The sequence below is a fragment of the Adiantum capillus-veneris genome, chromosome 12 (genome assembly GCF_014529385.1).
Source record: "Adiantum capillus-veneris isolate H3 chromosome 12, ASM1452938v2, whole genome shotgun sequence".
Lineage (NCBI taxonomy): Eukaryota > Viridiplantae > Streptophyta > Polypodiopsida > Polypodiales > Pteridaceae > Adiantum > Adiantum capillus-veneris.
In genome coordinates, this window is record NC_140942.1 from 30,683,685 (window position 1) to 30,972,042 (window position 288,358).

The following is a 288,358-nucleotide window of genomic DNA, read 5'->3' on the forward strand; positions in this document are numbered from 1 at the left end:
GAGAGACTCTCCCCACGCTGCATCATCCTGGTCCTCATTCGTAGGCAAGGCCTCTTCATTCCGTTTGGCAAAATCTTGCACCGCTTTTACATGCATACCATCATTGGTGGGAATGGACTCCTCCATTTGTGATGCTCATCAAACATACTGGCTTGCACCATTCCCTAGTATTCACACATATCCATCGTATCTCCGTGCACATGCAAAAGATCAAACTTTTCATACTTGGACTGGGTTGACTATGTTTCCCAGCTCATATCTGTATCCGTAGAGTTGCACTCGCTCAGCTCAATTTTGTCTTCTCTCTCAAGTTCAGGAACCTCCTCCAGCTTTATCACGTCAACTTCATCTGAAAATTGTACCCTTTGAGCTTTATCATTCTGCAAAGGAGATTGAACAACAATGCCTTGATTTGGCACTACTTCTCCCGCTTGATCTGGACCCGTCTTTATTTCTTCCATAACTAGAGCCGCCCAAATTGGCAAACTTGGCATGGAAACCGCCCCATCTCTTTGCATCCATGGGTTCTTTTGGCATCGGCACATTTGTTTGCACCATTTTTGGCTCGACCCTCACCACTTGAATTGGCCTTGGCACCACAACATTTGATAACCTTTGCCTCGCTTGCTAGTTATGTAGATGATATGCTTATCGTATGCAAATCAATTGATAAGATCAATCAGTTGAAAAAGATGCTAAGCACTCAGTTTTCCATGAAGGATTTGGGAAATGCCAATCACTTTCTTGGTATGAAAATCAAGAGAGACAGGCAACGTGGAATTCTTGAATTATCTCAAGAAAAGTACATCCACAAAGTCTTGCAATGTTTTAGTATGAAAGGGGGGACGTCACTGAGTACCTCAATGCAAGCATACTCCAAACTTAGCAAGGAAGATTCTCCCAAGACAGTGGCTGAGAAAGAGGAAATGGCAAAAGTGTCATATTCTTCAGCAGTTGGCAGTTTGATGTACGCTATGGTAGCCACAAGACCAGACATTGCACATGCAATGGGAGTGGTTAGTAGGTACATGGAAAACCCTGGCAAGAAGCATTGGGAAGCAGTGAAGAAAATCCTCAGATACTTGAAGGATACAGCTAGCAAGTGTTTAGGCTTCAAAAATAGTGATGCATCTATTGTAGGTTACATGGATGCGGATCATGTGGGTTGCATGGATCGTAGAAGATCCACATCTGGCTATGTGTTCATGTTTGCAGGAGCAGCTATCTCTTGGAGATTGTGTCTCTAAGATTGCACATATTCATCTACCACTGAGGCAGAACATGTTGATGCGTCTGATGCAAGTAAGGAATCCATATGGTTAGCTCGTCTAGTGGGAGATTTGGGCATTCACGAGGTTCCAATAGTGCATTGTAATAGTCAGAGTTCCATTGCTTTGGCAAAGAATCCAGTGTTTCACTCAAAGTTAAAACATATAAAAGTCACATACCATGTCATACGAGATGCATTGGCTGGCAAGCGCATCGAGCTTGTCAAAGTTCACACTGACGACAACCCTGAAGATGCTCTCACGAAGAGCCTAGCCTCGGAGCGATTTACACATTACATAGAACTTATGGGTGTAGGATGAAGCCTAAGCGATGCTTCATCAACTTTATATAAACTAATTGTAATAGAAATGGCCTATGAAATTTGAGGATAGCAAAATAAGAGAATTAGAGTGGGCATTTTTGTGTGAGATTACTTTGAGAACATAGAGGGTGAACTTAATTGATGGTAGCAACATAAACATAGTACTTATTTAACTTGTCATGAACAATAATTTTGCAAGAGAGAGAGTATTAGAGAACTTGACAATAGTTGAGGACCGGATTCACTTGCAGCTGGTCCCCCCTTCAAAAGGCGTTTGTATTATAGTTTCTCCCATTAAGAGAGACTTGTTACATTACAATCTTTGTGTTCCTTGTGACCTTGGTGATGCTATGAAGATGGAAATCTTCATGCATCACGAGCATAACATAAACTTTGCAAAAAGCATTAACTATCCCAAGCCTCAGTCCCAAGGCCTCAAACACCTTGGAAGGTGGAGAGAGCTAGCAGGGAATGAGGGTAGGGAAGAGGAAGAAGAATCATTCATAGGAGAAAGAAATAGTTCCTCACTTATCCTCACTCTTCTTGCTTAGCATAGCACAATAGCATAGTAATGAAGATGAAGAAGATGGCAAGCTTAAGCATTGAAACATGGCTCTTGGTTGGATTTGCATTCCATAGCCAAGAGTGTTGGTGTAGGCTCTCCACTTCTCAACAAGCTTGGAGAAGGAGATAGAGCTCTTGCACTTTTCACTCCACACAATGAGAGAATGTGTGGGTGGAGGGGGGGGGGGGAGTATACCCCCCTCTCATGCTTGGTCCGCACCTATCTCTCTCTCTCTAGTAATATTTAATTATATCATTTGGGACATGTGTCCTCTTTTTTCTTTTTGAGAGAAAGAATTTAATTATTTATTTTTATGCATCTAAATTCTCATTGGACCCCTTTAAAGCCTATCCATTAGGATTTAAGCTCATCATGAGGGCCACATGTGGAGAATTTTTTGAACATGTGTCTTTTATGCTTCTTAAGTCATTTGATTTGATTTGAATACTTTAAGCACTTAATCAATCAAGCATGTGTCTTTTATGCTTCCTAATTCATTTGGTTTTAATTGAATACTTGAAGTTTTAGGTCAATTAAGCATGGAAACATTCATGCCTCTTGAGAATGTATCTTTGAATTTAACATTTCAAAACCCTTAGTCATTTAAGCATAAAAATCACCTCAAGATTTGAGCAAAGTTCCCACAACCACTTTAAGCATCTTAGCACCTCATGCTTGGGTAGGATTCCCACCTCATGCTTGGGTAGGATGCCTTTGAAAATAAGCACTTAAGTATCTACACCCACGGCTCAAATTGGTTAATTATAGAGAGTAGTGAGGTGGGTCTAACATAGCAGAATTATCAAGGGATAGCTCCTTTTGGACTTCTTATGGATCAATAATGGTAAAGCCGTAAGCAAGTTTAAAAAGATCCCATTATTAAGACCAAAGCTCCCGAGGTGTGCACCATATCCCACATAGTGGGCTCAACAAAACCGATATCAAATCCTAGTCCCACTTACCCTAATATAATTAACAAAATCAATCATTAATAGGCTTCTCTTCTTAAGCAAGAAACAAAAACCAAATGCTCTGATACCAATGTAATGGAAGTGGCCTATGAACTTTGATAATAGAGGAATTAAGAGAATTAGAGTGAGCAATTTTGTGTGAGATTACTTTGAGAACATAGAGGGTGAACTTAATTGATGGTAGAAGCATAAACATAGTACTTAATTAACTTGGCATAAACAATACTTTTGCAAGAGAGAGAGTATTAGAGAACATGACAATAGTTGAGGACTGGATTTACTTGGAGCCGGTCCCCCCTCCAGAGGCATTTGTATTACAGATTCTCCCATAAAGAGAGACTTGTTACATTACAATCTTTGTGTTCCTTGTGACCTTGGTGATGCTATGAAGATGTAAAGCTTCATGTATCACGAGCATAACATAAAATTTGCAAAAAGCATTAACTATCCCAAGCCTCAGTCCCAAAGCCTCAAACACCTTCGAAGGTGGAGAGAGCTAGCGGGGAATGAGGGTAGGGAAGAGGAAGAAGAATCATTCATAGAAGAAAGAAATAGTTCCTCACTTATAAGAACTCTTCTTCCTTAGCATAGCATAATGTGTGTGGGGGGGGGAGAGTATATTGCGGTTGGATTTGTATTCCATAGCCAAGAGTGTTGATGTAGGCTCTCACTTCTCAACAAGCTTGGAGAAGGAGATGTAGCTCTTGCACTTTTCACTCTACACAATGAGATAATGTGTGCGTTGGGGGGGGGGGGGGGGGGGGGGGAGTATACCCCTTTTTGAACATGTGTCTTTTATGCTTCTTAAGTCGTTTGGTTTGATTTGAATACTTTCAGTACTTAGTCAATCAAGCATGTGTCTTTTATGCTTCTTAAGTCATTTGGTTTGAATTGAATACTTCAAGCATCTTAGCACCTCATGCTTGGGTAGGATTCCCACCTCGAGGTTAGCCCTAGCTTGCGGAAGGTCAAAAGACTTTTTAACACAAAATTTTGGAGGTCTTTAATGAAGAAAACCCTAAGGTCTTTTATAGCTCCATTAGATGCACGTTGCTCTTTGGTAGACTACCTCCTTTTGGAACCCCATTGAGATGTAACCATCTCTCCTCTTGGTCCCTTACTGAGGTAAATCTAGAAGCACTTATTACACATTGCTCTTTGATAGACTGTCTCCTTTTGGACCCCTATTGAGATGCAACCATTTCTCCTTTTGGTCCCCTATTGAGATAGGTCTAGAAGCACATATCTATAACCTAACTCTTATTCCCCTTTTATCTTCCCGTATTAAATGAAGAATTTAATATAAGAAAATCATTTGTAAAGTTAGATATTATATTTTACGACACTAACTATATTGATGCCACTATTGGCCACCATGACCTTCAAGTGGGAGGTTGTTGGGGTGTAGGCAAGGTGGTCATTCGCGATCCATGTTCAACCACATCTAGACTTGATTCCATGGCAGCTTGTTGCACTCTATGTCCACAAGCTAAAGCTCAACTCTTTTTGAATTTGGGTTGGTTTGCTAGATCAATTTCCCAACACTAGATCTACACTAAGGTTTTCAACCTATCACCTATTTTTCTCCCTTTTGACCCAAATTTGTTGATTTTTTTTCCAAAAGTAGACTTGGAGTGTTAGCAGCAAGCTAACCCATGTAACATTTTTCGAGAGCTTTATTGTAAAAACACTTATTCTTTTTATAAATCGAGAATATTGTAACTTCTATTTGACGAGTGGATATTGTAATCTATGAGCTAGAGTTATAAGCTTCCAGATTATATCAATTTATCCTTAGTTAGAGCTCCCAGACGATTAGTTTTTGACCAAAGAAGCCTTGGCTAAGGTATGAAAGCCAATTTTGTAAAGTTCTTATTAAGTTTTTGGATAAAAAATACACACTATGAGCTTACGGTGCTCACTTCTCTCCTTCTCATGCTTCTATCTCCCTTGTCGATTGTCACATTGCAGTGCCAACTGTTGCGTTGTAACCACAGGTAAGAGCTCTATGCATTGACATAAATGTATCACGATAAATCGTAGCTTTTGATATCGCCAACCCGTGGCCTAATTTCATCATAAGTAGGGATTTAAGCTAGAAAATCACAAAATAAATATAGGCGATATATTGGGGCATCATTTCTAAGCATTTAGATGCATTCGGAGTCAGAAACGACTAGGTCAAAATCTCACTACTGTTAATAATCGTATTTTTTTCACTTCATTGGAAAGTGAGATTTGAGACCATAAGCATGTGTGCTTAGGTCCTATATACTTGTCCTATAAGTTTCATAGTATTTGGATGTTGTTTGATACTATAACGATCATAGTTTACTTGCCGATTAGCGACTAGCTTTTGATGACTTAGGTCATTTGAGTGTAGCTTGTGTTAGATGTAAGTTGTCTGTTGTTTTCCAAGAGATTGACACCCTCTTGTAGCCTCTATGCATTAATCGAGTCAGCGTCGTCCCATGGATTGACAATTATAGTTGTGGTTCTCGCTATGTATGCAATAAGATAAGAGTGATGTTAGAAAACCCATTCACATTTGGCAGCGCGGACGAATAGACTTAAACTAGGGAAAGCAAGAGCGTCTAGTGCAAGTGTCCTTTAACTTCCTTTAGGATCACCTAGAGTTAAACTTTCTCTTTAAAACTGCATAGCTTAAGAGTGTCGTCTTTTGTTGTGTAGAGGTAGCTTGGAAGTAAATTGTACTTGTTAAGTACCTTGTAGGATTAGAGGATTGTAGGATTAGGTTGGGATTTTGAGAATGATTGATGGAGAATACAAGACTTAAGATCAGTGCTCAAGAAACCATTAAAAAACAAGAAAACAAGTGTCTTTGCACACCTTCCACAACCCAATTACAGTAGAACCTAGGATTAGGGTAAGTAGAATCCGAGGTGGGATCTCAAATCATTGCTCACTCCAAAAGAATCATTTGTGAGTTGTTTATGTGAAGTTACAGAATTTCATGTCTACAGCTTGAAACAACATCAAAAGACTGTCAACCACTAAAACCGACTGGAGATTATGCTCATAAAAGTTGTATGGCATTTGAGGTAAATTTTCAGGAGTTGAGAAAACCTCAAATTATTTACATTTTCTTGAGAATTTAGGCCAAATTAAGTTTTCATTTGACTCAGAGGCTTAAAACATGTCACAAAAAGACTGAGTATTGGAAAAATTGTTCATTTTAGGCCAAAAGTAAATAATCGCAATTATTTACATATGGCTCAAAATTGATTAATATTGTTATCATAGACTCTATGCATGATTACAAACATCTTTTGTGAAGGCTCATAGAGTTTGGATCACAAAACAAACCAAAAACTGAAATCTGTACTGATTGAAATTGAGTTTGAATTAATAAATCTTGTTTAAATTTTGTGAAACTTGACTCAGGGGCTTAGTTTAAAGTGTTTAACATGTGCGTATACTCAGGTGACCAAAAATATGCTAAAATTTGACAGATGTAAATAATCATGATTATTTACTTTTGTCAAATTTTCAAACCGTTTTGGCCAACCAAGCATACCACAAGTTCCATCATGTTGTATTGAACACTCACATCAAATTTGGTGAAGTTTGGATCTTTCAAGTGAAAGTTGTGGCCATTTTTGTAAAGACGGTCTACACAAAATTGAGCAGGGTTTATCCAAACTTTGTGAAAGTTTTCTAGGAGCTTGAGCTGAATTGCTTTACCTGTTTGTATCAGCATCTTGCAAAAAAAAGTGCTAAAAAAACGTAGAAGTAAATAATCGCGATTATTTATATTTGCCCAAGATTTGAGATTTTTGCACAATTGAGTATACCACAAGGTCAAACATATGAAGTAGACTACTCATATTAAATTTGGTCGAATTTGGATCAGAAAAGTGATACTTAAGCTAGATACTTGAAAACTAAGTCTACCTGACACTAATTAGTTAATAACTTGGACAAATCTTGTTCAAACTCAGTGAAACTTGTCCACACACTACAACAAGGCATCTATATGGCAAAACAATTCTGGAAAGTGAGAAAACTAAGAAAAGTAAATAATCAGATTATTTACTTTTGAGTCCCAGAGACAAGATTTTGGACTTTTGAGCTTGTACAGTGTTAGAAGAACATAATACAAGGCCACTCGTCAAGTTTGGGTTCCATAGGATCCAAATGAGTACATGTTAACTTAGTTTCCAGGTTGCAGATTAGTCCTTTAAATCTTTGCAAGTCTCATTTTGCTGACTCACGTAGCTCAGATTGAAGTGATATACACATACCAATCACAATAGTTAGCAAAAATTGTATAGTCTTTGAGAGAAAATAACTAACTTGGTTAAAACTGACACGGGAACCAGGTTGCAGGCAAAGAATTGGAAGCTTGACGGGAGTTGAATTCAAGTCAAATGAAAAAATGGATAACAATTCAATCTGCCGGTAAGTACTCTATCCAAGGGTTAACAAGTCTATATGAACCCTAGATCTGGTCGTATACTAGCAAATCAGGGCATATTTAGAGAGACCGCTAGTAGGGTATCCATTGAAGAGAGTGTGGATCAAGGAGATCAATTGGGCACTATCTTTGAAGAATTGTGAGACACTTATTTTGACTCAACATCTGAAATGTCTTCCTATTTGACTCAGTCAAGAACCGGGAAACAATCAATATAAACACATACTCACCTTTTATAAGACTAATGTCCATGGAGCTCAGGTTTACCTGGATCCTAATGAAGAGTATGCCATTTGCATTGATGACCTTGACATAGAGTTTGAAGAGGAAATAAGGGAAAACAAATAAGGAAAATTGTATATGGATAAAAACGGGACTCATTATGTAAAAGTTGAAAATCCTAATGTAATAGACAAATGGGGATTAGAAGTGAATACAATAATTCGAGATATGGCAGCAAAAGAAGGTCCACCGACTTTAGAATTTGAGGGATACGATCAAGTTGATCTAAAACCTTTGAAATGGCTTAGTACTAATAATCCTAGGGGAGTCTATTGTTGGGAAGATAGAAACATCAAGGATCTTTTATGGACCTCTCATGCCAAACCAAGGCAGTTAACACCCATGAAGATCATCTATATCTTCAAAATCAAGGATAAGAATTTAGGAGATCTACCATCTTATCTATTTAGGGATTGATATAACAATAACTTTGCGATGATGAGTCTTGAGGAGGTAGAATAGACCAGATACCAAGGGAATGCTCTATAAGAGATTGGATATTGAGGCAAGGACTAATCCTATTCTAAGAGAGGAACTCCGCGAGAGATCTTTTGGGAGCAATGTTAAAAAACCCGAACCTACCTCATCACGAAGAAAACTGAGTGACATTAGAGCCAATGCAGGGCTGCATGAGTCACTATTTCCAATAGATTGGTTTGAAGGACACAAGACAGGACCAACTGCCAGAAGAGTTGGAGCTGAGCTGAACAAACGTGTCAGACCATCTGATTTTCAAAAATGGGTCAAGAAATACAGTGGCTCTGGGGATCCATATGACCACTTAGCTAGCTTCAAGCAAGTGCTAAGAGCAGAACGTATATTTGATTTCCACATTCAATTTGAGGGATTTGAAATGACTTTAGAAGAAGCTTTAACATGGTTCCAAAACATTCCACCAAGGGCAATCATGGATTTGAATACATTAGCTCGGGGATTTGTAGCTGCATGCTCCAAAACTCGTTTCAAACATAATAAGGTAGCTCAAATCTATAGCTTCAAGCAAAAACAAGGTGAGTCTATTAGGGATTGTGCAACTAGGATGAAGCAATGTATTGCAAGATTCCCATAATTAGAAATACCAGCAGAAGAACGATTAGTGTCATTGTTTCTAGAAGGATTGCTAAACAAAGAACTTTATGGTATATTGTAGAGCAAGAAGCATACGATCCTAGAACTCGTGTGACATTATTTCAAATGTCACTCGTTCCTAAGTGGAGTAACTATATAGTTACCTACTTATCAAGCAAAATATTTCCGGAGGATATAAGTAAATGCCGTGAAAGAGCTATTGAAATTGAAGCAATAGACTATGCTCTTATTGGAAACCAATTGTATCGGACAGGAAAGGATTAACATTTGCTTCTTTGTGCAAATGAAGATGAATATATCCCACTCTAGAACAAGCACATGTTGAATTAGACAGAGGTCACTTTTCTAGTAAAACCACCGCTAGAGCAATTTTAATGGCAAGCATATGGCAGCCAACACTTTTTGCACATGCCAAAGATTATGTTCAAAGATGTGATGCATGCCAACGAGAAAAAATTCCAACAAGGGTAGATAGCATTCCTTTAAGACCAATGACGGGGGCTAGAGCTTTTGTAAAATGGGACATAGATTTTGTCGGACCAATACAACCACCTGCTTATAGAACTCAAGCTCAATATATCATTACCTATGGACTATTTGACCAAGGTGGCAGAGGCTAAGGAAACCAAGAAGAATAATGCTAGAACCACAACTACATTCTTGTATGAGAATGTATTCACAAAATATGGACTTCCAATAGAAATTTTCAGTGATAGGGGAACTCATTCCTCATTGAGGTAACTGAGTATCTACTGAATGAATTTATGGTCATCCATAACGAATCCACTCCATATCATCCACAAGAGAATAGACAAGTTGAGCACACGAATAAAATTCTTAGCTCAGTATTAGCTAAAGTGGCTAGTTCAGGACGTAGTGATTGAGAAATGAATCTACATGCTGCTCTATGGGCTTATATAGTTCCATTCAAGACAACTTTAAATGTTACACCCTTTAACCTTGTTTATGATCTTGATGCCATACTACCGATGGAATTTCTATTGCCAACATTAAGGGTAGCTAAAGATCTTGAGTGGACTGGACATGAATTGTCAAAGAGGCTTGAAGATTAGAAAAGCTTGATGAACAAAGGCTAACAGCTGTAGCTCACATCTATGCACAAAAAAGGAAGCAAAAACAATTTTTTTATTCACATCTAGTCACAAAAATCTTCAAAAAAGGGGACCTAGTTTTAGTTTATTCCCTTAAGCAACACATTCCCAAATTCAAGGAAAAGGAAAACCGTTTTTCATTGAAGATGTATCTCCAAGTGGAGCCCTTAATTTGTTCGTTATAGATGGTGAACCAATGGCTAACTGGATTAGTGGATGCCGCTTAAAGATGTACCATTTGCCACAAACCAATGATTTTCTAGAAAAAATGCATGCAGCAAAATAGAGAAAGATTAAACGACAGCAGGTTGTTGACGAAGCTCAAGAGGAAGCTCGACTTTGAGTACTCAAGAGGAAAATTGCTTTCAGGAATCAACAAACACCTATTCCCATCAACACTTTGGAACTAGATGAAAGACAATGGGAATCACATAATAATGCAGTATCAACGATGATGAATGGTTGGATGGAATTGGCCTTCGCATCATGGTACAATTGAACAATCATAGCACACATGCATTAATAGATATCGGTGCTCGAATGAATGCAGCCAATTATTCCACTTACAAGAAATCTACGAATCAGTCTTTAGCATCTAGAATATCTGCTATGAAAGGATGCAACAAAAACCCCAACACCGGCATTGGGAGTGGTTAGCTTGAATGTGATAGTAAATGGATTTTCATGCCCTCATCAATTTATATGCATACCAAATGAACATATGAATGAGACAATGATTCTTGGAATCTCATGGATGCGGACATACAAGGGAGTACCAGATTGGGACACAAATCAACTCAAGCTATCACTTAAAGGAGGACAACTCTTGGTTCCAATTGCATCGAGCAAGGAGGAATGGAAAAGAGGTCGCCCACAAAAGAAACCAGGGAATAATCAATCTACGTTAGCCTCTAGATAAGAAAATGCTACAAGCAGCATGCAAGGAGTCATGCAGATTTGGGTACCAAAAGCACAAATCAAGGACAATCCGTCTCAAATGTGGGTACCCAAAAACTCATTTACCATACTGAAGGAAGTCTCACATCGAACAACTCAGAGAAAAACATCTTTCAGTAGAGAAATTAGCACTAGATGGGTTTGGAAACCAAAGAGCCTTTATCTTCTCCACAAACAGTAAAGCCGATGAATCAGTGGATAGTTAAATCTCAAAAAACTCCACCACAACAGTTCATCAATCGAAAACCAACATACCAATGGAGAGTTAAATCTCATCAACCATCATTATTGTTACCAACATCGCAGGAAATCGGTGTGCCAAAGCATCCACATGGCACAATCAAACAAAGAGAATATAGATTACAAAATTTGCTATTTAGAAAACATCAATAAGAAACCTCGACCACGGAAATCCTTAAGTTAACTACTCAAGACCCAACTCTTGCACCGCATACTGATTTGAATTTCATTGACCTTCAAAGAATGAAGAGCCAACCATTGCTATACATAGACACGATTGCTCAACCCATGCACACAATCGTCCCGGAGTACTCCATCTAGGAGGGGTGGAAGGAAACCTCATTAATCAAGTGCATTGTTTAAAGAGGGAGAAAAAAGTTAGATGTTAACGTGTGGTTTTTTTCAAGATTACCTAATAATGTCCTTAAAAATCATCAACAGGGGAATTCCGATCGATAAAATCTCCCCCGATGAGTGTAAATATTGTATATACTATCAGAAAGTACATCAAAAAATAGCCCTTTTTGCTTATTTTTATTAGTATTTCTTAATATTGGAGCTTTAAAATACCAAAAAGTAATAAAATAGTGTTTTTCAATGGATTTTTTTAATTGTTGATCTTTCAATTTGCTTTTTTAGTGTAGTTTATCATTTTCTTTGATTTTTCCAATAAATAGGTCAAAAATTAATAATAAATAGCAAATGAGCTCAGATGGAGGAATTGATAATACGTTGATGATCAAGAGGACAAGACGAACATGAACAAAAAAATTTGACCAAAATGACAAACGGAAGCGAAAGGCCTAAATTAGGCCGTCAAGGCCTGTTTTTGCGAATTATTGTAGAATGAGCTAACGGAGTCCAACTGAGGAAATTTTTTAGACTAACGTAGATTTCACAGCCTATTAGGACTAACAGGGGAATCTAGGGAAAAGTAGTTTGGGAAGTCCAAGTATAAATATCTTAGGTAGCCCAAAATTACCTCATTTCTACTAGTCACTCTTGAAGAAGAGAGTTGTCTACCTTCTTCGCGCGCGATTTCTGGAGTCCAGGGTCACCCATTTTCAGCGCCATTTCACACGATACATGAATGGTAAGTTCTAAACTCATCAAAGAAAATTTCTGTGCAGTCGGGTAGCAGGTCTAGGTCCCGAAAAAAACCCCTAGAATCCCACTTGTGTACAGATTCCTAGAGCACAAAAACGACCATAGCGGTTTGTTAGCTCAACCAAATTGGACAAGACTTGAATTGTAGCATGTCCCTAGATAGTAGAACACTTCTATATCATTAGATGACCATTTGGCAGGGGTCGAGGGGGTCCCCAAGTATATACTCTAGGTTTTTATCACATGCCAAAATTGACTTCTGACTCCACGAGCAGCTTATAGACAAGATCTATACACAACATACCTAGATGGTTTCAAGAAAATAGTCAAGGAAAGCTATGTAACAGCAAGAAACAACTCAAAGACTACAAAGCGTCAAATTTGACATATGGAGTCAAACTGACTCCGAATGAGCCCAAATTGGATAAGCAGCATCAGGACTATTTATCGGAGAAGTCCATGGCTTTAACAGTGACCAAACATCTCTACACACCAAGTGGTAACAAAAACCAATGATTTTAGAGTTCACAAGAGCACAAAGTGATGCCGACATGACCAAATCTTACCAAAATTATTTTAGGACTTGTTGTAGATGTAATAAAGATGTGTAGGTCATCAAATTATCATTTCAAGCATAAAATTCAATTGCTGTAGATAATCGTGATTATTTAACAAAATTGGCTTGAAAATCATCATCATGCTTCACCTATCACTTGTACACATCTATCTCATGTCACATGTCAAGTATGAGCCCAAAATGTCCAGTAAATCTCAGATTTTATTAAAAAAACGCACTAAAAGCTCTTTATTCCAAATTTTGAGTTATTTGTCACATTTTTTGATCCAAAACATCCCATATCTCACACAAAGAGTCTATAGCATGCCTAGAATCAATTTGCAAGAAAAAAATATTCAAATTGATAAAAATGTTAATAATCGCGATTATTTACATTTTTGTCAGAATAAGCCCAAATTTCATCTTTGACCTTATGGGACCAATGTACATGATGTAACAAGCCCACCAATCAAGTTTAATCTCATTTGGATCTCAAAAACCCAAAACCCCTTCATATCTACTGTTTCACAGTGTGAAGACTAAATCTAGCACCATTTCCACCCTCCACACTCAAATGAGCTCACACTTCACTCAGAGTACCGAAATCACATGTACTTCAATCCTATGAAGTCAAAAGTGTAAAAATATGGAAAAACTCCCCTATTGTAAATAATCGTGATTATTTACTTTGCTTGCAATTTTTGCCTGGATTGAATGATTTTGGTCTTTACATGTTTTAATGCATCTATGCATACTCCAAAATTGATTTGAAGCAAAACGGACATCATTTGCCAGCTATTCAGACACAGGGCATGTCAGAGTGGAATTTGTGGAATTTTCTAACTTTGAAACTGTATTCTCCTAATAGCTGCAACGCAATCTGTTGAGAAAGCAAAGAAGAGAAAGACACAAAAAGAAAAGCTGCAAGAGTTACCACCATACGAGTTGAAGCCCAGTTTTGTGAAAACGGCCAAGGTCACCTACCTGTCAAAAGAACAACTTGAGGAGCACAACACCATAGGCTTCACCGGAAGATTCAAAAGTGAAGATGGAAGTCGGGTAGAGTTGCAAATGCTACCTAAAGAAGTCTATGATGTAGCAGTTAAGCCAGCTACGAAAGAAGCCAACAGGAGGTTGGGACTTTGAGAATTTTATGATCAAGAACCATGTGGAGTAGACTTCTAAAGAGCTTACAAACTACTGTCAACAATTAAAGAGGATGGATCTGCCCAGATCACATATCAACAAGGACAGAAAGTCAAAGTAGTCATCAACAAAGATACAATGGCTGAAGCACTAAAGCTGCCCATTGAAGGTATGACAATGAGAGCCAGAGATAGGAAAACTGATGGAACATTCACAAAGAGTACAGATGTCGCCACCTTCTCCGACCTTATACTACAGCAAGTAGAGGATCTCGTCCATCTATATCACCAACGCTTCCACTTCCTTGCCAAGAAACCACCAAGGTACACTACCCCAAATCATGTTGTTGCAACCACCTTTACGCAGATATTGAAGTCATCAACTAGACAATCAATAGATCATGCTCAGTATGTGCTTACAACACTCAAGAGCACAAAGAAGGAAGGAAAAGTAACATACTTGGGAGCTCCAAAATTTTTGACCGAATTGCATACCATGCCATGGGGATGGCCGATAACTTGCCACCAGCCCCAGATCAGAACACATGGATAATTACAGCTCAGCCCTCTCCACGAGCCACTAGATCAAAGAAGAAAGGGATTTATAAATCAGATGAAGAGTCAGCGGAAAGCTCACCTGAAGTCCATAGTAGTGAAGAAAGTTCGGACAATGAGGAAAAAAGGACAAGGAGAGAAGAGATGAATGGCCTCTAATCATAGGAAGAACCCCAACAAAAAAAGGCAAGGTTCGAAAGAGAAAAATAAGCTAATGAACGAAGTCGACAACCTGGAGGATAGAATCTAGATTTATGGAGTCCAAGGGAAGTCAAGGGTCCTAGAACCAAAAACCGTGAGAAGAAGATCCAAGAAGATCCTAAGGACCTGCTAGAAAGGATGTATACGAAAGCCGAAGCCATGAAGATACAAGAGGCTTTAGAAGCTCAAAGAAAAGCCAGAGAAGAGTCGACTGCTCAACAACCATAGCCAATAGAAGTTCGGAAACCAACTGAAACACGACAGGAATAGGGGGAGATGTCTCTGTTGGCGGATACGCCGCGATCGACGTCAACACAACGAGAACTCACCTAACAAGATTTGTTAGCTAAGGACGAAGCTCGACCCACAGGCGCGTGGAAGCAAGCATAGGGTGTCTCAACCTACACTCAACCGACTCTCGACTAATTCCTACAAAGGTCTCTAGCCAATGTCTAACTATAGCCTTCAGGAGTGCATACGAAGAGGTTTCCTACAACACTTTTTAGAGCCAAATACCCATCAAACGGTCTCGAAACGCCATAGAACTTGAAGGAGACCCTACTAACACCAATAGGTCGCTCTCCCTAAGGTCTATGAACCAAAATCCCAACCCAAAACACCCAGTGCAAAATCACATAGGATGTCTGGCCGAAAGTTGCAGGTCGTCGTTTTCGAAAACTAAAGTGCCTAATGTGTAGCTCTACTCATTACGAACGCGTGGATATGCTACAATGCAAAAACGGACAACGTATGCTCACCGAATCATTAGATGAAGCTCATAGGTCGAGCTCGCAAAACCGGACCGTACGCGCGCAATGTAGGTATTGGCGCGTAGCTCTCGTCGGGGGCAACACGCTGCACTTCTCCGCACTCGATTCCGACCATCGGTGCACGCGTAGCATAAAGATGAAGCTCTCACTCTCTCTCATACACAGTACGCTCACTCACAGACAATACTTTTTTTAAAAATGACAAAGGTTTTTCATTAAGGTCAAAAAGTGGTATAAATACCTTACAATCTCAAACCCTAATGTTACAATTTAACCATCTACTCAATCTAAATGTCAAAAATGGATACAATCTCGAAACTTCTGTAAGCCCCAATAATTACAAAGGTGAAAGTCAGGTTTTCTCAATAAATGAGTAATTACAAAAAATAATCTTCCGTCGAGCAGTCATTTTCCGTAGGGTGTGTCCACCCTCTAACACTCCCCCCCTCCTTGTTCATGTCGTCCCCGACATGGCTGTTGATCTGCTTCTTCAGTGTAGGCTTGCTCGCATCTTCAAAAGAGACTCATACCTCGCATGTTGAGCTAGTAGCGTCAGGCCGAATATGTCTGTGTTGATTGTGAAGAAGCCGGTGTAGAAGGCTTCTTCAAAGGCCTGGAGGTGATAAGATAGTAAAAACATGATCCTTTGATACAATGCATGTATCACCTCGTGGGATGGCTGACCAGACAGATCATATGCACATCTGTATGTATCTTGAAAGAAGAAGATATTGTTTGTCGCCTGGCCTGGTTTGAATGTTTCGAAGACTGCCAAAAGGGTTTTACAAATCTTCCTCATCATGATGCAAGATAGGTCAGGCGAGCCAGTGAACAATTTGATGGCACCCGTTAGGGTTTTCACCATGTATTGCTCACTTATTCTCTCGCCTGCCTTCAAGCCTGGTAGCTTCGGGTAATTTAGCCAAGTGGGTTGGCTTCTTTGTAATAGCTCATGGGCCTTCCACGTCCTTATCCTTGGTAGAGGGCAGAAACTGAGGTTATCTCTGATCGCTTTAGGTGCCTCTACCAGATGGATTAGATATTGTGGATACTTTGTCGGCCATGCCTTTCTCCACCTGGGTTGAGAGTCGACTATCAACTTTACCCCTTCAGGCTTGGAGATGTCTGCTTTATAAAGTGGCACTGTTAGCTCCTCTCTGATTCTCTTGTTGATTGTGACAGGTTCATATTTCAGCAGAGGATATGGGAGAGAGGGTTGTAGCCATTCACGCCGAAGGTTGCTGGCATCTATCTTCTGAATAGTCATTGATTTAAAGACCCTTTGCTCCCATTCCAAGGCTTCTTTTGTTGTGTCTTTGACTGCTGCTTCTATTGCCTTTTGCAGTTTCTCTTCTTCTTCTTGTGAGAGATCTTGTGGCTCTTGAGAGGGTCCTACAAGGATTTCCTCTTGCATGGTGGTGTCCACTGGATCTGCCACATTCTCTATGTCTATTCCCTCCATGGCTGCTGGCCCGGTGCTAAATTGCTCTTCTGTTTGCTGCTAGCCTCTCAGCTCTTCTATTTGCTTCTCAAATGTCTTCTTTTCTGCTTCAGCTTGCTCTCCCATGTTTACAAGGAGGTCGTTTAGATCGGCATTTATCTTTTCCGCCTCCTCGAGATTTCTCTTGATTGCTTCTAGCTCATTTTGCATGGCCTTGTTCTCTTCTTCCAAGCGGTTTCGCATGACCATAGAGCCCTCAGCTAGCATCAGTCTTTGCTGCTTCTCCAGGGTTAACTGCTTTTGAAGCTCTTTCATTTGTTCTTCATATAAATCTGTCTTTGAAGTAGTGTGAGTCGAGCTAGTAGCTCTGACTCTGGCAAGAGATACCCGCAGCCTTTGGATGGTTTGATCTTTGACTTTAATTTGGTCTTTTAGCTCGATGACCTCATCCTGGCTAGCTTCCTGCTCTATCTCTGCCTTCTCTTTGGCATTCCTCAGGGCTTCCACCTCCTTGGATTCTTCAGCAAGTTGGAGGGTTAGGTTCTCCCTTTCCCTTTCTGCATCCGTAAATGACTTGCTGAGTTTTCTGTAATCTTCTTCAGCTCTTTGAATTCTTTGATCTGCTGTCTGATTCTCTCGTTCCATCTCCTGGCATCTTTGCAATGCTGTGGCCAGACTGACTTGCAACTCTAGTTCTTTCTCTATATGCCTTTGGCTTTGTTTTTGGAGAGAGTCAACTTCAGCCTTGATCTGAACTTCATTGGCTTTGAGATTGTCAATCTCACTTTCCGTGGCCAATGATTTTGCCTTGAGCCTAGTTAGCTTGTCATCACCACATCCCGGTCATTGATGGTGGTGGGCTAGACTACGGTCTTGACGGTGGAGTGGTTGGCTTCTTCTTGAAGTCCCGGTCCGCCTTGGTCTTTCTCTCTCTTTCTTGGCCTTCCTGCTCTTCTAGCAGTTGCCGTCGTACTTCATCCACTTCTTCTTCTATGAAAGGAGCACTTGGGATAATTTCTGTTGTAGCATCCAGGATCTCAAAATTCTTGATGTAATCTTCAAACCTATCTCTGTGCACCCTTCAGGATGATCCCGACATTGCTTCTAGTGAGGGCTTCCACAGCTCGCTCAAATCTCCCTTGAGGGCTCTTTCGGCTCTGAAGCTTTCCATTAATCTTTCAAGCCATGCCGCTTTCTGAGATTTGGTTTCCTTGCCGGCACTTGTACATTTTCTTTCTTTCCTTTCTTCAACTCTACCTGCTCCTCTTGCACGGTCTCTAACCGGCGCTTCAACCTTGTGGCTACTCTGGGTGCTTTGGACTGTTCTTCCTCTTTATCTTCTTTCAGCCTTAGCCAATCATTCTGAGATGGAGGGTCAGGCCATCTTCCCTTGGCGTGCAATGCTCCATAAACCACTTTTGTTATCAGTTCACCTGGCACAATGTAGGTTGGATTTTTGTTGCCCATCTTCACCAGATTGTCATGGATATAGGCAGCATAGTTGATCACCTTCGGCTTTCTCTTCTGCATTGCCCAGATGAAGGTGGTAGCAATGGCTCCAGCGGCATTATGTACTTCTGTGGCCGCTTTGTACACATGTGGAAGTACTAGTTGTCCAGCTGGCTCATGACAGCCACTTTAGGGTTTGCAATGTTTTCAAAGGTGTAGTTCTTCTTCTTTTCAGAGAACACCTTGACTTCATCTCTTCTCTTGGTCACACTATCCCCTTTGTTGGAGAGGTCTAGTGCGGCTGCCACTACTCCCTCTGTGATTACAATTATAGTGTCCGGCTTGCCCTGCAGATCAGTGACTCTGGCCACTCCATCTTCTTTGATAGTTGTTACGAACTCCCGTAGGATGTCTATTTCATCAAAAGTACTTGAGATTTGTCCTGTGGGTAGCCCTTGGCATATGGAACATGGCCCTGCTCTTGGATTTTGATTTGGACAGGTTTAAGTGTTGGTAAGAGCCTGTGTAGTGTTTTTTAGCTCAAAAAGTGCATCTTGGAGGTGTTGGGGGCCAAATGTGATGGGAATGGCTTGAAACTTGATATATGAGCTCTTGAAGGTGATATAAAGAGATCTGGAACTGAAAACTACCATCTGGGGGCCAAAAATGTTAATTAGACATCCTACGCGTATGATGTCTATTTCATCATTTTTCACTTGTGACCACACAGATAGCTTGGCAATGTGCTCATGAGTGTATTGTGCAAGTTTCATGTGATTTGGACAAGTTTTTGTAGGTTTATGGCCAATTATTGCCTCTATGCCCTGACCTTGGGTTTTTTGGTGCACATGAGGTCAATTTTTGTCCAAATGTGATGAAACTTGGTGGCTAGCTTGTACAGCTATTTAGAAACTTTGTGTGATGAGAGATGTTGCGGTTGGTGCCCATGGCATCCTACGCATAGGATGTCTCCTGATGAAAATTATATTGGAAGAGTTACTGGCACCTGCCCTAAGCCCCCCTGAGTCCCTTTTAAGCATTAAGTCAATCAAAAAAGTCAAATTGATAGAAAGAAACTCCCTGTGTGGATTTAAGAGCCTCCGAGCCGTTTTTTGACTTTTGGAGTGCTTTTAGGCAATGAAATTTCTCGATGTTGGTCTCCATAGCTTCCTGATCCCTTGGGGATCCTTGCCATATGGTTTTTGTCGACTTTGGCTTCACCGGAGCTCCATTTGGCAATTTGTCGCTCTTGAAGCACCGGTGGTTGCGTTTTCATGTCTTCGATGACTTGCGGTGGTCTACCACCATAGGAATTGGTTTTTGGTGGTCTAGGAAAGCCGCTCGTGAAGTTTGGTGGCAAACGGACATGCGCTTTGACCGCGAGAGCTATTTGACGCTTTGTGTGTCTGATGCCGTTTCTGAAGTTTAGTGTCGCTTCGGGTCACCGTATGGCCATGTGGGCTATATAGACTTGTCGAGCATGTCGAGATGCTCCTACCCATGAGTTTTGGTAGCATTTGGGCGCCTTTCCGCCGATTCCCCATTTGGTGGCCTCTTGCGGGGCTCTAGGAATTAGGTTTTTCCCGATGGTTTTCTAATGCCTTTGGGCATCCAGAAGTGGTCTCCTATGCTAGGGTAACCTGCCGATGAAGTGTCATTGCTTTTGGGTTAGCCGTTAGGTGGTCACTTCTTCCTGCAAGTCTCTACCACTCGCTTTCTGTGTTAACCCTACGCTAGTTTTCACGACAAAACAACAAACATGCGCGAAAAGCTCAAGGTGGTGAGCATACCTCTCATTTCTAGAGCCCGTCGGGTAGTCGTGCGCGTCGTAGAAGCTGTTGGAAGTCCCGTTCGCTCTAGGTGGCAGGAGCTCTCTCTCAAAAGTCAATAGTGGAAATGAGCTTATAATGAAGTGAAAATTTCTTATAATGGGGTCCTCGAACCACTTTTCGTGAAATTTGACATGTGCTCCCAACTTCTTGCGAGATGCGGTTTAGGCTCGAAAATTTCTTGATTTGGACTCTATTGTCCAGTTTACAAGAAATTGACGTTTCGGTCAAAATCTAGCAAAAACACGCTTTTCGCTTCCTTCTCATAATTGCACCCCCACTTTACCATAGGTTTTTCTATAGTCACTGATCATCCCCATATTTTTTGTTTTTCATTTCGACCATTTTCACCTGCTTTTTGTATTTTTGAAGTTTGTCTGTCGAAAATTAGTAAAATTAAAAGGAAAATAGCAAATTAAACCCAGAAAATTCTCAAAAATCATAATGAATCAAAAACATCACCGCAAAACACTATGTACACTCACATGCAATTTTTATGGCCGGATTTCTTTGTTTTACCAATATTTTGCCCGAAAAATGGCTATTTTTACTTTTATACACACACCTAGGGGCTTGATTTGGTGTTTGGCCCCATATACTTGTAGATTCATGTTGTATAAGGGCATATGTACTTAGGTTAGTCCAAAAAAATTTGCAATCAAACGATAACCCTTAAAAATAGTCAAAAAACATGCCCTTTTTTGCTCTTTCTCCCATTGGGTCCGCATTTGAGAATGCCTCCCCCCCTCCTAGCCGGAGTCCTCCTGGACGACAAGGTATCGCCTCGGAGTATGTACCGTGTATGGGTTAACAATTGTGCTAATGCTTGGCCGTGTAATGTGGCCCTATATAATGGATACTCGGTAAATGCATGGAAAAAATTAATGATGTGTAAGAGGAGGGTATAAGCAAGATGCCTATTGGCATTTTCCGTTGAGGTTTCCTGTTTGTTGTTGATTTGGTAGGCAGATTTTCTTTGCAAGTAAAAGTTATAACTCTACCGCTCGCTGTTTGATCGTCTTTCTTGCAAAAGTTGCTTGGTTTGTCGCTACAATCGATATGGCCATGGTTGTCTCTTTGGAGAGAATTGTCTTGGCTGAACTGGCCGTATTCTTTATCTCTTTTGCTTTCCATTTGTAGCTTTGCTTTAGTGGTTTTTGCAGGTTTATTGCTACTTTTGCAGTTGTCATTGTTTTGCAGCTGATTGGCAGCCACATAGATCGGTTTGCCAGTTTCATATGTTGTGTGTCTGCCTTCCGATGTTGCGTGTAGGGAGTTCCTGTTGCGAGTCGCATTTAAGTTGTTGCTGAGCAGTTTCTTTTGGATCCATATCTGTTTTATTCCCTTGGTTTTCGGTTGAACTATCTGCTTTTGTTGAGTTCTTCTGTTGTATTGTTGTTTGTCTGCCATGTCATTTCTATCCTTCCGCACCTATACTTGTTTTTCTAACCTTGATCTTTTCACTACGGGGTTGGTGACTTTTTATGCTTGTAGTGAACATGGTTGGCAGTTCCCCGTTTGTTCTCCATGTTGTTCTTTAGTGGCACCCAGCCTTTTGGGTTTTTATCCAGTGATTGCATTGCTGCCATCTGGTTCTTCCGTGGTTGCTGAGCAAAGGCTACAACCTGTTGTTCTTGTGCATGTTGAATCTTGACTGCATCCGTATTCCAATCTATCTGCACATTATACTCTTTTTGCCAAGGTTGTCGCAACAACATGGGATATTGTGTGCTCTCATCCTCAACCACATAAAACTTGTGTGGGTAAAATTGATGTACTTGTACATGTAATATAATCCAGCCCAATGTTTTCACCAAACGTGATGTACTACTTTCCAGCACTTGTGGAGTAGAATGTAGTTGACCTTTGGGCTCGAGCTGTTTGTATAATCTGTAAGAGAGTAGATTTGCTTGAGCTCCAAAATCAAGCAATGCCGTCGATTCAACTTTATTGCTACCCACTTTGACTGCAATTATTGGCTCCATTGTGTCTTCATCAAAATTCGTTAGTCGAATGGCATTGATTCGCAACGGTGATCCACATTGTTGTTGTTGTCGTAGAAGCCGTCTTTTTGCAATGCGTTCTTTTGCTTCTGCTTGGGCTTCTTCTCGTATCCTCTGTTTCTCCTTCATCCGTTGTTTTTCTTGATGGATTTGTTGAAGCATATCCTGTGTTAGTGGTAAATGATATTTCTTTAATCGACACCCACTAATCCAATTTCGCATTTCTTCACATGCTAATGTAGCAAGCTTGACAGCTCCGCTTTGTGATAGGTCACTAATAAAAAAGGGTCACATCCCTCACTTTTTAAGTTTCTTGGCATGTTGCTTCAAGGTATAAACAAGTACATAATCACTTGTTTTGAACTCTTTCGTGCGCACATGCTTGTCAAAAAACTCTTTTTGTCTTCACTTTTTAGCATAGATCGAAGCTACAGCTCTCAAGCGAAGTTCATCTAGCTTTTCAAGATCATCGATTCTTGAAGAGAGCACATGCCCTGTCCATTCTAAGCGTTTCGCTACTGGTAGAGTTGGAATTAAAAACTCTATGGATAATATAGCATTTAGGCCAAACACCATGTTGTACGGTGTTGTGCCTATTGATGTTTTGTAAGCTACCCTGAATGCCCATAGGGTTGAGTGTAACTACTGATCCCAGTCTGTTCTTGACTCTGATACAATTTTAGTTAGAACAGTGCATAGTGTTTATTTGTGGCCTCAGCTTGTCCATTTGCCTGTGGATGATATGGAGTAGATTTTCTATGTATGACCATGAATTCCTCTAGCAGATATTCAATGACTTCATTAAGAAAATGTGTTCCTCGATCACTGACAATTTCTATTGGTAATCCGTATCGTACAAAGACATTCTCATACAAAAATTGTGCAGTGGTTCGTGCATCTGCTTTTTGTGTTGCCTTGGCTTCCGCCCATTTGGTGAGATAGTCCGTAGCCACAATGATATATTGGATATGGGTGCGATATGCAGGGGGTGAAATAGGTCCCACAAAATCAATGCCCCATTTTGCAAATGCCCTTGCTCTCATCATTGGCCGTAGTGGCATCTCATCTCTCTTTATCGGCACCTTGGTGCGCTGACATGCGTCACATCGCTTTACAAACTCTTCAGCATCGATATGCAATGTAGGCCACCATATTCCTACGGTTAAGATAATTTTTGCCGTCTTATCGCTTGAAAAATGGCCTCCACTTATGCCTCCATGTGCGTGTTCTAGAATCGGCAGGTATTCACTTTCACTTGCAGAGATTCTAAGTTGATTGTCCTTTCCTCGCTTATAGAGTTGGTTCCCAATTAAATTATAGTCGCGAGTCTCCAGCTCTATAGCCCTTCTCCGTGCTTTTGTTATATTTTCAGGAAATGTCCTCATTGTTAAGAAATCAATGATATATTGACTCCATGCAGGTGCAATGTTTACCTGAAACAATGTCGCGTGATCCACTGGTCGTTTGGCACTACATATAGTACAATTGTTAACGTAGGAATGCGTGTTAGCATACATAGTTGGCCAATAAACCCCTAATTGTCTGAGTCTCTAGTGTGTTTTCATTGTTGAACAATGAAATGCACAATCCTGGACATGTGCTTCTTCAAGGTAACACTCGAATTCCTCCGGATTTATACATAGTCGTAGAATCTGGTCCAATCCTAGATGATACAATCGTCCTGCAATCAACTGGAAGTTTTTTGTTTGTCGAATTGTTTGTTGTTTGGATCTATCTTCCTTGTTATCAAACCTACCTCCAAAGGAAAGAATGCTAACTATTTCCTGAGACCATTTGGGTATCATTTCAATATTGAAAAGATACGCATCATGTATGTCATCATCTACTCCTTCAGGAGCTTCCCCGTTTTGTAGTCTTGAAAGATGGTCTGCCCGTAGATTTGTTTTACCCTTTTTGACCACCACTGTGAAATCAAACCCTAGCAATATAATAAACCAGTGTACAATTCTCCCAGTATTGCATGGTTTATTTACCAGATACAAAAGAGCTTGAGGATCTGTGAAGAACACAAATTTGTTTGCGAGCAAATAATGACGAAATTTCTTTACGGCATAAATCATTCCTCACCCATCTCTTTTGGTGGTAGTGTAGTTCTTTTCAGCACTATTTAAGTGTCGGCTTGCATAACAAACTGAAAAATCCATTGTTCCATCTCGAGGTTGAGCCAGAATACTCCCAATTGCATATGCAAAAGCATCAATGTGAACATGGAATACCTTTTCTCAATCTGGTGCTTTAAGTACCGGTGCTGATACAAGGTTTTCCTTAAGCTTTTGGAATGAAGTTTCACACTCCTCAGTCCAGTCGAAACTGATTAACAAACGATACAGAGGTTGTGCGATGACTGCATACATATATATGAATCTTCGATAATATCCGTAGTGTCCCATAAAGGATTGCACTTGTTTCGCATTAGTAGGCCTGGAAAGTCTACTATGACTTTGATTTTGTCTAGGTCAGTGGTTATGCCATTTCTTGAAACAATTTGTCCTAAGATGCGGCCTTGCCTCACCATAAAAATGCACTTTTCCGGGTTAAGACATATTCGATATGTTCTGCACTTTTCAAATACCTTTTGTAAATGGTCAATATGTTCCTCTCGTAGAAGAGAGTGTACACAAAGATCATCCATGTATATTTCTAAGAATATTCTCAGGTATTCTTTGAATGCATGAGTCATTAACCTTTGAAAGGTAGCTAGGGTATTAGTTAAGCCGAAAGGCATAACTTTATACGCATATATTCCCCATTCTGTGGCAAACGTTGTTTTGTGTTGATCCTCTATTGCAATTGCCAGTTGGTTATATCCTGAAAACCCATCAAGAAAGGAATAAGCTTGTTTCCCGACCATCCTCTCAAGTATATGTTTTGTGATCGGCAAGGGATAATTATCCCTTATGGTGGCTGCATTTACCTTTTTGAGGTTCACACACACTTGCAATTTTCCGTTCTTTTTGGGGACAACCACAATGGGTGACACCCAATCTATATGCTCGATTTTGTAGATGAATTCCGCATCCATCATCTTGTCAATCTCCTCTTTGATTCGTTTAGCAAATGTGTCATTATATGTATAAGGACGCTGTTTGTTAGGTTTGGCATCTGATTTCAAAGGAATTGTATGTTGACATATCGATGGATCAACTCATTTGAGGTCTTTGTAGGACCATGCAAACACATCTTTATACTTCTTGAGAAGTTATGTTAGCAGTTCCTCTTCTTCAGGCTCTAAATCAGTTGCGATATAGACCGACTGAGGCTTTTCACTTGGTTCAGCGAGGTCTATCCGTTTTGCATTTTTCGGCCCATCGTAGGATTCCTGGTTTATTCTTTCCCTGATTGGTGGTGTCATTATGATTTTTCTGTCCTAGATGGTGAATTTCCGATACTGTGATGGTACATTCATGTTTCCTTTTTCTGACTGCTCCTTACCATCACTTTCTCCCTCAGTAGTCCATACCTCTTGTAAAGACCGTTTTAGTTCTTGGTATTTCTTTTTACGCTCCAATTTGGTCCACTCTTGGTCTTTTGTTGTTTCTTGTTTTGATTTTGTTTCTGTTTTAGCTTTCCGTACTTGTTTTATTTCCTCTTGCGTCCGTTCCCTTCGCACTCTCGAGAATCTTCCTAATATTTGGTCTTTTACACAATCCTCTGCTTTGACAAGCATTAGATAGTGAGTTTTATCTTTTATCCTGGACATCAGGTTCTCTCTCATTTTGTTTTCTACTCGTTTTTTCCTATAGCGTTCCTAGCGTCTAGGGTGCTGATTGGCAAAATCATAAAACTTGATATTCGTTGTTTTCTCCCCACGCTCGCTTGAGCTGTTTGAACACTCATTATCTGCATCGTTATTTACCTCCAAATGCTCATAGGAGTTATAAAACTCTTCTTGTTCTGATGGTTCTACAATCTCATCTTCTAATAGGGTAGCACATCATAGCCATCTTATCGCAAAATTTCGTCGTTGGGCTATCTGTAATGGTACAGACATCCAATGTTGCTAGTATGTGTTCCCATTCCAGAGGTTCCAAGGCATCTTCAGGAAAAGGTTCCGGAATATAATCCTTGTCCTCAATATCTCTTTCTAAGACGCATTGCTCCCTTTTTAAGCTCCCACAATGTGAAGCTCCGCACATCCATAGCTCTTTTTGTTGCCCTAACCATGCGGGGAGTTCTGATCGTGCCAGGGTAGCTGAATCAAACTCTTCCACTGGTGTCTGGTTCACATCTTTGTAATTGTGGTCTTTCAGGTGTATTTTGGTTGTAGTCTCGCCATGTCTGAGGTATATGTGGTCGTAACCCCAATCCTGGACCATCTTTAATTGTCTCATGAATGGTCTTCCCAAGATGATCTTGTAATTGTTCTTTTTGTCGAAATCGACTATTGCAAATGTATGCTCATACTCAATTCCGCACGAAGTGACAATTACTTTTTCTAAGAGTCTTAGAGGCTTCTCCATAAACCCGCCTACCAATTGCAATTTCATTCTGGTAGCTCTCAAAGCCAGCTTTTCCCATTTGTTTCGGATTTCCTTGGTGGCAATAGCGACTCCTGCTCCACTGTCAAGAATAGCTTTGGAAACTACTTGTAATTCTACTGGTAGCGTGGTGTTTCCATCTTCTCCCTCGCAATATTCTCCAACTTTGTTTGAAGGTACAAGCCTAGTGTTTAGTTGAGGCCTGTCCAATTCTATGGTCCCTTCTTGAAGCTTCGAGGTGGGGTCTTTCACTCCAAATTTTTCTAAGCATTTGCCTACGGTGGTCCACATGTTTGGTCGTAGCCTTAGGAGTTCTGCTAATGTGATTGTGCATGCCATAGGGGTAGACAATAACTCAATCAACCCTTGTGAATCCATCACTCTGTTAGAAGAAAGTCTTTGAGATGGGATTGCTCTCACCTCAGACTTGGCTTCATAATCTCCTAATTAAGAGGGTAGAGTTTTCAGCGAGTCTGGTTGGCTGTGCCCCGAACTAATCGATCCCTGGTCTCCCCCTTGTGAATGCATATCAAAGTTCATTTGTGGTCTTGCCTCAAATTCTTCAATAGGAGGTAAGATCTCATTTTTCTCTTTTCTCGTGCTATTCATGTGGTAACTTACCCTGTTAGCTTCGTTGGCATCACGGATTTGCTTCCATAGGTCATCTAGAGTGTTACAATCCCTACCCATTTCTACCAATGTTTTAGGTTGGAACCCCTCAGTTGTCTCATCTGTTGTATTTGGCACTATGATAGGCTCTCCCCTAGACTCAGAGGCATTCGTGAATCTCTCCTTCGTTTCTACTTGTTTCTCTAAAGTGGGTTTGATAGGGGTTGGAGCTAGTACTTCATGCCAACTTGCAGGTTTACCAAGCGGGTTTTCTATCAAAGATTGAGTTGTTTCAATCATTTTTTGCACATTTCCAACCTCTATTTTTCTATCTCAGCATATGGAGAAGTCATCCATCTTTGCTCTTGGGTTTGGTTGTTTTTTAGCCTAGCTTCGTAAGCTTTCAAAAGTGCGTCTAACTGCTCATTTACCTTTTCTGCCAACACTGATCCTCCTGATCCTGCCCTTTTGGGTTTTGCTATTTCCTTGGGTACTATGGTTGCCACAGTGTGTGAGCTTAGGCTAGCTAGATCCTCTAACCGCTCTAATCTATCCTTTGTGTGTTTTAACTCCTCGGAAAGAGCCGTTTGCTCTCGTTCTCTCCTGGATTTCATACGCGCCTTTCTCGCTTTCCAAGTGCTTCTCTCATGTTTCGTTTCTGAACTTGGGGCATCGGTTTGTGGCTCTTCATTTATGGGTTCGTTCGTCATTCTTTGAGCTTGGGCTCGTGTCACTGCCTGAATAGGTATTATTGTCTCGTTTTTTGACCCTCCACTAGAAGGCAATGCTTCCAGCATGTTCAAGGTAGTTTTTGCTCCTTTGCTCGGGTTCTTTGGGCAATCCGGAATCAAATGAGTAACTCCACACTCGGTGCAATATGCGTTGACTCTAATGATTTCATCATGAGGACAGTCTCTTAGCCAATGGTCTCCACCACACTTGTAGCAGGGTCCCTTAGGCTGTTGAGGTGCTCCTTGAACTCCTCTTTGTTGGTATACATGTCTCTGCCTGCCCATGCCTCCGTTGGCTATGAACAACAATGTCCGTTCATCCAAGCTATATCTTTCGTCTCCTGCTGCCTGTGCAGCTGTTGGTGGTCCTGCACCTCCTATCATGCTCCATGGTTCTGGCGTTGAGGGTTCTTCCGGTGGATAATAGATAGGATTTGCAGCATATCCATTGGGATCTTCGTAATATGCATGCATAGGCACCAAAGCCTTCTCTTCAGATTCGGTTACGGTTGGTGTGTATCTTATGCCGACTGGTCGTAATCTTGGTAGGGGTGGTTGTTGCCCCAACATTGGTTGTGGTCTCTCTACACCTACAGGTCCTGGTAGGTTGCCTGCTTGATACCTAGGCATCGGTGGAAGTTGAGGAGATGCTACCTAAGCTTGGGGAGCATAAGGTCGTTCTCTCACATATCCCTTGTTATAATAACATTCTTCCATCCCATGGTTTGTCCATTTTTGTTCAATAGCATACCACTTGGGCTGTTTAGCTTGAGGTTTGGCGTACAGGTTAATCTTTTTTAGCACTTCCTCTACAAGCTACTCCTTGCTTACAACTACTTCTCCTTTCGGTGTTGTCTTAGCGGACTTGCTTCCACTTTGTTGTGAGGATGAATCGTCGTCAAGATCCTTGAATTCACCTTCTTTGTAAACCGTGCAATTGTCTACAAGGTAAAGAGCTTCCTTAGTTAACTTGTTTAACGTCGTGCTCCTCTTCATATGTAAGTCCTTCTGGAGATCTGCATTCTTCAGTCCTTGAATAAATATAAGCATAAGTCTAGACTGAGTTGACAGTTCTTCCACAGGGCAGAACTTAACATATCTTTTTAGTCGTAGGGCTGCCTTTCGCACAGATTCCCCGTCTTTCTGTTTGAATTTATAGATTTGTGAGACTATGTTATGAGCTATTCCCCTTTGTGAGAATTCCTCAATAAACTCGTCAAACACCTCCTCCATAGACTCAAAGTCTCTTTGCTCCACAGAGTGAAACCGAGTAGCAGCATCATCCTCTAGGGTTAGTCCAAACCCTTCAATTTGGGTAGGGAAGTCTAACAGCTCTTCTGCTCTAATTACACACACAAAGGCTGTTACATGATCCCTAGGATCTCTGTTTCCCGTGTATTTCTTGTTTACCCATTTTTGCACTTGAGAAGGTCTAATTCTACGATGGTCTACAAATCTCATCATTGGATCTCCTCGTCCTAATCTATATACCTCCTCTGGCCTTCGATAGTGGGTTGGTTCCTCTCCCAGTGGTGCTCCTAAGCCATAATTTCTAACGGTTCTTGCAAGAGATGGTTCATCTCTTCCAACTCGCTCTATGGGTGGTCTTCCAGGCTCTGTTGACCTTCCTGTTCTAATGTTGCACTCTGTTGAAGCCATGCCTACAATGATGGCTGGGTTGCTGGTTGGTTTTGGTTGTTGAATGTCTGTTGTTGGGTAGAATGTGAGGTAGCGTCATACTCTTCTGAAAATGGATTTGTCGATTTGCTAGGGGTGTAGGTGGCTCTTGGCATTTCTTCGGGGGCATATGTTGATGCTCCTGGAACTGTTGCCTTTTCTACCTCCTCTGGGAGAATACGTGTGTATTCTCGCCCGTAACTATCAACAAAAACGATATCCTTTCCCATAGCAATTTTATAAGAGAATAAGTAAAGAACCTTGTCTTTGCTTAATTCGTTTGGGTAGGGTTCTTTGCCAAGAAAGTAAGAGACTATTCCCTCACTCTCATGCTTGTAAATCCCCACATTCTCATTATAGGTTGAGACCCTGGTTGTTTTCTTATCATACATAAAAAGCGCTCCAAGTCGATCAATGTTTGGTGGCGGTTCTTGAGTTTCTGAAACCATTTTTCCTTTCGCCACGTTAGCTCCATATCTATTGTAATCCTCAGGGTTACTAACTATCAGATAGTGGTTCCCCTTTTCGTCTCGGAATCTATCTCCATCATCATAGACTCAAATTATTTCCAGTCTCTGAGCAGGCCTTTTTTCAATACAAATGCACTTGCGTCCTCGATAGTCAGAATAAACTAGGGCTCCCCTCGAGTTTGTTCCTTCTAAGAAGATCGTAGTGAACTTGGAATCGTTCAAACGATTTAGGGAGGTGCTTCCTCCTGGCATTGGTCCTCCATAGGTGAAACCTCCTGGCTGTTGACTACCCATCATGAAGAAGGACTTGTCTGATGAAGTGTCAGTATCACTACCCTCCTCAATTATCGGTGCTAGTGGATCTAGCCTTGCCTGAGTTACACTCTCTTCGGTGGACACTAAGCTACTCTGATCACCTGCCACCTTTTGGTCTCTAAAAATGTATCTTCCTGATCTTAAATTCATCAAACTTAGCAATGCAACTTACACAAATCCAACCACTCACTTGGCAAAGGACCAGTTTTCGCTCAACTTCTTGCTTTGCCACTGAATATACCTGTACACAAGCGTTTAATTTCGGCAATCGAATCAAAGCATTTAACCATTAGAGGTGATTTTAGTAAGGATTGGTATAATTGGAGAGTTAACCTCAACCACTACTGTATTTATACACTTTTGATGTTCTGGATTAGGTCTGCTAATCTGGAACTATACTTCCCTCGGATGTTGGTCAATTTACCTGAAAAGTCTGAAATCAGACTTTACTCCGTCAAAAGGTCAAACAAGGTCCAAATTCGCTTCTGCAAGAAGTTCTGGAACTCTTAAGTCAAATGGAACATCACTGTATAACCTCAGTCAAATTTTCTCTTCACTAAGCCCCAGTAGACATCCTACGCGTAGGATGTCTCCCACTCTCTTTTGCCTGGATTTTTTGCACTATAGGTCCCCCTTGATGTGCTGAGTCCACAGCTGTTTTTACTTTTTTATTTGGACACCTATAAGCTAGTCAATGGATCAGAAATCTGTTCCAGCAGCCTACTGTTGGTCTGACCAGTCAAATCAACTCCAAACTGGACCAAAATTGACTAGGACGCTTGCCTCAGGCTATACAACATCCTGCTATGCCTACAGTCAGTTTCTGGCTTTAATTTCATGCATTAGACATTCTAAGACATGCTCAAAATGGCTTCAAATGCAAAGCACAGACTCCCCTTGAGGTGCTGATCACTTTGGTATGCTCAAAACTGGAATTGGAGTGCCAGATCACCCAAAACACATCCTACGCGTAGGATGTCTTTTTGGCCTATTTGACCCCAGACTTGACCCACAGCTTCCCCTTGATGTCAGCAACCCAGTGCTATGCTTAGATTTTGGTTTGGATTTCAAAAGACCCCAATTTTAGTTGTTCAAGCCCTTTTTAGTCAAAAATGCTAAAGTCTGCTTAGAACCTAATTTTCTGACCCAATTGAGTTGGAACCTCTCTGAGTCACTCAATAAATCATGCAGATCATGCCCATGTAGCCATCCTATGGTTTTGGTCTTAAAATAATGCCTTGTAGCCATCCTATGGTTTTGGTTATGGTTTAGGATGCCCATGTAGCCATCCTATGGTTTTGGTCTTAAAATAATGCCTTGGCACAATTTGGGTAGGATGTCTGGCAATTTCTGTCTATCTGGCCTTATCCTGTCAAGATATGGTCAAATTTCCACTTTCCAGGTGAAAATAGGGTAAAACCTACCTTCTGAACACACTGGTCAACTCAAAATTCCAAAATTCCCACCAAATTAGCATGTAGACATCCTATGCGTAGGATGTCTCCTTGCTTAAAATGTGATTTTTTCCTGACAGCAATGCTCCTTGTGCTCTGCAGCTCTATCAGAAACACTCACAACAACTTTTGAACTTCACTTCAGCTTTCAAACACTCTTTTGCGTCTTTAACAACCTTGTGATGAACTTTACAGCAAGTATAACATGCATGAAGTGCTCTAGATCATAAATCATGATGTCCTACTTACCCTACTCCTACTCATCATGTGAAATGGTGATAATGGTGTTTTGGTTGCTTCCTCGCCTCTCCAGACTCTCAAGCTCTCCTTTCACCGCTTCTACCACTCCAACTCCTACTCATCAACTCAACTAATACCTAAAACTATCTAAGTCTACCTAAGTCGAAGAATCTAGGCCAGACACACGCTCCCTAGACTCCCTCTAAGACCTAGAGAGTCCTCCACCCTCTGATCCTATCTAAATGTAAAACGAGACTCTGGCAAGCCAAATAATCCCTATCCTCAAGGATTAGTCTCGGTCGCCTACCTAGGGTTTTCGTCCCCGGCCTAGCGGCGCCAATGTTGGCGGATACGCCGCGACGGACGTCAGCACAGCGAGAACTCACCTAAAAAGATTTGTCAGCTAAGGACAAAGCTCAACCCGCAGACGCGTGGAAGCAAGCATAGGGTGTCAACCTACACTCGAGCGACTCTCGACTAATTCCTACAGAGGTCTCTACCCAATGTCTAAGCTACAGCCTTCAAGAGTGCATAAGAAGAGGTTTCCTACAACGCTTTCTAGAGCCAAATACCCATCAAACGGTCTCGAAACGCCATAGAATACTTGAAGGAGACCCTACTAACACCAATAGATCGCTCTCCCTAAGGTCTATGAACCAAAATCCCAACCCAAAACACACGGTGCAAAATCACGTAGGATGTCTGGCCGAAATTTGCAGGTCATCGTTTCCAAAAACTAAAGTGCCTAATGTGTATCTCTACTCATTGCGAACGCGTGGATATGCTGCAATGCAAAAACGGACAACGTATGCTCACCAAATGACCAGATGAAGCTCGTAGGTCAAGCTCGCAAAACCGGACCGTACGCTGCAATCTAGGTATTGGCGCGTAGCTCTCGTCGAGGGCAACACACTGCACTTCTCCGCACTCGATTCCGACCACCAGTGCACGCGTAGCGTCAAGATGAAGCTCTCACTCTTTCTCGTACACAGTACGCTCACTCACAGACACTACTTTTTTTTTAAATGACAAAGGTTTTTCATTAAGGTCAAAAAGTGGTATAAATACCTTACAATCTCAAACCCTAATGTTCCAATTTAACCATCTACTCAATCTAAATGTCAAAAATGGGATACAATCTGAAAACTTCTGTAAGCCCCAATAATTACAAAGGTGAAAAGTCGGGTTTTCTCAATAAATGAATAATTACAAAAAGTAATCTTCCTTCGAGCAGTCATTTTCTGTACGGTGTGTCCAGCCTCTAACAGTCTCCAAGACCACCCTCACCCAATACCAAACAAGAAGATCAGCCTTTTCCTAGTCCAAGCCCTTATTCAACTAACCAATCTGATGACGGCAAGAAAATAAAAGGAGATGAGAAAAAAAAGGAGGAATCCAATCAAGAACAACCCAAGAAAACAACCAAAGATGAGGCTAGACCTTCTGAAGAGGCTCAAGCAAAATTCGAAGAGTGGGAAACAACGGATGAAGTTATCAACCTAGTTAATGAATATGCAAAACAGATGCAGCTAATGACGGAGAAAATACGAACAACAGATCTTAGCTGCAGTGCTAAAGCTCGAGAACTTGAACAGGCTCTACTCATTACGAACGCGTGGATATGCTACAATGCAAAAACGGACAACGTATGCTCACCGAATCATTAGATGAAGCTCATAGGTCGAGCTCGCAAAACCGGACCGTACGCGCGCAATGTAGGTATTGGCGCGTAGCTCTCGTCGGGGGCAACACGCTGCACTTCTCCGCACTCGATTCCGACCATCGGTGCACGCGTAGCATAAAGATGAAGCTCTCACTCTCTCTCATACACAGTACGCTCACTCACAGACAATACTTTTTTTAAAAATGACAAAGGTTTTTCATTAAGGTCAAAAAGTGGTATAAATACCTTACAATCTCAAACCCTAATGTTACAATTTAACCATCTACTCAATCTAAATGTCAAAAATGGATACAATCTCGAAACTTCTGTAAGCCCCAATAATTACAAAGGTGAAAGTCAGGTTTTCTCAATAAATGAGTAATTACAAAAAATAATCTTCCGTCGAGCAGTCATTTTCCGTAGGGTGTGTCCACCCTCTAACACTCCCCCCCTCCTTGTTCATGTCGTCCCCGACATGGCTGTTGATCTGCTTCTTCAGTGTAGGCTTGCTCGCATCTTCAAAAGAGACTCATACCTCGCATGTTGAGCTAGTAGCGTCAGGCCGAATATGTCTGTGTTGATTGTGAAGAAGCCGGTGTAGAAGGCTTCTTCAAAGGCCTGGAGGTGATAAGATAGTAAAAACATGATCCTTTGATACAATGCATGTATCACCTCGTGGGATGGCTGACCAGACAGATCATATGCACATCTGTATGTATCTTGAAAGAAGAAGATATTGTTTGTCGCCTGGCGTGGTTTGAATGTTTCGAAGACTGCCAAAAGGGTTTTACAAATCTTCCTCATCATGATGCAAGATAGGTCAGGCGAGCCAGTGAACAATTTGATGGCACCCGTTAGGGTTTTCACCATGTATTGCTCACTTATTCTCTCGCCTGCCTTCAAGCCTGGTAGCTTCGGGTAATTTAGCCAAGTGGGTTGGCTTCTTTGTAATAGCTCATGGGCCTTCCACGTCCTTATCCTTGGTAGAGGGCAGAAACTGAGGTTATCTCTGATCGCTTTAGGTGCCTCTACCAGATGGATTAGATATTGTGGATACTTTGTCGGCCATGCCTTTCTCCACCTGGGTTGAGAGTCGACTATCAACTTTACCCCTTCAGGCTTGGAGATGTCTGCTTTATAAAGTGGCACTGTTAGCTCCTCTCTGATTCTCTTGTTGATTGTGACAGGTTCATATTTCAGCAGAGGATATGGGAGAGAGGGTTGTAGCCATTCACGCCGAAGGTTGCTGGCATCTATCTTCTGAATAGTCCTTGATTTAAAGACCCTTTGCTCCCATTCCAAGGCTTCTTTTGTTGTGTCTTTGACTGCTGCTTCTATTGCCTTTTGCAGTTTCTCTTCTTCTTCTTGTGAGAGATCTTGTGGCTCTTGAGAGGGTCCTACAAGGATTTCCTCTTGCATGGTGGTGTCCACTGGATCTGCCACATTCTCTATGTCTATTCCCTCCATGGCTGCTGGCCCGGTGCTAAATTGCTCTTCTGTTTGCTGCTAGCCTCTCAGCTCTTCTATTTGCTTCTCAAATGTCTTCTTTTCTGCTTCAGCTTGCTCTCCCATGTTTACAAGGAGGTCGTTTAGATCGGCATTTATCTTTTCCGCCTCCTCGAGATTTCTCTTGATTGCTTCTAGCTCATTTTGCATGGCCTTGTTCTCTTCTTCCAAGCGGTTTCGCATGACCATAGAGCCCTCAGCTAGCATCAGTCTTTGCTGCTTCTCCAGGGTTAACTGCTTTTGAAGCTCTTTCATTTGTTCTTCATATAAATCTGTCTTTGAAGTAGTGTGAGTCGAGCTAGTAGCTCTGACTCTGGCAAGAGATACCCGCAGCCTTTGGATGGTTTGATCTTTGACTTTAATTTGGTCTTTTAGCTCGATGACCTCATCCTGGCTAGCTTCCTGCTCTATCTCTGCCTTCTCTTTGGCATTCCTCAGGGCTTCCACCTCCTTGGATTCTTCAGCAAGTTGGAGGGTTAGGTTCTCCCTTTCCCTTTCTGCATCCGTAAATGACTTGCTGAGTTTTCTGTAATCTTCTTCAGCTCTTTGAATTCTTTGATCTGCTGTCTGATTCTCTCGTTCCATCTCCTGGCATCTTTGCAATGCTGTGGCCAGACTGACTTGCAACTCTAGTTCTTTCTCTATATGCCTTTGGCTTTGTTTTTGGAGAGAGTCAACTTCAGCCTTGATCTGAACTTCATTGGCTTTGAGATTGTCAATCTCACTTTCCGTGGCCAATGATTTTGCCTTGAGCCTAGTTAGCTTGTCATCACCACATCCCGGTCATTGATGGTGGTGGGCTAGACTACGGTCTTGACGGTGGAGTGGTTGGCTTCTTCTTGAAGTCCCGGTCCGCCTTGGTCTTTCTCTCTCTTTCTTGGCCTTCCTGCTCTTCTAGCAGTTGCCGTCGTACTTCATCCACTTCTTCTTCTATGAAAGGAGCACTTGGGATAATTTCTGTTGTAGCATCCAGGATCTCAAAATTCTTGATGTAATCTTCAAACCTATCTCTGTGCACCCTTCAGGATGATCCCGACATTGCTTCTAGTGAGGGCTTCCACAGCTCGCTCAAATCTCCCTTGAGGGCTCTTTCGGCTCTGAAGCTTTCCATTAATCTTTCAAGCCATGCCGCTTTCTGAGATTTGGTTTCCTTGCCGGCACTTGTACATTTTCTTTCTTTCCTTTCTTCAACTCTACCTGCTCCTCTTGCACGGTCTCTAACCGGCGCTTCAACCTTGTGGCTACTCTGGGTGCTTTGGACTGTTCTTCCTCTTTATCTTCTTTCAGCCTTAGCCAATCATTCTGAGATGGAGGGTCAGGCCATCTTCCCTTGGCGTGCAATGCTCCATAAACCACTTTTGTTATCAGTTCACCTGGCACAATGTAGGTTGGATTTTTGTTGCCCATCTTCACCAGATTGTCATGGATATAGGCAGCATAGTTGATCACCTTCGGCTTTCTCTTCTGCATTGCCCAGATGAAGGTGGTAGCAATGGCTCCAGCGGCATTATGTACTTCTGTGGCCGCTTTGTACACATGTGGAAGTACTAGTTGTCCAGCTGGCTCATGACAGCCACTTTAGGGTTTGCAATGTTTTCAAAGGTGTAGTTCTTCTTCTTTTCAGAGAACACCTTGACTTCATCTCTTCTCTTGGTCACACTATCCCCTTTGTTGGAGAGGTCTAGTGCGGCTGCCACTACTCCCTCTGTGATTACAATTATAGTGTCCGGCTTGCCCTGCAGATCAGTGACTCTGGCCACTCCATCTTCTTTGATAGTTGTTACGAACTCCCGTAGGATGTCTATTTCATCAAAAGTACTTGAGATTTGTCCTGTGGGTAGCCCTTGGCATATGGAACATGGCCCTGCTCTTGGATTTTGATTTGGACAGGTTTAAGTGTTGGTAAGAGCCTGTGTAGTGTTTTTTAGCTCAAAAAGTGCATCTTGGAGGTGTTGGGGGCCAAATGTGATGGGAATGGCTTGAAACTTGATATATGAGCTCTTGAAGGTGATATAAAGAGATCTGGAACTGAAAACTACCATCTGGGGGCCAAAAATGTTAATTAGACATCCTACGCGTATGATGTCTATTTCATCATTTTTCACTTGTGACCACACAGATAGCTTGGCAATGTGCTCATGAGTGTATTGTGCAAGTTTCATGTGATTTGGACAAGTTTTTGTAGGTTTATGGCCAATTATTGCCTCTATGCCCTGACCTTGGGTTTTTTGGTGCACATGAGGTCAATTTTTGTCCAAATGTGATGAAACTTGGTGGCTAGCTTGTACAGCTATTTAGAAACTTTGTGTGATGAGAGATGTTGCGGTTGGTGCCCATGGCATCCTACGCATAGGATGTCTCCTGATGAAAATTATATTGGAAGAGTTACTGGCACCTGCCCTAAGCCCCCCTGAGTCCCTTTTAAGCATTAAGTCAATCAAAAAAGTCAAATTGATAGAAAGAAACTCCCTGTGTGGATTTAAGAGCCTCCGAGCCGTTTTTTGACTTTTGGAGTGCTTTTAGGCAATGAAATTTCTCGATGTTGGTCTCCATAGCTTCCTGATCCCTTGGGGATCCTTGCCATATGGTTTTTGTCGACTTTGGCTTCACCGGAGCTCCATTTGGCAATTTGTCGCTCTTGAAGCACCGGTGGTTGCGTTTTCATGTCTTCGATGACTTGCGGTGGTCTACCACCATAGGAATTGGTTTTTGGTGGTCTAGGAAAGCCGCTCGTGAAGTTTGGTGGCAAACGGACATGCGCTTTGACCGCGAGAGCTATTTGACGCTTTGTGTGTCTGATGCCGTTTCTGAAGTTTAGTGTCGCTTCGGGTCACCGTATGGCCATGTGGGCTATATAGACTTGTCGAGCATGTCGAGATGCTCCTACCCATGAGTTTTGGTAGCATTTGGGCGCCTTTCCGCCGATTCCCCATTTGGTGGCCTCTTGCGGGGCTCTAGGAATTAGGTTTTTCCCGATGGTTTTCTAATGCCTTTGGGCATCCAGAAGTGGTCTCCTATGCTAGGGTAACCTGCCGATGAAGTGTCATTGCTTTTGGGTTAGCCGTTAGGTGGTCACTTCTTCCTGCAAGTCTCTACCACTCGCTTTCTGTGTTAACCCTACGCTAGTTTTCACGACAAAACAACAAACATGCGCGAAAAGCTCAAGGTGGTGAGCATACCTCTCATTTCTAGAGCCCGTCGGGTAGTCGTGCGCGTCGTAGAAGCTGTTGGAAGTCCCGTTCGCTCTAGGTGGCAGGAGCTCTCTCTCAAAAGTCAATAGTGGAAATGAGCTTATAATGAAGTGAAAATTTCTTATAATGGGGTCCTCGAACCACTTTTCGTGAAATTTGACATGTGCTCCCAACTTCTTGCGAGATGCGGTTTAGGCTCGAAAATTTCTTGATTTGGACTCTATTGTCCAGTTTACAAGAAATTGACGTTTCGGTCAAAATCTAGCAAAAACACGCTTTTCGCTTCCTTCTCATAATTGCACCCCCACTTTACCATAGGTTTTTCTATAGTCACTGATCATCCCCATATTTTTTGTTTTTCATTTCGACCATTTTCACCTGCTTTTTGTATTTTTGAAGTTTGTCTGTCGAAAATTAGTAAAATTAAAAGGAAAATAGCAAATTAAACCCAGAAAATTCTCAAAAATCATAATGAATCAAAAACATCACCGCAAAACACTATGTACACTCACATGCAATTTTTATGGCCGGATTTCTTTGTTTTACCAATATTTTGCCCGAAAAATGGCTATTTTTACTTTTATACACACACCTAGGGGCTTGATTTGGTGTTTGGCCCCATATACTTGTAGATTCATGTTGTATAAGGGCATATGTACTTAGGTTAGTCCAAAAAAATTTGCAATCAAACGATAACCCTTAAAAATAGTCAAAAAACATGCCCTTTTTTGCTCTTTCTCCCATTGGGTCCGCATTTGAGAATGCCTCCCCCCCTCCTAGCCGGAGTCCTCCTGGACGACAAGGTATCGCCTCGGAGTATGTACCGTGTATGGGTTAACAATTGTGCTAATGCTTGGCCGTGTAATGTGGCCCTATATAATGGATACTCGGTAAATGCATGGAAAAAATTAATGATGTGTAAGAGGAGGGTATAAGCAAGATGCCTATTGGCATTTTCCGTTGAGGTTTCCTGTTTGTTGTTGATTTGGTAGGCAGATTTTCTTTGCAAGTAAAAGTTATAACTCTACCGCTCGCTGTTTGATCGTCTTTCTTGCAAAAGTTGCTTGGTTTGTCGCTACAATCGATATGGCCATGGTTGTCTCTTTGGAGAGAATTGTCTTGGCTGAACTGGCCGTATTCTTTATCTCTTTTGCTTTCCATTTGTAGCTTTGCTTTGGTGGTTTTTGCAGGTTTATTGCTACTTTTGCAGTTGTCATTGTTTTGCAGCTGATTGGCAGCCACATAGATCGGTTTGCCAGTTTCATATGTTGTGTGTCTGCCTTCCGATGTTGCGTGTAGGGAGTTCCTGTTGCGAGTCGCATTTAAGTTGTTGCTGAGCAGTTTCTTTTGGATCCATATCTGTTTTATTCCCTTGGTTTTCGGTTGAACTATCTGCTTTTGTTGAGTTCTTCTGTTGTATTGTTGTTTGTCTGCCATGTCATTTCTATCCTTCCGCACCTATACTTGTTTTTCTAACCTTGATCTTTTCACTACGGGGTTGGTGACTTTTTATGCTTGTAGTGAACATGGTTGGCAGTTCCCCGTTTGTTCTCCATGTTGTTCTTTAGTGGCACCCAGCCTTTTGGGTTTTTATCCAGTGATTGCATTGCTGCCATCTGGTTCTTCCGTGGTTGCTGAGCAAAGGCTACAACCTGTTGTTCTTGTGCATGTTGAATCTTGACTGCATCCGTATTCCAATCTATCTGCACATTATACTCTTTTTGCCAAGGTTGTCGCAACAACATGGGATATTGTGTGCTCTCATCCTCAACCACATAAAACTTGTGTGGGTAAAATTGATGTACTTGTACATGTAATATAATCCAGCCCAATGTTTTCACCAAACGTGATGTACTACTTTCCAGCACTTGTGGAGTAGAATGTAGTTGACCTTTGGGCTCGAGCTGTTTGTATAATCTGTAAGAGAGTAGATTTGCTTGAGCTCCAAAATCAAGCAATGCCGTCGATTCAACTTTATTGCTACCCACTTTGACTGCAATTATTGGCTCCATTGTGTCTTCATCAAAATTCGTTAGTCGAATGGCATTGATTCGCAACGGTGATCCACATTGTTGTTGTTGTCGTAGAAGCCGTCTTTTTGCAATGCGTTCTTTTGCTTCTGCTTGGGCTTCTTCTCGTATCCTCTGTTTCTCCTTCATCCGTTGTTTTTCTTGATGGATTTGTTGAAGCATATCCTGTGTTAGTGGTAAATGATATTTCTTTAATCGACACCCACTAATCCAATTTCGCATTTCTTCACATGCTAATGTAGCAAGCTTGACAGCTCCGCTTTGTGATAGGTCACTAATAAAAAAGGGTCACATCCCTCACTTTTTAAGTTTCTTGGCATGTTGCTTCAAGGTATAAACAAGTACATAATCACTTGTTTTGAACTCTTTCGTGCGCACATGCTTGTCAAAAAACTCTTTTTGTCTTCACTTTTTAGCATAGATCGAAGCTACAGCTCTCAAGCGAAGTTCATCTAGCTTTTCAAGATCATCGATTCTTGAAGAGAGCACATGCCCTGTCCATTCTAAGCGTTTCGCTACTGGTAGAGTTGGAATTAAAAACTCTATGGATAATATAGCATTTAGGCCAAACACCATGTTGTACGGTGTTGTGCCTATTGATGTTTTGTAAGCTACCCTGAATGCCCATAGGGTTGAGTGTAACTACTGATCCCAGTCTGTTCTTGACTCTGATACAATTTTAGTTAGAACAGTGCATAGTGTTTATTTGTGGCCTCAGCTTGTCCATTTGCCTGTGGATGATATGGAGTAGATTTTCTATGTATGACCATGAATTCCTCTAGCAGATATTCAATGACTTCATTAAGAAAATGTGTTCCTCGATCACTGACAATTTCTATTGGTAATCCGTATCGTACAAAGACATTCTCATACAAAAATTGTGCAGTGGTTCGTGCATCTGCTTTTTGTGTTGCCTTGGCTTCCGCCCATTTGGTGAGATAGTCCGTAGCCACAATGATATATTGGATATGGGTGCGATATGCAGGGGGTGAAATAGGTCCCACAAAATCAATGCCCCATTTTGCAAATGCCCTTGCTCTCATCATTGGCCGTAGTGGCATCTCATCTCTCTTTATCGGCACCTTGGTGCGCTGACATGCGTCACATCGCTTTACAAACTCTTCAGCATCGATATGCAATGTAGGCCACCATATTCCTACGGTTAAGATAATTTTTGCCGTCTTATCGCTTGAAAAATGGCCTCCACTTATGCCTCCATGTGCGTGTTCTAGAATCGGCAGGTATTCACTTTCACTTGCAGAGATTCTAAGTTGATTGTCCTTTCCTCGCTTATAGAGTTGGTTCCCAATTAAATTATAGTCGCGAGTCTCCAGCTCTATAGCCCTTCTCCGTGCTTTTGTTATATTTTCAGGAAATGTCCTCATTGTTAAGAAATCAATGATATATTGACTCCATGCAGGTGCAATGTTTACCTGAAACAATGTCGCGTGATCCACTGGTCGTTTGGCACTACATATAGTACAATTGTTAACGTAGGAATGCGTGTTAGCATACATAGTTGGCCAATAAACCCCTAATTGTCTGAGTCTCTAGTGTGTTTTCATTGTTGAACAATGAAATGCACAATCCTGGACATGTGCTTCTTCAAGGTAACACTCGAATTCCTCCGGATTTATACATAGTCGTAGAATCTGGTCCAATCCTAGATGATACAATCGTCCTGCAATCAACTGGAAGTTTTTTGTTTGTCGAATTGTTTGTTGTTTGGATCTATCTTCCTTGTTATCAAACCTACCTCCAAAGGAAAGAATGCTAACTATTTCCTGAGACCATTTGGGTATCATTTCAATATTGAAAAGATACGCATCATGTATGTCATCATCTACTCCTTCAGGAGCTTCCCCGTTTTGTAGTCTTGAAAGATGGTCTGCCCGTAGATTTGTTTTACCCTTTTTGACCACCACTGTGAAATCAAACCCTAGCAATATAATAAACCAGTGTACAATTCTCCCAGTATTGCATGGTTTATTTACCAGATACAAAAGAGCTTGAGGATCTGTGAAGAACACAAATTTGTTTGCGAGCAAATAATGACGAAATTTCTTTACGGCATAAATCATTCCTCACCCATCTCTTTTGGTGGTAGTGTAGTTCTTTTCAGCACTATTTAAGTGTCGGCTTGCATAACAAACTGAAAAATCCATTGTTCCATCTCGAGGTTGAGCCAGAATACTCCCAATTGCATATGCAAAAGCATCAATGTGAACATGGAATACCTTTTCTCAATCTGGTGCTTTAAGTACCGGTGCTGATACAAGGTTTTCCTTAAGCTTTTGGAATGAAGTTTCACACTCCTCAGTCCAGTCGAAACTGATTAACAAACGATACAGAGGTTGTGCGATGACTGCATACATATATATGAATCTTCGATAATATCCGTAGTGTCCCATAAAGGATTGCACTTGTTTCGCATTAGTAGGCCTGGAAAGTCTACTATGACTTTGATTTTGTCTAGGTCAGTGGTTATGCCATTTCTTGAAACAATTTGTCCTAAGATGCGGCCTTGCCTCACCATAAAAATGCACTTTTCCGGGTTAAGACATATTCGATATGTTCTGCACTTTTCAAATACCTTTTGTAAATGGTCAATATGTTCCTCTCGTAGAAGAGAGTGTACACAAAGATCATCCATGTATATTTCTAAGAATATTCTCAGGTATTCTTTGAATGCATGAGTCATTAACCTTTGAAAGGTAGCTGGGGTATTAGTTAAGCCGAAAGGCATAACTTTATACGCATATATTCCCCATTCTGTGGCAAACGTTGTTTTGTGTTGATCCTCTATTGCAATTGCCAGTTGGTTATATCCTGAAAACCCATCAAGAAAGGAATAAGCTTGTTTCCCGACCATCCTCTCAAGTATATGTTTTGTGATCGGCAAGGGATAATTATCCCTTATGGTGGCTGCATTTACCTTTTTGAGGTTCACACACACTTGCAATTTTCCGTTCTTTTTGGGGACAACCACAATGGGTGACACCCAATCTATATGCTCGATTTTGTAGATGAATTCCGCATCCATCATCTTGTCAATCTCCTCTTTGATTCGTTTAGCAAATGTGTCATTATATGTATAAGGACGCTGTTTGTTAGGTTTGGCATCTGATTTCAAAGGAATTGTATGTTGACATATCGATGGATCAACTCATTTGAGGTCTTTGTAGGACCATGCAAACACATCTTTATACTTCTTGAGAAGTTATGTTAGCAGTTCCTCTTCTTCAGGCTCTAAATCAGTTGCGATATAGACCGACTGAGGCTTTTCACTTGGTTCAGCGAGGTCTATCCGTTTTGCATTTTTCGGCCCATCGTAGGATTCCTGGTTTATTCTTTCCCTGATTGGTGGTGTCATTATGATTTTTCTGTCCTAGATGGTGAATTTCCGATACTGTGATGGTACATTCATGTTTCCTTTTTCTGACTGCTCCTTACCATCACTTTCTCCCTCAGTAGTCCATACCTCTTGTAAAGACCGTTTTAGTTCTTGGTATTTCTTTTTACGCTCCAATTTGGTCCACTCTTGGTCTTTTGTTGTTTCTTGTTTTGATTTTGTTTCTGTTTTAGCTTTCCGTACTTGTTTTATTTCCTCTTGCGTCCGTTCCCTTCGCACTCTCGAGAATCTTCCTAATATTTTAGTCCTATCAATCTTCCAGTAGAGTGACAAGCTTTACTTGGTGTTCGGGAGAGGTCGTCTTCTACTCGTTTTTTCCTATAGCGTTCCTGGCGTCTAGGGTGCTGATTGGCAAAATCATAAAACTTGATATTCGTTGTTTTCTCCCCACGCTCGCTTGAGCTGTTTGAACACTCATTATCTGCATCGTTATTTACCTCCAAATGCTCATAGGAGTTATAAAACTCTTCTTGTTCTGATGGTTCTACAATCTCATCTTCTAATAGGGTAGCACATCATAGCCATCTTATCGCAAAATTTCGTCGTTGGGCTATCTGTAATGGTACAGACATCCAATGTTGCTAGTATGTGTTCCCATTCCAGAGGTTCCAAGGCATCTTCAGGAAAAGGTTCCGGAATATAATCCTTGTCCTCAATATCTCTTTCTAAGACGCATTGCTCCCTTTTTAAGCTCCCACAATGTGAAGCTCCGCACATCCATAGCTCTTTTTGTTGCCCTAACCATGCGGGGAGTTCTGATCGTGCCAGGGTAGCTGAATCAAACTCTTCCACTGGTGTCTGGTTCACATCTTTGTAATTGTGGTCTTTCAGGTGTATTTTGGTTGTAGTCTCGCCATGTCTGAGGTATATGTGGTCGTAACCCCAATCCTGGACCATCTTTAATTGTCTCATGAATGGTCTTCCCAAGATGATCTTGTAATTGTTCTTTTTGTCGAAATCGACTATTGCAAATGTATGCTCATACTCAATTCCGCACGAAGTGACAATTACTTTTTCTAAGAGTCTTAGAGGCTTCTCCATAAACCCGCCTACCAATTGCAATTTCATTCTGGTAGCTCTCAAAGCCAGCTTTTCCCATTTGTTTCGGATTTCCTTGGTGGCAATAGCGACTCCTGCTCCACTGTCAAGAATAGCTTTGGAAACTACTTGTAATTCTACTGGTAGCGTGGTGTTTCCATCTTCTCCCTCGCAATATTCTCCAACTTTGTTTGAAGGTACAAGCCTAGTGTTTAGTTGAGGCCTGTCCAATTCTATGGTCCCTTCTTGAAGCTTCGAGGTGGGGTCTTTCACTCCAAATTTTTCTAAGCATTTGCCTACGGTGGTCCACATGTTTGGTCGTAGCCTTAGGAGTTCTGCTAATGTGATTGTGCATGCCATAGGGGTAGACAATAACTCAATCAACCCTTGTGAATCCATCACTCTGTTAGAAGAAAGTCTTTGAGATGGGATTGCTCTCACCTCAGACTTGGCTTCATAATCTCCTAATTAAGAGGGTAGAGTTTTCAGCGAGTCTGGTTGGCTGTGCCCCGAACTAATCGATCCCTGGTCTCCCCCTTGTGAATGCATATCAAAGTTCATTTGTGGTCTTGCCTCAAATTCTTCAATAGGAGGTAAGATCTCATTTTTCTCTTTTCTCGTGCTATTCATGTGGTAACTTACCCTGTTAGCTTCGTTGGCATCACGGATTTGCTTCCATAGGTCATCTAGAGTGTTACAATCCCTACCCATTTCTACCAATGTTTTAGGTTGGAACCCCTCAGTTGTCTCATCTGTTGTATTTGGCACTATGATAGGCTCTCCCCTAGACTCAGAGGCATTCGTGAATCTCTCCTTCGTTTCTACTTGTTTCTCTAAAGTGGGTTTGATAGGGGTTGGAGCTAGTACTTCATGCCAACTTGCAGGTTTACCAAGCGGGTTTTCTATCAAAGATTGAGCTGTTTCAATCATTTTTTGCACATTTCCAACCTCTATTTTTCTATCTCAGCATATGGAGAAGTCATCCATCTTTGCTCTTGGGTTTGGTTGTTTTTGAGCCTAGCTTCGTAAGCTTTCAAAAGTGCGTCTAACTGCTCATTTACCTTTTCTGCCAACACTGATCCTCCTGATCCTGCCCTTTTGGGTTTTGCTATTTCCTTGGGTACTATGGTTGCCACAGTGTGTGAGCTTAGGCTAGCTAGATCCTCTAACCGCTCTAATCTATCCTTTGTGTGTTTTAACTCCTCGGAAAGAGCCGTTTGCTCTCGTTCTCTCCTGGATTTCATACGCGCCTTTCTCGCTTTCCAAGTGCTTCTCTCATGTTTCGTTTCTGAACTTGGGGCATCGGTTTGTGGCTCTTCATTTATGGGTTCGTTCGTCATTCTTTGAGCTTGGGCTCGTGTCACTGCCTGAATAGGTATTATTGTCTCGTTTTTTGACCCTCCACTAGAAGGCAATGCTTCCAGCATGTTCAAGGTAGTTTTTGCTCCTTTGCTCGGGTTCTTTGGGCAATCCGGAATCAAATGAGTAACTCCACACTCGGTGCAATATGCGTTGACTCTAATGATTTCATCATGAGGACAGTCTCTTAGCCAATGGTCTCCACCACACTTGTAGCAGGGTCCCTTAGGCTGTTGAGGTGCTCCTTGAACTCCTCTTTGTTGGTATACATGTCTCTGCCTGCCCATGCCTCCGTTGGCTATGAACAACAATGTCCGTTCATCCAAGCTATATCTTTCGTCTCCTGCTGCCTGTGCAGCTGTTGGTGGTCCTGCACCTCCTATCATGCTCCATGGTTCTGGCGTTGAGGGTTCTTCCGGTGGATAATAGATAGGATTTGCAGCATATCCATTGGGATCTTCGTAATATGCATGCATAGGCACCAAAGCCTTCTCTTCAGATTCGGTTACGGTTGGTGTGTATCTTATGCCGACTGGTCGTAATCTTGGTAGGGGTGGTTGTTGCCCCAACATTGGTTGTGGTCTCTCTACACCTACAGGTCCTGGTAGGTTGCCTGCTTGATACCTAGGCATCGGTGGAAGTTGAGGAGATGCTACCTAAGCTTGGGGAGCATAAGGTCGTTCTCTCACATATCCCTTGTTATAATAACATTCTTCCATCCCATGGTTTGTCCATTTTTGTTCAATAGCATACCACTTGGGCTGTTTAGCTTGAGGTTTGGCGTACAGGTTAATCTTTTTTAGCACTTCCTCTACAAGCTACTCCTTGCTTACAACTACTTCTCCTTTCGGTGTTGTCTTAGCGGACTTGCTTCCACTTTGTTGTGAGGATGAATCGTCGTCAAGATCCTTGAATTCACCTTCTTTGTAAACCGTGCAATTGTCTACAAGGTAAAGAGCTTCCTTAGTTAACTTGTTTAACGTCGTGCTCCTCTTCATATGTAAGTCCTTCTGGAGATCTGCATTCTTCAGTCCTTGAATAAATATAAGCATAAGTCTAGACTGAGTTGACAGTTCTTCCACAGGGCAGAACTTAACATATCTTTTTAGTCGTAGGGCTGCCTTTCGCACAGATTCCCCGTCTTTCTGTTTGAATTTATAGATTTGTGAGACTATGTTATGAGCTATTCCCCTTTGTGAGAATTCCTCAATAAACTCGTCAAACACCTCCTCCATAGACTCAAAGTCTCTTTGCTCCACAGAGTGAAACCGAGTAGCAGCATCATCCTCTAGGGTTAGTCCAAACCCTTCAATTTGGGTAGGGAAGTCTAACAGCTCTTCTGCTCTAATTACACACACAAAGGCTGTTACATGATCCCTAGGATCTCTGTTTCCCGTGTATTTCTTGTTTACCCATTTTTGCACTTGAGAAGGTCTAATTCTACGATGGTCTACAAATCTCATCATTGGATCTCCTCGTCCTAATCTATATACCTCCTCTGGCCTTCGATAGTGGGTTGGTTCCTCTCCCAGTGGTGCTCCTAAGCCATAATTTCTAACGGTTCTTGCAAGAGATGGTTCATCTCTTCCAACTCGCTCTATGGGTGGTCTTCCAGGCTCTGTTGACCTTCCTGTTCTAATGTTGCACTCTGTTGAAGCCATGCCTACAATGATGGCTGGGTTGCTGGTTGGTTTTGGTTGTTGAATGTCTGTTGTTGGGTAGAATGTGAGGTAGCGTCATACTCTTCTGAAAATGGATTTGTCGATTTGCTAGGGGTGTAGGTGGCTCTTGGCATTTCTTCGGGGGCATATGTTGATGCTCCTGGAACTGTTGCCTTTTCTACCTCCTCTGGGAGAATACGTGTGTATTCTCGCCCGTAACTATCAACAAAAACGATATCCTTTCCCATAGCAATTTTATAAGAGAATAAGTAAAGAACCTTGTCTTTGCTTAATTCGTTTGGGTAGGGTTCTTTGCCAAGAAAGTAAGAGACTATTCCCTCACTCTCATGCTTGTAAATCCCCACATTCTCATTATAGGTTGAGACCCTGGTTGTTTTCTTATCATACATAAAAAGCGCTCCAAGTCGATCAATGTTTGGTGGCGGTTCTTGAGTTTCTGAAACCATTTTTCCTTTCGCCACGTTAGCTCCATATCTATTGTAATCCTCAGGGTTACTAACTATCAGATAGTGGTTCCCCTTTTCGTCTCGGAATCTATCTCCATCATCATAGACTCAAATTATTTCCAGTCTCTGAGCAGGCCTTTTTTCAATACAAATGCACTTGCGTCCTCGATAGTCAGAATAAACTAGGGCTCCCCTCGAGTTTGTTCCTTCTAAGAAGATCGTAGTGAACTTGGAATCGTTCAAACGATTTAGGGAGGTGCTTCCTCCTGGCATTGGTCCTCCATAGGTGAAACCTCCTGGCTGTTGACTACCCATCATGAAGAAGGACTTGTCTGATGAAGTGTCAGTATCACTACCCTCCTCAATTATCGGTGCTAGTGGATCTAGCCTTGCCTGAGTTACACTCTCTTCGGTGGACACTAAGCTACTCTGATCACCTGCCACCTTTTGGTCTCTAAAAATGTATCTTCCTGATCTTAAATTCATCAAACTTAGCAATGCAACTTACACAAATCCAACCACTCACTTGGCAAAGGACCAGTTTTCGCTCAACTTCTTGCTTTGCCACTGAATATACCTGTACACAAGCGTTTAATTTCGGCAATCGAATCAAAGCATTTAACCATTAGAGGTGATTTTAGTAAGGATTGGTATAATTGGAGAGTTAACCTCAACCACTACTGTATTTATACACTTTTGATGTTCTGGATTAGGTCTGCTAATCTGGAACTATACTTCCCTCGGATGTTGGTCAATTTACCTGAAAAGTCTGAAATCAGACTTTACTCCGTCAAAAGGTCAAACAAGGTCCAAATTCGCTTCTGCAAGAAGTTCTGGAACTCTTAAGTCAAATGGAACATCACTGTATAACCTCAGTCAAATTTTCTCTTCACTAAGCCCCAGTAGACATCCTACGCGTAGGATGTCTCCCACTCTCTTTTGCCTGGATTTTTTGCACTATAGGTCCCCCTTGATGTGCTGAGTCCACAGCTGTTTTTACTTTTTTATTTGGACACCTATAAGCTAGTCAATGGATCAGAAATCTGTTCCAGCAGCCTACTGTTGGTCTGACCAGTCAAATCAACTCCAAACTGGACCAAAATTGACTAGGACGCTTGCCTCAGGCTATACAACATCCTGTTATGCCTACAGTCAGTTTCTGGCTTTAATTTCATGCATTAGACATTCTAAGACATGCTCAAAATGGCTTCAAATGCAAAGCACAGACTCCCCTTGAGGTGCTGATCACTTTGGTATGCTCAAAACTGGAATTGGAGTGCCAGATCACCCAAAACACATCCTACGCGTAGGATGTCTTTTTGGCCTATTTGACCCCAGACTTGACCCACAGCTTCCCCTTGATGTCAGCAACCCAGTGCTATGCTTAGATTTTGGTTTGGATTTCAAAAGACCCCAATTTTAGTTGTTCAAGCCCTTTTTAGTCAAAAATGCTAAAGTCTGCTTAGAACCTAATTTTCTGACCCAATTGAGTTGGAACCTCTCTGAGTCACTCAATAAATCATGCAGATCATGCCCATGTAGCCATCCTATGGTTTTGGTCTTAAAATAATGCCTTGTAGCCATCCTATGGTTTTGGTTATGGTTTAGGATGCCCATGTAGCCATCCTATGGTTTTGGTCTTAAAATAATGCCTTGGCACAATTTGGGTAGGATGTCTGGCAATTTCTGTCTATCTGGCCTTATCCTGTCAAGATATGGTCAAATTTCCACTTTCCAGGTGAAAATAGGGTAAAACCTACCTTCTGAACACACTGGTCAACTCAAAATTCCAAAATTCCCACCAAATTAGCATGTAGACATCCTATGCGTAGGATGTCTCCTTGCTTAAAATGTGATTTTTTCCTGACAGCAATGCTCCTTGTGCTCTGCAGCTCTATCAGAAACACTCACAACAACTTTTGAACTTCACTTCAGCTTTCAAACACTCTTTTGCGTCTTTAACAACCTTGTGATGAACTTTACAGCAAGTATAACATGCATGAAGTGCTCTAGATCATAAATCATGATGTCCTACTTACCCTACTCCTACTCATCATGTGAAATGGTGATAATGGTGTTTTGGTTGCTTCCTCGCCTCTCCAGACTCTCAAGCTCTCCTTTCACCGCTTCTACCACTCCAACTCCTACTCATCAACTCAACTAATACCTAAAACTATCTAAGTCTACCTAAGTCGAAGAATCTAGGCCAGACACACGCTCCCTAGACTCCCTCTAAGACCTAGAGAGTCCTCCACCCTCTGATCCTATCTAAATGTAAAACGAGACTCTGGCAAACCAAATAATCCCTATCCTCAAGGATTAGTCTCGGTCGCCTACCTAGGGTTTTCGTCCCCGGCCTAGCGGCGCCAATGTTGGCGGATACGCCGCGACGGACGTCAGCACAGCGAGAACTCACCTAAAAAGATTTGTCAGCTAAGGACAAAGCTCAACCCGCAGACGCGTGGAAGCAAGCATAGGGTGTCAACCTACACTCGAGCGACTCTCGACTAATTCCTACAGAGGTCTCTACCCAATGTCTAAGCTACAGCCTTCAAGAGTGCATAAGAAGAGGTTTCCTACAACGCTTTCTAGAGCCAAATACCCATCAAACGGTCTCGAAACGCCATAGAATACTTGAAGGAGACCCTACTAACACCAATAGATCGCTCTCCCTAAGGTCTATGAACCAAAATCCCAACCCAAAACACCCGGTGCAAAATCACGTAGGATGTCTGGCCGAAATTTGCAGGTCATCGTTTCCAAAAACTAAAGTGCCTAATGTGTATCTCTACTCATTGCGAACGCGTGGATATGCTGCAATGCAAAAACGGACAACGTATGCTCACCAAATGACCAGATGAAGCTCGTAGGTCAAGCTCGCAAAACCGGACCGTACGCTGCAATCTAGGTATTGGCGCGTAGCTCTCGTCGAGGGCAACACACTGCACTTCTCCGCACTCGATTCCGACCACCAGTGCACGCGTAGCGTCAAGATGAAGCTCTCACTCTTTCTCGTACACAGTACGCTCACTCACAGACACTACTTTTTTTTTAAATGACAAAGGTTTTTCATTAAGGTCAAAAAGTGGTATAAATACCTTACAATCTCAAACCCTAATGTTCCAATTTAACCATCTACTCAATCTAAATGTCAAAAATGGGATACAATCTGAAAACTTCTGTAAGCCCCAATAATTACAAAGGTGAAAAGTCGGGTTTTCTCAATAAATGAATAATTACAAAAAGTAATCTTCCTTCGAGCAGTCATTTTCTGTACGGTGTGTCCAGCCTCTAACAGTCTCCAAGACCACCCTCACCCAATACCAAACAAGAAGATCAGCCTTTTCCTAGTCCAAGCCCTTATTCAACTAACCAATCTGATGACGGCAAGAAAATAAAAGGAGATGAGAAAAAAAAGGAGGAATCCAATCAAGAACAACCCAAGAAAACAACCAAAGATGAGGCTAGACCTTCTGAAGAGGCTCAAGCAAAATTCGAAGAGTGGGAAACAACGGATGAAGTTATCAACCTAGTTAATGAATATGCAAAACAGATGCAGCTAATGACGGAGAAAATACGAACAACAGATCTTAGCTGCAGTGCTAAAGCTCGAGAACTTGAACAGGCGACAAGATGAATATCATTGAAAATCTTCAAGGCCAAATCAAAGAGCTCAAGAATGAAGCAAAGAAAACCAAAGTGTCAAAGAAAAGCAAAAAAAGGAAATGGAAGAATTAGGAGAACTCCTCACAAAGTTATCAGATGCCTATAAAAGCAAGGACCAACAGTTGTTTGAAGTAAAAAATGAACTTATGAGCACTACTCAGTCAGTACAATAGCTCCAAGTACTCTTGAATGTAGCAAATATCTCTTTGCAGTACTCAGAGCAGAGAATCAATGACCAAGCGGCATTTCTAAAGCAAATAAGGGAAAACCGAGCAGTAGCTTCACTCAAGGGGACTGATGAAGTTTACAAGACTTTGCAAAAGAGAAACAAAGACTTGGAACTTGAGTTGAAGGTGGAACGAGAACAAAGAAGGGACCTCGCCCTAATGCGTATGCAAAGGGAAGAGCAGTTTCTTAAAGAGATAGAGGAATTAAAAAAAGCCAATTAGTTGCTGAGAGAAGGGAATGTGGAAACTGAGGAGGAGGCAGGTACATATGAACAACAGAATCTAGAGATGCCATCAATCTCCTTTGCAGAAATGGAAACACAACCAATTGAAGGACAGACATGAAGTTTTGAATTCCAGGTACCAATCACAGACGAGGAACAAGTACCAATGGGTCCAACTCTCTAAAGCTGAAGAAGACACACTTAAAGAGCAGATTGTTCAATAAGTGGATGTTGAATGGAAAGCGGCTATGGATTGGGTGTTGAAGGTTCTTCACTCTATCAATGTAACTCAGCTCACTCCCAACCAGATCAATTCTTAGTGGCACCAACAGTCACTACTTTATCCTTGGATAAAGGTGGAGCTATTGCAAGTAAAAGAAAGACTCTATAAGGATATGCAAGAAGAGGGTCAGAGACTCTCCACCCCACATTGAGGAAAAATTGGCTCAACAAAAACTCAAGGTATCTCATCTTGTTTATAAGGGCATCAACATCAATTCAAAAGGACCCAACATTCTGTCCTATACCAAGGGTAAGGACATGGCAAGCACATGGAGAACTAAAGAAGAAAAGGCCGACTTGGCTTAACTACTCGAAACTGCCAGCTCCAGAGTACGGAACGGCAACTGAAGAATACATGGTGAAAACCCTAATGGGTGCCATGAACTTCTTCAAGAGCCTCCCTGACCTCTTGTGTGCAATGCTATTTAAAATCTGTAGAATGCTGCTCACATGTATCCAAGTTTTCCATGAGCCTGAACAAGAAGGAGCCCCATGGATGTCCTTTTTAGAAGGTAACCAAGGCTTATGCTATGATTTGAGTGGGCAACCTTCAAAAGAAGTCCTGTACGGCTTCTATGTCAGATGCATGTTCTTGCCATCGAGCAATATGTTGACATTCCAAGAAGCTTTTTACACCGGGTTCTTCACATGGCATACAAATATTTTTGGACCAGTGATCAACAATTTAACATGAGGGTTCGTCGGATATTCAGTCATGGAACTAAACAATAAAGTTACTATTTAGTTTTTGCAAGTCCCCGAGAAAGAACGATGCATCCGATATCAAAAAGCGCTTCAAGCACTTAAAGACCACCTCGCTAGCCATCAACCTGAAGACTACTTCAGTCCATGAAACTGTGTCAAGGGACGACACAGTCGAGGAGGGGGGGAATGTTAGCAAGCAAGCTAACCCATGTAACATTTTTTGGGAGCTTTATCGTAAGAACACTTATTCATCGGTATTATTGTAATTTCTATTTGATGAGTGGATATTGTAATCTATGAGCTGGAGCTATAAGCTTCCAGATTGTATCAATTTATTATTAGTTAGAGCTCCCATATGATTAGTTTTTGACCAAAGAAATGCTTCTATCTCCCTTGTTGGTTGTCACATTGCAGTGCCGTCTACTGCATTGCAACCACATGTAAGAGCTCTACGCATTGACGTAAATGTATCACGATAAATTGTAGATTTTGACGTCACCAACTTGCAGCCTAATTTCATCATAAGTAGGAATTTGAGCTAGAAAATCACAAATTAAGTATAGACGAGATATTGGGGCATCATTGCTAAGCATTTAGATGCATTCAGGGTAAAAAATAACTATGTCAAAATCTCATTACTGTTAATAATCGTATTTTTTTGCACTTCATTGAAAGTGAGATTTGAGACCATAAGCATATGTGCTTAGGTCTTATATACTTGTCCTAGAAGTTTCATATTAACGATCATGGTTTACTTGTCGATTAGCGACTAGCTTTTGATGACTTAGGTCATTTGAGTGTAGCTTGTGTTAGATGCGAGTTGTCTGTTGTTTTCCAAGAGATTGACACCCTCTTGTAGCCTCCATGCACTAGTCAAGTCGGCTTCGTCCCATGGATTGACAATTATGTTTGTGGTTCTCGTTATGTCTGTAATAAAATAAGAGTGAGGTTAAGAAACCCATCCACATGGAGATATGTTTCCTTGTATATGCACTACTGATCTGGAAAGTTTTAGGTCAAGTTGTCACCATGGAGACATGGATCGCAATCCATGTTTGGAAGCCAAATTGACTTTTCTTGGTACCATCAGAATCAACATGACTAGTAGGTCCTATGGTTTCAGAAATTTTTGAAAATGGACGTCTAGATTGAAAATTAGGTCAATTTCTCAAAAAACTTGGTAGTTTTGGCTTTTGACTTGGGTTTTGATATCCAAATTAAGTTTTGAAAAGACCACTAGACTCCTTGTAATGTGCTCTAACTATGGTACAAGTTTGGTTTCAGTCTGTGTGACAGGGGACATGGATCACGATCCATGTACCCTTATGTCAGAAGGTGATGAAACTTGACACACAGCTTGTCCTTGGTCCACTGATCCCGGCTATATGGTTTTATATGATTTTGACTTGAATAGGTCAAAGCAAAAGTCAATCCACAGAATTGTTTTAGGATTTTCACCTTGAACTGTTTTGCCCTTTTCACCCACTTTTTGAACTTTTTTTACAATGCTTCTTTGGGAAGTCTTTTTCACAATTGTCTCTGCTACAAGCTGGTATGGTTTTTGTCCAAAAATTTCTCAGGGAGACATGGATCACGATCCATGTTCCATCAAGTATTGGTAATCTACTCCACCACTTCTTTTTGGTTTTGGACAACTTTTCTCAATCAAAAGCAAGTTTATTTGTTTGTCTTGCGATTTTTGACTAGTTTTTGTGTTTGGCTATTTTGTCCAACTTTGTTCAGTTTTTTCCTATGATGCCTTCTGGGAAACTTGTTCCAAATGGTATTAGCTAGCCACTGGTCAAATCTTAGCTTTAGATGGTCAAGGAGGACATGGATCGCGATCCATGTTCCACCATTTTTGAACATGAAATTTGGTCAGTAGTATGCATGCACTCTGTGGATGTCAGATTTTCACTTTCTTTTTTTATTTGGATCCCAAAAGGCGCGCACACACACACACACACACACACACACACACACACACTAATAATTGGCAGTTTTTACCAATCTTTAGGTGCGCACACAAAAGGGTTAATCTTGTCGAAATTGCATTGTGATTTCACAAATCTCTAGTTGGGCATGACCACAACACAAATCAATCATCACAATTGGTGCACAAACAAGGGCAAAATAGTGCACACACACCTAAAATTAAGCATACACACACTCAATTAGAATGCACACACACTTGATTTTAGTGTACACACAATTGCAATTGACCATTCAAGCATGCAATTTGATCAATTAGGCACACAATTAGCAACACACATTCACCAATTAGCAATTGAACTTGTCAATTTAATACACCACCAAATCTGAAAAATTTCGGCATTGCGACGGCATGAAAACGAACAATCCAAAATTTTCAAAGCATAACATAGCATCAACATTGCATTGCAATTAACATAGCATAGCATAGCATTGACATTGCATCATCATGGAATCTCTACACAAATCTACACATGTTTACATTTTAGGGAGATTGAGAATACCACCTTGATTACCTTTCCCGTGAAGATCGATTGAACGTTTGAAAGCTCCAATCCTTGGTAGCAAATTAGTGTGTAAGTTATCAAAATTAGTCAAATTAGCAAGGGGTTAGTGTGAAATTAGAGTGTGTAAACACACAATTGGCAAGATACGGTGACAAATTAGGGAATAATGAACACATTGCTTCATGCACACACATCCAAAATCCACAAAACATAAGCACACGAGTGAAATTAGTGAGGAAACACATCCGATTATGCCACAATTACACTATCGTAGGCCATCATCCCCGGCAATGGCACCAAATGTTGGGGGTTCCATCGTTGCATAGCTCCAATGACCAATAAAGTACATGCACCATAGAGATCGCCTGGAAGCATGTTGGTAGCTCATATTCGCCAACCGTGGTCCACACCAATAGGCCACTTCCCCTTCTGGTGCAAACTCTTTGCCATAAGATTAATATATGAACCATGGTCTATAAGTGCTAAAACCGGCTCCTGAATGTCGCCAAGCCTAACCATAGTTTCAGTCGTTGCTCTTGCCCAATGAGTCCTTGAAAAATGACTCTTGGGTATAGTTTCATCATCTTCCCCGTCATTAAATTGCATGTTTCTTACCTCGGGTACAATCGGGTTTGAAACCACCACATATCTTGATTCTTTCTCTTCAAGCTCTTCAAAATCTTCTCCACAATCATCCAGAATTGCTGCAATTTGTCGAATCATCTGAATCTTAACTGATTCTAGCTCTTGATCACTCGGTACCTGCCACTTACTTTTGATAATATGGATGATCTCCTCATGGAACTCACGCTTGGCGATTCCCGGAATATCACTCAATGTGAGCTCCACTTTACTATTCAAGATACGCTCTTCAAAAACCTTCTTTAGATCCGTAGCCGATTCAATATCAGATATAAACTTATACGAGGGTCCCCTGAGCTTACCTTGCTTTTTGTCCTTTGGTGTCTCCTCCATAACCACTTCGGGAGCAGGCTCAGGACCAGGCCCTTCCTCTTTCTTGCTGTTGGATCTTGTTGCCCTTTTTGATATCCCAACAACATCTTCACCCCTTTTCCGCTTCTCTTCCACCATAGCCTTGTTCGCTTGGGACTTAGCAATAAATGCACATACTGAGAGAGAATCCACTGGAGGGTGTGTGCAAGACAGGTGTACCCCGTTTTGACAGTTAGGTGGAAAGTGTGACACTCAAGGTATTCAACACATTTGTCTACACCTCATATGTTGGCATGACTAATTAGGACTAAGATGATCTAATATACCCTTGGAGAATGAAAAAATGCCAATTTTTTAATCTTGATAAAATGTTGACCCTAAGATGTACACTAAAGATAATCCAAAGGTTGCACATAAGTAAAATGGATAAAAGATAATCTTATGAAGCCTTACTGCACACAATATTTTTTCTATGGGCTCCTTGTACCACAAACTATCATATATATCATATCCATGAGAAAATAATAATTATTTTATTTATCATAATTTTTAAAAGAGTCGAATTTCATTTTTTATTATTCTATGTAAATTTTCCAAGGAAGATCGGTCAAAATTCAACTGTTAAAGTATGGTATTTTTCATCTCACCACATTCCACATAACTATTCGCTAAGAGCTCCCACTCATCAAGCTTAAACCACTTCTCCAAACTCTCCTCACCATGTAGCAATCCGCACTGTTCGATTTCAATTTCTCCCCTCTGCAGACATTAGTGCTTGCAACCATAGGCTTGCCGTGAAGCTTGTGCACACATGAGCAAAGGAGCGTTGAACCGAAGCTCTAATACCACTTTGTGAGCGCGTTGGGTGCAAAAGTGGTGCGTGTGGAGTGCAAGGGAGGAGAAGTAGGAGACATGCATTGTAGGTGGAGTGGCTCTCATCACAATGTGAGAGAGCCCTTTAATATTTTATCTAGTAAAGAATAAGGTGTGTGTATAGATGATGGGCAATCAGACACATATGGCACATCCAATCGAGGGAAGAAGCACACCGCATTTACTCCGACACACCCAACTCATCATCACCATCCGAAAACATTGATGTTTCCAGCTTTTACAACTCTAAGCTGCTTCTCACACAAAAATGCAGCATGCGCAAACCTTATTTGGAAACCATGAATTATGTGTAACACTAAAGTCAATGTCACAAAGAATTGCTTCCTCCAAACTAACCTTGATCAATGATTTTCTTCCTATCCTTGCAAACCCCTTATGCAACAAACCTATGCATGGCAACCAAAACTATGGCTCTAAGAGTGTAGATAATTCTGGCCTCTCGTAGTCCAGAGGAAACTAGTGACAAAAGCGTCTGCCCTAGGAGCCTGGGTGCATAGTCCTGGTCATTCTTCTTGTGCACTTTTTTGGTGTATGAGGGGAGCGACCGGGAGTGCCCAACCCGACTCCTAAAACAAAACAAAACAAAACAAAGCAACCAAAACTACATTTTGTGTGGCTTTGAAAATTGGCAATATCGAAGGGAACCTCAAATACACCAGTGCTTGCGATTCTCAACTCTTGATCCTTCTTAAGTAACTCGCTAAAGCACATCAACATGCCCATGAGGCTGCCACCCTTCTTACAAATGTCAAGGAAGAACCGCTAAGTGACTCATTGAGCTCATGCAAACCAGGCTTCTCCAGAGGGACACTAAAATCTAACCCATACAATTTCCTCCAAGCATCAAATTTTTTTGCGACCCCAGTTTCCCTTTTGTTTAAGTGAGTTCTCCTCTAAATTTAGGACCTCCCTTTCTAGTGCAAAACCAACATTAAGAAACGCATCAATGGCACTATGCTACACTTTTCCTACCCCTCTCCCTGCATGTAACAACCCTGCATCTACGAGTACCACAATTGCTAACACCATCGATCCATGTTCTGCATCACTTTTAGCACCTGCATATTTGGTCCCTTTTCCTACATCTGATGCTACATCAATAGGAAGGAGAGAAAATGACGATATCCCACATGCTATATCACTAATAGCAACTGCATGATCTTTCACCTACACATACTATGAGGAGCTCACAAACTATATACTTGGCTTCCAAAAATCTACTAATTTTACTTGGAAAATGTATTTTACATTTAGAAATTACAAAACACCCAAGTTTTACTAGTGCATGTGACAAGACACCAATATGTTACCCCCATCTTGGAGGATTGAGCCCCTCCTAATCCCATCCTTGCATGTTGCACATGTGCAATACGTACTACTTGCATATAAGTTTACTTAGGCCAGAGCGTTACTATGCTTTATGCTGCTAGGTTAGCTTTGTTAGGCCAACGTGTCACTGATGCACAACTAGCTCTCTCTCTCTCTCTCTCTCTCTCTCTCTCTCACACACACACACACACACACACATACACACACACACACACACACACACACACATTAGTGGACTCTCCTACAAACATAATTGACCTATTGAAAAGAGGAGGGTGTTTCCTACACATACCTAATTACATTGGATTTGTTTTCCTATGGAATCTTAGGCTAAAGTGAGTGGCTTTGACATCATAAGGGTGATACTTGTTCGCCAGGTGGGAAGTACCACAAATCACCTCCACACACTTCCACTAGACCACTACGCTGGCATACATCCTTGCATGGCGGGTACTAATTCAGGGCTATATCAAAGAAGGAGACCCTACCACCTCTCCCACGACGCCCCATACTCCCACCACCCTACCATGCGTGAGCAAACCACTCTCGCCTACTTTTTCAAAATGGAAATCCTACAGATCTATATGAAGGTTCCAATGTGGGATATTGAGAGCTAGAGTTTGCAAGACTTTTTGATTGGACCATACTTCCCTAACTAGCTCAATATGGAGCTCCCCAATCAGGTCTGGGCCTTCATCATAGGACTACCTCCTCTTTAAATTTATTGCCTTAAGCTATGGCGGACATCGATAACAAGTGTCCTTCATTGATGACACTTGCCTACCACTTCTAAATCTCATTTGTTGTTGGTTGTGATGGTGGCAGGTAACATTTGGAGGACTTACCATATCTTGAATGCAAATGATTTAATGGGAGTTTTTTCTTCCTTGATTGTACGTTGCCCAAGTTATACATGATGAATAAACATTTTATGGACTTTTTTTTACCTATGGATGATTGCCTTTTTTATGCTCTGATGGTTGAATTCATCCTACACACACACACACACACACACACACACACCCACACACATTGATACTAGGTCTTGTGTTCACACTCGTCAGCTAGATCTTTGAGATATTTCAAGTTAATGTTGCAATGCCGTCAAATGTAAAAATTAGCCATGAAGTTCTGTAAATGAGTTTAGACATCAAATGCAAAAATCCGCCATCAACTTCTTGTGTTCAAACTTGTCAGACATATCTTTGAGATCTTGTGTTCAAGCTCTATCACAATTGGTGCCAACCTTTGTTGCATTGATGTCAAATGGAGAAATGCGCCATGGAGTTTTGTAAGCGAACACTCCATGCCCTAGGGAAATTGATAGAGATATAGCTAGGTCGGTGATGGAGAGTGTGTACGAAGAACATACCACCGGCATGCCGCACGCAGATCCCTCTTAAATCCAAAACACGCCACCAAATGATAACCCTCCCACACTTTCACACTAATGGAGCCTTCCCTTGGACCTTGACGTTTGGGAAAGTTCCTTTAGTGACCTTTGCCGTAAAATGTTCTCCCACGTGGCTTTCAATTCCCACTGATCGCCACATGGTCACATATTTTATGAAGAAAGGTCACTAAGGGCTGAGCTGCACCACATAACATTTGGGGGAGTGTGAGGGAGCAATAAGGAAAATTGCATTGAGGTCGCACCTACACAAAAAGAGAAGGGGGAGATTTTATAGGAGCAAGCTTCAAAAATCCACATCGAATTGATTGGTTTTTAAAGGCCTCAAAACTAGGGGAGCATTGTGCCTTCGTAACGCTAGCTTAATACTTGCAAAATCCAAAGTGCTAATAGTGCTTTAAGAGGGCATTGATTTGATCGGTTTCTAAAGGCCTCAAAATAAGGGGAGCTTTGCATCTCCGGAACGCTAAATTAATACCTGCAAAATCCAGAGTGCTAATAGTGCTTAAGGGGGGTTTCAATTTTGATTTTGATTTTACATCTAACCAGAATGAATGCCTCTGTGCATCGCTCACGGTGAGGGTTTTCCCAACCCTAGCGAAGAAAACGTTTGGTAGCTCCAACCGTGCCTCGCTGGGTGGGGACCCCTTTAGGAGGGCAGTATGGGGACTGGATGCTTGCTCTGCACGAGGAATGCGGCATGCAGCCTGCCGTGTTGTAGCCAGATGGAAGTTCCATCGGCTTGGGGGCAAGGGTGGCCACGGGTGGCGCTGTCCCTTCCCGTCCTACTCGTGTTGGGAGACATTGCAAAGAGTAGATTTTTGGGATGCAAGGGCGGGATGACATCCCACTCCTGCTTTAAGCATAGGACAGTTCCGGTGTGGCGAGACGGACCGAGGTTGGTGGCAACTTGATCTCCTCCAATGGGGTTCACTCTTCTCTCAACCTATAACTTGGTGGTGTCGTTTTTGGTTTGCATGGATCTTTCTGGTGGGGCTTTGTCTTCTGAGGCTGGTTGAGTCTGGCTCTTATGTGGTATCTGCTGGTTCTCCATGGGGAGCTCTGCTTGGAGGTGGTGGTTATGGTTATCCTGCTGTGGTGGTGTTGCTTTTCTTTGACTTTCCTTGGACATTTCGGTGGGCGGTGACAGAGCCCTTTGACATGGTGGCATCTGAGGTGTGAGATCCTTTTTCGGCATTATCTCCTTTGATTATTTTTTGTCTTTGTATGGGTTTGAGAGCTCCTTGTAAAACCTAGCGAACGGTTGAGGTATGGGTGGTGTCTATTGGATGGAAGGTCTTGTATTACTTGTGGCCATGGCTCGTGTTGAGCACAATGCTACTATTGATTTCTGTTTTAATATAATCTCTCTCACACAATGTGAGATTTGGTTTTTTTTTTTTAACAGGGAGGGTTTCGATTTTCTTGTAGCATGACACATATATGCCTCTAATTGGCAAGTGATATCCGACTCTAAAGGAACATTCCCTACTCTAAAACTTAACATGAACACTAATCCCTACTGGTAGCCTGTTAAGTTTATTCAATACCTCCCAAGATTCTGCAAGATTCCCTTACATTCCTCTCAGAGATTCACTACCTTTTCAAAAGGAAGCGAGGGATTCGAACTCGCGCCATCTAAAGGAAGATCTTTAGAGCTCGTACTGTAACCACTCCAACATGCCGGCCAAGTGCTCACTTTGACCACCTATTATAAAAAAAAATAGTAGAAGTCTACCTCCACCTGAGCATCCCTACCCGTCACTCTTCCTCTGCGCGCTTTGCCCGTCGCCCTACCTCTACTCGTCTCCCCATCACTGGCACCTGCCTGCTCTGCGCGCCTCCTCCCCATCTGCCCATCGCCCTCAACCTGCTCATCTCGCTGGACACAATTTCCCATCGTATCTTTAGTTGATTCCTTTTAATTCCTGATTTTGTGTGATTGGGTACCCCATACTCCATAAGATCAAACATTTTTAATTTTAATTTTTGCTCACTCACGGTTGACTACTTGAGTACTTGGGATTTGAATTTTAAACTCATCAGTGTGTATTTAAAATCTACGGTAGAGATCTGCGCATTCGGAGAAGGGCAGGCAGAGAGAAGAACGAGAGAGGACGAGTTTACAGCGAGAGAGAGCGCTGCGAAGCGAACCAGAAGCTTGTCCTGCAGCAGGTTATCTGTTAGGTTCGTTCTTTACATTTGTTAATCCTGCATTCTCTGTCTATTTCTGCTTGTTCTGCAGCAGATTTATCTCTCTATTTCTGTAACGTTTGTTAATCTTGTGCGTGGGTTGTTCCTTATTTTTGGGCGATCTGTTGTCATCTACAAGGAAGCGCGCGCGTGCAGAGAGAGAGAGAGAGAGAGAGAGAGAGAGAGAGAGAGAGAGAGAGAGAGAGAGAGAGAGAGAGAGAGAGAGGGGGGACCACTTACGTCAGCTTCAATTTTTGTCGTAGTCTTTTTTTTTTTTCATAAAAGCACTGGAAGATTGTATTAGTAATTAAGGGTTACAATGTTTACATTATGAGCCACTCTGAAAAGTCATTGAAGCAGAAATTGACGTAAACAGAGTGAAGAAATTGCAATTTTAGATTGCTTATGCCGTACTTTAATAGTTGTGGGAATTTCTTGTACATTGTATCCAAATGGATATGAAACTTTTTGTAGTAATGTAATTTTGTATTACAGAAAGAAAGTCTTTAATGAGTATTCTTTTTGAAAATTAGAGTGTCCAAAATAAAGATGCAGTCTCAATAGAAAGTAAATATTGTTCAGAACATTGTTAATGTTGTGTACTTTGTGTTTTGATCACATGCTCAAAGAATTTGTGCAATTTTTTTTTTGGATTGATTGTAAGAAGAGTGTTGTATTGCTACATATGTTATAAAGTTTCTCTACAATGCTTGGACTTGCCGACGATGTCGACAACAATGAGGAGGACGACGAGACGGGCTGCATGTGAAAATGCCAAGGGTTGAAATCTGCAAATCTTTATCTGCTGAATTCTGACTCTATGTTGGTGACGATGTCGATGGCGAGGATGCGACGACTCCTCGCTGAAAACGCAAATGCTGAAATATGCGTTTTCCGGACTGAATCTGCAAACTTCGCGGGATCTGACCGTGCGGCGAGGATCTACTGCGGAAAGGTGAGATTTGCGAGGTTCGAGGGTTCTACTGCGGTGCCTGACTGTTGGAATCTGAAAACGCTGGTCTTCTTGTTGTTCCATCACGGTGAATCTGCAAAACGCTAAAGTGTGATGCTAATGCAAAAACGCTAGGGGCTGAGTCTGCTGCTAGGGAAAATCCACTAACGCTAGGGCTGATCTGTTGTCGTGAACTGGTTCTGCTGTGTCTGCTAATGCCAAAGCTTCTCTGCAATGCAAAATCGCCAAGGCTGATCTCTCTTGCAAAAACGCTAGCGTGATGCTGAGTTGCAAAAACGCTAGGTCATGTTGTTGGGGGTCCTGCTGAGAAGGTGCCTGTTGAGCGGTGCTCCTGGTGACTCTTCTGCCAGAAAGTGCTAGGTTTCTACTTATACAAACTTAGCAAAATTGCCTACCTACTTTCCAACAAAAGTCACTTAATAAATAAGTGAAAAATGTTAAAAATAGGGAATATAGGTTTAATGCACTGAAAAATTCCCTTGATGGATTTTGATGGATTCGGATGGGAATGCTGATGATCATACTGTGTGCAACTGGAGGATATGCATCTAATCTAAGTGTTTGGACATGTACGGTGTGCGAACACTCACAAAAGTGCCAGATTACGTCCTATTCTAGACTGACTTGACTGAACTGAACCCTGGTCATGCTGTAGCTTGTCCATGGACACATAGGGTTGGATGTGTCACGTGACATGAACTCAGTAAAGGCATAGTGCCAAGGTTGGGTCAGCAAAGGAAAGTACCCGACAGCAGGGCTACGTTGCACTTTTGGATGCGGTCCCAGTGGGGATAGATGGTCAGATGACCAGTGGGAGTCCAATGGAAGCATGCCCTAAAATTTAGGGAATTGCTATTTTGGAAAAGGAGCCTTTATCTTTGAGGAATTACGTGGCAATTCAAGACACATCTTATAGAGGACTTTCCATGGTTCATGGGCAATCCAAAGAATATACCTATCTACGTTATCGATCTGGCGTTGCTCGCTAGTCTTATTGTGTAGGGGTAGCATATTGGTAACCTTCTTGGACATCGTCGTTAGCATATCTATCCATAGTAGCTAAAACCATAGTTACCAGGAACGGGAAACTGGAACGGGAACGCGGAACAAAATGCCATTCCCTGTTATGGGTACTCACGTTTGAAACACGGAACGGGGATTCGGAACGGGAACTTGGAATGGGAACGGGGAATGGAGACCTGAAAACGGCCATTCCCTATTACTATGGCTAAAACACACGAATTTATTTAGAATATGAGACGTCCATATGAAATGTACAATACGTCTCATAACGTTTTCTATTCTAGAGTTTTTTTGCTCAAAACGTGTTCTATTCTAATGTCTCTTGTTAGTTGATTAAGTGTGTTTTAGAGCTTCATGGCGCTTGTTTATGTATGTTGCGGTTAAACATTGAGGAGTCATTGAGGAGGTGCATGACCCACTTTATTTGTCCTTATCAAACCATCATATCTAAAAAAGTTGTCATATTTTATTTTTGATTCTCAAAAATATGTCTAGTAGTATTGTATACTGCGTATTAAACGTCTGTCCCGTCGCGTGGCTGCTATGTATCCATCCATCTGCTCTATGAGCATCCATCCAATTTGCGTTTTGGTTCACAACATCCCGATTGGGGCAACAAAGGGTATTCTTTGTTGGTAACCAACAAGAGTATCATTGATCCACATTGCAATGCATGGCTTGCAAGTAGCTCCATCCATGTCTCTTCGGACATTTCCACATCGTTTGGGGAAGCCTCTATTTCTCACTAGCAATGGAGGACATTGTCTAGGAGGCCATTCATTGAAGACATTCTTTTGGTATGCATGGAGTTTAGTATCTGTACCTCACCTTAAGTAGAAGGGCATGTAACATGCACTGGTCTCTATGTCCCATATGGACATGCTACTACTACGTCTTCGGAGCCAAGGTTTGTCTATAGAAGGGATTTAGTTGTGGTATTTTTGTGAGCTTGTTCATAGGACGTCTATATTTAGACAAGTTCATCATATAGTTTTTCTAAATTTGGAACCCTCTTGCATAAATGGTTTGTGTACGCTTTGACGGATGTTATTACACTTCACTAGGCATTTGGCATGACGAGCACGTAGATTTAGGTTAGAGGAACCTATCATGCCAATTCCCACGACAAGTGGATTTCTAGGTTGGGAGATGTGTGACAATTTAACTAGAAATTGACCCTCGAATAATTATTAAAAGCGACTTTTTAATGATTTATTTCATGAATCATGTCAAAGTCCTTGTCGGACCCAGGGTTAAAAAGGTACTTAAGATGTACCCATGGGGTATAAAAGGACACATTTGTCTAAGCCTTGCATATTTAATATGGGTAGCCTCTCTATCTGCTATAGCCTAGTGTTTTTAGCAGGGATCGTCTCACAGAAACAGAAGCGTGCACTTAATACTTTGAAGCAAATTTACTATTTCAATGGAATTCTGCACAACATAAAATTGAGAAGAACAATGTAGATAATCGACACAGCACTACGGACCAGAAGATGCCCCCCCCCCTCTCCTTGAAGGAGATTTGTATTACTTTGGTAACTATTACAAGTAGAAGAACCCAAAACAGGATTCGCTGTTCATGTCCCATATACTTTCTGATGCATAGAAATGCATGGATTCATAAGCCTATTGGCTGAAATTCATCATACTTGTAGCCGAGAATGGCTATGTCTGTTTCGTACTAGAATTTTCTGTGCGGGAGAAGCTTCAATTGATATCTGCTGCGTAAGGGATGCCCACATGAGTTCTCCTTGGCTGAAATCTTCTTTTGGATTACATCAGAGTGCTGAAATTTTCGTGGATAGCTGGTACTGTGCTTGTCGGAGTGCGGCTATTTCCCACAGGGATGCATACAAGCTCCTATGGCTGCACTCTACCTCCATCGCGTGCTTCGCAACCTCTGCATGGCTTTCACGGACGCAAGAGCAAGAAAATTGAGGAGAGAAACTAGGCTGAATTGAGAGCCGAGAGAGAGGACTCTGTGTGTCGGTGGAAACTGCTGCAAAGTGCCCATAGCAGGTAGCGCTAGCCCTTGTTAATAACCTTGCGGGGAATTTTGAGGGGAGAAAGAGAGAGATGGTAAAAATTCCACGTTGGTTTGCAGTTTTTCTCACGCTATGGTTCGAGTTTTTCAATGTTTATTAAATCCGGCCGCTTTCAAATTGATCGGCCATTGAGTTTAAAAGGTTTTTTTTTAATGTTTATGAAATTTGGCTCCATTCAAATTGGCCGGCCACTGAGTTTAAAAGGGTTTTAAAATTTATACTTAAAAATGCGTGTTAAAACCTAATTTTCTGGCCAATCTGCAGCATTAGTAACTGGCTTGATTTCATGTCTATCCCGACGTAGTCTGCCAGCTCCCACTGGGTCGTATTTCTATTGTGTCCGGTCGGCCACTTTATTGGGCGGCCACTGTAAAAATCTTAAATTATAGCTTTTCTGAGTGAATTGGGAACACTTCTCTCTCACTGCACCACTCCTGGGGGGTAAGCTCTGTGGCTAGCTGGAGTGTAAGTCGACCCCCTTGGATCACTATGATCTTGCTGGTGGAAGCCAACTCAAAATGGAGCGCCAGGCCCGTGAGAGTGGATCAGGCGGCATCACCCCAAGTGTATTGTTGGACTTTGGAGAGAGCCGACATCAGCCAAAGAACTCGAAGCCAAACTTGCTGTGCCATGGTGTAGTCCCACAGAGAGTGTCGCTGACTTTCCAAAGGATAGCCACAAGCTGCACAGGTTGCCGAAAAACCATTGTGTACTAGCCAGCTCCCAATTGCTGTAGCTCTGTGTGCAACTAGCCACTAGAACAAAGTGACTCTCCTCGGCTGTCTGGAATCCCACAACTGCCCCCAGAAACGTGACAAGAACTTAGCTATGAGACCCTCCTCCTGCCAATGAAGTTTTGTAGCAAGGCAAACCTCTCTCCGTGTTGCTAGTATGTGGCGCCGCAGTGGAATTGTGTACTGAAAGAAGGGGATCCCAATCTCAAGGGTCCCACTGCACCCGTGCCAGGGGGAAGCTCTGCCAAGCCCATAGCCGCCAGTGGCCTATCTCAAAATCTGCTGGGTCAAGATCCATGACATAGGTCGTCCCACAAATGCCCAAAACCGGTGTTCTCTGAAAGGAACACTTTGCAACCTGTGGAGCCTCTACTGAGACTCGGTGAAGGCGACCCTCTCCCTGAATCTCAAAGAACATGTGGGTATGGCCTCCGAGCAAGCCCGAACTGCGATGAGGACCTCTATTTGCATGAAGCCCCCCATCCATCTGTGAGATGCTGTCTGTACTATGTAGAGGGGTGAGCCAATCAGGTGGGAAAGCCTCTGTAATGTCTTGGCACATGCTCTGCACCCCCCTCATACCTCGTAGCTGGATGCTCTAAGCCTCCTCGGAGAAACCTGAGAACTGGAGCCAGTCATCGAGAGTGTGGGCTAGATCCTCTGCCATGGGACCCCAAGAAACATGAGGCCTACTACCAACTAGGTGGCCTCTCTGAGTACTAACCATGGGGTTCCAACCAAGGGGCTGTCTCAAGCGCTCCTCCGTGCAGTGGGTTGATGCTGCTCTAGGCCACCCCTCAACTGCTCCCAATACCTAAGCAGGCTTGCAACAAAACGATCCTCCAACCTCTTGCTTAGACCAACTCTATGCATCTCTGTAAAAATCGCTTGATAAAAGGGCTCTAGGGGCCTCCTGCATGAGGCACTCGAGCTCAAAGCCGGCGAAGCAATAGCTCCTTCTAGGGTCCTCCCGTGGAAGCAGTCCTCTGACGACAAACTTCCCAAGAAGGCTCTGCTTTGTCGTGATGGGTCAATGATTTCCAACCCCCCTTGAGAACATGGTAAGGTGATGACGTGTCAGGCTACTTTGGCACGGGCAAGTTGGGTATGGTGCCTTGACCAAAGAAAATTCATGATCAGCCTCTCCAGCTGGCTGATATAGGAGCTCGAGAAGATCCAGCAAGACGTGACGTACCACATAGTAGCCAATAGAGCCTGGTTGGCCACTACAACTCTATTGCCGAACTCCAATGCAGTAACTTTCTCCTAATGGACAAGAGGAGGGGAGCAGTCTGCTACTCAGGGGACAAGTCGAGGCCAACCTGACAACCTAGATAGCGAACTCCAATCCCTGGGGGGATCCACCTGAAACCCTCACCTGCCGACCAATCAGGCGTAGAAGCACTGTCAACCTAGAAAGCAACTGTCTTTTTCCAGTTAATCAGTGTGCCTGATGCACAACAAAACACCTCAAGAGCCTGCTCAAACCTTTGTAGATTAGCTATCACAAACTGATGACGTGGCAATCCCAACCGATGACGTGGACATCTGTATGGACGCTCGGAAAACACGTTGACATGCTGATGTGGCAAGCAGTACGGATTTCCGTGAAATAGCTCCTCTAGCTGGTGGGAAGCTCTAGTCTCTAACGCATCTCTTCAGTAACAAGGCAGTGCATTCGTGTCCAAACCTGCTCTCTGCATGCATCCTGACGCTCTGACTGTGACTCAGTTGACAACAAATCTCGGTAAAAGTCAATAGCAATTGCATGCATATCCTTAGGCTCTGAAGCAACTGACTTGTCTGGTCTCCTCAACTGGCTGGCACTCGGGAGCGCATGGCAAGGAGCCACCGCCTCAAAAAACTCCTAGTAACTCTGTCACCCACCTGGGTCCACTGAGATGCTTGCCGATGGAAGGCAAACTCACGTCGCCTCTCCTCAACTCTAGTCAGCTCATGTCGAGCCTGCTGCATCTGCTCCTCCAACTCATGACGCCTCTCCTAAACTCTAGTCAACTCCTGTCGAGCCTGTTGCATCTGCTCCTCCAACCAAGGATTGTTTGGGTGCTGCTCCTGCATCCTCCGCAAGGAAACAACGCCCCGTCGGAGATGCTTCTCCTTTCCCTGGATGCAGCCAAGCGTGTTGCAGACTCTTGGAGGAAGAAGCGACTAAGCTCAGCAAGTCCAAAGGTCACTCTACCAGTAGGGGAGTCGTGTGTCCAAGATCTCTCTCCAGAGTGCCACCACTCGCTCTCTAAGCTCTGGATCCAGCAAGATCCTCTCAGGGATGCGTAGCATTGTGCTCCCCCTCTGTCTATTTGTCACGGTGAGGATCACTGGTGTATGGTCGGAAAAAAGTAGTCCTTGCCAAAATGCAAATAGATCCACCCATGTCACAGAAGTGGTCACTGGCGTAGAAGCGATCTACCCGAGATAGATTCACTTCTCCTACTCTACGGTCAGAGCGAGAGAAAGACAAGCTGTTTGGGGGCCTCACAAAGCTTGAATGTTGCCAAACATCAAGATCCTGCAAAGTCATACATAGACGCTCCCAAGCTGCCAACTTAGCCCCGTGTACAGTAGCATGGCTACCTCCAATCCTGTCCGAGGGGTCCTCCTGTTAGAGTTACACCATCGTTGCTTCGCCATTTTGTACAGCTAGTGATTGTTCTAGGCTGGCCACCCATTGCACATCACGTAGGTTGCATGGGCGGACACTTTAGCACGTGTTCGACCGGTCATTTTTGAGCCTGGCTTGGGTGCACACATATTTTAGCCATTTTATGGGCTTTTATATTTTTGACCCAGTTACACATTTTTGCCCTACCTCAATGCAACATCCTATAAAAGGAGTGCTTGGGGTTTTGTATTCAGGCATTGTACAGAGTTCTGTGCTTCTAGCGTTCTCTCTCTCTCTCTCTCTCTCTCTCTCTCTCTCTCTCTCTCTCTCTCTCTCTCTCCAGCGTTTTCGGCGCGCGTGGCTCTCACTCTCTCAGCTGCTCACTCTCACATGGTATCAGTCGCTAGTACTCCTTCCTGAGGCCTAGCGCTAGCGATTCTGCAACATTTCATCGCGCAAAGTTGCAAATTCAGCCTAGCATTTTTCGAACCAAGCAGCGTTTTTGGGAACCAGCAGCTTTTTTGCAGCTCAGGCCAGTGTTTCAGCTTTGCCTTCAGCGATCTGCCTTCCCTCTCTTGGCGCCCCTTCCTTGCAGAAACAGACACCCAACATCAGCACCACATCTGCCCTGCGTTTTTTGGCCAGATCAGCGTTTTTGGGAGCCTTACGTTTTTCAAAGGCTGCTGCGTTTTGTGCAAACGCTAAGCCCTTGCACTGTGCGGGAGCGGCCTACACCTACTTGGCTTTTCTTCTACCGCCTGGAACTACCAGATCTTCTCTTTCGTCTGGTATCTACACGAAATCGACCCTTTTCTGGCATTATTTACTTTCTGTTTTTTCTCTGTTTTCAGCCATCCAATGGCCAAGAAGTGTGAGGATCTCATAACCCCAACCTCTGCGACGCTCTCCTACCGATCTGGCGTCCATGCCCGCTAAATTCCTTGTTACAGCAGCGTTTTCAGCCTCTTTGCAAGTGTTTTTCGGGCGGACAGTAGGCTGTTTTTTTGCCTTTTGCGTGGTCGATTACTCCATTGCTCGTTAGGACACCATCCGGTGGTTGTTTGAGCGGTTATCTTGGACTGTTACAGCATTGGATACGGTACCTTCTTCGACGACTTAAGATCTTATCCATTGACCCTTGAGACTTTCTTTGAGAATGCGACATGTCGACTCCGAAGCAGAAGGGACAACAATCCCAAAAGACGCCTCCTACGTCTACTATGACCACGACGACTTCCACTTGTGCGACTACGTCGTCATCTGCCAATGCAACAATCCAACAATTATGCCCTCATCGAGTTTGTTGAGGAAAAGAAGTTGGATTTGCACAACTATGCTGTGTGGAGGACACGAGTACGCACAATCATTGCCTACCATCGACTCTGTGAATGGTCGAATGATTTCTCCCATTCGGCTACTCAGTCTACCCTTTCCATGGCCACTCAGGATCAGATCGATGAATGGGTGGATCGGGACGTACGAATCTTCACCTTTCTTATGACAAACCTCTCGGAGTGCATCATGAAGGAAGTTTTCAAAGAGGAGCATGCACATCCATTGTGGAGACGGATTCTTGACCAGTTTGAGGAGACCTCGTTTGCCAGACAGATCACACTTGAACGGGAGTTGTACAACGTCTAGTTCTAGGATTTCAACTCACTCGATGGATTGACCCACCGCATGCAGGAACTTTGGGACGACCTTGTCTCTGCCGGAGGCGACATCACCTCGGCACGCATGGTTGGCCTCTTACTATTCAACCTTCCCCCACGCTTTGATTCCTACTTTCAGAGTTTGCTCACATTTGGACGTACCTCTTTTCCTACCTGGGACGAGATTCTCCCTTTCCTCAAACAGATCGAGGGGCACTCCGCATTCAGAGCCGGAGGTGCTGTTGATGCATAAGGAGCTTTGAACGCTCAAGGAGGTAACAAGAAAGGCAAAGGTAAGAAGAAGAAAAAGAAGAAGGACATTGAGTGTTACTACTACCACAAGAAAGGGCACAAAGAATCAAAATGCAGAAAGAAGAAGCGAAAAGAGGCCAACAAGGAGAAACAGACAGCCTTGACTGCAGTTGTAGCCTCTCATGAGACGGCGGGGACCACTCTTGCTGCTACAACGGACCACTCTCTTGCTACATCGGAGTTAGGTACTTGGGTTGTTGACAGTGGAGCTACCTCTCACGTGACTTCCCAATAGTCTTGGTTTAGCTCTCTCAAGGAGACTCATGGGCAGACCGTCACTATGGGTGACAACCATGAGATTCTAGTGTTTGGACAGGCCAGATCACCCTCTTCCATTCTACCTCAGACTCGAAGTTCAATTCAGTGGAGGCGCTATACGTTCCGGACATGGCCTTCAACCTCCTCTCTGTGTCAAGTTTGGACTCTCAGCGAGGTGATATTTACTTTGGGAGTGGCAAGGTGACGATTGCTGATTCTACAATAGGTATTGTTCTTGCACGCGGTGAGCGCGATGGATCCCTATATCGCCTCAATGCGTTGCTGTCTCGGATCTCGGAGTCTTCTTCTCTATCGCATGCACGATTTGGACACTTATGTTATTAGCAGCTCCAACAGGCTGCTAGGACCTCTCTTGTGGAGGGTTTACCCGTTTTACGCTCCTCGCCAGGCGTGTGCGAGGCTTGCCAATTGGGCAAGCAACACAGGGCTGCCTTTCTGAAGCAGACATCCAACAGAGCTTCGACACCACTTGCACTTATTCACATTGAGGTGGCTCGTTGAGCACTTCTGCATTTTGTGTCTCATAATAATTGCAGAGAGGAGGAGGAGGAGGGGGCAACCGTACGGAGATTACTGGGAGAGGTGTGTTTTCCTTAGAGTGCTACTACACGTCTTTTGTGCGACAATCTGAGCTGCATAGCTATTGCCAAGAACCCTATCTTTCATGCTCGGACAAAGCACATTGAGGTGCAATACTACTATGTTCGGGAGCGGGTTTTGGTTGGAGATCTTCATTTGGAGTACGTCCCTACTGTGGACATTGCAACAAACATCTTCACGAAGGCTGTACCTCAACGGACTTTGGCTTCTCACCTTTGACTCATCTGTGTTGTCTCAGCATCCAAAGCTGGGAGGGGGTGTTAAGAGTTACACCGTCGTTGCTTCGCCATTTTGTACGGCTAGTAATTTTCCTGGGCTGGCCACCCATTGCACATCACGTAGGTTGCATGGGCGAACACTTTAGCAAGTGTTCGGCTGGTCATTTTTGAGCTTGATTGGGTGCACACATATTTTATCCATTTTATGGGCTTTTATATATTTGACCGAGTTACACATTTTTGGCCTACCTCAACCCAACATCCTATAAAAGGAGTGCTTGGGGTTTTGTATTCAGGCAATGTGTATTGAGAGCATTGTTTGTAGAGTTCTATGTCTCTAGCGTTTTCTCTCACGCTCACGCTCCATGGCTGCCCTTCTTTCTTCTAAGGCGGCACGTTGCATCTCGTTGTAGCATCATCTCTATCATCGACTTGACCAAAGCCTCCATAGGATTTGGTGCAATCCGTGGCATAGATGGGGATGGGGGAGGATCAAGGAACAAATCTCTTGGTGTAGAAACTCTTTCTCTAACTCCACTCTCATCACCTTCACGCAAAGTATCCATTCTGCTTGGGTGATGACCATACCCTGAGATCTTGGGTACTTGGGTTCTTAGCTTGCAATCGGTGTTTGAGAAGGCTTTTCTCTTACTCGAGCTTGACTCTTCCCTGCGGGCGCACCCCTTGGCGGCCTTGCGCTCACACCAAAGTTGCTTTTTCCCACCTCAACGCCGATTAACCGGTCGCTAAGTGCATGGTCCGTCCTCAATGAGTAAAAAGAGGAACAAGGGGAGGATGGACAAGCCTTGCTTTCTTGGGTTACCTGCCACTTTTCAAAAGCACTATTAGGATTAGACACACCCAAGTGGACTTGGGTTACGTGCGACCACAACAAGCTAAAAAAATTTCTGTGGTTCTTTCCTTGAGTGATACAAAAAACTGCCAAAGAGCTTTGCTACCAATGTAGGGTGCAACAGGAAGGGAATGTTGATAGTGCTCAGGATGAGTGCTCCGAACTTTACTCAAGGGTTCTTTTACTTACGGAAGGGAGAGCCTTCCGTTCTTAGAGAGAGTGCAAGTGCAATGATCACAAACAAAGTGAATGCTACTGTGACTGAAAGTGCTGAGAATGAGAGAGAGAGAAAGAGAAGAATATGACACCAGATGGGTGCTCTATTGCGAGAGAGGTATATGCTTTAGATTGCACAAATCTGGTAAAATGATCTAGATGCAATGAACTTGCCGACGATGTCGACAACGATGATGATGTCTACGAGGACAGGCTGAAAGCTGACAAATGCTAGGGCTGAGATGTTGAAATCTGAAAACGTTGAGTGATCTGCTGAATTCTGATGCCGTGTCGGAGAGGACGGCGATGATGACGACTCGACGACTATGCGCTGAAAACGCTAATGCTGAAATCTGAAATCTGCGGGCTGAAATTAAAAGCGCTGGATGGTCTGACAGATACGGAGAGCAGGATGTGAGATCTGCGAGGCTAAGTGGTTAGGCTACAAAGGGATACTGCTGAAAACTGAAAACGCTAACTTGATAGGGGACTCTGACTTGCTGGAACTGGAAAATGCTAGGCTGATCTGAAAACGTTGTCTGCTCTTGAAAACGCTAGCTGCTCTGGGTGATGGAAAACACCGGGAATCTGTTGAGAGAGAGACTCTGCAAGTTGGAGAACTTCTTCTGCTAGAAATGGGCGTCTCCTCTTCTCCCTTTATAGTAATTCCAGGCTGGGGCAAGCAGCCTTCCCTACAGCCCCACGACCTTGGAAAAATACCGTCAGAGAGAGAGAGAGAGAGAGAGAGAGAGAGAGAGAGAGAGCAATACAATCCTCTTCTTACAATCAGCCCAAAAAAAAAAAGTACAAATTCTTTGAGCATGTGATCAAAACCCAAAGTAAGCAACATTAACAAAGTTCTAAACTATATTTACTTTATGTTGACACACATTAGAACAGACTTTTATATCATCTTTTTGAGGATTCATGCTAACAATCTTGATTGGTAATACTTGTCACCCCCTCTCTCTTTGGCAAAAGGCTTGGACGGCTATGAAACTTTCTAGTCTTATAGCATCACAACGGCTATAGAACTTTATAACATATGTAGCAATACAACCCTCTTCTTACAATCAGTCAAAAAAAAATTGCACAAATTCTTTGAGCATTTGATCAAAACACAAAGTAAACAACATTAACAATGTTCTGAACAATATTTACTTTCTGTTGAGACTGCATCTTTATTCTGGGCACTCTAATTTTCAGGAAGAATTCTCATTAAAGACTTTCTTTCTGTAAATACAAAACTGCATTACTACAAAAAGTTTCATATCCATTTGGATACAATGTACAAGAAATTCCCACAGCTATTAAAGTACGGCATAAGCAATCTAGAATTGCAATTTCTTCGCTTTATTTTTGTCATCTCCTTTAATGACTCTTTAGAGTGGCTCATAATGTAAACACTTTAACCCTTACGTACTAATACAATCTTCCAGTGCTTTTATGAAAAAAGAAGACCACGATAAGAATCGAAGCTGATGTAAATTCTCCTCTCTCTCTCTCTCTCTCTCTCTCTCTCCCCCCCCCCTTATAACACTTGCAAAAGATAGTCCAAGAAGTCTAATACCTCTCGTCGAATGGACATATGGAGGACTGCCAAGTACTTGGAGTGGCCGTCTTCTGTCATGGGGACGGGCACCACGTGCCAACGGAAAAGGACACTTGCCAACGGAAAGATATGCACGACATGAGAAGGGGAGTGGGAAGTTCCATCCTAAGTACTTGGAGTGGCTGGCTCCTGTCACGGTGACGGGCACCATGTGCCATCGGAAAAGAACACTTGTCAACAGAAAGAGATGCACAACACGAGACGAGACGGGGAGTGGCGAAGTTCCACCCCAATAGAGCACTGGCCCCAAACGCGGGCGCCCCTTTCGGTATTTCTTTATAATCATTGATTCGCAAAGTACAATAGAAGGGGAACACCTCCTCTGCAATCTGTGTGTTGAAGTGTGTCTAAGAGGGCTCCCAAGGCTCATATTTAGAGGCCCAAAGCCTAAAAGCATCAAATATAAAAAGCTCATCCCAAAAAAAAAACTTTCCTAAAATTTTTGGATCCATAAAAATCCGTCGCAAATTTCGGGATGTTCGTACAGGTGCCACGTCATGGGCACCACGTGCCAACGGAAAAGAACAGACTGAACAACTTTAAGCACTTCAATCAACAACTGAATTGAATGAGATGCACGACACGAGACGGGGAGTGGCTAAGTTCCACTCCACGAGAGCACTGGCCCCAAACGCTGACGCCCCTTTCGATATTTATTTATTATTGCTGATTCGCAAAGTACAACAGCTGGGAGCATCTCCTTTGCAATCTGCGCGTTGAAGAGTGCCAGACAGGGCCCCCAAGGCTCATATTTAAAGGCCCAAAGCCTAAAAGCATCAAATATGAAAAGTTGACCCCCAAAAAAACCTTTTTTTAAAATAAATTTTGGGATTTCCCTAAAAATCGCCCGGAATTTTGGGATGTCCATACAAGTGCCACGTCTCATATTTTGTTGTGCAAAGTCTTTTGAGTGTGTTTCTACGTTGTTTAATATCTTTGTGTCACTTGGGCCCCATCGGACGGGGTCCCTTAAGTTGGTATAACTTCTTTTGTTGCTTCTGTTGCTTTAGGCCCCTTGGCCGGGATCTGCAAGTTGGCTCCGTTCTTTAGTGGCTTGACACGTCAGCAATTTGTGACAGCTCCTAAAAGAATCCTCACGTATAAATGGAGATGGGGAGGACAATGCATCCATGAAAATGAGAGGTGTAAAACTGCCATGGAACAACCACTAGCATCAATCTCCACACTCCTATGGGATTCTATGTGCAAAATGGAAAAGAACGTAAAAAATTACCATAGACTCTCACCATTGGCTTGCATGTGTCCCTTGTTCTTCTCTTCTTCTAGTAGTGTCCATACCGCCCTGTGCAAGAGGTTAGAGAACCTATTAGGCTAGGCTGTCGCTGCCTCATGAGCTCTGATGGTTTTTTGGTATGTTGCCATGTCGCATGAACTAGCAAGAAGAAGTCATGATACGAGTGTTAGTCCCTAGCTTGATCCATCTTGCACGTATGACAAGACCAAGCCATACTCACACATAAATGAACGTAGCGGGTGGACATCAGGTTCGCCTCCCAGCCATTGAGCCTATACAAGTTCACCCTCGAGCTTGGGAGCTTGCATCCAACTGGCTAGTTTGTCCCACAAGGGTTGGTGTCCCATACCACCAAACCCACACCAATACCGGTGTGCGGGTAGAGTTGCCAAGGGCCTATTGTCCAAGTGTGGCGATCACACAAGAAGCCTGACAAATGAGGCTAAATAGGACTCACTCAAGAGGTGGCTATGTTCACTCTTGGCTGGATATAGCTAAGACGCCCATCTTGATGTTTGGGGATGTAACATCAAGATGGACGTCTTGCAAAGAAAAATCTGGGTGGCCTCTTGATTTTGCTACATCCTAGTGTTCAAACTTCAGGGATCGCCCCATGTATCAATGTTTTTTGCCAATTTCAGCAACCCAGATCTGCAGCCATTCAACGTTTTTGGCAGCCATCGCAAAGTGGATGGAAGAGCATTAACTGTCAGAGTCACCAAATGTATTTTGCAGCTTTACCTTGAAGCCTTTGGGTTACAACCTACTTATGCCCCAACCCAACGTGTGCGAAGGAGGGGTAATGATAGAGCTAGCACATCAAATGTACATACGAATTCAGTGTAATAGATGGAAATGACAAAAGTATGAAGGTCTCATTAAGCCATTTGTATCTATGTGTTACGACCTTTCTTGCGAATACATGCGATGATAAAAGAGTGCTAACAACACAAAATGATCAGTGGCGTGTATTTATGGTACGCAATCGAGGACGTTTGCGATTTCAAGAGGGGGGTATGTCACCGGTATGTGGCAACTGTTAACTATGTCACGAGGACGTGGCAACGACAAAGGGAAGGGTATAATGGAAGAGAGCTCCTCTTTGAAGGACAGACAAGAAATTCCTATAGTATTCGAGGTTGGCGAGAGTTCACGGCCACGTCTGTGTGTACCTCATGTTGATGTGAATGTTTCTCCAGATTAGGGCTTTATGATTGGGTAACTTGAGGATGATGCGTTTAGGACTCTGTTAGTTGCCGTGGTGAATGTGTTTTCGCGACTGGTGCAGAACCCAAGGTTTATGGAGTGTTCTTGCAAGCGCCACCAGTGTCACAGCAAAATAGGAAACCTACACCGCGAACAAAGCTTGTTGAGGCTCGAGCCCAAGTGCTTGATGCGTCTCAGTAGGATAGGGAGCACTCGCATGTTGTGGAGTCAGAGCCTCCAAAACAGGTTCCTCCTGCCCTTCAACAGGTGGTTGGGACGCCTATTCCACAGGCTATGCCAGTTCAGCTTGCCACCTTTCAGAGCTCGCATGCTGTCTTAAATGGACAGGGAAGTGGTTACCAAGCAATGCATCAAGTTTTTCCACCACCCATGGTACATCCTGGGTATTTCGGGGGTGGATCTGTGTTCCAGTGTATGGTTGGTTATGTGCCTGGAAGCCAACCGTACTGTAACAAACTTGGACACTCCAAGTCGAGAATCTACCGCGACTCCACAAGATTACACTTCAAACAGTTCACAGCTCACAATAGATTCAACACTGGCCCGACGGAGTTCTGTGCCTAGAGATATTGACCCCAAAGACTGTTGCCTCTTTCGGTATTTCTTTTTGTATTAATCTGCAACTCACAGTACAAGTGAGTGGTCGGGACTCACTCTCAGACTCTGCGTCTAGATGCTCTGAGAAGTGGGAGGCCTGCCCACTTATTTAAAGGTTTACAAGGGATGCCAAAAGCAAAGCCCCAAAAGCTGAAAAACAAAAGCTTCAAAATCCAAAGCTTCACTCTCAAGGCTTATTGAATAAAGCAGTTAATAAACCCCCCCCCCCCCCCCCCTCTCTCTCTCTCTCTCTCTCTCTCTCTCTCTCTCTCTCTCTCTCTCTCTCTCTCTCTCTCCAATTGCGTAGCCAAATAAAGCAAAAGCTGTCGCAAGTTGCCCTGCTTTTCTGTTGCCACAAATTCCGCCGCAAAACGCGGGCGTCCGTACAGCATGCCACGTGTCAGCCCAACGCCGCATTTTCCGTGTCTGCAGTGCCACGTCAGTAGTGTCCCCAATTCGGCCAGCGAGGGGAGGATATTTGTGTGTGTACAAGGTAGCCACGTCACCAATTTGTGACATATCCCCCTCTTGAAAGCATTCTAATCGCCTTCGATTACGCCTGCAAAACAGATAGAAGCCATAAACTCTCTTAGCAAACACTGATTGTTAGTACCGACGCACTAGGAACACACATCTAGCACATGTACCAATCGACAGTGACATCACACGACATCACACTACATCACTTGACATCACAGGACATCACATGACAAATCACATTCAACATTCATTTGGATCTCAGACCATGATTTATCGACAATGCAATTAGCAATCGCATCTAGATCCACTCAAGACCTCATAGATGCCCGATTGACTAACCCCTATTGCAATCATGTCTATCGAGATCATTGAGACCAAAATGCTGCAGTCATTTCATCTATCAATTCCTGCACTTAAACAAGTCAAGAACAAATTAGTTTCATATTTTTCGGAATTCCATTTCATAAAGTCATACAGAGAATACTGTCAGCTCTCAGTATCCTTGAAGCTCAAAGAGAGATCAGTGACTCTAGTATTCAAAAATCGAGGCATCTGTTGACAAAGGAGCGGAGTAACTCCCCTCTTGTGCAAAGCCACTGTACCAAATCTCCGGCCAAGCTGAATTCGGGGTTCCATTTGGAGTAGACTATGCTAAACCAAAAGCTTCAAGGTAAAGTTTCACAATATGAGGAGTATCTACTAGGTCCTCCTCCTCCATCCACTTCGCATCCAATGCAGGAGAGTTCTTGAATTTAACCAAGAACCGCCTTCTCACTTTACCCTTATTCTTTCTGTCCTTATGTGCCAATATCTGTTCAAGAACAAGGATCTCCTCATTTTCTTCCACTTCGGGTTGCTCATCAGGTTCCCCATCTTCGGGCACATTACCTTTAAAAGATTTCAAGAGACTCACATGAAGAGCATTGTGAATCCTCCAAGTGTCAGGCAGCTTCAGTCGGAAGGAGACATCATTGATCTTTTCGGAGATCTGGAAAGGTCCGTAGTATCGCATACTAAGCTTTGAAAAAAGCCTCTCCTTTCCCTTTTTCTTTCTCAGGCGTGCCTTCTCAAAACGTAAGAGCACCTAGTCATTCTCCTTCAATTTCAAATCGCGACGATGGCGATCTGCTTCCTTTTTCTGTCTTTCTTGATATTTCTGCAAAGCCTCGCAAACCTTGGCAAAAGCCGTGTCCAAGTTGCGCGTGTACTCATTAGCTTCAAAAATCTTATCTTTCGTGCTTAGGAAGGGTGGAACCTTCGTAGCACCTTCAATAATCTCAAATAGTGCCTTCTTGTCGAAGAGTGTATCGTGTTATTGTAGGCAAATTCCACCAAAGGTAGATACTTTTCCCATTGGGTCTTCTGATCCTAAATGTAAGACTTCAATAAATCGATAGTCGACCACGGCGTTGTTCTTGTGGTACCAGGGAATTCCCAAGAGAACATCACAACCTTCCAAAGGCATTATATAGAAGTCCTCATGCCCCAAATACCCTTGACAATGCAATCGAAGTTTGCCAATGACACGTGTAATGGCTACGTCTGTGCCGGGTGCCGCTAGAACTGCCTCTGCAAGTGGTCCCATCCCGTCGGGAGTAATCTCGAGCCGGGCCGCCAATTGCGGTGAAATGAAGTTGGCCTTGGCTCCTCCATCAAAGAAGATAAGGGCTTCTTGGTCTTTCACTTTGCCCCAAGCTCGGCAAAGTTCTGTACTCTTGTCCAACTTGCTGAGGTCAGTACCCATGCAATCTGGAACTAGTCTTGTTTTCATCTTGCCTTTTCTTCCACGTTCCTTAGGTGCTCTCAAACTCTCAGGCCTTTCATCGTCCTTGTGCGTTCTGTTCTTTCGGTGCCTTTTTAGGGCACTTCGCGGAGATATGCCCAGTTTCCCCGCATCCAAAGCACTTCCCCTCCTTGATGTAGAGAGCTCTCTCTCGAGGAGTGAGTTTGGATCGTTGTGCATCCTTTTCTTTCTTTTCTGGGTTGCTTTTTCCTTTTCTACTTTCATTTGTCGAAGTCTATTCGGCCCTTTGTGTCATGATTTCATCTGTGGGGTAGGTCAAACTGCCCGAGTGAATGGCAAAGCCTCGTTTTGCATGACTCATCAACTCCTGAATGGAAGCTGACTTCTGTTCTAAGCAGTGATCTCGGATGTCTGTAGAAAGACCCAAGGTAAACTGCTCAATCTGTTCTTTGAATGAGATCTTCTTAAATGAAGAGGCGGGTAGAAAACAGCTCCAGAATCTCTCGCAATAAGCGTCCACTGTATCCTTCTTGGTCATCTGAAGATGGTTCCAAGCAGTTCGTATGTCGCGCTCATACTCTCGAGTCAGCCATGAAGAAATAAGAAGCCTTTTGAATTTCAGCCATTTAACTAGCACTGTTTTGTTTAATAGAAGCGTGGACCACCAAGTTCGAGCATTCCCCTTGAAGTAAGAGGCAGCTCTCCGAATCTTGGAGTGCTCTGAGTAACGCCCTCTAGAGAAAGCTATGTCAAACTGCTGTATAAAAGACAAAGCTTTTGAAGCATCTCTATAATCAGAAAATGTGTCAAATTTAATTGACTGTCCACCTTCCTTAAACTCTCGGACTTTCTTGCTTTTATCTTCCAGAAAGTCATACTGGTTGGCTTTATAAAAATTCTTCTTCTTTGCGTAGAAACTGCTGTCCTCAAAGTCCGAACTATCTGAATATGAGTCCTCTGTAGAATTGTCAACCGCCGGACGAGGAGGGAATTTTACAAAGGCCTCCAAGGGCAGGAAAGTTGTCACTTTCTTGAAAGACAATGCGCTTACATGGTGGACGACATTGTTAATGCAAGGATAGACACCCGCCACTTGGGTCTACTTCAAGCAAATGTTTGCATCTGCTTGGCTATCAAATGAATTTGAAGCCGACGTCATGATAGATTGGCACCAGCTTACTTCGGCTACTTGCAAGAGCTTGCTGGAGTACAATCGGAGGTTTTGTAAAGCGTTACTCTCAGTAACCTCCTACAGATTTGTGCCGTTGACAGAGCAGATAGAGAAGTACTGTTGTGGGCTCCCCAAGGACATTGGTCTTGCCTTGTTGAAAGGAGAGGATAGTGGGTTTCCGAGCAACGAAAAAGGAGAGCAGCAGAAGAAAAATTCAGCGAAGAAGCCCTTTGTGAAAACGGCTCCTGAAGCATCACAGGGTCAGAAAAGACCAACAAGGATAAGGACTCAACGGGGACTTTTGGAGCGCAGGCAAAGAAATAGAAAGAAAGCCTTTTGTTCGTAGGTTGCTCGAGGAAAGAAGGTCCTAACGGCTGAAAATAAATGCTTTATATGCGAGCAGCCTAGTTACTTGCTACAAACTGTCCACAAAGGAAAAGACCAGCTGACTCAGATGATAAAGAGGACCAGAAAGGCAAGAAGCCTAAACCCACGACAGGTTTGGCGCCAGATATGGTGGGTGACAGGCCCAATACAAATGCCAGCGAGTTATGCAGAGCATGGGGTAAAGTTAGAGATCAGAGGGCACTTATCTTCTTTGATCCAGGTGCCAAAGCAAATTTTATCTCACGAGAGTTAGCTATGAAGCTGGGCATCACAGCTGAAGAGATAGGGTACATGGTAGAGGCAGGGTTGGCATGTCCTGGCCACTTAGAGTGTGTTACTCCCATCATTGGAAAGCTCCGTCTGCGTATTCAGTCATATGTAGACACAAAAGAATTTTATATCATGCCATTGGAAGGGTGCGATGCGCTACTTGGATTTCCGTCGATGTTCAGAGTACATGCGTGCTGGATGCCTTCGGCAAGACGATCACCCTTGAACATAGAAGCAAAACTCATATTTTGGATGTAAAGCTCAAAGGGAGGTCTGTCCCTATTGTATCTGCTTCTGCTATCACTTCTGTAATAAAGAATCATCTTTCTGTGTACTTGATTTTTGCACGTAATGTCTCAGATAATTGTCAGTCAAATTTATCTGTGCTAGGTAAAGAAAGGTCAGCATTTTTGCGAGAGTTTAGTGATTGTTTTTTTTGATTCATTATCGCCGCAATTTTCGCCAGAGAGACCTAAGGACCATTGGATAGATTTGGTGCCAGGGTGTAGCCCACCAAATAGACCTCCCTACAAGGTTAGCTCGGCGCATCAGAAAGAGATTGTGGGCCAGGTTAAGAAGTTATTGAAGAAGGGGCTGATCCAACCTAGTTCTTCACCCTTTTGCTCCCTAGTGCTCCTAGTTCAGAAAAAGGATGGCTCATGGCGCATGTGTATTGATTATTGTGCATTGAATAAGAATACTATCAAGAATAGGTTTCCTATTCCAAGGATTGATGATATTCTCAATCGTTTAGAGGTGTTGCAATTTTCAGCAGCATAGACCCTAAGAGTGGGTACCATCAGATTCGTATAAGGCCAGCGGATGTGCACAGACTGCGTTTAGAACGACATTTGGTCTTTATGAGTTCCTAGTGATGCCGTTTGGTCTCACAAATGCTCTTGCCACGTTTAATAGGACGATGGACCGAATTTTCCGCTCGCATCAACAGTTTGTTGGGACATTCTTTGATGACATGATAGTCTATTCAAAGAATGAAGAGGAGCATATGCGTCACTTGACCTTTGTGTTCGAAGAGCTGCGCAGTCACAGGTTACTTGTCAATTCTCAGAAAAGTGAATTCTTCTTGGAAGAGATCCACTTTCTTGGCCACATAGTGTTAAAGGGGATGGTGTGAGAATGGATCCTGCAAAGGTCGAAGCTATTAAGACATGGCCAAACTTGAAGACTATGCACGATGTCAGAAGCTTATTGGGATTGTATTCCTACTATAGAAGGTTTATTAGCAATGTTGCAGAGATAGCGTCACCTCTTCACGCTTTGCAAAAGAAAGAGATCACTTTCAGATGGACCCAAAAAAGAGATTTCAGCTTTTAGTCTCTTAAAGGAAAAGTTGACTTCAGATCGAGTAATTGTTTTTTCAGACCTCAGGAAGTCATTTGTGGTCCAATGTGACGCGTGTGGCAATAGCATCCCAGTAGTGCTAATGCAAGATGGACGGGTAGTAGCTTATGGAAGCCGAATTTTACAAGGGCCAGAGAAGACTATGCAAGGATCAATTCTTTATCATCACGAGTTGGATGGCATGAAGGAACAATATGTTACAGACGAAGACTTGGCAAGGATTTTTGAACAGTTGCAAGAGGGGCAACATCATGAGCACTACCTCCTCAGAGATGATTTTATGATGATGCATGGTAGACTTTGTGTCACTAGGCCATTGCGACATAAGATCATGGTAGAAAGTCATGTCCCACCGTATGCAGAGCATCGTGGTAGTGATGCGACAGTTAAAGCGGTAGAGACATTCTTCTATTGGCCTACCTTGAGGAGAGATGTGGATGCCTTTGTGTGAGCATGTCTGATTTGCCAAAAGGTCAAGTTTGACAGGTAAAAGGCACCAGGGTTGTTACAACCATTGCCGATTCCGGATAAGCCATGGGAAAGCATTGCTATGAACTTTGTCTTTGATCTTCCAAGCACGCCGACGGGGAAAGATGGTATATGGACCATTATTTGTAAGTTCAACAAGCAGGCCCATTTTATTCGTGTTAGGAAGAAGATAAAATTTGATCAGATGGCATGCTTGTTCATGTACAATGTGTTTAAGTACCATGGTATGCCACAATCGATTGTAATTGATCGTGATCCTCGCATGGCAAGTTTGTTTCTGAGAGGATTGTTTGAGAACATGGACACTACGCTCAAGTTCTCGTCTTCGTTTCATCCACAGACTGATGGACAATTAGAAGAGGCTAATTCTACTGTCTTGGATCTGCTGAAATGCTATGTGTCAGATAACAAGGGCAAGTGGGAACAATATTTGCCTATGCTGGAGTATGTTTACAACAATACAATGGATTCGACAAGATCTTTAAGGCAAATCGCTATGTTGAGAACATGGATGAAATGTACAAGAAAATTAAGGTTGCCTTGGAGAAGACTCATGCAAAGCAGAAAAATATTGCTGATCGTCACCGTCATGAATTGTTGTTATCACCTGGTGATTGGGTTCTGTTAAGGTTTGAGAAGGCAAGGTTAAAGAAGATGAAGGGCAAGGAAAGATTGTTCCCTAAGCTTAGTATGCGCTACTATGGGCCTTTTCAAGTGCTTGACAAGATCAGCGATGTGGCTTACAGGTTGAAATTGCTTGATGCGTGGAAGATTCATAATGCGTTTCACGTGAGTCTTCTAAGACCCTTCGTGGGTGATATGCCAGATGAGGATCAGCCAGAAGTTGAGGAACTTGATGAGATCCTGGTACCTGAGCAAGTTTTGGCACATAAGGACAAAAAAGTTAAAGGACACGTTGCAAGACGCTACTCGGTGAAGTTCAGAAACTATCCACCTATGGATGCAAAGTGGATGGAAGAGCATGAATTGTCAGAGTCACCAAATGTATTGCAGCTTTACCTTGAAGCCTTTGGGTTACAACCTACTTATGCCCCAACCCAACGTGTGCAAAGGGGGGGTAATGATAGAGCTAGCACATCAAATGTACATATGAATTTAGTGTAATAGATGGAAATGACAAAAGTATGAAGGTCTCATTAAGTCATTTTTATCTATATGTTACGACCTTTCTTGCGGATACATGTGATGATAAAAGAGTGCTAACAACACAAAATCATCAGTGGCGTATATTTATGGTATGCAATCGAGGACGTTTGCGATTTTAAGAGGGGTCTATGTCACGGAGACGTGGCAACTGTTAACTATGTCACGAGGATGCGACAACTGCTAACCTTAGTTGTTGGTTTCTTTCCAATGATTTTTGTTTAATTTTTGAGACCCTCTTTCTGAAGTTGCAAATGGTCGGACATTGTATGGCCAATATGAACGGTAGTTTCACCCGCAGACGAGAAGTTGGTCGGCATTGGAACTCGTATAGTAAAAGGATGTTTAGGCTCAGTTCAAGATTATGCATAGTTTTTCCATACATAAACCACACGTCGCACGCACACGGGTACGGAAGTACGGAATAAGTATGGATAAGACTACCTGGAAATACCACACGTCAAATAGCCTACTACGTAGGATGCTTAAAAGCCTACATGCTACACCACCATGTTTTAAACTTTATGCACAAACACAAAACCATAGAAAGTTCAGAAATTAGAATTTAGAGACTAGCTTGTGGACAAGGGAGAAGCTGAAGGTGAGCAAGAGAGGGCGAGAGGATGGGCTGGCCGCTGATTCGCAGCTCGCAGCTCACCGATGTGTTGCAATGACTGCATAACAGATTCAACAACCTAACTCGCGGAGCCAAAAAACTATAGGCGAAATTTTTTTTGCCCCAAATTTTTTGCCAAGTACGGAATCACTTTCCGTACGTTTTCTTACTCGGACGAGTACGGAAGTACAGCTGGGCAACCACACGGGTACGAAAAAAACTAGGAGATCATGTAGGTCCCCCCGTCACACTTAGTAAGTTAGTGGATGCTAGCAAGTGAACTCAATAAAGGCACAATGCCAAGGTGGGGTCACCAAAGGAAAGTACCCGACAGTTGGGCTACATTGCATTTTTGGATGCGGTCCCAATGGGAATAGATGGTCAGATGACCAATGGGAGTCCAACGGAAGCATCCCCTAAAATTTAGGGAACTACTATTTTGGACCATAAAATCTGCTCGCGTCATTACCTCCGGAATGACAAGGGGAACATTTTAGAACTCTGGTGCAAAGTCAATCGAGCAACCAATCGGGAGATTTTTAAGCGGGAAGCCCAAAGCGGGAAATTGCCTGTAAATGTGCCAAGTGGCACTTTTTGGTGCACTTTCCTCATGCAGAAGAAGAGGGCGCTCGATTTCTAGTTGGGAAAGCCTCATTTGCAAGTTTGTCACAGGTTAAGAGCTATTGACTGCAAGCTTTCCCTGTACAATGCAGTGCAAGAAGTCATGTCTTGCACACCTTACATTGCTTTCTCTCTCTCTCCCCTACCTGCAGTAATGTGCTGCCCCTCAAGAGGGCTCTTCATTTGACTCACGTACAACTGCGAGGTCTTATCCGTTTTTGCTAAGGCAAGAGCCTCTCTGAGCAGGAACATGAGTAGCTAATTTGCTGCTCCAAAAGCAGGCAACGGTGAGGGTGATAACCTCACTGTACAGGTGCGTTTTCAGCGCTGGTTATGTGCTGAATTTGGACTATTTTTAAGCCATACGGATGCGAGAACCATTGGGGAATAGTTCCCCACTGTTAGAGGACAACTCAGGGACTGTTTAGGACTGAAAACAGGGCAAAAACCAGTAAATACAGCGTACTGAATTTACTGTTTTTGGGCAGAAATCAGAGGGTTATGTCAGTGGAAGTGAGTTCCAACAGGGGAGTTGGTTTCAGGCAAGTTTTGGGGTTGTCATGTTGCAGAAATTTCGCCAAAACAGGTGGTATATAGCTAGATACAGGTAAAGAATTCCGAGGACTCTTCTTGTAATTTACCCTCTTAAAGAATAAAGAAGTACCAAAAGCGGCGCCAATTTTGGGGCCTACAGGTTGTCGACGTCTGCTCGGAGCATTCTAGCTTCTGAGCCGTGTGTGTGCTTTAAGTGTTAATTCCCGTCGCTCGTTACCTTTACAAAGTTCTCTCTGTGTGTGAAAATCTAAAGTAAAGTAAATAATTTTGGGTGAAAGCCAAAGTATACCACCCTACAGGCCGGTTTAGGGCCTCTTTCCCTGTAGCTGCCAGAAACAGTTTATAAACTCTGAAGCAAGCCGCCTCAAAGTCTGGTGAAGAGTCATCGAGGAAACGTGTGAAGTCGTAGGCGAAGAAGTTCTACCGGCAATGGATGTCAAAACTCGTCAATCCTCGAGGGACTGCGGCCAAGGGAGACGTCTGCACCAACAGGGGGGTCCACAAGAAAGTCTGCTTCTCTCTCTCCAGGCAGCTTGTGGCAAAAAGCGCTGCCAAGAGAAGGTCCTAGCCAGGGGGGAGGATTGGATGTCGTTGGTGAACCTAGCCTCATTCTCTTGTAAGGGGTCACAAAAGTGCAATGTGGCCCAAGTGTCGGATACTTTCTGTTGGTAGTCCCACCTTGACTTTATGCCTTTATTGAGTTCACTTCCTAGTATCCACCAACTTGCTAAGTGCGACGGGAGAGACCTACATGATCTTCCTTTGAGCCTAAAAATCATTTTACTATACGAATTCCAGTGCCGATCACTTCTCGTCTGCGGGTGAAACTACCGTTCACATTGGCCATACAATGTCCGACCGTTGCTACTTCGAAAAGAGGGTCTCAAAAATAGAACAAAAATCATTGGAAAGAAACCAACAACTAAGGTTAGCAGTGGCCACGTCCTCGTGACATAGTTAACAGCTGCCACGTCCTCGTGACATACCCCCCTCTTGAAATCGCAAACGTCCTCGATTGCATGCCATAAATATACGCCACTGATGATCTTGTGCTATCAACACTCTTTTATCATCGCATGTATCTGCAAGAAAGGTCGTAACACATAGATACAAATGACCTAATGAGACCTTCATACTTTTGTCATTTCCATCTATTACACTGAATTCATATGTACATTTGATGTACTAGCTCTATCATTACTCCTCCTTTGCACACGTTGGGTTGGGGCATAAGTAGGTGACTCTGACAGTTCATGCTCTTCCATCCACTTTGCATCCATAGGCGGATAGTTCTTGAACTTCACCAAATAGCGTCTTGCAACTCGTCCTTAAACTTTTCTATCCTTATGTGCCAAAACTTGCTCAGGTACTAGGATCTCATCAAGTTTCTCAACTTCTGGCTGATCCTCATCTAGCATATCTTCTGGCACATCACCCACGAATGGTCTTAGAAGACTCACGGGAAACGCATTATGAATCTTCCACACATCAGGAAATTTAAGCCTGTAAGCCACATCGTTGATCTTGTCAAGACTTGAAAAGGCCCATAGTAATGCATGCTCAGCTTAGGAAATAGCTGTTCCTTGCCCTTCATCTTCTTTAACCTTGCCTTTTCGAACCTTAACAATACCCAATCACCAGGTGATAATAACAATTCACGACGATGACGATCAGCAACCTTTTTTTGTTTTGCCCGGGTCTTCTCCAAGGCAACTTTAATTTTCTTATACATCTCATCCTTGTTTTCAACATATCGATCTGCCTCAAAGATCTTGTCCTTTGCCGCAAAATGGGAGGAACTTTTTTTTGTCCTTTTTTGCACCGTATTATTGTACGCATACTCAAGCATAGGCAAATACTGTTCCCACTTGCCTTTATTATCTGACACATAACATTTTAGCAGATCTAAGACAGTAGAATTAGCCTCTTTTGACTGTCCATCAGTTTGTGGATGAAACGAAGACGAGAACTTGAGCGTAGTGCCCATGTTCTCAAACAATCCTCTCCAGAACAAACTGGTCATGCGAGGATCACGATCATTGATAACCGATTGTGGCATACCATGGTACTTAAACACATGGTACATGAACAAGCGTGCCATCTGATCAGGTTTTATCTTCTTCTTGACAGGGATAAAATGGCCCTGCTTGCAGAACCTGCAGATAATAGTCCATGTACCATTCTTTCCCTGTTGGCGTCCTTGGAAGATCAAAGATAAAGTCCATAGCAATGCTTTCCCATGGCTTATCCGGAATCGGCAGTGGTTGTAACAACCCTGGTGTCTTTTGCTTGTCAAACTTGACCTTTTGGCAAATTATGCATGCTCGCACAAAGGCATCCACATCTGTCTTCAAGGTAGGCCAATAAAAGAATGTCTCTACCGCTTTAACTGTCGCATCAATACCACGATGCCCTGCATACGGTGGGACATGACTCTCTTCCATGAGCTTATGTCGCAATTGCCTAGTGACACAAAGTCTGCCATGCATCATCATAAAACCATCTCTGAGGAAGTAATGCTCATGTTGTTGCCCCTCTTCCAACTATTCAAAGATCCTTGCAAAATCTTGATCAGTAGCATACTGTTCCTTCATGTCATCTAACTCATGATAATAAGGCATTGACACAGCTGAAATTTGTGGCTTCCTTGGTAACGCTTGAGCCACGACATTCTTCTTGCCTTCCACATGCATAATCTGGAAGTGGAACATGGAAAGAATGTTTGCCCATTGCATATGCTTTACGGATAACTTTGACTGTGTCAAGAAGTATCGCAAGGTTTGATGATCTGTTTGGACAACAAAATCAGCACCTAAGAGGTAGTGGTTCCAGCTAGAAAGCACATGAATCATGGCCAAGAGCTCTTTCTTATAGTCTTGTATAGTCTTTTCTGCCCTTGCAAAATTCGGCTTTCATAAGCTACTCCCCGTCCATCTTGCATTAGCACTGCTTTGATGTTACTGCCACACGCGTCACACTGGACCACAAACGACTTCCTGAGATCTGGCAAAACAATTACTAGATTTGAAGTTCCCTTTTTCTTTAAGAGACTAAAAGCTGAAATCTCTTTTTGGGTCCATCTGAAAGTGACCTCTTTCTTTTGCAATGTGTGAAGACGTGATCCTATCTCTGCAAAATTCTTGAAACCTTCTATAGTAGGAACACAATCCCAAGAAGCTTCTGACATCGTGCACAGTCTTCAAGTCTGGCCATGTCTTAATAGCTTCGACCTTTGCGGGATCCATTCTGACACCATCCTTTGAGACTATGTGGCCAAGAAAGTGGATCTCTTCCAAGAAGAATTCACTTTTCTTAGGATTGACAAGTAGCTTGTGACTGCACAACTCTTCGAATACAATGGTCAAGTGACGCCTATTCTCCTCTTCATTGTTTGAATAGACTATCATGTCATCGAAAAACGTCCCAACAAACTGTTGATGCGAGCAGAAAATCCGGTCCATCATTGTGTTGAACGTGATAGGAGCATTTGTTAGTCCAAACGGCATCACTAGAAACTCATAAAGACCAAATGTCGTTCTAAACGCAGTTTTGTGCACATCCTCTGGCCTTATATGAATCTGATGGTACCCACTCTTAAGGTCTATCCTGTTGAAAATTGCAGTACCCTCTAAACGATTGAGAATATCATCATTCTAGGAATAGGAAACCTATGCTTGATGGTGTTCTTATTCAACGCACGGTAATCAATACACATGCGCCATGAGCCATCCTTCTTATGCACTAGGAGCACTGGGGAGCAAAAGGGTGAAGAACTAGGCTGAATCAGCCCCTTCTCAGCTCTGATGCCCAACTTCATAGCTAACTCTGGTGAGATAAAGTTGGCTTTGGCACCTGGATCAAAGAAGATGAGTGCCGTTTGATCCCTAACTTTACCTCATGCCCTACATAACTCACTGGCATCCGTACTCGGCCTATCACCCACCATGTCTGGCACGAAACCTACCGTGGGTTTAGGCTTCTTCCCTTTCTGGTCTTCTTTATCATCTGAGTCAGCTGGTCTTTTCTTTTGTGGACAATTGGTAGCAAAGTGACCAGGCTGCTTGCAAATAAAGCTTTTATTTTCAGCCATTAGGACCTCCTTTTCCTCGAGTGACTTGTGCACAAAAGGCTTTCTTTTCTATTTCTTTACCTGCGCCCCAAAAGTCCCGGCTGAATCCTTGTCTTTGGTGGCCTTTTCCGACCCCTGTGACGCTTCAGGAGCCGTTTTCACAAAGGGCTTCTTCGCTGAATTTTTCTTTTGCTGCCCTCCTTTCTCATTGCTCGGAAACCCACTGTCCTCTCCTTTCAACAAGGCAAGACCAGTCTTCGCAACTTCCATAAGCTGAGTGAGGGTAGCCACTCTGTTCTTGGTACAATAATCACAAAGCCCTCTAGGTAGCTCACAACAATACTTCTCTATCTGCTCTTATCAATGGCACAAATCTGTAGGAGGTCAGTGAGAGTAACGCTTTACAAAACCTCCGATTATACTCCAGCAAGCTCTTGCATGTAGCCGAAGTAAGCTGGTGCCTATCTGTCATGACTTCGGCTTCAAATTCATTTGACAGCCAAGCAGATGCAAACATTTGCTTGAAGTAAACCCAAGTGGTGGGTGCCTGTCCTTGCATTAACAATGTCGTCCACCATGTAAGCGCATTGTCCTTCAAGAAAGTGGCAGCTTTCCTGACCTTGGAGGCCTCTGTAAAATTCCCTCCTGCATAAGCTGTATCAAACTGCAGGAGGAAAATGAGATCCTTTGTCTTATCCTCCAAGCCGCTGAAAGTGCTAAACTTCACAGCTGCACCACCTTCGTTGTAAGCTTTTGGCTTCTCCAGTGCCCCCAAATTGTCATACGGAATGGTCTACAACATGGGCACTGTAGTAGGCATGATCGGCACATCTTGGCCATTAACATTTTGCGTCAGAGGTGCGATATCTGGCTGCTGTCCAGGAAAACCAGCCATGCCAAAATGACCCTATGACACCCCAAACTGGCCCTGGTTGCACTTAAAACCCTGTTGCATGCCGATACTACCATACATGGGGTTTGGCATTATGCCTTGCATACCCTTAAACACTGTTCTTGGCATGTACAGCTGACTTCCAGGCGCATAACCAGCCATACTTTGGAACACTGATCCACCCCCGAAATACCCAGGATGTACCGTGAGTGGTGGAAAAACTGGGTGCATTGCCTGGTATCCAGTTCCCTGTCCATTCAAGACAGCATGCGGGCTCTGAAAGGTGGTGGGCTGAACTGGCATAACCTGTGGGATAGGCGTTCTAGCCACTCGTTCAAGCATGGGAGGAACCTAATTTGGAGCCCCTCACTCCGCAACATGTGAGTGTTCCCTTTCTTGCTGAGTCGCATGAAGTACTTTGGCTTGAGCCTCAACAAGCTCCATACGCGGTGTAGGTTGCCTATTTTGCTGTGGCACTCGTGCCTCTTGCAAGAACTCCATAAACCTTGGATTCTGCACCAGTTGCGAAAAGACATTCACCGCGGCAACTAACTGAGTCTTGAACGCATCATCCTCAAGTTGTCCAGTCATAAAGCCCTGTACTATTGGAGGGACATTCACATTAACAGGAGGTAGAGACTGATGTGGCCGTGAGCTCTCTCCAATCTCGAAGACCATAGGGATTTCCTGTCTGTCCTTTGAAGAGGAACCCTGTTCCATAATGCCCTCCCCTTTGTCGGCCATAGTGTAATCCCGCGTTCGTGTACTCTGAGTCTTTACCCAAAACAACCGAGGCTCACTCTTTGAGGAAAAGTGATTGATGACTCGGCAATGGAACCTTGAAACCGGCCCGTGGGGCGGTAGGCTTTGGCTTTCACCCGAAATTCTTTACTTTAGACACACTGAGAGAACGTGCAAAGGAAACCTGCGACGGAAATTAACACTTCAGCACACACATGGCTCGGAAGCTAGAATGCTCCGAGCGAACGTTGACAACCTGTAGGCCCCAAAATTGGCGCCCCTTTCGATATTTCTTTATACTTTGAGCGGGTAAGTTACAACGTAGAGTCTTGGGAATCCTTTACCTGTATCCCGCTAGATACTACCAGTTTTGGCCAAATTTCGGCAGCATAACAGCCCCAAAACTTGCGCGTAACCAATTCCCCTGCTAGAACTCACTTCCACTGACGTATACCTTTTGATTGCTGCCCAAAAACAGTAAATTCAGCACTCTGTATTTGCTGGTTTTTGCTCTGTTTTCAGCCCCAAATAGTCCCTTAGCTCTCTTCTGCCAGTGGGGCACGATTCCCAAAGGTTCTGGCGTCTGTATGGCTGAAAAATAGTCGATTTACAACGCATACACAATGCTGAATTCGCACCTGTACGGTGAGGTTATGACCCTCACCGGTGCCTACTTTGGAGTAGCAGCTAGCTACCCCTGTTCCTGCTCAAGGAGGCTCTTGCCTCAGCACAAAAGCATGAAACCACACAGCACAAAAGGATGAAACCACACAGCTGTACATCAGTCGAATGAAGAGCCCTCTTGTGGGGCATCACATAACTGCACGTAGGGAAGAGAGAGAGCAGTGTGTAGCGTGTAGGGCATCACTCCTAACACCACACTGCACATGAGAGGGAAAGAAAGCACTCCATAGCTCTTAATCTGTGACCAAATGCAAATGAGGCCGCTCCCAACATAAAATTCAGCGCCACTTCTTGATGGAGAAGGAAAGTGCATAGAAATGTGCCACTTGGCGCATTTACAAGCAGTTGCCCGTTTCGGGGTTGCCGCCTAAAAATCTCCCGACTGGTTGCCTAGTTGACTTCGTGGCAGAGTTGTAAAGTGTTCCCCTGGTCATAGCGAAGGTAATGACGCGAACACATTTCACGGCCCAAGATAGCAGTTCCCTAAATTTTAGGAGATGCTTCCGTTGGGCTCCTAGTGGTCATCTGACCATCTATCCTCATTGGGACCGCATCCAAAAGTGCAATGTGGCCCAAGTGTCGGATATTTTCTGTTGGTAGTCCCACCTTGACTTTATGCCTTTATTGAGTTCACTTCCTAGTATCCACCAACTTGCTAAGTGCGACGGGGGGGACGTACATGATCTTGCTCTGAGCCTAGACATCCTCTTACTATACAAATTCGAGTGCTGACCACTTCCCTTCTACGGGTGAAACTACTGTTCACAGTGGCATATAATGTCTGAACGTTTGCTACTTCAAAAAGAGGGTCTCAAAACTAAAACAAAAATCATTGGAAAGAAACCAACAACTAAGGTTAGCAGTCGCCACGTCCTCGTGACATAGTTAACAGTTGCCACGTCCTTGTGACAATTTGAGAACCGTCTGGTGTCGTACTCTTCTCTGTCTCTCTCTCTCTCTCCTTCATTCTCAGTACTTACATTCACAGTAGCATTCACTTTGTTTGTGATCATTGCACTTTCTCTCTAAAAGGAACGAAAGGCTCTCCCTTTCGTAGTAAAAGGAACCCTTGAGCACAGTTCGGAGCACTTCTTAAGCAATGTCAACATTCACCTTCGTTGCACCTTACATTGCTATTAGAGCTTATTGGCAGTGTTCTATATTACTCAAGGAATGAATCACAATTTTTTTTTTGCTTGTTGCCGTTGCACGTAACCCAAGTTCACACTTGGTCGTGTCGATTCCTAATAGTGTTTTTGAAGAGTGACAAGTAACCCACGAAAGAAGGGCTTGTGCACACTGCAACCTCCCCTTGTTCCTCTTTTCACTCATTGAGAGCGGACCGTGCACTTAGCGGCCGGTCAGTGGACATGAGGTGGGAAAAAGCAACTTTCGTGTGAGCGCAAGGCCGCCAAGGGGTGCGCCCGCAGGAAAGAGTCGAGCTTGGGTAAGAGAAAAGCCTTCTCAAACACCGATTGCAAGAACCTCAAGAACCCAAGAACCTCAAGAATGCATGCAAAGAGCAAGTTTGGACACAGATGCCTTTTCTTGTGGCTAAGGAGATGCGCCAGAGGCTTGAGCTACCTCGTCAGCTAGAGGAGCTCTATGTGGCCCTCAGAGCACTGGCCCGTGGTAGCTGTTCAGGTGAGGATGGTTTGACTCCAAGCTTTTTCTTAGAGTGCTGGGACTTGATTGGCTCAGATCTCTGCAACGCTTTCCTGTACATCCTGCACACAGGAGAGATGCTTGACAGCATGAGTGAGGGTCTGATTTACCTCATTCCCAAAGAGGGTGGCTCCTTGGATGAGATTCGACAGTGGCGGCCCATCACCATCCTCAACTCAGCCTATAAAATTCTTGCCAAGGCTCTGAGTTTGAGGATTGAGCCACTACTAGAGACCATTATACATGGAACACAGACAGGTTTTGTCAAGGAGCGTAGTATCCTTGACAACATCTTTACGTTTTGGGAGGCCTCTGCCCTCACTCTCCTCCGTGGTGAGGATCTGATGATTCTTCTTCTCCATTTTGAGAAGGCCTACGATAGAGTTGACTGGGGCTTTTTGGAGGGCAGTCTACGTAAGATGGGCTTCTCAGATGTTTGGATTAGAGGTGTGTCAGCTCTTTACAGACTGACACACAGTCATGTACTCTTGACAGGTGGTAGATGTGATTGCTTCGTGCTCACACGTTTGATCAGACAGGGCTGTCCTCTTGCCCCCTTTCTCTTTCTGTTCTATGCTGAGGCGATGAACAGATTTTTGGTTTTAGAGCACTCCTTATTCGGGGCAACGAGTTACTAAATGTTGAGTTTGCAGACGACTCAACTTTGTACTTGGAGGGCCAGGAGACCAACCTTCATAGGTGTGAGTAGGCTCTAGAGACCTTTTGTTGTGTATTAGGTGCACGGATCAACTGGAGAAAGACAGTGGCTTTCTTGGTTGGTAATTCTCCTACGCCTGATTGGTTGCTAGGTGAGGGTGTCAGATGGATTCCCCCAGGGAGTGCAGTTAGATACTTGGGCTGTCAGGTTGGTTTGGACTTGTCTCCTGAGCAATAGATTGCTTCCCTTCCCTTGTCCATCAAGAGGAAGGTGTTACATTGGAGCTCCGCACGACTTTCTCTGGCACGCAAAGTTGTAGTGGCCAACTAGGTGTTGTTGGCTACTATATGGTACATCACTTCTTGTTGGATCTTCTTGAGTTCCTGCATCAGCCAGGTAGAGAGGCTGATGAGGAACTTCCTTTGGTCAGGGCGCGACACTCGGATAGCCCGGGCCAAAGTAGCCTGGCAAGTCATCACTCTTCCTTGTTCTCAGGGGGGGTTGGGGCATAGTAAGAGGGAATGGTCGTTTTCAGGTCTCCATTCCCTGTTCCCATTCCAAGTTCCCGTTCCGAATCCCCGTTTCGTGTTTCAAACGTGAGTACTCGTAACAGGGAATGGCATTTTGTTCCGCGTTCCCGTTCCGGTTTCCCGTTCCGGTTTCTCGTTCCTGGTAACTATGGGTTGGGGATCATAGACCCAACAGAGCCCTCCTTGGGAAGTTTGTTCTCAGAGGATTGCTTCTAGGGGAGGAGCCCTGGAAGGAGTTTTTGCTTCAGTGGCTTAGTGCTAGAGTGCCTCAGGCTAGAGGCCCTTGGAGACCTTCGACGAAATGTTTTTTCACAGAGATGCGTAGAGCAGGAGATTGGAGGACAGTTTTGCTGTTAGTCTGCTTCGCTCCTGGGAGCAATTGAGCAGCGGCCTAGAGCAGCATCAACCTACTTGCACGCAGGAGCGTCTGCGACAACCCCTTTTTTGAAACCCCATGGTTAGCACTCAGAGAGGCCACTTGGTTGGTAGTAGGCGGCATGTTTCTTGGGGTCCCATGGCAGAGGGGCTTGCACGCACCCTATGTGGCTGGCTACAGTTCTCAGGCTTGTCGGAGAAGCTTCAGAGCATCCAGCTACTGGGCATGAGAGGGGTGTAGAGCATGTGTCCGGACATCACAGAGGTAATACCAGTTGAGTGGCTCACACCTCTCGAGTCAGCAACGCCCAGATGGATGGGGGCCTTCACACGACTGGTGGTCCTCATCTCAATTCGGGCTTGCTCACAGACTGTACCCTCCCTGTTTTTCGAGCTGCATGGTGAGGGTCGTTTACATCGAGTTTCAGTAGAGGCCCCACAGGTGGTAGAGTGCTGTTTAGAGGATCCGAGTTGTGGGCATCTGTGGGAGGACTTGTGTCATAGATCCTAACCCAGCAGCTCTTGAGACTGGCCACTGGAGGCTGTGGGCTTGGGAGAGCTGTCCACTGGCACGAGTGCAGTGGGATCCTGGAGAGTGGTTTTGGAGGGACCCTTTGTCCTCAGCCGACCATCTAAGTGTCCCCTTCTTTCAGTACACTGTTCGACTGGGACGTCACATATACTGGCAGCATAGAGAGAGGCTCATCCTGCAGCAACACCTTATTGGCAGGAGGTCTCCCAGATGAGTTCGTCAGCTTTTTGGGCGAGGTTGTGGGACGCCAGACAACCGTGGCGAGTCACTTTGTTCCTGTGGCTGGTTGCACATCGAGCTACATGAGTGGGGAGCTGGCTTGTACATAGTGGTCTCTGGGCAGCATGCGTAGCTTGTGACCATCCTGTGGAGAGTCATCGTCATTGTCTTTGGGACTGTCCTTTGGCACCACAGGTTTGGCTTCGGGTCCTTTGCTTGATGCCAGCTCTTTCCACAGCACAACAATATCCTTGGGAGGCAGCTGCTTGGTCCACTCTCACGGGCCTGGCACTTCAGTTTGAGCTATCTTTCACCAGCAAGATGATAGTGATGCAGAAGGGTCGACCTACATTCCAGCTTGCTAGAGAGCTTACTCCACAGGAGTGGTGCAGTGAGAGAGAGGAGTGTTGGGAGCTCATCCGTGGCCTGACACTATGGTTCATCTGGTGGGCCCGGTGCTTCTGTATCTCTGAGGCTCGCCCTATACCACCAGCAGAGAGTCCGGGATCTTTGGCTAGAGCTGATCCATACTTTCAGAGGACAGTTCGAGAGACTCTAGGGCAGCTCCGACCGCATGTTGGAGCGTAGAGAGGCTTTCCTTTGACTATGGCGCCCTAGGCCTTTCGTCACCTTGGTCCAGGGTGTGCCCAGATGGCACTACCGTTGACCTGTGTGGCTCTTCCCTCCCCCCATCTCTTGATTTAGCCTCATTGTGCATGTGTTGTTTTTTTATTGAAAGAGTCTTCCCGTTATGATTGTTGTAGCCCTCTCTCGTAGAGGTGGTTGTAGCCCTATGGGCAATTTCATTAACTAATAGAAAGATCTCTTTCTTGGAAAAAAAAAGAATGGTAACTCTTCTAGCCCATCTTCCTCTAATCTTCGGAAAAGAACTCTCAAAATGAATGTAAGGGTAAAGCTAATACACCGGCTAAACCTAAGCTAACCCCATATAAAAAATTGCAGAAGGAATTATAGGAGGATACATAACGCTAGAAGAACAAATCATTTATGCGAAGGAAGGTTGATGTTATCAATGACATGTCAACAGTCATATAAAGAAGGCATGTCCTAAAACAACACCACCTAAAGAACCCAGAGCACCGACAACTACCACAAGCACTTTAGTGAACCAATCTGATTCTCCACATGTTTCTGACACACACATTGATGAGTCTCTCTTTAAATGTTATGGTCATGTGAAGGGTTAGCGTTTTGTCATATGGTTTGATTTAGACAGTATGCATGATGTGATTGGTGACTCTTGTAGAGAGAATTTCTTGGAGGTTAGCCAGACAACTCCTCTCGATGTGTCGGGCTTCGCTCCGGTATGGACTCTCTCATTACACAACAGTGCCTTGATGTGTTGTTCACTGTTCAACAAGCTTCCTTCGTAGAAAATTTGTTGTGTCTCTCTTAGGATGTGATATGATTTTGGGCATTAGATGGTTTTGTGAGCATAACCCTCTTATTGATTGGGTAGACAATACGCTCTCTCTCTAAATGCTAAAAGTGACTCTCCCATGATCATTCGTGGTGAGGAGGGTCTTCATTTTTTACCTCTTGTTTCTCATGTGCATGTGAAGCTTGAATTACGAAGAGGAGCACAAGCGGCATTTATCTATGCCTCTAGTTACTCAGGTTTGTTTACCAAGTATAAGATCCTCTTTTACATGATGATCTTTCATCGTGACTCTTCTCCCTCCCGAGCGGCCAAAGGATCATGGCATAGAACTCATGGAGAGGGCACAACTAGTCAGTAAGGCTCCCTACTGTTTGAACAAAATTCAAGAAGAGGAGTTAGAGAGGCAACTCACTGAGTTGGTGGTGAGAGGATGCATACGCCCTAGTGTAAGTCCTTTTGCTGCTCCTATTTTATTTTTCCGCAAGAAGGATGGTTCGTCTCGTTTGTGTGTTGATTACAGGCTTTTGAATAAGATGACCGTTAAGAACAAGTTTCCGATGCCTCACATTGAGTATATCCTCGATAGGCTCAATGAGGCAAAGGTTTTTAGCAAGGTTGATCTCAAAAATGGATACCATCAGGTAAGGGTATTCAAAGGCGATATCTACAAGACCGCCTTTTCAAACAGAGCGCGGGCAATGGGAGTATGTGGCTATGCCTTTTGGATTAACAGGTGCCGTAGTACATTCAATCGTCTCATGGTAGGTTGTTTTGGCGATATGATTGGCGCGTGTGTGTTTATCTTTCTTGATAATATTCTCATTCTCTCTGCATCGTGGGAACAACATAAAAAGGATATTAAAAAGGTTTTAGTCCATTTGGATGAGTGTCAGCTGTATATTGCAGCTAAGAATTCTGAGTTTTTTCTCACTGGAGTTACTTATCTGGATTATATCATTTCTGCAGAAGCTTGATCCCACAAAGGTAGAATAGGTTCGTAATTGGGATTTGCCCAAAACTTTCTATGACGTACATTCTTTTCTTGGTGTATGTGAAGCATATAGTTCGCACATAGAGAATTTTGCATGCATTGCCATACCCATGACATATGTTTTCAAAGGGGTGAAAACTCATCGACAACGCTTTGTTCTGCCTGAGGCAACTGTTGAGGCTTTTTTAGCTCTCAAGGTTGCGATGACAGAAGCGCAGTGTCTCATCCTTGTCTCTTGGGACGACCCCTTTGAGGTATGGACGGCGGATGCGAGCAATGTCGCCATAGGTGTCGTGCTTTAGCAGCATGGTCATCCAGTTGCATTTCTAAGTCGGAAGTTAAATAGTGCCGAAAAGAACTATTCAGTTTATGACAAAGAACTATGTCTATTATTCACTCTCAAGCATTGGAAGCATTTTCTGTATGGTAGAGAGTTCACAGCTTGAACAGATCATCAAGCCCTCAAGTGGCTCTAGTCTATGCTTAGTGTACATTGGAGTGATTGCCAAGCACGGTGGTCATAATTTTTTGAGCAATTTAGTGCTTTGATTGAGTATGTGTCTGGCAAAGCTAACCCTGTTGCAAGTGCGTTAAGTCGCAAAAGACAGATCCTGGTTCTTGAGTCCAGATCCACAGTTTCTATTCAGGGTGTCTCTTTCGACAACATGAAGAATCAGTGTAAGGTGCAGCGGAAGTGAATGTTGAACTTTGCTCAAGATGAGTGCTCCGAACTGTGCTCAAGGTTCCTTTCACTTACGGAAGGGAGAGCCTTTCGTTCCTTTAGTGAGAGAGTGCAATGGACACAAACAAAGTGGATAAACACTGTGAATGAAGGTGTTGACACTGAGAGATAGAGAGAGAAGAATATGACACCAGATCGTTGTCAAACCCTCCTTCGAAGGCCCCACTCTCTATGGCGAGAGCGGTCTACTATTGATTGCACAAATCTCTACCATGCTTGGACTTGTCGACGATGTCGACGACGACGAGACGGGCTGAAATCTGAAAATACTAATGGCTGAAATCTGCAAATCTTTATTTGCTGAATTCTGACTCTATGTCGGTGACGACGATGCAACGACGACGCGCTGAGCGTTTTCAGGGCTGAAACTCGAAACTTCGCGGGATCCCAACGTGCGGCGAAGATCTGCTACGGGAAGTTGAGATTTGCAAGGTTCGGGACTTCTTTTGCGGTATCTGACTGCTGAAAATTGAAAATGCTGGTCTACTTGTTGGTTCTGTTGCGAAGATCTGCAAAAACGCTACGGTTGATCTTTGTTTTTGCAATGGAAATCTGCTAAAGCTGGGGAGTCTGCCGTGTCTTGTTGTCGCCGAGGCTAATCTGCAATGCAAAAACACAAGGACTGGTCTGTGGATGGAAAAAACGCCAATGTCTTTGCTGTGATGCAAAAACGATAGGACATCCAATGCTGGTGGGGGTCTTGCTGAGAAGTTGCCTGTTGGACAAACTGTTCCTGCTGCCTCTTCTGCCAGAGAGTGCTAGTGTTGGTTTTCTTATATATTATCGTATGGAATTTGCCCTACCTAGTTCCCAACAAAAGTCACTTAAAAATAATAAGTGAAAAATGTCAAAAAGAGGGAAAATAGGTCTATGCACTGTAAAAATGCTACTGATGGGTTCTAATGGAAATCTGATGATCATGGTGTGTGCAACCAGAGGATATGCATCTATTCTAAGTGCCTGGACATGCACGGTCTGCGAACAGACTCACAAAAGTGCTAGATCACTTCCTATTCTAGACCTACTTGACTGAACTGAACCCTTGTCATGAAGTAGCTTGTCCACGTACACATAGGATTAGATGTCCCCTTATTTTCAAAGTGAGGTATTTTTACCGAACTATATGGCGTCGACGGAGATCGTCGAGGGAAAGGACTCTTTGCCTACCCACTTTGATGCGTGGGTCATGCGATACTTGAACTTCATAAAGGTCTGCAATGCCTTTTTCTTTGGGCCGCGCCGAAAGCGACACAAAGTCATCTGTGGCTCCTTCAATGGTTTATCTTCGTCTAGAGTCATGCGTCTACCTTCTTCAAGAATCTCCGAGGTTGAAAATTCCTGAAACTACTTCCAACACAGAAACATGAACATACACATTTCATGTAAAGTGAGTGGAAAAATACTATTCTGCTTTAAAGACTGTGCATGCAATGCAGATGAACAAAGAGACGGAGTGTCAAACCATTCACCAAAAACACGCAAACCATGGGGTCGAGTCTTAACTTTCTGATCTAAATCAATCAACTGTGGCAAATCACAATGGAAATGCACATGCTTGATGCTCAATCCTTCTTGTGCTCTTTCGGATACTGTGTCATGCCAAGGAAGAGACATGGAATGTGAATTCCTTGAATGCAAACATTTCATCTTTTCATGAGAAATCCGCATACATCCGTGCTCGTTCATGAGTGAATCGTGTTCAATGTACAATATGGCACGCCTATGAAAAGGGATCACATAAAGACGCTAACTAAAATACAGGAAAGCATCACGAATGAAACACTCGACAAATGCGTGTTGACTAATCATTCGAACACATAATACTTCCTGTGAGCGTTCTTAGGACCTAGTGTAACTATGTAAGACTTTGTAAATAATTAATGTATTTACGAGAAAAAAGAATTATCTAATTAGTTGTGTACACATCGAAATAGATCTAGCAGTTCTGGGGCCTCAGGTGCGCCCAAGTTTGGACTAGTGCACCTCAGGGAGACTCCAACAGAAAAATACCTTGAAGACCTAGTGATTGGGAAATCGGTTCTTCAATGAAGGGGTAAGTAGTAGCCTCAGATTTCAGGCTCACAAAATTACGCGCGTTAGTGCAAGCACAGGAATGAGATGGGGGTCCTTAGAATAATAACCCTAAGGCCTGAATCATTTTACGGCCTTAGGATAAGTCAGTTAATGTATTTTTAAATTGTCTATGCTGGACCAAATGGCCGGACAAGTGCGAACAGGTAATGCCAAAGCAGTGCTGGTACGGCAATGAGCAGGGGAGCAGCTAACATTTTCATTTGTTGCATCTATGTGTGCAGTTGTGCACTTAATTGCACAGTTCATTAACTAGCATAGGATTTTTAAAGTCAAAAGTTGAATGGTTTTTAAATTTTAAAGTAAGTGTGCCACTTGGCACACTTTCCCATGCAATCTCTCTCTCTCTCTCTCTCTCTCTCTCTCTCTCTCTTCATGCTAGCGCCCCCTCTTCTGGGTGGCTATATGAGAGCAGCCCCTCCCCCTCTTGCCAGGTTGGCAGTGCACTACCCCCCCCCCCAAAGTTGACCATCCTCTATGTAGTGAAGCTCTCCATTGAAGCTTGGGAGCAGCACCTTGTGGTGTATGTGGAGCCTTTGAGCACCCATCACCTAGAACAAGGCCTCTCATGGTTGCATGCAGCTTTGGGAAAAGTTTCATTGCGTGAAGTAGTAGAAAACTCTCTTTCTCCCTTGTCTAACTGCTGCAAATTCCATGTTTTCAGCCCCTATTCACCTGTATTAGGGTGAATTTCAGCAAAGTCTTAATAGAATCTTATTCCCCACTACCTACTCTACACATACACAAAGTTTGGAGCATTTCCATTGCGAAAAGGACCTCCATTTTGGCATTGGAACGCGCTCATGTAACAATTTCTGGTATGTGCAGAAAATTACAGCAAGCGTGTGTGTGTGTGTTTTGCATGTTTCTGTGGTTGGTTGATTGCAGGAATGATTATGTCCAAAGTGGCACAGTTTAGACTCTCATTCGTGAGAGCTTCCGATGAGGTTTGTGGAAGGTAGACTCTCCCCTACGAGAGCTTCTCAAAATCTCACACAAGAGGATAGATCCTCTCAGTAGTCAGAGAGCAGTTCTTCTACTCTCTCAGTTAGAAGCAAAAAAAGGACAAGAAAGAATAGAGGACGGGCTTTCGCCCCGTTCCTGTGCTTGTAAAGATTCTCCCTTAGTAATAAAGATAATCTCTTTATGGGGGGGGACCAGCCCATCTTCTGGTCCCCAATGAAGTGTCAAGCTTTTTTTCTCTCTCTCTCTCTCTCTCTCTCTCTAATTCTCTTGAGTATTTGAAGTCCAATTAAAAGTCAGTTTACGCTTCCGTATTTTTTTGTGACAGTGGTATCAGAGCAAGGTCATCTCTCTCTTTCTTAAGGGATTGACGACTCTTGACAGACTGCAGAAATGGGAGGACGCGAGATAGAGTTCTCTCTCTCCTTCAACAGCAGGTGGAAGAGTTGCAAAAAGCTCTCTCCCATCCAGAAGTCCAAAAGATTCTCCATACTCTTGAGAAAGGGAAGGAGAAAGTGCCGATGGGATCGGGAGAGATCCCGCCGAACCCAAAGGGGCCAGAACCAAGGAAAGATCCTTTGATTGGAACCTCCCGCATGCACGAGAGGCAGAAGAATCTAGAACGTCATGTGCGGTTTAATCCAAAGGTTCAAGAGCAGTATCTCCCTGATTCCCTCAGTTCTCTTTCATGAAGGATCTGGATGACATAGTTGCTCCGGAAGACATGTTTCTTGACGATCCGTCGCAGCAAGAAGTGCATTCAAGGGAAAGGACTGCTGTCCACAAGGAGTCTAAGCATAAAAAGAAGAAGCACCACAAGCAGAAAACATTCAAGTCGGGAGACAAAGATGTGAAATTCGACACCTACAATGGACGGCGTGATAATGACAAAGCTTTGGCTTTCATCCGCCAATTCGAAGTTGCATTTGCTGAAGGGAATTTTAAAGAAAGATCCAAGCTTCGCCATGTCAGTATGTACCTGAAAGGCACCGCCAGCAGTTGGTGGTTAACCCTTATCCTGGAAGATCGCAAACCCCAAGATTGGACTGCTTTCAAGAAGGAGTTCTACGCACAGTTCTTTCCGCCAGACTATGAGGAAGAGGTAAAGAAAGAATGGGATCGACTTTCAGAGTCGGAGAATGAAACTGTTTCATGTTATGTGGATAGGTTTTGGGACGTTCTCTTGAAAGTCACTCCATTCAAGAAGATTGACGATTTGGAAAAGATGCGCAAGTTTGAAGCATGATTGCATGAAGCCTTGCAAAAGGCTATGAAGCTTTACCCTCGAGGTAACTTGCAGATACTTATGGAATTAGCCCGCATAGCTGATGGAATACATGACAAGGGTACTCCCAGGAAGATGAAGCAAAGCACTTACCATGCCAAGCAGAAGGCTCTCTATGAGCAGCCTACCTCTACTTCTTCGCAAAAGAAGAAAAGAACCGCCTCCGAAGCAGAAGCAAAGCCAAATCAGACCAAGAAAGGGAGATATCTCTCTCCTGCTGAGTTGCGAACCTACATTAGGGAAGGAAGATGCTTCAAGTGTGGACAAGTTGGTCATATGAAGGGTGATTGTCCTACCAAACCTCCGCAACCACCCTCTTCCAATGCAGTCCTAGATGTACAGGGAAATACAACCAAGGATGGAAAAGAAAGAGCTCTCCTCAAAACATGGGGAAGCATCAACAACCAACGGGCTCTTATTCTGTTTGACCTTGGCAGTACAGACAACTTCATCTCTACCAAGCTAGCTGATGACCTGAACTTGCAGCCCAATCGTTTTGGAGTTTCTATTCAAGCACAATCTGCTTTCAAAGGGTAGAACTCTAACTCTACTCCAATCATAGGGAAGTTGAATCTAAAGGTCGACAACTACAAAGATCAAGAGTCTTTCTTACTAGCTTCACTTGAAGGATGCGATGTTATCTTGGGAATGGCTTGGCACTACAAGATGCATCCCATTCCTGACCATGTTTCGAAAACCTTATCCTTTGCTCATAAAGGAAAGGAGTATCTTGTACTTGCAGATGCAGGTGATTGGCGTATCCCTATCGCCAATCACATTGCCATCAAGAAAGTAATGAAAAAGTGTGTTTCAACGTACTTGATTTTTGCAAGAGAGAGATGTGTCTGTGTCACAACTTTCTTCCTCTTTAGAGCAAAAAAGACTTAAGTTATTAGAAAGTTATAAAGATTGTTTTGCAGATGAACTTCCAAATGAACTCCCACCTTCGCGACCTGAGGATCATACAATTGATTTGATCCCAGGAAGTTCTTCTCCAAATCAGTCCCCTTATCGAGTTAGTCTAATGCAGCAAGAAGAAATTCTCAAGCAGGTTAACGAACTTTTGGAGAAGGGCTTAATAAGGCCTAGTACTTCTCCATATTGTTCACCTGTCTTGCTAGTACAGAAAAAGGATGGCACATTCCGCATATGCATAGACTATAGATCTCTAAACAAGATCACAATCAAGAATCGATTTCCAATCCCTCGGATTGACGACATTCTTGACAAGTTACAAGGAGCAAGTATCTTTAGTCGTATAGACTTGAAGAGCGGTTATCATCAAATCCGCATAGCTCCTCAGGATGTGCATAAGACTTCATTAAGAACAATCTTCGGGTTGTATGAATTTCTAGTGATGCCTTTTGGACTCACTAATGCACCAGCTACATTCAACAGAATGATGGATAGAATCTTCCACTCATATAGAAGCTTTACAGGCGTTTTCTTTGATGACGTCTTAATCTTCTCAGAGACGGAAGACGAACACTATAAGCATCTCGCCTTAGTGTTTGAAGAATGACCTGACAAAGAAGCGAATTCCATTCCATTGGGGGTTTGGACAAAAACAAGCTTTTGAAAAGCTTAAGTATCTACTCAGTCACGGACCTGTACTTACCGTCCTTGATCTTCGCAAACTTTTCGAGGTATACTGCGATGCATCCGGAGATTGTGTAGGAGCAGTCTTGAACCAAGAGGGTCACGCGATAGCCTATGAAAGTCGACGCCTTAAAGATGCAGAGTTGCATGTCTCCATATACGAGAAAGAGCTAATGGCAGTAATTCATGCTCTTTCCATTTAGAAACACTATCTACTAGGAGCTGATTTTATTATCAAGACAGATCATCAAAGTCTTCGCTACTTTCTCACACAGAGAAAGTTATCAGAAAAGCGGATGAGATGGGCCAACTTTCTTTCAATGTTCCATTTTCAGATTTTACACACTTCTGGAACAAAGAATGCAGTTGCAGATTCTCTCTCCAGGCGTCCAAAGATCAATGCATTGACAACAATTTATCATGAGGAACTAGAATCTCTCAGCGAGATGTATTCTCAAGATCCAGACTTCGTTACAATTTGGGCAGATCTTCAAGCTGGTCACTCAAGGCCACCTTATTCAATTAGGGATACTACGCTCTATCGTCAACAAGCAATATGCATAGCTCAACCCTTACGACAGAAGGTGATGGATGAAGCACATAATTCTCCTTATGTCGGGCATTGGGGAATTGCTGCTACTAGTAGTGCTCTCAAAAGGTATTTCTTTTGGCCAACACTCCGTGCGGACATTGAAAAAACATGTACGTGAGTGTTTAGTCTGCCAAAAAGTAAAATATGACAGACATAAAGTTTAGGGCAAGCTTGAGCCACTCCCTGTGCCTAACACGCCATGGGAAAGTATTGCCATGGATTTTCTTACGGCTCTTCCTAGATCCAAGAATGGAAATGATGCAATTTGGACTATAGTAGACAGATTCAGTAAGCAAGTACGTTTCCTTCCAGTAAAGAATTCGATCAAAGCTGATCACATGGCTAGAATTTTTCTAGCTCAGATTTTTAAACACCATGGATTGCCAAAGACTATTGTCAGCGATAGAGATCCCCGCATGACTAGTCTATTTTGGCAGGCATTGTTCGAAAACTTGGGAACTAAGCTTGACTTTTCATTAGCTTATCATCCTCAAATAGATGGTCAAAGCGAAATCGCTAATGCCACTGTTTTAGATCTCCTCAAGTGCTATGTTTCGAAACGACAATCCGAATGGGAACAGCACTTACCAATAGTTGAGTTTGCGTATAATAATACCATACATTCCTCAACTGGTAAAGCTCCCTTCGAAATTATTTATAGGAACCCACTCTTACTTCCCATTATGGTTACCAAAGAAAATATCTTCGCCGCAGATGAATTTGTGCGCAATATTGATATTGCCCATCAACAAGTAAAGCAAGCGATTCTTCGTACGCAAGAGCAACAGAAGAGAAAAGCAGACAAGCACAAAAGGAATCTCAATCTTGAAAAATGACAATATGTCTTGCTTCGGTTTGAGAAAGCTAGATTGAAAAAGTGGGTCGGAAAAGGGAAAGTTGTTAAACTTTCCCATAGATTTTACGGCCCTTTCAAAATTACAGATACAGTCAATGATGTGACTTTCAAGTTGGATTTGCCTTCTCACTGGCGCATCCATAATGCTTTTCATGTTAGTCTCCTCCGACCATATGTTGGGCCTCCTCCAGTGGCGCCAGTACAAGAAGATCCTCCAGAAGTCGAAGAGACTGTGGAAATCCTTCAACCTGAAAAGATAATACCCCACTCGGAGAGACAACTCAAATCGGGGAGCCTACATCGAAAGTATTTAGTCAAGTTCTAGAATTACACCCCTTTAGATGCAAAGTGGATGACTGAGTCCGATCTTAAGGACTATCCAGACATCTTGCACAGTTATGTTGACGCTCTACAGTTGAGGTCAAACTGTTTAGAACCAAGAGGGATGTAACTATGTCAGACTTTGTAACTAATTAATGTATGTACGAGAAAAAAGAATTATCTAATTAGTTGTGTACACATCAGAATAGATCTAGCAGTTCTGGGGCCTCAGGTGCGCCCAAGTTTGGGCTAGTGCACCTCAGGGAGACTCCAACAGAAAAATACCCTGAAGACCTAGTGATTGGGAAATCGGTTCTTCAATGAAGGGGTAAGCAGTAGCCTCAGATTTCAGGCTCAGAAAATTACGCGCGTTAGTGCAAGCACAGGAATGAGATGGGGTCCTTAGAATAATAGCCCTAAGGCCTGAATCATTTTACGGCCTTAGGATAAGTCAGTTAATGTATTTTTAAATTGTCTATGCTGGACCAAATGGCCGGACAAGTGCGAACAGGTAATGCCAAAGCAGTGCTGGTATGGCAATGCGCTGGGGAGCAGCTAACATTTTCATTTGTTGCATCTATGTGTGCAATTGTGCACTTAATTGCACATTTCATTAACTAGCATAGGATTTTTAAAGTCAAAAGTTGAATGGTTTTAAATTTTAAAGTAAGTGTGCCACTTGGCACACTTTCCCGTGCAATCTCTCTCTCTCTCTTCATGCTAGCGTCCCCTCTTCTGGGTGGCTATATGAGAGCAGCCCCTCCCCCTCTTGCCAGGTTGGCAGTGCACTACCCCCCCCAAGTTGACCATCCTCTATGCAGTGAAGCTGTCCTGTGAAGCTTGGGAGCAGCACCTTGTGGTGTATGTGGAGCCTCTGAGCACCCATCACCTAGAACAAGGCCTCTCATGGTTGCATGCAGCTTTGGGAGAAGTTTCATCGCGTAAAGTAGTAGAAAACTCTCTTTCTCCCTTGTCTAACTGCTGCAAATTCCATGTTTTCAGCCCCTAATCACCTATATTAGGGTGAATTTCAGCAAAGTCTTAATATAATCTTATTCCCCACTACCTACTCTACACATACACAAAGTTGGGAGCATTTCCATCGCGAAAAGGACCTCTAGAGTTATTGGTGTTTGAAACCTCAGTTACTAAAGATAGCGTTGTAGAGTCTATATCCCGTATCTCCGATTTTGGCATTGGAACGCGCTCAGGTAACAATTTTTGGTTATGTGCAGAAAATTACAGCAAGCGTGTGTGTGTGTGTGTTTTGCATGTTTCTGTGGTTGGTTGATTGCAGGAATGATTATGTCCAAAGTGGCATAGTTAGCGGAAGATAGACCCTCATTCGTGAGAGCTTCCGATGAGGTTTGTGGAAGGTAGACTCTCCCCTACGAGAGCTTCCCAAAATCTCACAGAAGAGGATAGATCCTCTCAGTAGTCAGAGAGCAGTTCTTCTATTCTCTCAGTCAGAAGCAGAAAAAGGACAAGAAAGAATAGAGGGAGGGCTTTCGCCCCGTTCTTGTGCTTGTAAAGATTCTCCCTTAGTAATAAAGATAATCTCTTTATGGGGAGGGACCAGCCCATCTTCTGGTCCCCAATGAAGTGTCAAGCTTTCTCTCTCTCTCTCTCTCTCTCTCTCTCTCTCATTCTCTTGAGTATTTGAAGTCCAATTAAAAGTCAGTTTACACTTCCGTTTTTTTGTGTGACACCTAGGCTCGAGAGCCAAGATCGGTTCTTCGTGATCAATCGAATTTGCAATGAGGTTAGCTTCACTTGATCATGCAAATCATCATGCTTGTGATTGTCATCCAAATCATCATGCTCATCATTATCATTCAAATTATCATGCTTATCATCATGTAAATCATTTGTGTCATGCTTTGGAGAAGAAGAGATTGAGAGAGTCTCCTTTTTCCGATTCTGTGCAAACTGCGCCTGCACAATAGAAAAAAGTCGCAAGAACTCTTTCATGAGTTGGTCGCTCTTTTCTTTTCTTGCTTTGTTCTCACGATCAAATTCTGCTTGTCTTGCTTTGTTCTCGTGATCAAATTTTGCTTCTCTTTCTTTGTTTCGCGCTCGTGCTCACGCTCTATGGCTGCCATTCTTTCTTCGTATCTACGCTCTATGGCTGCCATACTTTCGTCGCTTTCTAGCTCCATGTCGAAAGCCTCCATAGAAGTTAGTGTAATCCTCGGCGTAGATGGGGAAGGGGGAGGGTCAGAAAAACCTCTTGGTGGGTGAAATTCTTCTTCGCCTCTCTCATGCTCATCACCCCAAGCGAAGTATCCATTCCGCTTCTAGTGATGACCATCCACTGAAGTCGTGGGTTCTTGTGGGTTCTTGTGGTCTTGGTTTCTTAAGTTCACGAGGAACTTGGGTTCTTTGGGGTCTTGGTTCTTGAAGGTCTTGGTTCTTGAAGGTCTTGAGGGTCTTGAGGTTCTTAAGGTTCTTGCGGTTCTTGAGTTCTTGAGGTTCTTCTTTCGCTTGCAATCTGTGTTACAGAAGGATCTTCTCTTCACCCGAGCTCTGCTCTTTTCCGCGGGCGCACCCCTTGGCGGCCTTGCGCTCACACCAAGGTTGCTTTTTCCCACCTCATGTCGAGTGGCTAGCTGCTAAGTGCACGGTCCGCTCTTAATAAGTGAAAAGAGGCACAAGGGAGGCTGGACAAGCCTTTCTTTCTTGGGTTTCTTGTCACTCTTCAAAAACATGATTAGGAATCGATACGCCCAAGAGGACTTGGTTACGTGCGACCGCAACAAGCAAAAAGAAAATAAAAATCCTGTGGTTCTTTCCTTGAGTGATACAGAACAGTGCCAAAGCTCTGATACCAATGTAAGGTGGAGCGGAAGTGAATGTTGAACTTTGCTCAAGATGAGTGTTCCGAATTGTGCTCAAGGTTCCTTTTACTTACGGAAGGGAGAGCCTTCCGTTCGTTTAGTGAGAGAGTGCAATGAACACAAACAAAGTGGACAAACACTGTGAATGAAGGTGTTGAGACTGAGAGATAGAGAGAGAAGAATACAACACCAAAATGTTGTCAAACCCTCCTCCGAAGGCCCTACTCTCTATGGCGAGAGCGGTCTACTATTGGTTGCACAAATCTCTACAATGCTTGGACTTGCCGACGATGTCGACGACGACGAGATGGGCTGCAATCTGAAAATGCTAATGGCTGAAATCTGCAAGTCTTTATTTGCTGAATTCTGACTCTATGTCGGTGACGACGATGCAACGACGACGCGCTGAAAACGCAGATGCTGAAATCTGCGTTTTTTGGGCTGAAACTGCAAACTTCGTTGGATCGCACCGTGCGGCGAGGATCTGCTGCGGGAAGGTGAGATCTGCGAGGTTCGGGACTTCTTTAGCGGTATCTGACTGCTGAAAATTGAGAAAGCTGGTCTACTTGTTGGTTTTGTCACGAAGATCTACAAAAACCCTGAGGTGTCCTGCAGATGCAAAATCGAGAGAGAGAGAGAGAGAGAGAGAGAGAGAGAGAGAGAGAGAGAGCAAGGAGACTACACGCTATATTTGATTGTTGTATCCTTTGTACACCTTACAATATATAGATTTTCCTTGCCATGCAAAACTCAACTCTAACTGAATCTTACCTACATGCCTCAAGGGCTTGTTGCCACGGGTTTGACACTGGATATTGGGCTTGCATACCCAACATTACTCACGACAGGCTAACAAGCATCATTAGGATGTTACTATCACGGAAGGGGATTGGGTCTATTTGAGAATCATGGAGCAATGTCTTAAGCAAGCCGGAAAGAAGTGTCCTAAGTTGTCTTTCAAAATGTATGGTCCATTTCTTTTCATTAAAAAGATCAATGAGGTTTCTATGAAATTGCAATTGCCTAACTCATGGTCAATGCACAACGTTTTCTATGTTTCTTGGTCGAAAGTGTTTCAGGGTACGCCTCCAAAGGACGTTTCCGAAGAAAGAAGAACCAGAAATCATAGATGAAGGTGAAGTCATGGAGCCGGAGCAAGTCTTGTTGCATGTGTTTTGCCATGGTTCAAAGAAGCTACTTTTTGAAGTTCAAGGATCGAGGAACCCAAGAGGCAGTATGGGTCGATGCAGAATTTTTCAGAGATTATCTAGAGTTGTTGGTAGCCTACAAGGAAGCCATGCAACTCGGTACCAGTATCTCACTTTAAAATGGAGGGGATGTCACGTGCACATCTAATTCTATGTGCATGTGGACAAGCTATCTCAGGCAAGGGTTAAGGTTAGCTTAGGAAGTGTTCTTGCACCTTTGTGAGCCTTTGCGTAGGCCGTGCATGTCTAGACACTTAGAGTAGTTGCATATCCTTTGATTGCAGAACCCAATACCACCCAGCATATGCATTGTCCAAGCAGTATACCCAAATTCCATAACTGTTTGGGAGCGTCAACTCTAGCATCTTATTTTATTTATTTAATTATTATGCCATTTTATGAGGTCGTGGGGCTGTTGGGGAGACTGCTCGACCCATTCTTGTCCAAGTATATAATCAAAGGGGAGTGGGCTCACTACAGGCATAAGAGGCAGCAGAAGAAGTTCAGCTAACTTGCAGTGCACCTTCTCAGCAAGACCGGCATGAAGCCTTAGCGTTTTCAGATTAGCTAGCGTTTTAGAGTGATCTGCTAGCGTTTTTGAGTTGTAGTTTCACCTAGTGTTTTCAGTCATCGGTAGCCTGATCCAGCCACACAGTCTAGCGTTTTCAGTACTCAGCCCTTAGCCATTGCAGATTCCACCCTTAGCTTCACAAATCTCACCTACCCGCAGCAGATCCTCACCCCTACCGTCGGATCAGCTAGCGTTTTCAGTTTCAGCCCGTTGAATTCAAATTTCAGCATTTGCATTTTCAGCGCATCGTCATCGAGTCATCGCCATCGCCAGCCTCACCGACACAGCGTCGGCATCCAACAACAGATCAGTGTTTTCCAGATTTCAGTATTTCAGCCCTAGAGTTTTCAGTTTTCAGCCCATCCTCGTCGTCATCATCATTATCGTCGAGATCATTGGCAAGTCCATTGCATCCAGACCATTGTACCCAATTTGTGCAATCTATAGCATAGACATCTCTCGCCATAAAGAGGGGAACCCTTGGAGGAGGGTTTGAGAACCCTCCGGTGTTGTATTCTTCTCTCTCTCTCTCTCTCTCTCTCTCTCTCTCTCTCTCTCTGTCTCATGCTTTCACAGTAGCATTCACTTTGTTTGTGATCATTGCACTCTCTCTCTAAAAGGAACGGAAGGCTCTTCCTTCCGTAAGTGAAAGGAACCCTTGAGCACAGTTCGGAGCACTCATCTTGAGCAATATGAACATTCACTTCCGTTGCACCTTACAGAGCTTTTCTTGTAGAGGAATGTACAGTGTTATTATAGGCAAATTCTGCGAGAGGTAGATACTTCTCCCATTCTTGTTGGTTATCTGAGATACAATACTTTAAAATGTCCTGGACTATGGAGTTAGCAATTTCGCTTTGTCCGTCTGTTTGAGGATGATAAGCAGAAGAAAAATTCAATTTAGTTTCCAAGTTCGTAAAAAGTGCTCGCTATAAATTTTCGGTCATTCATGGGTTGGATCATTGATAATTGTTTTGGGCATACCATGATGCTGAAAAATCTGGGCAGAAAGATCTTGACCATGTGATCTTTAATGGTCTTTTTTACTCAAATGAAATGAGCTTGTATACTGAATCTGTCTATAATAGTCTAGATTGCATCATTTCCATTCGGAGTGCATAGAAAATCCATTAAAAAATCCATGGCAATACTTTTCCAGGTACCTGCAGTAGCGATACTAGATAGGGACTGAAGGGGATCATACTTAGCTTTTTGGCATGGTACACATTCTCTCATATATTTGTCTATGTCAGCTCCTCGTAGTGTTGGCCAATAAAAATATTTTTCTAAGGTTTGTGCTGTCGACGTTATGCCTCTGTGTCTTGCGTAAGGAGAAGAATGTGCTTCATCCATCACCTTTGTTCTAAGTCGACGCGACACACAATGAGCCTGATGAAAATAAAGGTAACCATCTTTAATAGAGTATGCAAAAATTTCAGTAACAATTTGTAGCTGTTGCCAGATTTCACGAAAATTGGAGTCGTCAGGGTATATCTCGGGTAGAGATTCCAACTCTTGATGATGTATACTTATTATGGCCATTTACTTAGGGCCGTCGAGAGAGAGCTTTTGCCACCACATTCTTACTTCTAGAAGTGTGTAGAATTTGAAAGTGAAACATGGAGAGAAGATTGGCCCGCCGCATCTGTTTCTCAAACAACTTTCGTTCAGAGAGAGAGTATTGAAGACTTTGATGATCTGTCTTGATCGTAAAATCTGCTCCCAAAAGAGAATGTTGCCAAATTGAGAGAACATGAATAACTGCCATGAGTTCCTTCTCATAGATGGAAGCATGCAACTCTGCATTACGAAGTCATCTACTTTCATAAGCTATTGCATGGCCTTCATGATTAAGAATTGAGCCAATGCAATCGCCTGAAGCATTACAATGTACTTCAAATGGTTTTCGGAGACTAGGTACAATGAGGATTGGTCCATGGGTGAGAAGGTACTTGAGATTTTCAAAAGCTTCCTTCTGTTTAGTCCCCCATACAAAAGATATCTTTTTCTTGGTAAGATCGTGGAGAGGTGTAGCAACATGAGCGAAACGGCAGATAAAGTGTTTGTTCTAGGAACAAAGACCAAGGAAACTTCGAATATCATGAACCCAAGCAGGTTGTGGCCATCTTAAATAGCTTGAACCTTTGTTGGGTCCATGCGTCCTCGATTATGGGAGACAATTTGTCCCAGATAGCGAATCTCTGTTAAGAAAAATTTACTCTTCTTAACTGTCAGGTGACACATCCAACCCTATGTGTCCGTGGACAAGCTACAACATGACCAGGGTTCAGTTCCGTCAAGTCAGTCTAGAATAGGAAGTGATTTGACACTTTTGTGAGTCTGTTCGCAGACCGTGCATGTCCAGACACTTAGATTAGATGCATATCCTCTGGTTGCACACAACATGATCATTAGATTTCCATCAGAACCCATCAAGAGCATTTTTACAGTGCATAGACCTATTTTCCCTATTTTAGCCAATTTTCACTCATTATTTTTAAGTGACTTTTGTTGGGAACTAGGTAGGGCAATTTTGCTAAGTTTGTATATATAGAAACCTGGCGCTAGCACTTTCTGGCAGAAGAGGCAGCAGGAACTCTGGTTCAACAGGCACCTTCTCAGCAAGACCCCCCACACCTAGCGTTTTTTGAGCAGCCAACCTAGCGTTTTCTGCATCAACCACCTAGCGTTTTCAGCATTGCAGACAAGTCCAACATTTTTGCATTGCAGCAACCTGGCAACAGCAGATCAAGATCAGCCCTGGCGTTTTGCATTGCAGATCAGCCTCGACGACAGCAGAATCAGCAAAAACCCTAGCGTTTTTGAAAGGAGATAGTTTTCAGCCCCGGCGTTTTTGGTTTGTAGATCAGCCCCGGTGTTTTGCAATTCCATCGCGACAAGGACTGAAGAAGGACCAGCGTTTTCAGTTATCAATAGTTAGACACCACAAAAGAAGTCCCAAACCTCGCAGATCTCACCTTCCCGCAACAGATCCTCGCCGCACGGCCAGATCCCGGGAAGTTTGCAGATTCAGGCCGGAAAACAGCGCGTCGTCGTTGCATCGTCGTCGTCACCGACATAGAGTCAGAATTCAGCACATAAAGATTTGCAGATTTCAGCCCTTAGAGTTTTCAGATTTCAGCCCGTCTCATCGTTGTCCTCATCGTCGTCGACATCGTCTGCAAGTCCAAGCATTGTAAGATTTGTGCAATCAATAGTAGACCGCTCTCGCCATAGAGAGTGGGGCCTTCGGAGGAGGGTTTTGACAACATTCTGGTGTCGTATTCTTCTCTCTCTCTCTCTCAGTCTCAGCACCTTCACTCAGAGGTCTATGTGGCTGAAAATCCGTGCCTCTTGTAGCTTGTCTGAGATATTATCGATTTGGGGATCGGAAATCTATTCTTAATTGTAATCTTGTTTAGAGAACGATAATGAATGTACGTTGCAGATGCGTTACGTTGCAAAGGATAGATCTTGGCTTTTGAGTCAAGTTCCACAATCTCCATTCAGGGAGTATCTTTTGAAAGCATGAAGAATCAATATGTAGATTTCGAGTTTGGTAAGCAATGATTCCCAAGGGCCCAACAACTATCTCATTTGTGAAAGTCTCTTGTATTTTGTCACGGTTTTTGTGTGTTACCTTCTCTTAGGCAAAGCCATATTGCACGATGCTCATGATGCACTCACGGGTGGGAACAAAGGCATGAATATCACTTTTAAAAAAAAAAAGATTCTTTGATTGGCCTCAAATGCAAAAAGATGTGTTTAAGTATGTCACATATTGTTCCATTTGTCAAAAAGTAAAAGTCCCTAGGGATAAAGCAGCAAAGTCTTTTGATGCCGTTGCCTATTCCCGAAGGCGCAGTTTAGGATAGTTTCATGGATTTTGTGGCTAATCTTCCACCTAGTTTGCATTCAAGGAATACGCAGTGTCTAACAATCGTGGATCATTTCAACAAGTTCTATATGTTTATTCCTTATAAGGGTACAATCATAGCACATGATTGAGCATGTTTGCTCATTAAGCATTGATATCGCCTTTGTAGTTTGCCAAAGTCAATAGTATCAAATAGAGATGTTAAGTTTATATCACATTTTTGGCAAGCACTCTTTGAAAATTTTGGCACTAAGTTGAATTTTTCATCCGCGTTTCACCCACTGTTCGATGGTCAAATTGAGATCTACAATCAGGTAGCCTTTGATGTCTTGAAGTCCTATGTGCATGATCATTTGTCTCATTGGGAGCATTATCTCCCACTAGTCGAAGCAATTTTGAATAACTTCTTTTCCAGTGCCATTGGTAGAAGTCTGTATGAGGCTGCATTTGGCCGTCAACCTCAGCACCGCGTTCCTCAGCCCATATTCCAAGCGGTTTTTAGCCCTCAGCCAGTATCGATTTCAGCCTTGATCACTAGGGTTTTCAGCCACAGCAGATTTCAGCCCTTTATCGCTAGCCGTTTGCAGATCCAAGTCGAAGTTCCCTCGCATTTTCAGTATCCAACACTCAGCCTCGCAGAACCAAGCATCTACTGCAAGTACCATGAGCATCTCAGCATTTAGGACCATTGTAACAGCATTTGTGCAACTAAAGCAAATACCTCTCTGGCGATAGAGAGGGGGGGCCTTTGGGGGGGGGGGGGGAGGGGGGTTTGGGACCCTATCTGCTCTCTCTCTCTCTCTCTCTCTCTCTCTCTCTCTCCCCCCCCCTCCCCCCCGCTGCTCCCTGTTGTCGCCCCTGCTCTCTGAGCTGCTCGCATGCGTTGCTCGTTGCCGCGCTGTGCTGCTAACTCGCCCCCCCCCCCCCCCCCCCCCCCCCCCCCCCCCCTCCTCTCCTCTCTCTCTCTCTCTCTCTCTCTCTCTCTTCGCTCCCTGCTCTCGCTGCCCCCTGCTGCCGCCCCTGCTCTCTGAGCTGTTCGCGCGCGTTGCTCGTTGCCGCGCTGTGCTGCCTGGCTTGCGCCCTGCCCTCCGCCTCTGCCCCTCGCGCCCACCCTGCACTGCATCCACGCGCCGGCCGCCCTGCCCCTCGCCTCTGCCTCTCGTGCCCGCCCTGCCCTGCACTCGCGTGCCCGTCGCCCTGCACCCTCGCCGCCCTGCCTTGCTCGCGCGCTGCATGTTGCCCTAGCCCCCCAACCTCTACGCGTAGCATGTCTCCCCCCCCTTTCCTACGCGTAGTATGTCTCCCCCCCCCCCCCCCCCCCCAACACCTCCCCCCTTTTTTCTTTCACGCGTAGGACGTCCATCCTCTACGCGTAGGGAGAAATTTTATTTTATTATTTTATTTTTTTTTTTCGCCCCCTTTCCCCCCACTCTATCTACCATACTTATCCCCCCCCCCCCCCCCCCCCCCCCCCCCCCCCCCCTCTCTCTCTCTCTCTCTCTCTCTCTCTCTCTCTCTCTCAACTGCCGTTTTCACCCCCCGGCCGTACCGCCTCGCGCTCCACCACTCGCCGAGACCGCTGCTAGTGGGGGTGCACACGTGCATCTAACCTCCCCCTTGCGGACAACGATCAAGCATGAGGAAGACAAACGATAAAGCCGACCCCCTAGAGGATGCCATTCGAAAATGCAAAGAGGAAATGACGGAGACCATCACCAAGTTGAACTGCAATCTCTGGGGCACAATAAACATTCTCGAGGGACGTGTGCTGATCCAAGAGAGCAAGATAAGCACGCTGGAAGACCGAGTGACGACCCAAGAGGAAGAGATCGCGTCACTCAAGAAAGAACTCGTCGAAGCCCGATCAAGAAACACATTGGAAGAGGGCGAACTGCAACCCTCAGTAATTGAAGAGATCAACACGACGTACGGGCCATCAAAGAGGGAGAAGAACAGCAGGCCAGGTACATGTGGGTGAGACTGAAAGCAGAGACAGACAGATACCTCTATCTAGCTATTTGTTACTTTCCCCCGAGTACATCAGTTTATGCACTACCCAGGGGACAATCCCCTTTCTCTATTTTGGATGATGACATATGGGAGTTCTCTAGGGACGGTGACATTATCATCCTCGGGGACTTCAATGCTAGGACTGCCCATCACCAGGCAGTGTTTTATGATACTTCAGAGGAGATGCTAAGAGAGATAGATGTGGCAGATACGGGCCTTTCTAGACTATCACACGATATGGAATATACTGAGTATGGGCGACATCTGATAGACGTGGGCACTGCACATGGATTGGCCATCTTGAACGGCCTACAGAGATTTCCTGCTGCGGGAGGTTTTAGATGCTTCCCACACAGACATGGAGCCAGCACGGTGGACTATGTCATGGCACAACCGAATCTCATCTCTAGTATCCAGGATCTCACAGTTGGGCCCAGACCGGTCAGGGTGGCAGTGGATCATGCTCTGGTGTCAATGACCATCTCTTTCCAATTGTGTGTAGCACACAGGCCACGAGTAGCAGCCCCTACTCGCTACACATTCACAAGGGAGACGGACTCTGTATACATGGACTGAATCTACAGACTCCTATGCACTGAGGACCCGGGGCGACCTCTGGAGGAGCTAACTACTATACTGACACAGACATTACATGAGGCAGCAGCAGAAGCATACCCACACACCCAGCCCGAGCAGAGCCGCCGATCTGGGAGCATGCCTCAGAACAGTTGGTATGATGAGGAGTGCCGCCAGACTAGAGCCAGACTTCAGAGGGAGGTGCTGTTGGGGGGCGTCACTCACAGACAGTCACAGATGGACTTTCGACGCCTGGTGCGGCGGAAGAAGAGGGCTTTTTTGGCTCGACTCGAGCAGGATCTATATCAGCTATTCTTGAGTCAAGACTCGCGTGAGGCGTGGCGGCTCTTTCATGAGTAGTCCCCCCCCCCCCCCCTTGCTATTTCCTCCACAGAGACCTGGGGTCAGTACGCATCATCTTTGTACACAGTACCTGAACAGCCGCCCCTCCCCAACCCCCCCGACCCATGCCCACATACATGTGTCTTTTTCACCGCTGAGATGGTGAAGAAAGCTATTGACAAGATGAAGACTGGGAGAGCATATGATCATGAGGGCCTAGTAGCTGAGCATTTCATGCATGCCAAAGACCTACTAGCAGAGCTTCTAGCAGTTATGTTTAACCGTGCCATGTGTGAGGGCCTACCGGACACTTGGAGCCTATCTACGATCGCACCTATCTTCAAATCAGGAGACCCCATGGAGCCTGGGAATTATCGCACTATTATGATTGGGCACACACTGGCACGGTTGTACGCATCCATTCTTGAGCAACAGCTGAGTAGATGGGCAGAGAGGGAAGGAATGCGTGCAACTGGGCAGGCAGATTCAGGAGAGGCTTCTCTACTCTTGACCATATCCTAACACTCAGGGCCATCATCGAGGAAGGCTGATCTCATACGAGACGGATCTATTGTAGCTTTGTGGAATTCCGCAAAGCTTTCGACACGGTACCCAGAGCTAGACTGATGCGCAGATTACAGGAAATGGGAGTACCCACAGAGCTCATTTGGGGGATCATGGCATTATACAGATCAGTAGTAGGGCATGTACGCACCCCGGAGGGACTCTCAATACCGGTTCACTCCACTATTGGGGTGAAGCACGGTTGCCCGCTCTCTCCTACTCTTTTCGGTATGTATGTGGATGAGGTTTCTGACTACATTGACAGGGACGGGGATAAAGGTGCACAGTTGGCAGGGACATGGATTCCATTTTTGTTATATGCGGACGATATTGTGTTGATCTCCGAATCCCCAGAGGGAATGCAACGCCAATTGGATACTTTGCATACGTTTGCCCACGAAAGTGGTTTGTCTGTCAACCTTGGCAAAACCAAGGTTATGGTGTTTAATACCACCCCACAGTGGATCAGGAGATCAACACCTACATTCACATACGGCCAGGAGATTGTCGAGTACACAGACGCTTACACTTACCTTGGAGTGGTTTTTACTGGACCCACATTCTCACCCAGAAGAGCAGCAGAGACCAGACTGACTAGAGCCCACGCAGCATTGGGTAGATTGTAGAGGATGTGTTCGCAGGTTCAGTTTCAGGAACCCCGGACGAAGCTTTGGCTCTTTGACACCTTGGTGGCCTCAGCATTGCTCTATGGGGCTGAGATATGGGGACCTTCATTGGATCACCACGGGAGGCCGGGTCGCACAGACGGATGGGGGAACATGGAGAAGCCTCTCGTCTCTATGATCTCGCGGCTCATTAGAGCCAAGGCATCAGTACCACGGGCCATTATCCGAGCAGAGCTGGCGGCCCCCCCCACTAGTGGTAGAGGCGCTCACCAGATCAGTCTCCTTCATAAACCGCACATGGGAACTTCCCAGAGACAGATATGCTCGCATAGCACTTGAGTCCTCCCGACAGTTAGCCATACAAGGAGATACAACATGTTGGTATGGGGAGATGACATCATGGTTTCAGGTGCATGGGTTTAGCATAGACAGACTGCCACCATTCCAGTACTCATTGGATGCACCATCTCTCATTCTTACACAATCGGAGATCACCAAGCTCATCCGCCAACACCTGACCCAGCTAGACACCAGGAGGACATGGATACAACCAACACAAGAACTGGGCACGAAGATGGCTTTCTACAGAGACCACCTTCTCCAGCTTACGGAAGATGGTTTTGTGATGAGACCCAGGTACATGGATACCCACGTGTCTCATGGGATACGGTGTGCTATTGGCCAGAAACGCACATCGTCTCACCAGCTGCGGATTGAAACCGGGAGATACAGCGGAGTACGAGCAGAGGCCAGGACATGCCCCTTGTGTGACCTAGAACCTGAGACAGAGCTGCATTATACATGCCGCTGCCCTGTCTACTACGAGATACGAGGCCGCTTCCATTGCTTGTTCAGAGAGGGTTTTGGACCACTCTCAAGAGTAATGGGATACGAAGATCAAAGATGCCTGGGTTTGTTCTTGCTCGACCTGCGCAGACACAGAGAGAGACTGATGAATGGCGAGGCTAACCAGTCTCAAAGACGGATTACAGACTTCTTCAGAGCAGACACGGGACAAACGCAAGAGCCACTCCCACAGCAGAGCTCCCCCCCGTCTCACACCAGAGGCACATTGATTGACCGAGCGACTGAACTGAGGAAATCCAGGCGCCCACGACTGCGCAGGACTACACAACATCGACGGAGCCTACGTCAAAAGATTCAGAGCACGCTGGCCAGGCATGCACGACGCCCGGTGAGACTACTAACCATGGAGGAAATTGATGAGATTCGCCAACGACCGATGCTAGATCTTTTGTGATTCAGCTATCCCAACTAGCCGCCCATTTTTGCTTAGTTTTCAGCTTAGCTCACATCGACCAATCTAGAATCCCATAATATATATCTTTGTTTTGTACTGTTGATTAGGTTATTTTGTTACTCTGACTTTGTATCAAATCCACCACCTTGTAACTTTCTGGTCTCATAGGTCACTATGGCCTTTTGAAGACGTTAATATAACATTTCATTTCTCTCTCAATACTCTTTAAATAGAGGTCACTGTGCACCATGGAAGGATTCCTACAATGACTAGAGTTAAGTGCAGACCACTTTGGTTCTTGTGCTTGTAAAAAAATTCTCCCCGTTAATAAAGATTTACTTATGAGGGGGGGACCAACCCATCTCTTGGTCCCCAACACGTGTCCTAAACATAGAGCCTATTATAGCAAGCCACTAATTATTTGCTGTATCCTTCAGCTACATTCCAGTATGTCTTGTAGGAAGGAGAACCGCACATCCTCGGGTGACCTTGTACAAGCCTAGCCTAACGAGCTCTCTACCAGCAGTTTGCCAATGGTGGTCGTTGCCCTGTTATGAAGAGTATCAAAGGGGGACGCGGGGTGCAACGAATTACAGTTCATCTCCAGTCCAGCACTGTTTTTGTGCTTTTTCTGTCCAGTTTAGGTGCGGTCCATAGCTCTAAAAGATGCTCACTCAAGAAAGGAGTCAGAAGACGTGCAGAAAATGTTTTATGAATGACTTGATGTAAATTCAAGATTGGCAGGGCTGTCTTTATGCTGTGGAGGATGATTGTATGTGCTCTTCTTTGTTGTGCTAGACTAGTGCAGGATCAGTAGTAGCCTCATCCAATGAGAATATTTTATGGGTCACAACCATATTTTGAAGTTGCAACTTGCATGTGCCATATTTGTGTTGTGTTTCTTCTGTTAGAAAGTTTTGGGTAGTTTGAGGTTGTCCATTAGCTTCTAATTTTTACATTGAGCATCTGCAAAGGGCCTCAAATTCAAAGATTTGCAATTTTGAATTTTGTTTCAGGGATCTGAGGTGTTTTGATTTACAACATCTGTGCTTTGTAATTATGTCACTTCCCATAATAAGTTTCTGTGGTGTTGATGGCAGGGTTGAGAGAAAGTAGACATGGATGATCCCTATCACAGATCAAGGGGTAAAAGAAGTCATTCACATCGTGATCGAGAGTATTTGGAACCTAGTGGAAGGCATAAGAAGTTTATTTCTGAAGATCTATTCAATCCACCAGCTTTACCCAAGCCTGCTCCTGGTGATACTGTTTTCCGGCTGCTGTGCCCAGAGCCAAAAATTGGTTGTGTGATTGGCAAGGGTGGCAGCATTGTAAAGAATTTGAGACACGAGACGGGTGCAATAATTTTTATACCAGACTTTTTTGAAAATGCAGAAGAAAGGGTTATATTTATTTCATCTTCAGAAAGTGATTGGGAAAGAGACAGGGGAAGGCGCGATAGGGAGAGAGATAAAGACAGCAGAGAGCCAAGGTTGTCACCTGCACAGGATGCACTTATGCAAGTTCATGAAAGAATTTTAGAAGGAGGGTTTGCAAAGGAATTCAACTTAGCTGAAGAAGATTCTTCGCGGGGTGTTACGACCCGCTTGTTGGTTCCCAACAGCCAAGTTGGGTGCTTGCTTGGCAAAGGAGGGCATATCATTGAAAAGATGAGACAACAGAGCAAGACACAGATTCGTATTTTGCCAAGAGATGATGCTCCTTTCTGCTCGATGCCCAATGATGAAATTGTACAGGTAAATTTCTTTGAAATAATTGGCTAGTTCCAAGCTTCATCTGCTGGGATGAAGCAGTGGGCTATTTCTGATAGTCTGCTTGTCGTTCCCTTCAAGATGGCTAGAATAGACTTGAGACGTCAGGGGTTGATGCATTTCTTGCTGATGGCAGATTGTGGGGGATGCCAATGCCGTCAAGAAAGCTTTGCGGCTTATTTCTACTCAACTTTTTGAAAATCCTCCTCGTGATCGTCACCCTGGTGCATCACATTCTCCTAGCCGTGCAGCCTTCTTGGCAGAAGAAACGAATCCCCCTCATCGGGCAGCCTTGAGCTCGCGCGGAAGTTACAGTTCTGGACAGCATCCAAAGAGTCTTCAGTTACCACCTTCTGATTATGGAGTAGCTGCAAGTGGCAGAGGGGCGCAATTTCATGGATCTCTTAATTCACTTCCTGAGGATAAACATGAGTTGGTGTTTCGAATATTGTGCCCCAGAGATAAGATTGGAGGCATTATTGGAAAGGGAGGAAGCATTGTCCATAGTTTGGAGGATGAGATAGGTGTCAGCATTAACGTATGTGGGAACGTGCCTGGGTCAGATGAAAGAGTTGTCATGATCTCTTCGGTGGAGGTAAGCTTTCAATTCAGTCCTTTGTTTGAGATTTGCTGTAGTTTGGCTCTACTGAAGTTCAAATTTGATGGTTCAGCGTCCAGATGATGATATCTCTCCTGCCCAAGAAGCTTTGTTACATGTTCAAACCAGGATTGCTGATCTGGGTTCTGATAAGGATGCAGTCATCACATCCAGACTCTTAATTTCTGCAAATCAGGTTGCTTGTCTTCTTGGCACAGGTGGCAGTGTAATAGCAGAAATGAGAAAAATGACTGGTGCAAACATCCGCATATTTGGCAAAGATGATCTTCCATCGTGTGCAAATCCTACAGATGAAGTTGTGCAGGTATCTTATAAGTCCCTTGGAGAACTACATCTATTTGGTAGGCCAAGCTGTAGCTAAAGCCATTTTGCTTGTCCCGTGCAACAAAGATTGTAGGGGATATACAAAATGCTCGGGAAGCTCTAGTCGAAGTGACCAAAAGACTCAGATCCAACCTTTATTATGAGAGGCCGTTAGAATCAGGGGTCGTCCCAGCATCCTTGAGCAATTCAACACCTCAGAATAGACATGACTTTCTTTCACTGGGACAGACTGATTTCCCAACATCAGGTGTGCAAAATACTGGGCGCTCAGCTTCAAGCTATGTCAAATCTTCTCCTCCTGGTTACTGGATGGAAAAGGTTAGTTTTGTTCCTGCCTGTGTAGCCTGTGAGCAACAATTATGGAACTATTCCAATCTGGTTTCTTGCCTTTGATGTAAGACAAGGTTGTTGGGAGGAGTTGAGACAGGGAATCCAATTTTTCAATTTTCTGGTTTGCTTAGATAACCCGTTGGCCAAATAAACTGTGATCCTTCAAGTCTTGCTTGTCTATGTCTATAGAAATTTGCTCCAAGATCAGACATGATGTACTTATACCAATTTTAATGCCCATTCGGCAGGACTGACTGTTTGCAATACGTCCATGTCAAGAACCATCCGTCCAAGTTTTCTGCAGGAATTGAAAACAGTAATAGAAACCAGCAGGATCTTATCACAGACAATCCTGATTTGAAACATGCTTAAAGTTTTCCTCTGGTTGACATTTCCAAGTACCTCCATCAAAAGAATTTTATGGCAAAATTCACCCTTTGAGAGTCCTGCTCCTGGATATACGTGACTGCTGGCCTTTTTCTGTAGACAAGGGATGTCCCATGAAAATTCCACCTATACAGAATTCTTAATTCACAGAAGCACATTTTGTAGACTTAATGAGATTAACTGAGACTTCCGTGTTCCTCAAAGGTCCATTGTAAACAGCGCATGAAACATCAGTGTAAAGTTGATCCTTGCAAGACAGAACTTGGGATCCATTTAAGTAGAACCATCAGAGACAAATGCATTACCTAGCATTTTTGTTTATTTGACGCCAAACGAGATCAATGACTTGGGCTCCCTTCACATGCAACCAAGACCTTCCATTTCAAAAAATGGACTTTTTGCATATGTGCGAGACTTCTTCCATGATACCTTGACACACCAGCAGGCCTTGATTAGAAATGATCCATTAAAGTTTCTCCGATTCACATTTTGCACATTTTGTAGTTTCTTGGCAAATGAAATTGTTGATTCTGTCCACAACAAAGAAGAAGCCATTCATCCATAAAACTTCTCTCTCCCTCAACTGCCAGTATTGTTTTTTTCTTTCCTTGTTTTTGGCAAAAAAGACTTGGATTATTTTAGCCTATCAGAAGGTCACACAAAGGCATGTAGGGTAGCCTTAAGAGGCTTACTTTACCTCACAAATCACGGATGGCCATTGAGACATCAAAAGGGTTAGTACGGGGCTAGCATGCAAGGGACCATGAAGGGTCCTTTACAATCAGGCTAATGCCATGTGCTAAAATAGTGCTAGTATAAGAGAGTGATGATATATATTCCTTCAGACCAGAAGTATTCAAAAAGTGTAAGATTGTTAAACAAATAAATTAGTCAAAGTATCTTGTGATTGATGCAAGCCTTCATTTTGGTCTTTAATAGATGCACTTCAATTTCAGGGAGAGTAGTGTTTCATAGTCTAGTCTTTGGATTTTTTGAATACTTTGCTAGGGAAACTATGTTATCATAAATGTCTGAGGTTGCTTTTCATTTAGTAAGGCACACATAATGGTACAGACTATCAGCTCGAATTGTTATGTTTGTCAAGTGTGCTCTCTTACAAGCTGAGTGTGATAGAGACTCAGCTTGTTGGTTTTACAAAGTTTTTTCTTGTCCTAAAGGGAGAGTGCACAACAACATCAACGTAATGTATAAAGAAATCAGTTATTTTTTAAGCTAGAAAAAGAAAATAATCGACACTGTAATTCCGACAGAAGAAGAGTCCAATCGATAATCTATCACGATGGATAGATGGTCTTTGGGGTCTAATCCACTGTATACAGTCCCGTTTATGACTTACATGGGTTGTAACCACATTAACGTGTGAGGAAGCAGTTCTTTGCTATGGTTTTGAGCTTAATTGCTCTTGTCGTGTTGGGATAGCCTTGACTGCTCTGGGAGCAATTTCATTGTAAGGAGAAGATAGCTGAAAAAAGGTGAGCAACAAGGGGGTATAAAAGGGTGAATTTTCTCAGCTGGGGCCCTTTTGTAACTGTGTGCCAGAGGGAGGGAGAGGGATCTCTGATTTCCTAACCTCTCAAAGGGGTTAAGAATAGACAAGGGGAGGGGGGAATGCTTTTTGCAGAAATAAGGTCAGATGGGGATGCCTGCAAATAGGAGATGAGAGAGAGGCTGAAGTGGACTTAGAGAGGAGAGAGAGCAACTTGCTTTATACTGGGTGCCTAGCTATATGTAGGGATAGTTGCTTATTCTATAAAAAAGTGGAATGCCCAATGCAAGTAGTGAAGTGTAGCCTTGAGCCATTTTCAGATCTCCTCTCCCCATTCCCATTCCAAATCCTCGTTCCGTGTTTCAGATGTAAATATCCATAAAAGGGAATGGCATTCCATGCCCGTTGCCATCCCTCGTTTCCGTTCGGGTAACTATGCCCTAGGCTCATATTTAAAGGCATTGAGGTTCCAAAGCTCCAAGATCAAGGTCTTTATCTCCTTTCTTTGGTTCTCTATAGCGGAAATAATGTGTCGTGCTTTATGAAATCTCACTCCAACAGAATGAAACACTGTAGACAATGAACAACAGAATGAACAAGCTGCTCAATAGTAGAACCTGAACAATATGGGACTCAACTAACTCAAATGAACATGTACAGACTCTGGCTGGCAGCACACTCTACTCCAAGCCCAGAACTCACGTGTACAATGGGGGTGTCGAGGCTCAAGAAGTGCAGAGAGAGTGCAGATGTGTGGTGTACACTCTAGACTCAAGACTCATAAAACCATCTAAAATAGTGTAACCCGGCTAAAGCAAACGTGAGCATGTATACAACCGAAAAGGGCATCCAACGGATAACTCAAATATCTTTGACTGTCCAGCTGCACCTATCTCCAAACTGTGGCGGAGAAGAATTGGCCACGGTGTCCTCTAAACCACCACTCCTGCCACGTGTTAAGTCCACCAAGTGTGAACCCACGATCAACTGTAAGTGTCTTGTCTTTCCGTGTAGAGTGACATTGTAGTCCAGCTACAAGTTGCCCGCCACAAGACCACTCACTGTCCCGGAGAGTGGTGCACTGGAAGATGTGAAAATCTGCAATAAGCTCTACTATGGTATGTACATTGTAGGGTGAAGATGCCTAGGAGCTATTGGTGGTTGGACGATGGAGGTGAGGGCGGGTAAGGAGATGGAGGCTAGGCGTATGGTGGAGGGTAGTGGCCATATGCTTGAGGAGGGTACATTGGATATGAAGCACCGGCCATAAGCAGTAGATTGGGTAGGGTGAGCAGGTGGAACACCTGATGGTAGAAATCTAGGAAAGCCGTTGTAAAAGGGAGCATGATGGGACGAGGGAGGATGGGAGAGCGAGGCCACTGAGGGTCCTCAAAACTGTGATGAAGCCGACCCCGGTGGTGCCGAGACTCCATAGTTGGTGGTGGGTGTTCGGCTCCCTGTGAATCCACTGAATGATCTTTCGAAACATGCTCTTGGAGTGCCGCAACAGCAACATTAGTAGAACTTGGAGCTGTATTTGTCAGGGTTGGAGCTGGTTTTGAAACGGCTATGAAATGAGCTTGGGCGTAGGAGGAACACACTTGACTGACCACGGAGGGAAGTTGGTGAATTGTGGCCATATCATTTGCTTCTTTTAGCTGCATGTGTAAAGCGCGGACCATGTATTAGAGATCCTGCACCTGTATAGTGAGAATTCTGATGCGATCTTGAGCTTGAGCAATTAACACATCCCTGTCCATTGATCTTTGAAGGTGGTTGCGCACTTCCCTTGGCATATTCTCATATACGGCTTGATACATGCCGTGAGTACCCTGCAAAGAGATGGTTGCATCTATAATAGTCTGAAATGCCTTTCTGTCTGCATTTAGAAGTCTGTCGGCTTGGGGCGAAAAGTTGACAAACGGGTCACCTTACCCATAGCTAGGTGCCCCTACACTAGGAGTAGGTGGTATTGCCGACACAACTGGGGTGTGTGATTGGGCACCTGCAACACTAACAATGGGTGGAGTAAAGGTAGAGGTGGCCACGGACCGCCCTATCACATTTGTTGGAGTTGCGGCCCAGACTTGAGAGACTTTAACTTGGGACTCTAAGAAAGGTAAAGTTGCCAGTTTATCGATTGAGTCTTTATGTACCTTAACTCTTTTGCGTAGATTGCCTTTCCCTTTGGGTTGCTTGGATGGACTTGTGTAACAAACTTGGACACTCCAAGTCAAGATTCTACTGCGACACAACAGAGGTTCACTTCACAATTGATTCGACCCGGCCCGGCGGAGTTCCGTGCCTAGAGATATTGGCCCCAAAGACTCTCGCCCCTGTCGGTATTTCTTTTTGTATTAATCTATGTTCAAAGTATAAGAGAGTGGGAGGATTCTCACTCTCAGAGTCTGCATCCCGATGCCCCTGAGTTGTGAGGCCCTGTCCACCTATTTAAATGTTTACAAGGGATTCCCAAAAGCAGAGCCCCAAAAGCTTTCACTTTTAAAAACATCTTAAAATAAAGCAACTTGTCCAAAAGCTTCTCAATGAGCCTTGCATAAAATTCTCTTGCGCAAAAAGCAAGTGTCCGTACAGCTGCTCGTAAATCACGGAATTTTGTTCGCTCAGCCACGTCAGCCTGTCAACGGAAATTGCGCTACAAAATCCGGGAGTCCGTATGGTACTGCCACGTTAGCGTGTCAGCGGACTTTTCGGGATCTACCAGCCTGGGAGTGTGTGTGTATGCTCTGTTGCCCCACTGGAATTGTGTCAAGGTCCATGCCATGCCACGTCACCCACTTGTGACATACCCCACTCTCGAAAGCATTGTAATTGCCCTCGATTACGCTTGCAAAACATACAGAAGCCATAAATTATCTTAGCAGACACTGATTGTTAGTACCGACGCACTAGGAACAACACATCTAGCACATGTACCAATCGATAGTCACGTCATAGGACATCACAAGACATCACATGACATCACAGGACATCACATAACAAATCACATTCAACAATCATTCCAATCTTAGACGATGATCAATCCGCAACGTATTTAGCAATCGCATCTAGATCCAGTCGGGACCTCTCAGATGCCGGATTGACTAATCCTTATTGCAATCATGTCAATAGAGATTTATGAGACCGAAATGTTGCAGTCATTTCGTCTATCAGTTCCTGCACTTAAACAAGTCAAGTACAAATCAATATCATATTATCGAGAATTCTAGTTCATGAAGTCATACAGCAGAATATTGTTAGCTCACAGTATCCTTGAAAGCTAAAGGGACATCAGTGACTTTGTATCAAATCAAAATATCGGGGCAATCTGTTGACAAAGGAGTGGAGTGACTCCCCTCTTGTGCAAACCCGCTGCACTAGATTCTCCCATGCTGAAGTCGAGGTTCTATCGGAGTAGACTATGCTAAACCGAATGCTTCAAGGTAAAGGTTCACAATCTGAGGAGTATCTGCCAGGTCCTCCTCCATCCACTTCGCATCCATTGTGGGATAGTTCTTGAATTTACCAAGAACCGCCTTATCACTTTACCTTTTATCTTTCTATCTTTATGTGCCAATATTTGTTCTGGAACGAGTGTCTCCTTGTTTTCCTCCACTTTGGGTTGCTCATCTGGCTCCCCATCATCGGGCACATCGCCTTTAAAAGGCTTCAGGAGACTCATATGAAAAACATTGTGAATCCTCCAAGTATCGGGCAGCTTTAGTCTAAAGGAGACATCATTTATCTCTTCTTTTATCTGGAAAGGTCCATAGTATCTCATGCTAAGCTTTGGAAAAAGCCGCTCCTTTCCCTTTTTCTTTCTCAGGCGTGCCTTCTCAAAACGTAAGAGCACCCAATCGTTCTCTTTTAATTTCAAGTCGCGACCATGTCGATCTGCTGCCTTCTTATGTCTTTCTTGAGATTTCTTCTAAAGCCTCCCGGACCAAGTCCAAGTTCCACGTGAACTACTTGGCTTCAAAAATCTTACCTTTCGTGCTTAGAAAGGGTGGAACCTTCGTAGCACCTTCTCAAATGGCGTCTTCCCCATCAAAGAGTGGAACGTGTTATTGTAGGCAAATTTCACCAAGGGCAAAATACTTTTCCCATGAAGTCTTCTGATCCAAAGAAGAAGATTTCAACAAATTCGATACGACTGAATTTGCAATCTCCGATTGCCCATCTGTCTGCGGGTGAAAAGATGACAAGAACTGCAACCGTGTACCAATGGTCTTGCAAATAGCCTTCCAAAACAAACTCGTGAATCGGGGATCTCTGTCAGAGACAATTGTCTTAGGCATGCCATGTAATCTGAATATCTGGGCAATGAACAGTCTCGCTAAGTGATCTGGCTCGATTGTTTTCTCCACTGAAATGAAATGAGCTTGCTTGCTAAATCTGTCAATAACAATCCAGATACCATCGTGCCCAATCTGTGTCTTCGGGGGATCAAAAATGAAATTCATTGCAATACTTTCCCAAGGGCGGGTGGGTATGGGTAAAGGCTATAATAATCCATGTGCTTTATGCCTGTCAAACTTGACCTTCTTGCATACCAAGCAAGTGCGTACAAAATCCTCCACATCCTTCTCGAGTCTTGGCCTATCAAGGTGGTATCAATGCCGCGGTGACCCGTAAATGGTGGATAGTGGCATTCGGTTAAAACCTTTTCCCTCAACGGATGTGTAACGCACAACATCGTTTTCTTCATCAAGAAGCCATCCCGAATGGAATATCCCGCTACTAACTCCCCATTCTATATTCGATCAAATACATCTGCAAAATCTGGATCTGTGGCATACTGATCGACCATATCCTCGAAGCTTCTATGATGTATTGCGCAAATAGCCAGAACCAACGGCTTCCGAGACAAAGCATCTGCCACCAAATTCTTCTGTCCCTGTACATGGACAATCTGGAAGTTAAACTGTGACAAGATGTTCGCCCACTGTATCTGCTTTTCCGATAGCTGTTTCCGTAACAAGTAGCAGGGTAAACTCTGGTGATCTGTGAAGACTGTAAAATCGGCTCCGAGTAGGTAATGTCGCCACTGAGTAAAAGCATCCATAACCGCCAAAAGCTCTTTCTCATATATCTGTGCTGTCAATTCCGGCCTTGAAAACAATCGGCTCTCATAGGCAATGACATGGCCTTCTTGCATTAAGACCGCACCGAGACTACAACCACAAGCATCACAATACACTTCGAATGACTTCTGCAAATCCGGCAAAGTCAAAACTGGTCCTGTAGTCAATTTCTCTTTCAATGTCTGAAAAGCAGTCATCTCTGTGGATCCCCACGAGAAAGGGACTCCTTTCTGTGTCAAGATATGCAAAGGGGAAGCAACCTCTGCAAACTTTCTAATGAACCGTCGGTAGTAAGAACTTAAGCCCAATAAGCTTCTTACTTCATGGACATTCTTCAAATCGGGCCAATCACAAATAGTCTCAATCTTGGCCCGGTCCATCTGCACTCCTGTTGCTGAGACGATGTGTCCCAAAAAGTGTATCTCTAGTAGGAAAAATTCACTCATCTTTGCATTGATCACCAATTTGTGATCCCGCAATGCCTGAAAGACCTGAAGCAGATGTTCTCTATGGTCTCTCTCATCCTTGGAGAGAACAATAATGTCATCAAAGAAAGTGCCAACAAAAGATCTGTACTCTTTGAAAATCCTGTCCATCATTCAGTTAAAGATCGCTGGAGCATTGGTAAGGCCAAAAGGCATCACTAAAAATTGTTCGTGCTCTCGGCCTGCCCACCGACTCTAGGGTAATAGGCGCAAGATTTGCGATGAAAAATCTTATAGTTGGCCAATCAGCTCATTAACAAAGTGACTAACCCGATCACTGGTGATCTCCAGGGGGCACCCAAACTTGCACAATACATTTTATGAAAACTTTGCTACACTATTGCCAGTGCAATCAGTTGTTGCCAGTACCTCTGCTCACTTGATAGCGTAATCTATAGCCACAAGCAGATACTTCCGATTATGTGGTTGAGCCGAAGGAGAAACTGGATCCATAAAGTCTAGACCCCATCTTGTAAATGGTACTAATGCCATGGAGACCTGTAGAGGACGGTTGGACTGCTTACTTGGTTTCGGTCCACAACGCTAACAAACATCACAAACTTTGACATGAGCAATTGTATCCTTTAATACGTAAGGACCACCGTCGACCACTCTGTAGAATTTTTTGGGTGGTGATGTGACCAAGGTAATGGCCACCAGTGGGACCATTGTGGCCATCCTCAAGAATATGCTCAACTTCATGGGGGGAGACACACCGCCTTAGACACCATCCTGTCCTGACTTGTAGAGCTGGCCTCCAAGAGTGACTGGTGTGCTTTAGAGTGCCGTAACCATGGCTGCCGATGAGCAAAGGAAATCCGCCCTCAACCTGGGGAAGTCGAATGTAACAGACTTGGACACTCCAAGTCAAGAATCTACCACGACATCACAAATAATCATTTCAAAACAATTTACAGTTCACAATTGATTCTCGACACTAGCCCGGCGGAGTTCCGTGCCTAGAGTTATTGGCCCCAAAGACTGGCGCCCCTTTCGGTATTTCTTTTATATTAATTTGTGTTCAAGGTACAAGAGTGCAGGCAGGTGCTCACACTAAGACTCTGCGTCCAGATGCTCTGAGTTATGAGAGGCCTACCCGCGTATTTATACCCGCGGATTTAAAGGTTACAAGGGATGCTTAAAGCAGAGCCCAAAAGCTGAAATCAAAAGCCTTGTTAAATAAAGCAAAAGCTATTTGCTTTTCACAATCTCTCTCTCTCTCTCTCTCTCTCTCTCTCTCTCTCTCTCTCTCTCTCTCTCTCTCGGGAATAAAGCAAACAAAAGATCTCTCTCTCTCTCTCTCTCTCTCTCTCTCTTCAATTGCATAGCATAAAGCAATGCCCAAAAGCTATAACAACTGCCGCAAACAGTGCCACTTCATCAGCCGGAAAATCCACCGCAAATCGTGGGATTATGTACAATTGACACGTGGCAGCCCTGCCGTACACAGCAAGCCACGTCAGCAACTCCAGCAGCCATTTCCATTTCCCCGAGGTGTGTGTATACACATGGGCAGCCACGTCACCAATTTGTGACATACCCCCCTCTTGAAAGCATTGTAATCGCCCTCGATTACGCCTGCCAAACAGACGGAAGCCATAAACTGCCTTAGCAAACACTGATTGTTAGTACCTACGCACTAGGAACACACATCTAGCACATGTACCAATCGACAGTCACATCACAGGACATCACATGACAAATCACATTCAACATTCATTCGGATCTTAGACCATGATTTATCGGCAATGTAGTTAGCAATCGCATCTAGATCCACTCAGGACCTCATAGATGCCCGATTGATTAACCCCTACTGCAACCATGTCTATTCAAGATCATTCAGACCAAAATGCTGCAGTCATTTCATCTATCAATTCCTGCACTTAAACAAGACAAGAACAAATCAGTTTCACATTTTTCCGGAATTCCATTTCATAAAGTCATCCAGCAGAATACTGTCAGCTCTCAGTATCCCTGAAGCTCAAAGAGACATCAGTGACTCTAGTATTCAAAAATTGAGGCATCTGTAACAAACTTGGACACTCCAAGTCAAGAATCAACCGTGACAGCACCAAATAACCACTTCAAAACAATTCACAGATCACAATAGATTTGCACTGGCCCGGCGGAGTTCCGTGCCTAGAGATATTGGCCCCAAAGATTGGCGCCCCTTTCGATATTTCTTTTTGTATTAATCAATCATCAAAGTACAAGAGAGCGGTTAGGGTTTCACTCTCAGACTCTGCGTCCAGATGCTCCGAGAAGTGAGGCCCTCACCACTAATTTAAAGGTTACAAGGGATGCCCAAAAGCAGAGCTCCAAAAGCTTTTAAAATCAAAAGCATCAGTTCTCTCTCTCTCTCTTAGAGAGTCTTTTCTCTTTTTTTTTATAAAAAAAAAGCAAAAGCAAAATTCGCGTCGCTCATCATTTTCCAAATTTTTTTTTTATAATAATCCGCCTCCGTGATTTCCGGAATTTAGGGTTTCTAACAAAAATTAGGGTTTGCAGGAATTTTAGGGTTTTTGGCAGAAATTAGGGTTTCTGCTGTCCGCCACGTCATCACTTTGTGACATACCCCCCTCTTGAAAGCATTGTAATCGACCGCGATTACGCCTGCAAAACCGACAAAAGCCATAAACCGTCTTAGCAGACATTGACTGTTAGTACCTACGTACTAGGAACACACATCTAGCACATGTACAAAATCGACAGTCACATCACACGACATCACAGGACATCACCAGACATCACAGGACATCACATGACATTCAACATTCATTCGGATCTTAGACCATGATTTATTGGCAATGTCGCTAGCAATCACATCTAGGTCCAATCGGGACCTCATCGATGTCCGATTGACTAACCCCTATTGCAACCATGTCTATTCGAGATCAAGTAGACCAAAATGCTGCAGTCATTTCGTCTATCAGTTCCTGCACTCACAAGAAGTCAAGAACAAATCAGTATCATAATCAGGAATTCCATTTCATAAAGTCATCCAGCAGAATACTGTCAGCTCTCAGTATCCCTGAAGCTCAAAGAGACATCAGTGACTTTAGTATCAAAATCGAGGCATCTGTTGACAAAGGAGTGGAGTAACTCCCCTCTTGTGCATCCCATTGCACCAGATCTTCGGCCAAGCTGAATTCTGGGTTCCATTTGGAGTAGACTATGCTAAACCAAAAGCATCGAGGTAAAGTTTCACAACCTGAGGAGTATCTGCTAGGTCCCCCTCCTTCATCCACTTCGCATCAAGTGCAGGATAATTCTTGAACTTAACCAAGAACCGCCTTCGGACTTTACCCTTATTCTTCGTATCCTTATGTGCCAAAATCTGTTCAGGAACAAGGATCTCCTCATTTTCTTCCACTTCGGGTTGCTCATCAGGCTCCCCATCATCAGGCACATCACCTTTAAAAGGTTTCAAGAGATTCACATGAAATGCATTGTGAATCCTCCAAGTATTTGGCAGTTTCAGTCGGAAGGAGACTTCATTTATCTTTTCAGTAATCTGGAAAGGGCCGTAGTATCGCATACTAAGCTTTGGAAAAAGCCTCTCCTTTCCCTTGTTCTTTCGTAGGCGTGCCTTCTCAAAACGTAAGAGCACCCAATCATCCTCCTTCAATTTCATGTCGCGACTATGGCGATCCGCTGCCTTTTTCTGTCGTTCAAAGTCTCGCGAACCTTGGCAAAAGCCGTATCCAAATCTCGCGAATATTCATCCGCTTCAAATTTCTAATCTTTCGTGCTCAGGAAGGATGGAACCTTCGCAGCAGTTTCAACAATCTCTCATGGCGTCTTCCCCGTCGAAGTGTATCGTGTTATTGTAGGCAAATTCCACCAAAGGTAAGTTCTTTTCCCATTGAGTCTTCTGATGCGAGATACAAGACTTCAATAAATCTAAAATCACTGAATTGGCAATCTCAGATTGCCCGTTAGTTTGCAAACGGAACGATGACGAGAACTGCAACCGCGTGCCAATGTTCTCCCAAATTGCCTTCCAAAACAAACTCATAAATCTGGGGTCTCTGTCGGAGACAATCGTCTCAGGCGTGCCATGTAATCGGAAAATCATCGTGATCATTCTGTATTCTCGGGAGATAAAAAAAAATGAAATCCATTTCAATATTTTCCCAGGGGCGGGTGGGTATGGGTAAAGGCTGTAACAATCCCTGTGCCTTATGCCTGTCAAACTTGACCTTCTGGCATACCAAGCAACTGCGCACAAACTCTTCCACATCCTTCTTCAGTCTCCGCCAAAAGAAATCTCTCTCTACCCCTTTCATGGTGGTAGCAATGCCGCGGTGACCCGTAAAAGGTGGACAGTGGCAATCAGTCATAACCTTTTCCCTCAACGGCTGTGTAACTCACAACATAGTCTTTTTCATCAAGTAGCCTTCTCGAAGGGTGTATCCAGCTACTGTCTCCCCATCCCGTATCCGTGTGAAAATATCTGCAAAACCTGTATCTGTGGCATACTGATCGACCATATCCTCGAAGCTCCTATGATGTATCGCGGAAATAGCCAGAACCAATGGTTTCCGAGACAAAGCATCTGCCACCACATTCTTCTATCCCTGCACATGGACAATCTGGAAGTGGAACTGTGACAAGATGTTCACCCACCGCATCTGCTTTTCCGAAAGCTGCTTCTGTGACAAGAAGTAGCGCAAACTCTGATGGTTTGTAAAGACAGTAAAATCCGCTCCGAGTAGGTAATGCCGCCACTGAGTAAGAGCATGGATAACCGCCAAAAGCTCTTTCCCATAGATCTGTGCTGTCATCTCTGGCCTAGAGAACAAACGACTCTCGTAAGCTATGACATGGCCTTCTTGCATCAAGACCGCACCCAGACTACGACCACAAGCATCACAAAATACTTCAAATGACTTCTGCAAGTCCGGCAAAGTCAAATCTGGTCCTGTAGTGAATTTCTCTTTCAATGTCTGAAAGGCAGTCACCTCTGTGGGTCCCCACGAAAAAGGTACTCCTTTCTGTGTCAAGGTATGCAAAGGGGAAGCAGCCTCTGGAAACTTTCGTATGAACCGCATGTAGTACGAACACAGTCCCAAGAAGCTTCTAACTTCATGGACATTCCTCAAATCGGGCCAATCACGGATAGTCTCTATCTTGGCCGGGTCCATTTGCACTATTGCTGCTGACACAATGTGTCCCAAAAAGTGTATCCATGGTAGGAAAAATTCACTTTTCTTTGCATTAATGACTAGCGTGTGATCTCGTAATGCCTAAAAGACTTGAAGCAGATGATCTCTGTGTTCTGCCTCATTCTTGGAGAAAACAATGATGTCGTCAAAGAAAGTGCCAAAAAAAAATTAGCCTGTACTCTCGAAAAATCCTGTCCATCATCTGGTTAAATGTCGCAGGAGCATTGGTTAAGCCAAAAGGCATCACCAAAAACTCAAATAACCCAAAAGTCGTCCGAAAAGCTGTCTTGTAGACATCTCCTGGCGCTATCCTGATCCGATGATATCCACTCTTCAAGTCAATCCTGCTAAAGCACGAGGATCCCTGTAACCTGTCGAGTATATCATCGATCCTAGGAATCGGAAATCTGTTCTTGATGGTGATTTCGTTGAGAGTGCTATAATCGATGCACATTCTCCAAGATCCGTCTTTCTTCAAAACCAACAACACTGGAGAGCAATACGGTGAAGTACTAGGCTGGACAAGACCCTTTTCCAAGAGGTCTTTCATTGAGTTCATAATCTTTTCATTCTGTACTCGGCTCACACGATAAGGTGGCCGATTTGGTGGCGTGCTTCCAGATATCAGATCAATGGTATGATCTTCAGGTCCTCTCAAAAGCAATCGGCATGAGCGTGGAGAAAAAAAATCTTGGCGTTCTTTTCTTCAGGTCAAAACATATTCAACTTTTATCCATCGTTCAGTTCTCCCAAAAGAATGAGTAAGAAAACTGAAGTTCATCAAGTACAATCTCTAAGCCCTTCATTTATTTATCAAAGTCGCTTTCTCGGCCCGGTAGTCAACCACGGCGTAGTTCTTGTGGTACCAAGGGATCCCGAGTAGAACGTCACTCGCGTGCCCTGAACACCCCTGTCATTGCAATCAAAGTTTGCCAATGCTCGGTGTAATGGCAACATCCCATCCGGGTGCCTGTCGAACTACCTCTGCCTGTGGCGTCAGTCTGTCGGGCGTAATTCCAAATCGAGCCGCCAATTCCAAGTAAAAAGAAGTTGGCCTTGGCTCCTTCAAAAGAGCTTCCTGATCCTTCACTTTGCCTCGAAAGCGGCAAAGTTTGTACTTTCATTCATTAGATTCGGTGCAGGTCCCATGCCATGTGGTACCAGTTCTGCTTTTCTATCTGCCTTTTCTGCTACATTCCTCAGCTGCTCTCGAACTCTCAGACCTGTCGTCGTCTTTATCATTCTATTGTTTCTGTGTCTTATCAGGGCACTTTGCGGAAATATGTCCATGTTCCCCGCATCGAAAGCACTTCCCCTCTCTGATGAAGCGAGCTCTCTCCTTAGGAGTAAGCTTGGGTCGTGCATCCTTTTTTTTCTCTGGGTTGCTCTTTTTCATTCTACTTTCATGGCCTCATCTGTGGGGTAGGTCAGACTGCCAGAGTGAATGGCAAAGCCCCGCTTCGCATGACTCATCAACTCCTGAATAGAAGCTGACTTCTGTTCCAAGCAGTGATCTCGGATCTCTGTAGGTAGACCCAAGGTAAACCGCTCAATCTGTTCTCTGAACGAGATCTTCTTGAATGAAGAGGTGGGTAGAAAAGAGCTCCAGAATCTTTCACAATAAGAATTCACTGTATCGCTCTTGGTCATCCGGAGATGGTTCCAAGCAGCTCGTATATCTCGCTCAAACTCTTGAGTCAACCAAGAAGAAATAAAAAGCCTCTTGAATTTCAGCCATGTAACTGGCACAGTCTTGCTTAATAGAAGCGTGGACCACCAAGTACGAGCATTCCCCTTAAAGTAAGAGGCAGCTCTCCGAATCTTGGAGTGCTCTGAATAGCGTCCTCCCGCGAAAGCGATGTCAAACTGCTGTATAAAAGACAAAGCCTTCGAAGCATCTGAGTATCCTGAAAAGTATCAAACTTGATCGAGTGGCCACCTTCCTTAAACTCTCGGACTTTCTTGCTTTTATCTTCGAGAAAGTCATACTGGTTGGCTTTGTAAAAATTCTTCTTGTTCGCATAAAACTTTCCGTCATGGGAATCTGAGCTGTCTGTAGACGAGTCCTCAGTAGAACTGTCAGTCTCTGGGCGAGATTTAGCCTTCTTTGCCTTTCTCTTGCCCTTTCCAAAGCGTTGCTTCTTGCTTCGCTTTTTACCTTTTCTATCTTCTTCGCTCGAATCCGAGGAGCTAGAAGAACTGTTAGAAGAAGAAGAAGAAGAACTGGGTAGGTCTTCAAACTTGACGCGCTTCTTCAATTTCTTTGCCTTGTCAAATCTCGACCGACGACCCAAATATCCCGGGAAGTCAGTGCCTTTCTTCTGCTTTTTGCCGTGCTTTTTGGCTTTCTTTTGCGTGTCAAAAAGCTGAGCAATCCGTGCATCAACCACGTTCTCCAGTTCCTGCTCCGTATATTTTCTTGGAGGCAGAAGGTTTCTTGAGAGCGGGTTTCGGGAGTGGTGTTGTGGTTCTCTGCCACTCCATCTGTACCTCCTCCAAAGAGGTCTGGTTCATATATTTTGCCATCTTCGGGTCCTTGGCAAAATTGAGCATCATCTTTGTTGCATCGCCGATCAACTGGCGACACTCCATCTCTTGCCGCTCCGCCTAAGTAGGCCAAGGCGGGCCGTACTCTCTGCCGGAATCTTCCTTGTGATCCCTGCCCGCATCTCCAAATGCAGAGGGAGTCGACTGATCATTGCCTGAAGCCATAGGTGCCGCGGAAAAAAATTCGGGGATCGGATTTCCCGTAGAAGAGAAATCGGCCATGCTCTGATACCACTGTAACAAACTTGGACACTCCAAGTTAAGAATCAACCGCGACAGCACCAAATAACCACTTCAAAACAATTCACAGATCACAATAGATTTGCACTGGCCCGGCGGAGTTGTGTGCCTAGAGATATTGGCCCCAAAGACTGGCGCTCCTTTCGGTATTTCTTTTTGTATTAATCAATCATCAAAGTACAAGAGAGCGGTTAGGGTTTCACTCTCAGACTCTGCGTCCAGATGCTCCGAGAAGTGAGGCCCTCACCACTAATTTAAAGGTTACAAGGGATGCCCAAAAGCAGAGCCCCAAAAGCTTTTAAAATCAAAAGCATCAGTTCTCTCTCTCTCTTAGAGAGTCTTTTCTCTTTTTTTTTATAAAAAAAAAGCAAAAGCAAAATTCGCGTCGCTCATCATTTTCCAAATTTAAAAAATAAAAATAAAAATAATAATCCGCCTCCGCAATTTCTGGAATTTAGGGTTTCTAGCAAAAATTAGGGTTTGCAAGAATTTTAGGGTTTCTGGAAGAAATTAGGGTTTCTGCTGTCCGCCACGTCATCACTTTGTGACAGCATCTGTTGACAAAGGAGCGGAGGAACTCCTCTCTTGAGCAAACCCACTGCACCAGATCTCCGGCCAAGCTGAATTCTAGGTTCCATTTGGAATAGACTATGCTAAACCAAAAGCTTCAAGGTAAAGATTCACCTTCCGAGGAATATTTGCTAGGTCTTCCTCCTCCATTCGCTTCGCATCCAATGCGAAGTAGGTCTTGAATTTAACCAAGAACTGTCAGTTCACTTTACCTTCTTACTTTCTTTCTGTGCCAATGTCTGTTTTGGAACGAGTGTCTACTCGTTTTCATCCATTTCGGGTGGTTCATCATCAAGCACATCGCCTTCAAAAGACTTCAAGAGACTCACATGAAAAACATTATGAATCCTCCAAGTAATCCGACAGCTTCAGTCCAAAGGAGATATCATTTATCTTTTCGGAAAATCTGGAAAGGTCCACACTATCTCATGCTAAGCTTTCAAAGAAGCCGCTCCTTTCTCTTTTTTTCTTTCTCTGTGCCAATGTCTGTTCTGGAACGAGTGTCTACTCGTTTTCATCCATTTCGGGTTGTTCACTCATCAGTCACATCGCCCTCAAAAGACTTCAAGAGACTCACATGAAAAACATTATGAATCCTCCAAGTAATCCGGCAGCTTCAGTCCAAAGAAGATATCATTTATCTTTTCGGAAAATCTGGAAAGGTCCACACTATCTCATGCTAAGCTTTCAGGGAAGCTGCTCCTTTCTCTTTTTTTCTTTCTCGGGCGTGCCTTCCCATAATGTAAGAGCATCCAATCATTCTCCTTCGAATTCAAATCGCGATGATGGCGATTGTCACCAGCGTGTGACTACTATCTATCCTTTTTGTTGATTTCTTTCTTATTATCTATTTACTTTCACTTTTTGGAAACACCCCTCGGGAAATCTAACTGCCCTGCATTGCATAGCTAGTGTGAAACTGTCCAGAGGGAGTCCGGGCCTGAGGGCAAGAGAGCACTAAGGTTGGACAAGGACTATGGTTAGCCAAGTGGGGTCATTGACTAGCCAAAGTGGAATCCTTTGCTACAGAGGCTACATTTCAGTTCTGGATGTGGCCGCAGTGTACAAAGAGGGTCGGATGACCTAGAAAGATACAATGGCAGCATCTCCTAAAATTTAGGGAACTGCTATTTTGGGACCTGAAAATGTCTTCGCGTCATTACGTGCAGTTTGACATGGGGATCATTTTGTTACTCTGTGGCCAAGTCAACAGAGGCTGCAGGTGAGATATTTTTAGACCCGAGGGTCTAAAGCGGGAAAATGCACAAATGAGTGACACTTGGCACTTTGAGGCTAGTTTACTACTTATAGAGAAGGCAAAAACGTGATTTATAGTGGGGAGGCTCATTTTGCAAGTCTCTGTCACAGGTTAAGAGCTATGGAGTGCTTGCTTTCCCTCTTATGCACAGTGCGGTGCCAGGAGTGATGCCCTGCACGCTACGCACTGCCCTCTCTCTCCCCTTTGGCAGTATGTTATGCCCTTTAGTGGGCTCTTCATTTGACCAATGTACAGTTGTGTGGGTTCATGCGCGATTGCCGAGGCAAGAGCCTCTTGCACAGGTACTGGATTAGCTAGCGGCTAATCCCCCCGCAGGTACAGGTGAATTCGGAGAGGTTTCACGCCAGAAATCTCGTCCGATTCAAAGGGCAAGTAGCCCTACAGGTGCGGGAGCTCGAGGACTTGCTAGGGATGCGACCGGCACGCGAAACGGAGCCCGAAACAGTGAATTACAGCCTGCTGTGTATTTTTGCAGGTTTAGGGTTTTGGCCCTAAACGGACCCTAATACCCCCAGGAGGTTCGGGGACGCAAGGGGACCGCTGTACAGGCGATCTGGCGCATTTTCAGGGCTGAAAACAGAGAATTCAGCGTGCTGCAGATTCTCGCCAGGTTTTGCAAAGTGCCCGTATGCGTCGGGAAAGTCAGTCAATGCGTGGGAATACTGACCGTGAAGGGTTCTAGTACAGCTATGCTACCGAAATCGGGCTGGAACAGTGGAAATTCAGCCGAGTTTGTGCGGGGCAGCTTGTAGGAACCACAGCGTTTATTCCCTCTTTTGAATAATAAAGAAATACCGAAAGGGGCGCCTAAGTTAGGGGCCAATCTGGTGTCTGTCTACTCATACAGGTGCAATCTAGCAGCCTGTATCCCTCTCCCCTTTGTTGTGTCTTGAAAGTACAGGTAAAATAGACGACTAATAATGGGTAAAAGCTAAATCAAGGTTTAAAGTAAAGTCTACCGCCCTTTTTGGATTGAACAGGCCGGTTTCATGGTTCCATCGACGGGATTAAATCACTTTTTTTCATAGAAGTGAGCCTTGGTCAGTTTTGGGCTTGAAGACACAGGGGATTATAGACGAGACACAGGGAATTGCAATTATGGCTGACAGACCAGATGATGTGACTGAAGAGGTTTCCTCTTCACAGGGTCAATAGACACATGAAGTGGGTGAGTCGTCAAGACCACCACAGACAGATGACGATATATTCAGGACCCAGTTGGCTACTGCTGTGGCTATGTTCACACAAGTAATGCAGAATCCGAGGTTTTTAGCTTTTCTGCAACCTCCTGTTCCGTCTCAGCAAGTTGGGTCACTGGATCATATTCAAAAGCGTGTTAAGGCTCGAGCACAGGTGATTCATACCGCACAGTCAATGGAAACACCTGTACACTTGACGGAGAACATGCAGTCTCCACAACGTATGCCTAAGGTGCAAGAACAGGTGGCTGAGATGCCAGTTTTTCAAGCTGTACCAGTTCAGCCCGCCACCTTTCAGCAGCCTATAGCTGGTTCTAATGGGCAGGGAAGCAACTTACAGGCTATGCAACAGGTCTTCCCACCACCTTCAGTACACCCTGGCTATTTTGGAGGTGGATCGGTATTTCAGAGCATGGCTGGTCATGCACCTGGAAATCAGTTTTATACGCCAGGAACAGTGTTTGCGGGTGCTCAAACGATGATGCCTAACCCCATGTACAGTGTCATGGGTATGCAACCAGGGTTTCAAAGCACTCAGGGACAATTTGGGATGCCACAAGCAAATTTTGGTATGGCTGGAATTACAAATCAGCAGCCAAATATGGCGTTTCCAAGTCAAGTTAATAGCGGCCAGGAACACAGATGAACCCTAATAGTGTTCCATGTTTCAGTCACTTCCATATGACAATTTAACGCCGCTGGAGAGGCCAACTCCGTACAAAGAAGGTGGCAAAGGTGTGTCATTCACGACCTTTACAGGGTTTGATGACAGGAAGAAGGCTCTTTCATTCCTCCAGCAGTTTGACAAGGCCTATGCAGGGGGAAACTTTACAGAGGCTTCAAAGGTCCGCAAGGCAGCCACTTTCTTGACAGGGAATGCGGGACAATGGTGGACAACTTTATTGCTTCAAGGGCAAGCTCCGTCCACATGGATTTACTTCAAGCAGATTTTTGCAGCAGCATGGTTATCTGATGACTTTGAAGCAGATGTCATGACAGAATGGCACCAGCTAAATGCTGCCACTTGCAGAAATCTGGATGATTACAATCGGAAGTTTTGGAAAGCTCTACTTCCAGTAACTTCCTATAGGTTTGTGCCATTGACAGAACAGATTGAAAAATACTGTTGTGGCCTACCTAAAGGATTGAGAAAGTACTGTACGAAGACAAAAGTCACTACTTTGACGCAGCTCATCGAGGTAGCAAACACTGGCAATGGTTTGCTCAAGGGAGAAGATTGTGAATTTAACACTGGCGTCAAGGCAGGATCAGGCAAGAAAAATTCAGCCAAGAAGCACGTTCCCAATGAGGCTCCTAAAGGGACTCAGGAGTCAGCCAACGCAGGGAAAGACAAAGCTACGGCTGAATCAGAAAAAGGACCAGCAAAGAAATGGAAAAGACGTTTTCCTCGCAAGTCAGAAGAGCAAAAGATGGTCCTGAGGACAGATAACAAATGCTTTATATGTGAGCAGCCTGGCCACATTGCTTACAACTGTCCTACAAAGAAAAGGCCAGCTGATTCTGAAGACAAGGAAGACAAGAAAGGAAAGAAGCCCATGGCTGGTCTAGTGCCAGATATGGTGGGCGACAAGCCAAATTCAGATGCAAGTGAGCTTTGCAGAGCATGGGGAAAGGTTAGGGATCAAACAGTGCTTATCTTCTTTGATCGAGGTGCCAAAGCCAACTTTATTTCCCCAGAATTGGCTTCAAAGTTGGGAATCAGACCTGAAGAGATGGGGTATACAGCAGAGGCAGGTTTGGCATGTCCTGGCCATACAGAGGCTGTGACACCCATCATTGGAAAGTTGCGTCTACATATCTAGTCCTATGTAGATGCTGAAGAATTTTACATCATGCCACTGGACGGATGTGATGTGTTGTTAGGTATTCCTTGGTTATTTCGTGTACAGGGAATCATGGATGCCTACAACAAAAAGATCACTGTACAGAGCAGGGGAAAGACTCACATTCTGGATGTAAAGCTTAAAGGGGAGTCTATTCCTACTGTATCAGCTTCTGCTATTACTTCTGTAATGAAAAAGCATCTTTCTGCGTACTTGGTTTTTGCACGTGAAGTGTCAGATTGTGATGAATCAAATTTATCTGTGCTAGATAAAGAAAGGTCAATGTTTTTACAACAGTATAGTGACTGTTTTTCCGATTCATTACCGTCTCAATTACCGCCAGAGAGACCCGAGGACCATGCGATAGATTTGGTGCCAGGCTGTAGCCCACCAAATAAGCCTCCGTATAGGGTTAGTGCGGCTCAGCAGAAAGAGATAATGGGCCAAGTACAGGAGTTGTTAGAAAAGGGGCTGATTCAGCCCAGTTCATCTCCATTCTGTTCTCCAGTGTTGTTGGTGCAGAAAAAGGATGGCTCATGGCGTATGTGCATCGACTACCGTGCACTGAACAAGAATACCATCAAGAATAGGTTCCCTATACCTAGAATTGATGATATTATGGACAAATTAGAAGGAGCAGCTATGTTTAGCAGGATAGATCTAAAGAGTGGGTACCATCAGATCCGCATTAGATCAGAGGATGTGCACAAGACTGCTTTTAGAACAACGTTTGGCCTTTACGAATTTTTAGTGATGCCCTTTGGTCTCACAAATGCTCCTGCTACGTTTAATAGGATGATGGACAAAATTTTCCGTCCACACCAGCAGTTTGTTGGTACATTCTTTGATGACATGATATAGTCTACTCAAAGAATGAAGAGGAGCATAGGCATCACTTGGCCATTGTGTTCAAAGAGCTACGCAGTCATAGGTTGCTCATCAATGCAAAGAAAAGTGAGTTTTTTCTGGAAGAGATTCACTTTCTGGGACACATTGTCTCAAAGGACGGTGTCAGAATGGATCCTGCAAAAGTCGAAGCGATCAAGTCATGGCCAAATTTGAAGACGGTGCATGATGTCCGAAGCTTTTGGGACTATGCTCCTATTACAGAAGGTTTATCCGAAATTTCGCTGAGATTGCTTCACCTTTACATGCTCTTCAAAAGAAGGCAGTCACCTTTAGATGGACACAGAAAGAGATTTCAGCTTTTAATCTCTTAAAGGAAAAGATGACTTCAGATCCAGTCATTGTGTTGCCAGATCTTAGGAAGTCATTTGTGGTCCAGTGCGACGCCTGCGGTAGTAGCATTGGTGCTGTGCTAATGCAAGATGGCAGGGTAGTAGCCTATGAGAGCAGAATTTTGCAAGGGCCAGAGATGACCATGCAGGTCTATGAGAAAGAGTTACTGGCTGTGATTCATGCGCTCTTAAGTTGGAAACACTACCTGCTAGGTGCAGATTTCGTTGTCCAAACGGACCATCAGACCTTGCGATACTTCTTGACACAGACAAAGTTATCTGAGAAGCATATGCGATGGGCAAATATCTTGTCCATGTTTCATTTTCAGATTGTGCATGTGGAAGGCAAGAAGAACGTTGTGGCTGATGCCTTGTCAAGGAAGCCACAAATTTCAGCTGTGTCGATTCCTTATCATCATGAACTTGATGATATGAGAGAACAGTATGCAAATGATGAAGATATTGCAAGGGTCTTCGAGCAGCTAATGGATGGACAACGTCATGAACACTATCTTCTCAAAGACGGGTTCATGATGATGCATGGCAGATTGTGTGTCACAAAGCCATTGCGACGCAAAGTTATGGAAGAGAGTCATGTCCCACCGTATGCAGGGCATCGTGGTATCGATGCTACAGTTAAAGCGGTTGAGACATTCTTCTATTGGCCTACATTGAGAAGAGATGTGGATGCCTTTGTGCGAGAATGCCTAATATGCCAAAAGGTCAAGTTTGACAGGCAAAAGGCACCAGGGTTATTGCAACCACTACCTATTCCAGATAAACCATGGGAAAGTATTGCTATGGATTTTATCTTTGATCTTCCGAGAACGCAGACAGGAAATGATGGTATTTGGACCATTATTTGCAGATTCAGCAAACAGGCTCATTTTATTCCTGTCAGGAAGAAGATAAAGCCAGATCAGATGGCACGCTTGTTTATGAGCAATATTTTCAAGTATCATGGCATGCCACAGTCGATTATTAGCGACCGTGATCCACGCATGACTAGTTTGTTCTGGAGAGGCTTGTTTGAGAATATGGGCACCACGCTCAAATTCTCTTCGTCATTTCATCCTCAAACAGATGGGCAGTCAGAAGAGGCAAATTCTACTGTCCTAGATCTGCTGAAGTGCTATGTGTCAGAGCATAAAGGAAAGTGGGAGCAGTATTTGCCATTGGTGGAGTATGCATACAATAATACAGTGCATTCATCAACTGGCAAGGCACCTTTTGAGATAGTTGAAGGTGGCAAGAAAGTTCCTCCCATACTGCATACAAAGGACAAGATATTTGAAGCAGATAAGTATGTTCAGGACATGGATGAAATGTACCAGAAGGTCAAAGTGGCCTTAGAAAGGACTCAGGCAAAGCAAAAGAAAGCAGCTGATCGTCACCGTCGTGAAGTAGTATATTCACTTGGTGATTGGGTGCTTTTACGCTTTGAAAAGGCAAGGTTAAAGAAGATGAAGGGCAAGGAAAGACTGTTTCCAAAGCTCAGCATGCGTTACTATGGGCCTTTTCAAGTATGCGACATAATCAGTGATGTTGCATATAGGCTGAAATTGCCTGACAGTTGGAAGATTCACAATGCGTTTCATGTGAGTCTTCTCAGACCCTATGTGGGTGATGTGCCAGAAGATATGCCAGCTGAAGATCAGCCGGAAGTCGAGGAACTTGACGAGATCTTGGTCCCTGAACAGATTTTGGCACACAAAGAAAGGAAAGTGAAAGGCAAGGTTACTAGGCGTTACTTGGTAAAGTTCAGAAACTATCCACCAATGGATGCTAAGTGGATGGAAGAAGGTGAACTTGCAGAGTCACCAACTGTGTTATCACTTTACCTGGAAGCCTTCGATTTGCAACCTACCTTGACCCCTTGAGTTTCAAAGCTAAATGGATTGTCAGTGTGACAATGGCTTCTGAAACAAATGATGTACAAGGTATTTAAAGTGAGCTCAAATCAAATACCTGTTACATGAATGTTAGAGCTGTACAGATTGTCAGTTTGGCAATTGCTCTTATGGAATGTCCAAAAGTTTGATTACTGCTATAGAAGTGAGTATTTCTTGTCAGTTTGTCAAGGATACAGTGATTGCTTCTATTGAAGAGTACATGTGTAACTGCATTCTTAAACTGTCGGTTTGGGTATGCTCGAAAGTGTTACGGGATCCAACGTGTACTATAAGACAGTGGCAAAATGTGCAGCTACCATTTTGTCATTGGAAAGTTAGTGACTCAAAGCAATGGCAGAGTGTGAAGCTACCACTATGTCATTGGGACAGGGTTCACACGCAGGCAATACATGAGTCGACGAGGTGTTGAATACACCAGGGTTGACAATGAGCATGTATGTGTCGTACATGTGTCGACAGGTGTTGAATACATCAATGTTGACTAGGAGCTTGTACGACATAGATGCAAACGAGGACGTTTGAGATTTCAAGAGGGGGGTATGTCACCAGCGTGTGACTACTATCTATCCTTTTTGTTGATTTCTTTCTTATTATCTATTTACTTTCACTTTTTGGAAACACCCCTCGGGAAATCTAACTGCCCTGCATTGCATAGCTAGTGTGAAACTGTCCAGAGGGAGTCCGGGCCTGAGGGCAAGAGAGCACTAAGGTTGGACAAGGACTATGGTTAGCCAAGTGGGGTCATTGACTAGCCAAAGTGGAATCCTTTGCTACAGAGGCTACATTTCAGTTCTGGATGTGGCCGCAGTGTACAAAGAGGGTCGGATGACCTAGAAAGATACAATGGCAGCATCTCCTAAAATTTAGGGAACTGCTATTTTGGGACCTGAAAATGTCTTCGCGTCATTACGTGCAGTTTGACATGGGGATCATTTTGTTACTCTGTGGCCAAGTCAACAGAGGCTGCAGGTGAGATATTTTTAGACCCGAGGGTCTAAAGCGGGAAAATGCACAAATGAGTGACACTTGGCACTTTGAGGCTAGTTTACTACTTATAGAGAAGGCAAAAACGTGATTTATAGTGGGGAGGCTCATTTTGCAAGTCTCTGTCACAGGTTAAGAGCTATGGAGTGCTTGCTTTCCCTCTTATGCACAGTGCGGTGCCAGGAGTGATGCCCTGCACGCTACGCACTGCCCTCTCTCTCCCCTTTGGCAGTATGTTATGCCCCTTTAGTGGGCTCTTCATTTGACCAATGTACAGTTGTGTGGGTTCATGCGCGATTGCCGAGGCAAGAGCCTCTTGCACAGGTACTGGATTAGCTAGCGGCTAATCCCCCGCAGGTACAGGTGAATTCGGAGAGGTTTCACGCCAGAAATCTCGTCCGATTCAAAGGGCAAGTAGCCCTACAGGTGCGGGAGCTCGAGGACTTGCTAGGGATGCGACCGGCACGCGAAACGGAGCCCGAAACAGTGAATTACAGCCTGCTGTGTATTTTTGCAGGTTTAGGGTTTTGGCCCTAAACGGACCCTAATACCCCCAGGAGGTTCGGGGACGCAAGGGGACCGCTGTACAGGCGATCTGGCGCATTTTCAGGGCTGAAAACAGAGAATTCAGCGTGCTGCAGATTCTCGCCAGGTTTTGCAAAGTGCCCGTATGCGTCGGGAAAGTCAGTCAATGCGTGGGAATACTGACCGTGAAGGGTTCTAGTACAGCTATGCTACCGAAATCGGGCTGGAACAGTGGAAATTCAGCCGAGTTTGTGCGGGGCAGCTTGTAGGAACCACAGCGTTTATTCCCTCTTTTGAATAATAAAGAAATACCGAAAGGGGCGCCTAAGTTAGGGGCCAATCTGGTGTCTGTCTACTCATACAGGTGCAATCTAGCAGCCTGTATCCCTCTCCCCTTTGTTGTGTCTTGAAAGTACAGGTAAAATAGACGACTAATAATGGGTAAAAGCTAAATCAAGGTTTAAAGTAAAGTCTACCGCCCTTTTTGGATTGAACAGGCCGGTTTCATGGTTCCATCGACGGGATTAAATCACTTTTTTTCATAGAAGTGAGCCTTGGTCAGTTTTGGGCTTGAAGACACAGGGGATTATAGACGAGACACAGGGAATTGCAATTATGGCTGACAGACCAGATGATGTGACTGAAGAGGTTTCCTCTTCACAGGGTCAATAGACACATGAAGTGGGTGAGTCGTCAAGACCACCACAGACAGATGACGATATATTCAGGACCCAGTTGGCTACTGCTGTGGCTATGTTCACACAAGTAATGCAGAATCCGAGGTTTTTAGCTTTTCTGCAACCTCCTGTTCCGTCTCAGCAAGTTGGGTCACTGGATCATATTCAAAAGCGTGTTAAGGCTCGAGCACAGGTGATTCATACCGCACAGTCAATGGAAACACCTGTACACTTGACGGAGAACATGCAGTCTCCACAACGTATGCCTAAGGTGCAAGAACAGGTGGCTGAGATGCCAGTTTTTCAAGCTGTACCAGTTCAGCCCGCCACCTTTCAGCAGCCTATAGCTGGTTCTAATGGGCAGGGAAGCAACTTACAGGCTATGCAACAGGTCTTCCCACCACCTTCAGTACACCCTGGCTATTTTGGAGGTGGATCGGTATTTCAGAGCATGGCTGGTCATGCACCTGGAAATCAGTTTTATACGCCAGGAACAGTGTTTGCGGGTGCTCAAACGATGATGCCTAACCCCATGTACAGTGTCATGGGTATGCAACCAGGGTTTCAAAGCACTCAGGGACAATTTGGGATGCCACAAGCAAATTTTGGTATGGCTGGAATTACAAATCAGCAGCCAAATATGGCGTTTCCAAGTCAAGTTAATAGCGGCCAAGGAACACAGATGAACCCTAATAGTGTTCCCATGTTTCAGTCACTTCCATATGACAATTTAACGCCGCTGGAGAGGCCAACTCCGTACAAAGAAGGTGGCAAAGGTGTGTCATTCACGACCTTTACAGGGTTTGATGACAGGAAGAAGGCTCTTTCATTCCTCCAGCAGTTTGACAAGGCCTATGCAGGGGGAAACTTTACAGAGGCTTCAAAGGTCCGCAAGGCAGCCACTTTCTTGACAGGGAATGCGGGACAATGGTGGACAACTTTATTGCTTCAAGGGCAAGCTCCGTCCGCATGGATTTACTTCAAGCAGATTTTTGCAGCAGCATGGTTATCTGATGACTTTGAAGCAGATGTCATGACAGAATGGCACCAGCTAAATGCTGCCACTTGCAGAAATCTGGATGATTACAATCGGAAGTTTTGGAAAGCTCTACTTCCAGTAACTTCCTATAGGTTTGTGCCATTGACAGAACAGATTGAAAAATACTGTTGTGGCCTACCTAAAGGATTGAGAAAGTACTGTACGAAGACAAAAGTCACTACTTTGACGCAGCTCATCGAGGTAGCAAACACTGGCAATGGTTTGCTCAAGGGAGAAGATTGTGAATTTAACACTGGCGTCAAGGCAGGATCAGGCAAGAAAAATTCAGCCAAGAAGCACGTTCCCAATGAGGCTCCTAAAGGGACTCAGGAGTCAGCCAACGCAGGGAAAGACAAAGCTACGGCTGAATCAGAAAAAGGACCAGCAAAGAAATGGAAAAGACGTTTTCCTCGCAAGTCAGAAGAGCAAAAGATGGTCCTGAGGACAGATAACAAATGCTTTATATGTGAGCAGCCTGGCCACAATGCTTACAACTGTCCTACAAAGAAAAGGCCAGCTGATTCTGAAGACAAGGAAGACAAGAAAGGAAAGAAGCCCATGGCTGGTCTAGTGCCAGATATGGTGGGCGACAAGCCAAATTCAGATGCAAGTGAGCTTTGCAGAGCATGGGAAAGGTTAGGGATCAAACAGTGCTTATCTTCTTTGATCGAGGTGCCAAAGCCAACTTTATTTCCCCAGAATTGGCTTCAAAGTTGGGAATCAGACCTGAAGAGATGGGGTATACAGCAGAGGCAGGTTTGGCATGTCCTGGCCATACAGAGGCTGTGACACCCATCATTGGAAAGTTGCGTCTACATATCTAGTCCTATGTAGATGCTGAAGAATTTTACATCATGCCACTGGACGGATGTGATGTGTTGTTAGGTATTCCTTGGTTATTTCGTGTACAGGGAATCATGGATGCCTACAACAAAAAGATCACTGTACAGAGCAGGGGAAAGACTCACATTCTGGATGTAAAGCTTAAAGGGGAGTCTATTCCTACTGTATCAGCTTCTGCTATTACTTCTGTAATGAAAAAGCATCTTTCTGCGTACTTGGTTTTTGCACGTGAAGTGTCAGATTGTGATGAATCAAATTTATCTGTGCTAGATAAAGAAAGGTCAATGTTTTTACAACAGTATAGTGACTGTTTTTCCGATTCATTACCGTCTCAATTACCGCCAGAGAGACCCGAGGACCATGCGATAGATTTGGTGCCAGGCTGTAGCCCACCAAATAAGCCTCCGTATAGGGTTAGTGCGGCTCAGCAGAAAGAGATAATGGGCCAAGTACAGGAGTTGTTAGAAAAGGGGCTGATTCAGCCCAGTTCATCTCCATTCTGTTCTCCAGTGTTGTTGGTGCAGAAAAAGGATGGCTCATGGCGTATGTGCATCGACTACCGTGCACTGAACAAGAATACCATCAAGAATAGGTTCCCTATACCTAGAATTGATGATATTATGGACAAATTAGAAGGAGCAGCTATGTTTAGCAGGATAGATCTAAAGAGTGGGTACCATCAGATCCGCATTAGATCAGAGGATGTGCACAAGACTGCTTTTAGAACAACGTTTGGCCTTTACGAATTTTTAGTGATGCCCTTTGGTCTCACAAATGCTCCTGCTACGTTTAATAGGATGATGGACAAAATTTTCCGTCCACACCAGCAGTTTGTTGGTACATTCTTTGATGACATGATAGTCTACTCAAAGAATGAAGAGGAGCATAGGCATCACTTGGCCATTGTGTTCAAAGAGCTACGCAGTCATAGGTTGCTCATCAATGCAAAGAAAAGTGAGTTTTTTCTGGAAGAGATTCACTTTCTGGGACACATTGTCTCAAAGGACGGTGTCAGAATGGATCCTGCAAAAGTCGAAGCGATCAAGTCATGGCCAAATTTGAAGACGGTGCATGATGTCCGAAGCTTTTTGGGACTATGCTCCTATTACAGAAGGTTTATCCGAAATTTCGCTGAGATTGCTTCACCTTTACATGCTCTTCAAAAGAAGGCAGTCACCTTTAGATGGACACAGAAAGAGATTTCAGCTTTTAATCTCTTAAAGGAAAAGATGACTTCAGATCCAGTCATTGTGTTGCCAGATCTTAGGAAGTCATTTGTGGTCCAGTGCGACGCCTGCGGTAGTAGCATTGGTGCTGTGCTAATGCAAGATGGCAGGGTAGTAGCCTATGAGAGCAGAATTTTGCAAGGGCCAGAGATGACCATGCAGGTCTATGAGAAAGAGTTACTGGCTGTGATTCATGCGCTCTTAAGTTGGAAACACTACCTGCTAGGTGCAGATTTCGTTGTCCAAACGGACCATCAGACCTTGCGATACTTCTTGACACAGACAAAGTTATCTGAGAAGCATATGCGATGGGCAAATATCTTGTCCATGTTTCATTTTCAGATTGTGCATGTGGAAGGCAAGAAGAACGTTGTGGCTGATGCCTTGTCAAGGAAGCCACAAATTTCAGCTGTGTCGATTCCTTATCATCATGAACTTGATGATATGAGAGAACAGTATGCAAATGATGAAGATTTTGCAAGGGTCTTCGAGCAGCTAATGGATGGACAACGTCATGAACACTATCTTCTCAAAGACGGGTTCATGATGATGCATGGCAGATTGTGTGTCACAAAGCCATTGCGACGCAAAGTTATGGAAGAGAGTCATGTCCCACCGTATGCAGGGCATCGTGGTATCGATGCTACAGTTAAAGCGGTTGAGACATTCTTCTATTGGCCTACATTGAGAAGAGATGTGGATGCCTTTGTGCGAGAATGCCTAATATACCAAAAGGTCAAGTTTGACAGGCAAAAGGCACCAGGGTTATTGCAACCACTACCTATTCCAGATAAACCATGGGAAAGTATTGCTATGGATTTTATCTTTGATCTTCCGAGAACGCAGACAGGAAATGATGGTATTTGGACCATTATTTGCAGATTCAGCAAACAGGCTCATTTTATTCCTGTCAGGAAGAAGATAAAGCCAGATCAGATGGCACGCTTGTTTATGAGCAATATTTTCAAGTATCATGGCATGCCACAGTCGATTATTAGCGACCGTGATCCACGCATGACTAGTTTGTTCTGGAGAGGCTTGTTTGAGAATATGGGCACCACGCTCAAATTCTCTTCGTCATTTCATCCTCAAACAGATGGGCAGTCAGAAGAGGCAAATTCTACTGTCCTAGATCTGCTGAAGTGCTATGTGTCAGAGCATAAAGGAAAGTGGGAGCAGTATTTGCCATTGGTGGAGTATGCATACAATAATACAGTGCATTCATCAACTGGCAAGGCACCTTTTGAGATAGTTGAAGGTGGCAAGAAAGTTCCTCCCATACTGCATACAAAGGACAAGATATTTGAAGCAGATAAGTATGTTCAGGACATGGATGAAATGTACCAGAAGGTCAAAGTGGCCTTAGAAAGGACTCAGGCAAAGCAAAAGAAAGCAGCTGATCGTCACCGTCGTGAAGTAGTATATTCACTTGGTGATTGGGTGCTTTTACGCTTTGAAAAGGCAAGGTTAAAGAAGATGAAGGGCAAGGAAAGACTGTTTCCAAAGCTCAGCATGCGTTACTATGGGCCTTTTCAAGTATGCGACATAATCAGTGATGTTGCATATAGGCTGAAATTGCCTGACAGTTGGAAGATTCACAATGCGTTTCATGTGAGTCTTCTCAGACCCTATGTGGGTGATGTGCCAGAAGATATGCCAGCTGAAGATCAGCCGGAAGTCGAGGAACTTGACGAGATCTTGGTCCCTGAACAGATTTTGGCACACAAAGAAAGGAAAGTGAAAGGCAAGGTTACTAGGCGTTACTTGGTAAAGTTCAGAAACTATCCACCAATGGATGCTAAGTGGATGGAAGAAGGTGAACTTGCAGAGTCACCAACTGTGTTATCACTTTACCTGGAAGCCTTCGATTTGCAACCTACCTTGACCCCTTGAGTTTCAAAGCTAAATGGATTGTCAGTGTGACAATGGCTTCTGAAACAAATGATGTACAAGGTATTTAAAGTGAGCTCAAATCAAATACCTGTTACATGAATGTTAGAGCTGTACAGATTGTCAGTTTGGCAATTGCTCTTATGGAATGTCCAAAAGTTTGATTACTGCTATAGAAGTGAGTATTTCTTGTCAGTTTGTCAAGGATACAGTGATTGCTTCTATTGAAGAGTACATGTGTAACTGCATTCTTAAACTGTCGGTTTGGGTATGCTCGAAAGTGTTACGGGATCCAACGTGTACTATAAGACAGTGGCAAAATGTGCAGCTACCATTTTGTCATTGGAAAGTTAGTGACTCAAAGCAATGGCAGAGTGTGAAGCTACCACTATGTCATTGGGACAGGGTTCACACGCAGGCAATACATGAGTCGACGAGGTGTTGAATACACCAGGGTTGACAATGAGCATGTATGTGTCGTACATGTGTCGACAGGTGTTGAATACATCAATGTTGACTAGGAGCTTGTACGACATAGATGCAAACGAGGACGTTTGAGATTTCAAGAGGGGGGTATGTCACCAGCGTGTGACTACTATCTATCCTTTTTGTTGATTTCTTTCTTATTATCTATTTACTTTCACTTTTTGGAAACACCCCTCGGGAAATCTAACTGCCCTGCATTGCATAGCTAGTGTGAAACTGTCCAGAGGGAGTCCGGGCCTGAGGGCAAGAGAGCACTAAGGTTGGACAAGGACTATGGTTAGCCAAGTGGGGTCATTGACTAGCCAAAGTGGAATCCTTTGCTACAGAGGCTACATTTCAGTTCTGGATGTGGCCGCAGTGTACAAAGAGGGTCGGATGACCTAGAAAGATACAATGGCAGCATCTCCTAAAATTTAGGGAACTGCTATTTTGGGACCTGAAAATGTCTTCGCGTCATTACGTGCAGTTTGACATGGGGATCATTTTGTTACTCTGTGGCCAAGTCAACAGAGGCTGCAGGTGAGATATTTTTAGACCCGAGGGTCTAAAGCGGGAAAATGCACAAATGAGTGACACTTGGCACTTTGAGGCTAGTTTACTACTTATAGAGAAGGCAAAAACGTGATTTATAGTGGGGAGGCTCATTTTGCAAGTCTCTGTCACAGGTTAAGAGCTATGGAGTGCTTGCTTTCCCTCTTATGCACAGTGCGGTGCCAGGAGTGATGCCCTGCACGCTACGCACTGCCCTCTCTCTCCCCTTTGGCAGTATGTTATGCCCCTCTAGTGGGCTCTTCATTTGACCAATGTACAGTTGTGTGGGTTCATGCGCGATTGCCGAGGCAAGAGCCTCTTGCACAGGTACTGGATTAGCTAGCGGCTAATCCCCCCGCAGGTACAGGTGAATTCGGAGAGGTTTCACGCCAGAAATCTCGTCCGATTCAAAGGGCAAGTAGCCCTACAGGTGCGGGAGCTCGAGGACTTGCTAGGGATGCGACCGGCACGCGAAACGGAGCCCGAAACAGTGAATTACAGCCTGCTGTGTATTTTTGCAGGTTTAGGGTTTTGGCCCTAAACGGACCCTAATACCCCCAGGAGGTTCGGGGACGCAAGGGGACCGCTGTACAGGCGATCTGGCGCATTTTCAGGGCTGAAAACAGAGAATTCAGCGTGCTGCAGATTCTCGCCAGGTTTTGCAAAGTGCCCGTATGCGTCGGGAAAGTCAGTCAATGCGTGGGAATACTGACCGTGAAGGGTTCTAGTACAGCTATGCTACCGAAATCGGGCTGGAACAGTGGAAATTCAGCCGAGTTTGTGCGGGGCAGCTTGTAGGAACCACAGCGTTTATTCCCTCTTTTGAATAATAAAGAAATACCGAAAGGGGCGCCTAAGTTAGGGGCCAATCTGGTGTCTGTCTACTCATACAGGTGCAATCTAGCAGCCTGTATCCCTCTCCCCTTTGTTGTGTCTTGAAAGTACAGGTAAAATAGACGACTAATAATGGGTAAAAGCTAAATCAAGGTTTAAAGTAAAGTCTACCGCCCTTTTTGGATTGAACAGGCCGGTTTCAGCCATCTGCTACCTTTTTCTGTCTTTCTTGAGATTTCTGCAAAGCCTTCCAGACCAAGTCCCTCGTGAACTGGTCAGCTTCAAAGAAAAATCTTATCTTTGGCGCTAAGGAAGGGTCGAACGTTCGTAGCAAATTCAAGAATCTCAAATGGCACCTTCCCCATCAAAGAGTTAATCGTGTGTCTGTAGGCATAATCCACCAAAGGTAAAAACCTTTCCCAAGTAGTCTTTTGATCCAACAAAGAAGACTTCAACAAATCCAGTACCACTGAATTAGCAGTCTCTGATTGCCCGTCAGTCTGCAGGTGGAACGATGACGAGAACTGCAACCGCGTGCCTATGTTCTCCCAAATAGGCGTCCGAAACAAACTCGTGAACAGGGGTCCCTGTCGGAGACAATCGTCTCAGGCATGCCATGTAATCTGAAGACCTGGGCAATAAACAATCGTACCCACGCTGTGTTCTCGGGAGATTAAATCCATTGCAATAGGCTGTAACAATCCCTGTGCTTTATGCCTGTCAAACTTAACCTTCTGGCATACCAAGCAACTGCGCACAAACTCGTCCACATCCTTCTTGAGTCTCGGCCAAAAGAAGTATCTCTCTACCCCTTTCAAGGTGGTAGCAATGCCACGGTGACCCATAAAAGGTGGACAGTGGCATTTGGTTAGAACCTTTTCCCTCAATGCCTGTGTAACGCACAACATGGTTTTCTTCATCAAGTAGCCATCCCAAATGGAATAGTCCGCTACTATCTCCCCTTTCTGTATTCAACTGAATACATCTGTAAAATCTGTTCTGTGGCGTACTGATCGACCATATCCTCGAAGTTCCTATGATATATCGTGGAAATAGCTAGAACCAACGGCTTTGGGGACAAAGTATTTGTCACCAATTTCTTCTGTCCCTGCACATGGACAATCCGGAATTAAACTGTGACAAGATGTTTGCCCACCGCATCTGCTTTTTCCGATAGCTGCTTCCGTGACAAGAAGTAGCGTAAACTCTCATCATCTGTGAAAACCGTAAAATCGGCTCCGAGTAGGTAATGTCGCCACTGAATAAGAGCATGGATAGCCGTCAAAAGCTCTTTCTCACATATCTGTACTGTCAATTCCGGCCTTGAAAACAATCGGCTCTCATAGGCAATGACATTGGCCTTCTTGCATTAAGACCGCATCTAGACTACGATCACAAGTATCACAATATACTTGAAACGACTTCTGCAAATCCGGCAAAGTCAAAAACTGGTCCTGTAGTCAAATTCTGTTTCAATTCCTGAAAGGCAGTCACTTCTGTGGATCCCCACTAGAAAAGGACTCCTTTCTATGTCAACAAATGCAAAGGGATAAACAACCTCTGCAAATTTTCTGATGAACCGCCGGTAGGAAGAACATAAGCCCGAGAAGCTTTCAACTTCATGGACATTCTCCAAATCGGATCAATCACGTATAGTCTCTGGGTCCATTTGCACTCTTGCTGCTGAGACAATGTGTCCTGAACAAGTGTATCTCTGGGCTCGGCTCACACTGTAAGGTGGCCGGTTCGGTGGTGTGATTCCAAGTATCAGATCAATGGTATGATCGTTAGGACGAGCGGGTGGTAACTCGCTTGGCAGGCCCTCTGAAAAGCAATCGGCATGAGTGTGGAGAAAATCTTGGCGTTCTTTTGTTCAGGTCAAAACATATTCGACCTTCATCCATTGTTTCAGCTCTCTCCCAAAAAAAAGTGAGTAAAGAAACTGAAGTTCATCAAGTTCAATCTTTGAGCCCTTCATTTGTCATAGTCGCTTTCTCGGCCCGATAGTTAACCACGGCGTTGTTCTTGTGGTACCAAGGGATTTCGAGTAGAATGTCACAACCTTCCAAGGCAATTACGTAGAACTCCTCGTGCCTAAACACCCCTGTCATTGCAAACAAAGTTTGCCAATGCTCGGTGTAATGGCAACATCCTGTCTGGGTGCCACTCGAACTACCTCCGCCTGTGGCCTCAGCCTATTGGGCGTAATTCCAAATCGAGCTGCCCATTCCAAGTGAAAAGAAGTTGGCCTTGGCTCCTTCATCAAAGAAGAAGAGGGCTTCGTGATCCTTCACTTTGCCCCAAAAGCGGCAAAGTTTGTACTTTCATTCATTTGATTCGGTTCAGGCCCCACGTAATGTGGTACCGGTTCTGCTTTTTATCTGCCTTTTCTGCCACGTCCCTTAGCTGCTTTGGAACTTTCTGGCCTTTCTTCATCCTGTTCATTCAGTGCCTTGTTAGGGCACTTCGTGGAGATATGGCCAGTTTCCCCGCATTCAAAGCACTTCCCCTCCATTATGTAGAGAGCCCTCTCTTGAGGAGTGAGCTGGGGTCGTGCATCCTTTTCTTTTGTTTCTGGGGTGCTCTTCTTCTTTCTACTTTCATTTCCCGAAGTCTATTTAGTTCTCTGCATCATGATCTCATCTATGGGGTAGGTCAAGCTGCCTGAGTGAATGGCAAAACCCCGTTTCGCATGACTCATCAGCTCCTGAATGGAAACTGATTTTTGTTCTAAGCAGTGATCTCGGATCTTTGTAGGAAGACCCAAGGTAAACCGCTCAATCTGTTCCTTGAACGAGATCTTCTTAAATGAAGAGGCGGGTAGAAAAGAGCTCCAGAATCTCTCGCAATAAGCATCCACTGTATCTTTGTTGGTCATCCGAAGATGGTTCCAAGAAATTCGTATGTCACGTTCATACTCTCGAGTCAACCCAAGAAGAAATAAAAGCCTCTTGAATTTCAGCCATTTAACTGGTGCCGTCTTGTTTAATAGAAGTGTGGACCACCAAGTTCGAACATTCCCCTTGAAGTAAGAGGCAGCTCTCCGAATCTTAGAGTGCTTTGAGTAACACCCTCCAGAGAAAGCGATGTCAAACTGCTGTATAAAAGACAAAGCCTTCGAAGCATCTCTATAACCAGAAAAAGTGTCAAATTTTATTGACTGTCCACATTTCTTAAACTCTCGGACTTTCTTGCTTTTGTCTTCGAGAAAGTCATACTGGTTGGCTTTATAAAAATTCTTCTTCTTTGCGTAAAAGCTGTTGTGGTCAGAGTCCGAACTATCTGAAGACGAGTCCTCTGTAGAACTGTCAACCACGGGGCGAGATTTAGGCTTCTTTGCCTTTTTCTTGCCCTTCCTGAAGCTTTGCTTTTTGCTTCGCTTTTTGCCTTTTCTGTCTTCTTCGCTCGAGTCAGAGGAGCTAGAAGAACTGTCAGAAGAAGAAGAGAAGAAGAAGAAGAAGAAGAAGAACTAGGTATTCCTTCAAATCGAACACGCTTCTTCTGCTTTCTTGCCGTTTCAAAAGTAGACCGACGACCCAAATAACCCGAGAAGTCAACGCCTTTTTTCTGCTTTTTGTCGTGCTTTTTAGCTTTGTTTTGCGCGTCAAAAAGCTGAGCATTTCGTGCATCAACCACCACTTCTACTTCTTGCTCTCTGTACATCCTGGGAGTAGGAGGTTTCTTGAGAGCCGGTTTGAGGGGTGGTCTTGTGGTCTGCCGCCACTGTGTGCGCACCTTATCGAAAGAAGTCTGGCTCATATATTTTGTAAATTTCGGATCCTTTGCAAAATTAAGCTTTATCTTTGTTGCATCGCCGATCAATCGTCGACGCTCCATCTCTTCGAACTCCGCCTGAGTACGCCGAGGCGGGCCATACTCCTCGCGTGAATCTTCGTTGTGATCTCTTCCGGCATCTCCGAATGTAGAGGAAGTCGACCGATCTTTGCCTGAAGCCATAAGTGCCGCGGGGAAAAAAAAGGGATCGGATTTCTTGTAGAAGAGAAATCGGCCGTGCTTTGATACCATTGTAACACACTTGGACACTCCAAGTCAAGAATCTACTACAACAGCACAAATAATCACTTCAAAACAATTTACAGTTCACAATTGATTCGACACTAGCCCGCCGGAGTTCCGTGCCTAGAGATATTGGCCCCAAAGACTGGCGCCCCTTTCCGTATTTCTTTTATATTAATCTGTGTTCAAGGTACAAGAGTGCAGGCAGGCGCTCACACTAAGACTCTGTGTCCAGATGCTCTGAGTTATGAGAGGCCTACTCGCGTATTTATACCCGCGTATTTAAAGGTTACAAGGGATGCTAATAGCGGAGCCCAAGAGCTGAAATCAAAAGCCTTGTTAAATAAAGCAAAGCTTTCTGCTTTTCACAATCTCTCTCTCTCTCTCTCTCTCTCTGTCTCTCGGAAATAAAGCAAACAAAAGAGTTCTCTCTCTCTCTCTCTCTCTCTCTCTCTCTCTCTCTCTCTCTCTCTCTCTCTCTCTCTCTCTCTGGGTGCTTAGTTTTCTACAGTACAGTCTTGTCAATTTGGTGACAATGTATGTCTTCTTGTACAGACCATTTTATTCACCCAATGAGGAAGGGACTCAAAGATTCATATGGTACTCTCTCTCTCTCTCTCTCTCTCTCTCTCTCTCTCTCTCTCTCTCTCTCTCTCTCTCTCTCTCTCGCGTAGCTTGCTGCACCCATCACGCTGCGCATACACTCCCCCCCACCTGCTGTTGTAATTCACGAAAACAGTCCCCTCACGCTGCGGATCCTCCCCCTCCACTTGCTGCTGTGACAGCACGCACAAGTTTCTCCCACCCCCCGCCCACCTGCTGCTGTGACAGCGCGCACAAACTCCCCCCACCTCCCGCCCATTTGCTGCTGTGACAGCGCGCCCGTAGACTTTCAGCCCGCCCATCTGCTGCTGTGACAGCGAGCCCGTAGATTTTCAGCCCGCAGGTACATACGGCAAAATTGCAAAAGTTCAAAACACAGGAGGAATTCCCACAGGAACTTTCAATCTCGGCCTTTCCGGATTTTCCGAATTTTCGCATTCTCAAAATCCTGTATTTTCAGACCAGCAGGGATTTATTTGCAAGGAATTTGGAAACTGCAGAGCTCACAGAAATTGCAAATTGACACATACAGAAAGCAAATATATGCCATGTAGGCTGAATGTGGAAACATATGTATGCATAATGCGGTGCGTATAGGTTGCTCTCTCCTCTCTCTCAAAAAGTGAAACAAATAAGGCAAGACAAATGGCGGCGCACTACATGGTCACAAGCAAGAGGATGACAGCCATTGAAAAGGAGTTGAAAGAATGCAAAGCCCACATGGATGAGTGGAAGAAAGAGAAGAATTTAATTCTCGAATGGAAAAAGAGGGAGGAACAGGCGAGGGAACTAGAACGCAAGGAGTTCCGGGATGAAATTCAAGCTTTAAAAAGTAGCATCGCAGCCCTTCGGGAGGAACTCGACAAAACCAAAGAGGGAAGACGCCTTGAAGATGGGGAAATTCAGCCATCAATGATTGACGAGCTGAATAGTATACGAGCACAAGTCAAAGAAATAAAGGAGGAAGGAGAAATGAAGACCTCATGGGTGGAGGTTCTCTCCAAAACGCAAAAGAAAATGGAAGAGGCTGAAAAATGGATTGAAGTTGTCAAAAAGGGAAAGGGCAAGGAAATTCCGACTACACCCGACATCATCAACAAAACACTAGAAGAGGAACAACGAAGAAGGGTACGCGCTCTACACGTGAGAGTGACCAGCCTAAAAGATTCAGATAAGGTGGACCAAGAGGTGAAGAGCCTCATGTCCATGATGGGGGTGGAGAAGCCCTCGCACACACAAGCTTGGAGAGTGGGCAAGAAGAGTGAAGGTAATGGGGAGAGTTCAAAAGGACGGGCTCTCATTTTGCGCTTTCCCTCCATGGAAGAAAAGAAAGACTTTTTAAAGAAGAGGCCAACCCTCAAGAAAACAGGTATCTTTTTAGGAGATGATCTTACGCTCTCACAGCTTGCACATATGAGAGAGGTCATGCCAGAGATTATAGCAGCAAGGGAGAAGGGGAAGTTAGCTTTCTACAGAAATGGACGAGTAGTGATTACAGAGCACCGCTCTACATGACGGTGCGAGACCTATGGGACCACTCTCAGGATGGCAGTTTGGAACTGTAATGGTTTGTATAGACTTGATGTGGGGGCCTTTGAGGATAGCTTCAGAGACAGAGACATTGTTTTCTACTCAGAGACTCATCAGGCTCCAGGACAGTTGATGCCGCACATATCAGGATACAGATGGGAGACAGCTTGTAGGACATGCACCAGAACTGCGCATGGGACTAGAGGATCAGGAGGTGTAGCAGTTCTTTTCAGAGAGGAGCTCCAACCACTATTGCGCATAGTTCGGAGAGATGATCGGGCCAGATACTTGTGGGTGAGGCTGAGGGCAGAGACTGGACGTTTCTTGTACATCGCCATATGCTATTTTCCTCCCAGCACGTCAGTATATGCTTCACCCAGAGGACAGTCTCCTTACTCTGTACTTGATGATGATATCTGGGAGTTCTCCAGAGATGGAGACATCATACTCTTGGGGGATTTCAATGCCCGTACAGGCAGCTCACAGACAGTCTTCTATGACACATTAGAGGAGATGCTTAGAGAGCTAGAGCCAGAGGAGTTGGGACTTGAGAGATGCTCACACGACAGAGAGCATACAGAGTATGGGAGATACCTGAGAGAGATGACGACTACTCACAGTTTAGCCATACTGAATGGCTTAACGACTTTCCCATTGTCTACAGGTTTTACTTGTTTTCCACATAGACATGGGTCCAGCACTGTAGACTATGTTCTGACACATCCGAGCTTTATCTCTCACATTCAGGATTTCACAGTGGGGCCCAGGCCAGTTGGGATAGCAGTAGATCATGCACTTTTAACATTATCAGTCTCCTTTGAGTACAATACATCTCAGGCCTCACGGGGTGGTGGACATACACGCTATACTTTTACACCAGAGACTGACTCAGTGTATGTAGAGGAGATACGTAGGCTTTTATGCACATCAGAGCCAGTATACACAGTGGAGGAGATCACATCTATGCTGACAGTGACATTACATGGGGCAGCGACAGAGGCATATCCACACACTCAGCCTGGGCAGAGACGTCGTTCTGGGCACATGCCTCAGAACAACTGGTATGATGAGGAGTGTCGACAGAGGAGAGCTCAGATACAGCGGGACCTTACATTGGGAGTGATCACCTATAGACAGTCTCGCATTGCTACACGACGACTAGTGCGACGGAAGAAGCGAGCTTTCTTGGTCCAGATGGAGCAAGATTTATATCAGCTCTTCCTTAGTAGAGATTCAGGAGAGGCTTGGCGTCTATTCCATGAGAAGTCTCCCCCACCAGTGATTACTTCTACAGAGATATGGGGGCAGTATGCAACATCTTTATACACTGTACCTGGACAACCACCACTACCAGACCCACCACAGCCATGTCCGGCTACGAGCACCTTCTTTACCACTGAGATGGTAAAGGAGGCCATTGACAGGATGAAGACCAGATGGGCACAGGATCATGAGGGTTTGGTAGCAGAGCACATTATACATGCTGGGGATTTGTTGGCAGAGATGCTTGCACGGCTATTCAACCGTGTCATGTGTGAGGGTCTCCCTGAGTCTTGGAGATTATCTACTATTGTACCTATCTTCAAGATAGGTGACCCCACAGTGCCGGGGAATTACCGTACTATCATGGTAGGACACACATTGGCACGGTTATATGCATCCATCCTCGAGCATAGGCTGAGCAGTTGGGCAGAGATTATGGGCATACGAGCACCTGGGCAGGCTGGTTTTAGAAGGGGTTTCTCCACACTAGATCATGTCTTCACACTCAGAGCTATCATTGAGGAGGGTGGAGCACATGGTAGACGGATATACTGCAGCTTTGTGGATTTTCGTAAAGCCTTTGACACAGTGCCGAGGGCCAGATTGATGCACCGGCTTATGGAATTGGGGGTACCCACAGAGCTGATGTGGGGGATCATGGCATTGTACAGTTCAGTGATGGGTCATGTACGCACATCAGAGGGGATATCCGACATAGTTCACTCCACCATCGGAGTGAAACAGGGATGCCCACTGTCCTCTACTTTATTTGGTATGTATGTTGATGGGGTCTCTGATTATATTGACAGAGGAGGAGATAGAGGTGCTCAGCTTGCAGGGACATGGATCCCTCTTTTATTGTATGCTGATGATATCGTGTTGATATCAGAATCGCGAGAGGGTATGCAGAGACATTTCGACGCATTGCATAGTTTTGCAGAGGATAGTGGATTGTCTGTAACCTTGGTAAAACCAAGGTCATGGTATTTAATACCACACCACAGTGGGTTAGGAGATCAGCACCTACTTCCACATATGGACAGGACAGTATGGAGTACACTGATGCATACACATATCTTGGGGTGGTCTTTAGTGGACCGAGGTTCACACTGAAAGTGGCAGCAGACACTAGATTGACTCGTGCCTATGCAGCCCTAGGTGGTTTAGAGAGGATATGTTCGCAAGTTCTGTTCCAGGAACCTCGAACAAAGCTCTGGCTTTTCGATACTTTCAGTTATGCACTACGCGGTTCAGGTTTGGGGACCGTCTATTGACAGTGCTGGATGGACTAATATCGAGAGACCCCTGATATCTATGATTTCTAGGCTGATTAGAGCCAAGGCCTCAGTCCCACATGACATCATACGAGCGGAGCTGGCTGCCCCACCTATGGAGGTTGAGGCACTCACCAGATCAGTATCATTTGTACACAGCTTATGGGACACCACCAGGGACAGGTATGCCAGGCTTGCTCTCGAGTCATCCAGACAGCTGGCATTACAGGGAGATACATCATGTTGGTATGCACAGATGAGCTCATGGTTTCAGAGGCATGGTTTCAGCATGGACAGGCTGCCCCCTTTCCAGTATTCTCTTGATGCACCATCCTTGGCTCTTACACGGATGGAGACTACTAGACTCATTCGGCAGGATCTTATCCAGCTTGATAGCAAGAGGACATGGATAGAACCATCACGGGAGTTGGGTACGAAGAGGGTTTTCTATAGAGAACATCTTCTTCAACTCACGACAGACGGATTTGTCACATGGCCCAGTTACATGGACACACATCTATCTCATAGGTTACGATGTGCTATTGGCCAGATTCGCACATCTTCACACCAGCTTGGGATTGAGACAGGTAGATTCAGAGGCATACCAGCAGACAGTAGGATATGTCAGTTATGCCATGCAGAGCCAGAGACAGAGTTTCACTACATATGTCGCTGCACAGTCTACTATGAGATACGGGGACGCTTTCATTGTCTATTCTGAGATGGTTTTGACTCGTTAGATTGAGTCATGAGATATCAGGATCAAAGATGTCTCGGATTATTCCTACTTGAGATTCAGAGACATAGAGACGCTCTATTGAATGGGCAAAGACAGAGACAGTCCCAGAGACGCATCTCAGATTTCATCAGTCTGAGTACCACAGAGTCAGAGGGGACACCACCACCAGAGAGCTCGGTTCCCACCCATACACACATCAGCGGTACTCTCATTGATCGAGCTATAGAGTTAGGGAGATCGAGACGACCGCGACTGAGGAGGGGAGCCACGCAGCACCGGCGGAGATTGCGGCAGAGGATCCACAGGATTCTAGCACGACACCCAGAATGTCGATCGGGATAGGCTTCATGCTACTGCTATATTGTATCATGGTGACACTTATCCCCACTTTGTACCTTTATGGCATGATACCATTGCTCAGCCTACCAGCCACCCATAGGAGTCGGCAGCACTCCTATCAGTTTTTTGTTTGTAGTTTTCTTGTTTGTACCCAGACTTGGTACTAGACTCATCATTGTAATCAGTTGGTCTCATAGGTCATTTTGGCCTCTTGTAGACGTTAATATATCATTTCATTTCATTTCTCTCTCTCTCTCTCTCTCTCTCTCTCTCTCTCTCTCTCTTAATTTATGTGCATCTTCTTGGATCTACGATGATGACCCAGGCTAGGCACCCATATCCACACTCCATAAAGCATGATAAAAGTGACCAAAGTGTCAACTAGCCACAGCTTAGTGTGTGGCTCTTGAAACTGTAACTATGAACATATCCTCTCTAGTCATCCTAAAGCTGCATATCCCCTCCTCAATCTTGCATGTGTAGCACCTCTCGTCGAGAAATTAAGTCCATTGAATACAACACCCCTAACCTCTCTAATAACACCTTCAAATTGGCTAATTTGAACTAACAACTCCACTGTAGCATATAGAACAACCGTCTCACACCTTGCAAAAAACACCTTACAGCACCAACGCACCCACACTGCTCAACTCACCCTTTCCGACTCACAAGACACCCCAATTCTGTCCTCTTGGTAACACCCTTCGAGCTGCAAGCAAACCCTCTGCAAGCACTGGCAAGTACACAAAGAGCGAGAGAAAAGGAGGGGGATGGGGAGAAGCAAGACAAGAAGTATGGACAAAGGTTTGGTAGTATTGCATAGGGAGAAAGTACAATCAAGTAGGCATCTTCAATGGCAAGCTTGCGATACACAGGCTTGAAGACCTCCAATAACTCTCTCTGGCAAAAGAGCCCTCTTGGTCAAAAGACCTCCAAAAATGAATGTCTACCCCCTTTTATAATGCTTGGCTAAGGCTAAAAAGGAAAAAAGCAAAGAGCTATCTAGCTCGTACAATCCACTGAAGCTTCCTTTAGAAATTTTTTGCATTGCCACCACTTGGCATGGTCTATTTTTTTTGGTATCTGCATGGTGCACACTTCTTTGCTCTTTGTCTGCTCACTTTTGCTACCCGACTTGACCGTTGCCTCCTTGCTCCTTTTAGGCGTTTGAACTCCTCCTTATTTCCCATGGGCGGGATAGGCCCTTTTGGTTCATCTTTGACCGGCCTTGGGCCTTTGAACTCCTCTTGCTTTGGCTCCCTTCACTGCCTGCTTGCCGCGGGATCCTCCTCTCTGGAATGTTCTCAAACTGTGTCTCTCTCTGCCGTGGGACACAGCCCCTCCGCTAGCATTAGTGACATCGCTATTGGGGGGGGAGGGGGTACCCCTTTAATTTTCAAAAGAAGCGGTCATGGGCACATGCATTTACGAATGCCACTGTAGCAGGGCTACAGTCACTTCACAGGACATATAGTTGGACAGTGGGTTACACTGGGACTGGTTCACACTGGACGGACCCTCTGGACGGACCTCTGGTCTTGGAGTGACACGTGGTAGGTACCTACCGACGACCGAAGGTGGTCTAGTGGACCTCGTGGACCCCATTTGTACCTGTGAGTCCTGGGCTGGAGCGGAGTGTGCTGCCACGCCAGAGTCTGTACATGGTTCTTTGAGCTAGTCGAGTCCACCTGTTCTGGTCCACTGTTGTGTCTCTGTTGTTATCCATTGTTTTTGTGTTGTTATCCGTTGTTTCTATGTTTCATTCTGTTTGAGAGAGTTTTCATTTGTTTGAGTGAGATTGTCACGCACATTGCACTGAGGGGCACCCACACTGTAGAGAGCACAACGCATTATCCGCGCTACAGGTGCTCTCATTTTGGCGATCACGGTGGGACCTCAACTGAAGTCTCACTCTGTTGAGTAGCTGGTTTCTTCGCTTCGCCTGTGCAGTCTAAGTCTCTCGCCTTGCTGGTCTGGTCCCCTCTCGCCTTGGTCCAACTTGCCCTCGTCTCTGGTCTAGACCCCCTCGACCCTGGTCTAGCTGGTCTAGTCACTTGTCTGGTCTAGACCCTGGTCTAGTCCTCCTCGTCCCTGGTCCAGCTGGTCTAGACACTCGTTTGGTCTAGTAGAGTCTAGGCCAATCTTCAGCCAGTTCAAGGTTTTCTTGCCCAAAGCTTGGTTGGTTTGGAGGTCACTGTATGACACATACAAGGAGGTCAGTTGAGCGTCAAAGCCCACTATTAAGCCCTCTGAAGTACTATCACAGAAGACGACCTTTGACACCTTGTAGAAATCCTTCAACCTCATCACCTATACCTCCACATATCACATCACCCATTCCTTCATCAGGTTCCCCATCTTCGCGATCACCTTCTCCAGAAAAGCTCTCTCCTATTCTTCTACAACAAGCTATTGTGCAACAGACTCAGCAAGGAATCATGGAGCCACTAGCTAGTGTATTGGCCAAGGTGAACATCAAGTTCCCTACATTCAAAGGGCTGTCTTCAGAAGATGCTGACGACCATGCAAGAAGATTTGTATCTCTCTGTAGGGGACGTGGGCTGAACAGAGAAGATGCTTACTTGGTACTATTTCCATCCACCCTGGATGGCCTAGCAGATAAATGGTACAGCCAATTTGCAGAGAACCATTTTGCAACTTGGGCAGCCTTAAGACAGCAGTTCTGTGCAGCTTTCAGGCCAGGTGACTACCAGGAGAAGGTGTTGGATGAGTTGGCCAACATGGTGCTCAAACCTGAGGAGACTTTTGCGGAGCTTATGACGAAAACTAAGTCGCTGGTGGCTAAGCTTCCCCAACAACCCGGTGAATTCATGGTTAAAAAGTGGGTGGAGAAGGCGCTTCCCAAAACTTCTCAGCAAAAACTCCGAGAGAGTCTCCGACCCGACGCCACTCTCGACGAGTTCATCGCAGCTGCTACTAGAATAGAGGGAGCTAGGAAGCTCTTTAACAACTCTCCTCAAATAGATACTCCCTCTGTGTTCTCGGAAGGTAGTCCTACTGATCCTTCAACTTCTTTACGTAGGGAACTGGAAGCCCTAAAGCTACAACGAGCTCTTCAAGAGGAGAGGTCCTTCTCTCTTAGACAAGAGAAGCCTACACATAATGAGGCATTGGAACAGATTAAGCGCGAGTTAGAAGAGCTCAAGTGTCAGCAAGAGACTAAGGCTATGGTTTGGTGTAGCTCATGCCGCTCTCCAGGGCACCCACCACAGGAATGCCCCCTTCGGTTTTACTGCCACTTCTGCGAAAAATCGGGTCATGAAGATAAGGATTGCTATTATCTAAAGCGATTGCACAAAATACAGCAAAGTCTTGGTCCTACTCTACAACAGGGGTTAGCACCATCATCCAACATGGTTTCCCACTACGGCCATCCCAACTACATGCCACCTTTGCTCAATACCCCTGCTATCCAAGGTATGTCAAGTACTTTCCCGACTCAGTTTTTATAATGCTAATGCCACCTCAACCCCTCAGAGCTTCTACACTTCAGCCTCCAACTCCATGCAGCAACCACCTCGTCCCCCGTTTCGTCCTTCCAATCGGCCCATACTCTGCTACAGATGCGGAGAATATGGGCATTATCAGAGCAAATGCCCTCTGCCAGAAGGCTCTTCTCCGTGCCAACTTTGCCCTAAGGCTCAGGATCACTACACTAAGGATTGTCCAAAACAACGCGCCTCTACCTCTGCGAGTCCAAGTCAGAGCCAACCCGAATTCACCTTTCCCAAGATCAATTTGATAGCAGTTAGTACCAACCCCAAGCCACCACTTTCTGCCCATATGATTGCCTCGCAAGACAAGTTGCAGCTGGTAGAGGAGCCAGCTGGTGTCCTCACACGAGCTCAGAGGGCAGCCCTCGGCCTCAATCTTCCAGCAGGTACAGGCCTTTCCTCCCCAATGCCTACACCTCCTCCAGCAGCGGACATGCCATCCACTAGTGCTAAGGAAGGATCTTTTACTATGCTCTCCGATATTGATGGGGCTTTCTTAGAAGCAGTTGCTGACTTACAAAAGATCAAGGAAACTGAGAAGACACTGATCCCAAGAGAAAAACCTACAGCAGAGACTATATTGAAGAATACCTTTCAACAAGTGTCCCTCTATGACATGCTACGACTAGATGCAAAGTTTAGAAGTGACACCCTTGCTGTTATTCAATCACTTTATCCTGGAGCAGGTCCTAGTGGCGGGCACCTCCCAGTGCGACCATCAGAGTCCTATATGATATCCAATCCCGTTGCTCCACTCACAGATTATAGAAGCCCTTGCCTGACAGTGTCCATTTTGGGTCGGCATTTCTCAGGAGTGATAGTGGATGGTGGATCTGGCATCAACCTGATGCCCGAGTTCACTATGTTAGCTCTAGGTCTACAGCCTACTCGCCCTGCTCCCTTCACAGTTACATTGGCCGATCAACGAACAGTATACCCAGTGGGCATCATAGACAATGTGCCTCTGCAGGTACAAAACTTTACTTTTAACTTGGATTTTGTGGTGGTTCGTCTTCCCCAGGTTGAGGGCGGATTTCCCTTGCTTATTGGAAGACCATGGCTGCGACACACTAAAGCACTCCATGATTGGGGAAACGATGCAATGTGGATACATACTTCTGGCTCCCCGATGCAACCCATCCTCTTAGAAGGAGGCATGGATCCAGTGGTGCAGCAAGTTTCCGTGTCAATGGAAACCAACCCTGAACAAGAACAGCCTACTACACCTGAAGGGTCAGACGAAGATCTGTTGGAGTGGCTGGAGGCTACCAAATCTATGCCTTGTTATGGAGTCTCTATTCACTCTTTGCCTAAAGGTACACCCTCTTCAAATATTTCCATAGTAACTAAACCTAATGAGTCACCTGAGCCTCTGAAGAAGCGTAGAAGCAGCAAGAAATCCCCTCTACAGGAGTTCGCTCCCCGTCAAACATCAACCCATTTGGTGTCTGCTTCTCCGACCAGAACAAAGCTCTCTTCTGTGCCTAGCAAGCTCCCTTCTCAGAGCCCGTCCTACAAGATGAATTCCAAGATCATTTTAGCTGTCTTGCTCATGATAGCTGTATGCTCCTTACTTGTACCTATCTACCCTTACCCGCTCGACCTTACCCACAATCAGAATGCCCACATTCTTAGGGTTCAGAGCTGTGGCAAAGAGATCATCAAGAGCGCCGAACATTGTTGTTCCCATCATCTACATGAGAGTCACCAAAACAATATAGAGCAGGCACTAATGTTCTCCCGAATGTGGTCCCCTACTGCTGTAGGCTCCTGGCGGCAGGCCCTCCTCCATTGGTGCCGGCTCCTACAGAATGTCGCTTTCCAAAGGGACAAGCATGATGATCCTGTGCGGTAGGGCGGTGTCGCCTTGGCATATCCTTTCTTATATTGACTTTGGGTTGCAATCAGTAACGGTAAGTGATGGTGAAGCTCCATATAACTCATTGGCCGCTTCTAAAGCTGCAGATTGTAGCAAGAAGCTTCAACGATGAATGAAGGCTGGTGGAGGAGAGCAGCTCCATCACCCCCGCCACTCCTCGTCCTCCTTGTCTATCCCTCTCCATTGCCCAGCTCTTGCCCTATTCACCCCACCCCCGCCTTGCCCTAGCACCCTTCCCTATCCCCCACCCCCTGTCCCTCCCCTCGCCCTAGCCCCTACCCACCCCCTCACTTCCCCTCTCACCCCTACCCTCCCCCTCACTTCCCTCTCGCCCCTACCCAACCCCTCTCGCCCCTACCCACCCCCTCACTCCCTCTCGCCCCTACCCATTCCCTCTCGCCCCTACCCACCCCCTCACTCCCTCTCACCCCTACCCACCCCCTCACTATCTCTCGCCCGTACCCACCCCCTAATTCCTCTCTCGCCCGTACCCACCCCCTCACTCCCCCTCGCCCCTACCCTCCCCCTACTTGCCCCTACCCACCCCCTACTTGCCCCTACCCACCCCCTCTAAGCCCTCGCCCCTATCTAGCCCCCCAACCACCCCATTCCCCCTCGCCCCTACCTAGTCTCTTCTCCCCCTCCCTCAACCCTACCTAGTCTCTTCTCCCCCTCCCTCAACCCTACCTAGCTGCCTAGTGAGCATATCACTTTGCTGTGGTGTACTCATCTTGTTCTAGTTGGGATTCTAGGACTATGACCCTATTTGCGGTGTTACTCGGGCTTATGGTAATCCATCTCTTCGAGAAGACTGTTGTTGCACAAAAGTATGGCAAGGTTCATGTGCAACTGCAAGCATGGACCAGGCTATGCGGCTATGCAATCATACATACTGGGTTCCTGCTTAGTTACAAGCTTAAGGCGATTGCAATCAGGAAAACATGTACGGATGCAGTAGCTAGTGGTTTTCCTTCACAGTTTTTTCAGTATTCCTCTCACCGAGACGGTGAGCGGTCTTGTGGCGGGCAACCTGTAGCAGGGCTACAGTCACTTCACAGGACATACAGTTGGACAGTGGGTTACACTGGGACTGGTTCACACTGGACGGACCCTCTGGACGGACCTCTAGTCTGGGAGTGACACGTGGTAGGTACCTACCGACGACCGAAGGTGGTCTAGTGGACCTCGTGTCCAGGTCACCACATGGCTGACATTTATGAGCCGTTGGTGGCTCTTTACGGTGGTACATATGAGTAGTAGCGGTCGGTTATCAGATCATCTTCTTCACCTTTGGTCCAGCATCGTGGGGGAGGTAGCGAGTCTTACACAGAGCACTGCTTCACCATCCCTGCACATCTGAGCCTCGACACCCCATTTGTACCTGTGAGTCCTGGGTTGGAGCGGAGTGTGCTGCCACGCCAGAGTCTGTACATGGTTCTTTGAGCTAGTCGAGTCCACCTGTTCTGGTCCACTGTTGTGTCTCTGTTGTTATCCATTGTTTCTGTGTTGTTATCCGTTGTTTCTGTGTTTCATTCTGTTTGAGAGAGTTTTCATTTGTTTGAGTGAGATTGTCACGCACATTGCACTAAGGGGCACCCACACTGTAGAGAGCACGACGCATTATCTGCGCTACAGCCACGTCATCACTGCGCTACAACGCTCAAAGCCATCGGCCGCCACTCAACAACTCCGTTGCGCCGCCCAAAACCGCCACAACGTCGCCACTCGGGCGCGCATCACCATACACAGCGCCCCCTCAGGGCACGCCGTCGCGAGACCTCCAAGCTCACGAGCTCACGCTTCATATGCTTCAAATGGACGCCTTGGTTTGGGTTAAGTACCCCCCACTCTCAGACGCGGACCATGCATGTGGGTTTTATAGAAGCCACGTGGCACTATGTGGTGAGCTGCCTCAAATAACTTGAAATTTCAAAATTTTCTTTCCAAAAAAAACTCCCCAACCCTTTTTTTTTCCCAGTGCTTGTCTTGCTTGCCAATTTGCACCTGGTGATCCGATCATCGAGCTGCAAAACCCGGCCGCAACTACTTGTCTGACTCCGACTTCCACCCCACCTTGTGGCACTTCTGAATTCCCCGAGCCCCCGAACCGAGGCCGCAAAAAATGATCAAAGCATCTGCAACCAATCCCGACCAAGTACACCCATTCTTCTAGCTTTAGTATCTTTCCGCTCCGGGCTTCGTTTGACGTGCAGTCAATTCCTACTAGCACCGTATGATGCATACCCTGCTCTAGAACTTTGTCGAGGCTCAAAAGATGCCATATGGCACAATTCCCCATGTGGTCAGGTAAGCACCAACCTAGCCCTCGGCAAAACTTGAACTGGCCATAAAATGCAATCCGTAACTCCTATCTGCAATCTGAAAAGACAGGTAGGCTCCATACATCGAGCACTACAAGCCTACACCCTAACTTCCACTTGGACCACCTGTCCCCAGCTGCCCTATCCGGCAAGAATCTACAACAGATTGAAACTTCAACCTTCAATAACTTGGGCTCCGTAGCTCGGTTTGATGAGCGGTTTGGACCTGCTCCCTCAACACTTCAAGCTCTAAATTCTTGGACCCAAAGAATGCATCTCGCATCTCCTTCACCTGCTCTCCAAATTAGCCCCTCATGGAGCCTTCCTTGGCCTATAAACCGCATCAGTCATACACCTCCGTTGTTGCCTGTCAACCCATGATCTTCCTAGCTGCTCCAACCTTTTGCCAAGCTGCTGCTAGCCTGCACATATCTGCCCATGCCACCTTCTAGGGTCGACATACTTTGGTTGTACCATCATTGCCAACCCCCTAGTTGAGCATTTATGCTCAACCACATAAGAGCTTTATTCCCCTATTAACTGCAAAACCTGGCACACACTATGAGAAAACCAAATCCATATGTATACAGTTTTATTTTGCCTACTGTCAAACCTTCAAGTGGGTTGCCCTACCCTCTGCATCATATAGCTTCCAATTGGATCAAACACCTGCCTTTGATATCTGCCACCTATCTGTTATTGCGCACCATAGTACCGTACCGTAGCACCTAGACCATCATGTGTGTAGGCTGGCCCTAGCTTACCAGCACTCCTTGCATCTCTCTGCAAAGTGTCTACTCCATCCAAAAAACATGTACATGACACCAAGCTCCAACACATGTTTGACCCTCCCTCCCAACCAAATAAAGTGGAGGACTTCACCATAGAACCCTGCACCTGGTGAGCCAACCACCGCATAGCTGCATCTACCACCATATGAACCATAGCTTACATACCTTCAATGAACGCAAAGTCACTGCTTGGGATTCTTCTTTCTCCACCATTGGACATGTCTGCTGCATGGAAATCTCCTCCGTCTTTGGTATCACAACCTCCTCTTTGGCCACACAGTCAATTCTAGCATCATCGAGCCCTTCCTCGTCTATCGGCCCTTTAAGGTCGATCAACACCTCTTGCTCTTCAACTTCAATCACCTGTTTTTGAAGCACCTCTTCCATCGTTGCATCAGGCTCTCTCAAGGAAGAGAGAAACTCGTTCTCTTATGCATTCACCTCGACTTCCTCCATAGGTACGGCTGCTCCATCCCTTCTGGCAAAATGCTGCACCTACTGCACCACCATGGCACATTCCACCGCTACTTTCATCAGCATGGCCATTAGTATGGCACCACACACTACCTTTACCTGCATATCCTCATCTGTAGGTCTAGACCGCTCCATTTGGTCTTCATCACGCATCTGGGCTTGCTTTGTTCCTTGCTCTTCTTGTACATGGGCTACTACCATATCAACAAACACATAAGAGGGCAGCTTTACCTTTACCAGCTTAGGCTCATCAGACTCGGTCTCCCCGTTAAAGGATGTGGACTCATCCGCAATATTCTCCTCTCTTGTCTCCTAGCTACACGAGCTTATATCCCCATCATCACCGGCATCATAAATCGCTGCATCTGTATCCACTTGCTGCTCCACAAAAGCTTGACCATCATTGTGACTTCGCTCACTTTCTTCATCAGCTCTTGAACCCTCGGTATCTGCAACCCCATCGCATTCTGCTATCCTTTCATACAAACTTTCCACAAGAACAGGCTTTACCTCTTCAACCCGCACCGGAACCTTCATATCTGCTACCGCTTTCGCCTCTTTGTTCACCTCAACATGGAGCTTCTCCTCGTTGACAAACTGGTCCACCCTCGGCAAATGCACTTCACATACTGGAAATCTCCAAGGAACATGACCAACAATAGGTCTTACCTCGACAGGCTCTGCACTTAGAACAATTGAAATTGGTTGGACCAAAGAGCACTTTGCTACCTCCGCAACATGCATATAATTTGCTGGCTTTAGCATGCCCAACTCCAGCTTCCGCTTTACCTTTCTGCTCTTTATCTTTGCCAGATAGACCAGTCTTCGTATGTATCTACACCGTCTTCCACCTTTTCTCTAATCCTCGGATGCAAGCATTCTAGCAGCTTTGACAGCTTCAAATGCTGGTTGCTTTTGACCCGAGTAGCAACCTCTAACTGCTTCCAACAGCCTTCAAACTGCTCAATGAAAATGGAGACATTTTTACTTACATCCTGGCGTACCGCCTTCAACCTTGTACCAGCTAGCTTCTTCTGCCGTAATCACTTCCCGAAACCGCTCCAAACATTGACTTTGCAATCTTTGCCAACATTCTCGATCACTGCTCTGTAAACCATCGAACCATACCTTGGCTCGTCCTCGCATCAACAACGGCACCGTCTGCAACCTTTTTGCATCCGTTGATATACGCATCGACAACAGCCATAACTCGAAATCTCCTAACCAATCCTCGGGATCTTCAACGCCCGTAAATCAGCTGCAAACTCCAACATCAAACATCTCGACCATAAGCCAACCGCTTTGTTGGCTAAAAAACACCACTTCGAACCTCAAATTGGAGCAGCAGATAGCTCCTCCGTGGGGACACCATAAGATGGAGAGGGTGAATAGGGAACACACCCAACACACAAAATGTTTGCCTCTCTATAGCCCAAGGATTCCACAACACCCCTAACCTCTCTAATAACACCTTCAAATTGGCTAATTTGAACTAACAACTCCACTGTAGCATACAGAACAACCGTCTCACACCTTGCAAAAAACACCTTACAGCACCAACGAACCCACACTGCTCAACTCACCCTTTCCGACTCACAAGACACCCCAATTCTGTCCTCTTGGTAACACCCTTCGAGCTGCAAGCAAACCCTCTGCAAGCACTGGCAAGTACACAAAGAGCGAGAGAAAAGGAGGGGGATGGGGAGAAGCAAGACAAGAAGTATGGACAAAGGTTTGGTAGTATTGCATTGGGAGAAAGTACAATCAAGTAGGCATCTTCAATGGCAAGCTTGCGATACATAGGCTTGAAGACCTCCAATAACTCTCTCTGGCAAAAGAGCCCTCTTGGTCAAAAGACCTCCAAAAATGAATGTCTACCCCCTTTTATAATGCTTGGCTAAGGCTAAAAAGGAAAAAAGCAAAGAGCTATCTAGCTCGTACAATCCACTGAAGCTTCCTTTAGAAATTTTTTGCATTGCCACCACTTGGCATGGTCTATTTTTTTTGGTATCTGCATGGTGCACACTTCTTTGCTCTTTGTCTGCTCAATTTTGCCACCCGACTTGGCCGTTGCCTCCTTGCTCCTACCACTTACCCTTTTAGGCATTTGAACTCCTCATTATTTCCCATGGGCGGGATAGGCCCCTTTGCCTTGGGCCTTTGAACTCCTTTTGCTCTGGCTCCCTTCACTGCCTGCTTGCCGCGGGATCCTCCTCTTTGGAATGTTCTCAAACTCTCTCTCTCTCTCTCTCTCTCTCTCTCTCTCTCTCTCTCTCTCTCTCTCTCTCTCTCTCTCTCTCTGCCGTGGAACACACCCCCTCCCCTAGCATTAGCGACATCGCTATTGGGGGGGGGGGGGGGGGGGGTACCCCTTTAATTTTCAAAAGAAGCCCTCATGGGCACGGGCATTTACGGGTGCCACGTTTCACTGCGCTACAACGCTCAGAGCCACCGGCCGCCACTCAGCAACTCCTTTGCGTCGCCAGGGCCGCCGAAAACTGCCACAACGCCGCCACTGGGGCGCGCATCACTATACACAGCGTCCCCTCAGGGCACGCCATCGCCAGACCTCCAAGCTCACGAGCTCACGCTTCATATGCTTCAAATGGACGCCTTGGTTTGGGTTAAGTACCCCTCACTCTCACACGCGGACTACGCATGTGGGTTTTATAGAAGCCACGTGGCACTCTGTGGTGAGCTGCCTCAAATAACTTGAAATTTCAAAATTTTCTTTCCAAAAAGAACTCCCCAACCCTTTTTTTTTCCCCACTGCTTGTCTTGCCTGCCAATTGGCACCTGGTGATCCGATCACCGAGCCGCAAAAGCCGGTGGCAACCTCACTCGTCTGACTCCGACTTCCACCCCACCTTGCTGTACTTCTCAATTCCCCGAGCCCCCGAACCGAGGCCGCAAAAAATGATCAAAGCATCTGCAACTAATCCCGACGAAGTGCATGCAATCTCCGGCTTTAGTATCTTTCTGCTTCGGGCTCCGTTTGACGTGTTGTCAATTCTGCTAGCACTGTATGATGCATATCCTTTGTCGAGGCTCAAAAGACGCCAGATGGCACAATTCTCCATGTGGTTAGGTAGGCACCAACATAGCCCCCGACAAAACTTCAACTGGCCATAAAATGCAATCCGTAACTCCTATCTGCAATCTGAAAAGACAGGTAGGCTCCATACATCGAGCACTACAAGCCTACACCCTAACTTCCACTTGGACCACCTGTCCCCAGCTGCCCTATCCGGCAAGAATCTACAACACATTGAAACTTCAACCTTCAATAACTTGGGCTCCGTAGCTCGGTTTGATGAGCGGTTTGGACCTGCTCCTTCAACACTTCAAGCTCTACATTCTTGGACCCAAAGACTACATCTCGCATCTCCTTCACCTGCTCTCCAAATTAGCCCCTCATGGAGCCTTCCTTGGCCTATAAACCGCATCAGTCATACACCTCCGCTGTTGCGTGTCAACCCATGATCTTCCTAGCTGCTCCAAAGCCAAGCTGCTGCTAGCCTGCACATATCTGCCCATGCCACCTTCTAGGGTCGACACACGTTGGTTGTACCAACGTGTCAGCCTTGACGTACACAACCAGCCACGTCAGCAATTCCAGCAGCCATTTCCATTTTCTCGGAGTGTGTGTATACACATGGTCAGCCACGTCACCAGTTTGTGACATCGAACTGCCACAAAATCTAGACTAGATGTGAAGTCCTGCACCTGTAAAGGTACCTTGTCGACTATGCCCAAGGGGTGAACAGTTCTTTGGTCGGTCAAAGTCATTGTGAATGGCGTGGGCCTAGTAGGTTGGAGACCTAATGCAAGCATAGTGGATTCAAGCATGAGATTGATGCTAGATCCCCTATCAACTATGACACCTGGAAATTGTTGCTCCCGAATAGACACAGACGAGGACTGTTGTAGTCAGTGAGGGGAACAGAGGGATATGAAATCATTTAAGACTCAAAGGGCTGCACTGGAAGGTGCCCGCCACTGGACCTTGCACCGGGGTACAGAGATTGAATGACCGTAAGAGTGTCACTTCGAAGATTTGCATCCAGCTTTAGCATGTCGTAAAGGGATACTTTCTGAAAGGTGTTCTTCAAGACGGTCTCTGCTGTAGGCTTTTCTCTTTTGGGCAAGGCTGGCTCTGGGACTTTGAGCTGCTACAAGTCAGCTACTGCTTCCAAGAAGGCCCCATCAATGTCAGATAGCATAGAGGATGGTTGGCTGTGGGCATCAATGGGTGGCTTGTTAGTTATTGTAGAGGGACAAGGTTGTGGAGGTGGAGATGGAAGAGTTGGACCTTCTGGAAGGTTGAGGCTGAGGGCTGCGCGTTGTGACCGAGTAGGGACACCAGCGAGCTCCTCCGCTTGTTGCAACTTGCAGCCTATTCTTAGAGGTAACTACATGTGTAGCAGATGATGGTTGAGGAATGATGCTTACCGCGATAAGGTTGATCTTAGGAAATGTGAACTCTTGTTGGTTGGGACTCAGGTTTGAAGACATGGATGCCCGTTGCTTGGGACAATTCTTACTATAGTGATCCTTAGCCTCAGGGCAATGACGACAAGGCGGAGACCCTTGGAGCACGGGACACTTGCTTTGGTAATGCCCATATTCCCTGCACCTGTAGCACAAATTGGGGCGATTGGACAGGCGAGATGGGGGACGAGGTCGTCTCTGCTCTTGCTGCATGGGGGTGGAAAGCTGAGGTGTAGAAGCTCTGAGGTCCTGAGGGGGACACTATCATGATAAAAACTTTGAGATGGAAAGGTGCTTTGCATAGCTTGCATAGCAAGCATAGGAGGGGTTATCAACAAAGGTGGCATGTGGTTTGGATGGCCATAGGGAGAAACCATATTGGATGTAGGAGCCAAGCCGTGTTGAACCGTAGGGCGAGGCTCTACTGTAGTTTCTGCAGTCCCTTCAGGTAGTAGCACTCCTTGTCCTCATGTCCGGACTTCTCATAGAAGTGACAATAAGCTCGAAGCGGGCATTCCTGCGGAAGATGCCCGGGAGAACGGTAGGAGCTACACTAGACCATAGCCTTAGATTCCTGATGAGCCTTGAGCTCCTCCAGCTCCTGCTTGATCTGGTCCAAAGCTTCTTAATGTAGAGGCTTCTCCTGTTGAAGAGAGAATGATCTCTCCTCTTGAAGAGCTTGTTGTAACTTTAGGGCTCCGAGTTCCATGCGTAAAGAAGTCAAACTCAGAAGGACTTTCCAAAAATACTGAGGTGGTCTACCTGAGGGGAGTCGGTGAACAACTTCCTAGCCCCTTTTATCCTATTAGTAGCTACGACAAACTCCTCCACAGGCTTCAGGTTAGAGACTCTCTCGGAGTTTTTGCCGAGAAGTCTTGGGAAGAGCCTTCTCCACTCATTTCTTGACAATGAATTCGTCTGGTTTCTGGTTTCTGGGGAAGCTTTGCGATCAGAGACTTTGTTCTTGTCATGAGTTCTGCAAAAGTCTCATGCGGCTGTAGCACTAGGTTGGCTAACTCATCCAGAACCTTCTCTTGGAAGTCTCCTAGTCTGAAAGCTTCACAGAGTTGCTTTTGTAATGTGGCCCAAGTCGTAAAGTGGTTCTTAGCAAACTGACTGTACCATTTATCTACTAAGCCATCCAAGGTTGACGGGAAGAGCACTAGGTAGGTGTCTTCTCTGTTGAGGCCAGGACCCTTGCATAGGGAGACAAATCTCCTAGCATGGTCGTCTGCATCCTCTGTGGAGAGTCCTCTGAAAGTCGGAAACTTTATGCTCACTATAGCAAGGACACTTGTGAGCTCCTCCATGGTTGCCTGTTCAGGAGCCTGTTGCTCAAGAGCTTGGTGTAACACAGTGGGCGAGAATTGTATTGGGGAAGGTGAATTGGGAGGTGAAGAAATGTTTGAGGGAATGGAGGTAGCCGCGTGGAAAGGTAGGGGTAACGGGGTTGGTGGACTTCTACTCGCACAAAAGGTTGGCGCTTTCGATGGTAGTACTATAGAGGACTCAATAGTGGACTTTGTCGATCTTTGCACTGCCTTGCATGTGTCATGGAGTAATCAAAGCTCACCCAAGATTGGGGCACAAAGACTTTTAACTTACTAAACAGTGGTCCAGACTCCACTAGACTTGTGCGAGTGAGTAGACCACTCAGCTAGACCAGGACGAGGGACTAGACTAGGACAAGAGACTAGACCAGCTGGTCCAGGACTAAGCAGGACGAGAGCAAACTGGTCCAGGGGAAGCTGGACGAGACCAAGCTAGACCATAGCAATCGAGACTAGTAGACCAAGACAGGTGAGAGCTTAAACCGGCTAGCTCGTGGACCTCTAGGCTCAATGGAGTGAGACTTCAGTTGAGGTCCCACTGGGCGTGCCAAAAAATGAGAGCACCTGTAGTGGGAATAATGGGTCATGCTCTCTACTGTGGGTGCTCCTCAGTGCAATGTGTGTGAAATCTCTCTCCCACAGAATGAACACTGTAGACAATGAACAACAGAACGAACAAGCGACTCAATAGTAGAACCTGAACAACATGGGACTCGACTAACTCAATTGAACCCGTAGAGACTCTGGCTGGCAGCACACTCTGCTTGAAGCCCAAAACTCACGGGTACAATGGGGGTGTCGAGGCTCAAGAAGTGCAGGGAGAGTTCAAATGTGTGGTGTAGACTCGATAGGACGCTAGACTCAAAACTCATAAAACCATCTAGAACAGTGCAACCCGGCTAAAGCAAATGTGCGCATATATACAAACAAAAAGGGCAGCCAACAGATAACTCAAATATCTCTGACTGTCCAGCCGCACCTATCTCCAAACTGTGGCGGAGAAGAACTGGCCGTGGTGTGCTCTAAACCACCACTCGTGCCATGTGTCAAGTTCACCAAGTGAGAATCCACAACCGATTGTAACTGTCTTGTCTTTCCGTGTAGAGTGACACTGTAGCCTAGCTACATTCTCCAACATGGTATTAGAGCCATGGTACCTACCATAGCCCAAAACAGGCTTCCCCCAAAAAAGCACTGCTAAAAGAAGGCGCATAAAGCTCACAAAGTCAACTGCTTTTCATAACTGGGCCAAAGGGTTATTATATCAATCCGTGAATCGTGGCAGAAAGCATGGCACGTTTTGCGGGTGTCACATGAGTAGTCTGTATAGTCTGTGCGAGTGCTCTCCCTCTCTCCATTCGGGTCAGGTGTAGCCACATTATCACTTGTGTATTAGCCCAATCCCTCAGAGAATAGTAATCAGCCTTGATTACGCTAGCAAAACAGACAGTAAATAGTAAACCATCTCAATAGACACTAAGTCTATGCAGACATGCAATTTGGCTACTCAAACCTTGCACTAGAACAAAGAACACTGGTCACTAAACAATCACAATCACATTCACCTCAATTTCCCTGCCAAAATCTCAGAAAAGAATCGTAATCATTATGTCTTATTCAGCCATCACATCTAGATCTCAATGATCTATATCAGTTGTCTTGATGCATAAATCTGATCAGTTCAACATCGCATCACCTTAACGTTTAAATCGAGATTAGATGGTACAGACATTTCATCTCACACTAATACGCAAACAAACAGGCATTTGCAAGAGTACATCAATCAATTAGTTTTCCAGTTCCACCTGATGGGCGAGAGGAAGACTTGCTTGAGTGGTTGGAAGCTACCAAGTCTTTGCCGTGTTATGGAGTCCCTATTCAACGTCCTTACGGTAGCTGGCCCTAGGGTGCCACCTAGCCAAGATGCAGGGGTCGGGGTCAGAGAGGCTGATGCCTCATATGCTCTTACAGTGGAAGCCTTTGGGTTTGGTGAGCCCCTAAAGGACCATAGAAGAGGAAAAAAATCTTATGTACGGGAGTTAGCCCAGCCCTCAACCTCCTCTTTGTTTGATGAACTACCATTTGACGAGCTTCCCCAAGGATGGCCACAAGAAGCAGCTCATGTTGTCTCTATGCTCAAAAAAGGGGCAACCTCTACACCCACATAGACATCTTCAGCCATGCTCTCTCCTGACACTGTAAAAGAAGTCAACTTGGTCGATTCTGACAACCCCCAACCCATTCTTTTGGCTGCGTGGCTGTGGGATCTCAGTGTTGGTAGACCAGGTACATTCATGAAAGTGGGAAATCGAAGATCCATATTCACATAACTTCTTACCAGCTAAAGTGGACCCTGCCTGCTCTTCTCTATGCATTCCATTCATAGGAAAAATGAATTCAAGATTTCAGCTTTCAACAATCTTTAAAAGGGCTCTAATATTGTGACTCAAATGAACACAATAGATGTTTTATCAATCAAGAAGGTAATTGTATCATGGTTAAGTGGCTAATGGTGTCGAGCTTTGGATGTGGCCAGATGAAGAGTCTTGACATTGCCAAGAGATTTCTGTCAGCCAATTTGAGTCCCGTTGCTGGTGTAGCTGCACTTGTCACATGGTATGGTTCGTTGCTGGTGGATTGCAAGCTAGAGCAATTTTGGTTGCTTCATTTTGTCACATGATGGATGTGGGCATGTGTTACCGAATGTTTCAGCAAGGGAGATTCTTGAAAAATCCCCCCAAGCAAGCTCTTCTAGCCTCTAGCCTCTCTCCCCTAGCTCCTACCCACCACCCCCCTCTCGCCCCTACCTACCCCCTCGCCCATACCCATCTCCTACAACCCCTCCCTCCTCCCCATCCCACCCCAACCCTCGTGCCTTTCCTCTCTCCCCTCGGTCCTACCCGCCCCCTAACTCCCTCGCCCCTACCCACCCCCTACCCAGCCCTAGTTCTTATCTAGCTAGCCCTAGCCCCTACCTACCTTTTCTTACCTGAAACCGGCCCGTAGGGCGGTAGACTTTGGCTTTCACCTGAAACTTTACTTTAAGCTTTAACACACAGAGAAACCTTGCAGAAGGAACCTATAACGGGAATTAACACTTCAAAGCACACACGGCTCGGAAGCTAGAATGCTCTGAGCAGACGCCGACAACCTATATGCCCCAAAAATTGGCGCCCCTTTCGGTATTTCTTTATTCCTTTAGAGAATAAAGTTACAAAACTAGAGTCCTAGGGATCTTCACGTGTATCCAACTAGGTCACACCTGATCTGGCAAAATTTCGGCAGCATAACGGCCCCAAAACTCGCCCTGAATAAATCCCCTTGTTGGAACTCGCTTCCAATGACATAAGCCCTCTGTTTTTAGCCATAAAACAGCAATTACAGCTCATTGTGTTTACTAGTTTTTACCCTGTTCTCAGCCCTGAACAGTCCCAGACGTGTCCTCTAACAGTGGGGCACTGTTCCCAATGCTAGTCCAAAAACAACGTGTAACCAACACTGAAAATGCACCTCTAAGGCGAGGTTATCACCCTCACTGGTGCCTGCTTTTGGAGTAGCAGTTAGCTACTCCTGTTCCTGCTCAAAGAGGCTCTTGCCTCGGCACAGAAGCATAAGACCACACAATTGTACATAGGTCAAATGAAGAGCCCTCTTTGTGAGGCATCACGTTACTGCACGTAGGGGGGAGAGAGAGCAGTGTAGAGTGTGCAGGACATCACTTCTTGCACTACACTGTACATGACAGGAAAAGCTTGCACACATTAGCTTTGGTACCTATAACAATCAACCATGCGGCTGAAAAATGTAGCCCACGTTTTATTTTAACGCTTCTCTCTCTCTTAAGTTGGAAAATGCCCAAAAATGTGCCAAGTGGCACTCATGCATTAATTCCCCGCTTTGGACCTTCTGGTCTAAAAATATCTCAATCGATTGCTCAGTTGACTTAGCAGCAGAGTAATGAATGTTCCTCTTGTCATTCCAAAGCTAGTGATGCAAACAGATTTCATGGCCTAAAATAGCAGTTTCCTAAATTTTAGGAGATGCTTCCATTGGACTCTCACTAGTCATCTGACCATCTTTCACCACTAGGACCAAGTTAAAAAATGCAATGTAGCCTAGTTCTTGGGTGATTTTCTCTGGGTGACCCTACCTTGTCACTGTGTCTCTATGGAGTTAATTCCCTAGTACCTACCAACTTATTAAGTGCAGTGAGGGGACCTAGACGACTTTGATCTGAGCCTAGACACCCTTTTACTACTACAATTTCAGAGCCGACCAACTTCCCGTCTGTGGGTGAAACTACCGTTTCACACTGGTCATATAATGTCCGACCATTTGAAACTTCAAAAAGAGGGTCCCAAAAATTAAACAAAAATCATCGGAAAGAAACCAACAACCAAGGTCAGCAGTTTCCTCGTCCTCTTGAAATACCCCCCTCTTGAAATCGCAAACATCCTCGATTGCATACCATAAATACATGCCATTGATGATCTTGTGTTATTAGCACTCTTTTATCATCGCATGTACCCACAAGAAAGATCATAATACATAGATACAAATGACTTAATGAGACCTTCATACTTTTGTCATTTCCATCTATGATAGAAGTAAACATTATACGTTTAACACTTAAAGAGCGATGCTTAGTTCTATTACACTGAATCCATATGTGTATTTGATGTACTAGCTCTATCATTACCTCTCCTTTGCACACATTGTGTTGGGGTATACGTAGGCTGTAACCCCTAAGGCCTCAAGGTAAAGCTGCAATACATTTGGTGACTTTGAAAATCCACTTTGCATCCATAGGTGGATAGTTCTTGAACTTCACCAAATAGAGTCTTGCAACCTGTCCCTTGACTTTTCTTTCCTTATGTGTCAAAATTTGCTCAGGAACTAAAATTTCATCAGGTTCCTCAACTTCTGGCTGGTTCTCATCTGGCATATCTTTTGGCACATCACCTAGGAAAGGTCTTAGAAGACTCACGTGAAACGCATTATGAATCTTCCAAGCGTCAGGCAATTTCAGCCTATAAGCAACATTGCTGATCTTATCAAGCACTTGAAAAGGCACATAGTAACACATGCTGAGCTTCGGAACTAACCTTTCCTTGCCCTTCATCTTCTTTAACCTTGCGTTTTCAAACCGTAAAAGTACCCAATCACCAGGTGAAAACAGTAATTCACGACGGTGACGATCAACAACCCTTTTCTGCTGTATTAGAGTCTTCTCCAAGGCAACTTTGATTTTCTTATACATTTCATCCCTGTTTTCAACATATCGATCTGCCTCAAAGATCTTGTCCTTTGTATGCCAAATGGGAGGAACCTTTTTGCCACCTTCAACAATCTCAAAAGGTGCCTTGCATGTGGACGAATGCACCGTATTGTTGTGCGTATACTCAAGTATAGGCAAATACTGTTCCCACTTGTCCTTATTATTTGACACATAGCATTTCAACTGATCCAAGACAGTAGAATTAGCCTCTTCTGACTATCCATCAGTTTGTAGATGAAACCAAGACGAGAACTTGAGCGTAGTGCCCATGTTCTCAAACAATCCTCTGTAGAATAAACTGGTCATGCGAGGATCACGATCACTGACAATCGATTGTGGCATACTATGGTACTTGAACACATTGTGCATGAATAACCGTGCCATTTGATCAGATTTTATCTTCTTCCTGGCAGGGATAAAATGGGCGTGTTTGCTGAACCTGCAAATAATGGTCCATATACCATCATTCCCTGTTGGTGTTCTTAAAAGATCAAAGATAAAGTCCATAGCAATGCTTTCCCATGGCTTATTCGGAATTGGCAGTGGCTGTAACAACCCTGTTACCTTTTGCCTGTCAAACTTACCTTTTGGCAAATTACGCATGCTCGCACAAAGGCATCCAAATCTCTCCTCAAAGTAGGCCAATAAAAGAATGTCTTTAACTGTCGCATCAACACCACGATGCTCTGCATACGGTGGGACGTGACTTTCTACCATGGCCTTATGTCACAATGGCCTAGTAACACAAAGTCTACCATGCATCATCATAAAACTGTCTCTGAGGAAGTAGTGCTCATGATGTTGCCTCTCTTGCAGTTGTTCAAAAATCGTGGCCAGGCTGCTCACATATAAAGCATTTGTTCTTTGTCCTCAGGACCTTCTTTTGCTCTTCTGACTTGCGAGGAAAATGTCTTTTCCATTTCTTTGTTGGTCCCTTTTCTGATTGAGCCGTAGCTTTATCTTTCCCTGCGTTGGCTGACTCCTGAGTCCCTTAGGAGCCTCATTGGGAACGTGCTTCTTGGCTGAATTTTTCTTGCCTGATCCTGCCTTGATGCCAGTGTTAAATTCACAATCTTCTCCCTTGAGCAAACCATTGCCAGTGTTTGCTACCTCGATGAGTTGCGTCAAAGTAGTGACTTTTGTCTTCGTACAGTACTTTCTCAATCCTTTAGGTAGGCCACAACAGTATTTTTCAATCTGTTCTGTCAATGGCACAAACATATAGGAAGTTACTGGAAGTAGAGCTTTCCAAAACTTCCAATTGTAATCATCCAGATTTCTGCAAGTGGCAGCATTAAGTTGGTGCCATTCTGTCATGACATCTGCTTCAAAGTCATCAGATAACCATGCTGCTGCAAAAATCTGCTTGAAGTAAATCCATGTGGACGGAGCTTGCCCTTGAAGCAATAAAGTTGTCCACCATTGTCCCGCATTCCCTGTCAAGAAAGTGGCTGCCTTGCAAACCTTTGAAGCCTCTGTAAAGTTTCCCCCTGCATAGGCCTTTTCAAACTGTTGGAGGAATGAGAGAGCCTTCTTCCTGTCATCAAACCGTGTAAAGGTCGTGAATGACACACCTTTGCCACCTTCTTTGTTCGGAGTTGGCCTCTCCAGCGGCGTCAAATTGTCATATGGAAGTGACTGAAACATGGGAACACTGTTAGGGTTCATCTGTGTTCCTTGGCTGCTATTAACTTGACCTGGAAATGCCATATTTGGCTGCTGATTTGTAATTCCAGCCATACCAAAATTTGCCTGTGGCATCCCAATTGGCCCTGAGTGCTCTGAAACCCTGGTTGCATACCCATGACACTGTACATGGGGTTAGGCATCATCGTTTGAGCACCCCCGAACACTGTTCGTGGCGTGTAAAACTGATTTCCAAGTGCATGACCAGCCATGCTCTGGAATACCGATCCACCTCCAAAATAGCCAAGGTGTACTGAAGGTGGTGGGAAGACCTGTTGCATAGCCTGTAGGTTGCTTCCCTGCCCATTAGAACCAGCTATAGGCTGCTGAAAGGTGGCGGGCTGAATTGGTACAGCTTGAAAGAGTGGCATCTCAGCCACCTGTTCTTGCACCTTAGGCATGGGTTGTGGAGACTGCTCCGTCAAGTGTACATGTGTTTCCATTGACTGTGCGGTATGAATCACCTGTGCTCGAGCCTTAACAGGCTTTTGAATATGATCCAGTGACCCAACTTGCTGAGACGGAACAGGAGGTTGCAGAAAAGCTAAAAACCTCGGATTCTGCATTACTTGTGTGAACATAGCCACAGCAGTAGCCAACTGGGTCTTGAATATATCATCATCCGTCTGTGGTGGTCTTGAGGACTCACCCACTTCATGTGTCTGTTGACCCTGTGAAGAGGAAACCTCTTCAGTCACATCATCTGGTCTGTCAGCCATAATTGCTATTCCCTGTGTCTGGTCTATGATCCCTTGTGTCTTCAAGCCCAACCTGACCAAGGCTCACTTCTATGGGAAAAAGTGATTTAATCCTGTCGATGGAACCATGAAACTGGCCTGTTTTATCCAAAAAGGGCGGTAGACTTTACTTCAAACCTTGATTTAGCTTTCACCCATTATTAGTCGTCTATTATACCTGCGCTATAGTGACACAAGAGAGGGGAATGGGATACAGATGCTAGAATGCACCTGTATAAGAAGACCGACACCAGATTGGCCCCTAACTTAGGCGCCCCTTTCGGTATTTCTTTATTGTTCAAAAGAGGGAATAAACGTTGTGGTTCTTTTCAAGCTGCCCCGCACAACTTTGGCTGAATTTTGACTGTTCTGGCTGATTTCGGCAGCATAACTGTACTAGAACCCTTTTCGGTCAGTATTCCCACGCATTAAATGACTTTCCCGACGCATACGGGCACTTTGCAAAACCTGGCGAGAATCTGCAGCACGCTGAATTCTCTGTTTTCAGCCCTGAAAATGCGCCAGATCGCCTGTACAGCGGTCCCCTTGCGTCCCCGAACCTCTTGGGGGTATTAGGGTCCGTTTAGGGCCAAAACCCTAAACCTGCAAAAATACACAGCAGGCTGTAATTTACTGTTTCGGGCTCCGTTTCGCCTGCCGGTCGCATCCTTAGCAAGTCCTCGAGCTCCCGCACCTGTAGGGCTACTTGCCCTTTGAATCGGACGAGATTTCTGGCGTGAAACCTCTCCGAATTCACCTGTACCTACGGGGGGATTAGCCGCTAGCTAATCCAGTACCTGTGCAAGAGGCTCTTGCCTAGGCAATCGCGCATGAACCCACACAACTGTACATTGGTCAAATGAAGAGCCCACTAGTGGGGCATAACATACTGCCAAAGGGGAGAGAGAGGGCAGTGCGTAGCGTGCAGGGCATCACTCCTGGCACCGCACTGTGCATAAGAGGGAAAGCAAGCACTCCATAGCTCTTAACCTGTGACAGGAACTTGCAGAATGAGCCTCCCAACTATAAATCACGTTTTTGCCTTCTCTATAAGTAGTAAACTGGCCTCAGAGTGCCAAGTGTCACTCATTTGTGCATTTTCCCGCGTATCTTTCTAGGTCATCCGACCCTCTTTGTACACTACGGCCACATCCAAAACTGAAATGTAGCCTCTGTAGCAAAGGATTACAGTTTGGCTAGTCAATGACCCCACTTGGCTAACCATAGTCCTTGTCCAAGCTTAGTGCTCTCTTGCCCTCAGGCCTGGACTCCCTCTGGACAGTTCCACACTAGCTATGCAATGCAGGGCAGTTAGATTCCCGAGGGGTGTTTCCAAAAAGTGAAAGTAAATAGATAATAAGAAAGAAATCAACAAAAAGGATAGATAGTAGTCACACGCTGGTGACAGCTACACCCTGGCACCAAACCTATCGCATGGTCCTCAGGCCTCTCTAGCAGCAATTGCGACAGTCATTAAACTCTCACAAAAATGCTGACCTTTCTTTATCTAACATAGATAAATTTGAGTGACAATTATCTGAAACATCACGTGCAAAGATCAAGTACACAGAAAGATGAATTTCAATTACAGAAGTGATAGCCGAAGCAGATGCAATAGGGACAGACTCCCCTATGAGCTTTACATCCAAAACACGTGTTTTGCCCCTATGTTGAAGGGTGATCGTACCCTGATCCTAAGACCTAATGCAAATGCTATCACTTATGCGTATCACTACAATCTGAGATAAGTTACATATTGCGTATGGGTCATAGAGGTGTTCTACGTGTGACTTTAGCTTTGGAGGGTATTTCTTACAGTGACATAGAAATTATTCTCCCAAGCGTATGTTAGATTGTTTAGCACAACCGTTTTAATACACCAGGTCTACTTCAGCCTCTCTCGGGACTAAAGATTAGCCATCTCCTAGTTGCGGCGGAATTGCTTCCAGTGTCAAATGCAACGGAATTGAAACAACAAGAAAATTTGAGAATTTACCTTCTCACAATCCTTTGTTTTTTCTGTGCGTTAATGGATGAAAATTTGCATTATTGATGGTTCTTATCTTCCATAGCTTGCTCGTAAATCTTGTAGAATTTTGAAACATCTTGCCCGTACGAAACTTAAATTTATCATGTGTTGATGATGCAAATGTTGCTAATGCAAAATTGTTGCAACCTGTCGCATAAATCTATTGTTAACCATTGCCGTGTCTGTTGGTCGACATGGCTTACTTTTCTCACCCTAGTCGGTTTGGCGTCGGGCTCACCAAAAAGATTCAAGAAAGTTGTAGCTCAAGGGGAGACAGGGTAGGCACCGGGCCTCTCGTGAGAGAAGTCAAGCTAGAATAGTTAAGAGTGAAAAATAATAATTAGAGGAGATTTTAGGTAGCTTAGAGAGTAAGAGAAATGAGGTTGAGCTGATCAGGTCCCAATCAACGCTCTCAATGGCCCTCAGACTGTTATCGATGTGGTATTTGCTTTAGGTTATGTAGACCAATGCCATGTGCACATGGCATCCCCTCCTGCGTAGGGTGAGGCGGCTATCAAGCTGTGTGGCCTCCTTGTACGAGGCTTGCTTCTTCGTGCTGTGCTTGAATTGATGGAAGAGGATCTCTTCCGGTTCCATAACTTTGGCTTCGTCTCTCTGGTTGGAAATGTTCCGTGGAGCTTCTTCTAGTAAGAATTTAAGCCAAGAAACATGGAAAACATTATGCATTGTCCAAGAAGATGGCAAACGGAAACATCATTTACCTTCTTGATGATTGGAAATAGACCATGCTGACTTTAGGACATTTCTTACTAACTTGCTTGACATGTTGCTTCATTATCCTCAAACACACATGAAAGTGACTGGTACAATTTACCCTCCTTAAAAGAGATATCCTGACAAAGTTTGTTAGCATGCCTAGAGTATGACTATTGAGCCTTGCCAAGCCGAAGCCAACGCTCTTGGGAATGGCTTAGCTTAATGCTCTCAGGAACCTCTGCATAGGTCTAACTAATGAGATTTGCTTTAGGCAATTTTGATGTCCCATGGGGACACCTGCAAATCACAAGGATGAAAGTATTGAGCTTTGTAGAGCATGGGGCAAATTATTAGATCAGGAGGCCCTAATTTTCTTTGACGATGGAGCCAAGGCAAACTTCATTTCATCGGATATGGCGACTCGTTTGGCAGTTGAGCCTAAGGAGGTGGGACCCAGTGTAATGAGAAATGTTTTGTGTGTTTTTTCATTTTGTTGTTTCAGTTCGAAAATGCCAAGACGAAACACATGTTTCTAGAGGCTATAGAAAATGTGATATTTAGGAGTCTAGTAGGTGGATACATCCTATATACATGGTCACACAATTGGTAAAACATGTTGCTAATTTTGAAATTTGAAAATTAGACCAATTTTTTTCTTTGAACCCGAGAAACGCTTTTCGTCCCTTTGTTCCGAGTTTGTTTCGACATGTTTCGAGCATTTTCTGTTTCGTTTCATTTCATGGGAACCAATGCTGTAACGAAACGAGTTTTCATAACTTTATGAGACTTAAAAAACCTTGAGAAAGTGTGGTACATACAAAATGCGTTTCATAAAAGTCAACCCTATGTATATTAACCATAACGTTTTTGTCAGGTGTTTTTATTCGAATAGCTGACATCTTTGTCTTGCTATATGGATGAGAGTCTTCTATCTATATGGTGGTTTGTGAAAAACATGGTTTTCTCTATTAATTTGTTGGCCTTTGTTTGAATTTTGAAAGCGTAGTTATGAGCGACGTGACATGGTTCATACTTCAGCTTGGGTACTGCTGGATGTCCTTTCTACATGGTTACGACATGTCTCATACTATAAGTAGCTTGGGTATTAGTTTGTAGAAACCGTGGCATGTTCTACCAATTTGTTGGGCTTTGTTTCCTCTTTGTTCTTTAAGTAGCTTGGGTATTGGTGGTGCTTATGAGTCCTGGCATGGTTACTTTGAGAGCGTTCCTAAAAACGTGGTTATTGTACTCATTTATATGCATAAGTTATTCATGTTGACCCCATTTTGCAAGAATGGTGATGTATGATAATAAATATTTTTACATAAATAATTTTTCTTCTTTCCACGTTTGAAACATTTTTCAAAGCCCGTTACAGACTCATGAAGCTGTTTGATACATACGTCTCAAATCGGCGTGGCAACACTGCAGGGGATGAAACGCGTTTTCTTGTGACATTGATGGGACCACAGATGGGCACAATGTTGGCGGCGTCGGGGCATGAATTCATTGTAATGCTTGTCATGAGCAAACTTCGGTTGCATTGCCAAGGTTATTTAGGGAACGAGAACTTCGACATTATGCCTTTGGAAGGGTGTAATGTACTCTTAAGAATGCCTTGGTACCACAAGAATAGTGTAGTTGTGGACTATTGCGCTCAGAAATTCCACTTGAAAAATAGCAAGGGTAAAGATGTGATCTTGGAAGTAAAATTAAAAGACGAGTTAATCCCACTTGTATTGGCTGCCATCGTTTCCAATTAAATAAAATCAAGTCTTTTTGTTTACTCAATCTCTCTGAATAACTTAGAAGAAAATAAAACCTCAGATTTGCCTGAGTTAAGAGTCAACGCGACAGATTTTTGTCAAGCTCATGCGGATTGTTTCTCGAAGGGTTTGCTTGGTGAGCTACCTATTCAAAGGCCAAAAGATCATACGATTGATCTGATACTTGGAAGTACTCCACCAAACCGGCCACCTTACAAAGATCATAATACATAGATACAAATGACTTAATGAGACCTTCATACTTTTGTCATTTCCATCTATGATAGAAGTAAACATTATACGTTTAACACTTAAAGAGCGATGCTGAGTTCTATTACACTGAATCCATATGTATATTTGATGTACTAGCTCTATCATTACCTCTCCTTTGCACACATTGTGTTGGGGTATACGTAGGATGTAACCCCTAAGGCCTCAAGGTAAAGCTGCAATACATTTGGTGACTCTGAAAATCCACTTTGCATCCATAGGTGGATAGTTCTTGAACTTCACCAAATAGAGTCTTGCAACCTGTCCCTTGACTTTTCTTTCCTTATGTGCCAAAATCTGCTTAGGAATTAAAATTTCATCAGGTTCCTCAACTTCTGGCTGGTTCTCATCTGGCATATCTTCTGGCACATCACCCAGGAAAGGTCTTAGAAGACAATCGATTGTGGCATACTATGGTACTTGAACACATTGTGCATGAATAACCGTGCCATTTGATCAGATTTTATCTTCTTCCTGGGAGAGATAAAATGGGCGTGTTTGCTGAACCTGCAAATAATGGTCCATATACCATCATTCCCTGTTGATGTTCTTGGAAGATCAAAGATAAAGTCCATAGCAATGCTTTCCCATGGCTTATTCGGAATTGGCAGTGGCTGTAACAACCCTGTTGCCTTTTGCCTGTCAAACTTGACCTTTTGGCAAATTACGCATGCTCGCACAAAGGCATCCACATCTCTCCTTAAAGTAGGCCAATAAAAGAATGTCTCTATTGCTTTAACCGTCGCATCAACATCACGATGCTCTGCATACGGTGGGACGTGACTTTCTACCATGGCCTTATGTCGCAATGGCCTAGTAACACAAAGTCTACCATGCATCATCATAAAACCGTCTCTGAGGAGGTAGTGCTCATGATGTTGCCTCTCTTGCGATTGTTCAAAAATCCTTGCAAAATCTTCATCAGTAGCATACTGTTCCTTCATGTCATCAAGCTCGTGATGATAAGGAATTGACACAGCTGAAATTTGTGGCTTCCTTGATAACGCATAATCTGGAAGTGGAACATAGAAAGAATGGTTGCGGAAGGGTGTAATGTACTCTTAAGAATGCCTTGGCACCAGAAGAATAGTGTAGTCATGGACTATTGCGCTCAGAAATTCCATTTGAAAAATAGCAAGGGTAAAGATGTGATCTTGGATGTAAAATTAAAAGACGAGTTAATCCCACTTGTATTGGCTGCCATCGTTTCCAATTAAATAAAATCAGGTCTTTTTGTTTACTCAATCTTTTTGAATAACTTAGAAGAAAAATAAAAATCTGATTTGCCTGAGTTAAGAGTCAGCGCGACAGATTTTGGTCAAGCTCATGCGGATTGTTTCTCGAAGGGTTTGCTTGGTGAGCTACCTATTCAAAGGCCAAAAGATCATACGATTGATCTGAAACTTGGAAGTACTCCACCAAACGGGCCACCTTACAAAGAGAGCAAAGCACACAATGAAGAAATCATGAGGCAAGTCAAAGACTTTTTGGAAAAGGGTTAGATCGAGCACCTTTTGTTCTCCTATGTTGCTTTTGTGATGAAGAAAGATGGACCTTGAAGAATGTGTTATCACACTCTTAATAAGATCATCATAAAGAAGAGGTTTCCAATGAATGATATACTTGACAGATTGGAGAGTTCTACTTGTTACGGCAGAACTAATTTAAAAAAGTGGATATCATCAGATCAGGATCGCTCTTGGAGATGCATACAAGACCAGGTTTAGGACATCTGTTGGAATGTATTGAGTATTTGGTGATGCCTTTTGATCTCACAAATACACTTGCAATGTTCAACAAGATGATGGACAGGATCTTTCTAGAGCATAGAGACTTTGTGGGCACATACTTTGATGACATTATTGTTTTCTCAAAGAATGAAGAAGAACATCGCAACCCTGAGTGCCAAAATCACGGCAGCTACTAGTCGAGGTCGCTCGCGGCTCTCCCACACCCCCCCCCCCCCCCGGCTGCTTCTGCCTCCCCCCCTCGTCATCGCTCTCCACTCCCCCCTTTCGGCCTCGCACTGCACGCTGCCCCCCGCTTACCCCCCTGCCTGCGCGTTGTCCCTATCCTGCGCGCGTTGCTGTGCCTGCACCCAGCCACACCCCATCCTTTGCGCACCCCCCCCCCCCCCCCCGAAGGCCTCGCTTGAATAGCCTTGCCGTGGATTTCACATTTGGACTCTACTCGCCGAGTTCTCAGGCGTTAGCCTTCTCGCCTTCCCTTTTCCTACAGAGCAGCAGACCCAAATGGAGGCTCATGCTCCGCCCTAGAGGGACTCCTCAGAAGCCCCCTTGCCCGACCCAGCTGAGCCCACCATCCAACTTGCTCTTTCACCGACAGAGCAAGCGAGCCTCGCAACAGAGGTGGAGCGTCTCCAAGCGACCTCCGTCATCTGCAAGATTCTTGGTACCTGACCAAGCAGAGGAGAGCTGCGCGATCTTATCGAGGCCCGCCTTCTCGCAGAGGTGGGCAAGATCTTGGATGTTTAGAATCTCGGACGAGGTTACTATCAGATCGAGTTTGAGACCTCCGAGATGGCGTCCAAGGTCATCGCCATGAGTCCCTTGACCATCCGAGCAGTTCGAGTCCACTGTCGACAGTGGAGACATGGTTTTGACCTTGCTTCAGATGTTTTGGTGTAGAGGAGGCAGACATTCCCGTCTTCGTTTGCTTTCCTGGTTTGCGGAGGGAGTACCTACCACTTTTGTCTAGGATAGGCTCAGTGATTGGGACTGTCCTGGAGACTCCTCGCATGGCAGCCTCAGTAGCTGCTAAGGCGTCCGGCATTCCCTCAGTTCGCGTTTTGGTTAGGGACACTCACACTCTCCCGAAGGTCATCCTACTTCCTCGGGTGAGTGGGGGTTGGTTTGGATAGAGCCTGGAGTATTTGGGTCTCCCGAATTAGTGCTTCATTTGTCGACAGATGGGCCATCTTGCGAAGGAATGTCCACGGAGGAGGCCCCGACCTACACCACGGGCCCAGCCCCAGCCTGCAAGGGCTAGCAAGCAGCCACAGGCAAAGACACAGAGCACACCTGCAGAGCCACCCTCCGAGCCTGGGGCTCCAGCGGAGGAGGGATGGCAGCAGGTTCGTGGTCGATGACGACAGGGGCCACAACTACAGCCTAGCAAGCACTCAGAGTGGTCCTCCGGCGCCTGCCTAGTTGCAGTGGGTTCCCATGGGAACCGATTCGGTCCTCTTGAGCAGGACGAGGTCCCTGCTCCTCTCCCCACCTCAGCTTCCCCCTCGACAGCCCCCCCTTCCCCTGAGTTCCCCCCCTCCTCATCAGCTCCCCCCCCCCTCGCCTCCTGCTCTCGTCGCCACTCCTCCTTGCCCCTCTCCTCCCCCATCTCCCCCTGCTCCTACACCCCCCCTTCCCGCTCCAGTTCCACAGTCGACCCAGGGGGCAGGGTCATCACCGGTTGCTAGGAGATCTCTTGGCAGCACCTTTGCCACGAGTCGTTTGGAGAGGGACAACCTTTTTTGCGACCCCTCTACAGGTACAAACGTCTCCCTTTGCAGCAGTCCCTCATGGTCTGACGAGCTTCGACATTCGGCACCGATGGGACTTCTTTGCCTACAACTTCACGCGTTTTCTCGGCGACTCCTTAGCAGACGTTGAGGCAACCTGACCCCCTCTACAGGTACAAACGTCTCCCTTTGCAGCAATTCCTCGTGGTCTGACGAGCTTCGACATTCGGCACCGATGGGACTTCTTTGCCTACGACTTCACGCGTTTTCTCGGCGACTCCTCAGCAGACCTTGAGGCAACCTGCTTCAGGGTTCTTGTTCTGTTCCTTGCAGCTAGGGGGATAGAGGCCTTGGACTTAGCGGTTGGCTTCTCTTTTCCCCTTTGCGGCAGGGACCAGACTGAGTGGACTCTCGACTTAGTGTCGGAGTGGCTCCACACACAGGCCCTAGAGTTCTCTCACCACATGGGAGACCTAGGAGTTGCAGACATGCTTCAAACTCTGTGGCCGTTGGCCAAGTTTGCTATGACCCCTCCAGATGCAGCAGGATGTAGACACATTGTGGTTCACTTCTTTGCTGATACACATTGTCCGCCATGCTATGTACACATTCATGAGGACTCGTGGACAGAGGAGGTTGCTTTACGCACGGCTCGGTTTACTTGGGCTTGGGCCAAGTAGGCAAGCACTCTTTGTAGTCACACCTATCTAGAGGACGCTCGGGTACAGATTACTCCCCATCCAAGCCAGCCTCGAAGATAGCACGTTTAGTTGCTACGGCAGCATCTGTTCTCTCTCACTCCTCATGAGGATCGTCTCATGGAACATGTAGGGACTTGGTTCACGCGTCAGGAGCTTCAACACTGCCTTGTGGGAGGAGAGATTGATCTCCTTATGCTACAGGAGCATCATCTGTGTGAGAGCCGCATTAGACAATGTGGTCAGCTCTTGCGTGGACGATATGATACTTTTGGTCAGCTGCTTTTGGACTTGGAGGCATCCAAGGTGGGGTATGTATGACTATTGCGGATTCTTTGCAGCAGGCCATTGTGGGCAGAGGGATTATTGTGCCAGGTAGGGCTCATTAGATCACTTTGCAGTTTCAAGGTTGCCTTGTGGGCTTCGTGAACATATATGTGCCCAATGTGGCGAGTGCACGAGCAGAGTTCTGGTCATAGATTGTTGAGTCCGTGCCGCAGGCAGAGCAGTGGTGCATAGGGGGTGACTTCAACTGTAAGGTGCAGCGGAATGAATGTTGTATTTTCTCAAGATTAGTGATCTTTATTGCTCAAGGTTCCTTTTAGTTCTTAGGGAAAGAGAGAGCTTTCCGTCTTGTAGAGTGCTGTGGTCACGAACAAAGTGAGTGGATATTGTGTGTGCAAGTGAATGAGACTGAGAGAAGGAGTGAGAAGAGATACGACACCGAGAGGTTATAAAACCCTCCTCCAAAGGCCCCACTCTCGTCGGCGAGAGTCGTCTACTTTGATTGCACAAGGTGTACAATGCGTATGCAATGAGACTGTGCCGATGACGACGACGGTGATGACGACGGCGACTTAGGCTAAAATCTGTGAACTTCTTGGTGGCTGGAAATGACTGTTTCTTGATGGGTTCATGGCTGAAAAATGACTGTTTTTGTCGGAGTCGAGAGGATGATGAAAAACGCTGGACTTTCTGCTCTTTCTGCTGCGTTTTTGGAGATGAATGCTTGGCTGAAAAACGCTGTGACAGCAGAGGTTTCTGGGCTGAAAATTGCAGTTTTCAAGTGCTAATAAACCCTTACCGGCTACGGTGGTTATGCTGCAACTGATGATAAAAAAACGCTGATCCAATGAGGTGTTCCTCGCGTTAGTACATGCTGAAATCGCTGCAGATCTGCAAGCAATTCCTAGCGTTAGTGATTCTTGATGGTGCTGCTGCCAATGGGGTAAAACGCCAGGGCAAGGTGGACTTGGGATGGCGATTGCAGGTTCTGGAAAACCCAAGAGGAAGGTCCTTGTGGCGATGGTTGAAAACGCTGATGGCTGAGTGAAGGGGAGTCTTGCTGAGAGAGGGTGGGGCACCTGTTGCTTGGGGAAGCCTGCTGTGCCTTTGCTCATCTACCAATTTGTGCTAACTTGGGTTTGCTTATATATTAACTTAGCCAATTTGCCCTATCGAGTACCCAACAAAAGTCACTTAATAAATAAGTGAAAAATGTCAAAAATAGGGAAAAATGGGATAAAGTCATCTGAAAAATCCCCAAACTGACTGTGATGGAATCTGATGGAAATTCTTATGCTTATGCTTATGCAACCAGAGGATATGCATCTACTCTAAGTGACTGGGCATGCACGGTCTACGAATAGACTCACAAAAGTGCCAGATCACTACTAATCTAACTTGACTGGACTTGACGGAAACCCTGTTATGGTATAGCGTCCACGGACACATAGGGTTGGGATGTGTCACGTGACATCCCCTCCTTTTTAAAGTGAGGTACTGGTACGGAGCTGCATGGCTTCCTTGTAGTCTGCGAACAACTCTGGATAATCCTTGAAGAACTTTTCATCTACCCACACCGCTTCATGGGTTCCTCGATCTTTGAACTTCAAAAAATACTGTCGTACTTGTTTCTTCGAACCATGGCGAAACCGATGCAACAAGACTTGCTCCGGCTCCATGACTTCTGCTTCATCGATGATCTCCGGTTCTTCTTCTTCCGAAACGTCCTTTGGAGGTGTTCCCTGAAACACTTTCAACCAAGAAACATGGAAAACGTTGTGCATTGACCATGAGTTAGGCAACTTTAATTTCATTGAAACCTCATTAATCTTTTTGATGACTGGAAATGGACCATACATACGAAAAGATAACTTAGGACATTTCTTTTCAACTTGCTTAAGACGCTGTTTCATAATCCGTAGATACACCCAATCTCCTTCTTTGATCGAGACCTCCTGACGATGCTTGTTAGCCTGTCGAGAATAAGATTCCTGAGCCTTGCTTAGCCGAAGCTTCACACTCTCAGAAATCTCATCCAATGACTGACTCTCAGCATTGGCATCAGGCATTTGACTGATCGATCGAGTCAACAGTGATTGGATCGGCGGCCAAAAGCTGCCTCATACGGAGTTCGACCAATAGCAGAAGAGAAGGAATCATTGAGAATAGCATGAACCAATGGGAGATAGAGCTCCCATTGAGACTGCTGATCATGAACATAAGATTTTAACACATCAAAAGCCAACTGACCATAAATTTCCGTTTGACCATCTGACCGTGGATGAAAAGCGGATGAAAAATTCAACTTTGTGCCAAAATTTTCAAAAAGGGCACACCAAAAGTTGGACGTAAACTTAACAACCCTATCTGGAACAATGGACTTTGGCAAAGCACAGAGGGGGTACCAATGCTTTATGAACAATCGTGCAACATCTTGTGCAGTAACTGTGGCCTTACAAGGAATCAACATGCAAAATTTGCTGAAACGATCAACAATAGTTAAACATTGAGTGTTCCTTGAATGCTGACTTGGTGGTAAGTTAGTCACAAAATCCATATAGATATCCTGAAAAGGTCCCTCGGGAATAGGCAGCGGAAGCAAGAGGCCTTGCTGCTTACCCCGAGGAGCTTTTACTTTTTGACATATAGTGCAATGTGTGACATAACTAAACACATCTTTTCGCATTTTAGGCCAATAGAAAAATCGTTCAATCTTCTCCAATGTGGTGTTCATACCCCTGTGCCCACCCGTGAGAGAGTCATGTGCATCATGTAATATGGTTGGCCTGAGAGAGGGCAACACACATAGACGTTGACGAAAAAATAACAATCCATCACGAATGAGATAGTTGCTGGGTCCTTGGGAAGCAAGAGCCTGCAACCAATACTTACCAAACTCCGAATCTGCATACTGGTTCTTCATGTTGTCAAAAGACTCACCCTGTATAGAAAATGTGGTTCTTAATCTGTCCTTTGCGACTCAACGCATCTGCAACAAGGTTAGCTTTCCTAGGCACATACTAAATCAAACCGCCAAATTGCTCAAAAAATTGTGACCACCGCGCTTGGCGATCACTCCAATGTGCACTAGGCATAGACTGTGGCCACTTGAGGGCTTGATGATCTGTGCACACTGTAAACTCTCTACCATACAAAAAATGCTTCCAATGCTTAAGAGAGTGAATGACAGACAAAAGTTCTTTATCATAAACTGAATAATTCTTTTCCGCACTATTGAGCTTCCGGCTAAGGAAAGCTACTGGGCGACCATGCTGCTTGAGCACAGCGCCTATAGCGACATTGCTCGCATCCGTCCATACCTCAAAGGGGTCATCCCAAGAGGCAAGGATAAGACACGGTGCTTCTGTCACCGCAACCTTGAAAGCTATGAAAGCCTCAATGGCTGCCTCGAGCAAGTCTACGCACTGACGGCGAGTCTTTACCCCTTTCAAAACCTCAGTCATAGGTGCAGCAATGCGTGCAAAATTCTCTATGTGCGAACTATGTGCTTGATATAAACCAAGAAAAGAACGCACATCATATGCAATTTTGGGCAAATCCCAATTACGAACGTGTTCCACCTTCGCGGGGTCTAGCTTGACGCCTTCTGCAGAAATGATATAACCCAAATAAGTGACTTCAGTAAGAAAAAATTTAGACTTCTTAGCTGCAATGTACAACTGACACTCATCCAAACGAGTTAGTACCCTTTCAACATCTCTTTCATGTTGTTCCCACGATGCAGAAAAAATGAGAATATCATCTAAAAAGATGAACACACATACACCTACCATGTCGCCGAAACGACCTACCATGAGACGATTGAACGTACCCACGGCTCTACTCCCATTGCCCTCGCTCGGTGCGAAAGGCGGTCTTGAAAATGTAGCCTTTGAATACCCGTACTTGATGGTATCCACTTTTGAGATCGACCTTGCTGAAAACCTTTGCCCCATGATGAGGGGGGAATCAGATTTGGCATGTAGAATGAGAGTGTTAGCTTCAAAATCAATGAGAGCGTTGAGTTCACGAAACCATTTAATGCCTAGGATCATATCACATTCTGAGAGAGGAGACACAAGAAATTTCCTACGAAAAGAAGCTTGTTGAACGGTAAACATCACATCAAGGCACTCCTTCGTGATGAGAGAGTCCATACCAGGAGCGAAGCCAGAAACCTCGAGAGGAGATTTCTGACTAACCTCTAGGCAGGCTCTCTCAAAAAGAGGGGGACTAATCACATCATGCATACTGCCTGGATCAAACAATATGATAAAACGTTGTCCTTTTACATGACCATAACACTTCAAGAGAGATTCATCAATGTGTGTGTCAAGGTCAGGAGAAGATGCAGGTTGTGTTGTGACAGAGTTTGTGGTAGTTGTGGGTGCCTTTGGTTCTTTAGGTGGGACTGTCTTAGGACAGGCCTTCTTAATGTGACCCTTGACATGACATTGAAAACATCTACCTTCTTTAGCATAAATCACTTGTTCTTCAGCCGTGATGTATCCTCCTATAATTCCTTGAGAAGCTTTTTCATCAGGGGTTAGCTTAGGTTTTGCAGCTGCTTTAGCTTTACCCTTAGATTCATTGTTAGAGTTCTTTTCCGAGGAATTAGAGGAAGAAGGGCTAGAAGAATTACCATTCTTACCATTCTTACCGTTCTTACCATTCTGTGTGTTCTGAGAATTCTGCGGGGTTCCTTGAGAAGTCTTGTTTTCCTTGGGCTTTCCTTTGTTGTGCTTCATCTCGTGGGCGAGAGCAATTGCTACCGCTTTGTTGAGATCGGGTGGATCGAGTACCTCGACATCATACTTGATATACTCGTCCAATCCGTAAAGAAATGCCTCCTTGCGCTTCTTATCCGATTTGCGTAATTGAGTGCCAAGCTGCAAAACCCGATTAGAGAAAGACATAACCGGCATATCGTTTTGCTTGAGAGCTCGCCAATCGTCCTTCAGTCATGCAAGGTACTGAGGTGGCATAAACCGCGCCTTGAGCTTGTCTTGGAAATCAACCCAACTAAAAGAGAGGGGCGTGAGATTGTCGGTTGCCTCTAGGTGCGCGGCTAGCTGTGCCTCTTGCCAAGCCTGATACCAATTTATGGCATCACCGGCAAGGTACATAGCTGCCGTCAAAACTTTGCTATTGCCTGTTTTCTTAGTTGTCGCAAAATAAGCATTAAATTGATGCAACCAAGAATGAATAACAGTAGCATCCATCTTACCGTCATACTTATTGAAAGTCAAATTCTCTGTGACTGGATTGTGTGAATCCGCATCGTGGCTTGTACCACTTGACGAACTCCCACGATCTTTGGGTGATTCGGTCTTCAAGGCTAGGACTTGGGAAATAAATTCTTGATGATGAATCTCCCTTTGAGCTTCTCGATCGGGGTCCCTTTCTGCTTTGCATTCTTTTCGTTGAGCGCGCTCGCGTTCGAGAGCAAATCGCTGTTCTGCTTGTTTTGCGGCAAGAGCAATGCGCTCACGTTCCTGAGCAAGTCGATTTTCTTCTTGTTTTGTAGCACGTTTGTCGTTTCTTTCATCGCGCTTGCGGTCCTTGGCTTCTTGTGCACGGTCCTTTGCTGCTTGTTCTTGTGCTTTGCTTGCGAGTTGTGCCAAGGCAACTCGATTCGTTTCTTGTTGTTGTGCCATCATGTCCAACATCGACTTGACCATCATCTCCATAGGAGTGAGGACAACTCGTGGCGTAGATGGCGAAGGGGGAGGGTTGGAAAAATCTCCTGGTGGAGAGAATCCTTCGTCGCCTCTCTCATGCTCATCACGTGAATGCGGAGTATCCGTGCCGCTTCGGGTGACGACCATGCACTAGGATCTTTGGTTCTTAAGTTCTCGAGGAACTAGGTTCTTGAGGATCTTGAGGTTCTTGAGGGTTTCTTTCGCTTGCAAATCGCGTTCGCGAAGGATCTTTTCTTCACCCGAGTTCTACCCTTTTCTGCGGGCGCACCCCTTGGCGGCCTTGCGCTCACACCAAGGTTGCTTATTCCCACCTCACGTCGATTGGCCAGCCGCTAAGTGCACGGTCCGCTCTCAATTAGTGAAAAGAGACACAAGGGGAGACTGGACAAGCCCTTCTTTCTTGGGATTCCTGTCACTCTTCAACAAAACACGATTAGGAATCGCCACGCCCAAGTAAACTTGGGTTCGTGCGATCGCAACGAGCAAAAAAAAATCTTGTGGTTCTTTCCTTGAGTAATGCAAAACACTTCCAAAGCTCTGATACCAATGTAAGGTACAGCGGAATGAATGTTGTATTTTCTCAAGATTAGTGATCTTTATTCTCAAGGTTCCTTTTAGTTCTTAGGGAAAGAGAGAGCTTTCCGTCTTGTAGAGTGTTGTGGTCTTGAACAAAGTGAGTGGATATTGTGCGTGCAAGTGAATGAGACTACGAAAAGGACAGAGAAGAGATACGACACCGAGAGGTTGTAAAACCCTCCTCCGAATGCCCCACTCTTGTCGGTGAGAGTGGTCTACTTTGATTGCACAAGGTGTACAATGCGGTTGCAATGGACTGATGCAATGAGACTGCCGATGACGACGACGGTGATGACGACGGCGACTTCGGCTAAAATCTGTGAACTTCTTGGTGTCTGGAAATGACTGTTTCTTGATGGGTTCGTGGCTGAAAAATGACTGTTTTTGTCGGAGTCGAGAGGATGATGAAAAACGCTGGACTTTCTGCTCTTTCTGCTGCATTTTTGGAGATGAATGCTTGGCTGAAAAACGCTGTGACAGCAGAGGTTTCTGGGCTGAAAATTGCAGTTTTCAAGTGCTAATAAACCCTTACCGGCTACGGTGGTTCTGCTGCAACTGATGATAAAAAAACGCTGATCCAATGAGGTGTTCCTCGCGTTAGTACATGCTGAAATTGCTGCAGATCTTCAAGCAAATCCTAGCGTTAGTGATTCTTGATGGTGCTGCTGCCAATGGGGTAAAACGCCAGGGCAAGGTGGACTTGGGATGGCGATAGCAGGTTCTGGAAAACCCAAGAGGAAGGTCCTTGTGGCGATGGCTGAAAACGCTGATGGCTGAGGGAAGGGGAGTGTTGCTGAGAGAGGGTGGGGCACTTGTTGCTTGGGGAAGCCTACTGTGCCTTTGCTCATCTACCAATTTGTGCTAACTTGGGTTTGCTTATCTATTAACTTACCCAATTTGTCCTACTGAGTACCCAACAAAAGTCACTTAATAAATAAGTGAAAAATGTCAAAAATAGGGAAAAATGGGATAAAGTCATCTGAAAAATCCCCAAACTGACTGTGATGGAATCTGATGGAAATTCTTATGCTTATGCTTATGCAACCAGAGGATATGCATCTACTCTAAGTGACTGGGCATGCACGGTCTACGAATAGACTCACAAAAGTGCCAGATCACTACTAATCTAACTTGACTGGACTTGACGGAAACCCTGTTATGGTGTAGCGTCCACGGACATGTAGGGTTGGGATGTGCCACGTGACATCAACATGTTGGAGGACCCTTCTGACAGGATTGGTGGTAGCCATGCTACTGTGCATGGAGTTGAGCTGGCAGCTTGGGAGGGGTTTTGTATGACTGCGGGTTTCGGATGTGTGGCAACAATCTAGCTTTGTGAGGCCCCCAGACAGCCTGGCCTTCTCTCATTTGGACCGTAGAGTGGGAGGATTGAATCTATTGCGGATAGATCGCTTCTACACTAGTGACCACTTCTGTGACTTGGGTGGGACAGTTGGCATTCTGGCAGGGACTTCCTTCTCGGACCATGCACCAATGATCCTCACAGTGGCAGATAGGTAGAGGAGGGGGAGCACGATGCTTCGCATCCCTGAGAGGGTCTTGATGGACTCTGCACTCAGAGAGCGAGTAGAGGCTCTCTGGACAGAGAGCTTGGACATGCAGGATTCTCCTGCTGACAGAGTGGCCTCAGGACTGGCTCAGCTTAGTCGTTTCTTTCTCCAGGAGTCTCTGGCTCGCCTGGCTGCAGCCAGAGAGGAGGAGCAGTGTCTCAGACGGGGCGTTGCTTCCCTACAGAGGATGTAGGAGCAACATCGAGAGAGTCCTTGGTTAGAGGAGCAGTTACACCAGGCTCGCCAGGAGCTTGTTAGCACGGAGGAGCGGCGCCATGAGTTTTCTTTCCATCGACAGGCATCTCAGTGGACGCAGGTGGGTGACAGAGTGATTGGTGCTTTCTTCGAGGCAGTGGGACCTCGGCATACGCATGCCAAGGTCAGTCAGTTGAGGAGGCCCGACGAGTCAGTTGCTTTTGATCCAGAGGACATGCGTGCAGTTGCTACTGACTTCTACCGTGAGTTACTGTTTGTAGAGCCTCAGTCAGAGCGTCAGGATGCATGCAGAGAGCAGGTGTGGGCACATATGCCTTGTCTTGTGACTGAGGAGATGCGTAAGAGGCTTGAGCTGCCACTTCAACTTGAGGAGTTGCACACGGCTCTTAGTGCACTCCCCCGTGGTAGCTGTCCAGGTGAGGATGGCTTGACTCCCAGTTTTTTCTTGGAGTACTGGGACTTGCTTGGCCCAGATCTCTGTAGTGCTTTACAGTACATCTTGCACACAGGAGAGATGCCTGACAGCATGAGTCAGGGTTTGATCTACCTCATTCCCAAGGAGGGTGGCTCCTTGGATGAGATTCGACAGTGGCGCCTCATCACCATCCTCAACTCAGCCTACAAAATTCTTGCCAAGGCTCTGAGTTTGAGGATCCAGTCACTTCTAGAGAGCCTTATCCATGGGACTCAGACAGGTTTTGTCAAGGAGCGCAGTATCCTTGACAACATCTTTACTTTTTGGGAGGCTTCTGCCCTAGCACGGCTCCGTGGTGAGGATCTGGTGATTCTTCTTCTCGATTTTGAGAAAGGCCTACAACATAGTTGACTGGGACTTTCTAGAGGGCACTCTATGCAGGATGGGATTCTCAGATGCTTGGATCAGAGGGGTGTCAGCTTTGTACAGATGGGCACACAGTCAGGTACTTTTGTCAGGAGGTAGAGGTGATCGTTTCATGCTCACACGTTCGGTCAGACAGGCTGCCCTCTTGGCCCCTTCCTCTTTCTATTCTATGCCGAGGCGATGAGCAGGTTTTTGGTGTCGCAGCAGGTTGGTTTACGGGGCTTAGCACTCCCTATTCGGGGAGATGAGCTATTGGACGTTGAGTTTGCTAACGACTCAGCCTTGTACTTGGATGGCCAGGCGGCCAACCTTCATAGGTGTGAGCGCCTCTAGAGACCTCTGTCTCACTTTAGTGAGATTTGGCGACGAGTCCAAGAGGGATTCCGTAGCCCGGAAAGCAATGGTAGTCTGTACACTTGTGGGCTGACTCCGGAGAGAAAGGTAGCGGAAAGTATTCCATTCGTGGTGGACTACTTTTCAAGCAAGGCAAAGTGTGTATTCCGGTTGATGAGGATATCCAGAAGAAGCTTTTGTTTGAGTGTCACTATGTTCCAAGCGCTAATATACAACGTACTCTGGCCTTAGTAACCTGGTACTTCTATTGACTGCACATGAAAGCTTTTGTTGAGAGGTATGCGTGAGAATGCGTGCAAGCTGCTTTGCGTTGCCTGCATTTACAGCTCCACGACAAGTTTGCTGATGCACTGCAGGGGTAGAACCCCCGCTCGTGCGAATCCGCTCTAATTGGTCGACACGTCCCTTCTACCATGTCATCACACGTCCATACTGCCATGTGAGCATGCTGTATGGCTGCCCACAATTCACGCTATGAGTCCTGCCAGGATTCCTGCCCTATTTCACATTGGCTGTGCTCAGATTCGGGTCTTCCTTTCCGGTCTAGCTCCAGCTCTTGCTCCTCTCCTTTTGGTCCGGTCAGGTCATGCCACGTCGCCACTTGGGGTACAGAACTATTTCCTTCTTCCTCGGCTTCCAAAGCCTGAAGGCTTTACTTGTGGAGCTATAGCTTGCAAATATCATTGTGCTAGAGTTTGATCAACTTCTTTTGATTACGAATAAAAATATATGCAAAACCTGCAAGAAATATAAAGGCTTGAAATCTTGAAGACGTCATGAAGAGCCTTCTCTGCTGCAACAGCTTCAGTTAGCTTGTGGTTGCGAACGCATATAGACATTCACAAACTTTCATGGCTTATCATGCAATGCATCATCTCCATGACAAATTTTCATGATTTTTCATGCAAATGATGCTCAGACAGAGAGCATTATGCGTGTGAATGAGTTTTTGAATCCCCTAAAATGTTTGAGTTTGTGTGTTTGTGTTGTCAAATTTACAGGATCTTCTGGGAGGAAGTCGTCTTGCTAGCTATGAAAGCCCTTCACTTCATAAAGAACCGGACTTGTTCAGGTATCCTTGGTTATATTAATGCATAAGAGACCTTAGACCGGAGCTTTTGAAGTAGATTGAATGGGAATTGCATGTTGAAGTAGATTGAATGGGAATTGCATGAATACCTTGCATCTTTATCCACAGGACAACTGGAGCTCTCATCACAAAAACTACTGTAGAGGTTGTGCTGCCCCACCGAGTTGCTGGTACTATATTTGGTGATGGAACTAAATTTGCTCAAATTCGTCAGGTGCGTTTTGAAACTGTTTCACAGAAGTGCGTTGATCATTGATTATGCGTGCGTATTTTGTTGAAGAGGGTTCTTTTGGCTGTACAGATGTCTGGGGCACAAGTAAATTTTCTAGATGTTAGGCCTGGTGCTCTGGAGGCTGTTGTTGAAATATCTGGCACACCTGAGCAAACACAATCGGCGCAAAGCTTATTACAAGCTTTCATCATGAGAGGGCAAACTTCTTCCCTTGGTTACCCATGAAAGGCATTGTAACTGTGTGGGTTGTCTGCTGACATACTCCACCTTTTGAGGGCCAGAATGTGGCCTTCAAGCTATTCTGTTAAGAGATATCATATGAAGAGCCCGACTTTTTTCAGTTGTGAGAGCTTGCCAAACCCTTCAATTGGGAAGCACTAGTTCTGCCAAAGCCTGACTGTTCTTCCAAGAGCTTTTCGGAGCTATACAGTTGTTTGGTTTGCTAATGCAAAGCCAGGAGCTTTAAACCACCCTGAAGTTTTTCTTCGATTGGCCAATGCTGTACATGTATCCCACATCTGGATTGGGGCCATCATGGGCTTCAAATCAGCAAAATGATTAATTTGCACTCTGTATTTGCACCATTATGGACACACTTGCAATTGTATGCACTCATTAGAGTGCTGTGATTGGTGATATTTGTCTCTGTGGACGCTTTTAGATTTTCTCTGGGAGGACAGAAATTACTATTTGTACATGTATATGTTTTATACTTGTACATCTACATACTCTGTAATATCATGTGGTTGAGCACATAGAATATCTAATTGAAGCATCTGTTCTTGTACTACCACAACCTAAGTGTGTTGTTGCTTCTGTATTCACTAAAACATCAGCATACATTCAATCTTTAGATACAATGTTGTCAATGCTTTCTTTTTGTATATTGCATTGCAATTTTTCCTGTCAATGTTTTCAAGAGATATAATGATGCAATAAATAATGTCGCGACACCGATCGACTCTCAGCCCATTCCTGGCATGAAGTCTAACTTGGTGGTACTGCAAACTGCTGTCATTCACTTTTGAGGTTTGGAAGTTGCGATGGCGGGCTCTTTGCCTGTGCTTAATGCTGACTAGGGTTTCATACTTAGAATAACAACCATGGACAAGTGGTTAGGGTGACTCTCAGCAGAGTATGGATGTGCACTTTGTCTTTGCCATAAATATTTCGTGTGGTGAGCAGTGTGATGGAGCTCTGCCGCTAGGGGTCAAAATGTAAGACTATATGCAAAGGGCATATACAAGTATGATATTCACTCTACCTAGCTCCATCTCGTATGATAGTGGGTGTGTAGTATGGTATACATCAAAGATGGGGGTGTTAATATCTCCTTGAGGAATATGCTCGGGTTTGATATGAGTAGAGCTAGGCACTCTGTAGACTCTGTTTCTCTCACCATGTGAGGTGGATGTGTGGTGCATCCCTGTCATATTGGAGTGGTGGGAGGTCGTTCGCCTCTAGTTCCTACTGTGAGAACCATTGTGCAACTTGGGCATACCAAGATCCTCTATCCATTGCCTCAACCAACGTTTTAAATAATTAATACATAAAAAAGCATAGCATAGGTACACAATGATTATTGGAGTGATTATTGAGTGTATACACAAGCTCAATTTATAGCCTTGAGCTAAGCATATTTGCGTACACAAGTGGTGATGTCACAAAGATTGTCAAGTAAGCTACACATTAGGATTTATCTCATGTGATCTATCACATGTTTTATCACATATCATAAGTTGAGTAAGATTTATCAAACATGGTTTATCACATGTCATAAGTTTACTAATCATCCACATGTAAGAGGGTGCGGTGCTCACATACACTCACACCTTAACAACCCTCCCAGTGTGGGTTTTGTCTACACAAAGCACTCACTGTACCTCTTCTCAAAGCACACTAAGGGTAGGTACACAAGGCACAATCTTCCCCTTGAACACAAATAAAGAAAAGGATGCACAAAATCCTCCTAACACAAGCTGGGATATACAAAATCCTCTTTTTAACACATCAAGTGGCAGGTACACACAAGCTTTCCATGGAACACAAGTAGGTGGAAAAACACAATAATCTTTTTGAACGCATAGGTAAGATCCACAATCCTCCTAACAAAAAGGGTTAACACGTGGTTAAAATGCTTACAAACCATATGAAGGTGGTTTTATTACTCAAGTGCATTTTGTCATGACCTCTACTGAAGTATGAAGGCCAAAAGTTGGGCACAATATATTTTGCATGTGGAAACAATCCCTTAAAAGATTTAAGAGAGTGGGTGGGAATGACTGCCTTGAAAACCATTTAAATTGATTCAGAATTTGAAGGGCTTGATGAAAATTCCCTTATGTCAAAAAGCTACAAAAGGGTTTCAGAAAGCTAGACATGTGGAAAATGGGTGCCTTTGAATTTGTGCAATATTGTAGAAGGCAATACGTTTAAAAAATGGGCAAACTTCTAGTTTCAAAAGTTGAAATGGACAATTGATTTCTTGTTTTGTCTTCAAAGTGGTTCCCACCGCTTGCATTGAAGAAAATACATTTCTCCTCAAGGGCACACACTCACACATCCAAAAGGGGAACAATTCGGAGCTCGTCCACAAAAGGTACCTTGGGGGTATTAAATGCCTTCAAGCACAGACACCCAAAATTTCTAAGCAGAGACAAAAAATCACAAATTTGAGCCAAAAAGCTTGAGATGCAATCAAAGTATCAATTAGCAACGCTTGGCCCAATTGAAAGCTAATAACAATAGCTACGCACAAAAATAAGTACATTTGTCCAATTTGCTATCGGGACTTCCGATTGAAGATTTCCAAAAATGCAGTCGTGGCCTTCAATGGAGTAACATCAATGCAAATGCAACCCAATGCACACAATAATTGACTTCAATTAGCATGAAAAATGCTCAAGGAGTAAATCCAAAAACATGACTGAATACGGATTATCGAAATCGATAAGAGGTGCTTCTTAGAGAGAGGTCAGGACTGTACATAAGTGATTAAGAAATATTAATCACCATTCAAGCTAATACCAGTTGAAGGGGTAAGGTGTGTAATCCAATAAGGCATTCATACTAATTGCATAATTAGAAGACTAAGAATACTAATTACACATTTAGATAACTATTGCACACAAGAGCATAGCCTGGCACACAATGATCATTGGATTGATTATTGAGTGTATACCCAAGATCAATTATAGTTAAGCATATTTTTACACACATGCAATGATGTCACAAGGATTGCCAAATAGGTTGCACATTAAAATTTATCACATGTGGATCACATGTTTTATCACGTTATAAGTTAAGATTTATCAACCGTTATAGGTTGACTAGTCATCCACATGTAAGAGGGTGCTCATATACATTAAGTGCTATACTTTCATGGACGATTAATGGTGCGAAAGTGGATTAGAGAGTCTCATTACGAAATGGAGAGCTTCTACTTGGTGAATATTTTCTTCAAAGCCTATTGCCTCCTTCTATTAAGTTTGAAGGCTTGCATGCGGTTGTTCAGACTGGGAGCCTTGTGTTTAAGTTCAATGTGTTGCCAAGATGGGATTATGAAGATCAGAAGCCTTACCTTCTTGACCATACTTTGTCCTTAGCTTACCACATTCTACATTCGGATTCGGATGACTATGTTTATGTGGCTGATAGTTTAGAAACAAGTGAAGAAGTCGGTGATGATTCTATGTATGCTACACCATGTAACAAAAGTTCGTCTCCATCACATTTAAATGTTGATATTGAAGAAGATACAGATGCATTTGTTTTGGAGACAGTTGAAGTAACGAGGTCATCAAAACCCTTTCAAGGCATACATGTTTGGGTTGAGAAAACAAGGCAGGAGTATTCAAATGATACATCCATCATTACATGGATGAAAGACAAAGGTTAATCATGCAGGTTGTCCAAACTTTTAGAGATTTGTGGACCTCCCAAAAAGGTTGATGAGCTCCCAAATTTTTATAATGGCAATGTTTGTTTCAAGCTTCCTCCAATTCACGACAATAAAAGGATGCTCGGTATGGAGCAGAAGTACAACGGTCACCTTTGGTCTCGTCTATTATCGACCAACATGGCCATAGATTGCATTGTTCAATGGAGGTATTGTCTTGGAAGTCTTCAATGTTGCAGAGAGACATGCCCTTTTTACCTTAGTGAAAGGAGATACAATGATGCCTTCTTTCATGGAAATCTGGATAGACAAATCAGCATGGGCTATCCTGCTAGTAGATAGCGAAGGTAAATCTTAAATAATCTGCCACTATTGTGACAAAACTGTCACTTGTTCAAATACTTAGAAGTGTATGATCTATTATGTGATGCCAAAGAAAACAACAGTAACATGTTGGTGATCCATCTGGGAGTGCATGACCACAATGTTCAACCAGGTACCAGAAGGGCACCTCCTCTTGAAAAGGTGCGCAATGTTGTTAAGGAAATTATAAAGATTGAGAAGGGGGGTCCTAGAAAAGTACAGATGTTAGTTGCTCTTCAAATGCTATTCTAATCTTTGACTAAAGAAGATGATTTAGAAGCCACTGATGTAGGGCTTAACCATTTTCTTGAGGAAATGATGCCTCTTGTTCAGAATAGGGGATTCAAAAGTATTGTATCAAATGAGAAAGCTAAACAGGGTCAGGTTGTCGATGATGGATATAAAAATATACTATTGCTACAGAAATGGTGTGTTTTTCATTCTTTCATGGAAGTCGTTTTCTAGGCTAGGGTGGACCTAACGATAAATGTTACATATTCCAAATGTCAACAAAAGGACCTGCTTCTGGAGTTGAACTAGTCAATCAAATGAGGCGAGGAGGGACAAGAGATTTGAGTAGTGCTTGGGTGCACTTTGATCATACTCATCGGATTGAAGGATGGGCAATTATGTCCAGCTCAATTTATGATCCTGGGTAAGTGAATTTATGAAAATATGTTAAGATAGCATATTATTGTTATAAGATACCTTTTATTACTTATTTGTTCTATGTGTATAGCATGCGAGCATTACAGGTGATTGCATTATGTGATTGTAAAGAAGAAGACGAAGAAACACAAATCTTGTTTTGGAGAAATTTAAACACAGTTATGGAGAGGTGTGGATATGTACCAGCAGATTTTTTTGGATTTATGTCTGATGAAACTGTGGCTAATTGGTTGGCAATACGAATTGTATACAATGGAGGACGGCATAATGTAATGGAGGGGAGGGAGAGCTCGTGTCTTTTCCATTGGGAGAAGAGTCTACACAAACACAATACAAAACATATTTCTATACATAGACAAATGCATCACATTGAAATGTGTGAAGCATGGTGCTTAGGAGAGACTACAAATGAGGCCTCCCTTCTAGCTTCCATAATACGAGAATGGTGGGTGAAAAATGTGACAGGGGATGATAAAAAGGCTTTAGAGAGATGGTTTAATTGGTGGGAGCAACGGATTGCACATTGGGGAAGCTCTAAGACAATGGTATATCATTCTTTTCTTTGATTTATATAAAGTACATGAAAACAAAGATTAACTTATATATGGTTTTTATGGTATTGTATTTATAGGTCAGCAAGAGTCCATGAGAGAAGGCTCAAATTCCAAGCATAAACTTATCAGAGAGCATCCATGCAAGCTGGCTAGCCAGTGAAGGTGATAAACGCAAAATATCATTTTATGATGCATGTGTCAGTGATGTTTTGAATTCATATATTCAATGCGCAAAATGATTGGGACAAATACATGGGAACTGTTGGGGTATAGGCGTCTGTGCCTTGCCCGGCCGTCCAGAGTCTGAGCGCCCACTGACTTGTATACCTTATACATAGCATAAGTGTATAGGGGGCTGCTCACTCTTTGTGTCTCCCCACCCACATCGTGTGTCTCCTTCTCTCTCTCTCTCACTCTCCGTCTGTGGTGCTCCAAGATCCCCTTCAATTGGTATCAGAGCGTAGGTACGGAGGGAGCGCGTGTGTGCACAGTCACGACGACAGCGGAGAGCCAGTTTCATTCCCGAAATCGCGTCCGCGCGCGCACACTTTCAAGAGTGCAAATAGGGTTTCGACTTCGGCATCGGCAAATTCAGCTTTCCGAGAGCGTTTTGACCAAGTGTCCTGGCGTTTTACCCCCCTTTCGAAGCCATTCGAGCCATCAGAAACTTCATTCGAGCTACGGTTGAGGAGCTGCATTTTTTAGCCCTCTTTTGGCAGTTTATGCTGCGTTTTTGGGTTGAAACGGAGGTTTTTGGCATAGCTTTCACACCCGGACTCGGATACATGTGATCCAGGAGTCTACCTTGGGGTTTTGGCACGCTCCAGACGGGCTCGTCATATCAGAATTTTAAAATTCTGAACGCTGAATTTTTTGCAACAGCAGTTGTTTATTGTGTGTCGAGGATTCCACACATGGTTTGCTCTGAGATGTGAGAGTGATATTTGCTGCAAGTTTCCTCACAGATGGGAGGATACGATGTATGCCTTATGTGGTTTGATGCTCAGGGAGACTAATGTGATTGCATTTTCAGCTCGGCAATGTATGCCTCGAGCATGTTTTTTGGCAGTCACAGGTAGAGCAGATATTTGTGTACTAGATTTGCAGGTGTTTGCAATGATGTATGCAAAGTGTGGAGATTGGTGCATGCATTTGGAGTGCGGTTTGATGTGCTTTGGTTGCTCATGGTTTTGAGCATGCAGTCAGTTTGGTTACTGGTTTTGTGGCCGTTTTACTGACGAAACTCTGGCGAAATTTTCCCAGGAGTTTTATGCGCATCATTTATGCGATCTAGGTAGAGATTGCGGGTTGCACTCAGCATTTGCGTGCGGTGTTCTCTGCAGGTGGGAGATTTATGCGTGTGTATGCATCGATACCGCACAGTGTGGGCTTGGTGATTAGCTCACGGGTTTGACAGGCGTACAATTATCTTGGCACACTCACAAGAGTGAGTATTGTGATATATGCTTGTGTGGCTACGAGCTAGGTAGCCGGATTCGAGCACTAATGGCTTGAGGTTTTTCAGCAGGTTTCAGCTACAGGTTTACAAGTTTACAGGCAGGTTTGAGGTCTTATTTGGGCGCTGAATTTTCAGCCATTGTTTCCTCTTTGCAGGTGTCCATGTATGGCTCAGTTGTAGGCTGATCTGGGACACGTTTGTGACTTGTTTATGCAGCTATTTAAGAGCTGAATTTTGGGGCTGATTTGCGGTGTTCTTTGCAGGTGGGAGATTTGTGCGTGTGTATGCATCGATACCGCATAGTGTGGGCTTGGTGATTAGCTCACGAGTTTGACAGGCGTACAGTTATCTTGGCACACTCACAAGAGTGAGTATTGTGATGTATGCTTGTGTGGCTACGAGCTAGGTAGCCGGATTCGAGCACTAATGGCTTGAGGTTTTTCAGCAGGTTTCAGCTACAGGTTTACAAGTTTACAGGAAGGTTTGAGGTCTTATTTGGGCGCTGAATTTTCAACCATTGTTTCCTCTTTGCAGGTGTCCATGTATGGCTCAGTTGTAGGCTGATCTGGGACACGTTTGTGACTTGTTTATGCAGCTGTTTAAGAGCTGAATTTTGGGGCTGATTTGCAGCCATATCTTACAGCCATATTTGCAGACTTTTGTGGATGCGATTCGAGCCAGTTTAGGGCTGATTTGGTTGACATTTGCTACTCATTGTTGGTTGCTCTTTTGCGAGCATTATGGCTGATTTTTCATTTGACTTCCAGCGTTATGGTCTGACACAGTTTGATGGTGCAAATTTTGTTGCTTGGAAGGAGCATATGCTTGTTGCATTGGCGGATTTGGGGTAGAATAAACCCTTGTGTGGTTTATCGGCGAAGCCCAAGTCTATGCGTGATGATGATTGGCAGGATCTTGATGAGTTAGCCATGTCTACGATTTGTTTGCATCTGGTTGAGTCTGTTTACTGGCAGGTCTCGAGGGAGACTACAACTCACGCTTTATGGCATAGTTTACATGCTATGTACGCGACATCCATGTCTACAGGGGAGTCTAGTCCCACTTCTATGTCCATGGGAGAGATTGGTCCCATACGCAAGTCTTGACGGCATAGAGACTTGACATGTTGGCATTGTGGACATAGAGGGCACATTAGGCGTCGATGTTTCAGGCGTTTGAGACAACGGAGGCGACAGATGCGTGATGCAGACTTGGGCATGACAGATGCTAGTGAGATCAGTACGGTGGTTCTTGAGTATGCTTGTGACGGTGATGTCACATTTACATCTAGCTTGTCTTTAGACGATCTTATGTCTACGGATTACATATCGGATTGCACATTGTCTTCACATTGGTTACTAGGTTCAGATGCTACTTTCCATGTCACGTCGCATCGTGAGTGGTTTAGCAAGTTTTCTAGTGGGAGACTTGGTTGTGTGCACATGGCTGATGGTGTTGTGTATGACATTGAGGGTGCAGGAGACGTATTTTTGTCCTTGCCCATTGGTATGAGATTTACCCTGCGTCATGTGCGTTATGTGCCAGATCTGAGACGGGATTTGATCTCAGTCAGACAGTTACGGGATAGTGGATGTCAGATTTCGCTACGAGAGCGAGATTTTGTGATGCATTTGGGTTTGCTAGTGATTGCGAGAGGTGCCAGGAGTGGTACAGGTTACCCATTTCATGTGGGTCACGCGAGAGACGGTGCTGTCTCTGTGATCATGCAGCCAGGTAGAGAGCGAGAGAGCAGGCGAGTCTCTTTTGCTCATGGGTTGCAGGGTACTTTGCATGGAGTGCAGAGTAGTGAGCTCGTTGTGCACACAGTTGGGGCACGACTTGAGCAGTCACACAGAGAGGTGACAGAGTCAGACATGCATGCTTTGCTAGTGACTGAGAAAAGCAGAGAGTCAGTTGTGCGAGATACTTCTATGCAGGATAGACAGGTAGAGCGGTCTTGCTCTAGTGAGTCACGACAGGAGGACGTTGTGCAAGAGTCTATGCATATGGAGTTAGAGCATGAGAGCTCTAGTGAGTCACAACAGATTGAGTGGTCATGTTTGCAGTGGATGATTGCAGAGGAGGCTGAGACGTCAGCGATTATGCAATCATTCCTTTCTATGCTTGACAATGAGCATGGGGATATAGTTGTGCAGGATGTCTTCCAGCAGACACCTAGAGCAGCTGGTTTGCTCTGAGGTTGCACGACAGGTTGATGCGTCTTTTGCGGACAGTCAGGAGATGCATGTGGCTGACACGCCTTGTCAGTCAGAGATGCCTATTGCCAGGGATATATATGTTGATGCATGCTCCGTAGAGCTAGCAGGGCCCGCTAGCATTGCATCGGCATTCGGTGGTCTCATGTATGAGATGTTGATCTTGAGACCGGATATCGCAGCTGCAGTGGGAGCATTTGCATTTGGGGTTGTCAGTCGTTTGTTGACTGATGATGGCATAGTGCACGAGGGAGATATGCAGGTATTGCGTACATACTTGCAGTACATGTGCGGTACGTCTGGTGGTGTATGGACTTACACGGGAGCAGGACAGCCGGATGCACACGATCACAGCCAGCCAGTGGGCATCGGTTGAGAGCGGTTTTCTCTCGCCTTTTGTAGTCTTTAGACTAGGTTCCCTTGCTTAAAGGCACAGCCACCTTTAAGTGGGAGGTTGTTGGGGTATAGGCGTCTGTGCCTTGCGCGGATGCCCAGATTCTGGGCGCCCACTGACTTGTATACCTTATACATAGCATAAGTGTATAGGGGGCTGCTCACTCTTTGTGTCTCCCCACCCACATCGTGTGTCTCCTTCTCTCTCTCTCTCTCACTCTCCGTCTGTGGTGCTCCCCGATCCCCTTCAGGAACGGGCCCTTCTATAGAAGCAATGATGGAAAATGTAGAGAATGTCCAAATCCAACTCATTCTGCGAGTACATTGAAAGGCTTGGTTGCTGGTATTCCTTTGTATGAGGAGCTTGTGATGGAAGGTGACAAAGAGACTGTACAACGGAAGAAGAAAACAAGGGCAGTTGGTACAAGCTCACATACACTTGGGTATGTAATGGAAGCAAGAAAACACAAAACCAGAGGAAGACCACGGGGTATTCATTTTGATAGAGAGGATAATGAAGAGTTATATGTTGTCACTGATAGGTGAAGCAAGAGAGAGCATTCCAGTGCAGCCACTGGGGAGAATTAAGCAAGGGGTATTCAAGAGGTCAAAGTTTCTCACAAAGAGTGGGCTTTACGAAGGATGCCAGCCAATTGCATGAGGAAATGTTTTGGATGGAAGGGAAGAAAGGTTGTGGTAACAAATTATGAAACCGTCAAGTGGGAATGGTTGCTCCATTTTTTGGTCTGAAAGAACTTTAAAAGACAAGACAATTGCACAGTGGATATGGTTCTTTAATTATGAAGTAAGCCACACACAAAAAGTATAGAGGGAAGTGAAATTCTCACCTATTGTTCTTACTTTCTGGCAAGTGATATTGGAAGCAACTTATTAAGGAAAGAGAGTGATAGTTTGGTGCAAAGTGGATTTCAATTTGCAGATTTTGTAACACCACTACGACGCATGAAAAATACAAATGCTGCTCTTACACAAGGAGGCTCCAGTAGCAGGAAGCGTAAGTGGAGACATGGTATTTCCAAAGAAGCGCAAAAGAGATTGGAGTCAGCTGCAAGTATGGTTGCAACATTTTTGGGCGAGAAACTAGAAAGTGCACAACACATAGTTTTTTGGGTTTTGACAGAGAGTTGTTATGATGTACACATTAAGGTAGAACCTAGTTGCACCTGTCCTGATTTTTAGAAGAGAGAATCTACACATAAAGCTTTCTTGGCATGTAAGCACATGTACTATATGTATGTGCATATTCTTGAGTTCAACCAAAATAGCACATGGTCATTCATCAGTCTGCACTAACTCCCACAGACCTTGCATTTGTATTAGGGCAAACCCGCAAGATAAAGCCTGTGGTTTAGTGAACCTAAACCTTAGAGAATGTCATCTAGAGGTATGCATTGAAGGAGATTTTTGTTATGTATGAGTTGTGGAGTAGCTTTTCTAGACAAATGAATCTTTTTTTGAACCTCTTTTAGTTATAGAAGCATGTTTTGTGATATCTATCTAGACGATTGTACAAGCTTACAACTAGGCTTTTGGAAACTTGTACATGTTTTTGGTGTGTACCGTTAAAAGAGACTCTAAATCTTAAGCCAAGTTGTTGCAAGGTAATATATATTTTTTGGTGTGTATCATATACTGATGTTTTTGTTTTGGATTAATTTTTTGTGTTGTGACGAAAAGGCTATGAATCTAAAATCAAAAAGCTCGCAAAACTGGTTTTGATTGCAAAAGCTCAAAATCAAAAGCTCGCAAATAAAACACACTCAAAATTGATCAACCCACGCTTTATTGAAAGCCTGCACCAAAAGTGGTGTCCTTAGGGGGCATGGGGTGGTGGCGAGGTATGAGAGGGACAGAGACAAGGTTGTGGGTCAAGTGGGAGGGGGGGGGGGGGGGGGGGGGGGGGTGGTAAAAACAGCGAGTGGAGCGAGGGAGCTGGTGGTGGCGAGGCTAGGGTGGAAGGAGTCTCCTCAGGGGGCATCCTATTGCAAAGGATCAAAATGATTGCCTATAAGAGGCCAATGTTGTTCGCTTGTCGTGGGTTGAACATAAGAGGGGTTGTAGTGCATGCCTTTCCCTAGCAATGATGGCCAAGTACCTGCTATTAGCCATCACCTGTTTGTACACCCGTCTCTGAGGCAATGCCAATACATCATGCTGGGTCTCTATCTATTGTGCATGGCCAATCTTGGTAGGCTTATTTTGTGTCGTTGGTCAAGTCCTCGTGTGAGGACAAGCCTTCCCAACATACCCCATTTGACTACATATAAAGCATTGATTCAAGAGTCTTGAGCACTCCACGCTCTCGCGGATCCATCCACCACGCACTCTAGGCAGCACGACTCCCTTTGAGAGAGTATGGGTGTCATAGACACAAATGCAGACTATGGGTATATCTACTACCTTGGCACCAATTGAAGCTTCCATATGAGGTGTCTCTAAAATGGTGCTAATCTCAGAGCAGATCCTAGAAGTAGTAGGAGGTACTCTCTCCTCAGTCCCAAAGATGAGCAGAACTGCTTCCTTGACAAGAACATCAGAGGTATGCTCAAAGATATGGTGCCACGGTAAAAAATGGGCATGATTTCTTGGGTGACCAGGGGACTCATCGAAATGATTTTTGTCACCATCTTGGGAGTCTCAAACTTGATTTGGTGGTAGCTGCAGCCAAGGATATGTACGTCAATGATCTTTCCCACCTCTGAAATAAGGCGGGCCTAAAGGAGGTCGCACACCTCGCCTCTGCTAGGTTGGGTACTGATAAATTTGTAGATGACAGAGGTGGCCTGGAGACTCTCCACCTCTACTACAAGGTCACTTGATCCGTCAGCAAGAGAGCAAGTCGAATGGTAGTCTCTACAAGGTCAGGCAAGGGGATTGTTTTTGAGTCCCTCTGAGATGAAGCAGAGACCTCCATCTGTGTCTGCTATTGTGAAGCGAAAAAGAGGGAGAAACACTTGGTTCAACTGATCCTAAACTAGGAGGCCCAAGCAAGGAGGAGGCGAAGGAGAAAAGTGGGGGGGGGGGGGGGGGGGGGGGGCATGACAGGATGGACAAGTTACACAAGGGGAGGGGGGTTGAGAGTGCGAGGATAGTAGGGGAGAAGGTAGCCTAATGGAGGGGGGCGGGCTAGAGCAAGGAAAGTAACACAGGAAAGTTGGATGACAGGATAGCGGCAATGAGCAATTTAATTTTGAATTTGAGTGACTTCTCGACTTCTACATATCCAACTTTGTATCTATTCTTTAAGATGCACACCCACCTTTTGTATATGTACCCCTCAGGCTCTTGATACATTAGTGTTTCTACACCTTTTCTATATGTACCCCTCAAGCTCTTGATACCCCCAGACATGGTATCATATTCACCAGTTTGCAACGGATTGGTCTTAGGTCATTTTCGACTTTTGAAGATGTTAATATATCATTTCATTCTCTCTCTCTCTCTCTCTCTCTCTCTCTCTCTCTCACACACACACACACACACATTACTGCCAGCTCCCACCTTGTGCTCACGTTGCTGCCAACCCCCCCCCCCCCCCCCCCCCCCCCCCCCCCCCCCCCCCCCCCCCCCCCCCACCCTTCGTGACACGTGCCTGGCTTCCATGCCATGGTTTAGGTCCTTTGGGACATGGTTTCTCTCCATTGGGCTACCCACCATTGAGCCCTTTCCCATGGCCTCTCCAGTGGCTATAGCCCAAATCCCTCTCAACATGAAGTTCTCGATCACCAACAAGCGGATATAAACACTTGAAGTTGAAGTGAAGGAGTGGAAGAAAGAGATGGAGGCAACCTTTCTTCAAAAGATGGGGGAATGGAAAGAGGAGAAGAAGAACATATGCGAAAGGATTTCGTGCATTGAAGAGCAAGCGGCTTTACAAGAAGCCACAATCTAAACTCTCCAAGGTGAACTTCATGCAACAAAAAGTGGGCGTCTCGAAGAAGGAAAAATTCAGCCATCCATGATGGAAGAATTGAATACCATGAGAGAAGAAATACGGGTTATGAAGGAAGATGAGTAGAAGAAGTCATGGGTTGTGATCATCTCCAAAAAACAAAAGAAAGTAGAGGAGGCCAAAAAATGGATTGAGGTCAACAAGAAAGGGAAAGGTAAGGAAGCTCCTTGTACACCCACTCTTATTAACGTGACCCTTGAAGAGGAACAAAGAAGGAGGATGCGGGCTCTACATGTGAGGTCAATCAATCTCAAGGACATACACAATGTGGAAAAAGAGGTCACAATCCTCACATCCATGATGGGGGCGGAAAAGCTCTCACACGCAAAGGCATGGAGAGTGGGCAAGAAGAGTGATGGCCCAAGAGAATCTTCAAAAGAGAAAGATCTCATACTACTCTTCCCCTCCTTGGAAAAGAAGAAGAAATTCCTGAAAAAGAGGCCTACTCTCAAGAAGACAGGTATTTTCCTCGGTGATGATGTCACTCTCTCACAGCTTGCGCATATGAGAGAGGTAATGCCAGCGATTACGGTGGCAAGGGAGAAGGGAAAGATGGCCTTTTACAGAGATGGTCGGGTGTGTTGGGATTCAGGCCAACTGGCCGGACATCCCACTTATTACTAACCCATCTACTAACTTAACCATATATACGCTTATTCTTTAATAGAATAGAATAAGGAGCTGCAACAGGATAACGTTGATGTGCGCTCCACCCAAAGCAGGTCTCTCTCTCTGCTCTCACACTTGCACTCACACACGCTTCCTGCGGTACCTTCAATTGGTATCAGAGCAGGGTTTGTGCTTGCCGTTTTTGCGTCCGTGCGCGCGTGCACTTTCAAAAGTACAAACAGGTTTCCAATTTCCGCATCGACAAATTCAGCGTTCCGAGGGCATTTCCACCATGTGTCCTGACGCTTTACCCCCCTTTCGAAGTTGTTCGTGCAGTCGAAAGCTTCATCCGAGCTACGCTTTAGGAATTGTATTTTTCAACTCCACTTTTGCTACAGGTACAGGTACAGGTACAGTTACATGTATAGGTACAGGACACAGGTTCAGGTTGTTCAAAGACTAGTTTGGGATGATATATAGCCGTTTTATGGCTATTATGTACTATTGAGACAATGTTTATGGCTGATTAGGAGCACTTTTCGGCATCGACATTGTCTTTTTTTTTCAGGCATCCATCTCCTCACAGGTTCTTGCATACATATAGGACATCCATGTTTCTTACAAGTTGCAGTGTTTAGCATCATCACAGATTTTAGTGGGAGTATTTGATGTGCATATGCATTGTTTTGACACTTTTGATACTGCTTGAGCTCTTTTGAGATCGGTTTTACTCCCCGCAAGGATTTTTTTACTGCTTGCACATTTTGTTTAGCGTCTGTTTGAGCGCGTATACTGCACCTTGCAGTATTGTTGACTGTGGATGTACGTTGAGTTGCAGAAACTGCCATATGTACCTTTCGTGGAGCCGATTTGGCTTGTTTTTGGCAGTCTCGACCATTTTTTAGACTCGGTTTGGAGGCCCTTTCTGAGACTGGGCTGGTTTCTTGTCTGCATAACCTTTTGTGAGGGTCGATAGCGTGAGATTTTCTTGATCTGGGGGATTCTCGAATGTTGAGATCCTTTCGGTGATACGGGTTGCTGGAGTACCCCTTTTTTTGTGGCCTCGCCATAGGACATCTATAGAGAGGGCTAGGTGCATTTGACGCCATGTTGGCAGTCTTGGGTCACTTTTGACATTTTATGCATAATTAGTGGTTGATGCGCCCGTCTTATGCTTTGAAAGCATTACTTTTGATGCGTTACTGATCTCTTATGACAGTTTTGGATTGAGATTCTGTTAGTTTTTCTGGGGAAACTCTGCCGATTTTTTTTTAGAATTATTAGTGTTTATTGCCATATTATCTTTAGCTTGCAGCCATGTCATATAGTGGTGAAAAGGATATTCACAATATCCAAAAATTTGATGGGACGAATTTTGCTATCTAGAAAGAGAAGATTCAAGATGTTCTTATACAAAAAAGCCGGCTACATCCTATCATGGAGCGCCCAGAGGGCGAGTATACAGATGTTGAGTGGGAGAAACTTGATACTAAGGCCAAATCTACCCTTCGTTTTCATTTGGACGAATCTGTGTACTTTTCTATAGTTGGAGAAAGGACTGCTAGAGATGTATGGGATAAGTTGTGTTCCAGTTATGAGAACAAAAGTGCCACTAATAAGGTTTTCTTGATGAACAAGCTGTTTGACCTTCGTATGAAGGAAGAGGGCACTATTTCTACTCACATTAATGAGTTCAATATCATTTTCACTCAGTTGACCAATCAGGGTTTGGTCTTCGATGAGGAAATCAATTGTATCTTCTTGCTTTACCCTCGTCTTGTGATACGTTCTGTACTGCGATTAGCAACTCAGCACCTCGTACCGGTCTAGTGTACAATGACGTACTTGGGAGTCTGTTTACCGAGGAGATTTGCAGGAAATCTCTCGAAGGCAAGAAGGATGGTGATGCGTATGTTGCTAGTGATAGACAGAGGGGTCGCACTCAAAGTCGTGCCAAAAGGAAGGAACGTGGGGGCTCACGCAGTAAGCCTCGGGGTTCTATGCGTAATGTCGAGTGCTATCACTGCCATAAAAAAAGGGCATGTGAAATGGCAGCAAAGCAAGAAGGATAAACAATCCGGTGAAACTCTTAAGTCTGATGATTCAAACAAGGGAAAAGCAAAGTTAGAGGACATCAATGTGCTAGAGTCTTCAAATGCTCCTATTGTAGAGACTCTTCTAGCGGTTGTTATGCCACTTACCTCTGACGTATTGGTCTTCACAGCAGATCTACCTGTCGAGGCTCATGTTACAGAAGATGCGCAGTATTCACAGAATTGGATAGTAGATTCTGGTGCGAGTTTCCATGTGACACCACATAGAGAGTGGTTCTCTACTTATTCTCACTCTTGTGGCAAAGTACGAGTTGGTGATGATTATGAACTAGACATTGAGGGTGTTGGAAACGTCAAATTGCATCTAAGGAATGACACGCACTTTACTTTATGTAATGTCAGACATATGCCCAAGTTGACTAAAAGCTTGATTTCTGTTAGTCAGCTTGATGATTTGGGCTACAACACCACATTTGGCAATGGTTCGTGGATAGTACGCAAAGGTAATTTTGTTGTACTCCGAGGTCAGAAGCATGGTACCTTGTATTCCATGCATGTGTTAGATGTTGGTCATGATTACATATCTATAGCCGCGAGCTGCCATCTACTGAGTTGTGGCATTGCCGGCTAGGTCATATTAGCCAAAAAGGATTGAGAACTCTGACTCGTTTTGGCTACTTACCTGTCTTGTCTTATGTTGAATTTCCTGTTTGTGAGCACTGTATCTATGGAAAACAGACTAGGCTCGTGCACTTACCATTGGCTCAAAAGCGAGCTGAACCTCTAGATTTAGTGCATAGTGATGTTTGTGGTCCTATGTCAACCAAATCTCTACGGGGGGCCAGCTATTTTGTGACATTCATAGATGACTCTACTCGAAAGGTGTGGGCATATCCTTTGAAACATAAGGATCAAGTTCTTCCTGTGCTCCAGAAATTTTTAGTACTCATTGAGAATCAGTCTGGCAAGAAATTCAAGAGGTTGCAGACTGACAACGGTGAAGAGTATGTCTCCAAGGAGTTTGAAAATTTTTGTGCTAAGAGGGGGATTAAAAGGCAGTTTACTGCACCATACACAACAACACAGAATGGAGTTGTTGAGTGCATAAATCGTACGATTCAGGAAAGAGTCACAACCATGCTTTCTAGGGAAAATCTCACACAAGGCTTTTGGGCAGAAGCCGTCTTGACTGCAGTGCATAATATAAATCGTTCACCTAGTACGCCATTGAATTATGAGATTCCATAAGAGTTATGGTCTAAATGTAAGCCCCAGTATGACCATCTACGTGCTTCTGGTTGTGAAGCTTATGCTCACGTGCCTAAACAACTTCGACAGAAGTTAGAGCCAAAGTCACACAAATGTATTTTAATTGGATATGGTGTAGATAAAGAGATGGGGTATCGTCTCTAGCACCCGGAATCTCATCGAGTCGTCCGTAGTTCAGATGTGATCTTCAATGAGTCAAAGATGCATAAACAACTTATCAATGAAATAGAAATTTGGAGAGTCACTTTTGAGGATGTTGCCTCAAAGACAGTGAAATCAACTCAGCGGGCTAGTTATGTACCTTCCACTAGCAATGCTCTAGAGGGAGTGGATAGCAATGGTCAAGGAGTAAGATGGTCTACTAGAGTCTCTCGTCCACCTGCGCGTTTTGAGCCAGGTCTTGATTACATCATGTTGATCGATTGCGGTGAGCCAAGCTGCTACCAAGAATCCATGATGACGGATGATGTGGTGAAGTGGGAGTAGGCTATGGAATCTGAGTATAAGTCGATTCTGGCTAATGACACTTGGGACTTGGTAGAACTTCCAAATGACACGAAAGCTTTACCTTGCAAATGGGTTTACAAGAAGAAATTTACCTCAGGTGATCCAAATCCAAAGTACAAGGCTAGACTTGTAGCCAAAGGGTTCAAACAGCAAAAGGGAGTCGATTTTGATGAAATCTTCTCGCCTGTGGTCTAGATGACAATGCTTAGAACCGTACTTGGTCTTGTAGCGATTGAGGACATGGAACTTGTCTAAATGGATGTGAAGACAACATTTCTTCACGGGGATCACGATGAGGATGTTTACATGCAGCAGCCTGAAGGGTTTGTTCAGGAGAATGCATCTTGTGAGGAGCTAGTATGTAAGCTCAAAAAGGCACTTTATGGCTTAAAGCAGAGTTCAAGGCAGTGGTATCATAAATTTGATGCATGTATGAGGTCTCAAGGATATAAAAGGAGCGAAGAGGATCATTGCTTGTACGTAAGAAAGCTAGATGATGGCTCGATGATCATTCTAGTTTTGTATACTGATGACATGCTTATAGCTGGGAAATCCATTGCGAAAATTGCCAACTTGAAGAAAACACTTAGCAATAATTTTGCAATGAAAGATTTGGGTGATGCTACACACTTTCTTGGCATGCGAATCAAAAGAGATCGCAAACGTCATATACTTAAGTTATCTCAAGAAACATACATTGAGAAAGTTTTGCAGCGTTTCAATATGCAGGGGGGGAAAGCATTGAGTACCCCAATGCAGGCATTCTTGAAACTCAGCAAGGAAGATGCACCCAAATCTGATGTTGAGCGAGCTAAAATGGCTAAGGTACCATATTCTTCGGTAGTGGGAAGTCTCATGTATGCGATGGTGGCCACAAAACCAGACATTGCTTTTGCAGTGGGAGTGGTGAGCCGATATATATGGAAAATCCTAGCAGCAAGCATTGGGAAGCAGTGAAGCACATTCTTAGGTACCTCAAAGGTACGGTCAGCAGGTGTTTACGCTTCGGGAGCAGTGATGCATCCATCGTGGGTTATGCAGATGCAGACTATGCGGGTTGTGTCGACAATAGAAGATCGACATAAGGAGGTTATGCAGATGCAGACTATGCGGGTTGTGTCGACAATAGAAGATCGACAGAAGGAGCAGCAGCAGTATCTTGGAGGTCATGCCTTCAAGAGTTGTACGTCGTCTTCCACTACAGAAGCAGAGTACGTTGCATTGTCGGATGCAAGTAAAGAGGCTGTATGGTTATCTCGCTTGGTCAAAAATCTTGGCATTGATGAGACTCCAGTGATATATTGTGATAGTTAGAGTGCTCTTGCATTGGCAAGGAATCCCGTGTTTCACTGCAAATCGAAACACATTGAAGTCAAGTATCATCTCGTGAGAGATTTGTTGGCCAAAGAGCTCATTGATTTGGTCAAGGTACACACTGACGACAACCCAGCAGATGCTTTGACAAAAGGCTTAGCTTTGGAGCAGTTTACACATGTAGTGAGTTGATGGTTATAGGTTGAAGCACTAGATTGCTTCATGGTTGTACATACCAGGTCACTTGGGCTGCGTTGGCCTTCAAGTGGGAGTTTGTTGGGATTCACGCCAACTGGCCGGATATCCCACTTACTACTAACCCATCTACTAACTTAACCATATATACACTTATTCTTTAATACAATAGAATAAGGAGCTGCAAAAATAGGATAACGTTGTTGTACGCTCCACCCAAAGCAGGTCTCTCTCTCTCTGCTCTCGCACTTGCACTCGCACACGCTTCCCGCGGCACCTTCAGGGTGGTGATTGTAGAGCACCACTCTACATGACGGTGTGAGACCTATAGGACCACACTGAAGATGACTACTTGGAATTGAAATGGATCTATGAGGTTGGGCATTGGTGCCTTTGAGGACAGGTTTAAAGACAGGGACATTGTTTTGTTCTGAGAGACTCATCAGACCCCTGCATAGCTTTAACCACGTGTGGTGGGATACAGATGGGAGAAAATCCACATGAGAGTCAGGAGATTTGAGCATGGGAGTAGAGGTTCATGAGGAGTAGCAGTTCTATTTAGGGAGGAGTTACAACCACTACTACATATTGTACGGAGATATGATCCCGGGGAGGTCACCTAATAAAAATGTAACCTATCACGTGAGTTCAACAGAAGGGTATTTAAAGTTCTTGAAACTTACATAAATAAATATACAAAAGGGCGTTATTTTTTCAAACTTGAAAAAAACTTACAGAGTTTAAAAGAAAAGGGTACATTATATTCTTAACAAAATTCACAGATAAGGGTTTTTACAAGCATGTCTTGAACGCACGTGATATGGTAGTTCTACACATAGTGAACCCCCCGAGGATATGATCATGCTAGATACATGTGGGTGAGGGTGAGAGCTGACAGAGGCTGATTTTTATACATTTCCATATGTTACTTCCCCCCCACTGCTGCACCCAAAGGACAGTCGCCTTTATCTATACTAGATGATGATATATGGGAGTTTTCTAGGGATGGTGATATCATCCTCCTAGGGACTTCAATGCACGAATGGGAAACTCTCAGATAGTCTTCTGTGAAACTTCAGATGAGATGCTTAGAGAGATGGATGTGGGTGACTTGGGGCTTGACAGATGCTCACATGACGACCACACATGGGTTAGCCATACTTAATGGATGACAGTGATTTCTTGGAGAAGCCGGTTTGACATGCTTTCCACACAGACACGGGGCCAATAGAGTGGACTATGTTATGGCACAACCGAGCTTTATTCCTTGTATTCAAGATTTCATATTGAGAGCCAGACCAATGGACATAGCAGTGGATCATGCTCTTTTGACATTGTTCGTTTCATTTCTGGATATACAACCCAAACATCAAGAGGCAGGGCACATACCCGTTATACATTTACACCTGAGACTGACTCGCTTCATACGTAGGAGATATATATCCATGTATGCACCATTTTACTGATCGAGACACTGCATGGTGCAGCATGAGATGTATACCCACACGCTTAGCCGGGTCGGAGGCGACATTCTGGGAGGATGCCCCAAAATAGTTGGTATGATGAGGAGTGCAGAGAGATGAGAGCCCAGCTCTAGAGAGGTCTTCTTTTAGGAGTCATCACTAAGAGACAGTCTTGGATTGCTTCTCGATGCCTTGTGTGATGGAAGAAACGAGCTTATTTGGCCCAGATGGAGCGAGATTTGTATCAGTTGTTCTTTAGTAAAGACTCTAGAGAGGCATGGTGATTTTTTCATGAGCACTCCCCTTCCCCAGTGATTACTTCTCATGATGTGTGGGGCTAGTATGCGACATTGTTATATACGATTCCTAGACAGAACCCCCTTCCAGATCCTACAGAGCCATGCCCACCTACCAGCACCTTCTTTACCACTGATATGGTAAACATAGCCATTGATAGGATGAGGACCAGTAGGGCATATGATCATGATGGTCTAGTAGCAGAGCACTTTATACATGCTAGAGATATGCTGGTAGAGGTTCTTGCAGTGTTGTTCAGTCATGTCATGTGTGAGGGGTTACTTGAGACTTGGAGGTTGTCTACTATTGTGCCTATCTTCAAGGCATGTGATCTTATAGAGCCTAGGAATTACCACACTATTATGGTTGGGCACACATTGGCATGGTTGGATGCATCCATTCTTGAGCAACAATTGAGTAATTGGGTGCAAAGGGCCGGGTCGATTTTAGGAGGGGTTTCTTCACTCTTGATCATATCCTGACACTCAGAGAAATCATTAAGGAGGGTAGGTCACATGGGAGATGGATTTAGTGTAGCTTTGTGGATTTCTGCAAATCATTTGACATGGTATCGAGAGCTTGATTGATGCGCATACTATAGGAAGAAGAAGAAGAAGAAGAAGAAGAAGAAGAAGAAGAAGAAGAAGAAGAAGAAGAAGAAGAAGAAGAGAGTCCCTTGGTATCTATGATCTCTCGAATGATCAGAGCCAAGGCATCCATACCCCACGCTATCATTCGAGCCCAGGTAGCTGTCCCTCCTATGGATATTGAGGAGCTTACCAGACCAGTCTCCTCTGTGAAAGCTTGTGGGATACTACTAGAGACAGATATGCTAAACTGGCCCTTGGATCTTCCAGACAGTTAGCTCTTTAGGGGGGTACTTCATGCTAGTATGCACATATGACATCGTGGTATCAGAAGCTGTCAATAAGTTTGTAGTCTTACTAGTAAAGCATAGGGATTTTGGTTGTGAGAGTTTGTGAGAGAGCTCCAAAAATTCTATAAAGGAGTTATACCATAGATGCCATGAAGTCTAGGGTTTGGAAGGAAGTACAATCAAAGAAGCCCCACTCTTTCGCTCTTGCACTCACACACACAAAGAAAGAACACAAAAGAGCATATCAAAACAACACAAAGATGAGAACGGCAAGGTTATGGGCGTACTGTATCATGGGTAATATAAAAGACTTAATAGCTGAGTTAATGGTGTTCAATCTTTTCTGACTAAACAGGCTACGAATTGTTCTTTGGAATTGTAATTTTGTGCTTACCATAATATATATGTTTTGTCTAGTGATTGGGATCAATCGTGTGTACAAATCCTCTTGATTTATAGTAAGATAACTACACTTATATCAAAAGAAAAGTTATAGTCTATAAGGGATAGTATGATGGAATCTGGTAAAAGAAGTATTTCATTGAGCCTTTCTGGGTCAAGTTGAAAGTGTATTTTACGACTAATCCATACGTTAAATATAATAGATCGCACATAGTGAAAGCGATAGAGATTCACATCATGTGGATTATTCATCTATGATAACTCTAGTATGTGCAAAATGTAAATATAAGTGAAGGGAAGTGAAGAGAAATTTCCCTCCCAAGTCCTATTTGTGCCCGTAGCAATAAGGATACTTGGGGAGAGATGTACTTGTAGCAAGGAGAGATGTACCTTATGTGCTAGTATTTCTTCACAAGAAGGTTGTTGATAGAGCTTTGTTGCTTGAATGCCTTCGAGATAAACAATTAGGACACAAGAGAGATGAACATAGGAGTAGAGCTAGAAGTAGTAGAAGACATGGAGGTATAGGTTAGGCTTGGAGATGAAAAACAAAAGTCAACAAAATAACAAAGCAAGAAAACACCTTACTTATCAACCCCTTTGAGAGTGTTTGCTAATTTGATGAATATGGTAAGAGATAGAAGACTTCGGCCTTAATTGATTGGAGTTGATGTTTACAAGGATGCTTTCAAGTTTAGCTAGCCTTCCTCAAAGGAAAGTGTAGGGCTAAAGGCTAATTTGGCATGAATCCTCTCACTCTCTTTTGAATGGTTTTCAAGGAAGAAAAAGTCCCCTTTTATAAGTGAAGGGAACCCCCAAGGGTTACACAAAAAAGAGAATTGGCAAAGTTTGAAATGGGTTGTCCCTGCATGATGTGGACAGACTGGGGTCCATCATTTTGATCATATCTCCTCAATCGTAGATCCAAATAAAGAAATAAAAATAGGAGAAAAAAATTCAGCTCATGAGCTACAACTCCCATTTATATACTTTTTCCAAGTTGGATTGGAACCTTGTGTAAAAAATTCACCAAAATAGGGTATCTTTTTGGTAGCAAAAGTCTTCTTGTGGTCCTCTTAGCTCATACTTCCACTTGATTCCAATACACCTCATGCAATATGAAAGCATGAATTTTCTCCTTGATAAAGTTTTGTAAGTATCCTCTTAAGAATGCATTAAAATGAGTGCATCTTTGAAAATCATGCAGGCTATTGTCTCACTAGGATTTGATTCCTTCCTAGTAGCTATCAAAAAGAAATATATGAAAAATATATAGAATATATATATATATTGGGAGTTACCCTAGATATAGGATCTAGCAACATGTGAGATGATAATGAGATACTAAAAAAAAAGAACCAATGCTTTTTGTCCCAAGTTAAAGAGACATAGCAATTGACGCTTTTTTCCATAGTTCTTTCTAACGGTAAAGTAAGAATATGTTACCCTTGAGATAAATCATAAGATGACATAGAAAGATTATTATTATCCTGAGATATACATATGTACATTATAGAAAATATACTTATGTATCTAAATAGTTGTAAGATAGATATTGTAGCATTTGTTCCCACTATACATGTGTCATAGTACGATAACGCATGGCTTCACCATGGACATGCTTCCCCCTTTCCAGTACTCTCTTCAGGCACCCTCAATGTCTCTTACACGGGTGGAGACTACTATACTCATTTGCTAGGACCTGATCCAGCTGAATACCAGGAGGACATGGATAGAGCCGCCCCATGAGTTGAAAACGAAGATGGATTTTTATAGAGAGCATCTTCTCCACCTCAACGGAGATGTGCGGTGTGCCATTGGTCAGATACGCACATCCTCACATCAGCTGGAGATTGAGACTGGTAGATTTAAAGGGATACCAACAGACAACAGGATATGCCGCTTATGCCAGCTAGAGCCAGAGATAGAGCTACATAAAATACGTCATTGCACAGTGTACTATGAGATATGGGGCCATTTCCACTGCTTATTCGGAGAGGGTTTTCGTCCTTTCTCTAGGGTCATAAGTTATGAGGATTAGAGATGTCCTGGATGATATCTACTTCGGCTACACAGATACATAGACACTTTACTGGGAAGAGCTAGAGAGAGACATACCGAGAGATAGATTATAGATTTTTTCACTAGATATGGGACATCTAGAGGAGCAGCCATCACTGCAGAGCTCGGCCCACACTCATTCAACCACTACTAGCACTCTCATCGACTGAGCACTGGAGCTATGGAGATCCAGACGACCACGCTTGAGGAGAGGGGCTACACAACATCAACATGAATTACAAAAGAGGATTCAAGGCATACACTCTTGACATTGAGAGTGCAGATGAGGATGGATTCTAGTAGTAGTAGTATTTTTGTTCTAGTTCTTTTATACCCACACATGGTATCAAATTCACTAATTTGTAACAGATTGTTCTCATACGTCATTTTGGCCTTTTGAAGATGTTAATATAACATCTCTCTCTCTCTCTCTCTCTCTCTCTCTCTCTCTCTCTCTCTCTCTCTCTCTCTCTCCCCCCCCCCCCCCCCCCCCCCCCAAATGTCATCCCCAAGTTTACCCATGGCAACAAAATCAAGTGTATGCTTCACTCCAAGGATATCTCCAACATCGAATAAACAATAAGGACATGGAGAAAAGAGATAGAGGAATGGAGGAGCACAAAGATGAATTTTCTTTGGGAGAAAGAAGAGAAAAAGAGGATGTGGAAAGAGGAGAAGGAAAAACCCATCAACAAAACTGCCACACTAGAACATCTTAAACCTCCACAAAGAGATGGCCGAAATAAGATCAAAAACCATAAAGAGCGAGGAAGAGCAAAATAAAACAACAACGTCTTCATGGGCTGAAGTGGTTACAAAGACAACAGAAGGTAGACCCAGTGGAGAAATGGATTGAGGTGACCAAGAAAGGGAAAATTACAGCATCAACACTCACACCCACTCTCATAAACAAGACCTTGGAAGAGGAACAAAAATGGAGGACGAGAGCCATGAATGTCAAAATATTTGGTCTTAGGGACCAAGATAATATAGAAGTGGAAGCATCCTCATCCAAAGAGCCGAAATGAGCCCCAATGGAAAATCTAAGTAAAGCAAGCACTATGCGCCTCCCTGAAGTATTTTTGGACCCGTTGACACTCACCAAAGCTCACCGAAATCAGAGAAAATGAACAAGCGTGTGATGGAGATGCTGGCTACTAAGCCCAGGAGGATGCACAACCTGCTCTAATACCAATTGTTGGAAATAAGGTTATAAGAAAGCACACATCATGGAGAAGACGAAGAAGCTCAAGGCACACAACAAAGAGTAGCATTATTTATTTTTCAATGGAAAGATAATTTATCCCTAGAGTGATGGGCATATAACAATGCATAGGGGGAAAAAACCTCTTAGTGAGGAAAAAAATGCCCCGATGGTCCTAAGTGTGTTCACACACTTAGGACATCACTGGCAGTGATGAGTTCACACACATCACTGCCACATATGTATGGTGAAAATTGTTGGAATTAAGGTTGCAAGAAAACACACACAGCTTGGAGAAGACGAAGGAAGCTCAAAACACACAACAAAGAGTGTATTACTTAGTGTCCAATGGAAAGATTGATAGCCCTAGAATGATGGGCGTATATACAATGCACGGGGGAAAAGACCTCCTAGTGAGGGAAAAAATGCCCCAACGGTCCTAAGTGTGTTCAGACACATCACTACCACATGTATATAGTAACAAATCTCCCCTAGAGTGATGCAGTGAATGAGAGCTGGCACATAGAGTAAAGGGAAGTGTCATGCCCTGAGGACATGATCAGTCAACAAAGGGGAGTAAGCCCAAATCTTTGCAGAAAGCTTCAAACTTCTCAGAAGACAATGCCTTTGTGAACAGATCTACAAGGTTGTCCTGTGTTGGCACATAAGCCAAGCTGACCTCTCCTACTAAGAGCCTCTCTCTAACATAGTGGAAAACCTTTGCGAAAAGCTTCAAACTTCTCATGAGACAATGCATTTGTAAAAAGATCTGCAAGGTTGTCTTGTGTTGGCACATAAGCCAAGCTGACCTCTCTTGCGCTAAGAGCCTCTCCTTGACATAGTGGTAATTCACCTTAAAGTGCTTTGTGTGAGCATGAAAAACTAGGTTCCTTGCAACTGCTAGTGCACTCTGACTGTCAGTGTAGATAGTGTTGGTAGTGTCTTGTCCAACACCCAAATCAGCCATAAGGCATCTGTGAAGACTTCCCTGTACTCAGCCTCACAACCAAAAATGGCCACAGTAGGTTTCTTCTTGCTCAACCATGATATACATGAACTGCCAAGCATGAAACAAAAACCACTTGTAGACACTTGCGTGTCAAAACAACCAGACCAATTTGAGTTCAAAAAATCATGTAAATATGGCGGCAATGATCCCCCTTTGGGATAAAACAAGCCAAGATGTAAAGTGCCACTCAAGTAGTGAAAAATTCTCTGACAGCCTGCCAATGCTTATACCTTGGGCTTTGCATAAATCTACTGACATGTGAGACTGAAAATTACATATCCAGCCTTGTGTTGCATACATAAATGAGGTAGCTAACAACAGTTCGGTAAAGAGTGAAATCAGTAGGATCACCAGCATCATGAAGACTCAATTTCAAACCTGCTTCCATGCAATACCACCATCACACTGCTTAACTCTATACCCAAGTAATGATGCAACAACCCCAAATCTTTCATCTTGAAAGTAGCATTCAAATCAGCCTTAAATTTAGCAATATGTCCCCCATTTGGTCCAATGATCAGCAAATCATCCACATAGAGAACCACAATGAGAAGTACATCACCCTCACGCTTTATATACAATCTGCTTTCAGTTGGACTGTTACGAAAGCCTCGTTTGACCAAATGAGTGTCAGCCTTCTCATACCAAGCACGAAGAGATTGCTTCAATCCATACAAAGCTTTCTTACATCTGCGCACTTTATCCTCTTGTTTTTTCTTGACAAAACCGCGAGGTTGCTTTACATAAACTTTCTCAAATATGTCACTATTCAAGAAAGCAGTGACAATGTCTGATTGATGTACATCCCAACCAAAATGAGTTGCCAATGTACATAGAAAAAGCACAATAGTCATATGACAAGTGGGAGCAAAAGTCTCTTCATAATCTATGCATTTTTGTTGTGCGTAACGCTTTGCAACAAGTCAAGTCTTATAGCGATCAATCTCACTATCTAGCTTGCATTTCAACTTGTAAACCCACTTCATACGAATGGTCTTTTACCAGGAGGCAAATCACATAAAGTCCATGTGTCATTTTCTATAAGTCCATCATATTCTGATTGCATGGCAGCCATCCAATTTTTAGAATTTTGTGCTTCATCAAAAGAGAGAGGTTCCTCAACATCATGTAAGCTAGACACAGCCAAAGCATAACAATCTGATGCATAAGATGCATGGTGAAAATTTGAACGAATACGACTAGACAATGGTGCATCCAATTTATTGTCATGCAAAGTATGCACCAATCATTTAGGCATATCTCTAGCCTGCTCATTCTCAGCCCTTTCCTCGTCAAGTACATCTGCATCAGTCATAGGCTGATTTGTAACATCCCCATAGGCTGTACATTTGCCTCATTGGAATTTACATTTGAACTTCCACCACTGAAAAGAGGCAACAAAGTGTATAAATGTCACGTGAGCTTACATGATTGTCTCTAGTACATGACAGCAAGGGCTGAACAAAATCTTCCACAAACACTACATCCCGTGAAACCAGAATACACTTTGTTTGCGGTTGATACAACCTGTAACCTTTGGTTTCAGCACTATAACCAACAAAAATATGTTAGACAGCCTTATCATCCAATTTTTTGCGCTGTGTTTGTGGCTCCAAAGCATATGCAAAACAACCAAAAACACTCATGTGCTCAATAGAAGGCTTTCTATCATGCCATGCTTCATATGGAGTAATAGCCTGCAAAGCTTTCGTAGGAAACCTGTTTAGTACATAAGTGGCACACATGATGGCCTCAAGCCAAAAAGAATGCGGCAAAGCTTGAATTTTGACCATACATCGTGCCATTTTCGTAAGTGACCTGTTTTTCCTCTCAGCAACACCATTTTGCTGAGGTGTATAAGGCACTGTACATTGGTGTTTTATCCCACGACTAGCCAGAAATGCATTAAATTCATGAGACATATACTCCCCCCCTCGATCGGAACGGAGGGTGCCCATAGTACATTTCGAGACATTTTCAACCATAGCCAAAAATTGTGTGAAGCACATAAAAACTTCGGACTTCACTTTAAGCGGAAATACCCATGCATGCCTGGATTAATCATCAATGAAAGTCACAAAGTAAAGGTAATTGCCCAAGGATGGAGTTTGCATGGGCCCACAAACATCACTATGCACGAGTTGCAATCTGTACGTGGCCCTAACATAACCATCCTTTCAAAACTTCGAACGCTGCATCTTACCCAAAATACAGCCTTCACAAACATGTTTGGCAGGTGCTTCAAGAGGCGGCAAAGAAGCAACCATATCAGAAATCTGCAAACGCAGCAAATTGGAAAAATTCAGATGACCAAACGTGCATGCCAAAGTTTTGCATTTGAAATATCCCTTGAATCTGCAACTGCATTTGCAAAATTTTTTCCACACTTGTCATACAAAGTGACCTTATACAGCCCGACGGCACAAAAACCCAGATGCACCAATTTCATCACCAAAAATGAGATCATGAACTGTACATCTGTCATCCACAAATTTGACTACAAGTCCAAGTCTAGCAAGTGCAGATACTGACAAAAGATTCTTCTTGATCCCATGTATATAAAGTGCATCAACAAGTGTGAAAGAACTTCCATTTGCAGCAGTAATCACAATCTTTCCAACTCCCTGAACCGGATAAGAGGCATTGTTGGCACAAGTGACTGACTAATTCAAGGAATTTCAATGAGCGAGCGAGATTTTTCGAGCAAATAAAAAATCGAGCAAACGATTCCAATTAAAGCTCAAGGAGCTTATGTTTCCCTACCATATCTAATAGCATTTTGGACTTTATTAAACATCAAAGTCTCTTTGAGAACTCATCCTAAGCACTCCCATATAGAAGGCATCTAAAATGAAGTTCAAGTAAGATGGAATGCACAAATCAACATGTCCATTGTTGAAATCTCAATCAGTTCTACAAACATGGTCTACACTATGTAGTAGTTTGTTGATCATTTATCTATATTCTAGAGATTGTGGACTAAAATTCTCCATACTATGATAGCCTAATTTGTAGCCTAATGATGACTTGGATAAACATCAATAGCCAAGGGCGACATGGTTTAGCAAGATTATGAGAAGAACTTGGGACACACACACACACACACACACACACACACACACACACACACACACACACACACACACACACACACGCACGCACGAGAGAGAGAGAGAGAGAGAGAGAGAGAGAGAGAGAGAGAGAGAGAGAGAGAGAGGTGCTAGGGCTTGCTCTTCTTTATTTCATATTTGTTGCACACATCATCCTGCCGTCTCTTTGTGCATTGGTGGTTGCCCATACTACTTAGCCTTTGTCTCTAGTGGTCTCTTGGGTTTGCACTAGATGTAGTACACCAACTTGTCCTCATCGTAGATGTTGCCCCTCTATGTTTTCCATAGTTTAGCAAGATTCTGAGAAGAAATCGGGGGGGGGGGGGGGGGGGGGGGGGAGAGAGAGAGAGAGAGAGAGAGAGAGGTGGGGGGGGGGGGTAGCCTAGCTTTAGATCTTTGAAGCCGCTGGAGTCAAATCAACAAGCCTAGGCTGAAAGCTATCCAAGTGGGACTATTGGTGGCTTGGATAGAAGGTGGCCAAGAGTGGCTAGATTCAACACGCTCATGGCTTTCCAGGATTTTGACTCTCTCTCTCTCTTTCTCTGTCAAGTCCTCACATAGACTCTCATCCAATACATCCAAGTTCTTACCTTGACTCTCATCCAATACATCCAAATTCTGGCGTGTTCTTACTTTCCCCTGGAACAAGTTGTACATATACCCCTCCTAGGTATTCTTATGAAGCTAGAGACACTCTGCCGCCCGGTGGGCAAGCTCTTCTTAACCTTGCACTGGGTTCACCCCCCGCCCCCCCCCCCCCCCCCCCCCCCCCCCCCCCCCCCCTCTCTCTCTCTCTCTCTCTCATATAATAAGTCAACAATGAATAAATTTCATATGTAAACCGTACAAACAATCAAACCACTACTTCTCTAGATGATAGTGGATTATAACAACCAATAGAATGGTGCCACTCCAAAGTAACATGGAGGTTTGAATCTAGCACGACTTAACATTTACACCAAAAGCACTACTTTGAGGGCATCATCGTCGAAGATTCATCCTAATTCAGTTGTCCATCACCATCAACATCTACCTCTTGAATCATTTTTTCAACCTCTTCATGTATTAACTTCTGTCCTAGATTTGTCTCATGACTCATCACATGGAAAAGCTCTACAACATAAATAAACCCATTATGGTCCTTATCAAAAACCTTAAATGCTTCTTTCAGATCCTCAGAGTGAGTATCCTTCATCTTGCGAGCCATCGGATTCAAGAACTCTAAAAAATCGTTTGTGCCATGATTATCCACTGGAAAATCAATCGTGCCATGATCATCCACATCTACTTCATTGATCATCTCAAGTAGCTCTGTTTCCGTCGGGTTTTGTCCAAGTGAGTGCATCATAGTACGAAGCTCTTTGGTGGTGATATTGCCATTGCCATCTTTGTTGTGTAAGAGATTGAAAGCTTTTTTGAACTTTGAGATCTGCTATTCGCTCAATTGCTCACCCATCGTGCCAAAGAAGGCACGCACATAGGAGGGTACAGAAGAAGACGAAAAAAAGAATGGAGATAGTAAGAAGAAGGATGACGAAGAATGGCAAGTTGTGAGGAGGAGGACTACATCTCCCTCCGAGCTTATGAAGGTGGGTTCCTTGACTTGACTCTCTCTCTCTCTCTCTCTCTCTCCCCCAGTAACTCCTCAAAACAATCCACACCACAACGGATTGTTTTTTAGAGTTTTGAAATGCTTCTATATCTATCTATCTATTTATATCTATAACATATAATGGAGAGATGGTGTTTAGGCGTGCTCCACGTGGCAAGCATTGGAAATCGGACGTTTTTATAAAACATCGCAGGTATCATTTTACGCATTTTACTTGATGCACGGTTGTGCCTACAGGTGCGAATCTTTTTGCATCACAGTGACGCCACAAGGTGAGTCCCCTTAACTCTCTCTCTGTGTGTGTGTGTGTGTGGGGCTTTAGACGGCATGTGAGACTCCGCCTCTGAAAAATTGCAAGTTTTCTTCCAAAGGCTGATGGTGACATACTCGCGACTGACGGGGCTAACATATCTCTCTCTCTCTCTCTCTCTCTCTCTCTCTCTCACACACACACAATGAAGGGTGCACATGAGCAGAAGAGGCAGAATTTTCATAAATGGGAGCAAGGATGTCGTTTGAGAAGGTGGGAAGAGAGTTGCAGCCATGTTGAAGTCTCACCCTTGGATGAGAAGGCTAGGAATATTCTTAATGAGGAGGATGGAGACGCCAACCATGGTGCAGGTGACGATGAGCTTGAGGATGAGAGACTAGCTGAGCAGGCTATAATAATTAGGAGGGACGTGCTGCTAAGGTTGAATGGGAGAATTATGTGTTGATGCTTATGATCTAGCCCACTACTGGTCATAGCAAACAGATATACGTATTCGCCTCTGAATGAGGTCCGAAACCTGTTTTCAGGAGTTTTCAAACACAAAAGGAAAAACCCAATAATCGAACATTCCCATGCCGCCCACCTTTGCGTGCTCTTTCCTGTCCCCACTGCCACTGCTTGCATGGCTTGCCCACCTGTTTTCCTTCCCTCTTTGCGCCTCCTCCTGCCAAACTTTCTAATGAAGACTTCTGCTGAAGAACATTGCGAAGACACCCGAGAAAGTGAGTAAGTAGGCTTGTGTGTAGAACAATACAAGATACCATTATTGATGCACGCGCATATACCCAGAGAGAGAGAGAGAGAGAGAGAGAGAGAGAGAGAGAGACTTAAAATAGCTTGAAGTGTGGCATCTGTCCTATGTTCCCATTAATGGGAATTTCTATCAATTGAACCGCACACAGTTGTATACTCTCTCTAAATGAGGTCCAAAATCTCCTCAAAACAGTCCCCGGCACCGCGGATTGTTTTAAAGAGTTTTGAAATGCATTAGAATCTTCACAAACGCATGTGAAGGTTCCATTGAAGCCCTCACAATGCACATATAACATTTGGTCGTTCATCTCTCCCCAAGCTTAAGCCGGATCATTGCATGCTACTGACCACCTTCTCTCTAAGCCCTTGCACATTTAAAAAAGCCTACTGCTCCGTGTGCCATGTCGCTTGTCTCCATTTTGCCCGCCTCCTGCTCCAATGCGACGCAGCTCCACCCCTTGCCTAGCATGTCGCCTGACTCCACCCTTTCTTGGTTCTCTCCTCGCTCGCTATTTGCCAGCTCCCCAAGTCAACTCTCGGCTCACACACCTTCTATTTGGATTTTGTTTTTTATTAACCCTTTCACTTTGAATCCTCTTAGATACTGCTCAATGAGAGTGCATTCGCGTGCTGATGCAGGTAATTTTGTTGTGTTCCCATTGATTTCACTGCGAGCATCGTCTTTGTGTTCCCATTGGTTTCACTACGAGCTTGGAGAGAAAACTTCATCCCTTAAAAAAATTTTGTTATTTCTCAACTCCACGTGGCACTATTGCTACCTCTTAGGCGTCATGTTTTGCACTAGCCCGTTCGCTCTCGTGCATCATGTTTCGCCTTGGCCAATTGCTTGCCCCACCACCTGCCACCTCCCTCTCCTTGCTCATCGTCTTGTCACCCACCGCTTATGATATTCTCTTAAGTTATCACAAGAGAATTTCTTCAAATTCTTTTCAATGATTTATATTCAAGAAATGTAGGCACATACTCCTATTTATCTCTACTAAAAATCTCTATTAATGATGAGATTCCTTTCTATGGAAAAAGCTAGGTTAACAACCAAACTTTTGAATCTCACAAGATTCCTTAAAAGAAATCTTATTGGATTTCGTAGACTTGTGTCACATGGGATTTCAATCATCGTCTCCCACTGCATACCCCTATGCCCAAAAGCTCGTGAAGGCTCACAAAGAAAGAAAAGAAAAGAGAGAGAGAGATGGCACCTTTTGGTTGCTTCCTTGCAGTCTGGCATGAAGGATGTCTAGCAGGCCTAGGCAAAAGATGGTAAAAAAATCCTAAGTGGTAGCCTCCAGCATAGTAAAAGATAAAGACTTTTAAGAGATTTTGTGAGCTATGGAATACATGTATATTCCTCCTAATGGGGAATAAAACAAAATTGGAGACACCTACTAGAGAAATTTGTGCCCACAAAAAATATACAAATTTTGGTAGACAACATCCCAAACAAGATTTTATCTGTTTATGTATCAAAATTTTGAAGGATGCATCAGTTTTTATTCTTTAATATGTAAAATTCTATCAAGTTCTTTTGTCAATACAAGCTTGAAATCTGACATAAATTTCTAAAAAATACCCAAACGTAAGCATCTTTGTGATGCCTTGGATAGAGAGTGAGAAAGAGAGAGAGGGAAGCTTCATTGGGTTGGTCATCCAATTGAAACCATGCACCTATCACGCATCTGTAAGGCATGTAATGTGTTACTTCATGGGTCCACACACTCAACATGGACAGAGGGGAGAATATCTCGTCTAAAACTAGTGTTCAATTGCTTCGAGTGTCTAGTCTTAATGGTGGGTCTTGCTCGGTTTTACCATTCGCTCGATAAAGTTTGCTCGGTGTATGGTAAGACTCACTAATTCCCATGAGGGACAGACTCGAGAGAGGTGAATAAATTATGATGTGAGGTAATGTGCTTTGTGGCACCACTGTCACCACATGTGAATCTGCAGTAACTGACATGCACGCATCTTGGACACTAGGATTGTAAGTGCACTTTGCACTAAAAGCCCATTCTGCATCAATATTAGCATCACAGTCTCCTTTTGCAGAAGACTCAACAATGGTTGCATTTATAGTGGAACCAACATTTGCAGTATAACCACCCTCTTTCTTCTTAGCCTCTTTGGCCTTCAACTTAGGACACTGCTTGATCAAGTGTCATTAGCTTTACAATAATGGCAATGCAACGTTTTTTTGCCCTTATCACTAGAATTGCCAGACGAAGTGCTGCAAGCAGAAGCATTGGGAACTGAAGTTTTGCCACTCGCAGCAGAACCATAAGAAGTGGTTGCATTGATGTTACCACCCTTTCTTTGAGAAGCAATAAAAGCATGTTCAACTGCACGCTGTCTAGTCCCGTTTTTTATGGAAAGTCACTCTTGCAATAGCAATGCGCATAATGCATCAAACTTGACAACTTCAGGATTTCCTTGGGTCATAAGTCTCCAAGTACTAGCAAAAGTCTGGTAAGAACTGGTAAGGCATCAAGAACAGTCTGCACAAGGGAACTGTCCGAAATGACTTCACTTGCAAATAAGTTGCTCATTGATATCCTTGACACCAACAAGAAAAGTGTCCATATCATCTTCCTCATGCATAATCTTCGACTCCAGCTTGTTATGTAGCAAAGCAATTTTAGCCTCATTGCGGCTTGCATAAAGACCTGCTAGAATATCCCAAGTCTGTTTTGTAGATTTTGTTGAACGAATGTGAGGAACAATGGTGCGCTTCATAGACAATGCACTCAATGCATGAGCATGCACATCCTTTACATCCCAACGAGATTGTTCTGCCGTAGGAAAAACAACTCTAACAACAGTAATCCTTGCAGCAAGACTTGCAACATCCTCAGAATCAGGACGTACAACAATGCCCTGCACAATATTCTAGACGCCCTTTGACACAAGAACATGTTGCATCATATAAGCCCACATAGGGTAATTTTCCCCATCCAACCTTTCCTCAGTAACAAACATCTTGAACACATCTGTGTTGTTGTCAGCCATGGTAAATGTTGCACCTGATGTAAAAATTGCCCGAAAAGAGGAGAAACGAAGCAGGAACAACACGTGCTATATAGCACAAACTGTAGAAGACTGTAAGGCACCTGTTATGCAGAAAACGACATTGACAAAAATTTTGCACAAAATGACAAAATTGCATGTGCAGACCTGTCTGTAGTGGAAACGGAGGCCGAAATGAGTCTGAATCAGAAATCTGAGCAGACTAAGCTCTATGAGCTTGCCCGAAATATGTTTTGACCTACAAATGCTCGCCAAACCTCATTGAAATCGGAGAAAGTGAGCATGCGTGTGCTGGAGCAGCTGATGACTAAGCCTGGGAGGACGCAACCTGCTCTGATACCAATTGTTGGAATTAGGGTTGTAGAGAAATGCACAGCTTGGAGAAGACGAAGGAAGCTCAAGGCACAAAATAGAGAGTGTATTACTTAGTATGCAATGGAAAGATAGATAGCCCTAGAGTGATGGGCATATATACAACGCACGGGGGGAAAAACCTCCTAAAGAGGGGAAAAAATGCCCCAACGGTCCTAGTGTGTTCACACACATCACTACCACATGTATATGGTAACAACTCCATATGGAGTAATACACTGCAAAGCTTTTGAAGGACACATGTTTAGTACGTAAGTGGCACACATGATGGCCTCGAGCCAAAACGAATGTGGCAAAGCTTGACTTTTGACCATACATCGTGTCATTTCCCTAAATGATCTATTTTTCCTCTCAACAACACCATTTTGTTGAGCCATATAAGGCACTGTACATTGGTGTTTTATCCACGACTAACCAAAAATGCGTTAAATTCATAAGACATATACTTCCCCCCTCGATCGGAATAGAGGGTGTCCATAGTACATTTCTAGACATTTTCAAGAATAGCCAGAAATTGTTTAAAGCACAAACACTTATTTTTTGTTTAAAGTGTATACACCCATGCATGTCTGGAGTAATCATCAATGAAAGTCACGAAGTAAAGGTAATTTCCCAAGGATGGAGTTTGCATGGCCCCACAAACATCACTATGCACAAGCTGCAATCTGCATGTGGCCCTAACTGAACCATCCTTTGAAAACTTTGAACGCTGCATCTTACCCAAAGTACAGCCTGCATAAACATGTTTGACAAGTGCTTCAAGAGGCAACAAAGAAGCAACAATATCATATTTTTGTAAACGCACCAAACTAGCAAAATTCAGATGTCCAATACATACATGCCAAAGTTTTGCATCTGAAATAGCCTTAGAATCCACAACTACATTTGCAAAATTCTACCCACACTTATCATACAAAGTGAGCTTATACAGTCCACAACATGAAATACCAGATGCAACAATTTCATCACCAAACTGAGATCATGGATTGTACGTCTGTCATCCACAAACTTGACTACAAGTCCAAGTCTAGCAAGTGCAGATACAGACGAAAGATTCTTCTTGATCCCAAGTACATAAAGTGCATCAACAAGTGTAAAGAACTATCATTTGCAACAGTAAGCACAATCTTTTCAACTACCTGAACCGGATAAGAGGCATTGTTGGCACAAGTAACTAAATTCCCATGACAGACAAACTCAAGAGAGGTGAACACATCACAATGTGAGGTAACGTGCTTTGTAGCACTACTATCAAAATACCACACATGTGAATCTGCAGCAACTGACATGCATGCATCATGGACAACAGGATTATAAGTGCACTCTGCACTAAAAGCCCAATCTGCATCAACATCAGCATCACAGTCTCCTGTCGTAGAAGACTCAACAATGGCTGCATTTGTAGTGGAACCTCTCTCTTTCTTCTTAGCCTCTTTGGCCTTCAACTTAGGACACTACTTGATCAAGTGATCATTAGCTTTACAATAATGGCAACGCATCTTCTTTTTGCCCTTATCACTAGAATTTCCATACGAAGTGCTGTCAGCAGAAGCATTGGGAACATAAGTTTTGCCACTCGTAGCAGAACCATAAGGAGTGGCTGTATTGCTGTTACCACCCTTTCTTTGAGAAGCAATAAAAGCATGTTCAACTGCACGCTATCTAATCTTGTTTTTTTTGGAAACTGACTCTTTGCAACAACAATGTGCATAATGCATCAAACTTGACAACTTCAGGATTTCCTTGGGTCATAAGTCTCCAAATACTAGCAAAAGTCTGGTAAGAATCTAGTAAGGCATCAAGAACAATCTGCACAAGGGAACTGTCTGAAACGACTTCACCTGCAGAAATAAGTTGATCATTGATATCCTTGACACCAGCAAGGAAAGTGTTCATATCATCTTGCTCATGCATAATCTTTTACTCCAACTCTTTACACAACAATGCAATTTTTTTCTCATTGCGACTTGCATAAAGACTAGTCAGAATATCCCAAGCCTATTTTTACAGATTTTGCTGAACGAATGTGAGGAGTAATAGTGCACTTCACAGACAATGCAATCAATGCATGAGCCTGCACATCCTTTATATCCCAAGGAGCTTGCTCAGCTGTAGGCAAAACAAATCTGGCAGCAGCAATCCTGCAACCCAAACCTGCAACATCCTCAATATCGCCTACATCCTCATAACTAGGACGTACATCAATGCCCTGCACAATTTTCCAAACACCCTTTGACACATTGCATCATGTAAGCCCACATAGGATAATTATCCCCATCCAATCTTTCCTCAACAGTAAACATCTTGAACACATCTGTGTTGTTGTTAGCCATGGCGAATGCTGCACCTAATGTGAAACTGCCCAAAAAGAGGAGAAATGAAGGGGGAAAACACGTGCTATATAGAACAAACCGTAGTAGACTGTACGGGACCTATTATGCAAAAAATGCCATTAAAAAAATTTCTACACAAAATGAAGAAATAGCCTGAGCAGTATTGCCTGCAGTAGAAACGGAGGCCGAAATGAGCCCAAATAAAAAATAAGAGCAAACCAAGCTCTACGACCTTCCCAAAATATTTTTCATCCTACGAACACTTGCCAAAGCTCACTAAAACTGGAGAAAGTGAGCAGGCGTATGCTAGAGCTGCTGGCGACTAAGCCCGGGAGGACGCAACCTGCTCTGATACCAATTGTTGGAATTAGGGTTGCATGAAAACACACACAACTTAAGAACCATGCAGCAAGGCCTACAATTTATCCAGCTCAAGACAATTGGGCAAGTGAAGTAAGCATGGCATGGCTAGTCCAAGCAACAACAATGGTCTCAATGGGCATCCTTGCCACAAAGACATCTCCTTGTCTTTACCTGCCTAACACTTCTGCATCTCCTCCTCTTTACCTCGCTTCTTCTCTCCTCACTATCAGTCTTTAGGTTTTTGTTTAACGAGTAGACTCCTCACAAATGTTGTTTGGAAATCTCAATTCCTATTCTACTGCTATATGCTTTCTGCTTTTCACTCACCCTCCACAAGCACAATTGGATCTTTATTAGCTGCTGCACACATCAATATATATGAAATATCCGATCCGAAGGGTCTACTTTAAGCCTACCTCTGAAAATGAAAATGATGTTTTGAGGGTACAACTTGCAATGGGAATTGTTCAAATATCACTGAAACTATGTAAGGAAGACAAACAACAATAGATTGGGGATTGAGCATCAAAAGAATGTGACCCAACAAAAATCAAGATCATACAACAACAATGGCATACATAAAAATTTTCAAGAAAATGGAACAAATTTAATTGAAAACAGTGGGAAAACTACAAGAAGGTTCTAGTGGAGTTCAAGATTTATCGAGCTCTGGAAAAGACTGTGACCCAACACAAATCAAGATCATACAACAACAATGGCATACAGAAAAATGTTCAAGAAAATGGAACAAATTCAATTGAAAACAGTGGGAAAACTACAAGACGGTTCTAGTGGAGTTCAACATTTATCAAGCTCTGGATGTTTAGTGGATGAATCCACAAGATTTGACAAACCGTAACCCCTGATATAGTTCTATATAGATGCTTTTGGGCTTGCATAAACTTTGTAAATGGATTTTTGACATGGTATTGCAGATGCATCATATTATAATGTGCACATTCACTATGGTGGCTCCCCATGGACTTCGGATTACATCCAAAGAGACATCAGTTGTGACACTGCCCTATATTGAGATTTAATGTCACATTATAACTTATATGCATTGTGATTGGACACGTACATTTATATAGTTTAACATAGTTTTTGTTGTTATTCAATGTATGATTTTGGTTAGTGAGAGAATTTTCAAATGCACGCGAGATGTAGGTAGTTAGCTAGCTTAATTCAATGTTTCATACTACCACCATAACAACACATGATTGCACAATTGCATGATGTTTCTTGAATATTTAATAAGTATGTTTTGATGTGTGTATGTTACTTTTGTTCTTAAATTTGTTTTTGTCCTTGCCTTACACCCTCAAATTGCAGCCAAGGATACTAATTGATTTGATTTTAGAGGGCAGTCTGTGCCAGGTTTAGGAATTAGGGTTTTGCGCCTAGATCAAAGGAGCAACCAATCATATCCATCTAGCCGGTCACAAATACTATCTCGTTCTCCTAGAAAGGTGGCTCATGCCAAACTCTAGGTTTGATCTAGGATCCTCACATGCCAGGTAAAACTGATTGCTAATGGAACACAAGCCGTTGATTAACAAAACATATTTCAAATCAAACAAGAAACTAGAAACAACTGTAAAGAGTTAGAGACTGTAGAGACTACACTTGTATATTACACTAAAGGCGTGGAATTTCCCTCTCAAAAGCACTGGCCTCTAAACAGGAACCCCTAGTGTATTTTCTTACTTGATCACGAGAAAGAGTGTCTACAATCAATCTATGCACCCCCTGACAACTTGCAGTTGACACCGGTACTCCATCCTGTTGAGATCTCTTGGCGGGAACCCGCCATGCTCATCCCCCGATTCCTCAAAGAAAGGTCTTCCCCGTCGGAAGTCCCATTGGTATCTATTGATTCCCCATTAGGGTTGGGATTTAGTCACCTTCACAAAGTCGGGTAGTGAGTGGAACAACTCTCTCTTCACGAAGTCACGTAGTCGGTGGAATAGCTCTCTCTTCACTGGATTCACTACAAAAATTCATGCGTTGGTAGAGTAAGTCAAAGTGAAGAAGAAAAGGAAGTTGAAGATTAGGAGTTGGCACACAGTGAGGTCTCCATATGAGAGAGAGAGAGAGAGAGAGAGAGAGAGAGAGAGAGAGAGAGAGAGAGAGAGAGAGAGAGACCCTCCTGCTTGTTAGAGAGGAAGTCGATTTTATCAAGGAGAACTTACTCACCTATTCACAGAATCCTCTCTATGAAAATCACACGAAGGCTCAACCAACGAATATAGTTTATCAGGAATGGAAGGAATCAGTTGACCAAGATGAAGGCAGAGTCGCCTAACAACAAGAAAGGATCCAAATCCCTAGCAAATCAACGACAATGAAACATGGGACATTGATCAGGCCCGCAATATGAGAGGTCACCCTTTTCTCGGCCTTTTGGGCAAGAAATCTCCTTTTTGGCTTTCTAAAAGAAACCCTTAGTGTTGTGTTGGGATAGAGAGACTTTCATTGTTTTCAGTGCATGATGGAGACTTACCTTTCATTTCACATCCTGACATGTCTTTCCTTTTCTTGCATTCGATTGTTTTAAAATACTAAAGTGAAGCTCCACCTTGTATAATTTTAGTGAATTTTACACACACACACACACACACACACACACACACACACACACACACACACAAATATATGTTTTCTTTTGCATTTTATTGTTTTAGAATGCTACAATGAAACTTCACCTTGCATAATTCTAATAAATTCTATATACACACACATATATATTAATTATTTTAAATTCTAATAAATTCTATACACACACACATATATATTAATTAGTTCTTTTTATTTCACCTTTTATTTCACAACTTCACATGGCTTTACATTTCTTGCATTCTATAGCTTGATTCCAGTCAGTGTTAACGTTCGAGAAAGTCTCTTTTATTAAGCAGTTGCTGGTCAAGTTTCCTCCTCACAAAGAAGAAAACCGGAAATATGAGTAGAAATTTTGAGATTTGTTGAATTTTTAGGTGACTTTCTCACATATTTCATCGATTTTTCTTCTGTTTACCATGGTCTGCAGCTAGCTAGTCTTGATTTTCAATCGGCTCAAGACTGAGCTGAGGCAATCCTTTGCCAAACACTGATACCAGTTTAATCCAACCTAGCAATTTTACCACTTTCTTATTGTTTTTGAAAGCCATCGTGACCCTTTCACTTGTTTTTATACATGGTGGCAAGGGGTGCTTTTGGTATACATATTGAAGCATAGGGGTCATATGGTACCAAGTGGGGTGCCTATGAGACATGAGTGCACAGGACTACAAGCATTATGGCACTTATGAAGAAGAGATGCCAAGGCCTAGGTTTTCACAAACATACAAAAATCCCTCCAAGACAAATCTGCAGAGCGAAAATTCAATACTAGCCAATATTTTTGTAAAATTACACTATTTTCTTGTATTTTAAGCGGAATTTTCTCCTTCTTGCCCTCCCCTCAACCGGATCCTTTGATTTTGCAACCGGCTCAAGCTTAAGCCGAGGCACACTTTTCCCGAACACTGGGCCTAGGAGAAGAATGCATAGAGCCATGTCAAGCATGCGCAGAGCTTGCTATGGATACATCATACCCTTCTAGAGAGACCATTGATTAGCACGATGACAAAATGCCTCCAGCCTTTGGGAATCTTTTAGTAGAGTGGGCAATAATCTTATGGGGAAGAAGACTATGTATGATTGTTTGACACACTTGGAGGCTCAAAAAACTTTAAAAATGGAGGCTAGAGCGCTAATGTTCCTGGTTTCCTAAGAAACTCCAAAGCTACTGTTAGAAGCATAAGGCAACACACATGCATTCAAGGACTACTAGCGGACCATGCGCAAGCCGGTTATGTGCTTCTTATGGGATCTTTGATCTTCAGCATGGATGCATTAGGGTCAAAGCCATATGACAGACAGTCCAAAAAGGGTAAGAAAATGGTTAAGAAATTTGTAAAGAGGAAGCACCTCAATTTACAGCCAAGTAGAATGCTGAGTGGTTTAAACAAGGAAAGTGTTACAGTGGTGGTAAGACAAGTCACACTACGACAAAGTGCCCAAACTAGAATACAATCTTGAGGCTTTGAAGGCAGCCAAGTAACGCCAAGCCAAGAAGGGGAAAACAAAAGTAGGATTGGCTTTATATTTCATAGGGACACCAAAGGATCAAGAGAAAGAGAGTACTGAGTTCTGTAGAGCGTGGGGCAAAGTACAAGCTTGAGAGGCCTTGATTTTTTTTAATAGCCATGCCAAAGGAAATTTTCATCTCACCAAGAGATGGCGGTTCGTTTGGGAGTGAAGCTTGAAGAGATAAGTCCACGGTTCTAGCGGCACCAATGCACGAGGCTCTAGTGGCACCCTTGATAGGCAAGTTTCAATTGCACTCTCAAGATTATGTTGGATAGGAGGACTTCAATGTGATGTTCTCTTGGGGGAGTGCAAGTTTGGAGCGAGCTGCGGAGCGAGCTTTTTAGTTTTCTTGTGCCGTGTGGCTGGTCTTCCCTAAAATATCTCACCTACAAAGCTCGCTCCCGACCAAAAAAGCTCACTCGTAAAGCTTACTCCCAATCAAAAAACTAGCTCAAAAAATTATCACTTGCAAAGATCTTTCAAAAGATCGCTCCTTAGTTCAATATGCCAAAGTTACCAACCTGTGTGTCCTCATTTTTTGTCATGAAGGAAAGTAGGTCCTTCCATCCCATTATCGTGTCTTTCTTTCTTTGAAGTGCATCATCTACTATTGCTTTGTTTGATATGTGAACAGGAAGCTTTTCTGTGTGTATGTGAATTGCATTGGTAAAACTAGGTATAAGTAAGGAGGGTCAAAAAATCTATGAAACCTATTTTGCTTTCTCAATATCGGACTTGAGAGAATCATTCTTACTAATTTTTTCACATGCTTGTAGTCTTAATTTGTTGTCTCAAGAAAATAACAATCTTGCACTACATTGCAAAATCCAACTAATGTGCCTGTTATCCGCTCTTTCGATTGTCATGGCTTAAGAGGTACTCATGTATTACCACTAAGTAATGATGTATAACTCTTCTGGCAATAAGACAACAAAGAAAACAGCTCACAACTCGTGGCCCTAAGTTGATGGAGCAAATTGCAATACATATTTTTTGCATTATCCACTTTCTTCAAACACCAACTTGCATTTGGAGCTTGGTCTACTCCAATATATATAGTGAAGCAATAATAGTAGTTAAGTTAGATAGTGTGAAGATCAACCAACAATCCAAGGTCATTGAACAACTCAAGATTTAGAATTAGAAGGGTTAAAATGATAAAAAACAATGAACATAAATCGTGCAACAAAAACATGCCAATTCCAAGATCTTAGCTGTCAAAATCTCCATCAAATTCTCAATACATGAGCTTGGAGAACCAACACAATTACAGAAAGCCAATAAAGTTACAATCTTTGATAAGCAATGATCTCTAATGAGGAGTTTGAATGAATGACATGAAATTCCCACAATCTAGAAGGTGCGACGCGCATTGAACACGCATGCAAGGTTCTCATTTGTGAGCTTACATTGATGGATGAACATAATATGGTTCACATCTAACCCAAAGATACGTAGGAAGATATAGTAGATGTGTTTGCATGCTAGGTACGGTCGTCCTTGTGCTGCTCAATCTGCAAAGTCTCTACATGTACACAAGGGGTTTGTGGCGATGTGAACTTCGTGCACCTCATCACGTACAAGCGAACTCGAAGTTCCCACCATAAACCTCTCAAGCTGTTTTTCTTTGATTACAACATGCTCCTCAATCTTAGCCTCCATGGATATTGCAGAGTCAATTCGTTTGGCTGCAGCGACTGAGACACCTCAACGATAGCGCATATTTGTCAGCTCATTCACTAACTATTTCTGAACCTTAAATCCTCCTTCCTCTAGCATCTTCATTTCCACTGGAGTCAAATTTGTCTCTTTTTCCACAGGCCATGTGTCTGGCACTCGCCCTGGACAATGGGATATTGTGTTGCAAATTTGCCACGTGTCATCCACATTGTCATTGCAAAACCTCATGCATTGAGCTTTTGACCCTTGACCTTGCCCTCCCTCATTTCCATTGTCCCAAGTTCTAATGCCTCAAAATGATGGTGCTACTACACCCATTCCAGTATTTCTAATTCCCTTTTGCATTTTCCAGTTGTGACCATCCAACCATCCTTGACATTGCACTCTGCTACCTCTAGGGACTCTTCGAATTGCCCACATTGTTTTATGAATATCAGATTCTTCAACAATCATCTCTTCATTTTTGTCTTCTTCCATGATTGTTTATGTTGAATGAAAGGTCTGCCTTACCCTCCTTGGTATATTCTGAGTAACATACTCTGGTCTATGGGAAGTATTTTCCTCCTCTTGTGTCACAATACCAGTTGTTCTTCGCTTTCGTGTTACTGTGATATTATCACCTTCCTTATGAGACTGTCGATAAATTGGGGTCCCTCTGATCGCTTCATCCACCTCTCGAGAAAGCGTTGCAGCAGCCGGAGCAGCCCTTGCGACATCCTTCTTGCTAGTTTTTCTGCGGAAGGTCCAACCCCATGGTATCTACCTTCCACAAATGCAAGCATCTTCACACTTTCCAACAACGAGTTTGCTAGATCAGAAACACTTGCATCATACAAACTGAGCATTTGTTTGTTTCCTTCTCCAGCTAGCCAACTGGCATGCTTTGTCTCAGATAAATTTTTTGTCGGAATGAATGTAATGTCCTTTGGATCCTGAAAAAATATCTCGTCATTATTGCCTAAAAGAAATGGTTCAAAATTTGACCACCAACAACATGGGCACTACATCTACTTACTTCAACGAGAAACTTCCTCCAACGTGGGTAGCGAACATGCCACCAACTCATTCAATAATCCATTTGGGGAATATTTACATCCAACACCTTGCCAGAAGTCCACCAAGAACGGATCCGTCTATATATGGTTGTAGCTTCTTCCTCACTCCGAGCGCAACGCCACATTTCACAAAGCCTCTTGTGTTCGTCTTGAAAGTTCTTATGTACAAATTGGTTAGTGTGAATATTTAGGCTTTGTTCCCAGTGAAACAAACATGAGCGTTCTCTTCCATCCATAACATTTTGTGGTCCTCCATTAAAAATAGTTCGAAATGCTCTCCAGTTTGCAACGGCTTCGTCAGCCATGAACCCTCGAAAATCTACTGGCGGATGCCCATTATCCAACATCACTGCATTCATCATCTCCTAGAACATGACTTGGGTTTTTGTATCCTCCTCTTTCATTTCGCATATTGCTATAGTTTGCATCTCTTGGATCCTGCAATACAATATAAGACGAACTCATTTTAAGAAGCAGTGGCTCGACCGATTGTATTCACACAAACGTACGTTGGATCATACACATGTGCTGCCATGGTTGTCTAGCCGGACACTCGTCAAACGTGATCAAAGCAAACCCAACTCTTACGTAGATCACCAGATCTATCCTGATGCATTCTATTAACTAGCTCAATTCCAGATCCAGGTCCAGCGGTTGACATTTTGAAAACATGACATCTCCTATCTGGGTCACTACTTTGACCAGGAAATAAGATGCCGTGGAAAAAAGGATATCCACAAGTGCCTTTTAATTTTAGTAGTTGTGTTTCGACACCAATACCAATTCTGCTACCACTTGCCTCCTTCATCATTTGTTTGAATCTACATAAAACAAAATGTGTAAGTGCCTAAAAATGAACAAAAACTACATTTCTAGTCAAACTAGTTACATAATAAACCTGTGCATATGCACCAAGGGTCTCATCTCTTCCAAAACTGACAAGAGATCATTACTATTTAATTCACCGCCATTCTCTCGTATGATAGCTCTCATCACCATTTGTTTAGCAAGATTCAATTGCATTTGCCTCGGTGCTACTGTTGGTACCTCTGAAATGACACGAGACACAAGTTCACGTGTTCTCATGATAACAGATCTCAGCACTCCTTTGGCCACTGGATGATTGTGTGTACCTTGATGAATGAACAAACGAGTCTTATTGCTATCTGTCAACACATAATATGCGTAGCATGGGCAATCTTGTAACATTATCTGTGCTTCACGCAATGGAAGCATTTGAGAGAACCATTTGCATTGCTTTTCATACCAACTGATGGGATAACATGTAAAAGTTTTCTAGTCCACTCTATCTCATTTGGTACACCACTATGTTAACCTATTGGGACACATAAGGTTATTGCATATTAGATGTCCGCCACATTTGTTTCTCCTCACCACAGCAGGAAACTTCATTCTAGTTTGCACCGGCTTCACCCAACAATGACCATCATGTTTCTGTTCCATCCCCACCATAGTTGAGCCACCATCACGAACAGGAGGCAATTCGTACACACAATTTCCATTGTAGCGCTGTGGAATCTCATCAACTTGTTCGATAATTTCACAGCTTGAAATAATTCTACTTAATCTGTGATACTTGTGCATAGACAAAAGTGCTTTCTGCACCATCAAAATAAGATGTAATATTCTTAAAATTCTCCATTTTTTTAATCTATGTCATGGATCTCATATACACATGGCGTGAGCATCACGCACCAATGATTTAGCTGCATTTGGGCTGACATGGCTACAAGATTCAACATGTTACAGTTTCAGAGAAATTACGCACTCCTCTTAGAGTCGAGCCAAGCGTGATTACCTTGACGAACAAAGCACATGGATTGCATGTTTCCAAATTATTGAGGAGGCATGTTTAGTTCAAGGTGGTCGGTGGCTCGGAACACTCGGATGTTGGTCATAGGAGGGATAAATGGAGTATGTTCCAGAGGTACTTGAGTGAGGCTGCGTCGGCCTATACGGAGAGCCGGCCTTGGCAAGTGGGTTTGGATCTCGTATACCCATGTAGTGAGTAGCACACAACAATGATGTGTTTGAGTTTGGGTCGCCTTTGCTACAATTTGACGGCGACCAAAAAACGCAGCTGATTTCAGAGAAATGCACATTACTCTTAGAGTCGACCGAGGAGTGGTTTTCTTGGCAAACGGAAAACATGCATGACATGTTTCCAAAGTGTTGAGGAGGCATGTTTAGTGTCAAGATGTTTGGACGTTCGGAACACTCAGATGTTGTTCAAAGGGACAAATGAACCGCGTTGCAAAGGGAGTTGAGTGACGAACGAGTACAGCGGATTTCAGAGAAAAATGCGCATTCCTTTCAGAGGCAAGCGAGGAGTGGTTTTCACTACGAACGAAGAACATGGTTTCCAAGGTGTTAATAAGGCATGTCTAGTGTCAAGTATAGTTTTTTCTTCTGTTTGTTAAGCATCTCCAATGTCACCTCCATTCTCTCATAGCCGCGCTCTTTGATCTTGCATAAGAGCCTCAAGTTGGTGTGTATGTAGACAAGCTTCTCGGTATGAGCAAGAAGTAGCCTATTTCTTCTTTTGGTGTGAATGAGAGAGAAGGTGCTTCAATTTCTCTCACATGGAGAGGCACATGTCCCTTGAGAAAGCACCTTAAGTGCAAGAGTCTGCAATGTGGGCGTGCAAGCCCCAAAAGTCTCCCATCATTTTAAACCCTCTTGCATTCTCTTTGGATCCTTTGCAATAGGATGAGCAAATGACTTTCTTTCAGTGAGGAAAATGTCCAACTCATCAATGAGGGTACCCTGCATGGTCAAACCACCCTTGGTATACTTGTCCAAAAATGTCATCCACCCGTCATGAACCTCACTATCATTGAATTTCCCTCTTACTCGCCATATAGGATGCAACAAGTATCCCACAGCATGCAATGGTGTGTGCATCATATTCCATCTATCAACGCATAGGTTCTTGATCTCTTGCATCCTTGCCGCATCAATACCTTGCATGTTTTGAATTTGCTTAACCATGCGATCGGTAAGCTCATACACAAGCCCCATGGTGGCTCCTTCCCTATCAGCCAAACGAAGTAGCTTCAAGATGGGAGCACAAATCTTCAAAATCAACTTAGCCTCTTGCCAAAAGGATGCATTAAACACAATGTCCGAGACCACTATGGCCTTTGCAATCCTAGATGCCTTCATTTTCACAAATTTTGCATCAATCATAAGCCTACGCACACCTTGCATACATCTCTCATCCACAAGACTAGCCAACATGATGAAGTAGTAGGCAAATCGAGTGGCCGATCGCTTCAACAATTCCTTCTTGCTAAGCATTCGAAACAATGCAAAGACAATGGACTTCCTTGTGACAAATGTGACAACCTTTGTTGCATCTTCAAGAATTTTTGCAATTTCCCAATATCCTCAAACAAGAGGTCCAAGCAATGGCATGCACATCTCGTGAAAAAAATGTGTTTCCGTTTCTCTTCCACCATTTGCCTGGCCCCAACACAATTAGTTGCATTGTCCATGCATACCTGCACAACATTGGAGGGTCCTACCCCAATAATCACATCCTTAAGATGCTTGAAAATAAATTATGATGTCTTTGTCTCCCCAGATGTGTCACAGATTTCAAAAACACAGAACCATGTAAAGCACAAGCAAGAAACTTAATGATAGACCTATGTCTAGTGTCAGACCATCCATCACATACAATTGTGCATCCATGTTTTTTCCATTTCTCGCGCACACCCATGATCTCATGACCAATGCATTTGACCTCATCATTTAACTCTGTGGTGCGCAAAGCATTGTATGTGGGAGGCACATAAGATGGACCAACTTGTCCAATTGCCTTGACCATTTCCAAAAAGAAAGGACTCCGCACTCTCCATTCAGGAATGTCCTCTGCATAAAAAAGCCTGTGCAACTGGGTGGTCTGCAGAAAAGAAGGGGTCCCTCCATAGCCACTCACCAGGATCCCACTGTACTCGTGCCAGTGGACAACACTCCCATGCCCATAGCCTCTAGTGTCCAGTTTCTAGAGCGGCTGGGTCAGGGTCTATGACGCTAGTCCTCCCACAGATGCCCACAACTCGGATCCTCTTAAAACAGCACTCTGCTACCTGCGGGGCCTCTACTGCAACTTGCTATAATCGTCCCCCACCCTGAAGCTCGAAGAACAGGGCTGGGACAGTCTCTGAGTAGGCCTTGACTGAAATGAGAACCTCCAGTCGTGTGAAGGCTCCCATCACCGGGGTGTTACTGGCTCGAGAGGCGTGAGCCACTCAGCTGGAACTGACTCTGAGATGTCCTGACACATGCTCTGCACCCCTCTCATGCCCTACAGCTAGAAACCATGCACCTCCTCTGACAAACCTGTGAACTCTAGCCAGTCACCTAGAGAGCGTGCTGGACCTGCTGCCATGGGACCTCAGGAAACATGAGGCCGACTACCAACCAAGTGGCCTCTTTGAGTGCTAACCATGGGGTTCCAGACGAGGGACTTCCGTAGGCGCTCCTCCATGCACATCGGTTGTCGCTGCTCCAGGCCATGCTATAAGAGCTCCCAAGAACGAAGCAAACTCACAGCGAAGCGGTCCTCCAGTCTCCTCTTCAAACCAACTCGGCGCATCTCTGTAAAGATCCATCTGGTCAAAGGTTGCCAAGGGCCTCCTGACTGAGGCACCTTGGCACGAAGCCTCTGCAACAAGAACTCCTTCCAGGGCTCCTCACCTGGAAGAAGTCCTCTGACTATGAACTTCCCAAGAAGGGCTCTGCTGTGCTGTGCTGGATCAATGATCCCAAGCCCTCCCTGAGAACAAGGAAGCGTGATGACCGACCAAGCCTTGGCTCGGGCCATCTGAGTGTCACGTCCTGACCAAAGGAAGTTCCTGATCAGCCTCTCCACCTGGCGGATACAAGAACTCGAGAAGATCCAGCAGGAAGTGATGTACCACATAGTCGCCAACAGCACCTGGTTGGCAACTACTATTCTACCAGCCAGTGAAAGTCGTGCTGAGCTCCAATGTAACAACTTTCTCCTGATGGACAGGAGAAGAGGAGCAATCTGCTGCTCGGGAGACAAGTCCAAACCAACCTGACAACCCAAGTATCGAACTGCAATCCCTGGGGGAATCCACCTGAAACCCTCTCCTGGCATCCAATCTGGCACAAGAGCACTACCAACCGAGAAAGCCACTGTCTTTCTCCAGTTGATCAGTGCGCCCGATGCACAACAGAAGGTCTCCAAAGCCTGCTCACAGCTGAGAAGATTGGCCTCCTGGCCATCTAAGTACAAGGCTGAGTCATCGGCAAACTCAACGTCTAGTATCTCATCTCCCCGAATAGGGAGTGCTAAGCCCGAAGACCAACCTGCTATGACAGTATGCCCACAATACTTGCATTTACATGTAAATTGCCCTTTATTTTGAGGCTTCAATTGTTCTACGTACTACCATTCGGGATGCTTCACTCGGCCCATCTCGATTCTGCAAACTAGTGGAGGCCTCACGAGTCAAGACTCAGGAGCAGCCCACGGCCCACAGGTAATGGAGGGCGTAGGTAAAGAATCAGCCGCCCGCGGGAGTGTGTGGTAGGGCTCCCGACTCGCGGTCTTGACTCTCAAGCCTCAATCGAGTCACTATGTGCAGAAACGGCAACACTGCAGCTTTTAGAAAACTCGCGCAGAGACGTTTTGGGGTACATTTGACAATTTGGGGGAAAATTTTCCAGCTCGTCAAAATCGCCCTGCTCACGTCCGGAAACGGCAACCATGCGGCAATCATACGCGGACGCGCCCGGAAGTCCGATTGCCCAGTCGGACCCGTATGAAAAAAACTATGGTGTCAAGGTGTTTGGATGCTCAGAACACTAGGATGTCGGTCAAAGAGCGACAGATAGAGTGCGTTTCAGAGGAAGTTGAGTGAGGCTACCTCGGCCTTTACAGAGAGCCGGCCTTGGAAAATGGGTTTGGATCTCGTATACACATGGCGTGAACATCACACACCAATGATTTGGTTGCATTTGGGTCGACATGGCTACAAGATTCAACATGTTACACTTTTAGAGAAATTATGCACTCCTCTCAGAGTCGAGCCAGGAGTGATTCCCTTGATGAACAAAGCACATGGATTGCATGTTTCCAAAGTATTGAGGAGGCATGTTTAGTGTCAAGGTGGTCGGTGGCTGGGAACACTCAGATGTTGGTCAAAGAGGGATAGATGGAGTACATCTCAGAGGTAGTTGAGTGAGGCTGCGTTGGCCTATACGGAGAGCCGGCCTTGGCAAGTGGGTTTGGATCTCATATACCCATGGAGTGAGTAGCACACAACAATGATGTTTTTGAGTTTGGGTCGCCTTTGCTACAATTTAACGGCGACCAAAAAACGCAGCGGATTTCAGAGAAAATGCACATTACTCTCAGAGTCGAGCGAGGAGTGGTTTTCTTGGCAAACGGAAAACATGCATGACATGTTTCCAAAGTGTTGAGGAGGTATGTTTAGTGTCAAGATGTTTGGACCTTCGGAACACTCAGATGTTGTTCAAAGGGACAAATGAACTGCGTTTCAAAGAGAGTTGAGTGACGAACGAGTACAACGGATTTCAGAGAAAAATGCGCATTCCTTTCAGAGAGGAGTGGTTTTCACTATGAACGAAGAACATGGATTGCTTGTTTCCAAGGTGTTAATAAGGCATGTTTAGTGTCAAGGTGTTTGGATGCTCGGAACGTTAGGATGTCGGTCAACGAGCGAGTGAGGCTGCCTCGGCCTATAACGAGAGCCAACCTTGGAAAGTGGGTTTGGATCTTGTATACACATGGCGTGAGCATCATACACCAATGATTTGGCTACATTTGGGTTGACATGGCTACAAGATTCAACATGTTACAGTTTCAGAGAAATTACGCACTCCTCTCAGAGTCAAGCCAAGAGTGATTCCCTTGAGGAACAAAGCACATGGATTGCATGTTTCCAAAGTATTGACGAGGCATGTTTAGTGTCAAGGTGGTCGGTGGCTGGGAACACTCAGATGTTGGTCAAAGAGGGATAGATGGAGTACTTTTCAGAGGTAGTTGAGTGAGGTTGCGTTGGCCTATACGGAGAGCCGGCCTTGGCAAGTGGGTTTGGATCTCGTATACCCATGGAGTGAGTAGCACACAACAATGATGTCCTCCAAGATCCGTCTTTCCTTTACACAAGTAGCGTGAACCAAAAGGCAAAGAACTTGAACGGATCAATCCGTTTTCCAATGAATTGTTGATTTAGGTTCATAATTTCTTCTTTTTGTGCTTTGCTAACTCTATAGTGGATCTGTTTGAAGGTGAACTTCCTATAATCAATCAATATTGTGACCTTCAGGTCGCTCAAGAGGTACCTTGCTTGGAAGACCTTCTAAGAAGCAATCTCCATGAGACATGAGACTTGACTTCAATCATTTAGAAATGGCCGAAGCCAAACTTAAACACATAGTGAGTAGCACACAACAATGATGTGTTTAAGTTTGACTTCTTTCCATAGTGAGTGAACCTTGTCAAGGGAATGATTCTTCATATGCTTCAAATAATTTGAGTTTTGGAAGAACTTCATCAATCTTTTCACACGTGTCAACCTACAATTGACATCGGGGTAGTCTGCCTTGTCAAGATCCCTCGGCAAAAAAATTCCATGGTCTCCCAAATCATCAGAAGGAGCCTTGCTTCCGTTGGAGTCTCCATTGGTTTCTCTTGTTCCCCTGCTAGGATTCGGGTTTTCTTCATCTTTCCACAAATGAGTAGTCAAAGGGGTGTCGTCTCTGTCAGATTCACTACTAGAACCCATGTGTACTGCAAAAAGGTTCAAATCCTCCATAAAAGAAGAATCATCTGAGCTCTAATACCACTGTAATAGACTTGGACACCCCAAGCCAAAGATCAAGAGCAACACACGAATAGCAAATGACTGAAATGAAATTGAATAGAGAGAAATAGAGAGAGAGAGAGAGGCGATACGGAATGGTGGAGTTCCGCTCCAAATGCACTGGCCCCAAAAACTGGCGCTTCTTTTGATATTTCCTTATTATTGCTTCACAAAGGTACAACTCTTCAAGGGTCGAGTTCTCCAAGACTTTGTGTCCAGATGCTCTCTAGAGTAGCCCCATAGAGACTCATATAAACAATACAAGGGATGCCCAAAAGCAGAGCCCCAAAAAGCATCACTTCTCTAAGCTTTTGATCCCAAAAAGCAAACCGCAATCGTGGTGCCCAAATCTGCCCAAAAGCTAGCGCTGCCACAATTGCAAATTTTCGCATTTGGTGAGCTGAACTACCACGTCATCAAGTTTCGTGCTTTTTGGCAGGCCACGTCGACAGTTCATTCCGTGTTTTTAGGGCTGCAAATACTAGGTTTCTAGTCCCCTTGATCGTGCTCTTCAAGTTGGTAGGGTTAGGTTTTTATAACCCTAACCCCCTAGGCCCCTTGGCCACAGCTTCTTTGGTCCTTTCTGCCATATCCTTTAAGTTGGGCATGCCATGTCACAAGCTTGTGACACTTGATGCAATGCCTAGGGTCAATTATATAGGTATTTCATGCTAGGTCAAGCAAGGCTCTAAAAAATACCCCACGTCTCATTATAATAGTGCGCAATATGCAACTTATTAATAATGTCCCCATTAATAGATAAGAGGTGCTTCGATTGCAAATACTACCTAGGCTTGGTAATATAAACTGAACACTCACCTACATTTAGCAGATATTGGTTGTGCTCATGTGCAATCAGAGGGTATGGAACTATTCTAAAGTATCTAAACATGCACATCCTTTGTACAGGCTCACAAGGGTGCTCAAAACGCTTCCTAGAATAACCTAAATCTTAGAAGTAGGAGTTAGCTTGTCCACATGAACATAGGGTTAGATGTGCATGTGACCTCGTTTGTGAGAGAGTAAATGATGAATAGCACAAGACACCGGGTTCGCTTCAACCTTTGCCAGCACCAAGCATCCATGGGAGGTATCGCCGTGGACCTTTCAAAGACGTAGACCATCAATGATGCTATTTGGAACATTGTCAGTAAGTAAGCACATTTCCGTCTAGTTAAGAGACCATATGAGCATGTCTAATGGCTATAAATTTTTTCGCTGAAGTTTCCATACATCAAGGGACACCTAGATCAATAATAAGCAAAAAACATACTCACATGACTAGGCTCGTTTCGCGAGCCTTGTTTATGAATCTAGGTACTAAGTTGAATTTCTTCAACTTATCAGCCACAAATCGATGGACATATTAGGAAGTGAATGGGGTATAGGAGGGCCTCTTTGACAATTTAAGGGAATGCTTAAAGCTTAAGCCAAGTTTGACCAAGCATAAAAGAGAGGACATAAAGGCTTATGCTGAGATTTTTAAAAATGCAATTTCCATATTTTGAATTAAAAAATACTCTATTTACTAACCCAAAAGAGAGGTGGTTAAATGAATTTTAGAATGTCCTTTTCTCACCCCTCTTCTCTCTCTAACATATAAAACACTCTCTCTCACTTAGAACTCATTAAAGGAAGCACTTTTCAGCTCCTCCTACCAGAAAAGCAGATTTTTCACATTCTCTCATTGTATTCTCTCTCTAAAATGTGAGCCAACTCTCTCTCTTTCTTTCCTCCCCTTTTCTCTCTTGTCACTTCTCCTCCCAATCATTAAGGAACATTCTCGGATGCCTCTTTCTAACAGAGTGTAGATCCTCCAAGGCTGTAGGTATGCCCTTTCTCCCACTCTCTCTTCCTTTATTGTCTTTCTATCTCCCTCTCTCTCTCTCTCTCTCTCTCTCTCTCTCTCTCTCCCCTCATGCTTTTCCCACTCCAGCTCCAGTTGAGAGCAATGGAAAACTCCATTACCTCTGTGTGCAGCATCATTTCTCTCTCTACACTCATAATCAACAATTCGAATTCAAAGGAGATCGAGTTGCACTCCCCCTCTTTCTTCCCTCCACAACATAATCCTTTTCTCCTATCTCTGAGTACTCTCTACTTCTTTTCTCCATAGCCACCTTTACCTGCTTGTAGCAGTCACCATTACATATTCTCTTTAATTTGCTTGCTTAACTAACACAAATGTCATTCAATCCCCTACCACAGCAAGACATTACTAACAAGTCAAAATGATATAGATTAAACGCTGATTTAGAGCAGGAGTATGCTACTGTGCGACTTGGCACATCTAATCCCAATGCTAGAGATCAACTACAGAACCTTGGATGCAAGGCAATCAACTTATGGATTGATGGTCATATTTACCCTAGCGATCCAATGACCAATGCATCACCGCCTTTTTGTAATGTCACTGAGCTACTGCGTTTTATTGGAGATAGGAGCGACGGATTGTTTGGCTACTGTTCGAGATTACATTCAGCTTTTTTTAATGAAAGGGAAGCAAGAAAACATCTCTGTGCTGCCTATTCATCATTTCAAGAGAAGTACGTGAAAGACATTCAGCAAGTCAGAGAGGAAGCGAACGGGAAGACGAAGCAGCTAAACAACGAGATGTTAAAGCTTATTAAAAAAACAGTGCATCAAAAATGGAGCAAGAGCACGGTTTAGACAATTATGTTCAACTAGAACACACTGCGCGTAATATGTGCCGGTGAGATCATCTCACACATTTTCCATTGGGCTACCATATTCGCAAGCGCAAAAGACATGCGATGTCTATGTTATCTTCAAGCGGTGGAGCTCAAAAGAAACGTATCCGTTAAACTTGGTAGGAACATAATAATGCAAGCTTATAATTTCTTACATTTTTTATGGGTTGTTGTAATATTATTATAATATGCAGGAACTTGGCTCGAATGATGATGGAAATCGATTCCGATGCTCAAACGACTGGACATACTCTGCTGCAGCATATCATCAAACCAAAAGAGTTAGTGGAGCTATTGGATGATCCATCCAATGTTGGCATTGCTAATGTTTTGCGCTAGAAGTATTTTAGTGAGCTAAAGAGCATTATGTCATCTCAGGAGATGATGGAGGTGTGTGACAGTGCAGCAATAAGTTTCAAATCCTACGAAGCTTTGTATAGACTTGTCACACTAGGTCACAGAGCAAAAGGTTTGTTTAGATTTCTTCCAACACCTTATAGTGTTAGAGTTGCGAAAAGGTGTGCCAATAATGATGTTGCAAGCTTGTTGGGTGGATTTCAATATTTGGAGGATGCCCTGCCATTATAAGAGAACAAATCCTTCCGTTACAACAAGTTCAATAATGTCTATGTTGACTTGTTCAAGCTCCATTGTTCAAGCTCTAGGAATCAATGATCAGATTTTATGTGTTGACACAGGAAGAGTGTGATGGCAAAGTTATATTTGTGATGAAGCTTGATGAGTGCCAGATTATCAAAGATCAACGGCTTGAAAGGGTAAGCGTGATGCTTATGAACAGAGCCTTGGTGGGCGTCGATGTTGAACTAAATGCCAACGAGAAGGGAAACACATGTTTAGGTGTTCAGTCCGAGAAGAATATTTGGTGGTGGGTAGCTTTTCATCTCCCACATGAGACACATAAGTCCCTTAAATTGTATTTTAATCACACCCCAATCGTTGATGTCATTTAACAACAACAAGAAGGACAACGATTGCAGGTTTCAGGTCTGAGTATGTTCCAAGTGGAGTGGCATTTGACAGGAGACTTGAAAATTCTCAAGTGTATGTTAGGATGCAAGCAAGGCGCAATGACCCTCTTTCCATGCATTTATTGCTGCCACAGTAAAGTCTCATTAGGAACTAAGGGCAAGGGTAATGGTAAGGGTGGCAAAGCTACAACCTACTCTGCGAAAGGTAAGGGTAAGGATAAAGGTAAGGGTGGCAAAGTGCAGTCAACTCTGCGAAAGGTGTGATCACTACACAAACAGTGGGTAAAGCACTACAACAATGGTTTTAAGGTATCCTCATTTGTAACCAGAGTGTACCTCCTAATCGAGACATGGACAATCCAAATTGGGATCCTATTCTACCAATTTCTCTGATAAATGTGCACGTGTGCACTCTTTATTCCCGTCTACGAATTCTTGACAAGTTGCTTATACTCCATATTAATTATGCTTGGAATATGGAGCCTGCAGAAATAATGGAAGAGTGTATCAGAGAACTCGAATCTATTATATCAAGTGTTGGCCTACATGGGGGTGCAGTAGAGTTATCAAAGGACAAGAAGGCATGTGGAAGTACACAGGATTGTCCTAATAAAATATGTATGGATGGTAGTAAAGCTAGGCATATGATTTCAGACTATTCTAACTCCCAAAGTTCCAATGAGTTTCAATTGTGGAAAAGGTGTGTGACATTACCACCTACAGAGGTAACAAAGCAGTCCTAGGAATTGAGCGTGCTCGTGTGTGGAAGTCTGTAGATGATATTTTTCGTTTTCTTGAAAAGGCAAAGCTAACCTCTGGTGAGATATCCATCTTAAATTTTATAATCAATAGTTTCACAACGCAAATGGTGGATGCTTGGGAGGAGACACACATAACACATTACACATTACATGGTGGGTTGAACACTTTGTCTTTGCAGTAAAAAAACATCAGTGTTTGAACTAAAGTTTTATTATTTTTGCAACACGTTCTTTTTGCTCATAGCTCATTTTTTTCTCGACACATTCGGTTTACTGGGGCTCTGGAGTAACCAAGGAATGGAGCGCTCACACTATCAAGCAAAAGCAATGTATTTAAAAAATACACAGCAGAGAGGTGGGAGGAAAAAGAGCAATTCCCTACATAAATGTTCAATTAGTTCTACAGAGTTATAGCGGGGAGAGAAAGGAAGAAGACTAGAGTGCAAAGAAGTTTGAAATGCAGAATAGAGCAAGTGGTTAGCGTCAGGCGATCACAATCATATCATGCTTCTAGTGTAAAAGATCGATTCTGACGATAGTAAGCGACAAGGCAACAAAATGGCAAGCGTTGGATGCAAAACCAATAAATTTTTGACACTAACCACTTCTATAGTAAACATACATTGTAATGCCACGTGATTTGTTGACGCCCCAATCAGTGGTTCCATGGCTCAAATTTTGACAATTTTGGAGTTTTTTTAAAAATTTTATTAGTATTATTTAGTTTTTAAGTTTTTTAAAAAAACTTTGTACCATATAAGTCAAACTCACAACTTAAAGTTCATTTCTTGTTTGCATATTCTAGAAGATCCTCTCGAGCACAAACGCGCACGCACTCATATCTTGCACCACATGGACGATTCACACGAGCAGACTCGCACTATGCACAACAATACTACCATAGCTACTCACATTGCAAAAAATCCGGAGCCAGAACCCCATACAGAATCTACGGCTTCAAATCCACATCCCCAACCACAAGTGGATAACCTAGCGCCCCAGCCCGCTCCAGACACCCAAGACCCTCCCCAACCATCAAATCCAGATGATTTAACCACCATGCAACATATTTTGGAGATCTCGGAGAATTAAACCATGCCAATCGCACACCTCTACCAGATTCCCCACCAATTTCAACTCTACACAGAGCCACGCAAGAAACAAGAGCAACAGAAGAAGAATACCGAGGTCCGCTTGAAAATACGACGCCATCGCCTGCTGTCATAGCAATTGGTGCTCAGGCCACTGTGAAAACCACACCGCAAAAGTTTCCATCGCAAATCAAATAAAGAGTAATCAAGGGAATACCAGGCGACCCGGTTTCTAAAGAACGAGAGGCCAAGATGAAGAAAAGAATGAGGGAGATAGAAAAGAAAGAGGCAGTTGAAAAGGAAGCACAGAGAGTACAAGAAGAGCAAAGAAAACAGAGAGAGCAAGAGGAATGACAGAGAGTTGAGGCCGAGAGAGCTCATTTGGAAAACTTACAAGAACGAGCAGAGGCAAAGAGAAAGGCGGCAGAGAACATAGCTCAAGCTACCTAGCAAGCAAAGGCTGAGAGCTCAAGGCCTTCAAAAATCCCTCAAAGAGCCAAGCAATGTGTAAAGAGAAAAAAGGACAAGGAGAAATAGTCTATCCCATGAACTCTCTCTTGATGAGATTTGTAATCTTTTCCTATAATATTAAATGTCGAATTTTTACCATTCTGTACAATTGTTTAACTTTATTTTGTACATATTTTTTTATAAGTATTTGAATTATTGGGTATGTTAAATTTAAGTTGACCACCACGGCACACGGCTCGTTCGACGGTGTCGACATACACAAAACCTCGAACATACAGTCACCGGGCGGTCGGGGGGGACATGTCTCGATGATTCTTTTGCGAAACGAGGCAACCGGGGGGGAGGGACGTACGGGGTCAACCGGACCACAAATGACCATGGCGGCGCTCGACTGGATCGGACGGGGCAAAAAAAGCCCCGTCAGGCGCTGCTGTTAACCCTCACGGCTCATGGACACCCTATCACCTACAACGGACGTTGTATTATTTACTTGGTAGAATCAGGTACCGGGCTTGTCAATCCAATAGGAAAAGGGTAAGAGTGATCGCCGATGAGAGGTGCACTCTAACTGGAACATTCAAGGGATTAGTTGGCTAAGCATGGGCGCCCAAGTGTGAATGGGGCGAGCTCATATAAAAGTCAACTAAACCTAAAATTCACTCATTTGTGCAATAGAAGAGTGCTCTTGCTCCATCTCCATCTTCTTCTTCATCTCCTTGTGTGTGTGTGTGTGTGTATGCGAGAGAGAGAGAGAGAGAGAGAGAGAGAGAGAGAGCGCGATCGAGCATTGCGACGACGGCATGGCGGCGGCAAAGCGGTTGAGCGCGGCGAAGCGGCGGCTCCTTCTTCTTCACGGCGAGGAATCCTCCATGAAGCAAGCATAGAGCGGTGAGTGACACACCATCGCCTTCTTTGAGCTTACTAGTTTAGGCTTGTTGTGTGCTTGGAGCCATTTGTGGCTCGCACACGAAGTATCGGCAAGTTCCTTGCATTGACACGTGCGACATACGCGCACATTTTTGGCGTCGTTGCCGGGGAATGCCATACATTAAGCTCGAGTAGCAGTCTATGCTTCTCCGTGGTGCAATTTCTATTGTAGGAAAGGTAAGGAAGGAGGGTGTGTGTTGAGAAGAGGGATTTGGTGTTATACTGTGTGTTTTGTTTTGTTAATGGATTTTTCAAAGGTACTGTGTTTATTCTCTATGTATTAAGGTTGTTAGTTTTCTTTGTTAATGGAGATTTCAAAGGTACTATGTTTATTCTCTGTGTATTAAGGTAGTTAGTTTTCTGTGTACAATAAGTAAGAAGTAGATCTAAGAGAGCTAATAGAGTGTGTTAGTGTGTAACAGTAGGTGTATTAGTTAGAAGTAGGTAGATAGAGTGTGTGTGTGCTCTCGCGCAGGCCGCGGCGACCTTATCCTTTTTCTTTTCTTTTTTATTTTAAACAAATTTAAAAAATTTAAAGGTAGAACTGGGATCGAGAATATCTCCCAGATCCAAGCCCAAGCTCACGCTTAGGCCTAGGCCTCAGTCGCCTTTCAGAAAAACGAATTTTAGCTTCACACGTAGCTCAAAATCGATTTTTTGAGGACCAACGGAACTTCAAATGCCCGAAAATTGTGTTGTAAAGCACACAATTACCCTCTAAGTGATATGCTCATTTCGAGCTATCACACACTTTAATAAAAAAAATCAAACATTAAAAAACATTAAAAACGTAAAAAACACAAGTGAAAACGGACGCTTAAAAAAGGTAAGCGGTTAACCTTCGAGGTTATTCGTCGACGTTTGTAGGGTGCCAAAGGCACATGCATCTGCACTCTGGTTGTGTGCTAGAGACGGAGCAACTAGAGAGAATTTCGACTTACGCGAGTTCTCAATATCCACCTACTTTAGGTTCCGGGCCCTTGGCGGGGACCCAAGGTAGTACAAACCAAGACCCGAACATAGCGGCTAGTGACTCTTCCTCTGATTACGACGTCATGGAAGGTTTTCCAATGCTTAATCCTGATAGCTCAAGCCAAGACATGCATGCCATGGGTCCTCGGTCCGGGCTGAGTGTGCTTAGCCGCCTGAAGGAAACCTTTAGTAGAGCCACTCGCTCTGAACATGGAGCTAATGATGTAAATGAGGGGGGTGGGGAAGTAAGTTCTCCATTCATGACAAACGTAGACTCTATACCGTTAGAGAATGTGCACGTGAATACTTCACTCACTGCACCTCCTGACTCTTCAGAGTTATTTCCCTCCGAGGTCATATTACTCGATGGTAGAAGCCCTGCCGACATGCAAGAGGTTGAGCGATATATACTTGCAGCGAGGGAAAAGGAAGTTGAGAGCTTACGCAAGGCGGAGCAACGAAGAGAGTTAAAAGAGAAAGCTAATATGTCAATATCCTTGCTAAGAGAGCAATCAAGTGCTCCTGATTTAGCAACCGCTAAGGGCCAACCCCTAGAAAGCAACATTGCATCTAGCTCAAAGGACACCCCTAGCACCTCAATCCTAGATGGAGTGTTCTTAAATGAGAACTGGGAGTACGAATTACAAACAGAGACTCTGACCGACCTATACACAGGTCACACCTATCATGTGGGTTGGTTAGATTTTCTACAATCCACAATGGGTGCTACTAGTGTGGAGGATCAACAACAAAGAGTTTGTGAAGTCATCCATAGAGTCATTGAGTTAGAGAGACAGAACAAGGGGATCAATATGCCTTCAACAGGTCTCATGAGATTCTTGGATACAGGAAAGGCTAAACAACCGACCATATCGCAAATGGAGACTTCCTCGGTAAGTCTGATGGATCCTCCATATGTTGTTTCTCCAGGGGTCTCAGTGGAATCTGAGCCCACAAGTCATAGCTTCACCTTTCCAAGTCTAGCTCATCTTTCCCTTGATGACACCACGGCTACCATGCCTACCCCAATGATGGGCATGCCGAGAAACACGCCATGGACCTCATTTGTTAGTAAAGCACCACTATATGGTAGCTCAATGCTTGCAATAGTACCTACAAGTGTGTACCAATCGTATGCACCTATGGGTCATCACACTCATGTAGTCCCTACCCCTCCCATTGTTTCAACTACCTATGCTCCACAACCACAATACACAAGTTCTTATTTCCATGGGACTATACCAGCTAGCATTAGCATGTCACATCCGACGTCTGCTATGCCTAGGGCCACCCATATGAACTATGGACCACCACATGGCACAACATCGTACCCAACGTGGAACCCAAGGGCTTCTTATGCGCCAAGCCCGATGCCAATACCTACTCCACATGTAGTCTCTGAAGCACCTCCATCCACGGTGCCTGCTCACTTAGGTGACTTGGCAACATTTGCTCAAGCTATCGATCGATCTATTGCTGAGAATATGCGTTATGCGTCTGCTAGAGAGCCTAGAAGTAAGGCAGTACAAATAGCCAAGCTCACACAAAAATTTAGTGGAGATGTGGATGTGAGAAAGCATATCGAAGTGTTTGAACAAATATGCTATTCTCTAGGAGAACACAATGACCTACATAAGAGCAATGCTTTAAGCCTAACCTTAAGTGGAAAGGCTGGGGATTGGTATAGAACCCTAAGGGTGGAAGAAAAAACGATTTACCCTACTCTTAGGAGACTGTTCTTAAAAGAATACATACGAGAGGGAGTGCTTTGGGGTGTAGCCTCTCAACTCCAGAAAGCCCAACGAGAGGAAGGAGAGTCGGTGAGAGACTTTATAAGTCGCTTGAAGCATTTGAATTCTCAATGTAATCCAAATGAACGCTTCAACAATAACCAATTGCTTGATAGATTCATTAGGGGATTACGACATGAGGATATCTACAATGGTCTAGTCATTAGAGGTATCACCACTTGGAAAGCAGTCACCACCAATGCGATCCAATTGGAGGAAAATTTAATGATTCAAGGAGAAAGAGTGTCTGTTGGGACTAAATCTATCAGCTCACAAGCATCAGGGCATCAGCCAATGACCCTAAATCCTATTGCTAAGAAGCCAAGATATCTAAGATGACTTTAGCAGATCTCACCAAGGCTATTCAAGAGAATCTTAGAGATAATCATGCTCCGCAAAACAATCATATGTATCCAAGAAGGGAGCAGCAATGGTGCTCAGTATGCTATGGACCGCATAGTACCAGTGAATGCCCTACTTTTAGAGTAAAATTCAATGGGAACTGCAATGCATGTGGAAGGTATGGTCATCAAGCTAAGGATTGCATAGTATTTAAGCGCGCGATGGCCAATAGACCAACCTTAGCATGGACAGACACACCTCGAGTGCCTGCATTGATGCCGGACCCACCTCTTGAAAAAACAACACAACACATGGTACCTAGGACCCAAAATTTTGTTCAAACAACACCCTTAACACCTCCAGTTCTAGGACCGCAACCACCACATCCGAGAATCACTTTTGTGAATCAAGTGGATTGTGAGTCATCTATTTCTTGTTTGGAAGGCTGTGAGGAAGATATAGATCCTAATATCGCCTATGGGATGGATGTGCTTGAAGAAAGTCCACAATACTACATGGAGGACTATTGGGGACAAGTCAAACTTGTATATCAAGTAGCTGCTCTTGCGACAAGAGGCCAAAATATCAATTACATTGCTAAGAGACCACCTCTTCAATGCTATGAGTGTGGAGGTCCACACCGTGTAGCCGAGTGTCCTATTAAGCTACAAAAGAATGCCACACTAATGCAAACCAATCAAGCGAGCACGTCTACAATGCCGATACTCATGTGTAATCTGTGTGGCATAGATCATTTGATTGCCCAATGTCCAAATAATCCAAATGCACCGAAGATCACACCATTAAACTTGATTGAAGTTACCGAGGAGCCATCACCAAGTACACCCGTGGTACCAGTAAACGTACTCACACGATCGATGCTCCAATCTCAGAAAAAGAAGAAAACACGAAGAAAGAGATCGCAAAAAGCAGCGAAGTCAGACCCCAGTTCAAAGACCAACATAGGGACTAGTGACGACCCCGTATATATGAACGACGCTGAAGACGATTCTGATTCAGGTGAAACCATGGAGACCAAAATGACCACTAACATAGAAACCAACAAGGAAGATCTTCATGAGCCACAATGGCCAGGATCCAAAAAGAAGATAGGAACTTACCCAAACCCTATAGAGGAGATTGAGCGAGTCAAGCAATTAAGGAGTTTGGTAGAAGATACCCAAAGGGATCTAGAACCAGCACCTAGAAATATCCAGATTATAGACACTGTGTTCCCTACACAACAACAACCTCACCAAGTCCATAGACCCGTGGACATACCTAGTGTCATCCAAGAAGAAAGTGACTTCAAGTCATGGGAAAGTGGGCGTACTCACTTCTTGATGCAAAGAATGTTTACAGAGGGACTACCTGATCCTATCGAAGAAATGGAGATCCCATCTTCCCCACGTCAAGGGACTCAAGGCCAAAAGGTGCCGTTAAACATTGCCAAATTGATGGATTTCATGTGTTCAGAAGTTAGAACCACCATCATGTCCAAACTATATAAAGACCCTGAGCTAGTCTCAGCTCTTCGAGCCTTTCTGAATGGAGAACTGAAGTTTGGGCTACCACAATTTTCACAGATGGATGGAGTTTGGGAGATGCCAATAGAGGAGGAATACATAGATCCACAACCCAACCTAGACGAGAACCTTGTTATAGAAATACCTGTTAACAAGTTGGGACAATACTTTGAGGGTGATGAATCCAATGCGACTATACCAATCACTACTAAGGGATTAACTGTGAAGGGAATCCTTGATGGTGGCGCTGGGGTTAGCATTGTGACTAAAAATTGCTGGGAAACTATGGGTAGACCTCACCTTGCGACCACAACCATAGTAGTGAAGATGGCCAATGGGTCTATTGTTAAACCTATTGGGATGCTAGAAGATCTCAAGATCAAGGTCTTTGGACATAAAATAAGGATTACCTTCATTGTTATGGATTTCTCCAAACACACTATGGCATCGGAGATGATCTTAAGATGTCATTTCATGAGGGAAGCAAAAATGGTGCATGACTGGTCTAAAAACCATGTCTACTTGCAGTTCCAAGATTCTGTCATTCGAGTGGATCTTGTGACGGGTCGATCACATCCTCTAGGAAACAGGTTTATAATTGATCATAGATCTGACACCACAGTTCACTCGGTCCCATTGCAGTATTGTTACACGTGTAAAGCGGACACTGATGTTAGGGAAGATTCTCCTTATATGGATGTATTACCTGGGATGACTGAGTCGGACAATGTGGATTGGGTCCACCTAGCAGCAACCATAGACACTTGGGGAAATAGGGGGACGACTTGGGTAACACTTGAGGGGGATGAAATGCCACCACTCATACCCTTAAATATGCTAGAAGCAATGCATATAGCTTCTGATGATCTACAAGATGAAAGTTTGACTGGCATTGGAACCAGTAGCGCCTCACAAGACTATAGCCCACACGATTTGGGGTCAGAATCATCAGTTGAAATTGACTCTCAGGACGAAGAATCGGAGTTAAATCTTAGTGCAAATGTGGGGACAAACCATTCAGGGCCCAGTGGTAACCTTGATGATAATCTATCCAAGGGAGCAGAAGACACAAGTAGTGATTCATCTAGTGAGTCTTCACTAGAAATCGACCGTAATCAAGAATTAAATAAGAAGAGTAAGAGATATAAGAGGCGACGATATCGAGAAAATGTGCGTGCTAGAATAAATGAAAAGAAATCTACCGCAAAATGGCTGAATTATATAGGGGCATGTGATGCTCATCAAAAGTTGGTAGATAACTGGGGTGAATACCTTCAAAGAGTTATGTGGTGTAGTCCACAAACCCATTGACATCGCCCAACTAGAGACTACAGAGGAGCCAAAGATGAGCCGTACTATAAGGAGATGACAAAATCGAGAGTTAGCTCAACAACAAAAGGAATCAGAAGTGAAATCACAGTCCACGGAACAACAGGACTCCACAGACTTACACCCTTCACCTGAACATTTCAAATCATATACCATAGAGGAACGTAAGGTTGTGTATACAAAGGCCAAAGAAAACCTATAGATGGGAGCAATGGAGTCTATGACGGTCCAACGATAGTTAAGGAAATAGAGTTAGCAGACCTAGGAGAAGAGTCTAAACCTGTTTTCATTGCCCAGGATCTGACCGAGACTGAGGAGTGTGTACTTAAAGAACTTCTCAAGGAATTCAGGGATATATTTTCCTGGACATATCATGATATGAAAGGTGTTCCACCTTCCGTGGTGCAACACACAATCCCCATGAATAGCATGGCTAAACCAGTTCAGCAATGACCCTACCCAATGAATCCTAAATATGCAAAAATCGTTCAAGAAGAGATTGAAAAGCTTGTGGAATGTGGATTCATATACCCTATTGAGCACTCAGAATGGGTGTCTCCAATAGTGATTGTGCCAAAAAACAATGGGAAACTCAGAGTGTGCGTGGATCTCAAGAAGGTCAATGCCGCCACTAGGAGGGACCATTACCCCTTGCCATATTCAGAACACGTGCTTGAAAGAGTTGCAGGGAAGGAAGCTTATAGCTTTTTAGATGGGTACTCTGGCTACAATCAAATCACAATTGCACTGGAGGACCAAGCTAAACTAGCCTTTATAACCGAATTTGGAGTGTTCGCATTTCGTGTTATGGCTTTTGGTTTAACCAATGCCCCTGCTACCTTTCAAAGATTAATAAACACTGCTTTTAGAGAATATTTGAGGGAGTTTTGTGAAGCTTTCTTAGATGACCTTTGTGTTTATTCCTCTCGGAAAGAACATCTATCATGCTTACGAAAAGTGTTTGAGAAGTGTAGATTGTATCGCATCTCCTTAAACCCTTTCAAATGCCAATTTTGGGTTAAACATGGAGTCATTTTAGGGCATATAGTGTCCAAAAATGGATTTCCACAGATGAGAGCAAAATTAAAGCCATTGCTGAATTGCCACCACCTACAAATTATAAAGGAGTTTAAAGGTTCATGGGCCATGTTGGTTATTACCGCCGACGGTTTATTTTAAACTTTGCCGAGATAGCTCGTCCTTTGTACAAGCTTCTTATTGAGTTCCAATGGATTGCGGAGTGTGACCATGCTTATGAGTCATTGAAAAAGACCTTGACTAGAGCTCCTATTCTACGAGTGCCCAATTGGAATGTAATTTTTCATGTGCATATTGATGCATCGAACTTTGTTATTGGGTGTGTTCTAGCTCAACCACGAGAACATAAACTGGACTACCCCATTAGCTTTGCAAGTCGTCAGTTGAATGATGCCGAAAGAAACTACACCACTACAGAGCAAGAAGGTTTAGGTATAATTTATGCAGTGAAGAAATTTCGCTACTACCTTCTGGCCAACAAGTTTGTGTTCTATGTTGATCATCAAGCCTTGTTGTATCTAGTAAATAAACCTTGTTCCATGGGAAGAATTACATGATGGTTGTTAATTCTCCTTGAGTTTGATTTTACCGTTGTGGTGAGACCTGGTAAAAGACATGTCATGGCTGATCATTTGTCTCGCATACCCAATGGTGAAGCCCCTACTGAATTCGATGATGAATTGTGTGATACTTCTCTATTCCTAGTCGAAACCATACCTGAATGGAGTGAGAAGATTGTGAACTTTCTAGCTAATGGTTTTCCACCCAAAGAGCTTCGTAAAGACAGAGCTCGAAAACTGTTAAAAGAATGCGAACCTTACTCTCTCATTGCGGGAACTCTCTACAGGCTAGGGAAGGATGATATTCTTAGACGTTGTGCCCGTGAGGATGAGTATTTATACATAATGCAAGAAGCCCACATGGGTATAACCGGAGGACATTTCTCAGGGGAACTAACAGCTAGAAAGGTGTTGCAATCAGGATATTGGTGGCCTACCTTATTCAAGGATGCATCACTTTTTGCAAAAGGATGTGATGAATGCCAACGTTACAAGATCACACAACAAAAGGATAGGATGCCCTTACATCCTGTTAAAGTGACTCAACCATTTGAAAAATGGGGTTTGGACTTTGTAGGCCCAATTAGTCCGGTAGCTCGTAGCACTCAATCTCGATATATTATCGTTGCCACTGACTATGTGACAAAGTGGACGGAAGCCAGGGTGACACGTAAGGCCGATGCGAGGTCAACTGCCAAGTTTCTCTTTGAGAACATTATTACAAGATTTGGTTGTCCCTTTGAGATTGTGAGTGACAATGGTACTCATTTTATAAATGGAGTAATAAAAGAACTCACTATCAACTTTATGATAGCTCACCATAAATCCACACCTTATTATCCACAAGCAAATGGCCAAGCTGAGAGCACCAATAAGACCTTAATCTCTATCTTAACCAAAACGGTGGAAGCTCATCGCATAGATTGGGATTTAAAGCTTACATCAGCTCTATGGGCTTATCATACTGCGTACAAAGTTTCCATTAACTGCACACCATTCAAGATGGTGTATGGCCAAGAAGCGGTTATGCCATGGGAGTTTGTCGTTCCTAGTCTTCGAGTAGCTTCTCAAGAAGGTTGGGATGGTAACCCTTTAGTTGAGCAATTATATATCCTTGAAAGGCTAGATGAAGAGAGGCAATTAGCTGTGCAAAATGCACTTGTGGAGAAAGATAAGAGGAAGAAATGGTTTGACAGTCATCTAAAGAACAAAGATATCAATGATGGTGATAAAGTCCTTATGTATGGAGTGCGTAACGAAAAGAAAAGTTGAAATATGCGGGAAAAGGACCATATAGAGTATGTGAGATCACCCCACAAGGAACCATTCGTGTGGAGACTCTTGATGGAGTTGAAACCATTGGATTTCTCAATGGGAGCAAATTTAAAAGATACTATGATCCTTTAAGCCAAGAGGAGTTGTGTGCCATCCGTACAAAAAAGGCAGCCAAGGCACAAATAGAATTGAAGAAGATACAAGCTCAAGCTGAGGCTAAGGAGCGACAACAACGTATAAGACAAAAACGAGAGGCTAACCTTGGAGTCACACATGCATTCCACGTTGAAACCGACGAGGATTGGTTGGACTCTGACACACCTCTACAATACCCTATTGAGCTAAACAACACCTATGGAAAAGTGCTATATAACGCCTTATTGGACACGAGTGCTAAATATAATCTGCTATCATATGGGGTGTGGTGTCAGTTAGGGAAGCCACCTCTATCTGAGAGTATTATCGAATTCAAGGGTGTCAACAAGAAAAAAACTGCAGTTTTTGGAATCTGATACACTTCTGTCAGTTATGACAATGGGGTTGTAGCTCAAGACTTTTTGGTCATGCATGTTGGAACTATGGAGGGTAATATAAACCTAGGACGCACGTGGATGATAGCCACCAAATGCAAAGCAAATTGAAGATCGTGGAAAGGAAAAAATCACGGAATGCGACACACCCGCTCCAGAGCTAGTTTGGGTACCAAAGAAAGAACTATTTGTTCCACCTAGCTCAAGAACAGGGAAATCAAATGAAGCTTCTTGCTCTTCATGTAGTTCCTATATGGAAATAGAAGCTTCGACACAACCTCCACCTACCATTGTACATATCCATACAAGCAAGAAAGAGTTTACACCTCTCGTTGTAAGTTCACCACCTACAACAATGTTGCAAATAAAATCATGGGAGAGTACCTTACCACCCTTGCGACTAGATGAAACGCATAGAGCGGTCGAAAACTATTGGTTAAAGACTTCACCTATAACAACTTAGAACAACTGGTTTCAAAGGGTGACGACATCATTTCAAACGGTATGATCTACCCAAGGAAGGGGGGAGTGTTTGTTGACATCCATCATTCACTTGCTTCCCTCTCAACCTTTCTCCCTGACCTCTTAATCTCCAATCTTAGGGAATGTATATATAAAGCCTTATACTCACAAAAACAAGATAAAAAAGTAAAAGAGCAAGAGCCATAACACAAAATCATAAAAACACATTATGCACAAGAACACGACCCTTGTAATATTTGCACTCTAACCATCATCTATTTGCGTGTACAGATATGGCTAGTACGCTAGAGTCATCCACTCCTGCCTTGGGTGAGAGGTACCCTCGTTACTTTTCACAAATGTTTCACGTGGTCTTTCCGGTGCTTGCATGTGAATGGGATTTGGTAGGTACGCTAGCAAGTGAGAGGAATTTTGAGGAGTTAGAGTGGCTGATACGTCTCTTGACTACGACTGATCCATACTTAGTAGAGAGCGTTTCTCCCATTGCACAAGCCTATCCTTTTGACCAAGATGACTATAGGCGTCTAGTGACCTTCTTAGTAAACATGGGTACCTATGATGAAGAAGAAGATTTACATGACTACACGGATGGCACATATGGCTCATGGATGATGACTTTGTTTATCTCGACAACGAGGATAGGGGTTTAGCCTTAGGGTTTCCCCCTAATCTCTACAATATCCTATTCCCTTGACCCTCTAAGGGGAGTGCAAATAATTAGGTTAGGGTTCTTATGTTTTTTTTTTTTTTTGTTCAATAAGTGTTGGTACCTTTTCCCACTGATGTGCCTCCTAGAGGTATTCTTTGTGTTTCTCAGTGTGTACAGGAACGTGTTGCTGTTGTTAGGATTTGGACCTTCATGGGATCTTTCTCTCATTCACACTTCAAATCAAGCGCGATCATCAACACAAACAGGTGTTTCTTGTCCCTTAGCATTGCCCCTTAGCTTTTTGCATCCATGTTTGTCTTCTTTAATTGTTATTGGTAGCATAATATTTAGCACATTTGCTTAGTATCAAACATTTAATTCAATGTCATTTTTTGTCATAATCACTTGTCTAGGTTTAAACATCAAGCAAGTCCGACTAAGCTAGTTTGACCAAGTTAGGTGTTAGAGATCTTCTCTTAATACCATGGGGAATGCATTCCTAATAATCAATGGTTACTTAGGTTCTTAATCCGATTTAGGCAGCATTGTGTGAAATGTACGAGGACTTTCTAGTGGGCTTGACCCTATTGACCTTTAGCTTAAGTATTATAAAGGGAGTTTACTTGTGTGATGAGCCTGGGGAGGTGTATCAATGTTATATGACCCCCCAAAGTTACAAAATTAAAATGTTGAAAATGAACAAACAAAAAATCAAAGTGCCACAATGTAAAATCTTAAGCTGGAAGAGAAATCTCAGCTTGATTGGGTACTTCACTCACATGTATCGCCTATGGTACTAGAGCCCTAGAGGTTCCCAGTGTGGGTGACTTTGGGGGGTCAAAGAAAAGGTAATCAGTTAGGCGATGATTTCATGAGAAATTCCTTTTATCGTAGCTTAACTACAAGGTCTTTTAGGTATAACCTCTAGCCAGCCCCTTGAACATGAAATACTTGGCTCTCGCGATTAAACAACTTAATTGACTAGAGAAAATTGAGAAGCTTACCCATGGTATTAATAGTCGATCTCTAGTGCCTTTCGACCGTTAAATTAGCGACCCCAGACTTGTTTAATTTTTTACCTTTACATCTGTTTATGCATTTGATTATATTGCAATTTAATGTTTATTGCTGACAAATGGTTTAAAATTCTGTTACCAATCACATTGTTTGTCTACAACTGCATATGCTTTTTAATTCTATATGAGAATGCAATTACTGTGCCAATGTTGTTTGATTTTACAGTGTTGATTGAAGAAGGCTAAGGACATTCATCTCAAATGCTCTTCCACCTCGACGAACGAGATTCAACTCAATAGCTTCCGAGGACGGAATCTACTTCAGGAAGGGGGGCATGTTAACCCTCATGGCTCATGGACACCCTATCACCTACAACGGACGTTGTATTATTTACTTGGTAGAGTTAGGTATCGGGCTTGTCGGTCCAATAGGAAAAAGGTAAGAGTGATCGCCGATGAGAGGCGCACTCTAACTCAAACATTCAAGGGATTAGTTGGCTAAGCATGGGCGTCCAAGTGTGAATGGGGCGAGCTCATATAAAAGTCAACTAAACCTAAAATTCACTCATTCTCTCATTTGTGCAATAGAAGAGTGCTCTTGCTCCATCTCCATCTTCTTCTTCATCTCCTTGTGTGTGTGTGTGTGTGTATGGGTGAGGGTGAGAGAGAGAGAGAGAGAGAGAGAGAGAGAGAGAGAGAGAGAGAGAGAGAGAGAGAGAGAGAGAGTGCGATCGAGCATTGCGACGACGGCACGGCGATGGCAAAGCGGTTGAGCGCGGCGAAGCGGCGGCTCCTTCTTCTTCGCGGCGAGGAATCCTCCATGAAGCAAGCGTAGAGCGGTGAGTGACACACCATCACCTTCTTTGAGCTTACTAGTTTAGGCTTGTTGTGTACTTGGAGCCATTTGTGGCTCGCACACGGTGTATCGGCAAGTTCCTTGCATTGACACGTGTGACATACGCTCACAGCCACCGTGGTCATTTGTGGACCGGTTGGCCCCGTACGTCCCCCCGTCGCCCAGTTTTGCAAAAGAATCATCGAGACGTGCCCCCCGGCTGTCCGATGGCTACATGTTCGAGGTTCTGTGTATGTGTTGCAGAAATGAAATTTATTGGACAATATGAATATTAAAAAAACAAGTACTGAATGTTGACAGAAATCGTTGACAAAAACAAGTATTGATTTGGATATTACATCATGGTCGATTAGTTTTTCTGCGAATTACATCTGTGGGTATGGGACGAATGGCTAACTTGATGCCAAGGGATTTCACAATTTCCTCTAGGTTTGTCAATCCTTGACCTAGGCTCAAGGTGCAGTGGGAGAGGACCGAGCCTAGGTGCTTGTCTGTAAAGGCATACAATGCTACCTCTCGGTCCACCAATATACATTTGTGAGTGTTTAGGGTGAGAGAATTTTTAGCATTATGGCACTTAATGCTTTGCACTTTAGCAGCTGCGCAGAACCATTCTTGAAGAACTCTGTGTGAGCAACTCTAAGAATCGATGGCCCCAGGTGGCTCATGTACTACTTGCGAGCTATCCCTACCCATGGACACGTTGTACGAATCTCCAGTACGCATTGCGAACTTATCAACATGGTATGTCGTCTGCAAGGCATTTTAATTCACTTTAACACTTGTAGTAAGGAATAATAGCCATTCTACTAGGATAAGATTTTTTTACCTTAGTTTCTTCATCTTCTCTTTAAGATTTTTCTTTGTAAGATCGATGCTAGATCAATCATCTCTACCAATAGTGATCAGTGATTTGTGTGGATGAAATGCGATTTCCGATACGCTTTCATAGAAAGAGGCACATGAGTTGATTTCCACCTAGTGTACTTGCTACTGTTTGCACCAACTTCTGTCCGTTTTTTTGAAAAGGAAAGAGAGACTTGATAGGAGATCTTGGTCTTCAAAGTCAATTTGAAATTTGACTTTCTCTTCCTTTTCATTGGGATCCTTCATGCCTGCATAGATAGCAAGCACTGCGAGCGATTCATCTTCTCCGAGTCCTAATGTTTTGGCAATGTCCTCAAGGAACAAAAAGTGATGATCATCCACCACTACTACATTGCAAATAGTGAGAATTTGGAGGTCTACGACCTCTTCTCGCATCTCATCTCCCTCTATCATTCGATCTTCCTCCTTAGTGGAGCTGGGATCTTACAAGAGGACGAGTGCCATAGATACTTCAGCCTGCTCATCAATCTCTTTGATAACTTCATTTGATTCTTCCACAATGGTCACAAGTGGTCTTTGGTTGACCTTTTCCTTTGATTTTCCCTTATCCATGCCCTCAAGCACAAGTAAGACCAAAACCATGTCCCAAGAAATGAATTGAGTTTCTATGCACCCCATGCACAAATCTACGAGATCATCTTCATCCTCTGTCCTGTAGTCCCGTTTCGTGAGACTTTTAATAACCTCAACAAGCAAAACCGAAAGTTTTTGTCAGCTGCATAGAGATGCTTCAGAAAATCCACTGGCAACCACGCCGTTTCGGATCCCTCAAAGATTATGGCCTATTATTTCATGTGCTGCGCCATGCAGTCAAGAAAGCTTTCGAATACCTCTGCATGAAGGTTGGTAGTCTGTATATCAATTGTCCCCTCGAACACACTAATTAGTTCATGTGCTCGATCTCCAAGTCCTACCTTTTCTAATTGTGTGAGGAGTGTATTAGTAGACATTGCCATGGGTACGTTCGCAAAGAAGATGCGAAGAGATCTTAGAGCTAGAGTTTTGTAATGTGAGAAATGAAGTTTAAAACCTAAAAAGTCACTTATATACCCAAAGTCACTTTTTAAAAAGCACTTAAAATTAACGTCAAAATAACTTAAAACTATAATTTTAAACAAAATCAGGCGACAAAGCATTGAAAGACACCAACATTGAAAACATTTGTGCTCCACATCAAAGAAATTACACGTTTCAATCGAAAACTTGAACAAGTTGAGAATAAATAAGTATGCATAGAAACGAGATGCAAAACACCGTATGTATTAATGGGAGAAAAATCCTTGTCAGTTACAAGCTTTTACAAAAATACATCACGAAAACGGAACGTTCTCACACAGAAAGCTCTTCTCTTTTCTAGAGCGAACAACCTTTTCATTGATTACAAAGAGATATTGCTTGGGCAAGGTATATTTGAGATTAAGATACTCGCGAAGATGACTGAGGTGCCAATCATTGTTCACTGTAATGTGGTGCAAAAACTGAAAGGAAGGAAACAGAAGCAACTTGCAAGGTGAAGTGAAGAGAAGTGAGAGATGGTACATTAGAGAGAGAGGGAGGGAATGATCATCATGTTTTTGGAAGGACCCCCTTTTACAAAAGAGGGGGGAGAAACTGACAGCCACTAGAGAGAGAAAGGATTGGTTTTTACTCAACTATTTAGAGAAAAGTTTAGTTTTTTGAATTTAAAAAGAGATTTTTTCTTTATATTTTATAAAAGAGTACAAGTTTAACCACTTACTTTTAGGCCCTACCGTACCCACCATTTCAGTCCACATGGCATCCACTCATTTGCTCCTTCCATAATCTCCTTTTTAATCCCATGGAAAATAAAGAGGTCCCCTTAGACCCATTCCCTTCCTAATGAAAGTGAGAGTGCCAATTCCACAATCTTATACGTTTGAGGTAATATGTTTCAAATAGTCAAACCTAACAAAGCACGAAAAATCTGCAACATAATAGACTAAATGGAAAACGGCAAACTTGAACTTGAAAAGCCCCGTTGATAAGAGTGGGGGATTCCAATCTCAAAAGCATTGCCATTCAACTAGGCGCCCCTAGTAGTATATTATTATTGAGCTGACAAAGCTATGATTATTCAAGGTGTACACACATTCAATATGAATCAACCATAGTCGCAAATCTAAGACCAATGGTACCCTGGCTCACTTTTATAGGCAATTGGCGACAAAAGCCCAAAAGCATCTTAAAAATTACAAGTTTCTTTTACAACATGCCTAAAAGTACAAAATTGTATGCTTTCAATAAATTCTCCTCAAATTCTCACTCAAAAAGCATCTCCAACACCAAAAGTGGCAAGGCATGACTCAATAGCCATGTCTGTACATTTCCACTCGAGCATTGCCACTCAAGTAAGTGCTACATGAGCAATCCATATAGATTGCTCATGACTTGAGGTGCACTTCACAAGCAACTACGCTCACAAGTGAGAATGAAAGTTTTGTTTTGGTCAACATCTACTCTACTCTCATTCAGTTACACCTACAAAACAGACATAAAACCAACCTTCACCAAAGATTGACTGCATGCAACATGGAAACTGCCATCTCCACAAGACCAAAGTGCGGCACATTTACAAAGCATTCAATAGCACATATCCTAATCCTCACAATATTATGGGTAGCACACTGAAGATCCATATCCTTATCCAACTTGCTTTTGAGCAGCAATCATCAAGCACACTCACATCTTGGTCCTCACTGGACATAACATGCTAACAATCCATCTACACGTCACGTTCGAGCCACAGTGACCTTTGCATAGATGTCTTTGATGGACTAAACTCACATAATCTCTCGATATAGAATGCTGATAAGAAAGCATTCTTATCATAAAATTCCTTTGAAAAAATATTTTCAGCCATAGGAACCATGATTATGCTAGCAAGACATAACAATAATATTTCCAATCACAATTGAGTTGATGTGTTATGAAGAGTGGAGTGGGTTCCCTTATGCAGCAGACAGTGCATCAAACTCAACGACTAAACACATGGGTTGAGCAACCTACCATGGAGGGGACAACAACTCATTACTTTGAGGAAGAGTACAAGTATGTGGTGAGGAAGAGGAAGCCAAAGTTGAAGAAGATGAGAAGTCGGAAGATGCGACAAGCACGGACTTATAGCACACGTTGAGGCACAACCTGATTCTCCAAAGATGTTTTTCTTTTCACAATTTGACGCATCGTGTACAAATTAGCTTCCTTACTCTTTTGTCATACTCATTTTTGAAACTATTCAGAACCCTTGGTTGAGAGCTGTCAAGTGCAATGATTAGATTGCCTCTTGTCATATCATGGACAATGTGGATCTATTGTTTTTTTAACACTATTAAAGATTAAATACATTCATCACAAGCCTCTGAAATTAGTAACAAAGCAATACTTGCCCCAATTACGGGATAGGCCCCAAAATAAGGCCGAACCTGAGCCCAATATATTACTATGAGGCTGGACCTGAGGCAAGACGAGCTGTGCTTTCATTGGCTAGGACTAGAGTTCGAACCCGTCTTTTTCTCTGTCCGCTTTCTCACTCAAGGTGTTTCCTGCTACAGGGGCACTCTTTTGTACTACGATTTTGTAATCTCCCTCGTGATGCTTGAAATCTCAGCCAGGTCTGTCAATGCTTCTTCTGCAAGTAGGCCATCTCCTCAGCTACAGGTTGCGCCATTCTGCGTTCGAAAAAATACAATATAGCTCCAGAATTCAATTGGACAATTTCAGTGTCCTTAACTTGGGGCTTTTACCCTAGAGCCTCTCCCATCGATGCCCTTGACATTGCTTGCTTCTCGGTAGCCAACAGTGAGACCCTAGTGAAGAAGATGTGATACAGACCATGGTCATGGTGTAGCTCCCACAACAGTGTGCAAGCTTGAAAAGGACAAAGAAACAAACCACGGGTACAATATGCACACATGAGCAGGTAAAAACTGCAAACAGGTAGCG

The 288,358-nt window shown here is 44.1% G+C and overlaps 1 protein-coding gene and 1 pseudogene across 2 annotated transcripts; one reads left to right on the forward strand and one right to left on the reverse strand.

Moving 5' to 3' along the window:
* Nucleotides 1-62,866: 62,866 nt before the first annotated feature.
* On the forward strand, nucleotides 62,867-211,593 carry LOC147445513 (RNA-binding KH domain-containing protein RCF3-like). 2 transcript variants are annotated; one of them, XM_086525018.1, is made up of 8 exons: nucleotides 62,867-63,000; nucleotides 124,264-124,920; nucleotides 125,072-125,530; nucleotides 125,607-125,858; nucleotides 125,945-126,196; nucleotides 210,477-210,547; nucleotides 210,674-210,779; nucleotides 210,867-211,593. In XM_086525018.1, exons 2-8 carry the CDS (start codon nucleotides 124,282-124,284, stop codon nucleotides 211,020-211,022), a joined length of 1,935 nt encoding a protein of 644 aa, XP_086381144.1. In that variant the 5' UTR covers nucleotides 62,867-63,000; nucleotides 124,264-124,281; the 3' UTR covers nucleotides 211,023-211,593. The 2 variants fall into 2 exon arrangements, with proteins under 2 accessions (XP_086381144.1, XP_086381145.1); XM_086525019.1 differs by having other exon boundaries at nucleotides 62,880-62,988.
* Nucleotides 211,594-241,605: 30,012 nt separating this feature from the next.
* LOC147445514 (uncharacterized) lies at nucleotides 241,606-242,300 on the reverse strand (annotated as a pseudogene).
* Nucleotides 242,301-288,358: the final 46,058 nt, after the last annotated feature.

What these genes read in the sequence shown, in the direction of transcription:
- LOC147445513 (XM_086525018.1), top strand. Translation starts at nt 124,282, where the DNA reads ATGGATGATCCCTATCACAGATCAAGGGGTAAAAGAAGTCATTCACAT. An exon ending in CCAATGATGAAATTGTACAG is followed by an intron (nt 124,921 to 125,071) that starts GTAAATTTCTTT and finishes TGCTGATGGCAG; the next exon opens with ATTGTGGGGGATGCCAATGC. An exon ending in TCATGATCTCTTCGGTGGAG is followed by an intron (nt 125,531 to 125,606) that starts GTAAGCTTTCAA and finishes TTGATGGTTCAG; the next exon opens with CGTCCAGATGATGATATCTC.